At 41.5% G+C, this 288,358-nt stretch overlaps 8 protein-coding genes and 1 long non-coding RNA gene across 16 annotated transcripts; 3 read left to right on the top strand and 6 right to left on the bottom strand.

Moving 5' to 3' along the window:
* Positions 1-244: 244 nt before the first annotated feature.
* Positions 245-6,594, top strand: PRELID3B (PRELI domain containing 3B). Of its 2 annotated transcripts, none has more exons than XM_054845513.1 (6): positions 245-427; positions 1,299-1,467; positions 1,840-1,929; positions 2,687-2,757; positions 3,608-3,710; positions 4,407-6,594. In XM_054845513.1, the coding sequence occupies exons 1-6, from the start codon at positions 396-398 to the stop codon at positions 4,524-4,526; spliced, it is 585 nt and encodes a 194-aa protein (XP_054701488.1). In that variant the 5' UTR covers positions 245-395; the 3' UTR covers positions 4,527-6,594. The 2 variants fall into 2 exon arrangements, with proteins under 2 accessions (XP_054701488.1, XP_054701489.1); XM_054845514.1 differs by lacking the exon at positions 245-427 and adding an exon at positions 454-811 and having other exon boundaries at positions 4,407-4,668.
* Positions 6,595-16,107: 9,513 nt separating this feature from the next.
* ATP5F1E (ATP synthase F1 subunit epsilon) lies at positions 16,108-17,340 on the top strand. Its single transcript, XM_054845448.1, has 3 exons — positions 16,108-16,262; positions 16,430-16,556; positions 17,192-17,340. Exons 1-2 carry the CDS (start codon positions 16,231-16,233, stop codon positions 16,551-16,553), a joined length of 156 nt encoding a protein of 51 aa, XP_054701423.1. The 5' UTR covers positions 16,108-16,230; the 3' UTR covers positions 16,554-16,556; positions 17,192-17,340.
* A 997-nt stretch (positions 17,341-18,337) lies between these two features.
* TUBB1 (tubulin beta 1 class VI) lies at positions 18,338-23,035 on the bottom strand. The gene is made up of 4 exons (XM_054845075.1): positions 22,588-23,035; positions 20,835-20,943; positions 20,529-20,639; positions 18,338-20,400 (listed from the first exon to the last, which is right to left on the bottom strand). The coding sequence occupies exons 1-4, from the start codon at positions 22,642-22,644 to the stop codon at positions 19,328-19,330; spliced, it is 1,350 nt and encodes a 449-aa protein (XP_054701050.1). The 5' UTR covers positions 22,645-23,035; the 3' UTR covers positions 18,338-19,327.
* A 3,644-nt stretch (positions 23,036-26,679) lies between these two features.
* On the top strand, positions 26,680-32,250 carry CTSZ (cathepsin Z). Its single transcript, XM_054845076.1, has 6 exons — positions 26,680-26,903; positions 27,384-27,547; positions 29,410-29,589; positions 30,211-30,361; positions 30,629-30,791; positions 31,300-32,250. Exons 1-6 carry the CDS (start codon positions 26,764-26,766, stop codon positions 31,411-31,413), a joined length of 912 nt encoding a protein of 303 aa, XP_054701051.1. The 5' UTR covers positions 26,680-26,763; the 3' UTR covers positions 31,414-32,250.
* Positions 32,251-34,221: 1,971 nt separating this feature from the next.
* On the bottom strand, positions 34,222-44,275 carry NELFCD (negative elongation factor complex member C/D). 2 transcript variants are annotated; one of them, XM_054845073.1, is made up of 15 exons: positions 44,018-44,275; positions 43,422-43,537; positions 43,148-43,257; positions 42,012-42,121; positions 41,592-41,699; positions 40,545-40,697; positions 39,645-39,775; positions 39,061-39,226; positions 38,265-38,399; positions 37,595-37,734; positions 36,752-36,866; positions 36,321-36,416; positions 35,957-36,097; positions 35,462-35,591; positions 34,222-35,050 (listed from the first exon to the last, which is right to left on the bottom strand). In XM_054845073.1, the coding sequence occupies exons 1-15, from the start codon at positions 44,081-44,083 to the stop codon at positions 35,016-35,018; spliced, it is 1,752 nt and encodes a 583-aa protein (XP_054701048.1). In that variant the 5' UTR covers positions 44,084-44,275; the 3' UTR covers positions 34,222-35,015. The 2 variants fall into 2 exon arrangements, with proteins under 2 accessions (XP_054701048.1, XP_054701049.1); XM_054845074.1 differs by lacking the exon at positions 34,222-35,050 and having other exon boundaries at positions 35,098-35,591; positions 44,018-44,179.
* A 10,666-nt stretch (positions 44,276-54,941) lies between these two features.
* Positions 54,942-213,192, bottom strand: GNAS (GNAS complex locus). 3 transcript variants are annotated; one of them, XM_054845056.1, is made up of 12 exons: positions 212,813-213,192; positions 148,616-148,688; positions 112,433-112,487; positions 112,231-112,350; positions 94,016-94,113; positions 65,306-65,360; positions 62,564-62,637; positions 61,734-61,792; positions 59,747-59,867; positions 58,508-58,638; positions 57,915-57,982; positions 54,942-56,110 (listed from the first exon to the last, which is right to left on the bottom strand). In XM_054845056.1, the coding sequence occupies exons 1-12, from the start codon at positions 213,063-213,065 to the stop codon at positions 55,964-55,966; spliced, it is 1,254 nt and encodes a 417-aa protein (XP_054701031.1). In that variant the 5' UTR covers positions 213,066-213,192; the 3' UTR covers positions 54,942-55,963. The 3 variants fall into 3 exon arrangements, with proteins under 3 accessions (XP_054701031.1, XP_054701032.1, XP_054701033.1); XM_054845057.1 differs by lacking the exon at positions 212,813-213,192 and adding an exon at positions 152,692-153,863; XM_054845058.1 differs by lacking the exon at positions 212,813-213,192 and adding an exon at positions 152,300-152,418.
* Positions 182,964-184,311, bottom strand: LOC129214044 (uncharacterized). The gene is made up of 2 exons (XR_008579609.1): positions 183,689-184,311; positions 182,964-183,377 (listed from the first exon to the last, which is right to left on the bottom strand). It is a non-coding gene; the product is annotated as an uncharacterized LOC129214044 (long non-coding RNA).
* A 36,000-nt stretch (positions 213,193-249,192) lies between the features above and the next one.
* Positions 249,193-265,039, bottom strand: NPEPL1 (aminopeptidase like 1). The gene is made up of 12 exons (XM_054845620.1): positions 264,796-265,039; positions 263,393-263,578; positions 262,043-262,213; positions 259,332-259,421; positions 258,556-258,637; positions 258,218-258,360; positions 257,586-257,663; positions 253,841-253,941; positions 253,062-253,185; positions 251,702-251,878; positions 250,920-251,030; positions 249,193-250,089 (listed from the first exon to the last, which is right to left on the bottom strand). The coding sequence occupies exons 1-12, from the start codon at positions 264,943-264,945 to the stop codon at positions 249,931-249,933; spliced, it is 1,572 nt and encodes a 523-aa protein (XP_054701595.1). The 5' UTR covers positions 264,946-265,039; the 3' UTR covers positions 249,193-249,930.
* A 3,030-nt stretch (positions 265,040-268,069) lies between these two features.
* On the bottom strand, positions 268,070-280,913 carry STX16 (syntaxin 16). 4 transcript variants are annotated; one of them, XR_008579635.1, is made up of 9 exons: positions 280,558-280,913; positions 275,566-275,673; positions 275,082-275,222; positions 274,377-274,539; positions 273,392-273,483; positions 272,873-273,016; positions 272,253-272,333; positions 270,562-270,760; positions 268,070-270,029 (listed from the first exon to the last, which is right to left on the bottom strand). XR_008579635.1 is itself a non-coding variant. In XM_054845567.1 (9 exons), the coding sequence occupies exons 1-9, from the start codon at positions 280,690-280,692 to the stop codon at positions 269,925-269,927; spliced, it is 981 nt and encodes a 326-aa protein (XP_054701542.1). In that variant the 5' UTR covers positions 280,693-280,913; the 3' UTR covers positions 268,070-269,924. The 4 variants fall into 4 exon arrangements, 3 of the variants coding, with proteins under 3 accessions (XP_054701542.1, XP_054701544.1, XP_054701543.1); XM_054845567.1 differs by lacking the exon at positions 270,562-270,760 and adding an exon at positions 278,041-278,052; XM_054845569.1 differs by lacking the exon at positions 270,562-270,760 and having other exon boundaries at positions 280,612-280,913.
* Positions 280,914-288,358: the final 7,445 nt, after the last annotated feature.

Raw genomic sequence — 288,358 nt, forward strand, 5'->3', positions numbered from 1 at the left:
CGGCGACACAACGCTAACACTGTCAGCAGCAGCCGCCTCCCGCAGCGCCCCGGCAGCGGAAGCGGCGCCGCCGTGCGCAGGCGCAGTGAGCGCGGCCCGGCCCCCAGGCAGGCGCGTGACACCCGCCGCCGCTCGGACACAGCGGCCGACAGTCTCTGCGTGACTTTCACACGGTACGTGACCCCTGACGTCAACGCGGTGCCGCGCGGGGATTGGAAGCCAGCGTTCCGCGCCCTACTGCACTGCTGCGGCTCGCCCCGCGCTGCGCAGGCGCAGCGGCTGCCGGCGGCGGTACCTCGCCCCGCGGCTGCCGGAGCGGCGGGGTGCGAGGACAGCGCGGCGGCGCCCCCGGCCCGCCCCGCCCCGCCCCGCCCCGCCCCGTTCCTGCCGCCGCCATGAAGATCTGGACCTCGGAGCACGTTTTCGAGTAAGTGTAGCGGGGGGGGCGGCCTGAGGGGAGAAGCAGGGCTGGCCTTGGGGAGGGCGGCCGCTCCTCCGGCGGGCCGAGGGGGCTTCTGCCGTCTGGGCCGTGTGCCCCCCTGGGCTGGCTCGGCGCCGCAGCCCAGCTCCGGCCGCCGCGGCTCGTTCGCCTCCGTTGACCTTCCTCCTGCGCGTCCTTGCCGCGCCGGGGTCACTCGCCGTGGGGAGCGGCTCGCCTGGTGGCGAAGCGCGGCGGGCGCAGCACCGAGCCGGCTGCCGGGCGTGTGTGCGGGTGACCGCCGGCGCCTGGGCGTTCTGAGGGGACGCAGCCGGTGGAAGCCACTTACAGACCAAACCAGGAGTCGTACGTACCGGCGTAGCGCGGATCCAGGTGCGGTGCCGGCCGTGTCGAGGGTTATCTTTGTGCTGTCCTCGCCTTCGAGGTGTAGGACTGACCAAAGCGTTGAGAGTCGCTTCATGTTGTGGGGGCTCAAGTGCTCCAAAACACCTATGTTGAAAAATAATCCAAAGGAAATATTTGTTAGAGGAAAGAAACAGCTTAATAAATTACTCTAGTATTACTAAAACAAAAACAAAAAAGCATTGTGTCACAGGGAAACTTTCTTATCAAATTACAAGCTGGAAGGTAATTGAAGTCAGGAGTCCTGATTAATCAGGTGTATTGTACGCTTAACTTGCATGTAGCACTGTCCAATCCACGAAACAGATGTTTTCCTCTAGGGAAGGATATTTGTAGGGTTGAGAACTGGAAACTGAACTGCTTTAAAAATATAAATCAACGTATATGTTCAGTTTTAATAGAAATCCTGTTAAAAACCAAGCGTGTACAGCTTTGTGTCTGGATTCTGTTTTGGCAGTCACCCCTGGGAAACAGTAACAATGGCTGCCATGCAGAAGTACCCAAATCCCATGAACCCCAGCGTGGTGGGAGTCGATGTCCTGGACAGACACGTGGACCCCAGCGGGAAGCTGCACAGCCACAGACTCCTCAGTACGGAATGGGGAATTCCCTCCATTGTGAAATCCGTACGTACTGCGTTGCAGAGCTTGGAAAGGATGCCGGAGGGAGGGGAAGTTTGTGAACCAGGTGGTGTAATAGACATGTATAATTTCATAACTTTTAATGGCTTAAAACTATAAGCATTTCTGTATCAGGAAAGCTCAACAGCAGTACACATAGTGACTTCCTGATAGCCAAAAATTGCCTAGATCTTAAATTCTTTCCATCTTAAAAGTGTGATCTACCTCAACTGAATAGTTTTATTTTAAACTAAACCCTAATTCTGTTGTCCTAGTGTCTGTTCAGTACTACAAGTGTTACTTATGCATTTAAAGGCACTAAAAACATTGCAGTTCATTAGCATAATTAATTCCATCTATGTTTTGCTTGTCTTCTAGCTCATTGGCACATGCAGAACAAAGACATATGTTCAGGAGCACTCTGTTGTTGATCCAGTGAAAAAAACAATGGAGCTGAAATCCAGTAATGTAAGTACTCTAGATGCGTTTGTGTAACTGAAATAGATTACAGATTATAACAACTTGTAAATTTGAAAAGGAAAATCATCTTGAAAATTACTTTAAAATTGCATTAGAACAATACAAGTTAAAGGTTTAAGTAACATGTTTATAGCTGACTAGTTCTGGTTTTCAGAAAGGAGCTACTAGGTTTTTGGAACTTGTCAGGACCAAAGTGTCTGAACATACTGATGAGCAGGATCACAGTAGTTTTGGGGGCGGGGGGCATTAAGAAAAAAATTTTAAAAGCCATTTGGTGTACACTGTCACTGTTTCCGAATCATGTAACGTTTTTCTCTTTGTACTACTCCATCTGTCTGATCCCACTGTTGAAATGTTTTTATAAATGTGGCAGTGTACATTGGTAAATGATCAAAAAAACTTAAGGAAACAGAAGTGTGGCTGCCCCCTCCCTGGCAGTGTTCAAGGCCAGGTTGGATGGGGCTTTGGGCAACCTGGGCTAGTGGAGGGGGTCCCTGCCCATGGCAGGGGTTGGAACTAGATGGGCTTTAAGGTCCCTTCCAACCCAAACCAGTCTGGGATTCTATGAATTAGATCAGCAAATGCTGAACTTGGAGATTTCTCTATCTTGTTGTACAACTCTAATGCTTACAGGAAACGCGTACTGTTTAAATTCGATATAAGCATTAGTTTGGAATCTGCAGTTTTATTTACTACATTCCTTTAATATTTTTATCAAGGGGTAATCTTGTTTTATATTCTACAGATTTCATTTACAAACCTAGTGTCAGTAGATGAGAGGCTTGTCTATAAACCACACCCTCACGAATCGGACAAGTAAGTACCTCTTTGTTCTGAGATTGCCCTGAATCCAAACTGCTGACTTTGGCCTTTAAAATTCCTGTGGGTTCCCTTGAACAGAATGTGAGGTTTACATCACCTCTGTTATGGTATTAATTAAATGGGCTATCATTTTTTCTAGTGACATTGCTTCTGCAGAGCACTACTGGGAAACTTAGTGTCCTGCAATGATGGAGTCCAGTTCAGCTCAGCTTTTCAGGGAGTTGTCCTGTGTCCTCTCTGTAACTGAGCTTGTACCAGTTACCATGTACTCCTTTCTGATGACTTCATCAGTCTGAGCACAGAGCCTGCACTAGAGGCATATTTACCTGCCTTTAGTCTATAATTTTGGAAGTTTGGGTTTTGGTGTTGGGAGGAGTTTTTTTACGCAACTTTAGAGCTTCATGGGTCTATACTGCTGGAACTAATGATAATTATGAAGGATCTTTCTAGGGATTCTAACATAAGAAGTTTTTTTCTCTCATGACAGTCAGAAATGTTAAATCCCTGTTGTTGAAGGGGATGTCTTAATACTGTTTTCTCAGTTAACCTTCACTCCAGATCTGCTGTTTCCACTCTTAACTTGCTGCTGCTAAAGATGGAAATAGTTGAGTGCCACAAAGGGACTCTTGGACTTAGTGGGGACACTTGGGTTTTATTTTCATGAGTAGAAGCATAAAGCAGTTAAGAACTGTGGAAGTGGGCTGTGTTTATGGAACAAGAAGTTCTGTGTTATACAGTGGAGCTAATGAGGGAATGTACTTGTTGGGGAGGAACGAGTTTCTTTCAGCAATGCAGTCTTTTTTAAATTACTTGGAATAATTCCGTTTCCTGCTCTCTATTTCAGAACCATTTTGACACAAGAAGCAATAATATCTGTAAAAGGTGTCAGTCTCAGCAGTTACCTAGAAGGGCTAATGGCAAACACAATTTCTTCCAATGCTAATAAAGTAAGTATGACCCTTGTGTAAAATGTGTGACCATTGGCTAAATGACAAAGGGAATAAAAATCTCTATTTTACTTTTTGGCTTTGTCAACAGTCTTAGGAAGGGTTCGCATAGTTCTACTGCCTTTACTGTAGAAACTGAATGCTCTGCTTGCTGGACTTCCTTTTTTTTTTTTTTTTTTCTTCTTGTGAATGGAGATAATAAAGTATTATTGGCAAAGCTCTCTGAATCTTCACTGGAGAAACATCTCCACTCACTTAACGGTCTGGCACTGTCACTCTTTTGCTGCCCTCTTGATGCCATCTGTTAGCTTTTGCTATTGAAAAAGGATATACATCCAGACAGATCTGAAGTAGTTATGTGAGAGTAATGATGTTCTGTTTTATTGGAGAATGTATCCTCTGTGAATCCAAAGTTGTCTTGAGTTCAGCCTCAAGAACGATAAAACAATCTGGATAAGCCTTTTGTGGTTTGTAACGTGAGCACTGCTGACATAAGTTTTTTCATGAAATTTAAAGCAGTGCATGTTCCTGCAGTACTCTGGTTATTGAAGTAAAAAATATCAGAGGCACATATTTCTGTACCTTTTCTTTCTTTTTCAACTGTTGTGTCTTTAGTCGTTTTCAGTAAGACAGGGGGTTAACCTATTTACTTATTTGCTACAATTTATACACTGATAAACTTTTCTTTAACTGTAGGGCCGTGAAGCATTGGAATGGGTAATTAAGAGACTGAATGCTGAAATTGAAGAGTTCACAGCTTCAGCAAGAGGAACCATGAGGAATTCAATGGCAGCAGCAGCCTTTGTAGAGAAATGATAGTAAATATACCTGTGTTACTAATGAGATTTAACAATCTGAAGCTTCTCTCCAAACCTAAATACATGTATCCTTTGTTATTTAAAGGCATACCTGTATTAGACATGCTTCAAATTTCATTTGGAGAAAAGCTGAATTCTTACTAATGAGGCTGATGCCTAGTTAATATATTGGTTCAGCTGGACCGAATTTCGGTTACAGATGAAGAAATAATTTTCAAGTATAGTTCCTGTATTTACATGAACACTAACTTATAATGTTTTCAGATATGAAATAGCCTCATTTAGCGATGAGGCTGCATATGGTGGAGGAGACTGGCATGTTAGATTAACTTCTGTGGAATTTTTATTTTTGTGTGACTTACGGACTACCTCTTTTGGGACCAAGCCCAAAATTAAGCAGAATGGTTTGTTCCAGCATTGTTCTGTTTGTTAATTTTTGATAGTTGTGTGATACAACTTGGTTTAATAGAAAGTTTATTACTTGACGCTTGAAATACAAAAGAATGTAGAAAATATTTTTTGATAAGCTTTTTAACTTGTTTGACTGGTTGACCTAACATGGTACTCACTGTTTTTCAGTCAATGTCGGTAAAACACACAGTGTCTCTTGTCTACTAAGACCTAAATTCTGTTCCTAAATGTGACATTAATGAGCTGGGCGTGCAGTAACTTAAAATAAAATTTTATCTTAAACTTCTAGAACAAATATCTCCATTTCTAAAAGCACATTAAATAAAGGGGTACAATAAGCATAGAGCCTTAAAATCTTGCAAGCTGCTAGGGCATCTAAGAATAGTAGGTGTTCACTTCAAAATTTCAAAGAACCACTTAAAGGACTAAAAAACCTTTGTGAATTTGGCTAAAGAGATACTAAACCTAAAAGGAAGTGATAGTAAAGAATGTTAATGAAACACTCATTAATTTGATCATGCTCCAGAAATAACCCATTACATCAACTGAACATTTTGTTGTCCTTTCATTTAAACATGGTGTTCTAAGTTCCAGAAGGTCCTTTACCTTTTGAACTAATTTGCTCACAATACAAGGCTCTTTAACTGAAAACCTTGAGAATAAAACATTTTCTACAGTTTGTGTTTTGTTTCTTGGTACTTGCTGTAGATTCTTGGTACTGTCACCAGTTATTAGCTGTGGGAACTTAAAGGTCAGACCTTGACATCCTTCCTTACATAGCATACCAGTCTGCTGGTAGTGCTGTTGACTGCAGCAGAGGCTCTCTGTCCCTGAGGCTCCTTCACTGTGAAGGAAAAATGTAAAGACACAGCTCTGAATTAGCTGATGCTTGTATTTTAGTGCCAGAGGATCCTCCTGGAATTTTGATTCTAAGCTTACAAGTAATTTCAGGACTCTCTCTTTGCCTTTAAGAACTGTAATGTCACTTGTTCCAGCACATTTTATGTTGCATGCCGTTTATGTTATATCAGAATTGCCTATTGAATAGTGTCTGCTATATAGAGAACCAGTGCTTATTTTAGGTGGTGAACACATGGGAACACAATCTTCTGTAAGATTTGTGTAGGGGAGAAAAACCAGGTGTGTGTGTATATATATATATATATATAACTTCTAAAAATTTAACTATTCTAAATATTTTTCTAAAAAGAAATGGTTTGAGACTAGCTTAATAAATTGAAATCATTGGTTTGCCATTCTTTACAGGAAGTTATTACAACTGAAACAGCATTTCGGTTTTAAAAGGCTACATGAAACTTCTGCAAAACTGTACCATCATTTCTGATAAAAGTGCAATGCTTGAAACTCATTTTAAATGTTTGTTTAGCCATTAGCATCACTTGGCATTTTAAAGTCAATTTTTTTTCTTTTCCTAATTTTTCTGCACTAAGGACTGTATAGTATGAACTCACAGTTTGCCCTTGCACTGAAAAAAAATATTTTTTGCAAGCATTCAGCAACTTCTTGAAAGATCATGATTTTCTTTGTTCTATTTTATTTATATGCCTGCATTCCCATTCTGTCAGGGAGTATGGCTTTCTGTCTGTGGCACCTTTTAAATAAAATTTTATCTGAGTTCTGGCTAGTTCCTGAAACTTTCTGTTTGGGTTTTTTGACTGCTAGGTGAGTAACCTAAAATGAGGAGGAAGAAGGTGAAGAAATACTCTGGAGTTAGTAGCTTCTTTTATTGAAATGCATATCCTCAAATGCACATTTACAGCTGCTATGGTCATTTTTGCTTCTTAATAACTGCTTTTCTGCAAATCTGATACATTAACTAGCGACCAAATTTCACAGTTTGCTAGATCCTGTGGAAAGATTTTCAGTCTGCTTGGACCAAGATTTCTATTCTGTTACAATGTACCTGTTAAGGAATGTGTCTCTGCATGTGGAATCTAATGTTGGCTATTGTAAGAACAGAAGAAAACAAAACATTTGGGTCCATGCAGTCATGTAACAGCTTGCCTGTTTACCCACAATTCTGACAATAGGAGACTGCACCTCAAGAAGCTTTGCTCGATGAGGAGCAGGGGACTGTGTGTGCAGCAATTACAAAGTACATGCTGTCCCATCACTGGAGAAGGAAGTAGATACCTGCCCTGTGCTTGGTGCACGTGCATACTGAGGTGGTTTCTTGACTAGCCACTTCAGCAAGTGATGTGTTCCCTGTGCGCTGCAGGGCTGTGTCGTGGCTGGCACTGCTCTGATGAATGTAGGGTGCTACAGATGAATGCACTAACACTGCAGTGAGCACAACCTGAGGTAGTGCAGAGAAGCTGTGTGTTGTGGTGGTTAGAAGGAATGGAGGAGGTGGGTAAGAGAAAGGAGCTACAGCTGGAGGCACAAAACTAAAGGACCAGGAAGAAAGAAAAAAGGGGGAGGGCACAGAACAGGCAGAGGTGGAAGAATGTGATGTGAACAAATCAGTGGTGTGGTCGCTGGTGGATCCTTACCTGCTTCAGCTTGCATAAATGGATTCATGTTTTACCTCATCTGCAGATTCAGGCTTTTAAATCAGTAAAACTTCTCAGCCATATAACTTTGCTGAGAAATAGAACAGAGGTGACTAAGCTTTAGATCTAAAGCTCAATGGCCTGGAGAATATTTTAAGATGGCACTGTTAAATCCTTTGTTCTCACTGCTCACCTTCTGAAATTTTCAATAATAAATCATTAGATTTCCTTGCTGTTCATTGCCTTAATTATTTTGGATGACTTTCTCATATTCCTGTGACCCTGAAGTACTCCAACACAGCTACTAAGGATGTCTGCCAGGAGGATGGGCATGCTACAAGTCTCCAAAACATCCTTCTAAAACAAGTTGCATCCAGAAATGCTATTACAGTTAATTTAAAACCAGAAGTTTAAATTGCAGTAGCTGGAAGTTTGAAGTCTTGGCAAGCTTAATGCCCTCTTCTGTTGAGACTGAACACTTGCATCATCTCCTGCTTCTAATGGAAACACAGTGCTCTTGAATTCTTAAATATTTGTACGGACATAGCCATATGCCTATGGAAATGAAGTACTTTTAAAAAGGCTTAACTTACCTGAGAAGTATTTCTTCTTGCTGACAATGGGTGTCAGCACCTGTTCAGTCAGATAGCAGTTAACTATAAATGTCAACCAGTTGTTTGTTTTGGAAAACCAGAAAAAACTTTAACCACCATTTCCTACAACACTGCTGATCTGTCTATTGCAGTCTATATTTGCAGTTAAACTGTAGTCTAGCATAATTCCAATAAATGTCATATACGGTAAAACTAAGCACCCAGTGTCTAGTAACTGCAACCTTTCAAAGCCCCCTGGCATTGACAGGTAGTTGGTTCAAAGGAAAGATCAGCATCCTGTTGAGGTTCATGTTTATAGAACTGAAGAGTGCCGATAAAGAGCGTGTGTGAAAGCACTGAGTCATTTCAGAATCCTTCTGTTTCTCAAGGTGAAGGTTGCTCTTTCACTTGCACAGGACTTGTTCATTTCTTTCTCAAATAATTTGATAGCTTTGCTTTATGCATTGCCATAAAATTGAATTATTCTAAAGGTGAGGTTGCATGTTAAAACTAAGCTGAACTAATTGCTTACCTTCAGAGAAAGGAAACAGTCCTGTGTCTGCCTGCCTGCCTTCTTGCTCCTGGCTGCACTGTCCTACTTCTTCCCTCGCACCCTTTGTTGAGCCAAGTCAACTTGATCCAAAAAACCATGAATATGAGAAGTGATAGAATCTTTACACAGCCAGTAGCAGGTGAGACACACTGAAGGAGGAGAAATGGAGGATCTTCTTATCTATAGGAAGCTATTAGGTGGGCTGAAATTATATTGCCTCTGCAATGTGTATTACAATGATTTCATACTGAATCTACTAGAAAGAATATTTGATGCTGTAAACAATGCATGTTATTCTAACAGAAAAAAATACAGTTTTGTAAAACAGTAACATTGTTAAGTTAGTCTTTCTTCTTAGACACACATATCACAAGCAGTTCAACACAAGATAGCTTTTTTACATGTTCTTTTTCTCCAGAAAGGTTTGACAGTCCTTCAATCAAAAAGTTTAAAAACACTGACCTAAAAAACCACCAGCAGCTAGATAATACATATATAAAATCTAGCTCAATATATCAGCTAGAATATAATACAATGAATAACATATGTAGTAAGTATTTTCTTACTCATGTACCCAATCCATTTTACACCAAATTAAATGAAACAATATCCCCTGCTGTGAACTTCAGTATTCCTAGAGCCCGTTCAACTTTGTGGATACTCTGGTAAGAAATCTGTTTTATAATATGACAAGTAGCGTCATTTGGGTGAGTATTTGTTAACAGGGTTTTTGGGACTATGTAGCTATTGTTTACCTGCAAGATAACTGCTTTGTTTTATCTAGATTTAAACTCATTTACATATGGCAGCTGCAACAAAATCCAGTTGTAAAAAATTGGGAGTAAGGAAGTGTATATCAGAATCCATACTTGGAATTTATTTGTATTTTATAGTCATGTCATATTCTGAATGATCTAGCTGAAGTACTAGAAGCACTTAACCTTCTCAGCCTGATACTCTATAGTTTTATTTCCTCTGTTTGTAATTGCCAGTTTTGAGGGACATTCAGCAAGTGATGCAATTGCCCTGCTTTTCCTGTGAAAGGATAGGACAAATGGAAGCAGGGTGCTACTGCATAGATGATATTATTTCCCTATCTGCAAAGTGAGATGCAATAATGGTCCTATTTACCTACAATCCAAAGTCTCCCTTGTCTTTCAAATAAGCATAACCACCTATGAGTGTCTGAAAACAGGCTCCAGCCATTGATGTCACCTAGGTGTTTTTAAATCTTTATTCAATATGACCATCAACTGTGGACAGAATGCTTTACGTTATCATGCTATGTTATCGTAACAACATTTTAAAAGTAACATAGCTAACAAAAGTTACTAAACACATTAAAATAGGAACTAATGTATAAGATTCTTCAAACCTGAGTGTACCTGAATTCTGCTCTGCAGATCCTGGGTCCCTCCAGAGACTATTTGTGCCAGATATGGTAGAATGGACAGTTGAGAACTTGGATGATACTGCAAAATTATTTTTTATTTTGAATCCAGGTGTCCAAAAGTTAAAAATTAATGTCTTCATCTGCTTCATCAACTAACCTTCAAAATGTTGTCCTGTAATAGGAAACAGCACAGAACTGCAACTTTAAGATTAGAGTTGATTTCAGAGTATGTTTCCTGCTGGTGCTATGTGCTGAGTGCCGTACTTAGACAAGAGGAGATTTAACAGGAGATGACCCGTATTGTCATCAGCATGGCATGATTTCCAGTAGCTGTAGAACAGATTAGGGTCAGCAGCAGAGAGAACAGCAGGGCTTTACCAGCACAGCCCAGTATGGCTTACACAGGCAGAGAAAGGACATAAATCCACAGCTATCAAAGGTAGGAAGCATTAATTACTGACCTGTACATTTTATATAATAGTGGCCATAATTGCCTGTTTCTTGACAGTGTTATTTCATAGGAAAATGTGCAATAACTTTGCCATTTTAAATTAAGGCAGAAGGAACACAGAGAAGGGATGATGGAATTTACAGTCTGTTGGAAATCATGTTGATACTGGCTTTTTATTGTATTGTAATTTGCCTTTTGTATAATTATTTATTCTCCCCTGTACAATGCACTTTTAAGAATCTTTTAAGAAAGATAAGTCAGCCACAAAATGATGGTGTCATTAGATAGCAAGGGTGGGATTTTTTTTAAGGGGTTAATTATTTTTGTTCTTTTATTAAAAGTATAGAGCAAGCAAACTTGTAATTTCATCACAAATTATGCATTTAAGAAAAATTAATTTGTCTTGCCTTTTGATCTGTAAACATTGTACTCTTGATAGAATTACGACCATGTTGCATGAGCTCTAAAATTACAGAGGCATTATGAATAAATATTATTCAAGAACTATTTCAGATCTCATCATTGGTACAGAAGCAGCTTTTTTTTAGTCTGGTAATTTTTGTGTTGTTTTAATATTTGCATAGTAAGTCATCCTTCCTGGCAACTTCAGCCCATGTTCAGCAGACACCTGCTTCAGTTAAGAGGTGACCTCAGTGGGAGTTCCACCCATGGTGATTATGTTAAATCCATTATACACGCATCTGGACATTAGTTGTGTAATAACATGGGAAAAGCTCAGGTGTATTCACCTGAGAAGCTGCAGCCTCCTGTATGTGTGTATCTATCACTTTCTTAGCCCATAAAATACTTTTGTGATGATTCTCTGAATAATGCTGTGTGCATTCCTGTGCCTATGTCTGGAAAGACAACAGCAGGTTTCAACTACTCTCTGCTTTGCAGTCTTGAGACAAGAGAAGGCAGCTGTAGATGAGCCTCTTGATCTACTCATACTATAATTAGATGCACCTTTATGAACTGAAATATAAGCTGTTCTGTTCCCTTTTTAGTTAGATGTCTGCCTTCTATCAGAACTTCTCTTAGTATAATTTTATTAAACAATTCAAACTAACCACAAATTTAAATTTACTGTTATTACAGTACAGATTTTATGTCTAGAGGTAAAAAATACAAGTTATAAAATAAGACCTCTCTTTATCTGAAAAACAAGTAGAACTGATGTTGCTGACGTGTATTTCTTAGTGACAGAATCAGTTTAGCATACTGCTAGCTTCCAAAAATAAATCCTGCACACACTGCAGAGAAAAATACTGTTTTCTTTGCCATTTTTGTTAGCATCATCAAGAAGATCCACATTTTTTAGTTAGATGTTATGAATCAAAAGAAAATAATCCCTCATACCTTTACAGTCAGAGGCCCAGTTTGACTTGTAATTGCCATTTACAACTGTGTTGTTTTTTTAAAAATTTCTCTCCATAACCAGTAAGTAGCCTAGTACCTGAATATCCTATGGTATCTGGAAAAGAAGACAAAAACCATTTTACTTTCCATTCTATTACATAACCATTATTTTATTCCAGACCTTCAGAACAGGGAGGTGGCATCTGACAGGAGGGTTCTTTGTCAGGCTATCATAGATGCTAAAATCTGGTTGAACAAGGAGAGACATGCCAGGACAGAGGAATGTCTGCTACTGTACATATTATTCTGTACTTGTACTTCTGTATTGGTCCGTTGTGACAGAGCAATATTGTAAGTCTGTGAGCTCTTATTACTAGAGTTTTCTGCACCATAAGAGAAACCGCTAAGAGACACAAAGATTAAAACTGTACGCTTATTTATTTTCAAAAGTAATATTATTTGGGTTCACTATGTCTTTTTGTTTTGTTTTGGTGTGTTATTAGAGATCTTTAGTTTAAAATACTTCTGATTTAACACCAGTCATGTTGTGGATTTACTTGGCTTTTCAGTGTCATCTCTTCAATCTACCTGGACCTACTTGGTCTCACTTTTCTGGCCTCCCTGGACCCCTCCAGTGTCAAGACTTCAGCCTCCTTGGAACTCTTTAAAATCCCCTTGTCCGATTCTTTGGATTTATCCAGTCTGAGCTCTTCATCCTCTGTGGACTTCTCCAGTCTCACTTCTTCATCTTCTCTGGACCTTTCAAGTCTCACATCTTCAGCCTCCTCGGACTTCTCCAGTACCTCCTCTTCAATCTCTCTAGAGCTCTCCAGTCTCACCTCTTCAGATTCCTGGGAGCGCTCCAGTTTCACCTCTTCGATTTCACTGGACCTATCAAGTCTCACTTCATCAGGGTCTCTGGATCTCTCTGGCGACAGTTCTTCAATCTCCTTAGATCTCTCAAGTCTCACCTCTATAACCTCCCCAGATTTCTCCAGTCCTACTTCTTCTCCCTCTCTAGACCTCTCCAGTCTCACTTCTTCACCCTCCCTAGATGTTTCCAGTCACACCTCCTCAGCTTCCTTGGACTTTTCCTGTACAATCCCTCCATCCTCACTAAGTGTCTCAGAGCACACCTCCTCAACCTCTTCAGAATCACTAGATCTCACCGATTTTAACTATTTCATGTTTCAGGGCTCCTCTGAATTATCCTCATCGACCTCTGAGGGTGTTTCTAATTTCATCTCTACACCCTTTCTGGATGTCTCCAATCTCACCTTTCAGGATGCGTCTTCCCTCACTTCCTCCGTTTCTTTGGACATTTCTAATCTCACATCTTTAGTTCCCCCAGACCTATCCACTCTCACATTTCTGGATGTTGCTAATTGCACTGCTTCAGCTTCTCTTGATCTCTGCATCTAACTCTCTTAACATACCCCTTTTTCTCTCTGCAACCTCTCTATACTTTTCTAAACTTTCCTCCTTTATGTGCTCTTTTCTAAGTGCTGTTTCTGAAAATTCTTATCTGAGGAAAGTTTAGGGCTTTACAAGCATATCCTAACATCTAAATAGAACTGAGCATGAAAACAGGTCGTACAAATCTGTAATGGTGCCTTGTTTATAGTTGCATAAACATCAATATATAGTCTGGCATTTTTGAGGAGCACAATTTCTGTCAGTAATCTAATTTTCATTCTGTCTCAGCATAGCACCTCTCCCAAAGGTTTACCTTTTTTTAATTCATGCTGAATTTTTTTATCTTTCAAGATCAACAAATATTAAAAATGTGCAAATAATTGCATCCAAGTTGTACATCTCCATTATGGATTTAAATCTGAGTACATTGTACAGAATTGCAGGCAGAGGCATTTCACATGAAGGTACAGAGAGAGATGATGTGACAGGAAAAGAAAATTGGAAAAAAAAAAAAAAGAGCAAGTGAGAGGAGTTAGGGAGAGGAATCAGAGGTGTGGGGCAGGAATAGAGGGACACGTAGCTGGAAGAAAGATGGCCATCTCTGCTAGCATAATTTTTTTCTGCCAAGCTATATTTGTGGCCCAGGCTGCCCGTGAGGCTTTAAATAATCTTATTGATAATTATTTTACCTATCAAATCATCAGATGTTACCACTAAAACAGCATTTGTATATAGCATCCCTTTATCAGTATATGTAAGTAGTGCAGTTACTTGTGTTGCATCAAATATGTTGCATAGGTAGCAGAGAGGGGCTTTCTTGTATCTTTTTCTTATCATTGTTATAGTTGGGTTTTTAGAAAACAAGTATGTTTTGTTTCAATATCATATCATTGGCACCCTTCTGTGTTAAAAGTGCTGTCATAACAAATATTTTTAAATTTATTTAATTGTTAAAAGTTGGAAAGCTTTGCTCCAATATGCCATGTCTGTCTAAAAAATTAGGATAAAAATGCCTCACACAAAAAAATAAATAAGGAAATAAATGCATGAAATAAGAATCATGCTCTGCCTCATTTATACTAGTTATGTATTTAAAATTAAGTAGGAAAGATTGTAATACATGGACTTTAGAAATGAACCCCAAATTCAATAGGAGCAAAGTTGTTTAGACACAAATCATTGGTCAAGATGGAAGGAACTAGTGTAACTTTAGCATCGTAAAGTGTTCACTTCCAAAATGTCACCGCAACTGGCACTAACTAGTCTTCTTCAGTAATCTCAGTACAGAGATTAAGTAAGCAAATTTAGGACAGAAAATTATTTCTATCTTCCCACTCTTTCTTCCTGGTTAGTGTTCCTACTAATAGGCAAATGTTCCTACATTAATGGGCAAACTTCTCTTACTGTCATAGGCTATCCTGGAGATAGACTGACACATCTGGTTGTATCTGCTCTTTTTGTTCTGGTGGATCTATATGGAGATTATGATGTGTGGATTGTTAATTGCAATGGCTCAGCACTAAGTGAGATCTCCAATAAAGCTGAAAATTACTCTGTGCTTTAAAAATGTACCATAAGTGAAAATATCATTGCATAGTGAGTGTGGAATCACTGCGTGATTTCCAGGAATTTGCACTTCAGTAGATACTAAAATCAGCAGGAAGACACAATGCCTCTGTGCAAAGAGGACCAAAGTCACCAGCGTTTCCTCAAGACCTGTACAGCTTCTGAAGGATTCTTACATATTTTTTGATATGCTTTGGCTCGGCATGGAACTAACAGAGAAAAGAGGTATACATACCTAAGTGCAAGGATTTAATAAAAAATCCAATACATAATCTTCTTAAATCCTGAGTCCTAATTATTTACATGAACATTAGATTAGGACCAAATTGATTCCTCATCAAAAGTGATTTGAGACTTCTCATAACTTTTTGCTTGTTATATACATGGAACATTGTCTATTTTTCCATCAAGTGTCAACAGATGACAATAGCGTCTAGTTTGCTATGTTGTCTTTTATGAATTTGTTTAGAGCAAATGATTGAATTTCAGGTGTATGTATAAACAGTCTTACATCCCAAAGATTCCCATGCCAAGGAGGCATGTGGCACAACTTGGCCACACACAGCTTAAAACTCCCAACTGAAGGCAGTCTGTGTTTATAAAAATCACTGGCTCCCCATGCTTGTAAACTATTTTCTTCTTTACAGTCTTATCTAGAAAAAGCTAAAAACTGAAAGGGGTAATGACATCTGATGTAACTGGAAAAATGCATGCTTTTAACCACTTGCTTGGATTCTTAAGATTACAGCAGTACTATTTAGGAGTGAGTTATTACGTAACTAACAATTGCTATGTAACTAGCCATTAGCCTCATAGAAGGGTCAGGCTTTCATTCCTGTTCTTTAGTTAACTAATGTGTAGTGTGTTTCTGGCAAATTACCGGCTCTGAATCACGGAAGACCACACACACACGGTTTTTCGGACCTCGAGGCAGGTCCCAGCTGGAGGCGGAGCTGAGGCCTTCCTAAACCGGGAAGGCCCCAAACCTTCCCCAAACAGTTCCTACCGGGGAGGACTGGGAGAAACAGGCCGGTGCAGTGTGGTACTGTCCACAGGCCTGTGCCCGCGGGACGACAGCACCCCGACCCACCAGGGGCCTCTGCCTCCCGCCGCGGGAGCTCATCGGGGGCCCGCAGCGGAGAGAAATTGGCGACGCCGCGGCCGGAGCACGACTCTCGCGGCTTTCCTCGGGAGGTCGTGTGCCTTATTCAGCCCTCTGATTGGTCGCTGCCAGAGGAGAGCGCTTGTGACTGGAGGGGCAAATGGATAGTTGCCATTGGTCAGCCTTCCTGAGGTAATTCGGATTTCGATTGGCGGAGGGATCATTCCTGCTTGTTGATTGGCTAGAAAGCAGCGTTGTGGTCTTTCCCCTTCCGGTGGGCGCTGACCTTGCCCGGGAGCGGAGCGGTTCGTTCCCCCGTGTCTCTCGGCGCCGCAGCCCGCAGCCATGGTGGCCTACTGGCGGCAGGCCGGCCTCAGGTACCTGCCTGGCGGCGATAAGGCGCCTCTCGTGACTTCCTTGCGGTAGCTGTAACGGCCGGAGGCGAGGGCCTGGCGGGGGGGCTCACAGTGGCGCCTCTGGAGCGGGCGGAGACGCGTTTGATCCTCACCTTCGTTTTTTCCCCCCTTTTCTCTCCCGTCTTTAGTTACATCCGGTATTCCCAGATCTGTGCTCAGGTTGTTAGAGCGGCAATGAAGCCTCAGTACAAAGCAGAGGCAGAGAGGGCGGCAATGGCCAATGTGAAAACTGTGAAACCCAAGAAGGAATAAACTGTAAGTAAATTGAATGGGCTGGGGTGCCTTGTTGTAGCTGTTCATATGAGGAGTGTTGGTTTCCCAGTGTGAGTCGGGTTAATGACCGTCTGTAACTGCTTGGCTTCGTGCTACATGTGGAAAATCAGCTCTGATCTTCATGGGTGGAACTGGAACAGATTGCCGACTGGTTTAGCGCTACTGTGCATGGATGTCTCGGCACCGTGACTGCGTGTGGGATAGGAAACTGTGTAATGTCATTAGTTCAGGAAAAGGAGATGTTTTCTCCATCAGGCCCTGCTTTGAACGATTTGGGAGTTGGTCAAAGTTGTTATGGACTTCTGCAGAACAGCTGAGTTTCTGTAGCGATGTTCACAGGTTTCCTGTCTCTTACTTCACTAAGCCAAGCGATGACCTCCCTGAACTACTGTTTCCCCTAATCAGCAGACTTATTTGTGTAAGGATTATCTACTACCTGTGAAAGATAAATGCTTTTTGTACCTTTATTTGTGACATTGCATGCATCATGAGCAGCTGAATTCTATTTGAAGCACAACAGCTTCTATCCCTGATCTGAAATTATTACTGCCTTTTACTTGAAGCGTACCTTGTACATATTCTTGAATTGAATAACTTGTATTTTAAATCTCTCATAGGAACTGATCTGTGGTGAATACTCTTAACAGCAAACTGCAAAGCTGTAGGCAAGCTCAAGACTCTGCAATGTAATGTCATCACTTTAACTGTAAAACTTGCCGCTCTGTGTAAATCGGGATGCTAATAAATGTAATTTCTGTTAAACAAATGCATGTGTGGAAAATGTTGTTCCTCTTGAAACAAAGTACTCCACAGAGACATTTATCTTTCACTTGTGTTAAAATAGAAGACTCTTTCTATCACAGTCTACTGTTCAGTAGCAACCTATGTTTATTTTTAACACAAATCTCTTTTGTTGGATTTCATGCTGATGTTTCAGGTACATCAATGAGTGAGAGATTTAATTGTTTAAAACTTTTCTGCTTACTTCATTTCAATGACTAATGATTACTCTGTAAAAAGTTTTCTTCACTAAAACCTGTGTCAACAGAGAATATAGGCATATAATTTTGATAATTAAAAATACCTCTGTCAGTTCTCTCTGCTGGAAGTGGAACACTGTTGGCTTTCAAATTCTCTGCTGTCATGGTGTTCATCTTCCATTTGTGCTTAAGCTGAAACTAACTCGGTGAAAATTGATTTGGTGAGGCTTAGCATTAAAACTAAACTGGAGCAGGATATTTTGCCATGGATCCAATCTCCAAAGCTGTCTGGAGTACTGAGCAGTGAACCAGGAGCTGGAGACCTGGTGTCCTGCTCAAGGTGGGGAAGGAGGTGCAGGATTCCCTGGGCTGTGCTCTGGTCACTCAGCTGTTGGTTGTCCTTGTTATTGCTCTTTTGCTCTACTGGGAGGGAGAGGGACACAGGCTCACCGGGAAGCAGCAGGAGTGGAGAGTGACACTCTGCTAGCTCACACTTTCAGGTCTATCAGTTTGGGCAGGGAAGTGTTTGTGTGTTCCTGCTGCTGTGTGCCTTCGCAGCATGTCTAATGTCATCCCCCTGCACAGGAAAGCACGTGTACAGAACTGGCTTCAGGTTTGTGTTCGTCCAGGCGCTTCTGCGGTTGACTCTTACTCTCTTCACAGAATAATAAATTCTTCTAAGAGCAAAATAAAACAAGCTCAATTTTGTCATGTAATTTAAAGTTAGTCCTTATACGAATAAGCTATTATTTTTGTCTATCAAATGTTTCAAGTATTACAGTATTTTTTAGAATGGTATATAATCTTTATTTTCAAGAATATTATAAATACAGTCTTAAGTAGATAGCTGTGAAGGCAAGAAACTTTGATTCCTGAAGGGAAGGTATGTCTTTGATTTAATGATTGCTATTGAAGTTCTATCTAACCATCTGCAACCCATTCCATCTGTTTTGCTGTACTGATAGGAAGAAAATTTACAGTAGTTGGTACATGGGGGGAAAATATATACCACACAACAACTTTTATACAGTGTTCACAGCTTTGTATGCTAATATAACTCAGTCTATAATTTGAAATGGAAACAAACCACACAATGATAACGAATACAAGCTCTGCAACAATATAAGCCGGCAATGTGATAGAACTACTAAAGTAGTTTTAGGGAAAAAAAAAAAAAAGTAAAAATGTACATATTCAGTCTTACCCCATGTTGTTTCCCCTCCCCATGCAACTAAAGGAACTGAACTTGTCCACAGATCTAGGTCAGTCTGTGGAGTGGGTAATAAAATAGAAGCTGCCTTCATAGGCCTTGCAGATGTGCATGTGTTCCTAAATCAGTAACACATTCACAAACAGAACACAGATTGTGTTTACCTAGGAATAAATAAATTTGATGAGTTGATAGCATATTTTGCTGTTGCTTATTATCCTGATAAATACAGACAGACACAGAGGCTGTATATTACATTCAGTATCTGGTGATAATATTCTAAAAGTGAGTACATTCACAAGAACGGCTGTTATGAGACAACTTGTTTTCAGAGTGGCTCTTTCGGGAGAGATTCAGTGACAGCAGTTGTTTAGGAGAGTAAAGCACAGCTGCCGTTAATTTCAAAAGCATTGTATTGTAGTATTGGATATATCTTGGCTAGATGCAGAGAAAAAAATTCTTAAGAAAGGTATTATTTTCAGTATGCAGATGATAGCTACTGGTTTTTCTTTAGTGAGCATCAACAGGCTCATGCGGAGAATGTTTTGATATTACCACTGTTTTCACGGCGCTTCTTTTTCTGGGCTAGCTCCTGCTTCTACCTCTTCATATTCCTCAACATCTGCAGTGGCATCCTGGTATTGCTGGTACTCAGACACAAGGTCATTGGTGTTACCTTCTGCTTCAGAAAATTCCATCTCATCCATACCTTCACCAGTATACCAATGGAGAAATGCTTTTCTTCTGAACATAGCGGAGAACTGTTCAGAAACCCTGATGAAGAGCTCCTGAATGGCTGTGTTATTGCCAATAAAGGTGGCTGCCATCTTCAATCCTCGCGGTGGTATGTCACACACAGCCACTTTGACGTTATTAGGGATCCACTCCACAAAGTAGGAACTATTCTTGGTCTGGATGGCCAGCAACTGCTCATCCACTTCTCTGGTAGACATTCGGCCTCTGAAGATGCATGCCACGGTCAGGTAACGTCCACGACGAGGGTCGCAGGCTGCCATCATGTTGCGTGCATCAAACATTTGCTGAGTAAGCTCTGGCACTGAGAGGGCCCTGTACTGTTGGCTACCTCGAGCTGTCAGTGGAGCAAAGCCTGGCATAAAGAAATGCAGGCGAGGAAAGGGCACCATGTTAACAGCCAGCTTCCTCAGATCTGCGTTCAGCTGACCAGGAAAACGGAGTGAGGTTGTGACACCGCTCATCGTTAGGGACACTAAGTGGTTGAGGTCACCGTAGGTGGGATTGGTGAGCTTTAAAGTTCTAAAACATATATCGTATAGAGCTTCATTGTCAATGCAAAAGGTTTCATCTGTATTCTCGATTAGCTGATGGATGGAGAGGATGGCATTATATGGCTCTACGACTGTGTCGGATACTTTGGGCGAAGGCACAACACTGAAAGTGTTCATAATCCTGTCGGGATATTCTTCTCTGATTTTGTTGATAAGGAGCGTGCCCATACCTGAGCCTGTACCACCACCAAGTGAATGGATGAGCTGGAATCCCTGAAGGCAGTCACAGCTCTCACACTCGTTCCTGACCACATCCATGACGTTTTCAATCAGTTCAGCGCCTTCTGTGTAATGGCCCTTAGCCCAGTTGTTTCCAGCACCTGAATTACCTATGAACAGAATTACAGAAAGAACAGCCACAAAGTTAATGAGAGAATTTTTAAAGGCTGCAAAGAGTTAAAAGGCCAGTTTGGGACAGTTGACTCTAGTTAGTTTGCTGGCAGCATGTTGTACGTACCGTGAATAAAATTGTCAGGTCGAAAGAGTGGGCCTATTTTGCTAGACCGTACACTGTCCATCGTACCAGGTTCCAGGTCCACCAAGATAGACCGGGGTACGTATTTATGGGCTAGAACAAAAGAAAATGAATGTGAACAATGACTGTTAGGAGTCAAAGAGACAGGCTTATAATTTGTTCTGAAAAAAATCCAACCCATGTACAGTGATTTGGGGAATTTTTATTTTTTTTAAAATTACTTATTTTAATCTTCATGTTGGCTCTGCAAGTTCCTCTGCCAACACCCTAACAGGGCCAAGCACTTACAGTAAGCCTCATTGAAGTACACGTTAATTCGCTCAAGCTGCAGCGATGCGTCCCCACGGTAGTTTCCAGCGATGTCAATTCCATGTTCATCACTTATGACTTCCCAGAACTGAAAAAGGAAAGCAGTTCCATACACTCACAAAGATTTATTTTTTTCAGCACGTGTTCAGCACCAGCGCTGCTGTGCTCATGCCTGACTGCACACAAAGTGGGACCTGTGCCTGACGTGGAGGGTGTTTTGCCATTTACGTATCACATCAAAGCGGGGAACCCTCCTCTCCCTCCTCCCCAAATAAGTTCAAGTGACAAGTTTAGCAGACCATTTACACTCCTTAGCTACCTTCCATGCACTAATAGGTGGAGGCCCTCAATTTGTTCCCTTTATAGTAAAGGAAAATTGATACTAGTTTAAATAAGACAGGTACTAGTTGGTATGAGCTTAACAAAAAAGCGGGGGTGTGTGGATTGGGGATAGTTGTTTTGAGGCCTGTCATGCACAAGCAGGACTGTGGCATGGCAAAGCTGGCTCAGACAAATTTGTATGCTTTCCACAAACAGATGTTGGTCCTATCTTGACATTCATATGGATGTCTTGTACAGGGGCTCTTATCTAGGCAGCTGCCACAGCAGTTTTAATATAGACACACCCACCCACTGTAATGACCTGGCTATTTTAATTTTAAAGGTCTTCTGGTTTAGCATCCAATCTCACTTGGAGTGTACAAATACACCATTGCCAATGTGTGCATGGTGTTTTAGTGTGTGTGCTTTTCTACAGGTCTTATTGGACACAAGCGGTTTCCGGGTCAAAGCCAACAGAAAAAAATATAAACCTTTCAACTATCATACTGGCTGCGTTCAAACTACTTGGGTCTAAACATGACATTCCCTGGCCATCCACAGCTTTGTGTGCCAATAAAAGGAATCAAGGTGAGATTTGTGGGAGCAAGAAACAGAGGAAGAACACAACAGAACAACCCTTCAGTTATCGTGTGTCTTCAAAGACCTCCCAGCCCCAAATTAACCCAGATACTTTTTTTTGGCAACTTCCTACTAATCAATAAAAAAAAAAAAAAGAGATGGACATCACAGAGCAAAAAACAATGTTTCATGGGGTTTCTTTTTTTTCCCTCTTAGCACACAGTCAGCAATGAGCAACTTCTAAGTAACAGCATGGCAGGGTTTGAATTGCACAAAACCACTCCAAATGACATGACTGCCTCTCGCAGGAGGCCAGTTACGCAGGAATCCTTAACTGCACTTTGTGCCACTCAGAAAAACCTGGTTGGTCACTGATAGCACAGGGCATTCTGTTGACTAATACAATCCCATATTAATGATTATAATGTGGCAGTTACTGCTGTACAGCTGAACTAAAGCACTGGCATCATAGCTTCGCACCCCTGGAATTACTGGCTCCTTCACTCATCCCAGTATTTTGCAAACTAGATTAGTGCCCCAGGAATGTGAGTCCCCGCAGGAATGCTCTGGAGCACTTACGATCACTGTGCCACAGTTCTTGCAGATGTTTCGTTCCTCAACAGTCTTAATATTAACCTTTGCATGAGGAGCAAGCCCATCTTATGACTTTCACATCAAAATAATCATATTGACTGCTGACATGCCACGCATCCTACCACTGAGTTAACAAAGTAATTGTTCCCCCTCAAAAGTCCCCATCCATTAATGATGTTTGACCTGCTACCACTGACAGCACTTACTACTAATGACCCATACTGAGAAGAGACCTTACCTTCGCTCCAATTTGGTTCCCACACTGGCCAATCTGAAGATGCACAATTTCACGCATTTTTGTGTAGCTTAGACCTGTTGGTGGCTACAACCCAACACAGGTTTTCTAGTTGCAGTCCCCAGAACAAGCCCTCTTTCTACTGCTCTATCAGCTACACCCAGCGCAGTCCGTCCCAAGGGGCCTTTTTATACTAGTGGGACTGTCACTCAGCCAGCAAGGGGAGTAGCCAGCAACTCTGGCTGCTCATCAAAGCATTTCAGGAGGAGGCAAAGTGACTGTTCACAAGAGCACAGGTACATTAGTGAGTGGCTTGGAAAAGAAAATTGTCACATGCACCCCCTTACGATTAATTCCAGCTCTCTGTGCAGCAAACAGCGCAATTCATGAATATCTGTGTGCATGGTATTTGTCTTTCATTATTTTATACATAATAATATACAAATATATATGTGCATATAGAGATTACAGCCAAAAATGAGCGATCTTAATTTATTAAGTACCTGTGCTTCTGCTGCATAATTTAAATTTTAACATCATATGAGTGATACATGACAACATCCATCACAAAAACAATAACAACTTTTGAGCAGTAGCCTCCTATAATCACAACATTCAGAGCATTGCCAGCCAAACTTGCAGTTCACTAATAAGCATCATTCTCACTGTCTGACTGCATGAAGGAGGGGGACAGGATCAGTAACAAAAAAATACTTTGTAAAACGTAAATATAACACTGCACTCTCAGTGATATATATTCCTTAAACATCTCATAAGAATCCATCAATTTCAACCAATCTAAAATCTGAAGCAACTTGTGACTAACTTGCACAGATGCTCTCTCTCCTTTTCTCTCTTTCTCTCTCTTCCTTTCTGCCATTAACAAATACAGTATTTCGTCTATTTCTTATTTTCTTATAGCTGAGATGTGGCATTTCAGAACTTGCCAGGAAAATGCTAGAGGTGAAAACCCAGTTCCACTCAAGTTAACTATAATGTTCACTATGTGAAATGTTTTGCTGCATTAAAGGAAGCAATGCCAGGCTGAGCAAAACATGACATAGTCCTGTTGCCTGCTGATAAACAGGACTAGTATCACTGAGCAACAGAAACCCAGAACGGGTTGTCTTCTGGAAGCTTATAGTAGTTTTATTACATGTCAGACGACTGTCAGTGCTTTGCAACTGTTCCTTTTAAGGGTAGGAAAAGGAACTATAGTTGGGAAAGCACCTTAAATTATTTTGTATAAAAGATGACACTGGAAGGATTTGACTCATTGAAAGTAACTACTTGATGGGTTGCTAGAGATAAGGAACCTCTGAGTTTCCATATTGTTCCAAAAGAAAAATCAGCTTATTCCAGACTTCCCCACCGCAGATGACTTCCACTTCTTCCGCCAGCCAGTGGAGGAACAGGCAACTGCTCCTAAGACAAAGTTTAGCACGAGAAGTGCATCGCAAAAAAGTAACTAGCAAACATTCCACCATCTTCTGCCAAGCTACAAGTCATCCTCAGTAGGGAGCAATAGAAGTAAGACTTTAAATTCAGGTAGATTAATTTTGTTTCCTTCAAACACAATAGTTTTATCGTTTTTCCAAAACCTAAACAGTTTAGTTTACTTAGCAAGACAATGTAACAGTTATGTTCCATTGCCACGTTGTAGACATGTTCTACAATGGCAGTGGATATCAGCTACAATTTCCTAAGACAGAATTCTGGAAAGGTTATTTGGACATTTACTTTGAAAGCAAATTTCATTTTAGTCATGCACATTTTGTACTTGTTTTCTCCAGTTATGCTTAGCTAAAAGTAATAGCGCAATTCTGAGTTGTATATTCAATTGCTGCGTTCTGAATGAGAGCTGCATTGACACAATGTGTCAGAGAGCTACTGATAGTGAATAAATACTACTTAAAATATTCACTGTATTAATCTACAATAGCCACAACTTATTGTGAGAAGAGGCTGAAGATTCTAATTCACCATCCAAAAAATCTGGCAAAATAATTTCAGCAACAAATATACTCACAAGCATCTTACAAGTAAAGACAAAAAAAAAGGGAAGTGAAAGAAATATGCAATCATGTAACACTGGTTTTTCTCTTGTTAAAAATAGCTGGGATCATGTGCGTCCTTTGAAGTACTTCCTCACAGAGTCTTAAAAATCATGGCGCATGACCCAGCGTACCTGAGGTGCTTTGTGAAGCGGAGATGGGTTTGTGCCTCTTTTCCCTCTCCTCCCCAAACTGCATTTCTGTGAACGCCCAAGTCTGTCTTTATACCAAACTTGGTAAATGAAAAGCCTGTTTCTCTGTAGGTTTTGTTTGCAGGCCTGGTGTTGCTGAGCTCTGAAAACCTCAAGCCCGTTAACTGCCTAAGTGGGCTGCCCAGGCACAGCCATCCAACATGTGCTATTGCAGATTAGCGGTGAGAGCGTCACCAGAGAACGAGGAGAAGGTGGCGGAAGGGTTAGCTTCGAGGGACTTTCGGCTCTGCGGAGATTAGGAGCAGCCTGGTGCTGGGCACAGCTGTTACCAGCCTGTCCCGCAGCATCTATTATCAGCTGCCCACTGCTCCCGTTGCCTTCCGAGCGGGCCCAAGGTACCAAAGCCCTGGCGCTAGGCACAAGCTAAGACCTTCTGGGGTTTTTTTGTTACTGGGTTTTTTTTGTTTCTGTTTTTTTCTTGGTTGGTTGGGTTTTGTTTTGTTTTAAATGCCACCACAGTACCCACTAGCAATGAATACACATGTGCAAGGAGGCATTCTGGGATACTTTTTTTTTTTAATATGGTTTGCTTGGGAAGAACTAGCTTTTCACAGTGGCAGAGAAGATTGTGGAGAAGAAAGCCTATTCAGTGTGAGATAAGCCTGGCTACAGACTACCAGATAATTTCAGAGGGATCTGTGAATTGCCACCAGGTGAGCTGACACTAGTCTCAACTAATCTGGGCTACATCAGGAATGCTACCAAAAAAATGTTGCATTCAACAGGCAGTAAAGACTACCTACTTCACATTTTCATTTCACTTAACTAAGAAAAACTTCATTTATTTGAAGAACTGTCAAACAGGTGAACAGCACAGATCAGGCTCAGGTCTTACTCTGCTGCTGGTTTTGTCGCGTCGGTTCACAGTGCCTCAGTTTCTCTATGCGTAATGTGGAACTGATAAATCTCGTGCCTTTTATAAAAAATGCTGAGACTAAGGAAGAAAAGCTACGAGGGAAGAACTGGCTGTGGTTTACTAAACATGAAAGCTCTAGCCAACATACGGAAAAAAGACACTAGTAGTCCACCCATGCAGATACTTAAACCTTCTGCAGGAAAATTATTTTTACTATTGACTAAATCTTGTAGCAGATAATAATCATCAGATATCCTGAACCCTAAAGAATAGCCTAAAAAATGGACACGGGCCTGTATTCCTTTGTAAACCATAGCATAAAAGGGCTTGAGAAACTCAAAACTTGCCACTAGCAAAAAACCTCAACCAAACAAAAACCCCAGCCTGCCTGCTCTGTGCAATCACACAGTCTTACACAATGCTGAGGTGTCAGGCCAAAGGTACAGAAACCTGTAACACAGTCACACGGGGTCCGCATCTGTTCAGGTACAAGACCTCTTGTCATAAACCCTGTTGTCAGCAACTGCAAATATTGAATCATCACAATATTTTAACAGCAGTTCCTTTTATTTTGGGGGGGGGGGGGGGTGTGTGTATGTGACCAAAATTGCTTCATTTTTGAGCACGTGAGATGGAGACTGCACCTGGGGCCACCCGCGGGACACCTGTGTTCCCTACGGCGCACCCGTGGAGTGGGTGCTGCAGCTTTCGCAGCCCAGGAGTAGAGAGCGAGAACGCAGCGATTTAAGGTCTGTCTGTCCCTGACCCCTAAGAAACTCACTAGATACCACTGGGGAGGACTCAGCCACGAGCAGGCTGCGCTTGCCACCAGTCCGCTTCCAGCGGACAGACGCGGTTCAACACGAAATAAGGAAGACAAGGGAAGTTCCGCATCCCCCGCCCGCCGCAGGTAAGCACGCAGCGACCCGCCGTGCCGTGCCGTGCCCCGCCGTGCCGCCCCAGCCGCTCCGCCCGCCGGCACCGCCCACAGCCTGCGGCCGCCCTTAAATGCGGGCGGCGGGGCCGCGCTGTGGAGGAAGGTGTTGCCGGCTCCAGTATGGCTGAGCTGTGCGGGCGCGTCGCGTCCCTCCTGCTGCTGCTCTGGGGCTGCCTCTGCCCGCCTGCCCGCGCCGGCCTCTACTTCAGGGAAGGGCAGCACTGCTACAAGCCGGCCCCGCGCAAGGCTCCCGGCCTGAGGTAAGGTTCGCCCCCGCCGTCTCGTCCCTCACGCGGGGCTGCCGCCCGGCCGCCTGCCCCGGCCCCCTTCAAGCGGCGTCGCGGAGAGGAGCCCGGGGGCGCCTCTGGGGAAGGAGCTGGGCAGGCACAGCCGCAGCGCCCGCTTGTATGGGGGCTTTGCAAAGCCGGCACCGCCCGGTTCCCCCGGGGCAGGGAAGGCCTGGCCCCCCGCTGCCCGGTCGGGGCTCGGGGGTGGGGGGGGGCCCGGCGCAGGCAGCTCTCCCAGTTCCACAGGGCGCAGCGGTGGTCACGGGACCGGTCACGCTGCCCGCCGTCACGTGACCGCTCTACTCGCTGGACACTCGCAGCCTCGTTACGAAACTCCGTGGAAGCTGGTGGGGTTTTTTTTTTTTTGGGGGGGGGGGGGGGAAATCCCCTTATTTGCCTGAAAATACTGGCATGGGCAGCGTGGCACGTAGTTCTTTCTTCTGCCTCATGCAGGACCTACCCCCGCCCGCACGAGTACCTGGACGTGTCCGCCCTACCCGAGAGCTGGGACTGGAGGAACGTGAACGGCATCAATTATGCCAGCACGACGCGGAACCAGCACATCCCCCAGTACTGCGGGTCCTGCTGGGCCCACGGCAGCACCAGCGCTTTAGCAGGTACACGGTGCTCAGGGCTGCGTGCTGCCTGCTCGCCCGCCAAGCTGTTTGCCCCCCCGCCCCGTGATTTATAGCTTTTGTTAAGCAAAGGGAGTGTATCTTCAGCTTACAAAATAGCTGATGGAAAGAAGTGCCAAATTACTGCAGTCACTAATGCAGATAAAACCGAGGTTGAAACGTCTGTGAATGCACCAGTAACAATGAGAATTCCGGAGCTGAAGGCAAGGAGGTTTGCTTTCAAGAGAGAAAGCAATCAGTGAGGCTGTCCCCACCCTCTCAAAATTGTGCAAGGTGGAACCGCTGGCATGGTTAGAAAGCTGTTTGCAGAAGGAATGCAGTCACAGCTCTCCTGCCACGCTGCTGTTTAGGGCCAGGAGTAAGAACTGGGTTTTCTGTCCCTTTTCTGGGAGGTGTGGTGATGCTAGCAGCAGATGCAAAAGCAGTTATTCTGTCTCCTTCCCTTTTTTGGTACCTCGGACTGCTGCACTACAGCTACAGCAGCAAGGGGCTGCTCGAGTGATGCCTGGATATGAGGAAACGAAAGCAGTTGCTTCTTGTGGAAAGGCCCACAGTTTATTAGCTTGAAGAGCCCTGTCATTCAAATGACCTGACTACCACTGCATACAGACAAATCTAGTTTCAGGAGAGAGCCTTTTTCTTGGGAAAAGGGAAGTAGAAGTTTGCTTCAGTTGGAGAAATGTTTTCTGTAGAGAGAATACATGATGATTTGCATGTAAGAGTAACATGCTGCACAAGTCCTGTTTGTGTATGGAGGTTGTAAGAGGATTAACCATGAAGGAGAAATAGCAGAAGCTGTGCAGAAATGGGAAGACAGTGCAGGTGTGAGCAGACAGCAGGAATCACAAAGGATCCATTCTTAAGCAGTACAAGAATACAGACACATATGAAGCCTGCCCTGATGTAGTGAAGTACTAGGATACATAAAATAGAGCAACTTCTTAATTATCTAACTATGGTTAAAACTTGTGTATGTAGGTGTGCCAGTACCTGCATCTTAGTACAAAAGATTGATTTTAAAAATCAGGATGGTTTTTCTTAACTGCTGTGAATGGTTAAAGCATTCATTCCTTCTCTTGTTGCTGGAAGATGAGGCTGGGATAATGCCTCCCAGTACTGTCAAGTATAGTGGAATGTTGCTAGTACTAATAGGATTAAAAGTACTACAGTGGCATCAGTTAAGACTGTTAATGCACTGTGAGAAGCAGTTTATAAATACTCATTGGGAAGTTTTTCTGCCAAGCAAGCTAGTTGTTTCTGACAAAATAAGGCAGGAGGGTGGTGATGCCTGTCTGAGATGGCAGGATACCAGTGAGATGTTGACATAACAGCGAGGAGACACTTCTGAAAGCTTTTCCTTGCTTTAAGTTTGTGAAGACTGTCTCTCGGGGTTGCATGGGCTTATGACTCTCTGCATGGGTTTATGCATAAATCTTTACTCCTGTAAAAGAGGCTACTGAGAGCTGGCTATATGAGGTGTATTTGAAAACTCTTTGCTGTCAAAGCCAGGAAACAGATCTGGAAGCTTTTAGAAGCTGTGACTTGAATTAAAAGAGGTATAGAGCACTTCAAGACTTTGAACAGATCTTACTCATCTGCATATTTTTGCTGAGTTTTTAATGGAAAAACCTTCTAATGGAAACCCACAACAATAACTCAGGCTGTCGGTTTGCGGTAGGCCGTGCTATGTGCCTTGCTGCTGTCAGTAGGGGCTTTTCCAACCACAAGTGCTATTGTCTGCAAACAGTTACAGGTTTAATGAAGGAGAAACAGTTTTAACACTAGTTGTAACGTGTAACCACCTACATATTCTACTAACAAAACCTCATTTCTTATCCTTACAGATCGTATCAACATAAAGAGAAAAGGTGCGTGGCCTTCTGCCTACCTCTCTGTTCAGAATGTGATTGATTGTGCTGATGCAGGATCCTGTGAAGGTGGAGACCACTCAGGTGTTTGGACGTATGCCCATGACCATGGCATTCCAGATGAGACCTGCAACAACTACCAAGCTAAGGATCAAAGTATGATGCCTATTTACTTAATGCCAGGTTTAGTAGATCTTAATATATATATAAAAAAAAATAGTTTCTTGGGTTTTCAGTGTAGTACCTGCTGTTTGACTGACAGAACAGGTTTCCTTTACAGGCCTGTGTGTTCTGTCTTTTTACTTTAGCCAGACAGCATAGCATTAAATCATGCCCAGACAAGCTTGCACAGCTAGTATGTTTTAACTTAATCTCATAAGTCTGTGACATACAATCTCTAATGTATTTGAAACATTTACAAGTGTTACCTCAAGCTAAACAAAGGAGAAATGTAACCTTTGTCTGGTCATGTATGACTGGAATAGTTCCTCTATCTGTAGAGAAGCACATCTGAAACATTGCCTCAGCAAAGCACTTATGCCCATGAAGTAAAGAATAGTAACTAGTGATTGTAAGGACTTTAAATGTGGTTTCCAGAAAGAAATTTAGCTCACCAGAGAGAGTATGTATTAGTAATTACTCCTAAGTTATTGATATCTGCCTCAAGTAAGTTAAAAGAAAAAAAGCTTAGTGTCATACCATTCATTCACTTGAAGAAAAACATTCACTTGAAGAAAAACATTCTCTTGCAGTGACAATCTCACTTTTGTTTTGTAGAATGTAAGAAGTTTAACCAGTGTGGAACTTGTGTCACTTTTGGAGAATGCCATGTGATAAAGAACTACACTCTCTGGAAAGTTGCTGACTATGGGTCTGTCAGTGGAAGAGAAAAAATGATGGCAGAAATCTATACTAATGGACCAATTAGGTAAAAAAAACCCAAACAAACATCTTGAATGGTAAAAAAGAAAATGTTTATCTAATCTACTAGTAATATTGGGATTGAAATACTTGAAACTTAGTCTAATGACTTGATATGTACTTCTCCACTCTAGCATACATTAGCAGCTCTGCACTAATATGCAGACTTCATCTCGTTTGTAGATAAATTGAGCTCTGAAGTCAAAATGCAAGAAACCAAATTTTTTTTAGCCAGGCCCTTGTATAAAAACATGCTTTCTCTGTTTTATAACAGCTGTGGCATAATGGCTACTGAAAAGTTGGATGCTTACACTGGTGGACTTTATACAGAGTACAACCCCTCGCCTGAGGTGAATCACATTGTATCTGTGGCTGGCTGGGGTGTAGAAAATGGAACAGAATACTGGATTGTTCGTAACTCATGGGGTGAACCCTGGGTAAGGAAACATGGGGAACAAACATGTTTGCAGAATGATTTTAGAGGAGGGGTGGGGTTTTTCACTTGCAAACAGAAAGCAGCAAAGCTAGCCTGTGGATAGGAAAAGTAAAACTTTCTTTGAACTAGATAGACTAGCAATTAAAAAATGAAACCTAACTAATCTGAAGATATGGATATTCAGCCAAAGTTACTTGAGTCATGTCAAATCAATCCCAAATGCTACCCTTCCATGGACATGCAGCTCCTGTTATGGGTGACTGTAAATTATTGTTAGTTGTAGGCAAAAATCAAGTCACATATCTGGAATAGATACGGGGGATGTAAAGTCACCAAAGCAGATTGCTCCTTTAAACAAGGGTGCCCTGTGAACCCAATGTTATACTTCATCTTGAGTGAATTCCTAGATTCATTTAAATCATTCATATTTCAAAGACAGAACAGACTCAATAACATATGTTCTCTATAGTTATGTTTTCTAATTTACAATGCAAATTAATTCTTTACAGGGTGAAAGAGGGTGGCTGAGAATTGTGACAAGTGCGTATAAAGGTGGAAGAGGAGCAGAGTACAATCTTGCTATTGAAGAGGACTGTGCATATGGAGATGTTGTACTTCCTTGATTCTATATTGTACATTTTGCTGTTTAGGAACTACTTTGTTTGGAAGCTTACCAGCACAACCTTTTTCTGTTTGAAGAACAGCAGTCTAAATTCTTTCACAGTTCAACACCATCAGGTAGTTCTGCAAAATTAGCCCAGATAGCAACACACAGTGTCTTCAAAGTAAAATAAATACAGAGCTACCTTTAGATAATTTACAACTTAAAGTAATTTACGCATGAAAAAGTTGTCTGCCTTTATGCACAGTATTTAGTCAAGATGATTTAATCACAGAAACTGTACATGTACATCTCTGTATATTTTTTTAAATACAAATTATGTAGACATGCTGGGAAGAAAAAGTATACTCAATATTTGGGTCTAGAGCTTGTATTAAAGTCTGACAGTATTGAGCAAATATCATCTCACAATGATGCAGATGAAAAAACAAAGTGAGTCTGGATGTGATACATTCAAAAACTAAATCCCCTGTTGTTTCCTTGGCCTCCTGGTAAAACAGTGTTGTTGGAAGTCTCATATAATGCAGTTGCTATTTTCCAACCAAAATGATATAACAGAAATTACTTTGATCAAAAGACAAAGTCTATAAATGCTTTAGTTATTTAATTAGTCTTGTCTTTGCTCAAAGTCCTTGCTTTAATATGTAATTGGCTGTGCCATTTCTTCTCCTAAGGAGGTAAAGTATAAATTGCCACAACCTAGAACTCTTCCCTAATTTGAAAGGTAGCAAATTCTCTTCCTTAGTAACTGGCTGTTTTAAGTGACAAAGCAGTCATATCAAATGTTACTAACTAGCAATGTTAATTGCATTTAATAAATAGATTTTTTTTTCTCTTACATGATTGTATATGTATTATAAGACCTTATTATTAAAACATGGGTTTGGTTGTCTTCTATTGTTGTACCAAACAAGCAGTCCCATGAGGCAGACTAGCTACCCAAAGCTTACCCTGCATGGTACTGCTTTTACAGGACTTTTTCTTGTGAAAGGGTTGGTTGACACCACAGTCATCTATACAGCAACTACCATGGTTTAAACAACAATTCAAGTTAAATTGTGCTACCTCTGCCCACACTGGAGATGAAGATAACAAGCTACAAGGAAGCATCCAACTTTAACAAGCAAAGAAGAGAAGACACTTTCAGATGTTGTAGAACGCTACTTTTAAGCATCAATCTCCAAAGCCTACCATAAATCAAATCAACCTATGAATTATGCCTTACTCTAACTTACAAGTTTAAGCTTTTTAGTTGTGCAGAGGAGGGGAAAAATGTCCAGAAACTGTCTCTATTGTCTGCTACCTCTCAGGTGGTAGTTTCTGCAACTTACTTTGGTTTTAGCTGTGACAGAAAGAAGTCTGCTCTTAATCAGAAAATAAGTTTGGCAGAACAGTAAATATCCATAAAAGATTAAGACTGCTAGTGTCAAGGATGAAGGTGAGGTGGTTGTGCTATTCTGATCATTTCAGTTTCAATCAGCGCAGCTTTTATTATTGTGACAATGAGAACATGTTTTAGACCTGAGGTTAGGCCATGTTCGAGCATGCTCAGAGACTTCAAAGACTAACTTTTCTGGTTGATGTAGAAAACCAATAGTAGGTCCACATACAAGGATCATACTCTAATCATTAGGTGTTCCTCTCTTTCATCTATTTACCTCTTAAGCATGAAAGACAATAACATGTTTAAATCTAGGCAAGAGACAGAATTCCATCTGACTCCATGGCTTTGCTTTATCATAGCAAAACAACTAACTCCATAGTGTCCCTAACAACTAATTCTGCCAAGCTGCAGTTCCACTGAGATACGAACATGGCAGTATAACAGTACTGATCACAGCATCACAAAGTTTTAACTAGTTAAAAAAGTCATCTACATGGATAAGCGCAAAAGAACTCAAGTATTCAGACAAAGCAATACCAAGCTTGAACACAGAGGAAAGCAAAAGTATACTGTGTTTGAACAGCTGGCAAGTTTGCAATGGACACAGGAACAAACTGCTCTTGATTACCGCTAAAAGATGATACAGGGCTACAGCCTAACATGAAGCGCTATTGGGTATATTGTTTCTGTAGCTAATTCTACTAAGAAAGGAAGTCAGGGGCTACAAAAACCAAAAATACTTTAACTTTCTACTTGAAATAGTATGAAAAATTGTTCTCATGCAAGCTTAAATAGTGAAAGTTAGCTGGAATGATAGTACATCTTCCATTCAAAGACAGGCAAAGAAGTTCAGAACAGCTTCTAGAGAAGCGAGTTTTGCCCTTTTCAGGCTCTACTTTAAGTTGATCAGAGCACTGTAAATGTTGTTATGGTAAGCTCAGTCACTGTGGAGTATGTATGTGAGGGACCAGCTGAGGAAAAGGAATATGCACACCTTTTTTTATAAGGAGTCAAGAATCAATACAATTGGCCGCTGTCTCAAGAATTATCATGGTAGCTTAGAGCTCCCACTCATGAATCACTGACAACAGAGAAGAACAGTGATTTCCTTTTTAAATGTACATCCAGTTGGACTTACTATGTCACTGTCTTTTAGAAAGCAGGTTCTTTAGAAAACAGATATGCTTGGAAAAGCACAATGGGCTTGTCTATCCCCTTCACTTTTAAACAAACAATATTTGCCTGTACAAAGAGAAATCCAGCCTGATGAACAAAGAGTGGTCTTAACAAAACTTTGAAAGAAATCTCTGGTAAAGAAAAAACCCCTTTATTTAAAGGTAAATTATAATCTTCAGTGTATCCCCCACTGTTTGGAATCAACCAGGACAGAGGAGAGAAAAGTATAAAAACCAAGCCACAACAAGCGGTAATGAAATTTCTGCACACGATCATATTTTTGGACAGCAGTAGAATGCTGACATGGTAATGAAACTTACCAGGAACATTTGATGCATCTATTTAACAAAAAATAGATTCTGAAAGATAACACACTCACGTAGGATTCATCTGTTAATACAAAACTAACCTTGATTGTTATAACTCCACTTGTGTTACACAAAACAGGTTTTTTTTCATAGCAGTAAATATGTAGGATATTTAGACTTCTAATGTAACACAAAGGTGAGAAAGAGGCATTGTGGCTTCTCTGCAGCACAGAGCTAATCATCACACAAATTCCTTTTTACAACTTGCAACATCAAAACCTAGAGCATTCAAGATCTAGTCTTCAGAGAACTATCTGCAAAGTGTTTTTAGTAGGAACTACCTTCCCCATTTTTCAGGTTTTGTATATTACACAAAGAATCAGTGACAAATTCTACAAGTAACCAAAATAACATTCTTTGAAATAAATCTGTTTCTCTCCTGCTGTTTCCTCCAGAATACTCAGATTTATACTGACTTGTGTAATAACAGAAAAATCCTTCAGTATTACTCATTTCCAAAGTACATTAACAGTCCCCTGATATGAGGCTCGAGGTCACCATGCAAATCAATCAAACGCCCTTCAGCCCTTTCTTCCTTGTTTTGGGTTTGTTGGTTTCAGTTTTTTGGTTTTGTTCACGTTTTTTGCTGCTGTGTTGCCAGTTATAGAACCTTACTGGTGGAGAGTATGGCAAAGTAGTGATCACGTACTCTGCATTCTTGGTATTTTCCACTGCTTAGTTCATCATAATAAAATTAGATTTGCAATGAGCTTAAAAGGAAAAAAAAAAAAAAAAAGAAAAAAGAAAGAGTTCAGTACATTACTCTGATTTATCTGTTTGCATGTGGGTTTCTGCATTATGTAAATAATTAGGATTTTAGGGTCTGGACAGATGTTTTTGTTTTAGGATAGGAGCGTATTATGACAGGTGACTCCCCTTCCTATCTTTTCCTTACTACAATGCTAGTTCTCAAAAAGCAGTATTTGTCTCCAAGTTCCTCACTACTACCCAGAGATTCTTGATTAAAGGAAAATTGCTAAACACAGGCCCCTAAAAGGGAAGTTACCTGTGAAAATATCTGGCACACGTTTCTATTTTTAGCAATCCTCCTCGTAAACATTATTTGCAAGTTGTGACAAATACAAAGGGAAGCAGGTATGCAAGGAATAAATGTGACTCACCTATAAACTCAGTGACAGGATCATGCTCGCCTTCTGTTTTAATAGTACCTGCAATACTTTCATTCTCCAAGATTGGAAGAAAAAGCTGTACAAAGTCTGAGGTATATGGAGGAGCAATCACATCCAGCACCTGAAACAGCACGCAAAAATGGATTATTCTTCCAGTTAGAGAGGTAGTAAGGACAATATTTAATCCACAGTACTAGTCTTGAAAGCATGCAAGTAGTTGCACTTAAGACCTCTTGTTCTCCATACAGTAATTAATTATGCATTCTTGTGGTACTCTATCCAGGACCTTAAGACTTTCAGAAGTCAGGAGTCAGTAGGACTGAGTCACATTCTAGTGAGTGCTGATACTACCTACATTGCTCAGAATCTAATCTCCTATCTTGAAATATTTATGAATCTGAGGCAAGTTGATTTAATATCCAAACACATACAACTGATACTAAAGCTTATTTCTATATGTTAACAAACACAATCTTTGCTGCTGACCTCTGTAACAAAGTATCTGATGAGAGAGATATCTGTATCTAGCTTCTCCAGGCATTTGCGGATATAGCTGACAACAGGTAGGACATATCCTCGACTGAGTAAGTGCACCATTCTATCCAAGAGAGTCTTCTTCAGTTCCAGCTGATGGTGTGGGGAGGGAAGAACCAACAGATTAGAGCTTCCTCTCAAAAATGTGCAATTTTTATTGGTCATTCTTATTGATTCAGTATCTGCCATGTTACATTTTAACCATGACTATATTCCTAAATTAAACTCTTAAAACTGCTGGGGCAGCAAAAGCTATTATCTTGAGTAAGTGTAACTAATACGAAGGAACACAAATACTGAATCCTTTGAGAATCACCTGCTCCATTACATCAAGCTGCGAATGTTCTGTTTCAAAGAGCTTGACAAGAAGTTGTAGAACCTGGGGATGAAGCAGCTGATGGCATGTACTGATCTGCAAACAACACAGGAAAGTTAGATTCTCAGAACTTCAATTTTAAAACAAATGCACCAGTCTTTATTAGACAAGTTTACATTGATGTTCAGTGCCAGATGTAAATTCTTTTCAAAAAGTATTCCACCATTTCCTTCTCTGATGCCCAAGTTTTCCTAGCATAAATAACACTGAGCTTACAAAACCAAATAATTAACTCTAAATAGAAACAGATTAATCTCTGTATATTTACTGACTTACTGCAAATGATAGGCATCCAGTGAACTGGATGTACTTCCAGTTACAGGCATCAAAACTGTTCTTACTCTCCAGCAAGGTTTCATATACACTTTTACCTCATCCAGTAATGCCAGATGAACCGGAGTGTGATCAGTCTGCAGCTGGAAGTATCGTGGTTCTGACACCGTCCAATCCACCCACTTTAATACACCCATTGCCACCACTGGGAATCTACAGAGAAAGAGATCACGTTAGTACAGGAGCGTAAAACAAATAAACAAACCAACCCCGAAACAAAACATCAAAAAACCTCAAAACCCAAAAATCCTCCCAGTAAATAAATTAAAAAATAAATCATCTTTCAGTATATTCTAGTGGTTGCTAGAGTTTCAGTTTAACTTATAGTAGAATTCATGAAGCTTAAAAAGTTTTGCTTGAAAAGCTGCCAGCACATCAAGAGTAGTTTTCATCAAGAAAGGGGGTAGGGGGCAGATAGGCTGGAGGAAAACTCTTTCTACAAACACACTTCCTGCTCAGCACAAAATACAAAAAAATAGGCTACAAAATTCATGCACACTCCAAGTTTGTGCCAGTTTATTCAATATCTGCTATTTCATACTTTTAGGAGTAGAAAAAAGGACACATCTATTGCTAGGAAAGCTTTGTTAGGAAGACAAAGTAATCTGTCATCTTTTTCCAGTGGCAGAGAAAAGCCTGTTCTGTGGCACAAGACAGACAAGTTGTCAGTGAAAGCCAGAATTTATGTCCTCGTGAGAGAGATTCCAAAGAGTCAGATGTACAATTTTAAAAGCTGCTTTCAGACCACAACTTCATGTATTCTACAATGCGGATGTTCTCACAGAGCAGCCCACAAAGGTATTTCCCTTTAACAGTTCTGCATCTCCTAAAAACCACTTTCCTTCCAACGACTGCAGCTTGGGACCAGTCTCTCTGCTCACCTGATGCACTGATAGAGAGTGCTCAGTTCTGCAACCAACTCTGATGCTCCTTTATTCTCATTGCAACACAGATTGTGAACAGTTTCAATGGCTTTTGAAGTTGACTTGAGTTCATCCTTGTTTATGCTGACTCTCTTGTTCTGAAAAATTGCAAAGTTTGAACGTAAGAGTTGTGAATATACCACATCTTTGGTTATTTAAGGAAAGGAACTGTAACCTGCGATAAGCCTAAGATTACACCATGTTTCTCAAAATTTAGACTCAAATGCAGGTTTCAGAAGAACTAATTATCAATGAGCTGAAGTACAAGGATGTTTGCTTTATTTAATTCCCTAAGAATTACTTTATCCACTTCATAGAATTAAATTCCTCTTCCTCTGAAAAAGCACGTACGGTTCCAGTAGCATAGAACTGCTGCTGAAAGCCTTTGGTGGGGAGGTGGGGGAAGAGAGCAAAAATACTCTGTGCACTCAGACTTTTACAGTCCTATTGTATCATCAGAATCTACATTTTTTTAGTCATTTCAGTTGAAGCCAGAAACATTTTGTATCAAAATAAGTAAATCAAGCTGAATACATTATTTTAAACTGAGCAACTTCATGACCATGTATTTTCTTCATCACAGCAGGCCACTGTAAATAATGTTGTTATTCACAGAACAGAACATTACCTTTTTCCACATCTCTACTACGCTAGCTGCATATGCCAGTATGTGAATATATTTATGTTTGTGGTCCTGGTTAATCTTAGCACCTGGCTTGAACAGTGACTGCATGAAGAGGTCCAGAAAGGCAGGTACTCGAATCTGTGAAGAAAATGGTTTATTAGAGCCTGAGAATTACGAGAAGTCACTAAAAACATAGTTTTTGCATCTGATATACCTTGCATAGAATGAGATATAACATATTGTCCCTTGGAAGTAGGTTAGATATTTTTCTGAAGAGACCCAAACTTTTGACACACAAACAAACAAACAAAAAAAACAAACCCCAAACCCAGAGTTATGGACTATATTGCTACAGTATCTAAATGCCACCCTTTGTTACCAGAACCCATGTTAGGAGGCGGCAGTGGTAAGTGTGAAAAAGTGAACTGTAACATTTAGGCCTGCTTGTAACAAACTGCAGAACTGGGTGGGGTTTTAAATTTTTTTTTTTTTTTTTGTTAAGAGAAGGTAATTAATTTCTTGCCATCTTTGCCTCCTATTGAGAGGTTCTCTAATCAATTTAGTTATATGTAAAGACAACTTGGAATGATTAAACAAAATCAATCAAGAAGCTAATGCAAAATAAAATACAAGTAGTAGTTTCACATTTAGACATTACTTGAAATTATAGAGGGGTGAGTCTGAGTGCTAACTTCTATTTTGTTGTTGATACAACACTTAGCACAAGATGACTTCATACTTCTGAGTGCTACTGTAATAGAACTAAGTTTCAGAGGTTATAAAAAACATAACTACTAACCAGTTCTACTGGAGGTGGGTCCATGCTTGTAAACATTTTGAACAGGACAGTGATATCTGCTGGATTCAGAGCTCCTTTGGACAACATCGCACCAAGAGCCTGACACGCTCGAGGATAGGAGGCTGCAGTACCCAATGCTAAAGTGATCTGACTCGCATCATGGCCTCTAGACGAAAAACAAACATACATAACTTATTTTCTTAATTTGGACAGTTGAGTTTTAGCCTCACTAAGTCAACAGGGCACATCCTATGGAATGTAACGGCTTAGGGCAGAACCCCTTATCCTGGGTTTTTATAAAAACAAGCCTGTATTTCCCTTGTTAGTTTCTAAAATGTTTGTAGAATAATATATATTTTTTAATAGACAGAAACTTCAATTCTTTTCTCTTCTTATTTCAGGTCTTCCAGTACAGGACACAGAACTTTTCTGTTGCTCTACACATTAAAGCTTGCTATATGAACTGCTCTGTTGCAGCTCAGAGTTCTCCTTTTGCTGGTAAAAGGTAATCAAGAATGAGCAAAAGACAGCAGTTTACAAATCCCAGTGACTTACATTTCACTAATAACATAACTGCCACTTACTTCTCATGAGCATATCGCTGAACCTCCTGAGCGATTCGTCTGACAGCTGACCCTCCTTGCTCTTCTTGAGCTAATATGGACATCATAGATTGAGCAAAAAGGTATGTGTGTTCTCCATGGCACACCATTTTCTGTGAACGCACACATCAAGAATCTTACCGGTCAACAAGAAATACACAAGTATGCTGCTTCTGTGACTACATTGCCATAATAGCAAAGATTTCACTGAAATCTACTAATCAAAAAAGAAAAAAAAAAATCCCACAAAACCAAACCACAAACAACTAAACAAGAAAATGAAAAACCCAACAGCTGAGAAGAAAGTACAGAAAACCATAGTATCACTATGCATTGATACCATGCAAGAAGAAACGTCTACATTGAGAACTTATGTTTCTTAAATGCCAAAACTGAGAGGAAATTCTATCCTACTCAGGCTCAGTACTTTCTGTGCAATATTTAAAAAGACAAGTACAAAGCCATTCAAAAGTCATTATGCTATTTCACAACAAAGAACATACGCTTTGTTGATTCAGATGGCAACTTTTCACACTGACATGGATGATAAAAGAATTATTTTAATTTGCCAGGGGACTGACTAGACTGATCTTTAGATCTTGCATTAAATGTGAAAGACAACAGTTCTACCTTCACCTTTTTACAATCCATTTCATAAATATAAGAAGTGTCACGTAAGCAGCCCAAGGAATTCTTGGTCAGAAAATGATCAAAAAGCATAACTTTCTATTTTTGAACTCAGATATACCTTTTCTTCAAAAGATTTTGTAAGACTTGATGTCAAGATTCTCTACAATCCCGCGCTGATTTGTATAATGTAACCAGAAAGGAAAACACTATTTTCTTTCTATAAAATATAAAACAACAGCAACAAAAACCTACAGCAAACTCAGGGAGGTTTTTTTCAAGGTTTTCTTCTCCTCCATCTAAAATTGTTGCCAGAGATGTACGCAGGACTCTAGAAAATACTTCCAGTTGCTGACATGCTGTTGAAACACTAGTTATTTCCCCTTGATATCCAGCATCAGATATAAGCTATTAAAAAAACAAAAAAAAAAGAATCACAGAAAACTTACTTTAATTACATTTACATTTCAGATATCCTAACAAGTCTATAAGAACACACAGAATGTAAGATTTACCTCTGCATACACTTACTGGAACCTTTTAGACTACAGAAAAGGAAACCAATAAATCATAGAATCATAGCATGGTTTGGGTTGGAAACAAAGATAATCTAGTTCCAACCCCCCTGCTGCGGGCAGGGACACCCTCCACTAGACCACGCTGCCCAAAGCCTCATCCAACCTGGCCTTGAACACTTCCAGGGATCCAGGGGCATCCACAACCTCTTTGGGCAACCTGTTCCAGTACCTCACCACTCTAACAGTAAAGAATTTCTTTCTAACATCTAATCTAAATCGACCCTCCTTCAGCTTAAACCCATTACCCCTTGTCCTGTCACTACACTCCCTGATAAACAGTCCCTCCCCATCTTTCCTGTAGGTCCCCTTCAGGTACTGGTAAGCCGATAAAGATGTAGCAAAAGTAAGTAAACTATAATGATATAAAAGTATTTCAGAGCACAGCAAGATATAACATTCTTTCTCTGTCACAGAAACATACAAAACTGACTGAAATGTTCCATTGCACCAGAAATCCAGAATTTCCAAATACAGATCAAGGGAAAAAAAAAACCCATGACAAAACCCTCAAAAAGTAGTACTTCAAACTGGGAAACTACATTTACTACTTACAACCTGTAACACAAATTCCTCCCACCAATGTGTACTTGTACTGTTGTAACATTCGACTAGGCAGTATTAGCAGGAATACATAAAAGATACAGGCAAGACCACAGTCAATATTTGATGCCAAAACAATTAGTCCTTTATGGATATTCTCATTTATTAGACTTGAGTATAGTACCTTCACAGTAAAATTAAGCATTAAACAGTCGGGATGGGCTTCTGCCAACTTGTAAAAGAGATCCCTCCACGTAGTATGTGCTATCATTTGCTCAAGCCAGGCTGGAGTCTGAAAAGATTAGAGCAATAGAGAGAAATGTAAAGATCAAGATCATTAAAAGTAAGCCTTTTACCTCTCAGGAGTCCTGTGAGTTGTTATACAGGACTTTATTACAAAGAAGGATGCATTCAAAGTTTCCAAGTTCTCTAAGCCTCTGAGGACAACAGGGAGATACAGCTGGTTTTCTGAAACCAGCTGTGTCTTAACCAAAGAGTTTTGAAGCTACAGTTTCCCTTCCCCCACCATCTACTACTCCATCAAATGAAGGCATCTATGTAGGATCCACTCATGTAGAGATAGCAACACGGATTCCATGCACACCTCTCCTTCCTCTGTAAAGATGGAATCTGCTTTCCGAGGGTCAAAATGCTTGATAAGTAAGCTCTTTAAATGGTTTTCTACAGTCTCCTGAACTTGCACTGGCTCAACACCTGTATAGAAGGAACAAAAAACTTGGCAGATGCAATCCAATCAAACATAGCCACAACATCTTAAATTTTTCAACAAGAACAGAACTACCGATAAATTTATCAACACGCAGAAGATGAGAGGAGAGCCATCCTTTCTACTATCAAGCCACACTGATACAGACAGATTTACAGATTCTCAATCTTTTTTCCTAAATGCAGACTGTTTAGGATCACAGGCAGGTCAGACTAGTCCTTTTCTCTTCATCAGTCATGGAAACAGCAATGCCAGTCATCGCACAAGACTGTTACTGGCATGATACCAAAACACACATATCTTAAACACAAAAGGGATTACCAGGGTTGGTGCACAAACGCACCTTACTACAGACTAGAGTCCATCCTTTTAATACATTGGCTATCAATAAGTTTGATAGTATACTACACAACAATACACAAAATAGTAATACTGTTCTATTCTACATTTCTGAGATCAGAGTATAATAATTCTGATAAGTTGTACACAAAAGTTCGTGTCAGGTAAGGGACAAAAGATACCACAAGATAATGCTAAACATGTCTTGCAAGAAGCTGCTGAAGAATTTACAAGCAGACCGGTAATACAAAATTCTTGTCTCAGAGAATACAGGCATCCATACGAGAACCTTCCATCTAACCCACTGAAAGGGAAGAGTAACTAGTAATAAGGCAATGGGGGTTTTGATATTAATTATATAATACTATTACAAAATATCAAATATTGCTAACACCATCTACGTCAGTACCCTTGCCCTTGTGAAGGAAAACAAAAAGAAACTATAGTTTATGCAGTTGCTTCAACTATATTACCCTTTATAATACAGTTTGTGGGCATTTCAAAATGCTTCCCTTATTCTCTGAGCAGAATAAACATAATATTATAAAGAATTTAGTCACAAGATGACAACTTTATAATGATCCACTGAGTACGATGAAATCTGCCACCAATTCAGATTATTTCTGACAAAAGAGAGACTACAGACCCAAACTATACTGTATCACTTATCATACCTGTTTGAATGAGCCACTCTGCCAGCAAATTTACAGTCTGTGCCACTGCAGTGTAGTTTTCAGAGAGGAGCTGGATAACATTCTCTGGAGAACCTCCTGCTTGGAAATATCTGATGAAAGGATTGGAAAAGAGCTAGTTGAAAGCCATATTAAAAACCAAAACCAACTGAACTCTACACAAAGGGAAAACAAGAGCATCATATATACATTTTCACACACACTTGCATACAAAGTGACAACACTGTGCCTGTAACACACATCAGGTTACACTCACCTCTTTAATGTGTTAAATATAGATGGCTCCATTATATAGTCTGGGGTTGAAAATTTCTTCAGGCATTCTTGCTGGACTTCAGCATCATCTTCTCCCTCCCCATCCTCATCGTCTTGCTATTCACAAGCACAGCCAAGTCAGCCACCTTTCTTGCCCCGTTTCTCCCCCATACGCCCATATTTAGACTATAGTTGCCCACAGAAACTCACACACCGCAGTTTACCACAGCAAACGACCTGCTCCCCAGACAAACACAAATCCTTAACAGCGAAGGCACAAACCCGAGCTCTGTCTCGCAGATGTTTTCTTCCCTTTTACTCGCTCAAGCCCCAGGCCCCACCACAGGGCAGACTTCCCCGCCCGCCTTCACGCTCGGCGCTTTTCGCCTCAGCTCGGAGCTCCAGACGTGGCTCCCGCAGGGCGAGAGGGCCCCGGGAGCTCCTCCGAGACCCACCCGGGGAGCAGGCGGCGTCCCTCAGGAGAAGCTGGCCGGAGCGGCGAGGAGGGAGAGCGCTCCCCCTCACAGGCCCGACGCCGAGCTGCCGGCTCCCGCCGCACGACCGGGCAGCCCCGCTAAGACACCCGCAAGCGCTCACCGTCCCTCCGTCCGCCTCATTTCCCCACTCCGCCGCGCTGCCTTCGAAGTAATCGACGTCCTCCATGGCCCCTCCCGTACCGCCCCGGGCCGAAAAAGCCGCGGCGACAGCCGGAACCAGGCCGCGACCGCCCCTGGGCGGAGCGGCGCGGAATGGCGGGCGCCGAGAGGGTGGAGCCTCTGCCACCGCCGGGCTGAGAAGGGAGATCGCCGCCGCGGAGGCCCTCGGAGCTGCCGGTCTGTGACAGCCGTCACCTTTCTGCCGCTCCGGGACGGTGGGGAATTTCCTACCGCAGAGCCGTCCCCCGCCCCGGGACGTGCTGAGAGAAGCCGGTGGCGGCGCGGCCTGTGCCGGCGGAGCGGGGTGCTGGGGCCGCCGTTACCTCACGCCTCAGCGCTGGTTCTTGCTAGAGCTGGCGTTCACGGCGGTGAAGCCGTTGCTTGGTGAATTATGGCTGAAACTGTACGTGAACGCCAGCAGATAAAAATTAAATACGGAAATGTAAAGGTGGCCCCGTGGCGGTTCACTCTGTCCCAGTTCAAGCAGTTCATTGCCGCTTAGTCACTGCCAGAGAGCCAAGGCAGAAGACAGCATACAGGGAAAAAAATACAAGTCAGAAGGGGAAAAGAAGCCAATGGAAATTTAAAAGCAAATTTCCCTACCCTGCAAAACCTCCCAAAGCCTCCCAGCACAGCAGCAATTAGACAGGGTTTGCAAGGGAAGAGACAAACCAGGGATGTGCTGTTGCTCTTCTGGCTGCCGTTGAGTAACAGCAGTTTCCTTGCGCTTTCTGAAGCATGAAGAGGATTTGGAAAACTGCAATGAGTTGATAGCAATGATCAAATGTTATGGTAGAATTAAAAACCTAAAAAGTAGGGGGGGGGGGGGGAATGTTAAGAATAGAATCATAGACTCATAGAATAGAACCATAGGATGGTTTGGGTTGGAAGGGCCCTTAAAGACCATCTAGTTCCACCCCCCTGCCATGGGTAGGGACACCCTCCACTAGCCCAGGTTGCCCAAAGCCCCATCCAGCCTGGCCTTGGATGCTTCCAGGGATCCAGGGGCATCCACAGCTTCTCTGTGCCAGGGCCTCACCACCCTCCTCACAGGGAAGAATTTCTTCCTAATACCTAATCTAAATCTACCCTCTTTTAGTTTAAACCTGTTACTCCTTGTCCTATCACTACACTCCCTGATGAACAGTCTCTCTCCATCTTTCCTGTAGTCCCTGTAGGTACTGGAAGGCTGCAATCAGGTCTCCCCAGAGCCTTTTCTTCTCCAGGCTGAACAACCCCAAATAGGGAAGATGACTTCAGTGGAATGGAAGTAGTAAGATTTTTAGGACCAGATTTTAGCGGTAAAGTTTTAGGGCCAGCATTGGTGTAACTCCGTGTACCCAAAACTTGGCAGAGAATAACATTAAATAACATTTCTGCCTTTTCTCATTGCAAACAAATTTTTGGGAGGTTACTTTTAGCCTAAGACAAAATCCTGAAGTCTTTAATCTAAAAAAATCTTAATAAACCAACCGTAGTCCCTGTAAGTAACGCTACTGGCATTACAGTTAGCAGATTCCTTCCTGGGCAGCAAGGGGTCTGTGCTGCATGAGGCACGTTCCCCGTTTCTGAGGCTCCTGGGCCGTCTAACCACACAGGGCAGCCTTGGCACGGGGTTTGGTCCCAGCACGGAGCTGGGTCCCCAGAGCAGCGGCTGTGCCCACCCCAGGACCTTAGTGTGGCCCTTCTTGGGGTGGGGTGGGGGGCAAGGGAGAGCGGCTGTGCTGGGGCACTGACCAGAGGGCCCCCAGCGCAGGGAGAGACTAAGAAATTACAGACAAACGAAGAGGGAGTAAGTCTAGAACGAAAACTGATGATACAACTTGACCTTAGGCAAGGAGATGGGCGTTACTGAAACAGAGGCCATGTGAGAGAAACAGAGTCCCTTTGTCTCTCTTCAGATCGACTCCTGTTCTTCAGTTGTATAAGAGTTTAACTGTGAGAAAGGGGAGGGTGAGGGTGTGTTCCGGGACTTGGAGGGCAGCCAAGAGTGTTGCTGATTAATTATTTAAAAGGTCCTTTATTCTCATTCAGTTCCTAACTGAAAAATAGTAAAAAGAAAACACAGAGTCTTCAATGCAGCCCATGAAATTGCTTGGTAGGAAAGGCCAAAAAAGCCTGCTCAGAAATAATTTGTTGTAGGATCTTCAAGACATGCAGTCCTCATTCAAGTGTGGTCACCGTACTAGCTAAAGGGCTTACTGCACTTAAAATTTCAGTATAGAAAATATACAGCACCACCTGAACTGCAGCACAGTGCGAGTTGTGCTGTCATATGCTGCCCTACAGTGGTGAAGCAACCCTTTCTGAAACATTTCTTGTGAGCCCAGCATAATGTTCTTTTTGCTCTGTCAAAAGGAAGGAAAAGAGACTTTTTCAGATGTGTATTGAAGCAGGGGCACAACGGACACATTCTCTACCTGTGCTACACAAGTGCTCGATTGCCTGGAGCCAGGAAGACAGTAAGGTAACATTTCAATGCTTATGGAAGCACTGGCCATTTTTATGAGGAAAGAACTGGGAGTGAAGTGACAGGCTGAGGCTGGAGGCCAATGGAAATATCCTTGAGAAAAAGTTTTTGGCTTATCTCCATTTAGTTAGCGGGCAATTTCCATCTTGTAGACGTGAGAAAATAACAGCGTACTCACGGCAGACAGTGTGATTAACCAGTCAGAACTCCTAAGAAAATACCAGACCTCAATTTAATCTATCCCAAACCAAGAAAGAAAAAGTATTTTCTGAGAGCAAGAAACATCTATGTACCTCATGTGCTTCATCAGCTCTTTTTTTTGGCTTGTAATGATGTACAGTGTTACAAGATGTAGGACAAGTTCTCTGAAGGTGATTTCAGAGTAACTATTATATTACCCTAACAGAAGGTTCAGAAAATTTAAAACTGGAGAAAAAGCAAGTCCATAACTAATATTCTAATGAAACTGGATGGGAAAACCACAAAGCTGAGATTTTGTGAGGCTTAGGAGGAGATCCTAGCTCAAATAAATATGCTTTGTACAACAGATGCCTTTATATAGGTAGGAGAGGCTTCCTTCCCATGACTGAAATTTGCTGTGCATCTCTTAGGTAGGATATTTGGAGCTGCAGTCTGGAGAATTTCATTGTGCCTGGAGCTTATGGCCTGAAATAGCACATCTTAGCTTCGGAAAAGCATTTTCAGAGCAGGTAAAAGTTTTGTCTAGTGACAACAGTTGGACTGGTAGGACTTCAATGGCAATTATGCTACAAAACTTACTGCTTAGTTGAGTAGAAAAAGTGAACAGTCCACAGCACCAACTGCCAGCAAGAGATGTAGTGCTGTTAAACATTAATGATAGACAGTAATTTCAGTGTCTGAATCTAAAAACTAGAAGGTCTTTTGTCTTTATATATTTATATCTCTTTATTTTGATTGCAGTTAACAGAAAATGATTTTTTTTTAAATATATAAAGAATGAACAATACTGAAAGCATTTACTTTCAACTTTCTTTGAGGAGAAAACTAGGGACCTGTAACAGAGCCAGACATTTGCTGCCCTTTGCAGAAGAATTGCAATAGCCAAGCATTTCCCACTTCACGTCAATAAATAAGAGGCAAAGTCAGATCAAACCCAACAGAGTTTGAAGGTATCATTTAAACTGTGATGAAAAACTAAATGTACCAGAGATTGATTTTGCAAAGTAAACTTTTACAACTTTGAATGGAAACAATGTTGGTTGTCTTCTTGGGTTTAACTGTGTTCGTCCATGTGGACGTCTGTTTTTCAAAGTTTCAGTAAAATGCTCATAAGTAAAAGCACTTTGATTTACCCGAATATCCCTGAAAGATTTTATTATCCAGCAAATGAATGCAACAAATTTTTTTTGCTAAATGCATATTTGACTATGTTTTGTGTGTAAAATGTTCTTAAGTCACAATTCCCATCCAATGAGATTTTGATGGGGCAGTAAGTGTATTAAAGATAAAATTTTGAGCCCAATAAATATACTATGAAGGCCAGCCTCAGAGTCTCAGCTGCATGCTTTGAGGAAGCAGTAAAGGCATTCTGGAAAGTAGATGTGTGTGAAGAAGAGCCAGATCTAGAGAAACGTGGAAAACTACCTTTTTTTTAACTTTTTTTTTTTTTTTTTAAAAAAACCAGAAGTGAAAGTTGGATTCATAAAGGTTGGGAATGGCTCTTCTAAGGAAGTAAAGAACAAAGTATCAAATGCTCAAATTTCAATTCCACCCAACTATAAACATTTGTTGCTTGATTTTTGAATTTTAAATTACAACTATCTTTTAAGTTTTCCTACCTAAAGAAGGGCTGAACAGAATACAGCTGATGAAATCATCCAACTTCATTTGGTTCCTTCCTAGAATAAAAGAAAAATCCCAAACAGAAGAGCCGACTTCCAACAAAACTGTTTGCCTTTTATTCATATGTTTTTTAAAAATATCCACCCTGGCATTCTCTGTATGCTAATTACCTCTGCTCCTTGCCCTCTACAAATTCTTTTAGCGTAAATTTGTATTTTGTAATCATTAGCCCTTTACAAATCAGCCAATACATTCAACTAGAGATAAGGTAATAGCTTTCAAATTGAGTAGGAAATTACAGCAGCATCAAGTTAGGATAATGAGTTCTGGCTAAGGAGTTCTTCCTGCTCAAGCAGAACCTCAGGATTAAACATTTTTGTTTGTACCTCGAGATTCACAATTACTGGTAGCAGTGTTATCCCAGACATTGAACACCATGACGCTTTGCTAGGTAACAGAAGTATTCTGAGACAAAACAAGGTGGGTTTTAGGTTGCTGACATACTATCATTCTAGTCATCTTCAAACATCAACTTAAAAAGTTGGAACTATATATACTGTGGATGGCTTAACAGCATAGCTTCACAATGCCCCAAGTACTTTTTAAGATGAGCCTATAGTGGAAACATTTTCTTGCTTCAAAGCAAGTTCCAGTTGATTTGCACACTGATCATTAAACTTACACTTCACTGAAGTATCTCCTGGTTCTCTGATGGATGTAGTAAGTTCATTTTTTCCAGTTCTTTACTTGGAGATATCCTGGCCTTTTAGATAATACATTCTCTGACCTTGAAAATTTGTATAAGGATCCCAAACCGGGTCACTTACCTGGGGAATGAAGAATTTTCCCCATAAATGTATTTTTCAGTGTCCAAGGTGATGGATTTAGGAGCCTTGTTTATCTAGCTTTCTCTTTTTTCTTTGAACTTTCAGTGAGGTTGTCCCACAACCTTCTTTCATAGCTGCTCTAGTCTCTCTCATCAACCATATACGCTATAGGAGTAGGTGGGGTGGGGGAGTGAGAACAGGAGAAAGTACCGGCATCCAAAGGTAGCAGGTTTTGGGCCATGATGTTGGACAGAACAATTGGTTGTAAGCTCCCCCCACAGTTTTAAACCACAAATAGGTTAACAAGAGCCGTTGTGGCAGCATTGAGCTGCCTCTGTCTTACATAGATGGCCCAGCCGAGTGTTGTCCTGTGGGAGACAGAACTCAAGGTTAGCACCACACCAAGACTTTCATGAAATCTGTTACTTCATTTTGGATGTTGTGCCTTCAAGCAAGAAGGAAGATTAAAAATACTGAGAAACATACGACTCGTCACACACACTTCAGGAAAGATGCTGTCTCCTACGGCTCTAGCCTGATAGAAGTTTGAAATACCTTTCATTAATACTTTGAAGTCTTACACAGACATGTATTTGGTTCTATCACTCAACCCCTTCATTTGTCTTTCTATGGAAGCTCTTCTGATCCTGCCAACAGAAAACTAATAATGTCGTGAAAAAGAACTGGAATGGGCCCCTTTTCCACGTAGCCTTACAGTCACAAGCCTGGCACGGCAATTCATAACCCTTCCACAGCAGCTCCTTTCTCTGAAAGATCTCTGCTGGCACTCTTTAACATTTTAGTTGCAAGAATGATACAATTCCAAAAACATATCAAATACCAGAAATCTACAAACAGAAACACTGTACTTCACTATTAATAATTCACGTAAAATTCACAGCCTAAAAACATTAGTTTGCAGAACAGAACAACAGAACTGAGAGAATTTCCAACATTACTACCTGTCGTAAGCTTGCTCTTTCTCCAAACTTGAGTAGTAGTATATTTAAAAAAAAAAAAAAAGTATTAGCCAATTCATTTAATAAAACAACCAGGTAAATTAAAGTGAAGAGATACATTCACATTTTAATTTTGAATGTGCTTACATTTGTCTACTGGTACCCGAGGCTTAGACAGCAGGTTGTTACATAAACCCCCCCCCACCTCAGCATCTTCTCCCTCAAAAATGCATCATTCTCTCTTTGGGACACTGTTTAAAGGCTTTATGTTGTCCTGTCATTAAAATAAACATTTTTGAGGCAGACTTCCTAAGTGGAAAAAAAAAATAGGAAAACCTGTAAATTCTGGTTTGGTGGGTTTTTTTCTTAAAAATAAAATTATCTATTACATATTTGATCAGTTACCCCTTGTGGCAGAGGTATCTGAGCACCTACTGTTGTTAACCTAAAGAAGAACTCCCTGTTTTTTCCACAGAACCAGGCTAAGTTTATAGGACCCAGAAGTTAGGGAAAAAAACCACTTTAATATTTTTATGTTTAATGCAGTGAGGGATTAGTTTGCCTCCCCACCTCCTCCCAAGTTGCTTTTCCAAGTAGACTTGTCCTTCAAACTGCACCCATTTTGCTCAGCTCAGTACATTGAAAGTAGACAGGGTAAAAAGCAGTTTTAAATTTTAATAAGATGAGATTCAGGGTTGAAAACAATTAATTTTGAAGCCAGTACTCATGGCTGAAATCTTAGCAATCTCTGCAATACAGTAAAATACTCTAAAGCAGTTTACCTACCTAGTAACCAGAACACATCCACTCACAGTATTTAAGCTAACTGGTTACGTCCAGGATTAAAATAGGTTCACTCTTGGAATTTCCATCTTGTCAGTCACCAGAGGAGATTTTTTTTCAGTGTAACGGCTTTCATCATCAGAGGTTCAGAAATCCCCTTTGTAGCTTATTTATTCACAAAGACACTTCAAAATTTGTCACAGAACAGACTTTTTCCCAACAGATGACTTCTCAGAGATATCAAGCTGAGGAAGAAGGGTACGGTTTTGGTTTTGGACTGAAACAGATGATTGCTTGTAAATATTTTTGCTGTTACACAAACTGAAGGTGTATTTTAGGGATGAGGATGTATCCCTGTGTGAGATTTCCACTGACAGTAATCTATGGCCCTGATCCTGCTTCTTACAGTCAGTAGGAATTGTACCATCTACTTCCACGGAAGAGGTCTTGTGAGCGCCTGCATCGTTAGAAATACACACAGCATGTTAGATACAGTTGGGGAAAGAAGAGAACTTACTCTCTTCCAGAATAAGTTACACAATTTTATAACTTAAAACAGCTTTATCAGTCTTAGACATGTGTATAGCACCAATCACCGACAGTATTATCACTAAGGCACTGGACTGGTACTCGGCCGTCATGGGGTCTGTCTCCCAACCTGTGGTCCATTTCCTGTGCAATCGTGTTTAAATCCTTTGTTTTTCCTGGTACATAATTTTTGACATTGGAAAATAGGATATAATACAAAACGTCCTACATCGTTTACAGGAATACTGCGCCACAACTAATTACAAGGTGCTCGGATTCTAAAGTGATGAACATTAATACTTCTGTGCATAGATTTACTGGTAAAAGATTATTATCCTGCAGGTATCAATTATGTGCAACACACTGGAACAGAATTAGCTTCAGTTCCTCTGGAGTTAATGACATACTCTAAGTTAAATCCTGTCCTCGATGCCATGATTCAAAATAGTTTTTAGATAAATGACGATAAGCCCTCAGGGCTCCTGTCTATGACAACTGATCCAGCATGCCTTCATATGCTTTTGCATCAAAGTCTGCTCCCAACAACTTACAGAGCTCCAGTTTCAGCCTCTAATAGAGCAGTTTTTGATGCTTTCAGAAGCAGCTGAATCTTTTTTTAGTCTGTAGTGGATTTACCTCTCTACGTTATTTAAAAAAACCCCAAAAAATCCTTCAGGAGCTATCACTATTCTGCTGCATTGCACTGGCTGCTGAGTATGTGTACTGATGTACAAATTACTAAAAGTTCTTGGGTTGAAATAAGTTACTGCAAATGCACAGTAGCTGATTTTGAAACCACAACATCTCTACAATTTATTATTATTTTTACAAAATACCCAAAGTGATCAGACCATATTGTAGGTTACTGGCTTGCCAAAGTTATGTTTTAAAATCAAAACCATTTCTGAGTTACAGAAGTGCCAAAGCAATCTTGAACCAGGTTTGTTTGTTGTTTTTTTTTTTTTTTAAACCAACCCCCATCCAACAAAACAGTTGTATAACTTAAAACAGAAACAAGATTTTGTGTTGGAAACGGTTTAAAAACCAACCCACCAAATCACGCTTCAGCAGAAGCCTTGTACGGCAAAGGTTTAGCTTAGGGCAATTTAGTGCCAAGATAGAGACCCTCTATGGGTTTATAATGGAAATACTGACACAACCTCAACTATAGTGATGCAAATGTGCCCTAAAACACTGTATTTGCTTTTATTAATAAAAGTGGTAGTGTTTACATTTGCAGGTATCTTACACTTCAGCATCACGATGAATACTGAATAGAATGAGTTAAATTTTGGCTGTAAGGTCAGAAGTTTCCAAACAGATGAATGAGACAGAAGTGAAAAGTCCTCAATCATGAAAACAAGAAGTTCAAATAAATAAATAGAACAAAACTAGGAAATATGGGTAAGCATTAGGTTGGAATGGTTCAATTAACTGCAAATTATGGCCACTAAATTAGAGACAGAAGAAAACACAGTTACTTATTAAATAGCAAGCATTAAAGCTTTATGTTTTTGTATTTTTTAAAAAAAGAAAGCTGTTAAAAATAAGACTTGCATTTACCAGGCCACCAAACTGCATAGACTAATAAAGAGACTAACAAAGGCAATACTGAGACATTAAGACACACACACACACTCCGTACTTGTGCAACTCAACCATATTCAAAACAATTGCCTTTTTCCTCACCTCAAAAAAAAAAAAAAAGCATCCCCTAAACATCTCTGTTCATATAAAGCTTTAGGTTTCTTAAACTGTTGCTGTCTTATAGAGCTCATTGTTATTACACATCCTTCTCATTATTAGAGGAATAAGCTTATTTGATTTTTATTTTTTTTAATGGAGGTGCTTTGTTTCTCTCAGAGGAGAGATTACATTCCTCACACCACTACAGGTTTTCCCCATTTATAAATTTGGTGTTTACACCAACTCCTCCGAGGCTTAAAAAGATAAGGGTTGGCACTAAATTAAAGATTTTGGCTCCCGTAACTAAAATTAAGGCGCTCAATGAATTTCCTTTCCACTATGCGTGTCCCGTTTTTACCTAGTGGAAACACCAGCCCTTAACCTACAGGCACTGGATACATTCTTAAATTGTAAGGGGCTATTTTCAGTCACGTTCTCCTACAGTTCTACCCAGTTCAGGGGGCAACTTTCTAAACCTGCAGACAGGAAACATCATTTTTAAAAGACGAGTAGCAACCGCAGCTAAAGTTTTTAGCCGATTTAGTGTCTTCTGGAAGATCACTAGTAATTTTGAATGAAGAGAGATGGGACAGTAACTCTGTCAAGTCCCTGCTCTTTATGTGAAAACGGACTAGGTGATTAATTTTCATTTAAAGGTTTAGCCACAAAAGCAATGCAAACCTCACACTTCTGAACAGTTGCAGTTCTTAGTATTAAAAAGGCATCTGATACCTGAAGCAAATCTAGCTGCACAGACAGCACTGACCACACCCCAATTTTAATTTAAACCAGACCTCTTCCCAAAAAAGAAAGTTAACACAGTCTCTTGGGCGGAGGGAAGCTAGTGTGAAAGGCAGAGAGGCGAGTATTTTGGTGTTTGGTTTTTGTTTTGTTTCTTTTGTTTTCCTTTTAAAGTCACTGCAGTACGATCCAGATCAGTTTAGGGGTGTAAATGAAGGGGGGAACAGGGGTGTTTGAGTAATATAGGCTAACACTGTTCTAGATGTGTTATTACAGCTGTAATTTCTGACTCTGTACAAATTGTACACGTAGGTTTAGACACATGAAAAAGTAACACACTCACAGAGACATAAAACACCTAGGTATAAAATATAAAGCAGTGTAGTAGTTACTAAAATTACATGCTCTCTTATTGCTACAGTGATTTTTGCTCTTTTTCTTTTTACTGTACCACATGTTGTTCTAAGCATATAATTTGCATAAATTATTCAAGTTTAAGAAAAATCCACACATCTTCACTTTAAGCTACTTATATAGTTAATATAAAACAAAAAGGTTCTAAAGTATCTCTTTATTAAAAGAGAAATAAAAAGGTCATTTGAAACTGGAATTCAGTGGCCAAATCCAAGGGCAGTGCACACCTTGTCACTCTGGTAGCAGTACGCCCACGCAGCGGAAGCGGAGGTTGGTGGGGTATTTGGCCCAGTCTAGAGATGGTCACCAGACCTGCATGATGCCCTACGTGTCTGTTATTGTTCTGGTTTTGCCTTTAGCAAAAAGGACTATGAATGACCAAAGACTAACATTTATAATTTGTAGCAAAATTTGGTTTATGTAGAAACAAGCCATGTTTTGCATTTGGATAGAGATTTAAATGAATTAAAGCTAAAAATTAAAAAGCATGATGCTGCAACATCTGGTCACTTGTTGAAGACCTCACTTTTAAAGTGGTTAAGTTTGCACAATTTGTACTTTTTTCTTTTTTTTTTCTTTTTTCTTTTTTTTTTTTACTAAACAGTATTTTTCCTTCTTTTATAAACCAGAAAAACTAAACTACAGATAAATTTTCCCTACCTTGAGCTAATGCTGCAGATAGGGTTGACAAAGCTGTACAGCGCAATCAAACATACTTACATCTTAGCTCATTGTACAGGTACAGCCATAATCAAGGCACAAAGATCTTCTACAAGTTATTTTTTTTCAATAAAGTTGTACAAAATAATACATTTTACAGTCTGTACAAGAATAATAATCCAGCAGTAAAATAAAAAATGAGGGGAGGGAAGAAGAAAAAGAAGGGAAAGACTGTGAGGACTACAGTCCAGATAATGATTTTTATAGCAGACGGGATCATCAGTGGACAAACTGAAAACAGTGTGTGGTTAACTCTTTCTGCAATCACAGGCCATACGCAGTTCAATTCATAAACGTCCATGGTTGTCTTTAGACCACCAAGACTGGTTTTAAAAATACCCTTCTGAAAGGTAGCAGTTGGTTTTTGCACTGTCTAGGTCTGTTGTAGAATTGTCAGTATTTCCGTTCAAAGCCACATTACAGTCAGAGAACCAAACTCAAGTGTCTGTCTTCAAACTTGGTCTGTGACTTGGCACCTTCTTTAGTCTGATGCAGTGAATGATACAAAGTGGAGATCACGGGTTATATGATTATGCCCACAACAGTGCTAAATTACCTAAAGTTTTCTCTCCCCAATTTTTGTTTTACATTTTAATTTTTTTTATCCCCAATTCTTTCAGGTGCTCCACATTCAGGGCTTTTAATTAATTAGTTTTTATTTCCTTGGGTTTTTTTTTTCTTTTTTTGTTAATAACAGTGTTAGGGAATCCTCATGGAAATGGCCTTTTAAGTGTTAGGGGCCATCTCAAACTGTCCGAGGGGTACAGAAGCAAGCTTAGAAGTGCTGCTATTGTCCAGCAAGGAGAAAAAGTTGAGGGGTGCAAATCAATGGGAGATTCAAACAGTTCTCTTCCACCCTATGTGGGCAAGGGTGTTTTTTTTTTCTTTTTTAATAAGGAATAAGGAGTCCAAAACACAGAAAAAAGTGCTCTCCATCACAACAACTCGTATTGGCGAAGGTGCATGCGCTGAATAATGTCCCGACAGTCATTGAAAACCCTCCGGATGTTCTCTGTATCCACTGCACATGTGAAGTGAGGATAGCAATAGTGCCTTCCATCTCCACTTGCTGTGCTGATTCTCTGTTAAAAGTAAGAGAGAGATACTGTATTAAAAGAAAACTGACTGGGGAAAAACCCCCATGTTCTCAAAACTCAGGTGAATGAAGCTTAAGATACACATGTGTGAGCTGTGTTTTCAAAGGGTGTGACTAAGTGGCAAAACACCACAATTTTTCACTCTCACACCTAAAACATGAAATTTAAAATGATCAGAATTATATGGTGAGAAGGTCACTGCATACTGGGGAATTTCAGAGTTGAACAAGAACTCAAGAAAATGCTATTTATATGCAGCTTTGGTGGCTTTAGCCACACAACTCCCAGTCAATTTGTCCATGAAGAAAGTGGGATTTTGCCTCCTTGTACAAGGCTTTTGTCCCTGCTTTATGCTTATAGAAAGCCTCCCTCAAAATTTTATTTTCCTCAATTTTAAAATGGCTCCACAATTTGACTGCCATGCTCACCATTACAAGTAATTGTAATAATATTTTAAAAAAAAAAATCTATGTCTATTATAGCTTCAGCTGACCAGTAATGGGAAAGGTAATATGAAAAGAACATTAATATTTTACAGAGGATGCATCTTCTGATTAGTGTTTGTCTTTAGAAATAATGCATGGAATAAAAATCTGGCGCCATTAATAACAGCAGGACTTCACTCATCATTCTGTTTGAGGTTCCTTAATTCTCACCAATTCTTTTGCTATTTTGCTATGTCTCAGCAAGTCTGCCGACGACACCAGGCTGTGTGGTGTGGTCGACACGCTGGAGGGAAGGGATGCCATCCAGAGGGACCTTGACAGGCTGGAGAGGTGGGCTCGTGCGAACTGCATGGAGTTCAACAAGGCCAAGTGCAAGGTCCTGCACGTGGGTCAGCGGAATCCCAAGCACAACTAAGGCTGGGTGGAGAATGGATTGAGAGCAGCCCTGAGGAGAAGGACTTGGGGGTGTTGATTGATGAAAAGCTCAACATGACCTGGCAACGTGTGCTCACAGCCCAGAAAGCCAACCGTGTCCCGAGCTGCATCCAAAGCAGCGTGACCAGCAGGTCCAGGGAGGGGATTCTCCCCCTCTACTCCTCTCTGGTAAGACCCCCCCCACCCCTGCAGTACTGCATCCAGCCCTGGGGTCCCCAGGACAAAAGAGACATTGAGCTGTTGGGGAGAGTCCAGAGGAAGCCACAAACATGCTCAGAGGGCTGGAGCACCTCTGCTATGGAGACAGGCTGAGAGAGTTGGGGTTGTTCAGCCTGGAGAAAAGAAGGTTCCAGGGAGACCTTAGAGCCCCTTCCAGTCCCTACAGGGGCTCCAGGAAAGCTGGAGAGGGACTGGTGACAAGGGCAGGGAGTGACAGGACAAGGGGAATGGCCTGAAGCTGCAGGAGGGGAGATCGAGAAAAGATCTGAGGAAGAAATCCTTCCCTGTGAGGAGGGTGCTGAGGCCCTGGCACAGGGTGCCCAGAGAAGCTGTGGCTGCCCCTGGCTCCCTGGCAGTGTTCAAGGCCAGGCTGGATGGGGCTTTGGGCAACCTGGGCTAGTGGAGGGGGTCCCTGCCCATGGCAGGGGGTGGGACTGGATGGGCTGTGAGGTCTCTTCCAACCCAAACCAGTCTGGGATTCTATGATTCTATTATGTCATGTGTCAACAAACAAATATCTGAAGAGCAGCTAACAGCAAAGCTCTTAAATGTAACAGTGTTTTATGCAGTGTGGATGTTAAATATAAACAACACAAAAAGTTATGACATTTTGCAATAGTAGAAGGTATGTAACAGCTTACATTTGAGAAGAATCATGTAAGAAATACTGAAAGAAAGGAAATACTTACAAGAAACTCGTCTCTAATAAAATACTTGGCCCTTGTAACTCTGGGATCCTCACCAGGCTCTGGTGTTGCTGATTAATAATAAAATAAGTATCTCATTAAAACAGATGTTTTTTGGTTATAGCACCTAAAAATCATAACTTTTTCTGTTTTCTGCTTACATATGATAGAAACTACTTTTCAAAACTGACTATAAGGTAAGAAAAAACATAACATATTATTTAAAACAGCAAGTTTTCAGGAGAACAAAGGAATATTACAGTGGCCATAGTGTGAGGCATTTGGCAGGTTACAGAAATGGCCACAGGTATGACGAGGGGGAGCTCAGAGGACACATTTGTGATAAGCTGTGCTGCGGTCTACACCAGCAAAGTAACAGGATTTTGGCATGATGAAATTATTAACATATTAGATGTATAAAAGACAAGATTCTCTCATTATTAATGCCTGAAGTTTGACATTACAGTTTGGCTGAAAGACAATGAAGATTACATCTACACAAGAGTTTTCAAGTCTTATCTGGAATTACAAGAAAAAAATTACAAAAGCGATTAACAAGGAAATGGTAAATTGCTAACAAAACTTAAAAATCTTACCATCATCTGGTGTAGTGTAGCGAGCAAATTCTGGAAAGTAGTCTTCAATTTTAGATTTCCCTGCCAAAACTTTCTCTGCTAGCAAATCTTGTTTATTCAGGAAAAGAATTACTGAAATGGTCCGTAGCCACCTGTAGAAAATTGAAACCAAACACTCTGAGAAGGCAAAGCTAGGATCATACAGCAAAAAGAAACAGAATCCAGTTCTGGAGACAACAGTCGCATGACACGCTATAATCATTTTGAAAGGTTCCTTTTATACCTGAATCCAATGCAGTAATTCTGGGTGTACGCACCCTGAGTTCGGTTTGTGGGCTTCTACCGTGGGCAGTGAAAGTCGCCCACTTTCTACTGTTAATCCAAGTACATCAAATAGGTGAGTGTATCCACTTCTTAGTGTGCTACTCTATCACTGCTTTAATTACTTCAGCCTCAATATGGCAACTACCAATTCGTAACACTCCAGAGTTTTCTTTGATTAGATGAGTGTATTGGACATGAATCTAACAGGTAGGCAGTGGTGGTTAAAGACCAGCTTGGGCTGTGCTGTGAGAAGCAAATAACACAGGCCACGCTGCTGTTGTGGGGTGACCCTGGCGGGCAGTGAAGCACCGCACAGCCGCTCACTCACTTTCCCCCTCAGCAGGATGGGGGAAGAGGAAGGGAAGAATAAAAGCAAGGAAATTTGGAGGTCCAGATAAAAAAATATAAATAATAATTGTTTAATAAGTGACGGATAAGTGGAAGAGAGAACAAAACAAAACAAGTGATGCAAAGGCAATCACTCACCACCTCCCATGGGTAGGCTGGTGCCCAGCGAAAGATGGCTAACCCCCCTACCCTAACCTCCTCTGTTTGCCCTTTCATTGCTACGCATGGCGTTGTCATGGTATGGAACATCTCTGTGTTCGGTTTGGGTCATCTGCCCAGTTATGTCCCCTCCCAGCCTACTGCGCACCCCCAGTCTATTCACTGGGGGGGCAGAGTGAGAAACAGAGAAGGCCTCGATGCTCTGCAAACTGTTCAGCAACAGCAACGTCATCAGTGTGTTACTGGGATTGTTTTGGGCAAAAATCTGAACTGGCGCCATATGAGCTGCTATGCAGAAAATTAACGCTATCCTACCCAGGCCCAGTACATGAGTCTTGACTATAGTATAAGACAGGATTACTAATTTATGTGCATAAAATAGGATTACTAATTTATGTGATACGAACAATTAAACTTCAATTCACAGACCTGTTGTTCCAGATACTCTTGAAGAGGTTTAGTGCTTCTTGAAGCCGATTGGTCTGATTGTCCTCTCGTATAACCATGTTGTAGCTACTGCTCGCCACCACAAATATGATAGCAGTCACATCTAAATCAAGAAATACCCATCAGTTAAGAAATTACTGATTTTAGAATAACCAGGAATCCCAAAGTTCAATAAAAAGCTGCCAGACTCTCAAGCTTCACGAAGAGAACAGGCTGGAATGTTATTGCTGACAGCTTTCTAGGTACCAGAAATAAAAAAAGAAAGCGAAGAAACCATTAAAGATAGGAAAGGCAGACCACAGAGCAGAAGCTGACAGAGTGACAGAAAATGTAGAAAAGAAAGGAAGAGAAGTGTGAGAGAGAAACTGAAGAAAGCTAAGATCAGAATTTAAAGAAGGTTTAAAAGGTGCAACTCTTGAGTTATCAAGATAGGACAGGGAGGCCCTTGGGGAAGACCTCAGGACAAATGCCACTTTTCATCTGCGTGAATAGTAATAATAAAAATAGTAGATGGCTGTGAATTCACGGTTAATTGCTCCAGTCCTCCTATAGCGTGCTATACTGCTGAGAGGCCCCTATCTCTTTCCTGGGAGATATTCACAGCATCACAGAATCCAGACCGCTGTGTTTCTGAGTGGCTGTGCCGCTCCAGACCCTGTACACTGACTTCCAAGCTCATCTGCCTCAGACATCAACAGCAGAGGAGTCACATCACGAGGTAACAGGAAGAGGAAGGAGCAGAGGTAAAACCCAAACAAGTATCTTATTAACAGCACAGAAGAAAATATTGCACAGTAGTTCCACACATAGGTAAAGTGTTCAGGTGATACTCTATGACAGTAACCATAGCAAAATATGATGAATTCTAAGTTGCATTCTACTTTATCTATTCTGTAGGAGCTCATCATAACTTTTCTACAAAAAGCTAGACTTTTGCATATCTTCCTAAATATTTTGTCCAAACAACAAAAAAAAAAAAAGACAAAAATATTTTCACCCACTCTAGCTTTAAGAAAACTTGTGTGGACTAAAATAAATAGCTGTAGTGAAGGTACCAGGATACAGTTTAAACTAGGTTGTTTTGTGTGTATGGGAGTGAAGAATATCATCTGCTAAAGTAAACTGCCTGGGACATGAGTGTTAAGACTCTAGATCTTACTAAATGCCTGCAGACATTTCAGGTCTTACCGTATCTAGGCTGGTGCTATGTCAGCATTGGAAGGAAACTGCCTTATATACAGGTTACTTAAATGAGGGTATTCGTTTATATGTTTTCAGTAAGGGCTGTTTTTCAAGAAATTGTATTAATGTGCACGGCTCCCTAGAAAAGCACAGGTTTATAAATTTCATCATTAACTTGTTCGACAAGGGCATTTTGGGGCCACACTATACATACACACTGTTGTAGTGTAGTACATACCGTATGCAACACCACGCCTAACGCAGCAGATGTTCCCTACTCTCATACTGCATTAATGGGTCGGTGCTCATGGGGAAAGAAGCACCCATGACATAGTGATGTGGATGCAATTATGTGCAAAACTATGATATTCTGATTTTAGCATATATTAATTATCCCGTAATTGTGTATTTTGTATAGGCACAAACATATTTAAACCTTCACTTGGAGGACAGAATATAGCCTGGAATTTAACACTCAAATAGCTGGCAAGTAATGCACAACCACAACACCTAATTAAACAAAAAGAGGGAAGCCGAAGAAAATGGACAAGCTATGAAAAGTTGCTAAACTTGAATTCCTTTCCACCTACGTTCTCCCTGAAGATATTCTATGCAGTTACGCAAGTTTACATGTCAAGAAAAATTCCATCCCATATGCACGTTCAGATAATTCCTTATCAAACTACATGGAAAAGATGGCGGCTTTCACACAGTGAGAAAATTAAGACTGGACATTAAAATTTTGCAGAGAACTATTTTATAAAACAAACATAAATTCTAATCATACCATTAAAACACTGGATCCATTTTCGGCGTTCATCTCGTTGCCCTCCAACATCAAACATACTAAGAAAAAGCAGAAATTGAGTCAGAATACATTTTATGTTTGGGGGTTTTTTTTCCCCGAATGCAAACAGGAAATGTAAGAAACTTTAGGACTTCTGTATCATAGAAGCTAAAAGGAATGGAGGATTATGAGAACCTGAACAGGTAACAGTCCACCGACATATGCAAGCAATCTTTCATCACAAAATATAATTATGTTTACTTTCACTGACACCTACACTTGAAGGGTAAGAAATTCTGGCATAGGTACACTGCAGATTCATTTTCACCCTCACAAGGCAAGACATTAAAAAAGGTCCTGCAACAAGTCATTTGCTGAAACAAGTATCACAGATCTAAAGTCAACAAGGCCAGACTAATCTCAACAGTTTTTGTTTGGGTCAAGCAATCTTTCCAACCTGGGACAGTAAAGAGAACATGCATTTTCTGTTACTTAGACATGTACAAAGTTTTTGCTCAAATGTTTCACTATATAAGCTAGCAATGAATCAAATCATCAGGAAAGGCATCAGTAAAAACAGATCTAAAACATTTTGTTCTTTGCGATTTAAAATAAAAGCAGAAAATTGCACACCAATTTGCGTTTCTTTTTAAAGCCAGACTACTAAATTCAAAATAATAAAATACTTGCTTTCTATTAAGCATCAACTTGAGAAATGCAGTAGTCTCAATGACTATATGGTAGTGTGTCCTCCAATTTACCTTGGTGTTCGTCTGCATTGCATTAAAAAAAAAACAAACCAGAACCAAAAAACCTCTGAGGATACTTACTGAAAATTTACTTTGTCCACCTGAAACTTGGTTTCAAAAATTCCTGATGTCAAAACTCTGCATCTGAGAAGATCCTAGAACATAAAGGAAAAATCACCGATTCAACACAGATACTTCATAATTCTTCGTATATCCAACAACAGAAATAAACCTCTTTTACCCAGTGCTGACAGTGTATGCTGTTCTGCAAAAACAGAATGGAGCATTATGAAGCCTAATTTGACGTTTTAATCTTGAAAACTTGTGCACACGTAGGGGTGCGCTCAACTTTTAAAGCACACACATTTTCATAATCAGGTTGTAAGTGCCAAGTGTGGAACAGAAGGAAACATTTCTTTACTGTTAGAGTGGTGAGGCACTGGAAGAGGTTGCCCAGAGAGGCTGTGGCTGCCCCATCCCTGGCAGTGTTCAAGGCCAGGCTGGATGGGGCTTTGGGCAACCTGGGCTAGTGGAGGGTGTCCCTGCCCGCAGCAGGGGGGTTGGAACTACATGATCTTTAAGGTCCCTTCCAACCCAAACCATGCTATGATTCTATGATTTACAGGCCACTTAAAGCAAACACAAGTGTTCAGAGCATTGCAGAACCATCCCTGGAGATTAGATGATGCATTCACAGATTTCTGTGGGAAAGTGGCACGCAACGGGATCTTTAAACTACCACCAAACAATTCCCAACCCCAGAAGACAGATCTGTCTCTCCCCAAAGTGTTCAGTGCTTGGCTATTAAAAGAAGTGTCTAGATCTCAGAATTTTCCATTTTTTCCTTCAAAGAACTGGGAGTTCAACCACTTAAACCTTATAAGAATTGGGCTTTTCAAAGATAAAATTTGAAATTTCCTGTAGAGACAAAAATGATCACCAGAAGTTGTGAGCTACAAACAACTGAAATTGTTACGAGTGCTACAAAATCCTATTAAAACCAAACTGCTTTTATTGGCTTTTATTTACTGTGTATTGCAAAGCAGTGACAGTCATGTACAGTGCCTAGAGGGTAACTGATCTAGAAGAACCTAATTTGCACAGGCTTCGGACTGAGTACACAGTCCAAAGATAACTACAAAATACCACTTTGAAGTAAACTAAAAGTTTTATAACTTAGGACTTCAAGGTTTTTTAGGACTTCAAGTTTTTGTGTTCTTCGTAGACAATGGGTAAATAGTAAAATCTGTAGCAGACAAGATCATGTAAGCAGAACTGACTGTAAAAAAAAAAAAAATATATGCACAATAAAAGCTCTGTTCTTACTACACAGGTACCAAACTGGTTAGTCAAAGTCAAAACCACGCAAAATCCAAAGGTTATACAACTCTGTTAAATCATTAAACAAAATGGCTATATTTTAACATCAGTTTTCTGATAGTAAATTATTGTTGTTTGGCTATTTTAATACTCATATTGAACTATGTATATATTTAAACATTGTTCTAACTTGTGTTTGAAAGAGTTTGAAAAGTTGAATGCCCCAATAAACAGAAGCAAATTTGGAAAGCTGGATTCTCAGGAGCTCTGCAGCTCTAGAAATCAATACAAGTAGGATGGTAAAAGAAAAAAAACCAAACCAACAAACACTTACTCACCTCAAGGGGAGGAAAAAAAAAAGAAAAAGAAAGGAAGTGATTTGATTATTACACTCTCTCAGGAGAAACATGTAAGATCCCAGGGGACAATCCAGATGGGCCTGTTTTAACATATACTTGTGGGGGGTTCCGATGTAGTCAGTGGTCCCAAACAAGCACCGTAACTATATGTGCTTGCTTACAGCAGCAAAAGTATGTAATCATTTTACTTAAGTAACTACTAATTACTTACCTTACTTAAGTAATTACTATAAGTAAATCGTAAGTACTTTATTTAGCACTATATACTAAGCATAAGTAAATACAAGTTAAACTCCTGACACCTTTAGCCTCCAACATAAACCTGACACTTCTTTTCAAGTTTCCAATTTCCAAATTTCAAATATATTAACCTATATTTTTAATATTTTGCTTCTTGAAAACAGAATTATTTCAGTGATAAGAAAGCCTCATTTATAAAAGAACTCAGATTGTTGAAAGGATGAATGAATGATTGATTGATTTATTCTTGAACAACTTTAAAGGATACGAACTGCTCTCTCCTCACCAATACTGTCTGCAAAAATTTTGGGACATTAATGTGGTTTTTTTGGTTATTTATCCTATAGAAGTATGCTAGATGCTTAATTGCATTATTTATGGGCAGAAAGTTAGCAATATACAAATGATTCTGGATTAGGGATTTGATCCTAAAAAGATCCTCAGGTTATTTGTAACAAAATGAAAAGTACGATTCTTATTCTGATAAAAAAATTAAAATCTTCTAACAAGGTTATTGTTACAAAATCTGGTCTACAGTGGGAGCCAGTGGGGCTAAGAAGATACCAACCAACTTTGCATCAAAGCAAGCACATGATGGTTATTCAGCAAGGAGGGCAAACATTATAAAGTACTCATTCTAATGGATATTTGAGTTTTAGTGTCACAGAAGCATGATGTAAGTCTTAAATCTAGACAGATTTTCATTTCACAGTACATTTACATGTATAAACATAATCTCAATCCAAATGATAAAGTAATTTTAACTGCAATACTAAATAGGTACGGTACCTGGTAATACCTATATTAGTGCCAGAAATGGCAGTTGGAAAATTCATGACAGAGTTAGCCTCAGAGACAGAGGGGGCAGATAAATCACGTAATTTCTTCATGAAGCTTTCCTTACCTGGTCAGACGGTGTATACTCATTTTGTTTGACTATGTCAATCTTGTCTAGAAAACTGGGGAGGAAAGAAAAAGATTAACTTTTCATTCTCAAATTAGACAAACTATCTAACGCTTTATTAACGGACAGGAGAGTTGGCACATTTTAATGCAGTCAAGATTCACAAAATGCTAAATACAACTAAATTGCTCAACATGGGTGTGCTACAAGGTAAAACCTGCACTTCCTAGCATCTCCCTGCAGAGGGCCAAATCCACAGTTTTATTAATCGGGACTGGTAATCTCATTCCAACCCCCTCCCACTCTGCTCTCTCCGTTAACAAACATACAAGTAGTTTAATTTAGTTAATTTATTCATATAAATTGTACAACATAATCTGCTACTTCTAACAGTAAAACAATGAATCAAATAATTGCCTACATGTAACTTTCCCTAAAGATGAGTATTTTTTAAAATTTATCGTCACTGTAATTCTTTTAATAAATGAAAACCCTAAACCAATTTTATTAAAAGTTCAGTAAAGTGTGGGGAAATACTGATTTTTCTGTCAATTGTTGGCACCAGTTTTTCAGTTTACTTTCTGGAGGAGTGGCAGTAGTAGGCCAAATAGGTATAAAAAGATTTATTTTATTCAAATTCACCAGGTGTCACCTACACAGGATATTCTGGAGTCTTTAAAATGTTTTTACCAATTAACTGTAACCTCCTAACTATCTTTCACTTCAACTCAAAGAGCAAAAATCTCAAGCACCCAATTTGTTAACTCTGTTTTATTGTGTTACTATGAGACTCAAAGCCGTAGCAAAGCAGCAGCTTCAGGATGCAGACCTGCCATTTCAGTCTTATTAGGAGATCTAGCAACGCTTCTACAGTTAACTTTACCCGTAACATTAATGATTAATCACAGTCTTAAAACCAATACACTTGAAGTTTCCTTTTAAATTCCTTTGCAGGAATTTTTTTCTTTACCAAGCAGAAATCACAAAGAAAAGGTGAGTGTTCCCTTCTGATCGCTACACATAGGTAGGGAGGCTGAAAGTGCATTAACTCCAGTCGCGGGCAACAATTTAAAGGGGGGAAAGTCAGATGTGTCCCAGATTCACAAATCAGAATCCAAAGTCCCATTAAAATCAGCCAGGGTCTTAGCCCCTGCCTCCCAACTGACCCCTAAAACACCGAATGAAGAGCAGGGAAAGGAGGAAAAATAATTGTATGTTATAACACTGGCTTCAGCCTAACACCCTTCTCACCAGGGACTAGATGACCATCTTGTTTCACAGACAATAAAAAGCAGGTTTTGTTCAGTCTGAATTACAGAATTTTAAACACATTAAAATATATCTTAGTAAATACGCTACTAAAAACACGAGACAAAGTATAAAGATCTATTTCAATCATAAAAGGTGACGTGGAGACAGATATACAAGGATAAACTTGACAACAAAATGTGTACTGCAATTTGCAAGCTGGATTTTTTCCTCATCTCTTCCAGGCTGTTAAGTAATTTAATATATTTTTCCTTAATCCAAAGGAAAAGAAGTAAAGCTTTTTGTTCAGTACACAGAGGATGTTAAATACGTACAACAATCATGAATTCCACCGAGTACGAGTGTTTCCACATTATATTCTGTCCTAAGACCACAGCTTCAGAATCATGTGGCAATTTTACAAGTTGGACGATGTTTGAAAAATGTTCAGAACATAATATGTGCATAAAGATATCAAGGTGATTACTGCAATGACCCAGCCTTTCTGTACTGAATTTATCTAAGCATAACATTTTGTACAAGGTTCCACAAGAGGTGGAATTTTTAGTTTTGGGGTTTTTTTTGTTTGTTTTGTTTTTAAACACTCTGCTAATCAGCTTAATGGATTTTGGAAACTGACAATTAGAAAATAACAACAAGATATTGCTAAAACCTGGAACTGAAAGTACAAACCTCTTACTGTTGTTTATGCAGACTATTTTTAGGCCTATGATTTCCTTGAAAAACATCAGCCACATAGGAGCAGCAGTACTGTACTTGAGATGAATTCCAACAGCAACGTTCACGCCAGGTAAAACAAGTTGGAATGGAATAAACATTTCTTCTTCTCCCCAAAACGAGTTCCAACATCCAGGAACATCTGATACTTGTAACAATGCTCATTCAAGAAGGAAATCTTGCACTGTGTGATAGTTACCAGAAAAACTACCCTGCTTCCAGTGGCATTTTAGGGAAAACGGTGCAATGCAATACGTGAAATGAAGATTTCCTCCTGTGCATGTGCCTTGTCATAAAAGTCTGCTCTAGCAACTTCAGAAAGGGCCAAAGACTTTAAAAACCAGTTTGATTTTTTGCTCAGACATAAAGAAATGGGATCATTCTTTCAGTTGTTCAACTGAAAAATAAATGTGTCTGTAAGGAGAAAAGAGTAGCAGAAATTCGATCCGGTCTGATACATCTAAAATAAGGAGCAACAGCGGGAGCATGAGAGTTCAGAAAAGATCAATACACTATGTTCAGAGACCTCCAAGTCAATGCTAGTCAAGACCAAATAATTTATCCAGTAAATTAAACTAATAACCAAGTCAGATGAGAACAAAGCCTAATTCAAAATAAAAACAAATTCACCATCATTAATTTCTATTTTTAATTCTTGTTATGCTCTACCCAAAACAGAAGCGAGGCCATTTCAGCATTACTCTATGTGCTGAAATCACTGCTGTTATAGATTGTTCTGAGTCTACTGGAGATATGCCCATCTCCTATGTCACCACTGAATTTCACAGGGAGAAAGAAAAGTGACCTTGGTGAAATAATTCAAATAAAACTGTCAAACCACGAAACCAAATTTTATACTGTGAGCAAGTCTTGCACCAAGTTACAAAGTCAGGTTTTTTTCTTCAGTAAAATTTTCCCAGAGATTATATGGGAAAGCTATTTTCCAGAAAGCAAATAATTCATTCAGCATCGCTGCCAGTTCTCACTTAGGGCCAGATTCTGGACATGACTAAATAAGAGGATCAGTTATTGCTCTGCAAAATACTGTCACTTAGTATAAGGCACTTTTGCCTGTGTTATAAAACACAGATATTGCTATGACACATGTTAAAACAACAAACAAAAAAACCCCCCAAAACAAAAAAAGAAGACTTTAGGTCATTTGTAGTCAGCAAGACTGGAGAAGAAGCATCTCAAGGACAGCAGCAAATGCGTCCCTGGGATATTAAAATGAAAGATATTGAAAAAAATTTTGAGCAATCTGAAATAAAAAATGTGTCGTCTTTGTGAAGAAACAAGTGTCATTAATTTTAAGGGGTGCACTTAAGAGGCAGACTTCACACAGAGACAGACACAGCAGCTTTCCTTAGCTCCTGTGGGACAAAGGAATTAAGTCATACATACACGTATCCCCAATTCTTACCAAATTTTTAATAAGCCTAGTATGTCAAAACCATGTCACAATTTTCAGATCAAGATATATACCGATTTATTCTGGAGTTCTCTCTCATACAGAGAGAAATGTTATATCCCTATGTGGGGGGAGTTTCCTGAATGAACAATGCTGCTGCCAGACTAAGAACTGCAGCCTGCACTCATTTTTCCCTACTGAAAAGGCATAGAACATTTTAAATCCTCTGTCTCAAGAAACAACGTGACTTCAGGGTTTGGGGAAAAACAGGGAGGGGGAAATCAGACTGCCTTTCCCTGAGCATTTCCTGACAGTCTTTTCAATAAACAGTAACTTGAAATTTTACTCTTTGTGATCTGACGAAATGGTTGACAGACAAGATTTTTTTTTTTACTTTGTGAAGAAGAGCTTTTGTTTTCAGTCTAGAACAACACTGGAAAGCTCTCTTCAAACTGACAACATGCCTATATTTGAAGAGCTTTATTTCCATCAGATTTTTTTTTTGTCAAGTCATAACCTGAATTTGTATACAAAATGTCTCTCTCAAAAGACATATTAAGATCTCATCTTTAGTGTCAGTACGACACTGCAAATCAAGAATTCCAAATTTCAATCCCAACTAAATACAACATTAGTTTGTAACTTAGAACCCTCAACAGTAGTACTGGAACTCCGTATTTGTGAAGTTTCTTGCCTCTGAAAGCCTCAAGGTATTTTACAGACAGTAAATCATACTCACAACTCCTGCTTGCCTTCATTCATGCTGCATTTCCTGCTTCTACCATAGCATCCTGAAACGCACACCTTACGTTAACCCTATTTTAAAGGTAGGGAAAAATCAAGGCACACAGGGAGTAAGTTAATTGCCCAGAGTCTCCTGAGTCAGTGGAAATAGAATTTTCATTTCCTCTGAGTCATGCGTTTTTATCAAGATATTACTAAGAATTAACCAGAATATTACTAGGAATTACCAAGATTTTACTAAGAATTAAAGTTCTTTTTACCCCAATCACCTCTAAAACAGTCTTTACAATTCAGGTTTCTACGTCCGCAAAGACATTAATATTTGGTTACTGATCTTCCTAAAGACCAAACTGTGCAGATTTTTATTTATTTATTTATACCCTCTCAGGACTACAAAACTAACCCAAAGCTCCCTAAAGTAGTTTTAAGCTGAAATTTAACTCAACATTAATAGTGTTTACAAACAAGAATGTATTTTTTTCTTTCTCAGAACAGAGCATGCTTTGCTTCTACTTTAAGTCCTTGCCATAATCCTTTAGGTTATTCAGCAACAGCTTCCTAAAAGCTAAACCGTTAACTATTTGGTAAATTCTTTCTTTAGCTATTTTGTCTATGCTGAAGGCAGACTCACAGGATTAGTACAAAGATACAATTCTCTCTTTAAAAAGGTATTCGAGCAGAGAAATATATGATGTACGTACATAGGCACACTAGTAGACTTTTTGTTTTGCTTTTAAAGATATACTGGTATTTTCTAGGATTTGCAAAGGTGAAGTTTTTGCTGTTAAGGTGGCCACAGGAGACATGCCACAAACATGCTACTGGATAATTTAAAAATACTCAGAAAGGCACAGCTCTTTTTTCCCCCTAAACAAACCTAGATAAGGGGAGAGAAAAAAAATTCCATCGAACCCTTTGCAATTACTTTAACTACTTAACAAAGAAAATTAAGACAAGAAAAAGCCTTTAGAAACAGGCACATAGAGATAGTACAAATATAGTAAAGATAGTAACAAATATTACCGGTATAATTATGAGAACACTATATTGCGTGTAAACACATCTCAAACATCTCACATATGATACTCCTGTAATGAAATTCTGCATGTCTGTTCTCAGATATAAGGACCTCATTCAAAACCAGATTTATGTTGGAAATGAACTTCAAAATGTAGTATAAGGCTTGAACAGAAGTAAACCAAGATACAGCTCTTTAGAAAACTTCCCCAAGAAGCTACAAATATTTTTTTATTTCCAATTTCAAGTCAACCGACAAAGAAATCATAATAACCGAAGTAGAAGTCACACAAAAAGATTTAAAACCATTCCAAAGCTCAGAATTTAATTATAGATAGTATTAATGCGTGCAAATCCCAGAAAAGTGATTTTGCGAGCGGCCCCAGCTGTAATTACAGAAGAACCTCGCAGCATTCCAGCCACTTGGAGGCGGAGGGGCACCATGGGTCTAATTTTGAAGCAAATAATGAGAAAGCTGAAAAGTATGACTCCATATATTTGGAATCATCTTGTGGTAATCAAGGTTACAGTTCCTTATATGGTGTGGAGAACATGAAGCACACACAAAAAATAGAATATTAAAACTATGGGGTATAAAGAACTGCAACTATTGCAACCCCCCTGAGCATGCCCCAGCAGCCAGCCAGCAAAGCCCCCTTGGTTTTGTGTTGCCATGAAATACAAACCTTGCCCTAAACCCAAGGCTGGTTATGCACCCCGCTTCCTAAACGGCATCATTAAAAAAGCGTAATCTGCCGGGAGGCCATGAGGCATGAATGAATTTTGGACAAATCCAGCAGAAGGCAAACCATCCCGTCCAAAACTGCTAGCGATCGACAAGAGAAATGGGGAAAAGGTAGGAGAAAAAGAGAAAAAAAAAAATCTATTTAAAGAGGTTGTAGTTGTCTCTTTTTTTCTTTTTTTTTCTCTGCCTGTCTAAAGTTAGTCTGGCTTAGAGGATGCACTAACTTTCCCAATCAGTTTTACATTACAGCACAAGTCCAGAAATAGCTCCCAGCCGCCTTGGCCTCTAGCACGGTTGCCATGACAATGGAACCACAGTGCTATAAATAGCTCATCAGCACCAAATCTTGTGAGACACATCTGGAATGGGGCCAGCCCAGCCCCGGCCTGACAAATAAAAATAGGCACAGGCGGTTTCAAAGGCTGGAAAGGTACAATGCGGCTCGGCTTGTGCAGAGCGGCGGGCAGAGAAATGGTTTTGATTGCTTGTTAGCAAGAGATTTATTTGATAGGAGATTGGGAAAAGTATAAAAGTTACTTTATTGCATACTAAACAGTCAGTCTTTCTCTAAGGGCTATTTTTCTTTCTTTTCCCCCAGTCTGCAGCAAAACCATACCGCTTTTGAAACTGTAACAATGCAGTCTTTTGCCCAGGAGACCATTAAAATAAGGAAAAACAGAAGAAAAGAAAAGAGATCTTCAAAACTTCCCCCTCTAACTATTTCTGTACTTTTTTGGCTCCAGTGCATTTAAGCGCTCCTGCGAGTCTGACGGGCATCCTGGATGGGATCCTGCACGGGCTGGAGCGCTTTGCTCCAGTTAAAACCATTCCCAGGCTGCCAGTGCCTCCACCAGCCCGGTACGGGACCGGGTTCCCCGAGACCCCCTGCCAGGCTGCTGCCACGGCTGCTCCCCTCGCACCCGCAACATCCTCGCTCCGGACCCTCAGCGGGGCAGAACTACGGCCGTGGTCTACGCTGAGGTTACAAACCGGCTGCGTCTGCAGCTCAGGCCAGACCTGAGCCGTGCCTTCAGAGGTGGAAGGCAGACTCGGTAGTCATGGCGTAACCCAGCCCACTTCCCAACGGCTCCGCTTGACAAAAGTGCCTTTTGAGCAAGCATTTTCTTTCACTTAGTGCGTGAGAAAATGTCGTATTTTTAGCACAGACTCTTGATCAACCCATTCAATTACATCCAAATTATCTGTGTGGGAACAGAATGTTATGTCAAAAATGTTATTCAGTATATTTGTCAATATTACCCAACAGAAGACATTTGTATAATCAGGAGATTCAATATTTTCCACAGCATATGAAAGCAACAGTTCAGGAATCAGACTGAAGTTGTAAAGACTTTGCTATTTCACAGACACTGGAAATAGTAGTCAGCATGATATAACACAGCAAACACTGCTCCCAAAATATAAAATCTTACTTGCTCTATCAAAAACCAATAGAGACTACAGATGGTAATCAAAAAAACTGCAACTATAATAAGCATTTAAGTCACAGTAAAATATGTGCTGTATGCCATAAAGGCACCGTGCACGCGCTCCACACAAACTGCACCATCAGCCCACAGGATTCCTTTAGGTCCCTACATGGATATTTTCATTTCTAAAAATTGTAGAGTAACTTCCATCCAGGCTGAAAGCCGTATGTAAACTTCCCTCCCCTTCCCCCTTCCTTTCACCACATCCAGTTTGCTCATTTGCCATCTGAACAATGTATGTTTCAGAAAAAAGCAGTTTTTACAGAAGTATTTTGGAAAATGTACTTTCTAACATGCAATGCAATTCAGGATTTATTGTTTTTTATCAAGATACTCCAAGTTAGTTTAAGAGCCTATAATAAACTGCAAGTTTTGATTTAAATTACATAAAAAAAGAACTACGTACATATTTTTTCTTCCTGAAGAAAGCAATTCATAAATTATTATGAGATAGCCCTTTCTGGCTCATATAATAAACAAACCTTCTGCTTTTGCCTGGGAGAAAGATGAGCTGCAGAGGGCCGCAGCGCAGAAAACCCTACCAGGGAACCCAAACCTGGCCAGTGCTCCAGTCCGTCCTTGGAAGAGCCCCAGGACGCCTGCAGATCCCCTCTGCCATTAACTCTTCACCTTGCCCTGCTTATGGATCCCTCCTTCTCCAGCGATGGCTTTGGAGGGATGCACATCGTTTGTGCTCCTTTACGCTTCCCACTGACCGGGGCACACTTCATCCCCAACATTACAGCCATCTGCCCAAGACCGATCTTCAAATGAAACCCGTCCCGCACAGATGACCGACACAAACCCAAACACTGGAGGCTGCTCCAGCTGCCTTCACTCCTACTTTGCAAGCTTGTAGGAAAGTATTTTTCACACTCACAACTACCAAACCAGACAGATTCAAACCAACTCACTACCGCGTGCCTCCAAGGCTCGCTCTGCAATACAAGCCTGTATATGTCAAATAACTTCAGAACAGCCCCTCACCTCACCCCACCCCAGAAAATGGCTTCGCCACGCCAGGAAGAAACGTAAGCTGATCCAAGGCCAAGGTTGGGCACAGAAATGAAAGGTAATGGTACGGATGAGATCACTACATCGGGATCTGATTCCAGGGCAAGCCTGGGACGGGAACATGGTGTGAGTGGGGAGGAACATGGTGCAATCCCTATGAACTTGTTTTCTTTTTCTTTTAAGTAGGCTGCAAAAGAAGGTAAAAAACATGGGAAAAGGTGAAGCAATTAAAGATTCACATAACAAAACTGCTCACTTCACTTTGCTTTCTGTCCCTCTTCTCCAGCTTTTCTTCCTGAATTTTGGTGGGCCAAACACATCAGAGACTCGGACCTAACTAATGATCCTGTCCTTTGCAAAACCCTATTGTATATTGCTTTACATACGGGGTGTTCTCTTTTCTCTACACTTCATAATAATTTTGTTTGCCTGCCTTCATTTGTACTTATCCCTATTAATGAATCAGTGTTTAAACTAAAACAAGAAGCGAATTAATCAGAAATCAAAGTATCAGACTCTCAAAGACTGCCATTGTGAAGAACCAAACTTCGAGGCACTCCAAGTTTGGTATCTTTTCCAGTTATTTCAGCAAGAGCTCTGCACACTAAAGACTACTCTTTTTAATTTTACACAAGGAATGAAAAACTGAAATCTAATACCTAACTGTATGAAAATAACAAATTGTTTCCGTGGTCTTTACTATCTATAAAGCCATCACGCTGAACTAGTGAGAACTCAAGTATGGCTGATTGTGAACCTCTCACCCACCCTGCTCCCCCTTAAATATCCATATTCTTAACGTATTTTTCTCCGTGCCTGTTTTCTGGAAGGTGGAAAAAGGTCTCTATCTACGAACAAGGTCAGGGATTTTTCTGTTGTAAGCTGTTTTTAATTGCAAGCTAAAGTCACAGACCTTATATACAGCAGAAGAAACCAACACAACTGCATCACTGACTGCATCACTTGTCTGCTCTGTGGCAGCTGAACTTGGAGGGAAGCTTTAAATGTAATAATTTTCCAAAATCTATTTAAATCAATCAGGTCCAATAGGGGTCATCTTAGACATGTTTAAGAATATTTGCTGCTAACTTAAACTAAGGAGACTGTTTAAGCAAAGTCGTTTAGGCAAAAATCAATACGAATAATTTTTAATGAAATTAAAGAGTGCCTCTACAGAATAGAAATGTGTTTGAAACCCCCCCAACACCTTTGGCTTCAAATCAGCAAATAAATGCTTGCTTCAATTTCAGATGTCATTTTCAATATGGCAACAACCTATGCATTTTATATATCCGCTACGGTAGGCTGCTCTAAGCAATTAAAACAGGTGAACCTAATGGGATATCCTTCCATTGTGTTTCAACAAAGTATTTATATGAACCTTGTCCTCATGGTCTTTAGCTCCCTCCAGTGCCATCAAATCAGTAGAAATGCTTTCAGTTGATAAAGACTATCAGGTCAGTATAATTTTAAAATTGCGTTATTCTGACACAATCAGTGACATCACTAATAAATAAAATAAAAGTTACGTTAAGAATTGAAAATGTTAATGAAAGTGCATTCCCTCAATGACTGGGACCAAAAAACACAGCCAGAAAGTAAAAAAAAAAAAAAAAAAAAAAGACAAAACCAAAGAGCTAGATCCAAAGTAGGAATAAAACTATACTGTCTGACAGCCACAAAATGATTTATAAGTATTATTTATTGGTATTTGCACCATGCCTTTCAGATGATAAAAAAAATTAATAAACTAATACTTCATACTTGCTTCCATAATTTGAAGAAACAGAGCTAGCTGCAAAAACAGACAAATAAGAGGTTCAGACAGTTCCCACATCTTTCAGCTTGTGTGCGGCTTGTACAACCTAAACCCCGAACACGGAGAACACAGCACCAGGCGCTTCCCCAATGGCTAGCTGATAAACGGGCAACATCATTATTAACAGAAATTTTAGAGAGGAAGGTAGGTGGAGCTGACATGGTCTCACGTGACAGAAAAGGAATTTTGATCCCAGGACTGAGCTTCCGCAGGAACTAGGGAAGCAGCGACAGCTCAGGGAAGGAATCGGGGCCCAGATGAGCCCAAAACAACAGGAGGACAAACCGCCGCTAGGTTTGGAGCAGGGTGGTAGGGAGAACTTCGCTGCCTTATTTAAATACACTTGTACGAAGGGCTTCACAGAAATAGTTCACGTGTATTTAACATGCAAGAATATCAATCCAACACTGGAATTTTGCCTACTGAGGGACCATCCTGACTGAGAGATTTTTGTTCAGTATTTTTAGGAAGTTAGGTTCCTTTGCAAGAATGCAGTATTCTGACTGTCATGCTGCCCATAGGAGGCTCAGATCTTTCATTTCTTTTCCGCCAGCATCACTCCTGATGCTTGCTGCAGGCGCTTGGGCTGGAACGGCAGTGTCTTCACAGGACTACCTGTCAATACCTGTTCGGGAGCCAGCAGTTTAAACAGCTCACAGCAGCTCATATTTCTGTTTTTGCTTTTCTCCTTCCTTTCTGCTTCCCTCCCTTTTTTTTTGAATGTTCTTTTTTCCTACTTGGGAAAAGCAACTCCAGGCCTCTGTAAAAGGAAAAACACAACCTGGTATGCAGTATTGAAAACATCTATAAACCTCTCATTCTAAAGTGAGTCAGAATATAACATGCTTCTTTTTACTTTAAAACATTTGCTTGATTATAAAATTTAATATCAGACATACTTTAAAAAATTCATTTTCAAACAAGTGATATGGAGCTGCAACAGCAATTTCACATCATTAATGAAGACAAGTACATTGACATTAATCTTTGGCTACTGTGAAAAGCATCACCTGCAAATACCTGTTTCTGTATTCTTTTGCCATACAATAAAATGAAGAAGTCAAATTGAAGTGCTTGTCTCTCCCTGGTACACATTACATTCAGGCAGATAAAAGGAGCAAGAAATCAAGCTTGAAGCCAAATTCAAAGGCAAACAATAAAGGTGAACACACTAGTTCTGTGGAAAAGCCATTCACAGGGAGTGACCATGTTTCTGTAAAAGCGCAGCCCTGCCTTATCCTCACAGAAATTTAATATATCAAACAAAAGAACTGTCAGTTATCCAGTTTCACAATTTTGCTCTTTGCTTAGATTTTCGCTATTCTTAAAACGAAAAATCTAATACAGACCCTCCACCTTCGCTTACTCACATGTTGTTTGCGATAACATCAATACATGGTTATTGACTACGCAGTATCTCCCCAAACTGTATTTGCATATTTAGTGCTATTAAGCTTACAATTAAAATGTGTGCCTCACAGAAGACTCTGGCTTTACAAAGGCTCACAAACAGCACTAATTTAGCATGTGACATGATATGTCATTTTAGAGTCTTTTAAATAAAATATTTAGGCCCTTTCCTCTCTCTTCCCCACTGACCTGCTAACTTAACTTATCCTGAAGCAGAATTTTAATCATTATAAAAATATGAATTCCTTTAAATCTCATCTCTCAAAACAGGAGACTGGCTATTAAAGACCTTAAAAATAGTATTTAAAGCTCTAATCATTCAATTGTTTGTAAAACAGATGGTAGAATATACTTTAAATTTGCAAAATGTATTTTTAACATGGACTTTTGTAAGCTGTGTGTTTTTAAGACTAAAGTAACAGAGAATTTAGAATGAAGTGTGCACAGGAAAAGTAAAATCCCTGACAAGGCACAACCTCAGCCTGTTTCCTCTCTCAGCCAAGAGTCACGTCTGTGGGTTTCGGCACCGTGAGGTTTTCTATCCCAGTTCCCTGACTCACAGATGAGCAGCCAGGTGCTGCGAAACATGGAACCGAGATAGGACTGGAGTAAGTGTGCCGAGATGCGTGCAGGGCACGGGTGTGCATCTGTGAGAAAGAATTGTTGGGTGAGTGCACAGGAAAAAGGAGACGAAGGGAAATTTTGGAGAGACTTGAAAAATCCCTTATTCTCTAACTAGCTTAAGACAATGTTACAATGAGGAAGTGCTAATACGGCTGCTGCGAGTAGAATTAGTTCTTTTAAACTAGCTTTATTGACTCTACTGATTAGTTATAGAAAAGCACTGCAATTACCTAAACAGTTTCTAAATGCATTATTTATAGAACATAATTATTTCAGCATTGTAACTTTAAAAACCATCAACAGCAGAACGGATAGCTCTATCTTGAAATGGAACCTCATACCGAGGAGAAGATTAAGATTCAGGCGGTACTAAAGGTGACACATATGCATTGCCCTGCAGTCTCAGCATCCTCACTGGCCTCCTTGTCGGCAGGCTTTACAGAGAGGCCAGGGACTGAGAAAGCTTGGGCAGGGAGTCGTCTCCCACAGCCCCGTCCTCCTCTCCTGACACGGGTCTCTGTGCTCCCAGGCAGTGCCAGAGCCTTGACCACAAACCATCCTTCTACTGAGGTTGAAGAGAACCTCTGCGCTGAGGTACACTGTACAAAACTCTGCTAAATTTAAATTACTGCCACATTCCCTGGCAACCTTAGCTTTAGCCCCCCTTTCCTCAGGGGATGGGGGGAAGGAGAAAGGAGAAAAAAAGATTCTAGCCATTATGGTTGTGAAGCAAGCACAGAACGATGTGGTGAGCTCCACCTATGCAGGTAGCGTGAAACAAACACAGAGAGGTGGAAAAGAATTTCATCTCAGCAGGCATTCATTGTGAAACTCCAGTGATGCTGGTTTATGCTTTTTTATTTTATTACACTGAAAAGAAAGTATCACAAAGCTATGAATAACAACTCATTTTGGCACTACAAGTGCCACCACACACACTCAATCACAATTGGGCAGCAGGGAATCAGAGGGAAAGAAAAGCCAAACTGAAGAGCCCAAGTTCCAGAAAATTTCCAAATTCCACTGGATACTAAATCCCGTAAGATTCCAGCAGAGGACATGCATATCTTGACCATCTCTTTGTCTGCAGAGGGCAGTGTCTCATGTTTGCATTTTAAATGGCTGAAACCCTAAACCTAAATTATTTATTAACAGATTAAAAATTTCCTCTTCTACATGAAAGGAACATTTAAACAGTCTCAGGAGAAGAACTGAACTAAAACAGACACTAAAAATCAAGGGTGGACTTGCTGCAGTGGGAAAGATGAGAAGGGGTCTAAGGAGGCATTTCTGTTCCCCCAATGTAGGGCGTATTCCCACACCAACATACCTGAAGAAGCTCTGCTCACAAGCCAAGTGTATTAGTTTGCACGAAGACAAACCCAGCAACCCTCTCAAAGTGCAAAGAAGCACTAAAGGATGTACAGCACCCTTCAGTGTTGCAGTCTTGGTTCAAATATGTGCCTAAAATTTCATGGGTACGTGACATTCACAGCCCACAGATCTGGCAATAAATGTGCAATTGAAAGCTGTGCTAGGCAGCAGAGGCACGCAGCAGCTCTAGAGGAACGATCGTGACCCAGCTGTAGCCTGGACTGGCTCACCTAATGCTCTGATACCTGTAACCAGAAACTATGTGATTTAGGAGTGCTGAAGACAATTCCAGGATTTCCATTTGTTCTGCATTACTATAATTAGAGCTTCCGGATCATGGTTTACACTCCGAACAGCAGCAAGGACTGCAAGGTGGAAGAAACTCAGATCAGATAGGTCAGACAGGGAGAAAGTCTGGAGCGAAAGCTCAATGGTTCTGGTGAAAAGGAGGGGTGTTACATTACTTACACCATATCAGGTGCTTTTACATACACTGTCTATAAACATTACAACCAGATGTGAAACACAGCTTTTATCACGCTACAGTATTTTAACTCCACCTCCTCTACTCAGCAGCAAATTATTAGATTTGCCACAAGAAAGGGTGCCCAAGCACAGCAACTGATACATTACACAGAAGTTAATAATATGCGACTACTAAATATAGCCATTCTGTTTTCTTCTGTTTTCCAGCCTAAGACATTTTTGTGGCATCTTGAACACATGAGCTGCCCCGTATTGATTGTGATGCTCAAAACTAGTGACAGGTGCAGAGCTCTCAATATGGCACTTTTCCCTCGCCCCATCCCACCCACGTTTAGATCCTACAGCTTGTAAAACTACAGTTATCTTCTTTGTATAAATGCACATGCACAGGAAGTCCAAGGAACAGACTGCCAACAAGCAGATGAGAAAATTAAAAAAGATCTGAGACGCTAATAAACCATGCCAGAATTATACACTGCATCTAAATACAAGTTTTTAAGGGAACATCATTGGAGAACTTCTGCAAATAAGCATATCCTTCATTTTAATTAAAAAAGAAAAAATCCCTCCTTTGAATGAACCCACTTCCATTTCAGAGACCTATGTTTTATTAACACATGCTATGATTTGCTGTTTCTTTGCTTAAAGACAATACAATGGGGAAGAAAAAAAAAATAAAGGTCGATATAATTTACGTTCGGGTCACTGACTTTCTTGATTGTGGCTCCAAACACCAAGCCTTTATAAAGGAAAAACCCAGCCACCCAAGCCCCACACTGCTCTGCAGCAGAACTTCCTCCTGTTACCTACCTTCATCTTTATCAGTGTGAGCTGCAGATATTTAGTGGAGTTACTCAAAAGGTATCCCAAGGATGAAAAAAAAAAAAAAAAATCTTCAACTAACATCACAATTGAAACCCCAACTTTTCTAATGTGTTACTGACTTCTAAGTAAGCATGCAGGGAAACTGCCATACGTTTACATAGACATATATGTGTCTAACTGTAGAGTAAAAATCTGTTTCAGTTTTCTGCATGGTCAGCATTAAACCATTATGATGCTTTGTGGTATGGATGTTAGGAATAAACGTGAAACATTTCAGAATTTAAAATATACAGTGTTTAAACGTGGCTACTACAACCCAATTCGCCCTGTAATCCATACAAGTATAAAAGTAGCACATGCTTGTACAGATTCTGGTAATTACAGAGTTTTGTTTCAAAAAAACACAATGTTTCATACAATATAAACATGGTAATTGTCACTTTATCTCACAATCTACACTGTGATTTCAATTATGCACAACAAAGGGACTGCTCATGAGAACTGAACCGAGAGGGTAAATTGCACCCCTCGATAATAGTAACAAACCTGTGTTCACTAGTGTTTGTTTTTAAAAGGTATTTGTTGAATTATTACAAACAGCTCTTACAGACTGGTGAAAAAAGAAAACCATCCTGGGTGCGGCACTGATCTTTCATTTGTAAGGCTTGTCTTGAGGGAAATCAGTTTCATATTCTTTACAGCCGTGTGACTTTATCAGAAAAACCACAGCACACAATTTTGGCATAATTAGCAGGACCTTCTTAAATACAGCCCGGAAGAAAGCTCTGAGGGAAACAAACACATTTCACATCATTAGGGAAAGTCAGAGCTGAAATGGAGGTACCAGCCTCTGCACAGAACAGCAGAAATTCTACCTATTTTTAGTTCACAGTTCCAATAAGAAAACAGCTGGGAGTCTAATGAAAATATCTTGGTGACAAATTTAATGGACTGAACACTAAAGTTACTATTTTTAAATAAAGTTCCTAATTATCTTTCAAAACAAGAAGCAATTAAGCAGCAGTGGAGCTACGGCTTCCCAACCGTCTGCTAAGGCTTGGCTCCAATCAGACTGAAACTGGGAAATGGCTCAACACCTTTCTGATCCTAAAAACTGGTTGAGGGCCAGGCTCGGGGTTTGGTTGGGTTTGTGGGTTTTTTTGTTTAATGAAAGCAGTTCTGCTTTGACCTGTCCAGTCCTGCCTTGCCCTGTTTTCCCTGCCCGTTCCCCAGCCACCGTCCTTACGAGCAAGGAATGCCTCCATGCAGCTGCACAATTCGCAACCCGCCCGTGCGAGGAGAAGGTGGAGAGGAAAACAGAAACGGAGCTTGTAATGTCTGAAGAGGGCTGGTGAAAACGATAAATACTAACAAACTGCTTGTATCTTAGAGGAGTTGAGGTCCACGGAGGAGGGGTGGACAGTGATGCACTCCAGAGGCAATGGTGAAGGGTCAAGGATCTCACCTAACAGAGCTCTGAAAGAGCACAGAGGAATTCACAACAGGCATATAGATATTTGCAAATTTACTGAATGAGCCACATAAATCACAACAAAGTGAGCTACTGACACATTCTTATCCAAATAGCTCTTTAAAACCATACATTTTAATTACTTGTTCCCTTGATAACACACTGACAATAATGAGTATTTCATTCTTGTAACCTCACCTAAGACTATTCCACACTTCATACATACTCTACACCTTATTTTTGAAACAAATTTTAACAATAGGGGTTAAGAATTAAGAGTTGCATTGAAAATACTCAGATAACATACTAATATCTCCATTTTAATGTGACATAGAAGGATCCTAAAGTCTGGAATGCCCATCTGGGAAACATATCATCTATGCTGGTAAGACAGGAGGTCATGTCTAAACCGATCCTCTCACCCCTTCTACAAAACCACTTCATCATGTCAAGATTCTCGATGACACTGCAATACTTCTTGGCATTAGTACCATGAAAGATTGAACAATAACTTCCTTCACTCATCTGATTTCATTTAAAACCTTACACTATCCAAAAGCACCCAAGGGTTTTCGCAGATGTGAGCTTTTATATTCTTCTTGAAGAGACACATCAAAACATCAATTCGCAAATGGGGAAACTAAGTTCCACCCATGTCTGATCTTTGATAACACGTCTGGATCCTAAAGCAGTTCAGCTCCACGGAACAGAGGTGAACAGTGAGTCCTCCAGCAGACATGGTGAGGAGAAGCCATTCAGGCTGGACCAAGGGAAGAACTGAGACCGTACACCTTAACTGCAAAACCTGTTCTTCGTGCATACCAACAGAGAGGCAGTGCTCATGAAGAGACCAAAATAAAATAACAAATCAGTAGATTCGAGCAAGAGTGGTTCACTCTTGAGACTCAATTTGATGAAAGAATATCCAGAGAACAGCCACGCTCTTTATGATGCTATGTAACAAGGTTGCCTTGCCAGATACGAAACTTAAAGATGCCTAACTTTTCCAAACTGCCCTGATTTTATAATGTCATAAATGAGTAATGAAAATCCAACCGAGATGCCTTAATAGCAAAAGTTGTGGACAGTGTGTTCCTCAGCAACTTTGCCAGTATTGCCAACATTGGCAATATATGAACAAAAAGAGCAAATTAAACAATTTGTGGGGATTTTGTGTGTATATTGCCATTTTCTTTATCTACAAAAATTATTTAGACTGCAGAAGATTTTATTTTTTTTTTAATTGTTAAACCCACTAATCTCTTGGCAAAGATCACAGAGCACTACCCGTCCACCTGAATCAGCACCACGCTCCTTTGGCAGACCCTCCTCCAGCTCCAGCAGCCTTGACAAAAATAGCCCTTGCTAGCTTTTCCTGGGCTGCAGATCGCATAAGCCCTTTGGGGGAAGGGGAGCCTTGCAGAGTACTCAAGGTACTTCACAGAAAATTTACTGGGCAGCCAACATACCTCAAGTGTAAATTCCCATCCAGACACTGAAAAGCCTCACTTGCATAACGAACACACCACAATTTAGCTTTATTGGTGGATCTCTTTTCTTGGAGACTTAATTAGCATACCACAATACAAATATAGTTAATACAGAATTATATTTAACTATAATCACCGATTTTAACACATTTCAGCTACAAAATCAATGTATAATATACTCCAGAGTAATCAGTTAAAAATGGTATTTCAAATCACAAAACCTATCAGTGACATCCTGCATACAAAATTATTCCTAATCACATGTAAATTTAGCTAGCAATTTCTTTCAGTTATTCAGGACTTACGTACTATAAAAAAATAATCAAAGAATACTTAAGCTCAGCTTCAGTTTGATAAAGTAGTTCACCTAGTATAAGCCTAATCTATTTTTTAATTTTCAGTCTGTGTCTCCTGAAGTAAGGATTTTATGACCATGTTCACTGCATGCAAGCACATGGTCTCAATAAACTTTTGAGTCTGTTGGTAAATTTATACCAAATGTACTACAGACATCTCTGTCAGGGGTCTCTCAAAAATAATAAATTCAGCAACACCTGTGAATGCAGGCAAGCACCCAGATAAAAGAAATCTAAATTTCAGTCCCCAGTGAAGGAAAGGCTTTGGTGCATTATCAAACACTGGAGTTCACAGAAGAGGAAAAGGGAGAGAACGTGCAAGTCAACAGCATCGAGTGCTCCCTCTCCCTGGGACCGGCAGTGATGTATTTGCTGTGTTTCAGCCCAGGGAATAATTGGGAATCGAACCTGGAGCTTTCACACTGTACCAGCAAATGTACTGGCCTCGTTTCATCCATGTATCAGAAATTTTCTGCTGCCCCCGATCTTTCAGAACACTGTTGCTTTTAATTCCTTTTATAAAGCAAATCTTTAATGAGGTTTTACAATATCTTTTTAGGTCTTAGTTTGATAAGAGTGTTCTCCTAATTGTCGTCTTCTAATCTTGAAACGTTCCTTTTCTGCAGCAATGCAGCACGAGCGATAAGAGCTCTCATAAAAAACCCCAACAACCCCTGCTCCAAAAGTTGTCGTGCTTGCTGACTGTGAACATCAGAAACAGCAGATCTCAAGGTCAGGCACAACGTTCCAGCAGCTACTCACCCACCAAGGCGAGTAAACAGCAAAATCCTAAAAATCCCAGGTACACCTGGCTCCACGTTCGCCGCTATCGGAGCGCCTGGAGAAGCACACCAGTTCAGCAAGCTGTTTCCTGCTGGAGCAGCATTTACTGTGGCTTCCCCAGCAGCAGCCAGACCTGAGGGGTCCCCCCCTCACAAGCACCCTGCAGCCAGCCCAGCATCACACCCCCATCAGCCATCCCACCAAATCCACCCACAGAACGCCAGTCTAGCTGTTACATAGGTAATGCAAAAATGATGCAATCAACGCCCTCCTCCTTCTCGTTTCCTCAAGCATTTATTTATAGCTTGCCCTGGATATTGCGCCTGCAGATCTTCCTCCTGCGGGAGGGATTCCTAGTGAAGGTGGCTCCAGCCCATATGGAAGGCTCTTCTTCCACTTGTTTCTGTATCATCTTGAATTGTATGTTCAAATCACAGCTCAAAAAAAACCTCATGCAGGGCTTTTTCTGTCTGCACAAAGGGAGGTTGCAAAAGCATGGCAGGAAAGGGCGAGTGAAAATTAATTCTCAGGAACTAATACAGGTTTTAACAGTTTCTTTGATTCTCAAGACTTGACAGCTATGGGTTTTATACCACTACAGTAATCCAAGACCACTATACCATTAAGTTTGATACTAACACTTCAAGATGTTGTTTGCTCTGTTTTTTAATAAAGTTATGGGAATTTTACAGTAAAACTGAGCACATTTATTTAAATTAATGAGTAAAACTTCAATAAATACAGAAGTCTAGTACACCCTAAGTGCATGACAACCTTACAGAGTTTACATAAACACAGCTCCTCTTATTTTTTCATCCAAAGTCATTCATTATAACACTCAGACTGACTGCTACCTGTCTTCACAAAAAAACAGAGGATTTAAGCATTACTGTGTACACAATAATCTACTATTTTACTGGTTCAAATTCACTCGAAGTATGTGCATTATTTTTTTGAGAACAGAGATTACAGGAGAAGTTTCACCTGCAGGAAATAGAATTATTCTTAGGGTGAATCTGTTGCACCTTCCCTACTATAAAAAAATTATATTTTGTGCCTAATGAAAATTAAAAAAAAAAATTACAGAAAAAAGGGCAATACTTTCTGCAAGATCCATGTACAGCAAAAGCAAGCTAAAAAAATCTTAAGCTTCCAGCAGTCACGTAGTCCACCAATTGTCTGACTTTCTCAACGTGTCAAACCTCATCAAATGTTGGGCCCGTCTTGCAGTAAATGCACCAATTCTGTGTTTATCAGCTTTGCACTAGTAGCCCGATATGGTGTTTACTACAATAGTGAGATCCCTCACTCCAGGAATGCGTGGCATCGCTCAAAGGATGAAAGGCTGCTCAGCAGAACACCAAGGAATCCATGCAATCAGCGATATTTGTGAAACCTGTTGTTAATGAATTAACTCACAGTAGGAGAAACTCCATCTACTTTCAGAGAGTTCCTATAAGGACAAATCCAGGCTATTGAATTTTTCATAATCATGAAAGAAAACCAAGATTGTGTAGTACTGCTATGTTAGTAGCTGCATTTAATGATCTGGTGTAACAATGCAACATACTAATTTTGTGAATAAATTGTTTTGTGTCAAGTCTATAACAACACTGATTAATCGCTCAAAATGGATTGCGCATTGAGTCAGGGCTTTGAATGCATACATGAAATCTTGTTTGCTAATATATTAGTTATTTGAAAAATACTGGTAATTTTAATTATATGGAAATAGACTTATGAAGTGTCAAAGCTTAACACATAAGCAACCAAAATAATCAAAGATCAACCCTACACATCTCCTTGAAGCAATTGATCTAACCCCATCCTCAAAACATGTTGTTGAATTAATGACCACCAAAACCCTCAGTGGACAAAAGATCTTTTAAAATAGGTTTCTAGCATATTCTCTCACACAATTAATGCCACACCAAAAACTCTGAAGATGGGAAAAGGAAAGAGTGGGAAGAAATGGGGACCCTGTTGCCATTAAAATGCAGAAATTAGTAAAAGTTTAATTAACAGAAGGTTTTAGCTTATGTTCCATCTCCTGCTGTATTGCATTTCAACTCTTCCCCTTCACCCACAGAAAAATTCCACTGCATTTGAATTTCTAAGTTTGCAGAGGACAGCACCACAAGAAACAAAGCAGAAACATGGAGAGGTATCAGAAATACATTGACTAAGAAGTCCAGATACTACTGTACCTAACAGACTTGAAAGCAATTACAAAAATATGCGTCTGACGTTTGCTTTAAAAAAGCTCAAGCTTATTTTATCCTCTTTTTTTTGAAACAGAAATCTCAGGGCTTATGCACTTTTTGTCATTTATCTGTACCATTCGTTTATTAAAATGTTTAAAATCATTTGGTGATGCAGCATAATATTCTTTAGCAAACAACACAGTTTGCCATTTTTACTACTAGTAACAAGAAATCTGTTATTCTCTTCAGTGAATTATTTTTAACTCCGTGTTAATTAACTCTATGGGTATAGGCAAAGAAATCAAGAAACTGGGCTACAGAACAACTTCGTTCATCTGCAGAATTCTGAACTGTAGCCAAGTACTTTTATCTTATGAAGCTGCATCATTCTTAGGTTTATACAGTAGTAGTTACTCACACAACCACATTCTTTGATAACATCGACTTTGGTTTCAAAGCAGACTATTAAAGTAAAATATTAGCTAAGAGATACCTCCTGAGCAAACTACCAACTGGACTGAAGACAGTTTTCTTCACCAGCTAACTAAAGTGTCAATCTGCTTGTTAGTTAGTCCTGCCGTCACACCACTGTCTTGATGTGCTTTTGCCATTGAAAATGAAACTTAGCTCTCAGAGGAAAAGAGCAATCTACCGAACAAATCACGTGGATGTCTACTTACAATCACAGAGGAAGTTTACTATTTTATGGACAAATTATTTAAATAAAATGTTAACATTCATGCCAAAGTTTCAAAAATACTCTTGAGCAAGCGTGTGCCTAACCTGAGCAAGTTTTGTGCATGTGAATTTGTTACTGAAAGAAAGAAATAGCTGTTGTATGAGCAAACGCTCCATTTGACGTGAAAGCAAATGTAACACATTGAGAAATGAACATCTATTTCCACTACATCAGGCATCCATGAACACTAGAGTTTATCCTTAACTCTCGCAGGCATTAGCAAGTGATGCACTTAAACTAAAAGGCAAAGTGTGATTATTCGGATGCACGACTGGGTCAAGAAACATGGGAAGAAGTTCCAACCCAGCTTTTTTTGCGCTCTGCATATCAGGCCAGCCCTGCCTCCAGCTGAAGGCAAATCCCTAATATTTACAACTAGACATGAAAAGGAAGTTGCATCTGCAGCCAAAGGCCAGAAAGGAACTGACACATTAACAGATGTGTGGAACAAAGGAGAAATAAAAGTGGCAAATAAATGAAGGCAATGGGCGCAGGGAGGTTACAAGTGGCAGAACGAGTGAAAGTGGAGGCAGAAATCAGATTTCTGGAGCAAACAGTTAAACCCTTTCACAATAATTCAGAATGATGTGGCGGGCATCACACAGCCCTCACAAGCCTGTGGTATGACTTCTTGATTTATTCACATTCTGGACTTGTAAATGTCTTTCTGCCATTACGGCTTATCACCTTTAGTATATTCACTTTATTGGTGCTCCTAATTTGTAAGATTTAAGCAAGCTATTCCAGGACACCTTTTGTTTTATCTTGCTTCATACTGGGATGTAATTTATTTTGAAGACAGTCAAGTTTATCTAGGGTTGAGTATAGCTTGAAATTATGAATTTATGATTAGCTGTGACAACAGTGGAAACATGTGTTGGATTCATAATCCATTTATTGGCTAAATTTAGGTAATCTGGTTTTCACAGCACTTGCCAGCAGGCACATCCCTGCTATTGACAGTCAGCAAGAAAGGGCAGACGCATGGAGTAGTTAGGTATAATTCAGCTACTTATATATTTGGACTCATTTTGTTGGCAGTGACTTCACTAAAGTCATGCAAAGGCAGGAGTTACTGTGCTTCCCATCATCTACAGCAATCCAGCTCTGCACCTAATATCCCACTGGACTGCAGAGAAAATATAACCTGGGCTGTGTTTTTATTCTTTTAATTGAAATTTAACCTTGTTTAAAATATGATCCTCTATTCCCTCAGGTTGAAGAAGAGTATGGAGAAGACCCTAATTCAGTTATCTTTAAGTGCTCTGGAATAAAGTAAGGTGGGTTTCATAATCAAGACTAAGGATTAGAAGTTACACGATCTGGATCTATTCCTTGGTTTGCTGAAGAATTCACGCAACAGTAGGCAAGTCATCAGTTTTAGATCAGCAAAAGGGGACATGAATATTATTCTTCCTCACAGGAATGTTTAATAATATAATTGTTAATGTCTGTAAGAAGCTCATGTATGCCAGGAATATAGGCCAGGGAAATTCCTGTCCTGTTGAATGTGAGTACGCAGACACAGCTTGCAGAGCTGGAGGAGACAAGAGCAACTACTCTGCCAAAGTCATATCGAGTGGAAAGAAAGTAAAAAGAAAAAAAAAAAGGTCATAAATAATATGAATAAGAAACTAGACTAACAGTAGTATCACTGATAAATCAGCCACTATTTAAAAAGGTGAGACTTTCAGCAAATGTACTTTACTGAATGTTCCATGAAGGGAGCTTTGTCATGAAGTGAAATCAACGTGGAAGAAAATCATTATGTGCTCAGATTGGGGCTCTTAATTGCTCTCCACAAGTCAGCAAATCCAGAAATAAAACACACCATAAATCTCAATCAAAAATATAAAGAATTTACAACCAATAACAAATTAGAAATTAAAAAAACAGTGTGTCCACATCTGCTGATCCTTTAGCAGCCCTGCACAGCAGTCAGCTAATAGCTGCACTCCCCCCCTTTCTTTGATAAGTATTTTAAAAACAAACATCTTAAAAAATACTTCTCATAAAACTCCTCTGGAGCAGCCTGGCACAGTTTCAAGCTATCGGAGTGGCTCTGCTGGTGCTGAAGTTTGAGAAACGCAGCTCTGCACCTAGACCAGCCACCTCTCCGTGCTTTCTCCTTCCCCGAAATGGCAGGCGGCAGGAGAAAGGCCGGCGGCAGGAAATAGCGTGAGAATGGGCTCCCTCGTGCTACTTCCAGCCCTTCCTGATATCGGAGGGTGTGAAACGGGTTGCAAAGACTGTCTCTCACATTATTTCCTTTTCCACCCCAGCCAAAACCAGGAAGCGCCAGCTAGGAGATACGCAGAGAAAGCATAGCGTAAAATGAAGCACAAAATCAAACTGGTGGCCAAGGAGCCTAACTAAGCCAAGGCTAACTAAACGAAAAATTCAAGTATCTGTGAGCACAGCCTAATATTAGCAAGTCTAGAAAAAGCACCAGGAGGCTGCTTTACCCAGGCTTTGCTTTTGGTTTGCCACATAGCTAATCCAATGGCTATGACATCAAAGCAATTTTCTTCAGGGCATCCACAGACTTTGGCTCAGACCTTTCAGGACAGTGCTTAGCATCCTTCATGCCCTCATGCCCCAAACAGCACACTTGTATGGGAGAGAGCCTACTTACTCAGACTACTCTGCTGTGTATTTGTGAGGCTTCAAGAACAGAGGTCCTCAAATGAAAACTGAGGTACAAGTATTAACAACAACAGCACTTCAAAGAGATCATGTTTGTTTATATTTGACAGAAGGCATATATTTGATAAACAGGTCTTGGCACATTACAGTGGAAATGGCTCCTATATTCTTAATATTAAGGTATATATTCTGAATAAAATGCAATCCTGTGCCTTCAGGGAAGAAATATGAAGGATGGTAAATCATTTATTTATCACCGTTCGGGGTTTTCTATATTCTAGACACTCCTGCATTCTTCTGTTTATTATTAGGCAAGAGCAGTATCACATGGCAGCTTCCGTACAAACATTCGTTCTCTTCTGTATACATCCCCATGAGATGCAAGAGCAATGAAATTTGGTCTCCTCTTAGATAATGCCACCTCCTCACAGCTAAAATACATTCCTTTTGGATAGAAACTGGCGACAACCTTGCAGACCATGTTGTTCTAAAAGCAGAATTGAAATTACCTACTTAGTAAGTCCAGTTAAGAAAAGGGAAACAGCCTCCTTTCCTTTCCCTGCCTCTCAAGACTGCAAAATATGCCTGGGCAGGAAGTACAGTAAAGCTCATGATGAGCAGAGGCAGCTACTCTTTCAAAATGAACAGGGTTCCTCCGAAGTGACATTTTCGTTTAGCCAGTGAGTGTGAGGATAAAGGGCAGGACAGCAGAAGGGCTCTCCAGCAGATGAAGTCACTGGCCGGGCCTTCCAGCTTCACACCTCCAAAGATCACAACTGCAGTTAAATGGAAAGCCAGGACGGTACCTGTGGCTTTCGTTGAAGTCATCTTTTCTGAGCCAATGCAATGAGGAACTTGGTGGAGCAATGATAAAAGCATGTATCAACGTTAACTTCTTACGGGGAGACACTGAAAAATTGTAGCCCGTCAGCAGAAAGTATTGTCCTTTAAGTTACTGCTCAGGAGCAGGTGAAAAAACCCATTGCCAGACTCTCTAAGGCAGACGCAACACATTGGATTGAGAATTGCATTCGTTCCCACTTTCCTGGGAAAGGACAAGAAGCAAAAGAGTGTCCTTCCCCTTTGTTCACCTAGGAGAGCTAGTTCCCTTCTTTCCTCAGCACAAACTCTGCAAGAATTTAAACCTCCATCTCCCCACCATCTTTCCTTCCAAGATGCTCCAGCATCCTGCAGCTATGCCATACTGGCCCTAACACTGAAAGGACCTTCTGTTGGCCTACAGCTAAGCTGCTTACACGGAGAACCAGTTTTTATCCATGAAAAGCAGAATTGTAAAAGCAGCAATGTTGAACGGAAGGGAAGTAGGTAAGTCCTCATGGCTGTCCCAGTAGCTCACCGCCACCATCACCCCATTAACAAAAGGTGGAAATGAGAGGAGGGAAAGGACTCCTGCCAGTCCCCAGAAGCTCCGCACACATTTCATGCGGGTTTGGAAGAAGCAGAAATGAATTTCATTTTGATACTAACATTTCTTAAAGCCAAACAAAGCCCTGTAAGAGATACACTCCTCACTGTTCCCTGCTAAAAGACAGACAAAATTGATTTTTAAACATTCAGCAGAATCTCCTTGCAAAGCTTCCTATATATAACCATGTCACTTCCACGAGTGAAAAAACTGTTTTTTAAAAATGCAGAATGTTAAATGAGCCCATACCAAGACAAACTTTACACTAAGCAATTCACATTTCAAAAAATGACAGTTTAAAAAAAAAATTAAAAATTTTATAGACAACTGTAAAAAGATAATTTTTTGTGAACAAGAAATATTGTTTAGAATTTTCAAGTAATTCACCAAGCAAAGAATCCATTAATATTTAAGAATTTATTCAACTTTCAAGAGCAAGAAGGGATTTTTGGAAGCTCGATTGATCTTGAAAGAGAAAAGCCACTTTTCTGCCTTCCATTTTAAGTATGCCTTTCTTGTCTTAAACAGGGACTTCAAAAGAGGAAAGTGTTTCAAACCCAAGACTCTTCTCTGAAAGAACTGACAACTCCAACACAGTTTGCTCAACTTTCTCTTTTAACTAATGACTGTAGCTTGCACATTCAAATTAAAATAATCTCCACTTGATAAGTCTCAGCTACATTTTAGATTTTGCCTTTGCTACTTTTTTTTTACAGTGTGCTCACCAGGTTAATTTCAAGGCATCAATCACATCAGATTTTACAGAAGTAATTTTTGTCAGGTCCCTTGAAAATTTAATATGATAAAAACAAGTTCAGAATTTCAAAGTGACACTAACCTCCAAGCAAACTTTTTGCCATTAAAAAACTCTTACTTTGCATATTCTGTTATTAAAAACAATGCCACTGCACAATCAAAAATGCCAGAAAGGAAAAGAAAACCAAAACTAACAATTAGAAAGCTCCTTCTGCAAGAAAATAATGTCATATACTTTATCATCAAATTGCATAAATATTAGAATTATGAAATATTTTTAGAAGAAGACAGCAATGGTACCTTAGAAAAAAACATAATCTGTAATTTATCAGCAATGTACAAGGTTTATTTTTGTCTCAACAGGCCATGATGTAGAACTAAGTGTTCCACTAGATGGAGCAGGATGGTAAAACCATCATGAAGGCCATTCATTCGCCTTGCTGACCTGTGAAAAAGTCAATGTCCAGCAATCAGGGATGATAAGAATTTTAGCTTTCTTCTGTGCATTCAGGGCAGAACAAAATTTGTTCCTCTTCCAACAAAGGGCAGCACAAAACCTCCTTAACACTGAACAATACTTACTTCTTCCCACCATAGAAGCTGACTATTAACGAACACTAACCAGAAACAAACAGATAACCAAACGCTACCAGAAACAAAACTAGGTTTTCCCCATTTCTATCAGCTTTACACTAGAAAGACAAAATTTACTGAACAGTTGACAGAAAATGAAAATCTCGTACTATTTTTTTATTTTGTAGCAACTGAACTTGCAAAAAGATCCATGCCAAATGATCAAACATTAGTCACCTAATGCAAAAGACATCGCTACACATCAAACAAATTCACACTAGAAACAATGGCAGAACTTCAAAGAGACTCCTAAAGTCCTGGAGCAGTGCAAGTCATAGTAAAATTATCTCCCTGGTCTCTTTTCAAACGGAGCTAATTGTTGATTTACCTTTAAGTCTACCTAAACAACACCCCCCCCCCCCAAACGAACCTTACAAATTTTATTTCATCAAATGTTTTTTAAGAGATGCAGTAGTAGAAAAACTGCAGTTGTCCATCAACATGTGAATTGAAAAACTTGCATTTCCTTGACCACTAAACCTTATTTCAGCTTCTCCGGAAGCAGAGAGTATAAACTAACAAAGTAGAGTTTTAAGCATTAATATTCCAAATTTAAGTCCTACAGTTCTTGAGTATACACAACAAAAATACCAAGAATGGTCACAATTATCACAAACATCTTGCCATAAGAAATTCTGAACCATACTATATTGCTATATGTGCTAAATAACTGCAAAGATGCAGCAGTCTCTCATGACAATATTAATTATCACAGTGGTATAAATAGCAGAGGAGAATGAATCACTTTCAGATATGTGCGTGAAGGCACACAAGCAGAAGTCTTGGTGACTGATCACAGGCTGCTGCCCATGATTGTTGCTGTATGCTCTTTGTTTTCAGATAAATAAACTGCACTAAACCCAAAAGCTACAGACGTGGGCATATTTCACACTCATGTACTTTCCAACTTACTAAAACTTGCTCCAGTATCCAAAGCTGTCATTTGAAGGGAACTGGTCTAAGTGGAAGAAGCAGGAAATTTGGTCTTGAGACAAAACAATTGTCCTTTGCATTAAGGTGTCAGCCTGCGTTAAGACCATTTGAAAGCATATGCAAGGTTGATACTGTCTGACTGAATGCCAGTTTTTCCTTACCTCTCTGAATGGCTGATTACCACGAATTCGCTATGTAGCATACACTCCTTTTCCAAGGTAAGGAAAAGTAAGCATCAGGACCATCCAAATCACTGTCATTAACATTCAACAAAAAATTTGTATATCGCAGTCAATATACAGTAGAATAGAACAGAAACAATACTCACTACTGTGCACAATCAATCAGCTGATATTCATTAGATCTCTCATAGCAGGCTTTCACACCTTCGTCTTGCCAAAGTGTTTTTGTATGTTCATAAAACTCCTGAAAAAGTAAAAATAATATTAGCAAAATGGATTATATATTAAGAGAATCAGCAAACAGTAACATAACGTTACCACTGTAATGAACAGTAAATGGTAGCATATTTAACAAAAGACTTTAAACATTTTTTAGAACCTGACTACAAGTTCAGCTGGCTTTCTTAGTTGTTTTGACTTTAACATTTTGTAACACAAAGAGCTGCTTCTCGATCACTTTGATTGAGTCCAACTATACACTGAAAGAAGGGTTAACTTTCCATTAATGACAAATCTGTTGGCATTTTCAACAGTCAATACTATTTGGTATTTAAGTCATGATTCCACTGCATGTTGTATTTATTTGGCTGTCAAGATATTTTTTTTCCTTTCTTCAGTGAAACACCACTACTCAGTTAATTCTTCCATAAAGGTTGCAAATGATTGGGCTTTACTTGACTTTCCAAGTTAGTGAGGATCTTCGGGGACTATAGAGACATCTGTATCTTACTTAACTGTGTCTTACTTGAAGTATGTCCAGAATTTATTATTTTACAGTGTAAAAGGATATTGAACCACATAAGAAATACAGTGATACAAAGCTAGGTCAGTTTTGCTTGTGTCAACCTTGGAAATTATAAGCCAAGATACGAAAGCAGACAGCCAAAAATGCAATGCTTCAGTTTTGCTGAACCAGCAACGCAATACAAAACACAACCAGAAGCCCATTCCTTTCTGCACACAGAAGATGCACTTTGGCTCCAACAGAGGTGTGTGCAACATATAATTGTATTTCTGGCTATCAATCTAGGAACTTGGAATTTAATTAGAAAGAACAGCAGCAGCCTAGTGACTTAACTACACGCACCACTGTGGGCATTACTGTTACCAACAACTGTGGACCTTTCTTGGCTATCTCTCAGAGCCTTTAAAGTGGTTTGGACTAAACACTTTTATTCCTATTTTAAGTGGCTCAGGTAACTTATTCCAATCAGCTTTTTGCATCGAGGACAGAACATGACCTTTAAAATAGCTGCTGTATATATTCTTTTTCTCCTCCCACCCCCTCTCTTTACAGGAGAAATATTTTGAAGAAAAAGAATGTATTATTTTAAATAACCATTTCAGTGCTTCAAGGTTCCTCGATTAACTTAGCTTTGGATATCTTGGGATATCAGTCTCTCGCATTCTTTTACTATCAGTGCAGTACAAAGAAAGGGGCCACATCCAAATGTGACTTCCAAGGCTTCACTTGAAAATATCTTTTTTTAAAAAAATAAATTAAAAAATAAAGAAAAAATCACTTTTCTACCAGACTGTTAACTAACACCTGAACTATGCCAGAACAGTAGATGCTTTAAATGGCATCTTAAAGATGCATAGTGGCATCTTAAATTTAGTGATGCAGATTTTCAAACCATCCTCTTTTTGGCAGGTATAAGATGCAAATGTGATTGTGTGATCATACAATTGTGAATACCAATGATGGAAACAGCCTATCAAACGTAAATTTGATTTCGCTTTTATTGCTATTGAATATTCACTAGCTGCACATACACACAAACGATAGTAAATGCATACCACACATCTAAAAAACTCTGTGGTATTTTTTCCTTCTAATTGCTTTTAAAGAGATTATAAAGTTTATGCATAGTATTAGATGTATCTTTTCACTTTGTTCCCTGCTTTTATGAACTCTTCATGAACAAAAAGACCAGTTAAATTTCTTTAATAAGTGGATAAGAAGATTTTACTTGATTTTTAGTATTTGTACAACCATTAGTTGTACCATAACCATACAATTAGTAATTGTACAACCATTTACTGTTAGAGGAAGTAAAAGATGGATCAAAATCTCAATTCCAGTCCTCGGTTTTCCTTCTCCTACTGCCGGAATTATGTTCATTGCATGCTTTCATTTTGAAGGATTCCAATTTTTTGGCAGTTGGGGGACTGTCAATTACCTTCAATCTTTAACTATATCACAGCACAGTGAGGAAAATATCTTTCCAAAGCAAAAAGGAGTAGGAAGAGAATGTAAAGGAGAGAGAATTATCTGGAATCTCACTGCATTTGAATCAAACTCATTTTGGCATGGCTTTATACATTTATTTTTTAAAGTAGCAGTAGTCTAATACAGAACATCTTATGACTCACTCAACTTATTACTACAAAGCTGGTAAATTGAAAAATTGAATTGCCAATTGTACGAGTTTTTTTGCTGAAACAGCAGCCGATTCAAATGGACACACACCATTTAAATTTCCCATCTAATCAAGATAACTCTCTGAAGTCTGGTGTAAGTTAATTGAACTATTTGGCAGAGATAGAGTTCTGAAACAGACATCTCCTGTAAACTGGGGTCAGCATCTGCCAAGCCCGTTATCTCCAAATTTACCCCAAAATACTCACTTCATTCTGCATTACAGTAAGTAAACAAGTAACTAGGCAGAGATAAGTTTACAGAAAATGCAATAAAACATAAAGATTCTTCATCACCTACGAATGTACATTTAAAGTGAAAAGAGGCAGTGCCTTGATGAAAAAAAAAAAGTCACAGCACAGTAAAACTCTGCCACAAAAATGAGACCCAAAAGTCCTTCCTCACTACTGTTTCTCCCTACAACTATGGCATTCTGGTAGGGAACGGATATAAAGCAATTATTTCAAACAATTTATGAACTCCATCATACCTTGTGGAGAAACATTTGGAGTAGTTTCTGCAATCAGACTCTTAAAATGGGATGAAAAGTAAATCCAGTTCCTGGCCGTAGCATAAACACATTGGTAATAAAAAGCCTAGGATTTAGTTTAACAGAGCAGTTACATAGTGTTCAGAAGAGTCCTCCCTGTGTTTTAAGGGCAGTTCTTAAGTTCTAAGAAAATATGTGGATTACAATAATGGGATAACGATCAATGTTTGTGTCTTGTTAGGCCAAATTAGCAATAAAATACTTAATACTGCCTTTAAGTCTGTCCTGCTAATCTGAACTCTAACCAGCAATACTTATGCAATCTTTTCAATATGGTTATTAACTGTCCATGTGGGATGGAAAAAGAATTTAAGTCCACATTCTTTGAACTTTTTATTGGCATTTCAAAATCAGGATCTACAACAAGTAATGAGTAATAGATTATAATACTAAGACACAGTGGGGCTTTTTGTGGGGGGTTCTTTGTGTTTCTTTCGGTCTTTGTTGTTTGTTTTCATTTTGTTTTTAAAACTGAACTACATGACTTGTGACAGCCAATAGTGAAGGCCTTTTATTAATAAACAACCCTTTATCTTTAGGTCTTATTAAATATATCTTCACACATTTTGGGACTAGTGCTAACCCAGCTTAAACCACTGTAAACTAGGGAAGTTCACCAAAGAAAAGTTGGAACCAGTCTTACGGAGTTCCATTCTTGCTTTATTAGAAGCCTGTTTACACTAGTGACTGATTTTGGAATTAAGACATAGTAGCTAGTTGCAAAAAAACAGATTCTCCCTCCTCCCCAATACACCTACACTAACCACAATTCTGAAATAATATTTAAGAAAAAGAATAACATAAGAAATCCTCAACATCCCATTTGAGTCATGGAATGTAGCCCGGGGCTACACTCAGGGAAGGCAAGTAAAACCACAAGATTTGTTATGTATTTAGGTAAAACAGGGGCTTCAGAGGTCACTAGAAAAATCAAGTTAGCAACAGGGGGTTCTTTTTTTCGAGTTAAATAGGTCTAATTTGTATGAGATCTCTAAAAATAATGAGTTAGGAAACAAATTAACCAAAAGTAGCAGGCAAATTTCCTGAAAAGAAATAGCCAGAAAACTAGTCCTTACATGTCTGGTTCTTGTTTCCATAACACTGATTCATTTGCTGGCACATTCTAGTATAACAGACTCTACAGCAGCATCAACACAGGTTTCTCTTGCACTATAAAATGGAACTCCTAACAAAACAGCTAAAATAAACAAATAATACTAAATAACAATTTGGTTTGGGATGACATTCCACAATAAACAGGATTTAAAGGTTAGGTTCCAAACGATCCATAGTATTTACAAAGTATGGTCACATTATCCATGCTTGCCCTATGCATACTTAAAAACTGAAAAAAATATTCAAGTTATGTCATTTTCCATTAAAAAAACCCGCTGCAGTTACACAATACACACCCAAGATCCTGTTTAAACTATAGCTGAAGCTGTGTAAAGCAACAAAAGTCAACATAAGTGATGACAGCATGGCATCGCCAAGGAAGGCAAGAAGTGAATTCTTCCTAAGAATTATGTCAAGATTGTAGCATTTATTTACCAACAAACCAGACTTTACACTTTTCAAAGTGCTAACATAACCCTAAAGAGGGAGAAATCCTTGTATAGAACACTGAGGGACAACGATGCCAACATAACACAAATCTGAACAGAACAAACAGGGCTTGACTTTGAATGTGTTTGGGCTGGGCAGGGGCATAGTTTGAATTCCGGGCACAATCCCTAACAGGCTACGCTTCTGTGAAACTATTAAAAAAACCACCTCAGAGAAAATCCACTGCCTGGGTAAACGTCCTCTGGTCTTACTTAGATAACTGAAGTATCAAGGACATGACTTGCTGATGGTGAGGAAGCCTCATCTCTCATCATACCACACCACCACAATACTTAGAAAGTCGTATTTATGTGAAAATATATGTATTTCAGTATTAATGTTTTATTTATTAGACAACACTTTCACCACCTGCTGAAAGTTTCCCAATACAAATGTTGCCTATTGACTCATTGTAAGTTGCTTGGATTCACTTACAGGAATCTATGCAGACCCTCAGAGAAAAAACACATCAGCAGAAATCATCATGTAAAAGGGATGCTTGGAAAACAGTACTTTGTTCCAGAAAGATCCTGATTACACAATTCTGGATTAGAAAAGGGGCAATGCAGTAATCAAGTTAAAAACCTACTTGTATTAGAAAATTTCAGCAAGTTGAATACATGGCAGCAGGTAAATAGGGGTTTTATTAAAAGTCAAACCAGAGAAAGTGTTAAAGAACTTGGAGGTTGAGCATTTTGATTGTTAAAACAAATAATCCTCAAGAGACAAACTCCAGGCCTGGGAAAAAATAAAGGAACCAAGATCAGCTTTTGAGAGGCATTCTAAAAGGATAAAATATTAGTAGAAAATGAAAGAGAAAAACTGGACATACTGTCTACAAGGTTTTGTTCCCTCCAGATATATAAATACTCAAGAGGCTTTTAAAAAATGTTTATGAAGCAATGTTTTATAGGCATTTGGATTTGGCAGGGAAAAACATTGGCACAGTTCTTGCCACTATGACACCATGTTCACAGGAACCTTAGCACGGACATGCAACATCACCTTTTCTTTGTGAAATATAATATAGGGTGGATCTGTCATTAGAACAGCTTATTTACTAATTCCAGCAAAAGTCAATGCCATTGAAAAAACCACCTTACCTACTAAAAGGTGTGTACAACCATTACACAATGTTGTGGTTAAAACTGGGATTCAATTCCTGGGCAAAGTTCACTGTCCCATGGGGTTGCACATTTCATAATAAGAGTTTTAAATAGGTCATCCACTTACAAACCTAATGATTAAAGGTCAAACCAAACCAACTTCTAACTGTAAAATTGTATCTTGGAGGACATTTGCTTCCCAACATGTTCAGCTTTTAAAAATAACATTGACCATTGGTTTCAAACCCCTTTACAAACCTACTCAGCAAGGTGGGGGCACATGAACTTTACTTTCATGACAGTCAGGCAGTTCTGCCGCATTCCACTAACGAACCGCATTAGAACAAGACAAGGTCACAGGATGGCAGGGCAGCACGGTGCACTCCAAGACAAACTGCACAAGTTGATCTTCTCCTTCCAGGATAAGTAAATACACGACAAATGGATTTATTTCTCATTGCTCACATCTGAAATCAAGCGATTACTACTGACTGTAAGGCCACTTGGAGAAGGAAACTGATGGTATCTTGTCATTCTCCCTGGGCTTGGACAGGGATACGAGAATGTGTTAAATTTGTCAAATCAGACAGTTTAATAAGCCACTTACTTGAATAGGGAAACATCTGCATTCCTAATGGTGTGAACAAGTGTTAATTATTGCTTGCTATTTTAGGGAAAATACGCCGATGATATCACAAAGGAAACGCATACCTACAAATAATTGAAGATATTCTCCAGTTACTGGCATGTGTCCAGAGCTGAATACAAAACTCTTTGGGAGAGGCCAGAGTACTCAGCACTTCCCATAACCGAGTCAGAAATATTTTCAGCAAGGATTCAGTCTCATTATCTATAGTTTTTCATGCTTGGAAAAGAAGTATGATGCTGAAATATTTCAGGTTTCTGCTTATGGTATCTTCACATTTGTAGTAGGGTAAATGAAACTGGATGTGGCTGCAAGGAATGGACAACAGGAAGGGAATTTTATTTAAGAAACTCCTGTGAAGTTTGAACTTCCATTTTTCCCCTTTGTTAAGAGTTTCAAAACACCACAGTATTTGAGAAATGCGCCAACACACAATTCCATACCCATCATCTACAAAGTGCCTTTGGTTAAAAGGCCTCGCTGGCATAATATCATGCTCCTTCTCTTTTATTTCTACTTTCACAAGAAGTTTAATCGCCACAGAAGTGTAATCTGTTGATACTAGACCACTGCTCAGATTTGATCCTTTCACACAACTCCTATTTAAAGCATATCATGCTCATTAGAGAGGAAGAACTCCCTTTTGGTGAGAGCACTAAGATGGAAGTTGGCAGATGCTGACCCTACTCCCCATTTCGTCAAGATTCCTCTGCAATTTTAAACAGAGTAATCAATGTTCCTCTGCTTTTTCAGAGTATACTCATACACGGAAAGAAGGCAATTAATTAATGGATTAAACTTACTGAAAGCATGAAAGATTCACAAACAAGTCTTCTCTACCATTCCAGCTCTCTCCTGGGGCAGCAGAGAGTGGTAATAGGGGCACTTCAACCATCAGCTATTCTTGTAGACCTCTGGCTAAGAAGGAAGGTTTAATAAAACTCAGAAATTTCCTTTGAGCCTTCACTTAGGGTTTGGAAAATGTCTTTCATACTTCATAATTTAGTTGCTTTTTGTGCAAGTAATATATAACAAACTTAAAACAAACAGTCAAATCAAATGATCTTACTACCTTATGCAGTGCTATGAACAAATCCCATTTCAAATAACGGGCTGAACTACAGCAACTTTGCCAGCCCCTTTCAGGTTGGAAACCAAAAGCCTGTTTTTGCCAGAAACGTCCTCCAACAGAAAAGGGTAAAAGATAAAATAGCTCCTCCTCGTTCTAAATGCAGACAAATCCCACGGACAGATCACTAATCATCATCTTTTTGAAGAAGCAGAATCTGTATTCATAAAAGTATTCATAGAGTCACAATACAGTCTACATGAATAAATCAAGCTCACATGTACTTACAATAGATTAATTAAAGTTCTGTTTATTTGCTGGGATTTTTTTAACAGTAAAAAGCTACCCAGTTTCCTGGGAGCTTAAGAAATGTTCAATTTTACTGGAACACTGAAGAAATGTCATGTACTCTCCAAAGGCAAGCTGAAAACCGTGACAACCTGCTGGGTCTCTGAACAGCAGGACTCTACCAGAGGAGACGCTTGCATTTAGAAAACGCGACGCCCTTAACAGCCCCAGCCAGCTACGGGCACAGCAGGTCTGCGGCAGGATCAAAGCTTGGAATCACGCACGCAGCAAACACACAAGCAAATACCTGTTCATCCACACACCTTCATTCCCACATGAGCTCTTGCCAACTTCCATTCGAGTCTGACAAGGGAAAAGGCCTGTGCTTGTGGATCTTTCTCAAGATTTGGGATCTGACATGTTTTTTAAATTCCGTCATAATTTCATAAACCAACAGCACGCTCCTTGTTGCTCTGTTCCATGTAAAAATCTCGCTGTTGGGAAGTCACGGATGGCTGCATGTAAAAGGTAACTTTGCACATACTTCAATATATTGTATTTGGTGCTGGAATAATGAAAAACAACTTTAAATTTAGCACTGAGGGACATGTGTAGAAGGAGCAAAGAGTATTCCACAGGATTAAAATGTAAAATAGATCACCAAATTTTTCATTTTTTTTCTGTTTAGCTACTTTGATGCTCATCCAAGTTCATCCTTTACTCATCTGACATGATGTAAATGAAATTAAAATACCAATCATGATTTTTTTTTAGGAGCATGTTTACCATCACATTTCCAAGTCTTTGTACATTATAGAATTTTTATGCCCAAAGGCACTGTTTGTTGTACGCCCAAAAACCATGTCCACAGGGCAACCGGCACATTAGCATGTTGCTTAGTGTTCATACAGCCTCTCAGAGAAACTCTTCTCAAGCCACTGCAATATCAGGCAGGCTCACAGGTAAAATTTTATTTCATCTATGCGTACACCAATATTTTGTGATAGTCTCTTACTGTGATTAAAACCAGAAAATGCTTAAGAATTTCTAAATTAAATTTATGCCTATTTCCTGTTTAATTCAGCTGACAGCTCTTCTATTTCAACATAAATTGAATTATCTGTTCTTGTTCTTTAAGACTGCTCTGAGGAAAACAAAGAAGATGTATCAAGAGAAATTAAGTCATGATTTCTTCAAATGAATTTCTAAACATGAACTTATGAACCTATAAATATGGTATAGTGGGAATTTACTGGATAAAAATACAAGTGCAGAATAAAGCATTAGCGATAACTTCAAATGCTCATCAAATAAATTAATAATAAAGCAAAATCTAGGGTACAAGTCTTTTTTGTACTATAGAAACAACTGCACTACAGAAAGGATGCGCAGATAATGTCATTGTCTAAAGTCCTGGACTATAGATTCTCCAATTAAAGGAAATACTTCATGGGATTTCAACAGAACTATGTGAACACCTCAGTGAAAGCACTGCAGAATTCAAAGGGCATATTTTAATTTTCTAGACAAAATTATCTTCACGCACAGAGTAAGTTTTATTTTATTGCATGTAACAAACTGAAGCATAAGTAATATCATCCCCATTTTCAGTGCAGTCAGAAATTGCTGTTACTGGCAATAAAATCTGGATTAGCAGAAGGTTGGACAAGAGTTGTTCCTGCAGATTCTGTCACATTTAAGAATCGAATCAGGTGTAGCAAGAAGTACTGCAGCAAACAAATCAAGAGACTAATCACTCTATAGAAAAGCAATGCTAATTAGTAAAGCTGCTTAGCTCTTACATTTCATCTCATTTCTCTTCACAGAAGTCTTTTTTTTTCCTTTTTCTTTTTTTAAATATACATGTACCCATTATGTAGTCTATATTTAAAGTTCAGGTACTGTAATATTACTGTTCTTCTGAAAGACTGACCTAAATATGTATGTAATTTTACTGAATACAGGCTTAACAATTGATGAAATTCCTCCTACAGAGATGCCAATAGCTGATAGCTTTCTACTTTCTTCAAAAAACGGATTCTCAAGCTTTTTCCAACAAATTAAAATTCGAGAAGAAAAGAAACTCTAAACTAAGGTGAAAACTAGGGGACTTAACCTGCATTTGAGGAAAAGAGGGAGAAGCAGACAAATCACCAAAAACACACAACCTTCATTACTAGACAGCAAAATAAACCAAACTTTAATATAAAGTAAAAATATGAACTGCTGACTTAAATTATCAAAATCAAACCTACTGTGCATAATATTTAAATTGGTATTTCTCAAAGCTTCATGCTCATTAGTTGGCATCCATTAAATACATTCATTTCCAGATACATATAGTCTGGGTATGTTAGTTTTGCTAAACAGATGGATATTGTATAAATGGATGTAAGCAATTTTATAACTTAGTATGTTTTAAAATTATTTTTACTTTATTTCTTCACCACTTTCTTATTCACATTTTCTTTCTGCCCAGGACCTTTGTTTTAGATGGAAATTAACATCCCATCTAAATGAAGAAAACCAGCATACTAACTTTATTTAATAAGTAATTCTAGCTGGATGCATGAAGCATAGCAAAATTAAAGGCTTATCAAAATACATTTTTTAAAAAGAAGCTTTTTTTAATGCAGCTGGTGAATTAAGTGATTGTTTCCAGTCATCACAGCATTCTGGAGGCAATGAGTTTGTACTTTCCAGGGATATTTTTTCTTTTTTCCAGTTTTAATATGAAACTAACCTGTTTTTAATGTCTAATGTCAAATTACGGAATGGTATAGCAAACTAAATGGACTCCAGTGATTAATTTTTCTACAAGATGCTACAAATGTGGGGTTTTTTACTTCAAAAAAAGCCCAGGTTGCTAGTCAGTGCTTTGATTTCTGGAAAACTTCAGCAGTCAAAACATATAGAGCATAAGTATTTTTTACTTAATTTAAATAGCTTTACACTTAGGTGTAAAAAGAAAGAACTTCCATATTAAAGTTTATTTACTATATATGCACACGCTGTCTAATTATATATTTTACCAAAGAAGTACTTTTTAAAAAAAAAATCAAGTTCTCCTCTGTAAATAAAAAAAGCTTTGCACAAGTTATGCATGCTCCTACAGAAATCCCAAAGACTTTATTGTTTCATGGACCAAAAGAAACAGGACCAGTAAAATTGAAAGCGGTTTGCACTGAATTCACCTACCAGCTGCTAAGGGACAGAGACACCCCGCGTGACAGCGTGCGCATCCCGGAGTGCGGGAGCCTCTCCACCATGCGCCGGACGCAGCTGCTCCCAGCACAGCTACAGCAGCCACGTGGGACCACCGGGAATTCCTGCACATCCAAGAGCTTGCCATTCCAGGTAACAACTACTGTGACAGCTGCTGTCAAGAAAGATGGCCACCGGGAATTTGCTTGGGAACCTAAAACCTAAGTTTTGTAATAGGATTTGCTTTTACTTCTCAAAATAATGTCCAGTCACCAAATAAATCAGATGCTACTTTATGCTCATACTCAATATATTTTCCTTTCAGTTATTCATGAAAAAAGCTTTGTGTTAACATAATATTTCTTAGTATGATGCAATATGCTAGTTCACAGCCTAACTAAAACTTAAGGTACTGCAGACTGAAGCCGAAATTAAAAAAAAAAAATCACTTCCAATAAATAGGCTAGCCATGTCAGAATTTGTTAGATATTGCTATTCATTCATAAGAAGAAAACATTCCTATCAGGCATCTACCCATGTGGACAAAAATCAGAGGTTTCAGGAGACTGATTTGCAAATAATTACTAGTTATACATGTTTTAATTATGAAAACCAGAAATGAAGTCAAATGGCTGCCTACCTCAGAGTTCCTATACTACAAGAAGGCTTCAAAAGAACTCTTTAATTAATCTGTATTCAAGAATTTATTTCTGCTATTAAAGGATAGAAAAACTAGCTTTATTTAAGTCCTGTTAAACTCTAATCAGGTAAACTCAATTGGATTATTTGGAAGTCCATTTAGAAGGAGCTGCTCTGTATAGATAAGATAATGGTGATTTAAAAAGGAGTAAGTAAAGATTATTTCAGAGGATCTAGTATCACGTCACTCTGCTGATACTGTCTGTAGTACTCCCCAGTCCTTTCTGTTAACATCATCAACATTCCTGAGTTAAAAATACTTCACGTATCCATATTTTCTACCAGTTTTGCACCTCAAGATGCTTAAATGCATCTCCAAGATACATATATTATCACTATTTTAGAGATTACAAGATACGTGTAGCATTAAAAAAAGACAGTGAGGACAATGAAGTGACTTGCTCAAAAGAATAAAGCAAGTCTGGACTTGAATTTCCTCACTGTGATAGGACCTAACTTCCATACAGTATTATCCAGACACCCCAGAAACCCGGCTCCATCCCCCAGCTTCCCACGGGTATACCTTTGCCTACTTCCCCACCCTAAAATCTGTGACATTTAAGATAGCCTTATGGGAAATGTCCCCCATTAGAGCGAATATGTTTGTCATTACATTATAAAGCTAGAGACGCTGTCAAACCAGCACAGCTCTCCTCTTCTTTCGTGATGTATTTAGACAGGAATAATAATACATCTATCATTATACACATCAGGGTGATTATCTACAGGGACAGATAATTTTGTTCTGTTGCCTACATAATTAAGGAACACTTTTGGCAGCAAAGAGATCCCAGTTCACATCTTTTCTTACTGAGACTATACTCTCTTGTTATTTTCTTGCAGATTTTGGTGTCAAAACCATTTTAAGGACTCCTACCCCCACCTCTGACCCTGCTGTGCATTAACGCATCACACAGTTTGTGCCACCTCATTCGTACCACACTGCCTACAGGCCATGTCATAAACTAGCCCTCAAAACTGATCCCTGTTAAAAATAACCTCCCCAAAATAGAAGAGAGAAGGAGTAAGGGTTACCAGGGTTATTTTTAACCTGGATCGGTTCAATGGTCTGATTTACGCTGGGGACCCAATGGAGGTTTTTTTGGTGCAAGGGAGGGTGGCACATCATGGTGTGGAGGAGAGGGAAGGGATGGCTGTGGGCAGAGAGGATGCTAAGCTGGCTTTGAGACTGAAGCCAGCATGTGGTAAAGCTCGTCCTCAAAGACACGACTCAGAAACCATAATAAAACCATTCAGCAGCACTGGTAGTGGGAGATTCAAAATAACTACAATGGAGCAGTGTAATAAAAAATAAACCGGGACCAAAAAACCTGCAGACCATTTCACCAACATCCTAAAAATGATCGCATCTCTTCTAAACATGTGTTTTCCTAGATCTACACAGCCATAGGCTGGAGTGATTCCCCAGCTATTTTGCATTTCAGTAGCTAATATTCTGATCCTACTACTCTTTAAACACCATCTTTCTGAAGCTGTTATGGTATTTTCAAGACACATCTTCCCCAGCTGAGTTCAGATCAATTAAAAATAGGCAGTTGTAAATACTGTTCAGCTATTTTGAATATTTCATTAAAACCAGAGAATTATAAAGGGACTGTAGCCCAAAATAAATCAGTTTTATTTGGCAGCTTGGCTCAAACTGGTTGATCATGTAAAGAGAAATGTTCATAGAACGAGAACATTTCCTCTCCTCTTCTAAAAGTAAGAGCAAAAAGAAAGGGATGAGAAAAAGGCTGCAATTATACTTTGTCCTGGGGATGGAGAAAATATCCTAACCACTGTCTGGTATGCAGAACAGGAATAAAAATATCACCTCTATAACCCAGCTAACCCAACATCACCCTATATTTGAAACAGATATACAGCCAGTCAGAATTATCGAAAACACTTACAGGGTTGCTTTTTGACATTGAAAACATACACATACAATTGCATTTTACCTGAAGTGAGCTAAATACATCAAAGGACAATAGTGATAGAAAAGCCGTTTGGAAGCCTCAACTACAAGCATCATTTAGTTTTATCTTCCATTTTAACTGATGGAATAGTTCTAAAAGCAGCCTGAAATTTTGATTTGTGAGGTCTTTGTTCTTATATATCACATTGTCCCTGTAAAGCATGTATTAATCTGGCTAAACAGAAAATTAAAGAGTAAAATTTACTCCTACAAAGTTTAGCTAGTGTGAGGTAACTAAAAGAGCAGTTCTAGCACAAACTCTGGCAGGATCTCGAATTAACTGTTCAAGCAAAGCAAATTTTCTACTTGTTTCACTAGAGAGCCTCAATGATGAGCAGAGTTAATTTTATAATTTCTAATGCAGTTACAAATTCCTTCTTTTTAAAAAATATTATGATATAATCTTAAAACACAAGTGCAGCACCAGTAACTACATGTGTACCTTCAGATCTGTACCAGATACTACTTCACTTCTAAGGCTTTAACTAATGTGCATTCACAATCAGCTCAATTATTAAAATTAAATGCTTCAGCTTTCTCATCTGAGTTCAGTTTTATTAACTTGGAGGTCTTCTTACTTCAGCTTTCTTTTTCTTTGCTTAAAGTCATCATGCTGGCCAGTGACAATTTAATCACATGATAAAAAATTGATTTGAATAAAGGCAATGACTATGGTCCTGCTTAAGTGACAATCTTTCATAAAAAATTGGTACTGTAGAGTTTTAGAATAAACAGAGTTCTGCTTTCAATACTTCTCCACAGAAAGCACGATCTCTCTGTTATTCTCTGTGTTCATTCAACCTAGAAGGGCTAGATGTTTTTTGCAAGCCTTAGTTATTTAATATCCCGTTATTTTGGCAAGAATATTTTCCCAATGATGCAAACAGAATACTACACACAATATTTATCAGTACTATTCATATTAACAATAGATTACATGGACCTGATTAGAGTTCTTTTATTTCCATTCTGCTCTGCTCTAAGAAAAAAAAGGCTGTGCAATAAGCCTAATAATAATACGGATTGATTTTATCCCCAAAAGCAGCAAAGCATTTTGCAAAACTAAATCAGAACAGCACTCCATTACCCATGGAGATATTATGTCCTCAAGCTATTTTAGAAGTCCACAATGAGCTAAGGCAGAAAATACTTCACATAAAAACATGAACTTAGTACTCAGTTGTTTTGCCTAGAATATTACTAATTAGCATTCTCCACAGGGTTTCAACATGGTTACGTTCCTAGCCTTTACCAATTCACTTTGCTCACATTGGACCATGAGCTGTAAGAGTGAAACTTCCAGGTTCTTACCAATGGTATAGAGAGTATGGTGAAAAAACACAGAAGGACTACAAAAGGAACTACAGATTTGATCTACTAAATATTGCAATACTTTAAATCATCAGCATGGTTATGTGGACAGAATTCCTTTCAGTAAGTGTGCTGAATTAATAAGCCTCCAACATGCTAATTTTTCAGTTTTGAAGGGAATGTTTAATCTAGCATTGCACTGTACCAACATTATTTTTAACTGAAGTTGTTTTTTTAATTCAATACAATATGCTCTACACAAATGACATACATTTTCTGTAAGTCAAAAACTGCAAAGCAAACAGATGGAGACATAGACTAAGAAAACAATTAGAATATCAGAAGACAAAAGCTGCTCTTTAAATCCTAGACATGTAGAGCCAGACCCCTATACTACCATCACCTCCTACATTCCTCCTTTACTTTCCTCTGCCTTTCACATTACACAGAACCATGCTGTTAAGAAACCTGAATTCTAGTCCTACCTGTACAACAGGTAATGATAGACACAGATTTTGGTGCGCACTTTAAACTTCATTTAAATTACTCCTTCATGTACAGAAGAAGGATGAGGCCTCTTATGTTCTAAAGAAGATCTCTTGCAGTTGGAAAAGAAATTATACAATCCTAGTGCTAAACTTGTTATGTCTGTGCGCTGCCTTCTGGAGAGCTCGCTAAATTAACACTTAGGAAAAGATGAATGGGCACTTAAACAGAAGCAAAACGGCCTTGTGTTTTAAAAGAGTATGGTGCTAAGTACTCACAGCCCTCAAAGAATATCTCCCTGGTACGTGAGTGTTCTTCCTCCCTACCTTTGTGCGCTTCCTATGGCAGAGAAGAGCACCATCAAATACTATACCCAGGAAAGTATGTCTTCATAATAGCTGAAATATGATTCCCCATGAAGGAAATGGAAGAGAGAGAAAGCAAGTTCTACAACTCAAAACAGAGAGCATTACATACTGCTAACATTGCTAAAAATTCCCCTCCCTTCTTCTACAGTAATATGGTAAATTGAAAAAGGTTTAGCTGCCAGTTTATGAAATTCTCCCACCAGAGTACTGGAGGAGACAGTAGATAATCAAGATATCCTTATATATAAAACATAACTAGTATAATGCTATCCTTTCCACTTGCAGAAAATTATTTTTTTCTTCAAAGTACTTTTAATTGATCTATAACAAAGTCAAAATTATTTTTATAGAGGTACCCAAGGATCGTGTATTTTTGATACTATGTACTGAGAGGTGGGATCTAGGGACATTCTAGATCCTAAAACTGATTTAAAATACGTAATTAAAACGCAGGTTCTGTTTTTCAGGTACCAAAGGACTATAATCTACATTGAGATAAACTCTGAAATCAAATACATATTAGCTTATATAATCAATGAGGGCAGAGGGAGCCAACAATACTCCTTTAAAATTCGTGGCTAAAGTATATCCAGTTTAAAACCTCAACCCTACAAACATTTACATATGAAATAGTTAATCATAGCCACTAGTCAACGTTACGCACACGCCTAAACCTCTGTAGACTCAGGGCTTAAAAATTTAACACAATACCTTTGCTCAGAGAAGAAAAACTAGTTTTATTGAAGCACTGTTATTCCTGAAGTTGTGTGTCACTCAACACATCAAAGACTCTTCACTGAATTTGAAATTATTTATGGACCTGGTAAGTATATTTCTATTGCTTTAGACATCGAGGGCTTGCAACCATGTACCCTACCAGAGGTAATACATACTGAATATTGATTTTTACATAAAAAACAGTTAATGTAACACATACACACTTGGCTATTCATGTCCCACTACACAATTACCCCTTGCTTTCAGGGGAAAGAAAGAAAAAAATAAAAATCACTGCATTCCAAGTGAATGGAAGAAAAAAAAACCCTCTGAAATAGAAGAGACAAGGAAAATCAAGTATTTCAGTACGAGACAGGTCACAGGAACTTGTTACAGCATTGTTGCAGATCACAACCTGAACTATCACAAAACAATAGGCAGTAGGAGAGCTGCAGGCACCCAGCCAGTTCAAGAGCACGCAGGGTGGAGTAAGGAGCCTCTGTCTTTTCTCTTGACAATTCTCCTAAAACTATCTTCAAAGCATGATTTTTTTTGCACCCCTCCAGCAGGAGAGATCCTCCAGCAAGGGACCAAATATTCCTATGAATAACACTGACAAGTGTCAAAATTAAAGAGATGTCAAGTTAAAAATCTCAAAATCTCTAATTTATTTAAGATTCTTTAAGATAAAATGACTAATATAACATTTTATGTGCTACACAAGAATCATACATTCCCCTCTCCATGCACCTGTCTGTGCCTGCTGAACATTGAGAATTACTGGATTTGAAGATCACAGTTCCAGTATTTCGAACTAACTGCCAACAGCATATATGACTTTTGCCTTGTACACAAAGTATGCGGTTTTGGTGGTTTGGTTTTTTCTTTTAATACAGGCTGACCAGAGCAGAGAAATTCCCAGAAGCGGCAACAGTTGCAAAGGGTAACTGTCACTGTTTTCACAAACTAGCTTGTTCAATAATGTTTATAAATCAGAGTTACGAAAACCTTGCTGTGGTGCAAACTATCCCACATCTTACTACTATTTGCACTTGCGCTTTCCCTTCAAGCACCTGGGACTGACTACTGTAGAAACAAAATTCTGACATGAATGGATTATGATTTTGATTCATCATCATAATTCCTACCCTCAGCCCTCTGGAACACTGCACAGAATACAAGCTTCAAAACACTCCTGTATTACTGCAAGTGTAAGGTACTTCACAGTAATTAATAAAAATATCTTCTCTGTGTTTAAGAATTCAGTGTTTGCAAACTGTGTTTTCATGGGCTTCTGCTAATAGCCTGGTTGAGATACAGTAGAAGTTAATCACAGTGAGTGGGCACAAAGTTATACCATCAACCAAATAATTACACTTGCTGCATTTACTCTGGGACTGCTGGCGTTTTGAATGATTAACTAGGACTGGAAGGGCTGGGGCAAGGACGTAGCGTGTGGAGCCTTTGCAGAAAGTCTGGCTGACACAGCTGTCTGAGAACATGTCTGAATCAGCAAGAAAACTCTTCCATTCTTCCAAAAGAGACAAATACAGTATCACTAAATACCAGCTAATCATCAACAAGAGCGCTGTGCCTATCTTCACTCCTTTTGGGCAGGGCAATTCCCAACAATATCCAAACAGTACTGCCAGCACTGTCCATCTTGACTGTAGCTGATTATTTAAGTGGAGCACAAGAAAGGAGACAAGGGTCTCTCTGTTCACAAAGGATCAGCTTGAATATTCTAGCTGCATTACTATATACTTTATTTGATTAGCACTGACCGAAGACACCTACTGTAGTAACTCCCAAAAGAGCAGCTCACTGTTTTTGTAAATATTTACTACAGTGCAGTGAAATATAATCATTTGCAAAAAAGCATGATTGCAGCCAATTCCAATTATTTACTTACCGGTGGGAAATCAAAGTCTATCTGGTTAGCTAAATTTAAGATGTAGTCGATTCGAAACTGGTTCTCTGGATTGGCTAGTTCAACTGGAGGTGCCAAATTGCCCATTGCTGTCACTATTGTCTACAAAGAAAAAAAAAAAATATTGCAGAGACTGTCTAAATAGCTAGCTTTGAATAGTTAAAGACAATAGCTTGTAGTTTACCTCTATAGCTTCTTTAATATTGTTTTTAATATCCTGAATTTTCATTTTCTTCTCCCTGTAATAAAAAAAGACATGATTAAATTTATAAGCCATAAAAGCAGAATATCTTTTTGAAACAGAACGTGAACTTGAAAGGTATTCTATCGAAACTGTATTGTTAATATTGAATAAAGCGCTCTCAGTCACCGAACGCTTTTGTAGATAGACTTGATTAAGTATGTCATAATTTTTCTACTTAAACAGTAAACATCTATTTGTATCCAAAAGTCAATATCTAATTATGCTTAAATAAAAACTGCAGTCAGACTGGGACTAAGACATTCTGCAAAATCAAACAGATTTTGATTTGTTTGAATGCAAAGTACTAGACATATGTGGAAATTATTTAGAAAAGCATAAACTGGAAACCAACAGAGAAAAAAATGGGTAAGTTACTGAAAGTAGAAACAAATGAAAGGAGATTAAAGAACCTGGAAGTACAAAAAACCTAAAGCACAAAAATGATGTCATAGGAGAAAAAGATCAGAGAACTTAACCTGACAGAGACATACAAACTAACAGTTTGGACGTAAAATCTAAAATAAATAATAAAGGGCTAAACCAAATATGTAAAATTACCTCCTCAGTACAAGCAGAAGAGTAGGCTAGAAAACTATTTGGAACGTTGTATATAAGCACGTTCATTTGGGATTAACTGCAGCCAAATCAAGAGGCGTGACAGGCTCAAGCAAGGTAGAGCGTAACCCATTGCCTTTACTGCATTTGTATTGTATTTTATGTCAAATCTAACAATAGTTACTTTCAATGCTAAATAGCGCAAACAAACGAAATGCACAATCAAACATTTGGTATAATCAGGAATTAGCATCCTAAAGGTATTACTAGTATCAAGCCTGTAAATTGTAACTTAATTGTAATGCACCATGCCAAAATTTTTATGTTATTAATGTCTTGCTATACACAACATAAAATTTTTACTTTGAGGTAAGCCAAGCTAGCCATGTAATTACTAAAAACCCCACCTAAATTGTCTAAGTGACCTTTTAATCTTCATCAAACTGTTTTAAAAGAACGCTTGCATTATCTGAATATTTATACTATATATATATTTATACTATTTTTACTATTTTTCATTTTGAAAACTAACATTTTCCAGCCCAGCATCCCAGAGACTTGAATCCACCAACAGTACGGTTTCTTTTTTTACCCTTTAAAAATTAGTGCTCACACTTTCAGTTTACAGACCACAGCTTGAAAAACCTCATTTTACTGAGTTAATTAAGTACTCATATTGCAAATGCTTTTCATCACTTTTTCCTTTCTATAATTATTCACAACCAACAACGAAAATGAAACTGAAACCATATTCACCAATCAAGAAAGCAGAAGAACAGCAGAAAAAAAAAAGTACTGCTTAAACAACAAGGCAGACGCAGACCTCCAAGAGTGGTGGGACTTTTGGTTATCAAATGAAACATTAACGCAACTTTTGCAAAAGACAGGGTCAAGGAAAACACCACCATGTCAGCCACACGTTAGGCTGCCTTTTAGATGTAGACGTACAGGATCTTACTATACATTCTACAGTTGTGAAAACATGATTGCAATGTAAGTGCTGCTCTTACAGATGGAAAGTAAACAGCAGCATCAAATCATCTCATTTGCGATGACTTTGCTGTGCAGAGAACCCGTCTGAATCAGCAGCAGAACTCTACCAAACAGCAACACAATTTCCCTTAAACATCAGCTCCTCATATATTCTCAAAACTTTGGGTCAGGGTGAGGAAGGTCAGCGAAGCTTGATGCAGAAAGAAAATGAAATGATCAGTAATAATCCGATGTAAACTCTTGGTTTTCCTAGACTTCTTGATCTACCTACAGACTACCTTATTCCTGAAGACTACCAGTTTTTTGTTTTAGGGATTTGGCACCACTGATGGGAACAAGGCAGTGAGCCAGGAAAGGCCAAAAGCACTAAACTAAGGAAAATAAATAAGACAGGAAAAGAGAGGAAAAACTGAGGCCTTTTCACCCTCTTCCTTCCCATCTTCAATGCCTTCTACTGCCCCAGGTCTCAGGAAACTCTCCATTCCAGAAACCAAGACTTACAGTCGGCGTACAAATACTGTATTTTTCAGTTAGTGCACATATGGTTGCAAAAACATCAGCCACTTTCTGTTTTTTTAAAAATGATGTTCCTTTATTAAAAAAATGTAAATAACGGTATGAAAGCAGGAACTGTTTATCACTGACAGTGTAAGCAATTTGTCTGGCTTGATTTTGCCTCCAATTTTTAGCTGGGTCTTGAACTTAATAAACATGTATCCAGATTCTGTCCCGTTGAGATCAAAAGGGCAACTGATATGCTGAAAGTGAAGCAAGATACCAGTATTTTTAAAGGATTAAGTACAGAAATAATATTCGGTCATTTTGCTTTGTTTTGGAACATCATTAGAAAGATGGAAGTTTAAAAAGGCTTCTGGTTTGGTTATTTATTTATTTATTTATTTTTTTAAGCGAACTGTAGTTACATCCTCTCCCCTGGAGCACTTGCAGATAACTGTCTCAAAGCATTACCTAAGTGCATATTTACCTGACTCTTCCGTATCTTAAAATAAAACACATTATTTTTATTATAGATTTCAGTTAAACTTCTACATTTACACCTCTTCACCGATCCTCACATTACTAGTGGCACTGCAAAGTGATAATGAATATGCAGTGATGTAAAACTGCAGCAATTAACAAACTGCTTGCTAACCATCATCATCTTTACAACAAGAATACTCATAGTTCCTATTTCTGGTTTTGTTGCCATGGCCCTATAGCATGCCTGGTAAACAAGGAATCTTATTACACAGTAATGAAGGTATCATGTCATTTTTTGTTTTGTAATGTTTACTAAGCATAAATTTTCCATGACAATGAGATACTTGATTCTTCTGGAACTCAACATGTTCATCAATTGCCCATCCAACAGCTTACATACAACTGCAACTTCTCTTCAAAAAAAGAAAGGTGAAACTCATTTTATTCGGGAACTAAGTGAGTGCAGTAAATACAAGCTAAGCCTCACTTCTGCTGTCCCTTCGCTCTGCCAGAAATGGTTTTGAGAAATCCCAGCCAGGTTGCACCTCAAATTTCTGAAAGTAACTGAACTTTATTTTCCACGAAGACTGAATATTCAACTTTGAAATAGATTCTTGCTTTTGTCTTTCTTATTCCCAGGTGCTGGCATGATGGCCAAACTAAAAAAGAAAAAAAGTTGGCCTCTCCAAACACTTTCCCCTGGAACAGACTGGAGTAGACGGGGAATGGCAACCACACTATCCTGGCCAACGACCGACTGATGTCTCTGCAGGCCTGTTCTGTATCTTTAGATGCCATGGGTTAATAAGGTCATATTTTTAATCTTGTTTAAAACTTTTGCTTAGACTGTGTAGGGTAGGCCAAACAAAGCATTAAAGTCTATTAATTGAGGATTATAAGAAAAATCTCAAATCCTGCTGTTTTCAATATTTAAATGGGCCAAAGCAAAGCTGCACATGGCTTTCAGGAAAACTAATAAAGTCTATTTTAGGTACTATAAATAAGATGACATTTTAATTCAAATAACATGAAATCAGAATGACACAAAGGTCAGGAAAATCAAATATTCCTTGAAAACAAACCTAATCAGTATTCAGTAAAGAACTTCTCCACCTGTGGCTGAGCTTCTCTATTAAAATGGCAAAATTTTAGTCAGACTTTATCAAATCTTATGCAATGAACACATTACCAAACAAATTATCAGAAAGCAAACTAATTTAATTTGAATGTTAATTTCTGGTTTACCTTCCAGGTAATATGAATAACCATCACTTGGAAAAAAATATTTAAAGTTTAAAAAGAACATTCCAGAGGACCATGCATTCAGCTTATCCTGTATAAACATCTCACAGGTAAAGTTAAAAAAAAAAAAAAAATAAAATCAGTGCTGAAATGAATGGTCAATACAAAATATGGTAAAGAATTAAATAAAAAAGAAAAGAAACCCCTTTATGCCATTAATCTAAATTCCTGAAAGCAAAAAAGCTTGAATTTCTTGGTCACTTGTGACAGGTTAAGAAGCCGTTGGCCTTATTGCAAAGTTCTGTTCAACAGGCAGAGTTCGGACAAGATTGAAGAGACAAACACAAAGAACTACCTAGTTTAAAATCAGAATGTAGCATATTACTACTTTTTTTCCAGAAAAAGATAGATTTTATGAACAGAAATGAAGTGATATGTTTCTTCAAACCCTACAAACCCACAATAAGATAGCTAGAAAAGAGTCTGAAACATGCAGAGTGCAAAACAGTAATAAAATTTTATTTTTTTCCTTTAGAAGGAAAGATAGCCATGGTAATATAGCACTATCATTTCAACACATACCAATTACCTGAGTTAGTGGGGAAACCCTCCCTGCATCTCCCCTAAATCCCCTGGTTATACAGGAAACTCCACACTTTAAATGTAGGAGTACTTTAGGAACCAGACATGAGATGTGTCATGAAGAACACTGTGAAGAGGTGAATTTAATGCTGTGGGATGCATCATCTGAATGAAAGTAAAAAGACTTTGATCAGATAATATGCAACAGAAAAAGGCTTTTAATGAGGGTAAATTATGATTGCCAATTAATCCCACTATGAACATGGCCTAAAAAAGGAACATACTCTGGAACATGAATACTTACAACGTGAATACAAAATATTGGAACACTCTTTGCATATTGCAGATATAAATGCTAGCTTTCATTTTTGAAAAATGTTGTTTTCTTTCTCAACTTGTCTTTTAACACATGATTTCCTATGTGCAGCCTTAGCATAATAAATAATGCCACATAATGGTTTGCAATTTAATAGTACATACGCATTATTTCACCACAAGTGAGCCTGTCTGGAATCCTGAAGGGATGTAACAGCATGGGCAGAGTACACCATGCGACACAAGGACACTTACTTAAAACGACTGGCTTTGTATTATATAATAATCCCCCAAAACCATGTTAGAATGTTCTTTGTTAATTATGTACCCAAATATTCTACTTCTCAGGATGCTGTTGCAAATAATAAAAAAGCAGAAAATTTCTCTTTAAACTTGTATTGCAAAATGTACGTACCTGGAGAGTATATATAGACCATTTTAATAGGGCATATTAAAATGCAATCACATAATGTTAATACAGAGCATTAGCCTTTGTCTTCTTTACAAGGTTGTAAACAGCCTGGCTTCCATCACCTTTAGTGATCAGTATAATGCATAAATTACCTTTATTTCTGAAGCACTGTCAAACTTTGCTCACTCTTGAACTTGCGGACATAACAACTCTACCTAGTGAAAAGCTTCCCTTGCCCGTGCAAGGCGCTGCCAGCTAAGTGAACCAATTTGCAAGTAGAGAATAAAAATCTTACAAAACAATTAATTTGCCTCTGGCTTTTTATAGGAGAAAAGGACATCGTTGTGTTTCAACATGGGTGCATCTCAGTTTGCTTTCAGGTATTACCAATGAACGGGAACGCACGGGGAGCAGCCACAGGCTGTCCCCTCTCCGCTCACCTTTGAAAGCCCATTGCAATTACACATTGAAAGCAAATGAAAAGTTAATACATCAATTTCATTTTAAAACACAGTTCAGGTCTTTGACAGGCAGTCATGCACTTCACAGGCACGTGAACTTTAAACATTGCTATCCATCTAAATATGGTGCCTTTGATGCAGTGAAACATGTTCATAGATTTCATAAACATTTCCTAAAATCTGCATAAAAATTTGTTCACTGCACCTTATGGAAGTTAACAAAAATGCAAACAGCACTACCTGCCAATCTGCCTCATAAAAACAGAGCAGTGTAGTCGAGACCTTCAAACACACAAGGTCACAAGCAAGGAAATTCAATTAACATTTTGCTACCAATCCACATTACAAAAATTCTGCAGTACTTTACGATTCAACAGTAAGATAAATTTGGTTTAGCAGCCTGAGTTATTTCTAACAGAACAACATGGCAATTATCTCAAAATATAACAGCTAGAATGGCAAACAGGGCAGAGGCCAAGTGAGAGGCACTTGAAAATGGGGGAAAATAGGTGCCTAAAGTAATAAGACCAAAGCTAAAATAATTCATCTTTGACCTATGACAAAGTACCAATTTTACAGACAAAACTGCTAAAACGAAATAGCAAAAACCACTGAATATCTTTCGCAAATCGAACTCTTCATTTATATCACACCACAGAGATACCTCAGTAATTCTGCCAACTTCAAAGAGATTTTCTATTGTGTACTGAATTTCAAGAACAAGAAGGATGAGCACATGTGGTACTGTGGGGTAGGAGCTACCATGCATCAGCTGCACAGCAATAACTTTGTACAGCTTTCAACAGGAAATATGATTTAGTTGGGCCCTCATTTGCAACAGAATTGAAAGAAAATTTCTAACCACATGAACACTCTGTTCTTGATAACTCTTGTCACCTTGTAAGAGGAAATAAAGTTACATATTGTCTGCTAGCTATGCCTTTGGTAACCTAAAGCGCTCTGTACAGTCAATGCCATGCTGGTAACACTGATCACGTATGTATCGAGCATCTCACTGAACGCAACAGACCCTTGCTGCTGCTGGATGCAGAAACATAGTTTCCCCTCCCTAATACTATGCTCTTCCTCTTACATCACACTTCCCCCCAACATCTACTTCACTTTGAAGATTCTTGGCTTTATTTCTCCAAGATTCTAGGTGACAACAAATTGTACCATCCAGCTACCAAAGCTGATTTACTGTTAGAAGAAATACTAGCAATAGAACAATAATAGCTATGAGGACAGACTATTCACTTTCTCTGTAAATGACACCTTGTTGAAAAAGAAAAACCCAACAGGTTGAATAATTTGGTCATGATATACTTTGATTTAAAGACACGGTTAAAAATTAATTATGTTGCGCAGATTTAATTGTGATCTAAATGATTTGGGAGAACTTAGTTCAATTATCCCCTGAAGTATAATCACTTTCACACACACACGTGATGCAATATATAGAATAGACAATACATGTGCAGCTTCCACTTGTTCCCTTTTAAATATTGGAAAAAGCACTGTAAACTGCTTTACCATTGCTTGTTTTAATACATTACAATATTTACCTGCATGAGTTACATGCACATCTTAATATGCAGCCATAAATAAATGAAGATATGGTAAGAAATATATGTGCAAAGAGATGCCTTCTATTTACAGAATGACAGAATCATTCTCTAAGTTAAAAGGTAAAAATACGAATTACTGAAGCACCGATAGAAAATACATCACAGTTGTCACAATAAAAGTTACTGTCAAGAAATAAACCGTAAAAAAGTGAAAGCAGAGATGACGTTCTTTTTGATCATTACTTACACTAGAGCGTTAGGGGCTAGGAGTGTGACTTGTTTCTTATCTTAGGGAACAGAACCATGATGAAATGACTATAAAACGCCAAAAAAGGCATCCCTAAATATACTAATGAATCCAACGTTTAGGTTTATTTTACCTGTGCTCACTGTGATATTGTAAAGCGTACGGGTAACTTTATCCTGCCTCCACAGCTATCTGATGCGAAGCCTGGCTGTGGGCAGGTCTGGCTCCTGACGAAGCTCAGGGAGCCTGGACGCACAGACCGGAGGGGCTCTGTCCCGGGCCATGGCACCCGGGGCCAACCATCACCCGAGGTGGATGTGGCACAGAGATGCTATTCTGGCTCTAAGCCACCTTGAGGCTCCCCTCTGGCTTTGCAAATTCCTACATAAAACCAGTTTAACTGGTTTACAGTCCCTTTATACCTGTAAGTGGCACAAAGAGACCATCACAGACCCAATATTAAGAAGCATAATTCTGCCTATGCTGCTCCATTTACCTCAGTTAATTAACAAGCAATGGTTTAGGTAAGGAGAGAAAATAAAAGTGTTCGCAAAGTGCTCTGTGATGTACGAGGCTGACAACTGTTAATTCATACCGTGCAATTAAACACCTTTGCAAATTGTGAACTTGGTCTCTAGTTCTTCAGGCATGCTTACAGAGGATTAACCATCCAGTTTCGTTTTCTTGCTCTAAGTACAGGTAATGAGGCATATTACAATAAAAGGTTCCCTCAAAAGTTTAGAATTCTCTCTGGATACTCGATACAACAATTAACAATGCAAGTCTTCAGAGTACATGTTGTGATTCTTTTCTGGTACGGAAGGATGCCTCTCAGAACCAGGAGGATTTGAATCAAACTTGCTGAATCATCTCGCCTTGTACAATTCACTATTTTGAGATAACCATTTCAAACTGCTGTCAGGAAGCACAAAGGCATTTTTAATTTATTTATGTATTTTAGCACTGTGAATGTGGTCATTACTAACACAGAAAAAAAAGGAAACATGCACTTTGGCCATCACTTTTTTGAAATATTTATGTCCCAACTGTGCAATAGCACTGAAATACAGCACACAACACCTCTCAGGACACACTTTCTGCTGTTTCAAGTTGTCTGCTTGTACAGACAGTGCTTGCTTTCAAAGCACTTCTGTCTAAACTTTGAAACATTGATTTGATGAGTGCCCTATGAGTTTCATTTACTCTGACACTGTTTTGTAAATATCTGTATTCTAGTAATTTCTTCAACCAGGATTGGATATGAAGCTTTCCAAAGAGGGCAATCGTGTCCCAGAGCTCTTCAGGGGTCCGTGTACGAGAATGAGAGGAATAGCTCCTATAATGGCTAATGACCTCACTGCTACTTAAAACTAAAAAAGTACACAGCTGGCTACATGCCAATATTAAATGGAAAGAAGCCCTAAAATAAAAGTGGCTGGAACGCTGGATGCCAAGTGAGTATACACACAGACCAGCCCAAGCAGGATGCAATGCGGTAGGGAAGACAGTAATGACACACGTGAAGATTTTGCTTTTGCTTCACTCAAAAAATAATTATCTAACATATTTCACCATTTTTTCCTGTTACTTTTTAAAAATTCAATTAAATTCTCAATGACCCAAACCTTAACATTTTCTAAATGCTGCAGGATTTAGTATTGATAACCCATAAGTGCAGAATGACAGTCTGAAGAGGAAAGCAGTTAAGGTAGTGAATGTATACTTTCAGCCCCCAAAAACCAAGGGGGACAATTTGGAAAGGAACACAGCAATTGTTTATTGAACTCTACAGCTGTCACTGAAAGCTGACCTTAGATTTCAGTGAGATATTAATGTTAAATGTTTTGTTCACCACACATTTCTTACAGCAGTGTCAGACTGCTTTCACTGAATCAGCTACTAATCTGGAATTTGTACCATTGACAAAGTCTGAATCAAGGAAGATTTCTACTGTTACCACCAAGGACGAAGAGCTGCCAGGTACCTGCAATTTTAGCTTTAAGCCTTAAAGAACTGCCTAAATCCTTACAAACTCAGCATTATCAGCAGAAACTACAACAACCCATACTGATCTTCACTGTTGGGAAGTTCAAGTTCACAGTCATTCTTAACAGTGTGCTGTCATATCTAAACGGTGATTTCCATTATACACTTTATTAAAATCTGGATTTCAACAGAAAGCCAGTTTTGTGACAAACATTATAGATGTCATGTTTCCATGTAAACAATTAGCACAACATTCGCACTGAAATCCCCAGGAAAAAAAAAATCTTGTGAAATTTGTCAAGTACTGTTAGATTTCAAGAGTTGTAGTTGTGTATTTATACTCCCAGACAGTGTATGAATTTATTATGACTGTGTATGTAAACTGCATTTTTAGAACAGAGAGTAACTAAATATTGGAAAGAGCAAATCTGAAAATCTGTCCCTTAAAGATCCAGGCTAGTGCAGAGAAAGGCAGGTGTAACACAGCCCATAACAAAGCAAGGTGCTGACAACTTTGGCTCTAATCCATCAAAGCACTTAAGCGCATGTTTAATTTTAAGCACATGAGTAATTCTATCAACTTTAATAGGGCTACTCATGGTTTAAGTACTGTGATGGATGGGGGCCAGAATGCGCAGAACCTTTAAGAATGCTGCATGGCCTATGTTATACGAAGAAAAAATGGCATTCTTCCACTGAACAATTAAGTTATAAAGGCTTTGGAAGCAAAATTTACCGTAAGTTCAACACTGTTCTGCTTATGTAAACACAGAGATGCAAGTTATTCCATGGTCTTTGAAGGTAAAATACGACACAAGTTCTTATGTGCAAGATATCCACATATCTTTAGTTTGCTCTTCTCTTTCTGTGACAGTTCTGTGTTACGGCCATATGTCACCTATGCCCATCACACTTTGCTTCGAAACAGGAGGATCATAGGTAAGCAGTCTTATGCAGAAAAGACCAAAAACTCAGCTACTAGTTACACTTCTTACATAAGATGCTACTAGATGTAGTTTGACAATGTTAGTACTACAGCCTTTCAATCGTAAGCTTGCCTGTACAGACACCACTGCAATACAGTTTCGACTCTATCTGGCTTAATAGTTCAGTAACTCTTCTGTAACATCAATCATTTTGGATATTCAAAGCTGTACACATGCCTCTTTTGTACATGTATAATGTGTGGCAAATTCAGATGTTTTCAAGTAAAAATATGATTTAAAATATTTATACAGTCAATGTTAAGGATGTTAAAAAACCCACAACACCTGCTCTGCAAATGCCTAGCTAGGACAGCCTCTGTAGATCAGAAGTGACTGACTTGATCTCTAAACCACTCACTAGAAAATTCTGGATCTTATTTTATCTGAATATGGCTCCAAAAATTGCTACCAAGTTTTAGAAAACAGTTTTCTAAAAAAGGAAGAGAATGGAACAATTTGAAAAATCCTTTACAGACGTTTTCCAGGAGGTCCAATCAGTCTCACTAAATAGTAACACACAAGAGTCATCTAGTTTTATCCCTGCACTCGTAAGTCGGAAAAGCTCTAGAAAAAAATTCAGTTATATAGCCATATTGTCGGAAACATACAGTGAATTTTAACAGCTTCTAATACAACATCAAGTAATATCTGCTCTGAAACAAACAATGGAGAAGAAGTCAAGTCAATTAAATGATCCCTGTACCCAGGGACCAACTCTCCCCCCCCCCCCCCCCCCATACCAAACGTAACATTAACAGTTGCTGTCTGCTTACTACTAAGTCCCCAGGCAATACAAACATGGAAGGGAAACGTATGGCTAACTGGGAAACAAATCTCTTCTGCCAAATGTTTCAAGAATTCCAAATGTTTTCCTCACTTTAGAGCGGAATAAAATTGCAGCCAATTATTATTTATCTTTCCTTCCCCATCATATCACATAAGCATACCATATGGTATAAAAACAAAGCAGCTAGGTAACCTGTTCTACTTTTCTTGCAGTGTAAGTTAGGGGGACTCAAAACTTCTTTTCAAGAGCAGGGAAAATGAAGGCCATGCAAGAACATTACTTGTAGGCCTGCCTTGATTCTAATGCTGTCTCAGACCTTTAAACTAAAATTTATTCCCTCCCCAATTGCTACCACTCAGAATTTGGTACAGTTTTTGCTCTGATTGTTCCTAATAGAACCTAAAATTAACACAGCTATTTCACTCCTCCATTTGTCAACAAGTATTATTGAGAACAAATGTGTGTTTAGGTTTGGGTTTTGCTATTACTTTGAGGGTTTTTTCCTTTCTTCTTGTTCTTTTTTTCTTATTTTTTTTAACTTGCTGGTGAACATGCAGTAAAGAGAACCCAAAAATACATAACTCTTGTGTGCGTTACGTTTTCTGAGATATCTTCAGCAAGGGAATTATATACTACTACTTATTAGATCGTATTTATAGAAAATGAAGTACACTACTAGGGGACTTTAAATTTCCCTTAGACTCAAAGTGTTCTCTTTTTGAAGTGTATTTATGTCACTGCAGAATCTCTGATTTTTACCAGAATTCTTAGCTTATTAAAACAGTGTGTCTAGCGTGGTATATTAACATATTTTGTAGTGCTACTACTGTTAACAGTTTTAATAATAATTCTGACAATTTCTAACTTAAAAAGCTTTTCAAGTTACCACAATACACGTTTTTTATGATTTATTTTTTTTTAATAACAAATGAGTTTGTCTTCCAGTACTTCTACTTCACTTGTGAACATCTATCGGAGCAGTACTGTGTGAGAGCACGAGCTTATTATCCTCACAGGGGAATGGAGGCAAAGTGACTATGTCTCCAAAAGGCAATTCAGAATAACTACGAGAGAAGTAAGCTTTTCTCCAAACTACATTCAGGACGTCAAAGCTCATATTAGGCTCCTATATAACAGAAGCCAAAAAGTAAACCAAAACAAAAACCCACCACACACCACACCTCCAGAGAAACTACATGGCATGACTCTGAGTGAATTCCTCAGCATCACACACAACTCTCAACTAAGGTTGTCTTTATTTCAGGTTAGTATGTCCAATGCTTTTACCACATTTTCCCATCTTTAAAATAAGAAATGTAGTTCATCTTGTGAACTTCACTGTGCCCTCACAGCTTCCAGTAACATGTGGATTAATCAGGGCTCTGTTATTCTAGATTTAACCACAGACACAGTTTGATTCTGTTCCAAACTGGAATTCAAAGCAGTTTCTTCTTTATTCAGGATAGTTTTAAAATATTTTTTCCAAAGTCCCAATCATTGTTAAACGATCTTCCCTTACATCTAGCACAAATGTCAGTGAGCAGGTAATCCTCAACAGAGCAAGCATACCAACATTCACTAGAAACAAAACACCTAGCTCAGTTACCCCTAAACACTGACGTTTATTCTTACAGCTCACATGAAGCTTCACAGATTAACACCCAACCTCATGTTTATAAAGGACAGGCTTGTTAATGCCACAGTCACACAACTTCTTGTTCATTTCTACATAGTAAGGAGCAACTATATCATAACATGAGGCAACAAGAATTGAATCAAGCAAAATTCAGTATGAGTTATTTCCATTAAAAGAGCATTTGTATCACAAAATCAAAACTCCCGCATACAGAGTTCCAAGTAACCTGACTGCATTGCTATTTATATAGCATCTCCCATATCACTAATGTTACTACTACATTTTTACTGAGATGAGACTGTGCCAAAGCTCGAGGTTGCACGAGACACGGACTGCATTGCTTACCATAGCTGGGAAGTGCTCAAACCAGCTACGACGATGCAATATGGCTGTGGGGACAAGACTCGCAACAGGGGGTCCAGGAGACAGCAGGGAAAGTCTTGCACAGTCTTACCACCATTGTAAAAGAAATTTCAGCAGCAAAAAGTTTGTTGGTCTAAACCAACACTTACTTTTTCTTAAGAAAGGTTCTCCCCACTTCACTGGGTGACATTCAGCCCTCTGCAGACAGTAACTGCAACACTAAAGCTGTTCTAAGACCTCCTGTAACCTCATTTCAGCGATGCTCTCCTCTACGAGGAGAGAAAACTTTACCCTCTAGATTAGCATGTTCCAATCCTAAAGCTCTGAGGTACAATAAAGTTGGCTCAGTTAGAGCAAAGGGTAATTCATATCAAGTTAAGGCTGCCCTCAACGTAAAAGGAAAAGGTATAGTTTGTATCTGTTAAGTGAACAAATTATTCATGTCTCCTACCCAACTCACGGGAAACTTAGTCTTAAACAAAGCAGTCAAGGAAACATGGACTCTCCTTGTACAAAAGTACATACTTATAGAAGTTTTAAAATCTGATTTCTGATATTTTAAAATCGCCTATTGTTACAAACACCACCTATGCCTCCTGAAACTGTAAAGCTACAGGAGGAAAAGTTTCCATTTCACCTTACTTGTGCAACTGCAAGCAGTTTTGGACAATTATTTTCACCTTCTCCTGAAAGTTTTCTCTGATTTAGTCCCTCACAAAGTACCAGAAGTGAAAAATCACTTAAAGACAGAAATTATGATCTTAAGAAAGGCAGTCTTCTAAGTACAGCCAAATTAAACTTTAAACTCATCAAAACTAAATCAAAATTGTAGTAGTTAGGACACTTGCCTCATATGCTCAGTAAAGCTCCAATGTATTTACACACAGACAACTTGATACAGTTGTGTAAGTGAAGTCACTCTCTTAACAGCTCAAGAACTAACACAGAAATTGTTTAATTATCATCGTTTCCATGCAAAAGAGATCAACCACGCTGAATTTCAAAGCCAGCACTGGAGAGTGTAAGCATAAGGCAAAAGTGCAAAGAATCAAATTTGTGCATAAAGAAATACTCCAAAAGCAACTTGGCACCAAAACTGAACTGGTCTCAAAGGCTACACCACGCCGGTAACAAGCCTGAACTCTGATCTTTTAGCACTATTTGCCTCTGACCATTTCCCACGTCCATGCTTGAAGAAGAAAAAAAAAATTTACAATACTTATTTGCGTATGTAATTGCAATCCAAACTGAAGAGGACAGCAAACCCAAGAAGAGCTGCCACTTTGCTCATGTCAATTCAGCAGAAGAGGTCTAGAAAAAACACAGCAGAGCATACTACTCCATGTTAAGACTGAAACCACCTCTGTTTGCAGCCACCTGTATAAACAGCATACTTAAACAGGTTAAAGCAACACTTCAACTGGTTTTAATTGTTACTGCGCACTCCTCCCCTCCCACCTAGGAGGAGACGGGAGAGGAGCCGCCAGGTGCTGCCAGCTGAGAGTCTCTGGACAAGAACCGCTTTGCTGACAGGAAGACTCAAGCTCATGAGAAAAACCCCAACACATAGTCAATTTAGAAAGCCAAACATAAACATGTAAACAAATTGGTCCTCTATCTGGATTTTGTAAGATTATATTTTCTACCCAGAGTGCTAGGCAATGTTGAAAACTGCATAAAAATTAAATACGTAAATAGTTCCTACAGTAACACAAGGCTGTTTCTGAAAGCAGATTAGCAAGCGGTATGGCCCACAGTTCAACATGTCCCAGGCAACAGCTGCTTTTAAAGTATCACACTGATTTCTATAATTAAATTTAATATGATATGACATCTTTTCACTTCTCTTCCAGTTATTAAAAGTTTTGCACTACCAGAAGTGAAGATGATACAAGAAAAATATTTGGAAATAAACATCAAATATTACCAGGCAACAACAAAAATATCCTCACTTCCTTCCAAGCACAGATATAGTCATCATCACATTAAACCCATTAGCAAAATTCTTCAGCTAGTGTCGGGGAGCACTGTTTCAGGCAACAGGTTCCATCTACCTGTTCTCCTTGCCAGCTTGACTTTAGAAGACACTGTCAACTAAAGGACATCAAAAATACATACTTTATTTCTAGCCATCTAGGGCTCTATTTACAGAAAAGTCAGTCAACTTACCGAAAGAAGCGCAAGCTTCTGTACTGCTACTTCTGAAACAATTTTGACCTGGATTAAGTCAATCTACGTAAAACTGTACTACAAGTAAACTGGCCAAATGTTTTAGTAAACAAATTCCATACAATTAATAGGAAAAAAAAATAATCTTCCTTCAGTAGAGAGGAGCTGTGGAAATGAATCTGAAAACACAATACGCATTTCCCTTACTTAAATACTGTATTTCCCATTATGCCCATTCACTTAAACTATGTAGTAAGAGAACAATACTTTCACAACTCAATTTTACAGTTCCTTAACTGTGGCACAGCCAGCTATTTTTAGTTACAAAAGCTTCAGTGAATACTGCACGCAACTATGGTTTTTAGGCACATAGTTAGGACTAACTCCTGAACTGCTCCTAAGTTAGCCCTGAACTGATGGGTAGACGTTGAAAAAACTCCCTCCTCAGCTTCTTGCCGCATGTGCTGTACAAAATCTGCTTCTCTGCCAGGCAGTTGAATCTTACAAGATAGCACTTTCTAAGCAATTTTTTTTTTTTAAGTTGGCAGAGTAGTTTTTCCACACGAGTTTCCTCTTATGCAAATTACTTCCCAACAAACACCAAGAGGCTGAGTCTTTGCTCCTTGTGGAGCTAGTTCTATCCAAACTGAGCACAAAGTAGATACAGAGCATCTATAACCCGATTCATTCCTACTTAGTTCCTATCTGGGCAAACCTAAGCCTGAACGTACAAGGTATAAGAGAGGACTTGAACAACTGCTCAAGTTAAATAAATAGGCTGTTAAAAAACAAACATCACCAAAATTAAAGTTTTTCCCATTAAAAATACCAATTTTAAACCCCCAAACATTTCAGGTAAAACACAAAAAAAGTGTTTGTTTTTTTTTTAAAAATCTGCTTAGGAAATTATGTTTCTGGAAGTGAAAAACATTCCCCAGAGGCCACAATCCACCATGATCCTGGTTAGATGAACCCTCCCAGTACTCAAGGTAGGGTTCCCTAGAAATCCAGGAAGGTACCAGTTAGAACCAGGAAAGTTCACTGATGTTTTCGACAAACATTCCGGATCCAAATTAGCGCCTTCTCCAATGCAACACAAATTAACTGGAAAAATTCGAAACAGCTCTCACTAAGAAGTCTGGAAGTCACCATGGATGCAGCAAAGAAACTTTCACTTTACTGTACTCAACATCTAGATGTATTTGGGCTCAACCAGTAAGAAGAATGACCTTTTACTGAGCTTAAAATTGGAAATTAATGACACCTGAATAAGCACATTTATTATCATTTCCCCTGATAAAAGGGAAGTTATACTGCTGTAATTTAAGTCAGACTATGACAATGGCACAACTATCATGTCCTGGCCCTGACCTGACATTTCTACATGGTAACAAAAAAGATACAGTTCATACCGACGATACATAATAAATTAGAATGTTAGGCCAGAAGGGTTATGTGAGAAATAATTTGCTGATACTTAGCACATCAGAATATATAGCACTCTGCTATAATTGTCCAATACTTTCATAATATATGGTCCTTTAAATATTAATAATATTGTTTAAATGAGAAACATACACAGCTGAAGAAAATAATCTCAAGAGAGTGTGTATATTGCTCTAAGTTGTAACACTGCCAATTACTTAAACAGTATTGCTTGGACACAACTATTGATCCAACCAGCTGCTACCTTGGCTGCAACAAAACACATCAAAAGCCCTGAGAAGCTGGAGATACCTTGGCTCTATCTGAATCTGATTGACCTCCGTGGCGTCCCAGCTAATGCAGAGGTATTACCCAGGCAGCACAACTAATTTGCAAGATTTGCATTCTATTCGTGGATAATAAAATGAAAAAAGGAAAACAAGAAACTTCAAAGGGAAAAGAGATTATTCAAGTATTGGTATTTTTAAAAGACACAGAAAAACATACAGAATGTATGTTCACAACTTGTTATGAATCTTGCTTCTTGGAGTTCCTGAAGTGCCAGTGGCAGAACCTGGCAAGAGACCTGAAGAGGAATCACTGCAAATCTTTCTCTTACACTTTTTCCCTAATCCTCCACAAGTGTCCTTTCTGACACATGATACTGGACTACACAAACCATTGGTCTAACCTAGCATGGCACAGATTCTTAGAAATTCTCTTCCCAGAAATTTCAGCAGACCAAGATTTTTTTTCTGCTATGTTACAGAAAATGTGTGCTTAGTACCACAGATTTGATTAAAAAAATTAAAAATAATTTGGTGAAACATCAGTATCTGTACAATTCTAAAATATATTATTTATCAGATATAAAAGCCAGACTACATGAAACATCTCTTCATTTAAATAAGAGAAGCTGCTTCTCAGCAACGGGGTAAAACACAAGGCGGGGTGGAAAGGGAGAGGAAGAGAGAGAACAAGAGAGATGAAATAAAGCATGTCTCCTCTTTCCCTCCTATCATCATAATATAAAAATCAGAACAACTTCCCTCAATAAAGAGCCAAAACGTGTCTTTGGCTTGTACTTTTATACACCTGACCATTCAGAGCAGTCCAATAGCAATTTACTGACTGTCGCCAACCTTGTCAAGAGAACTGCTGTAACTTGGCTGCTGCAGCAGCGCAGCACAGCTCACCAGTACAGCGCTCTCGCTCAGTCATCTTCAGCCACAGTTCTCAGTTGGGTTTATCAACTTTCTGAAACAGCAGTTCTCAAAATTTTTTGTTCCTCCCCATTTCTGTTACAAGAATGGGCTGGATTGTACCTGGGGGAAGGTACACTGTTACAAAGCTGCTGAAATGCAGCAGGGAGACACAGCTTAGGAGAGCCAGGGCTGCTCTGGGAAAGCCGTGTGTTGGAGGGAAGGCTGGATGAGCAGGAGCCATCCCAGCAGCAGCCACTCAGGCTGTCGTGGGTCCCGCAGAGAGGCACGAGGACGGGCGCTGTGCTCCTTGCCCTGGCAGATCGTGCTCCTTCCAGATACGTTCCCAGCTACCGGGAAGATAACAGGAAGAATGTACCCCACTTCAGTAACCACTAACATACAGCAAGAAAGATGAGACTTTCCTCCGAAATGTTTAACATAGAGAATTACAAAATCTCTGCCTCCACAAAAAGTTTAACAGAAAGAGAAACCGAGTTTATTCCCGTGAGCTACAAGAGTATATTTTCAACACATGCAAACAATATGCAGAAATGCCCTACAAATTTGCTACCTGGAAATCAGATAACAACACAGATCCACCTACAGCATAATGATATTCACTGGCATCTCCTCATGTACTTTCATGCAGGAATTAAGCAAGACTTTTCAGGAGTTTAGACCTCCTATAGAACACAACCCAACTGACTGCATATGCTGCACATTCCAAATATATTTATGAAATGTTTAAGTCATGTATTTTAGTAGGTTATTAATAGTTGGTGTTGGCAGAGAAAAGCTACATTTCTCTAAAAACATAAATCATGTAAACCTAGTCATAAACATTTTTATGAGTAGGTTTTTTATAAAGCACTGTACTGACATTAACTAGTCAATCCTCAACCTTTCCTAAGGGGTAGATTAAGTACTAAAGTACATCCAAGGTGTGGCATCGTATCAGTTTACCCTTAGTGGCAGTTACACTTACACAATTAGAGCAAATTCTCCATCAGTTTCATCATTTGAAATCAGAAGCCTATGACAATGCTGAATTTTACCAAGTGACTCTGAGGGAAAAATCCCAGTGGACAACTACCAGTCTGAGTTGTGTAACTACATATCAAGTGACTACAGGGGAAAAAAAATTAAAATAGCCATTTTCACACTACATGATAATTATGCAGTCTGCAAGGTACAAAGGTAGTGAAAGTGTTCTGTCTTGAGCAACATGCCTCAGAGAATACTTCAAGTATTTGTTTGACCCAACTATACGCATTTATCATTTCTGCATTAGCAATCACTAAAAAAGGAGAGGGGAGAGAATAAGAAACTCGGTAATAACTTCACCTTGAGCAATCAACATTCATATCCAGTATTAATATTCAGGAAATGCCCCAAGTCTCAATCATTAATGATTAAGTATCACCACACCCTGGAATATTTTATTACATATCTGTATTGACATCATGAGATCCAAACTTCAAACGTAATTGCTTGCCATTTTAAAGATCTTCTTGGAATTAAGGGACGCTGGCTACAACAGCACATATAAACTCCACCTCTGTGCCAAGGCAACAGACAACTGAACTAAAAAAGCTGTAGTCTCAACTTCCAACTCCTCAACAGTTTGAAGACTGAGTAGGACATTTTGAATTATAAACAAACACATTCCGGAAAATTTCATTTAGAAGATTTAAACCTTAGACTAAGAGGGACTCCTTGTATTTAACAAGAAGTAATGCTTTATCACTTCACCTCACTTAGTATCAGCCATCCACTACACAACTTTCCAAAATATTTACAGCCACACTCCTGAGCTTACACAACCCAGCTTTTAGTGAACATTAAGCACATGCAAATTGCTTCAGGAATCAAAAACACCCCTCGACACCCAGCATCGCAGGGAAGTCCCATGCTACAATTCCATGACAACAGCTTCAGCAGACACCCACGCACATAACGAGTCCTTTACGCCATGAGCTCACGGAGGTCCAAAAGGCAGGCTGCACGGCTGCTCCTGTAAGCGAGAGGGGGGCCTGGACCCACACCTCTGACTGTACTCACACCCAACTAACCTCTACCACACAGATTTGGCTGTTGAGTCTTTAAAGAGGCAGTTTCTGAACAGAGATGTAACCCGTTCTTCCAGCAGTGACGGGAGTACATGATGGCAGACCATGCACTGCACCTGCCAAGCCCCTCACCTGCACCAACTGCAAGGGGTCCTGCAAGTTGCCTTCTACCAAATCATAATTCATTGGATTTCCTCAACAGAATTAACAGAGAATTCAGAAGTCCAGCGACATTCAGATATAATTTCATTGTGATCGCTTTTAAAAGCTTCATTTGAAGGTATTATAAAAAAATCTAATGCAAGAAGTGGAGATTTCAACATCTAAAACGTTTACCACCTTTTGCAGTATTACTATTGTTAAAGATACTGAAGAAAAATCAAAAATAAATACACTACATATTTCAATTTTGCAAAAAGGACATTTATTTCTGTGATACAGATGTTCTCCACAAATAATTGAGTGTCTTTTTTGTTGAAACAAAAGCTAGGCAAAAAGAAAAGCAACAAGCAAACTGTAAATATTATCAAATTAGATGACACATTTGCTTGAAAACCTAAAATTTAAGGCACTACAGTCAGATTGAGTACTATTTCATAAACAACTACTATACAAAGAGTTAACGTACAATATGTAACAGTTAATTGTCACAGATAACAATAGAGTTCAATAAATTGGTAGAAGGATTGTAGTGCAGTTTTATTACTGTCTCCAACACTTTTACTGATGTGCTTATTACTTTTTTTATAGCACATTGCTCTTGAGCAACCAGTTTATAATATTTACCCTTTTAAAACTAGGTATACAGAGAATACATATATATAAAAAAGGGCAACTAAGTTTACATGGCAACACTGGTGCAGCAGCTAACACATCACTTTATATATAGTAATTACGCACATCTTGCATGGACAAACCTACTTACAAGCCTAGAGGCAACAGACAACTGCCAAAATCCACACACTTTATGCATTACAAAAAAGCATGGTCGTCTTCTCTTAGAAGATGAGGATAAAAATACCACCACTACAAACAGTTTTTGTATACACATCACACAGAGACACACACAGAGACTACTTTTCTATCTCTAAATTACCTCTATTAGCTGCAGTATGTCAAAAGAAATCTTAGTCCAACACAAATAAACCTTAGATGTTGAACGTGGTAAAACTACTACATAATGCTGGGATGTTTTTTCATTACATTTTAGCCATTTCCAAGTGTAGCTCTTTTGTATGCCTTCATTAATTCAATTTATCCTTAAACCTACATTTATCTAGTATTTAGTCCTCACATTAAAAGCAACAAGTAAACTACCACCAGCTGACTCAAACTCACTGCAACTGCAGTTGGTGAATAACGTACCACCCCTCTCACACATACAGCAAAAACCAACTCTTCTCAGCCGTGTCCTCCTTTGGGTCTGTGATGCAGACAATGAACATACAGACTGTAATTCAAAATGTACGTGTTCTCTTAGTAATAGCTTAAGGTATCATACTACCTTTAAAACATCTTACACTCCTGCGGAAGCAGGATAGCAGGAAGTCGCCTTGCAACGATAAGCTGTGAATTTGCAAACTGAGTGTTCATTTTTCGTGTTTATCTGCATCACGCAGAAAATGCTTCCTAGATTATACTGCTGCTTCTTGTTCATTTTATCCTGACCAATGGCAAAATGGAAGCCTCGACAAAAACACCTATGTGGACATCCAGTGCGTAAACACAGACTTAGCACAAAACACCCTGCATATCAAAGCCTCACTATGTCTGAAGCATGTCCAACACATGTGTGTCTTCCACGGACACTGAATGTGCAATTCCTAACACATCTAGTTTCTGTACAAATTGAACCAGGGACTTGACACATCCCCATTTCTGACACATTTGCAGTCCATCACTTTTTTACTACTCTGACCCAGAAGTGGAATAAGCATATTTTTAAGACCACCACCTTCAGAAAAAAGTGCATTAAATTGTGACTGGGACCAACAGTCCTCCAGCCCAAAACTTCTGGGATAGCGTCATTCACTGATAGCCGAACGGCACATAACTCAGTAATTCCAGACAGACTGTGACTGAGGGCAAGAGTTTTCACAGTGTCAGAACCCGCTTTAAAAAAATGCATTAGATTACTTATTGCTTTCTAGGAGTTAGTTACAGAATTTAAAATTACCTTTTCATATAGGCAGTCATTGGCAATGGTGTCCTAAATTAAAATGAACTCAAATTAAGGCAATCTTTATTCAGATACTTTCTAACTTATTTGTGTCCTCAATAATGTTGCTTTAGTCAGTCTATGTGTAATAGATAGGGGGTTTATTTTGAACTGAAATGAAGCTATCATAGAAACTTAATGTAAAACCAGAATAATTTTCCCAAATCAGATTTCATTTTCATTATGATATCCTTTGCTAAGATAGTTTGTACAGTAGCTGCTCAGATCACGTTTCGCATAGGGGACAGAATATAAAAATAAGCTCTATTTATTGCTTTATAAGCATTACAGCATTATCAAGTAAAAAAGAACCTACACACAATCTATCACACTTCTAATTTGGAAGGCCTTCCAGGTGATCAATATTTTAATGAAACTCAACACACTGCAGGTGCATTAGCATGAAATGAATACATAGTGATGGCTATGTATCAGCAAACACACAAACAAAAATCTTCCAAAACCTTCCAGTTAATCTGCAGTCAAGTCAACACAGGAAGTCAATACAGGTCAGAGAAAGAAATACATATACTAAACTAACTCCTGCCCTCTTGGGACTAAATCCTGCCCTCTGCTCTACGAAGCACAAACATAATTGTGCTTCACTCACTGAAAGGAAAAAAAAATAGTATTTATTTAATAATCTTACAATTGCTTGATTAGCGCTTGGAAAATAAAAAGCACTACTTAAGTGCAAACATTATTAGTTTTTTCAGAACATCAGCTCCAAACTCGCCACTCCCCATTTCCTTCCCTCGTAACTTCTTTCATTCATGTGATCAGAAGGCATCTTATTTTCAGCAACAACTACTCACTTCATTATTTTTTTTTAAATGCTGCTGGATGTGCAGAACTACCGTTGAGGTTGCTTGGCAACTAGTGAGATGTATCAGAAAGAGAGATAAGGTCCAGAATGAATGGAATTGAAGAGAACTGTATTTGGTTTCATTATGATATACTAATGCACTCAAACTATACCAATTTGAGTTATCCACACTAAGGTGAAATTTTGCTATTTCTTTCAAAATACAGACATCCATAATCACAGAGTCCAACTAAATCCATTAAGCCACCTCCTCAGGCACATACGTGTCTGCCTGCACAGAAAAGACTTCAGAATCAGGGCTTTTACCTAGCTTAGCAGTTTGGTACAGCAAGGAACAACCAGGTAACACAGACATTCAGTAAGTATTTTGAATTTTAGGCCAGAGAGGATAGTTGAATACTTCAGTCTGCCTTTCAGGGTACCGTAAGCCACTGTGCTTCTCCATACAGTTTAGTATCAAGTTGAAATTTCCAACGGAACATTTTTTCCTGAAAGTCACAGCTTGAAATGAGATGAGATCGAGCACCCAAGACTCCTACAATGGCAGAGAACTGATTACAAAAAGTCTGCCCTAATAATTCAAGGAGGTCAAAAAAGCCCTATGCAGCAGAAGATGGGATCATGCCTAACAGTTCCTAGTGAAAGAGTTTCTTATCTCAAGCTCTTCCACTAACTTTATCTGGATCATGTGAGTAAGAATCAACCAGTCTGGCACAAAAGAGGATCTGCTAATATCACCTCAGACTCTGCCCAATCTTCGATGCTTCAGAAGGAAGTGAAAACGGTCACAAAACACAACTAGCAAACTATCTGAAGGGAAAAAACAAAACCAAAAGTCAACCCCCTTGCTTCCCCACCTCTGATGCCTACAGGCAAACACAGGACTCTGAGGTTCCAAGGCTTCAGATATCAACACAGGATTGCATATATCATAATGATGTTCAGGGTAATAAAAGCAAAAATAATAGCTCATAGCTGCAAAGAAAGCGGGTCATTTGCAGCACATGAAGTAGACTTCGTGCTTCCCAGGGCCAGAGTGGTCACCTCGAGTATGCATACCTGCATCAGGAAAGCTGCAACTCCAGAAGCTGCATTGAAATACGGTTTAAAAATAAACCTGCCCTTCCCTGCCAGAGCTCAAATGAGGCCTCCTCATCCCCAACAAATTATTTCAATTAAAGTATCTCTAGTGCTAATGAAGTGAATCTCATGCCTGCCTTCATTTTTAAGTATCTTTCTCGCATGGCAATGAAATCACATTTGGACACCCTACTTCTGAGACTGTCTCGCATTCAGCTGTATTAAAAAATTTCTGAAGTACAACTTCTGAACACACTATTCAGGTCCCTCTGAAAGAGTAACCTGACCTTCCCAGTGTTAACTACATGGCCAGTTTGCAGAGAGGAGTTTCAGACTAAATTGGACGAGCAACCTAAGGCATGATTTTATGTACGTAACCACTGGTTCCCTGGAGGCTTTCCAAGAAGTGGTCCCACTCATTGCTTCTATTAACCACTGCACTGAGAGATCTATCAGCAAGCCAGCTTTTACATTCCTGTAATATATGCACTGCTAATTTCACACAATGCGATTTTTAAAATCAAAATATAATGTGATATTACAACAAATATCAAAACGGTTGATTTTATCAACAATCTACAATCTTTCCAAAAAGGTGCAGATTCATTCAACAAGATCTCACTATATGTGAAGCTAGGCTTCATAATGTTCTTCCTATACACCTTTGTTGCAAGAAACCATAGTAAGTAATAAATTAAAATGCGCATATTTGATGCCAAGCATCTGGGCAATCTCTTACTTTCAGCAATGGAATTGTTCCCCTTTTCCTAAGAATTATAAAGAAATTAACACTAGCATTTCCCACAGTTTCTCACATAGTTCCTTCGGGTTCTTGTCCATTACTTATTGAAAATATCCATATTGTAACACATGATTCCGGTATTTGCCCTTCTCACAGATACTAAAGTTCCTTTTCTATTTGCAGCACTGTACATTTTTTTGGTAAGGAATAAAATAGCTATAGAATATTTTTGCTTTCTCTACATAACTATGTATCATTTAACCTTCTGCATTCAGTAATAAATCTATGCCCGAACAATACTATTAAAAATAAAATTAAGTGAAAAAAAATTACTGTTTTCAAATTATCCAAAATTATCAGAATAGAATCTATTCATTTTAATTAACAAAATAGAGGTCTCAGCTGATTGCAGTTAATCCCAGAGAGAAGTAAACTCTTAAAAGTTATTCTGGGACTGAATTGGGTTAACTCTCCATTTCTGTCTAAAGGCAATATACCTAGTAGGCTTTTTTTTTTTTTTTTTTTAAATAATGTGTGCATAGTAAATATTCTTTATGGACATCATCCAAGATTATTGCTTCTGTCTACTTTCCTTCTCCCTCCCCCTTTTGGACAACTCTTTTTAAGTTTCCAAAGTATGAATAAAATTGTGAGGAAAAAAGCCAGACAGTATATTGCCTACATTATTTCAAAGTGTTTTTTCTGACTCCCTATGACTGTGCAAAATAAGCAGAAATGCTTTACTAAACTCAGTCTTTTTTACTTTTTTCTAGCCTTTTATTTTCCAGTGGTGTCAAAAAGATACTGAGGCAACAGAACACTACCAAGTTAATTGATGACAAACATAAGAAAAGTAAACATATGATTGCATAAGATGCAATTACATGGAACGAAGACTGTCTAATTAAGTGAAGGCAAAACACAGTGCCAATACAGAGCATCCTGAGTTCCCAAATTAAGAGTTCAGTGACACAGTTCCCTCCCATTTTCAAGTCAAAAAACTAAAAGGCACAATAGTTACATTTGCAATTTTTAAGTATCTTATGTGTAAGTTATGGAACATATTTTTATCTACAATGTTCAGCATAAGCAGAATGTGTTCCTATGAGTAACTATTTTGAAACAACATTAATCATTTTTACATACCAAAAGTAAAAGGTTGCATCTAATTTACAGGCATCTATTTTAGTATGCTTCAAAAATTCAGTGACTTCCTTCACCGTAGAAATTTAACAACAAAAAAACCCAAAAAAACCCATAAAGCAAATCTTCCAGAAAGTTGTATAACATGTTTGCTGCAAAATACATTGAGACAAAGTATCAGAAAATTTAAAATTCTTACTGACACTGACCTCTGCAACTGTTTTGTCAAGTATTTGGAAGTATAGAAAGTGTAGGCCAGGCCAGGAGAACAACAGCTGCTCTTCCTGACCTGCACATGGACTTGGGGCTTGTAGAGTAGATTGGGTCGGAGTAATATTAGCTTTCCTGAGAATCCCAAGTGCTTAACTGAGCCCTTCTCCTTTCCATTTTCTCACTCGTTCAAAGAAAAAAAAAAATCCTCAGTTTTGCATTGTGCTTATAGGTTTTTTGCCATGAATAATGCAATGCAGTGCTTATATTCTCATGTCGGGGGGAAAAAAAAAAAAAGTTATTTAATAAAATCTTTTCAGCAAATGGCTATGTCCTTATGATTATTATCTTTTGCTTATTTAAAAAAAGTTATTATAATTGTAAGTTTTTATCTTTATCTTAAATGCTTTAAAACTGTTGAAAGCAACACAAAATACGTGAAGCTATGCCATTGAGTGTTATACCATTAAATTAAAATTCATGAAACCAATTAGTTTAATTTTTCCACAGTAATGCCACATTAAATCAGATTTAGCTAGTACATTTATTTTTAAGTTACTTAAATTGGCAGGGTTAAAACAGGTATTACACATAGTTTTCTAAGTGTCCCATTATACATTTTTATCTATTAAAAAAATATAAATCAAGCAAGATATAAGCAAGGCATCCTTTCTCATTACAAACTTAAGGAAGAAACCTACTTCACCGATACCCATTTCCTTGCAACATTTTCTAATTAATATGAACAATTATATAGGTAATTGCATTGGCAAAACAGAATAAAAATGTCTTAACTTGAAGGAAATAAAAGCACATCTATGCATGCAGACCTACAGACAAGAGGAGACTATTCAAATCACAATGATTAAGAAGGCCATAATAAATCCCCCCAGCTAGCTGTGAAGTTGCTGTTCAAGGCTAAATGTAATGTCTACTGGGACTATGCTAAACCTCAGAAGGAAACACCGCACACCTTCCCTGCTCCATTAGCTCACCCACCACTCTTGGGAGGCTACAAGGGTGCAGCTGGGAGATATGATTATTTTCTGGTGCTGTAACTAAAAGGACAAGTGAACACAATGACTTACTAAATAGCCCTTTGGAGAATACAGTCAGCAACAGGGAGCTAAACAGAGAAGGTCACAAGCTTACTCGTACTTTTGTAATAGCAAACACCTTAAAACAGAACATCTCATCAAGACGTTCCACTACTACATTCCTCAAATTGGGTAATTTTGCCCCTTAGCTGTCAAAAACATATCTCAATGTATTGCTGCTTCTAAGTAAGCAAGCTCAGCTGTAAACAAGTAATTCTAATTAACTGCACGTTTAAATTAGCATACAGTTGTAGAAATACCTATTAAAAGCTGGTGCAGCTACACTTGCACTGTATCCTCAATACTCTTGCATTTAGTAGGAACTCAGGATTCAGTGTCAAAGTAAAATGGAGGGCATATTATTTTTGACATCAGGATTCAAGTTACATTTTTTTTAAAAAACAACAACCCTCATCGGTGGAAATTCCTTCATTTCAACTTGAGAGCTTTGAATGACCAAGATTAAGCTGAACAATTTCTGTATCTCAGCTCTTCATCAGAGATGGGACTTGGGTAACCCTAATATACAAACGCATGATATACCTAAAAATAAAGATAGAGATAAATTTGCCTGCTGGATTATACTTCAAAGCATTAGCTATGCCTGCCTTGATCTAGGAGACACTCGGGAAGGATGCTTACAAAACTGGAACAAGAGGAGTGTTTTTCATTTAAAAAAAAAATATAAAAAAATCTCTTGGAATCCCACAAACCTGCTCCCCAGCCCAAGAGAAGATAAATGACAGAACCCATCTTCGCTCTTACTGAACCTATCCCACAGAGACCATAACAACGCAGGAAGCCCAGCAACCTAAGAAACAGGAACAAAAAATAACACTCATATCTAGATTGCTAGAAGGAGCTGATAAAAGCACAGCATTTATTAATAATACATTATATCTTATGGGACAAACACACTAGGTTTTAACATAATGAAACTGAAAAAATTTCCCCAGCCAGAGTGACTGGCAACAGGTAAAATGTTGCTATCTAATGAAGCAAGGGGAATCTTCAGGGATTGCAATAATATGAAAGTATAGTTTTAATACCAAAAAGGTAACCTTCCATGATCTTAAGATGATAAAAAGTATTCTGTTCACATATAAAATAATTCAAGTATCCATCTGGATAAATTAGTAAAATCATTTTTTACTGGGAAAATAAGAGTACTGCCCAGTCTGCCTATCCAAAATACACGAACAAGACGAAATCCAGTGAGATACTACAGAAGAAAATTCTTCACATAGCACTGATTCCGCAACACTGGCTAGAGAAAAGGTAATCACTCGACAGGTCTAATTCTCAGGAAGAGTTGGGAAAAACCTGATACACTGAATTTTTTTTCAGAAAGGATATTGAAGTGTGGAATATAGATATAAATATTTAAAATTCTCCACATAGTTATATTTTTGAAGTTATCTAAAGTTTTTCTGGGGTATTTAATATAGTTTGTGATTTATTAAATTACAAGTTAAATAGAATATGATATATTGGCTTATACTAGTAGATGTTTGCTTAAGATAAGAAAATGGATAAAAGCAGGCCACTTCCACTTTAACTCATGAATGTGCAGAGTAAAAATATTTCAAAAAATATTCAGAGTGAATTGAGGAAGAGTAGGACGTTTTTTAGCTGTTTTCTCTCAGTCTCACTCTCTCTCAGATAAGGTTGGCCAACTTCAACCAAACTTGAAGGAGGGTTGTTGTTACACAGATTAATTTTCCAGAAATGAAAATCAGAGGTTGAGTAGAAGAGAAACCAAAATTACTGTTCCAACGAGGAAAAGCGGGGAGAGTTCATGTAGATCCACACCAGCCACGGCACATACTGACTTTGTCCAGGTAGCAGGAAAAGCAGAAAAAAGGAAGAAAAAGGACAGGATGATCCAGGAGTATTTATGGGCCAGTGTTGCAGGGAACATCAGGGCTGTGGACTAGAACGAGGACTGCATCAGTTGGAGGAGACAGGAGATACTTGGAAAGTTACGGATCCTGTGGGGAAGAACCGCAGATGGTGTAGGGGTCTGGGAGGGATTACTGCAGAAAATATTTGGGAGAGACAGAATAAGTTACAGAAATCAGACTTCACTAGCTCAGCTACCAACAGAGCAGTTTATTTTCTGAGAAGGTGAAAGGAAACTTGCAAATTTTGTAGAACAGGGTTTGTTTTTACCAAAACTAATGGGTAAAATCCCACATCCACCATCAAAAGTCAAAATCCTCCCAAACCTATTCACAGTTTTCCACATAGTTAAGTCTTAAGCTCTCTTCTGTCTCTCTTTCGCTCTCAGATTACATCACTCACGCTTATTCCACTATTCATAGTTATTGCCCTCCAAGCTCTCTACAACTCTAACTATAAAGCTTTCTACTAGGTTGATAGCTGCCTATGCATACTTTAAAAGCTTTTGTGAAATTTAAACCTCAAAACAAATAAAACTACTGCCATATTTTTGGCCAGTCCCTTTACATGCCAAATCATGTCTGCAACATATGCAAATCTAGCTTAAGGGACAAGTTTACTACTGGGTCAGGGGTTTGTTGTTGTTGTTTTTTAAAATCAGAAAACTGAAATATTTAACTGAAAGCACAAATGTCAAGTTGCAAGGCCAGGAACAGTAATTCAGAGGACAGAGAGCTCTTGATGCGCAACATAAAACTGGTAGTTTAAATACTGCTTTGCTAGGAGAATTCAGCATTTCCCACCAACCAGTAAATGCAGATAAGATGCATGCTCTGCTATGACAAACACCTTGTTTCCCACGCAATTATAAAAATAAATAAATTTTTATGTTCAATTCTCACTTCACTTATTTTACTTAAGTAAGAGTTTCTTGAAAAAGCAAACACACAAACCAGGCAGTTGAAAATAAAGCATAATGTAAAAATGAAAGTCTGTGCTTTCTTTCAATACTGTGTTGTCATCTCTCCACTCATGGTTAGCCTGAGCCTACCACGAGCATCTAAACCCAGATAGAACTAACCAGCTTTTTAAACTTTTAGATTCCTTCACGCATCGCTTTTCTGTAATACTGTCAGAAACCTAAATAACATCATTTTGCACCCTGGAAAAAAAAATTTCACTTCACTTGCACATGGAAATATTTTAATGGCTTGATTTCAGAATGTCTCTGAGCAAGGTAACAGAGTTATTCCATTGACTATTAGAATATTCAGGACCACAGAATGTTAATACTCTTTGCTAAATAAGGGCCACTGTAGGTATTATAAACTATCAGAATTTTCTGAAAAATCATCTTACATTATTTAAAAAAAAAAAATCATACTTGAGTAGTAGATTTAAGTGCAAAACATTTGCACATGTTCCTAATGGATAATGTCTCATATCTTAGGGCAAAATACCACAAGAAACTTGAAAAACCCAAAAACTGGAAAGTGTTTTTCCTTTTTTCTTTATAATACAATGAAATATTAATGCTGCTTCATTGAGTTCAGGTTTACTATTTCACAGAATGGAATTTTCCCCTTTGTAGAAATAAAAGTATTTCCAAAGAAAAGATAGTTTCAAGCACACAAACACAACGTTAAACATTCTAACAATTAAGGAATTTCTTGTTTGCTTAGGTTGTTTAATGTCACCAGATATTACCTCCCATTTCTTTCAAGTTGATGGAAGTTATATTTAACTTGCATAAACATTTTGCATAAACTTTTATAAGCTATATGCAGGCTTCAGTTCTTAATCATAGTATTTATTCGCTGTTGGTATATTCTTGTCTTTTGACAAAACTCAATTACACAATTGTGTCAGTTCTTGGGACAAGACCCAAAATAGACTGAAATGCATATCCTGCTCCCCTCTCCACCCACACTTTCACTCTATGTTCTACGGCACAAATTTTGATCAAAACCCATAACTAGTTGTTCAGCTGGAATGGAACTTTTCATAGTCTTGAACAGATACGTGCACACAAATTTTCCAGCACAGTAACAACTTGTCTGTGTCCTGGAAGAAGAGCTAAGAAAAAAAAAACCAAATGCTCTCTGCCTCAAATCTGCAGAAGCCTCCCCATATACATTGTGATACACAGAAAAAAAGAAAGGGGGGGAGGGGAGGGAAATCACACACACTGAGTGCCCCCCGCCCCCGATTTTCAATGTTACTCAAACACCAGAAAAAATTATTTTTGCTGCCAGTAGAGTAAAATACAATAAAGTCAGTTTGTTTCTTGGCAAGGAACTGATGTGACCATTCTAAAAACACAGCATTGGTACACAAATCTAAAGGAACTGTAAAATCAGAGCAATAATGTTTGTGTATACAAACTAATATTAGCCATTAGGAGGGAAATCATTATTTTTAAAGACTTAGTTATAAATATTATACTTTTTCCTCACTCATAACATTATCTTCTCTTCCATAAAATCACACACATAAAAAGACCAAAGTTAGAAAACAAAGCACGGTATCAGAAAGCAGAACAGTAAAATTACCGAGACAAGTCATTTCAGTCAGAAAAGAGACTGACACTGACCAGTGTGACTAGTTAACATCATTTACTGGTTTATGTGAAATCACGGTGGTACTGCAGTTCAACTTTTAGTGGACGAGATATATAAAGAAAGGATTAGAAAGCATCAATGACTACTTTTCCTTCCTCACAAACTACTAAATCTAGGTCATAATAGAAATAAAGTCATCATTATACAACATTTGGGAATCTGAGGCTGAGAAGCGTTATCTGAAATTCCCTATAAGCTCGAGACTTCCTGAATCATAAATACTATCCAAACTTACTAATCACAAAAGCACATTCCCCTTATTTGTCAATCTTTGTAGTGGATTTCGTAAGTCACATTTCAACAATTTATTTCTATCTAAATATTTCTGCTTGTCCTAGTTTTTCCCATGACACTTCAAATCGTCTATCACCCCTGCCAATTTCCCACTTTCTAAAATCGTGCATGACAATGACCCTCTCCTTAGAGTCTGTCAGCCACAGAGGGGAAAAATGACTTAAAAAAAAAAAAAAAGTCAGTGAAAGGCCATCATCTTAGAAGCAAAGAACCCCAGCCCCAAGATAACACAGAAAAGACTCATTTTTTTCCTCTCTTCAACCTCAACTATACATTTACATTCACTCTTCCAACTATATTCTTTACTCCTCCTGCCCTCCTTTTTCCATTTTTAATCCTTTCTGGTTCATCAAGATTGGCATCTGAACTTCTGCCCAGTCAAAAAGAGAAGGTTTTAGCTCCACTTTATCAGTGGATGCTCATAAAATGCAGTATCCAACAGCAGAGACCTACTCCTCTGGAACAGCCTCATGAAAAGACAGTTGAAGTGCTGAGGAGGGAGGGAAGGAAAGGAAGAGAAGTCACAGGCTTCCTGCTATTACAAACCAAATTTAAACCCTTTCTACATCACAAGGGGCTCTTTCGTTGGCAGTAGTGCAAAGAGTAGAAAATTTGGTTGATATGTATTAAAATACAGCTCTTCCATGTTAAAGATGAGGCACACCGGAAGAATACTGTGGGCAAGCCACACTCCCATTACAGATGAAATCGCTGTCAGAAGACATCAGTTGAGAGCACAACCAACTGAAGCCATCCTGCAAGAGCTGGAAGCGGGCTAAGCCCTTCCCAAAACTCCATCCAGAAAAACCTGTGCTGTAGACTATGCCTTGCTTCTCCAATATTCTGCTCTGCTTACCAATGCCAGAGCGCTGTTACTTCCCACACGCCACCTTCACAACAGGAACAACAACAACAACAAAATTCTGTCTTTAACTCAACTACAGATTATAAAAAGAACACTGAAAAATTTTTAAACAGTCTTTACTGTAGTTAACTTGGCTAGAACTTTAACCACCTTCAAATTCACCTTAGCATTGTTAACTATTCAGCATATTAATTACCTGGAACACTTGATTCCATACAGTTCCTCAAATAATTAATTAGGTAAAGCGATCAAGGATGGGAGTCCCAGAGGAAATTCTTCTAGTTTTGTAGAACTACATAGATTTCACCTTGTTATATTCTACAACTCTACGTGAGGGCGATTCACCTCAATGCACATGACAACTGTCCCTTCATCTCTTTAGGGGCAGAATCCTGAAAACAAAACAAATAAAAAAAAATCGCCACACTCTCTGAAGGAAGCTAATACATTTAGCACTGGATATCCTGTTTAGTCACCAGGAATTAAGAGTATTTGAGTAACACTAAATAAAACCTTTTGATTCCCGTGTTCGTAGCACATTAGACACCTTTCGTAACAGGTATCCTCCTTCTGCTTCAAACATCAATTATCACAGGGCAACCAAATCAAAGGCAAACAAGTTTTAGACAGGACTTTAAATTGGATTTCTTTCCAGCCACACGAATAAGTTGCATCAACAGCAGTAATTCAAAACTACAGTTATGTACATGGACACTAACATTAAAAAATGTCTCTTCATCTCTGGCATACTACAGTTTTCACCACCTCTCTGCTGCTATTCATCACATCAACTGTGGTGCTGTATGCAAACAACTTTATGTTCTAGAAAACTGATAAGAACAATAAGAGAAGTAATGCTTTACTTTTCCTAGTCTTCCAAAAGAAGTCCATGCTATCTCTCTCATTAGCTGAATCCCATATTTTTCCACAAGGTAAGCAGGGCAGAAAGGGAATGAATCAGGCAAAAAGGATAGCAGGGAAAGCAGGACAACATACGTAGCAGTTAGTTACGCTGAAGAAAATACAAGTTACTTAAGGACTAAGGTGTAACTTGCAAGAACTTCAGAACACTGAAAACCAGCCTTCTCCCCCATGTAAAGTGTATGTTATTATCCACTGCTTGTTTCTGGCAACAAAAACCTATAACTAGATGCATTGTAACTTATTTCTTGTACATTTATATATACCACTTTAAAATTTGATTTTTATGCACCTGAACTTTCCAATACATACCACCCACAAGGAACAAGCACAAAGGACTGACTGCAAGACAATATGCCGTGGGGTGCACAACCAACGGCTCCAGAGCTGCATGCAGCTCCCCAGCAATTCAAGCGTGGCTCCCACACCGGGGTATGCTATGTGATTGGCAGCAGGGCTGTGCTGGCATAGGGCTGCTAGGTAATCCAAATCCCTCGCAATGAGAAGGCAGAAGCCAGCAGAGGCTCCTGAGGCCAAATTTGCCATGTTGCCCTGGAATCCAGCTGCACGCTCAGCTCAGCCCCAACCTACACCACAAAAGTGAGATATTCGAGGAACACACCACTGTTGTAAATCCCAAAGTGTGCCCCAGTCCCTCCTCAGCTCTGTAGGCATTGCATAATGGGTCTCTGGGCTCTCAGTTTTGCACAAATTTGGTTATGCAGCTTGCAGGGTTGAGAAGGTTATCTACCCATGTAATACACCATTCATTACACACCAGCATCATCTCTTTAGAAGCATCTGTTTGCTTAGAAAACTTAGAAGAACTGTGTTGGTTAAATGGATCGATACTTTTAAAGGTGCCAAGGATCCCTGACTTCCGCTTTCATTGATGAACATTTTACTTAGGTGCTAAGGTTTAGAGCTGCTACATCAAAGTCAAATCATGCAAATCTTTTAAGTCACCCAAGTCCTTTAAGAGGTCTTTAGTAACAAGAGCAGCCAAAATAATGGAGACAACTCAGCAGTAATAGGATGCAGGACTGGGCACTTATGAAAAAGAGCTGTCTTGGATAAAGAAAATATTCCCTATAAAGAGGAGCTAAAAGCATGTAGCACAGAATGTAATTTATTATGAATCAGTCTGAACTTTCTTCCAAAAGACTGTGTACCTTATCCTGAACTAGCATTCAGGGATTAGGAAGAAGTATTGTCCAGGCTCCTTGGCTAAACTTTTAGCTCAGACATTCTTACTAAAGAATTAACTACTGAAAGACTAGTGAAAGCTTAATCTTCCCAAAAAAGGCAGGATTCACAAAATAGATGATACTGACTAGAAGCTAGAGGATGCTAATACACAAATATTATGTTTGAAAACAAGACAGACAAAACCACTAATATAATCTAAAAAAATTAATCACAAAGAATAAGCTCTGAAATTCTAACACCTTAATTCAATTAGAATTAATTTAGCAGGTTTTGGTACACACACACACAAAGATGCTTGCAAGCGTAAACTAACATGCAGAAGAATCTCTTCCTCCTCCCTAGCAAGGCTAGATCAAAAGTTAGCAAACACTAATTTTTCTCAAGAGAAAAATAATAGATTTCCTTTTTCCCTACCTTAATGCCATTCCCCTCCTCACAACTATCAAATAATTGAACAGATTTTAAGTTTAAACAAGAAGAGCTTTTAGAAACATAATTTAACGCAAACATCTGGACAAGCAAACACAACAGAAGAGAGAAGAAAATCTGACCTATTACCCCCAAAATTCACAGTACAGTCTCATTTTGCGAGGAGACAGAAACAAAAGCCTTACTTGCTCTAAATAAAGAAAACTGCATTCATTTTGTACACTAACAGGAGGCATGTTTACAGCAGTATGAATCAATGTGCTATAGCAGAGGTAAATCAGCGTCAGCCATGTTGTGAAAGAAACTGCAGTTAAAAAAACTGCACAAAACTTAAGCCTTAATCAAATGAGCTATACTGAACCTTGATAGAAATCATTTTATACCGTTAGCTCTTACTTATTATTGGTGCATGACTTCTTCAAGTTAATGTCTATTAATCTCATCTAAAAATACACATCCAAATTCTAGAGACTATGAAACACTAGCAAGAAGAAAATATACCAAGATATAAACAATCAGCAGTGACTACTGTGTGGTGCACAGACATAAGGTAGGTTGTAAAGTAAAAAAACAAATGCACTTACTCAGCATTAAATCCGTTCACATGCAAGATCCTCATCTGTTTGACTATTGTGCTTTTACCAGATTCACCAGCACCTAGAAAATGAAAGTAAATCAATTTCAGAAAGAAGCATGAGTGATGAAGGGACACACTAGAATTTTTTCCTCAGGGTAAAATCAAGAAAGTTGGTTTTGTCGGTGCAAGAGTGAAAAGTGAAAGAAAAAGAAATAATTGCCACTGGAAACTTCAGTTGTAGCTAAAAATAAATGCCCAGCTCAAGTCATGTGTCATATCTGAATCTTGGATCATTTCACTGTCCATTTTTCCAGTGTCAACGTTAAAAGCAGATTGCAGGGTTTGGAAGGAAAAAGGACAACTTCAACATTTCATAGAGAACAAGACAGGGAACGTCAAGATCTGCTTATCTTGTCACTACTAACTGATGGAAAGACTAACTAAAGTCCGTATGAAACTGAAGCATTGTTGTTAGATCCTAAAAATATTTTAAGTTTGGCTGCGGTTATCATCACCCAGTCAAGAGACTGTAACTTAAATCACAAGAAATAAAGTATGTGGATACTCACATCTGAAAAAGGAAGGCATCCCCTTTAAGCCTCCACCCACAAAGCTACAGAAGCCTCCTTCTCAAATTAGTGTCTTGTAAGCAACCTCCCACCCTCTCTACATGTTCCAAATCAATCACATACGCAATGACATGCAAAGAGCACCTTTTGTGGCTGCATGCTCCAAACAGCACCCCCCCCCCAGCAATCCTCCGATTCACTTATATACCTGCAGTACAAGAAAACCAGTCCTCTTTACTCCAGTTTCCATAAGTAGATGTATGCTATTTCTGCTGTGCTGCACAGATGCCAGTGCACAGGGCAACCCATCTGCCTGTAGTACCTGTTTTTCCATACACGCTAAAAATTCTCCAACAGCAGCATTTAATTGAGCTGCTCCACGCTGCCAGATCGGTAGCTTTCTATATAAAGCAAACATATTTTTGCAAGAGTAGTATGATAACCTGGCAAAATTTAGAAAGATTCCCCTTTGCATCTCCTGGCTACTTGTTTATTCCTCTCATTAGCTTATGTCTCAACAACAGAAAACGTATGTCTGTGGCAGAATGGGCAGAGGTACAGTTTTTATTTCCAGGATGCCAGGCTTCTGCTAGCACACACTGACAGCACAAGCCTCCATTTTGAGCCTCATGTTCAAAACTGTATTTTAGCACTTGTATTTCAAAGTTCATTTTCTGACAGATGCATTCCACTCTGCTTTCTCCCTTCCTTTCCTTCTCCCTCATGAACTCCTAATAGTGCTGCTCTTCCCTCCATAAAGCCTCCTTGCATGTTTTGCCACCTTAATACCAGAGCTTTACTCCTTTTTCCTCTCCTTGCTCACTGATGTTTTGTAAGCATTTAGAGAGCAGTTTTTACCTACAACTCTTTATGCAAGCACCGTTTCTCCCCAAACTACTATTTTATAACGTACATGCTCTGTCTCTTCAGGCATACTGCACCATGCAATAAAGACAGGCAGCAAAACTAATCAAGAATTAGTATCTCAGGTTAAGATAGAGACTGGGTCCTCTTCACAACTAAGGATTATTCAGGAATAGCGGTATATGTCATCATCATATTTCCATTTGGAGTAATTAATAACAAAATTTCAGCTGTAACTCTGAATCACATATTAGAAGCATTGGGAGCCAAAATCTTTACTTTGCTTAGGCCAAGAGCAGGGGAGATAGGTGTTGCTTTTGCTGTAAACACACAGTTTGGTATTGACATACCTGGGTTCTCTGGACCAGACACACCACCGGTGAACCAAAATGAAGTATTACATCTAGATTTCTGAATAAATCTATCTCTGAATAAATCTATTTCTATATTTGGCTATTCATTAAGGCCCTGTTCTTACTAACAATTATGCATACATTTAACTTCACCACCAAGGAGAGTTCCATTAATTTCAGCGAGACTGCTCGTGGCAGAAGGGGCAAGCACGTGTACAGCAGTGGGGCCTACAAAGAGCAGCATAAACCTGTTGGAATATTTCGCAGCTCTTCTTTGTTGTTATTTGAATATGATATGAAAATATTAAGAATACTTTCAAAGTACGTGGTTTTTTTATTTCCATGTCTTATAAAGTAAACGTAACATAATAATAGGGATGTGAACTTTTTTAGTTTTTACCTGTGAGTTTGTGTTATACACTGTCCACAATTCATGACAGCTACTGTTAGAAACAGCAACAGCTGAGCTATCACTTTAAAACACACGCACACAGATGACCTTCCAGCCATCGCTAAACACCCGCAAATTTTTATTTACAAGTATCTAAACTATTTTTCAGCCACCAAAACTAAAGAAAACAGAAAGAAAATCCAGGCGAGACCATCATGTTTCTGTTTTCTGAAATTCTGCGTCTTATGAAAGTAACTCATCTGATGACAAATGGTTTCTACGTATCTATATAATGTTCAGCCTGAAATCTGGAAGTCCAAGACATTCCCCGAGAGCTGAAGTCCCAGTTCTCCTGTTAAAAGACTTCTGCTGGAGCCCTGGCAGACGACTCAGTGCTGCAGGTGCTGCTGCCGTCCTAGTCACTCCATTTATGTTAAGCCTCTTTCTTCAAATTAGTATTTGAAAAATTTTACCGGTAAGAGTACACTTCCAAATTCACAACCTTCAAAAATTCTTTCCCCCCCCCCCATTATGGTTGTTTCATACCAGAACTGAGTCAGCTCACTGAGGCCTAGCCTCTGCTCCACGCTAAAAACCCTGCATAATGTGCACAAGCGGTCCCTGAGCGTGGCCAAAACAACGCGATCTCGTAACTGCATCCTATTTTAAAACACTACTTTAAAATACTTTGAAATAGTGAACCTGACAAACATTTTCTTGCTCTCTCCGATAACGATTTTTGGACTCTTCCCCTTCCTTGAAGCCATAACCTGCATTTCTAACGTATCTCCTGAAAAACAGGACACATGCAGGTAACCCAAATTAACCGCAGAAATAATACCTGAAATCAAGCTACAAACGCTCCCCTCCCTCCAAACGCGCAATACCTCAATTAATGGTGCGACAGAAGTAAGCCTAACGAGGCTGCCGGGGGACGGAGGACGTGCCCAAGACCCGCCGGGCCGCCTGCTCCCAGCCCGGCCCTGGCGCTGCTCCCCCCGCCACAGGCACGGAGCTCCCTCATCCCCACCGCCGCCGCCGCGCTTCCCTCCGGGACCGACATCCTCCCTCTGTTTCCCCCAAACGATTCCCCGACTTCCTCCCTTCCTCTTCCTCCTCTCCCCGGCCTGGCCGCACGTTCCTCAGCACCTCTGCCTCAGCCCCCGGCGAGAGGAGCGCCCCGGGCCGGCCGAGCCCCGGCCGCCTCCCCCGCCCGGCCCCCGGCTCCTGCCAGGCCGCGGTGACCAGCCTTCCCCGCGGCAGCTGCTCGCCGCTCCGCACACCCGGGACAGGCCCGCGGCCCCTGTCAGCGCCCTGCCCTGTTTATCTCCCAGGTTCCCCCTCGGGCCCGACGATCCCGCGCCCCTCGCCGGCGGCCGGCCCGGCATCCCCGGCCACCTCCTCACGCTCGGCCCCGAGGCCCGCTCCCCGCCCCGGCCTGCCTCCCCGCTCTGCACCGGCGACGGGGCGCTGCCCCCGCGGGCGGAGAGCGGCCCCGAGCCGCAGCCCCGTACCTGCGGGGCCTGCCCCCGGCCCCCCTCCCGCGGCGCCCCGGGTGGTGCGCCCGAGACCTCCCCGCCGTCACCAGGCCGAGGAGTCCGGCAGGCTCCTCCGGACCGCACCGGTCTCCTCAGCACGCCCGGGCCCACCTCCCCGGGCGCTAGCGGATCTCCGCGGCCCCGACGGGAGTGGGCTCGCCGGCCGCCCCCCGGCCCCGCGGAACGGGTGGGCCCTGCGGTTCCGCTCCCCCCCGGGCCCCACCTCTCCCTCGGGCCTCCCCGTGCCCGGGCAGGGGGCCGGTGCGCAGCCCCGCCGCCCTCCGCCTTGCCCTCCCTCCGGCGGGGAGGGGACGGCTGCCGGACCCCGGCCCGCTGCCCCGGCGCCGCGCTGCCCGCGGCCCCCTTACCCAGCAGGAGGAGCCGGTGCGTGGCCCTATAGACCTGCTTGTCCTTCTGCAGCTGCTTCTCGATCTTCTTGTTGGCCTCCCGCTGCGCCTTCTCCTCGTTGCGCTGATCCTCCGTCTTGCTGTTCCCTAAACAGCCCATCTTGGGGAGGGGGAGGCAAGGGACGCGGGGCGAGGGGACGGGAGGCGGCCGGGGCTGCCGGGGGGAGGGAGGCACTCTCCCGGGCTCCCTCCTTCTTCTTCTTCTTCTTCTTCTTCTTCTTCCTCCTCCTCCTCCCCCCTTACTCGCTGCTGTGGCGGCCGCTGCCCAGAGCCAGAGACATGGAGAGAGCCGAGCCCGGAGCCAGCCAAGGGGGGGCCGATGGCGATGACTTTGCTGCTGCTCCGCCGGGCCTCCTCCCCGGCAGCTGCAGCTGCTTCTCCTCCCCCGCCCCCCCGCTCAGCCCCGCGCCGATCCCCTCAGCGCACCTTTCCCGGGGGGGTGGCAGCAGGGCCCGATGCGGAGCGATCCGCGGGGATCTCCGCGCCCCCGGCCGGGCCGCCGGCTCCTCTAGAGGGAACAGAAATGTCCCCCCCCGCGCCGCACGCACAGGAACAAATCCAGCTTCAGTGCCACCCCCCCCAAAAAAAAAATAATCCTCTTTAGATCCAAAGGCACGGGCTCCAGGCGCGGAAACCTCCCCAAATCCTCGGCGGGGAGGATCGGGAAACGTCTCTTCCTCGCCTCTCCCCCCGCGCCGACGGGCTGAAGCGCCGAGGGGGTCACGCCAGCCCCGGCTCTCGGCGGAGGTCGGGTCCCCTTCCCTCGCCGGGCGCCGCAGCTCCTCGCCCTCCGGCCGCCGCGGGTCCTTCCTCCCTCACCGGGGCGGGGGGGTCCAATCCAAGCCCCCCCCCTTTTTTTTTCTTTTTTTTTTTCTTTCTTTTTTTTTTTCTCTCCTTGCTGCCTTGCTGCTGCTTTTTCACATTAGGTTTCCAGGCGGCTGAATCCTCTCTGCTTCTCCGGGGAGCGGGGGGAGGAAAAAAAAAAAAAAAGCCAAAAAAAAAAAAAAGCCCGTTTGCTCTCTCCCCCGGTGCAAAACCTGTCCCTCACGGGAGGATTTTTCCCCGTCTTATTTTTCCTGCTCTCTCTCCCGCATGTCTCTTCCCCCCCCCCCTTTTTTTTTTTTTTTTCCTTCCCCCTATTGAGCTGCACCGAGGCGGCAGAGCGGCGGGGTGGGGCAAGCAGGCCCACACTGAACCCTGGGAGCGGGGCCGCTCACATGACACCCGCGTCAGCCCGCGCCGCCGCCGGCGCCCTCTTCGAACCGGCCCCGCCGCTCCCGCCGCCGCCGCCGCCGCCGCTGCTGCTGCTGCTCGCCCCGCGGTGGCGCAGGGGCCCCGCACCGCACCGGCGGGTTGCTGCCGCGCAGGGAGCCCGGGGATCGCTGGGGAATCTCCTGCACGGTGCTGGAATTAACGGCACCCCCAATCCCCTCGGACGGTCAGGCGCGGGGGTAACGCAATCGCCCTGATGGCGAGTGGTCTTTCAGAAGGGCTTTTCGGGATGAAAGCAGCCGAGAAAAAGATTTGCAGGAGTTGGGAGTTAAATTCATAGAATTCTGAATAAGTTTTAAGGGAGTCGTGCCCCACGGCACTTTATACTACACTTGAAAATAATTATTGCAGAAGTAGCTGTACCAAATACATATGTATGTATTTATATATTTTCTCAGTTGATGAACTTTGGCCTACAGAACGATCCTTGCAGGCGCTGATGTGCATGAATTAATTTTTACCAATGCGGGTATTTCTGGGGAAATGCGTTTCCCGAGCGCTGGGCAGCTCCCTCGCACACAACGCGGTTCCCTCCGCAAGGCTGCGGCCAGGGACCCGGGTGGGACGGAGGGAAACAAGCTACCGAGTCATGCGGGGTGCACCAGGGGAGTACAACTTGATGCATGCGATTACTTCTACGTACGGTTTCCATTTTGTTTTCTACAATATTTTTTGAAACCTCATTACATAAATGACATGGTAGTTTTCATGCACGAGCATATCCTCTGGAAAACAAAGACTGGTGCTTTGCTCTTTGTAAAACCTGGTTCCCTAAAATACACAAGTAGTTTTTCTTCCTGAGATTAGTGAAATGTATAGTAATACATAAATTATTTATCCTCATTTGCAAAATTCCATTATCTATAGTGCTATTCCCATGAACACACCTTCTTATGTCATCCAGTTACTATGTTTAGAACCACCTACAGTAAAATAATTATGTGAATAGAGCAAACAACTAGAAGGTCACAGTTTGTGTCATCAGATACATCTCTTTAGTTGCTCTTGCTGAAAGAGGGCTGGACTGCAGGAGGAACAGGGAACACCACCACCACATCTCAGTCTTTGAGGATTTATTGGCACTTTGTCTATTTTTCAATGTCACTACTTTGGGGTACACAGAGCCTAAGAGCTCTGGAGTCAGCGGAGAGACTCCTACTAACTTCTCCAGGTCTTGTTTTAGGCCAAGGCAGTTTTAAAAGGTCTGAGAGAGACTTGGCTCAGCAATGCCCAGATTCATCTGATGCAAAGATTATAGTAATTCCTTGTATCTTTTATAGGTCTTTTATATATTTGTATTGTTTCCACGTAATATACATTATTCAAATAGATTTAACTCTGGCATTTACAAGGTATACAGGAATCAATAAAGCAGAATTCAGACTGGAAATTATAAAACCTCATAGCATTTTTATGGTCGCAGGTACGAAGGGAATGCAGACATGCCAGTATCTGCCACCTCACACAGCAGGGAAAATCTGCCCTAGCCTCCAGGCTTTGCTTCCCTCCAGGTCCCCAGCTGGCGGGGAAGGGAGCCTGTCTCTGGCTCCAAACAGTTCACAAAGGAATACACAAACAAGGTAAAAATTATTGCTGGAGATCACAAAAGGCTAAAATTTTGGTGAAGGGTGAGCGGCATTAGCGTAGGGACAAGGGAGCAGTAAATATGCCAAAGCATCCGCTGACAAGGGAGTCATTGCTGTGTAAATGCCGTTGTCCAGCAGTGCGCACCCATCCCTGTCCCAAACACAAACTGAGACGGGCTCAAGGAGGTTAAACTCTTAACAGCCATCAGCCGCTGCGCTGAGCACAGGAATTGCTGCCCTCCTGGTAGCTGTCTAAACCCTGGTATATACAGCCTGTGCCATCTAAATCCTGGTATATACACCCTGTGCCGTCTAAACCCTGGTATATACACCCTGTGCCATCTAAATCCTGGTATATACACCCTGTGCCGTCTAAACCCTGGTATACACCCTGTGCCATCTAAACCCTGGTATATAGACCCTGTGCCGTCTAAACCCTGGTATATACACCCTGTGCCATCTAAACCCTGGTATATACACCCTGTGCCGTCTAAATCCTGGTATATACACCCTGTGCTGTCTAAACCCTGGTATATACACCCTGTGCCATCTAAATCCTGGTATATACACCCTGTGCTGTCTAAACCCTGGTATATACACCCTGTGCCATCTAAACCCTGGTATATAGACCCTGTGCCGTCTAAATCCTGGTATATACACCCTGTGCTGTCTAAACCCTGGTATATAGACCCTGTGCCATCTAAACCCTGGTATATACACCCTGTGCTGTCTAAACCCTGGTATATACACCCTGTGCCATCTAAACCCTGGTATATAGACCCTGTGCCGTCTAAACCCTGGTATATACACCCTGTGCCATCTAAATCCTGGTATATACACCCTGTGCTGTCTAAATCCTGGTATATACACCCTGTGCCGCCGTCTCTTCAGGCTGAACAAAGCACGAGGTAGTTGGAAAACGCTCCGCTAATTCACAGAACTCCCAGTTACTCATGACAGAATTGAGAATTAGCTCCTTGTATTACAAGTGTTATTAAAGTGTGGAAGTGCTAAAAGCTATAGAAAACAAGAAGAAAACTCCCCAGTTGTTAAACCTATCAGCAATTACAGACTTTTTTTGTCTTTCTGAAATACAACACAAGACATGAGGCACCAACCCTACTTCACAAACCCACCACATTTGCCATGATTTTTTTTTCTAGTGCTGTCCTGATTAGGAGAGCATCATTTGAAGAGCAAGCATACCAACACATCAGCTGTTCTCATTCTTTTTTATTTGTTTAAACAACGTAAAGCTACTGATGTGTCTTTAGAGTAAACGTTGTTTCTTATTGGAACCAGTTGCATTAGCTTCCATCTTGTAAAAATCTGTGAACTTCGGTTTCACAAGACTACTGCCATCAGAAGGGAAAGCACAGGCAAAATCTGACCCCTACCTCACCATAAAATTAAAGCTCACTTCTGAAGAACCTGCAGTCTTAGGAACAAATAAATGCAAAGATAAAATAACTATATGTATGGCCATAGTGCCTCTGTGATAAAAATCTATTTGAGGATTGGTTGAAAATATTCAGAAGAGACTGCTAAAAGCACCCTGCTGCATGGTAGGCATAAATATTTTCCAAAAATGCAAGGTAACCTGAGCATGGAAGTTCACATGTAAGAGACATTAGAGGACTTAAATCTATTGATTCAATCCTGCAACACTTAAATTAATGGGAGGTAAGAGTTTACATACAGAAGATGGTGAGCATTGCACACTTACAGATAAAATTCAAATTAAATTATATTCCTTCCATGTCTGAATATAACAGCCAACAGCCTCAGATTCTGTTGCAATTGTTTTTCAGTCTAAAGTAAATGAAAGACTCTGAGACACCAACAGGCATCTTAACTTAAGGATTTCACAAAAGAAGGGGGGGGGGTAAGCAGTATGAAACAATATTCTGCTCTTTCACTTCTCGAACCAGAAAAGATCTCACAAGGAGAGGCAGCAGGATAATTCAAAGTGAGTAACGTTTTAGTGGAATATTTGTGGGGGGTGTGTATTGTAAAGTTTCATGTATCTATAACCCATTTCATTCCACTTGATAACTTAATGGGGTTTTTTCATTGGCCTAACTTCTATTACATTCTAACGAAAATCACTAGATCTCTTAATTTTCTTAATTTTTTTTGGAAAGAGGAATTTCATTGCAATTCTTTCCTCCGTTCTCCCTCCACAGCTTTTGCCCCAAAAACTCCTGTTTGGTGCCTGAGACTGGGGGAAGATTTGTAACAATGGCCTGATCCTGTAAATAAACATGTACTCTACTCAGCTGAGTAGTCCTATTGAAGTGCATAATTTATAAGGACTTTACTCTTCCCAGCTAGGACAACTATATTAGCTTGATTTACAAATGGTTAGAAAGATTTAGATATAAAGCAGAAGTAGGCTATCAATAACAGCACTTACTAGTGAGAGAGAACTTGTTGCAAAGTACATGTCCCTTACGGTCCCCCCCGCCCCCATACACATAAACTTCTGTCCTTTTAAGATTTACATATAATACCTATCAGTATAATCACTCAGAAGGACCTCAAGAAAAATACGATCTTTTTCCTATTTTAACAGATTTACTTTATATTTGACAGACCATTGCATATATTTGAATGCATTTTCCTTGTGGTAATCTCCCTTATTGTGCATGAGGATAGTCGCACTTGTATAGGTAAGAGACAAGGAAATACTGTTGAAAAATTCACAAACATTGGTTGGAAAATGTAGATGCAAGAGTTGTTCTTGGAGTTACTATTTTCTTAACAGAGTAGATGTTGAGCCTGTTGAAAAAATGCTTCTGAGACACATGCTTCATGTTGTTCCATTCTTTTCTCTTTCTAACTGAACAGATAACACTTTCTGCTTACAATTCTGATGTTGCATCAGTTTTCCTCTCAATCGATCAGAGTTAGGCTCTGACTTGGCTTGAGTTACTCTCTGTTTTTACAGGCGACTGTGAGCTCCAGATCAGGATGTCCACCTTACACCACAGACGCCTTCCAAACCCTCCAGGTGACAAACACCCTTATTTCCTATTGCAAACAATCCACCTTTGTTAGGAAGCTGAAGGTACTGAGCACTTTGGATGCCCTAGCCTACAGAAAAAAGAAAAGGTTTGTTAGTTTTCAGATGGGACAGTTGTACAGTTCCTTACGGGCTCACGCTGTCCGCAGTGAACATGACCTCATAAACTTTTGGCCGTGAACTGTGGGGGTGGAGTTGTGACCAAACCAATGTGCTCATTTGGAAGGGAAGATACAGACGACATCATGCTTGAGCATCCCTTAGCAACCGGATCGAAATGGCACTGCAGCTTTTGAGGAGGTTGTCAGCCTTCCTTGCCGCTGGAATTGCCTGTATTTCGGCTCCTACCACGGCTGAGGAGACACAGCAGAGAAGACAAAATTTGTAGCTCAAAAAGTAAAAGGAACGGTGGTGATCTAATCGTACAATTTCCTTTGTTACTGTTTATAGGAAATAGCCTATTTTCAGCAAGTCTTTTTCATGGGAGGATACAGAGCTCAATTAACCTGGGGAACACATGAAACAAACGGTTCTTACAGCAGCACCTTTATCTCTGATTTACTTTAGACTCTTTCCACTTGAAAATCTAGGCTGTAAACTTTGTAACATTCCTCTCTATGGTATCAGGATGAACCAAAAGAGATCCAGGTTTGCGCGTGTGGAAAAAAATCCAATAAAACAAACCAGAAAAATACTCTCTGATTAAAGCTGTCAAGGAGTGGATCAGTGTACAACAAACGATGCATCACTTCCCTACAAACCTGAAAATGCAGTTACAGCCATGCATCTCAGTTCTCTCCTCTCCCTAGTCCTCACATCGGTGAGACTGTCCCGCTCCTAAGAGTTGGGACAGAGCTGCTAATTGAGTCCAGGGGAAGTCTCAAGGGGAAGACAGTTCAATCTTTTTTCACTGAAAATCTGCAACCCTGTAATTCCCCCTCAGATGAACGTATGCTATTGTAGGATAATGTCTATACCTTGCTTTGTTTGGGTTTTTTTGTTTAAAAAATCTATGCATTCGTCTCCATGCTGTGACTCATTTGAAATTGGTTATCTTTGCCCATCTTTGTAAGAAATGGCGATTTTAGAGGTGCTTTTTTTTTTTCTTGCTAAGGTTTTCAAGGGATTTAAAGTACTGGGGAAGAATAAACAGTGAGTGAATTTCTATTGGAAAGGTGCAGAAGTAGTTCCCCATGTGCATAGCACCTTATAGGATTAAAATCTTATGCAGAAATACAAAGTAGCTGTGAATTTTTGTTAAGGAGCCTACATTACCCAACGCTTGGTTTTGCTGTCCTACAAATTCACAGTGCTGTGCCTGAGCAGCTCCGAGTTCCCTCTTTTAAAAGCAGGGATTACCTCTGGCGCAGATTAACTCTTTCAGCTAAAGGACATTTTTTTAACAGCACACACAGTATATTTTTGTGTATTGACACTTCTCTGGTTTGAAGTCAGTTAAAATTTTTAGCTGTAGAAATACAGAACTGTGGGTCTGCATTCTGGGCCACGGAAGTGACTGGGAGTTGAGTATCAGACCTATCAATCTCAATGTATTTAATCCCCTGTAAACTTAGTCTTTTAGTTAGTTATATATGAGGATTAATTAAGGTTCTGATTTAGACTTAGATCAGTGGTTCTTCCATCTGCTTTGAGCACTAAAAAGGCTCCCGTGGCCTCTTGCAGTGACTCAGGTCTGCTGCTCACGCTTTCCTTAGACGGAGGCATCTGCCACGAGCTATCGTCCTGCAAAATCCTTTGGACTCTTGGAAGAACAAAACTTGGTGATAAAAAGGGAGACGGTTTCAAAGTCTCCAAGTTACCCTTTGACCTGCTGAACAAGGAACCCTTGAGTAATCTCAAGCGCGTTTAAAGGAGAAACAAATAAATTAAAGCCAAACAATAATCTAAAAAGCAAAACCAAAGCAAACAGATTGTTGTTTCCTTTGCAGCAGCCAGAATAAAAATTACTTTGAAAAACATTTAAAGGTAAACAAGGTGGGAAATGAAGCCGTTATCAATCAAACCCAGGGAGGGCAAAGCAGAGTCATCAAGTAAAAGGACAAGTTTGTCAGTCATAGGTCATATTCACTGTCCGAATGCAGTGAAATGAGCATTGTCAGGAAGAAATTAATGCACCGCTAATGTATTCAATAAAGAACAAACACAAAACACTTAAGTACAGATACTCCAAAACAAACAGAATGAAAAGGAGATACTTCCCTCTCTGGCAAAGAAGAAGAATTTTTCCATACAGAAATTCTAAACTTGAGAGGGATTTTTGTTTTGTTTTTAAATAAAAACAAGCCCAAAATCTACTAATAGAATTAACCAAGACCTTCCTTTAAACCAAAGGAAAAAAACCCCTTGCCTCCCTCCTTTCACTTCGAGGCTTTTCCTCAGAAACATTAGAAGAGACTTTAAGGAACTCATGGGATTATGGAAATAAAACACTGACTAAGAGCTTTTCACCTAGTAGCTTTTCTTATTTTCTTGCAGGGTTTTTTCCCTGATATTCCTTCTCACTACTCATGCTTTCTGCTCTGCACTTTATTAAAAAACCCCTCTTATGTAACAGCAGTAGCAGCACATCCTAGCTCTCCGCATAACACATATGGAATGCCGATTAAAAAAAAAAAAAAAAATTGGAGCAAATCTTTTCTCAGATTTAGTTTCAATATTTGTCTGCATTCACTCCAGACCTATCCCCAACTGCAAACTTTTTTTTATGAGGAATTATTCTGCTTTAACCCTTGTTACGTTTGGGTCACAAAACCCACAGAGGCAGCGGTAGCAGAGACTGTTTTCCAAATACCAGGTTATAGTTAGCTCCTGCAAAGAAGCACAAAACTCCCGAGCCTTTCTCCTGCCGGGGGGGTCCGCAGGGTGGAAGAGGTTCCCGGCTTCACCTCCCCGGCACACACGGCAGCCAAGCAGCCCGGCACCGAACACGGTTCCCACCGGAGCTCAGGCTCAGCCTGACCCAGCCTGCTCTCCAGCAGCAGCACGGTGAGCTGTCCCTCCGTGCTAATGGTATAGATTACTGACACTGCATTCTCATTTTATGGTGCATAACAGGAAGGGGAATAAGAGGATTGTTAAAATAGTTCTTGCTAAGTTGTCACACAGGTTTTAATGTGCTGTAAACATTCCTCTCCTTCTTTTACTTTTTTTTAAATGGAACGATGTTCAGGCTTTCACGCTCAAACTAACTTTACCTTTTAGTGCTAGCAAACCACAATACTCTCTACACCAAGAGCCATTATTAGAGACAATCTGCAAGGAAAACAGAACTGTGATTTTGCTCCTCTGTCTCTGCACTGCTAAAGGCCTGGAAGTGTTCCCTTTCAGAAAGGGTATTTTCTCCCATCTTTTTCTTTAGATGGGAAAACGTTGAGCCTAGATCCTAAAATTACATACAGACACAATTATAGAATAGGGGTCTTTTGTACCCTATTTTTCCTGGAAGAATCCAGCTGTCTGGCAAACTAACAGCATCATTACTTCTTAAGTGCCTTGATGTTAAATTAGCGTGCCCCACACACCCTAGGGCAGTTGCAGAATTTAGAGCCTTTGCCAGTGTTCCAAAGAAGACTTTCTGGTGGGGTTTGGTTTTGTGCCTTAGATTTTAGAAATGTATATAAAACAATCAATTATCTTCAAGTCTTTAGGTGTGCAAGGAAAGGTTTCCATTGTTGCTGTATCTCAGACAAAACCAGGATAGACATCCATTGCCAGGGCTGCGGGAACCAGGCAGGAGTCGGGGTCTGGACCCAGCGCCAGCCCAGGCTGGGTCAGAACCTGTGGTCCAACACTGGGATTTTACCTCGGCCACATTAAAACCAGCAGAGGTAAAGGATTGTCCCCTCCGATGGACCCAGCCCATGGGGGTGCTCAGGCCTGTTTGAACGCTCACAAAATGTCACAAGGGAGAAGAGACGAGCGAGGGGATCGAACAGGGGAACAGGATCCAGGAGACCTGATCTACTGCAGATGGTTCGATCCAGCACGGCCACCGATCCGTGCGTGACCTTGGACGAGCCACTTCCCCTTTCTGTGCCTCTTTTTTCCAACTATCTTTTATCTGCCTCTCTCATATAGGTTGTAAGCTGTTTACTTCTGACATGTCTGCACAGTATCGAGAACCAAGGGGCCCTGATCTCACTGGTGACCTTTAAGCCCTTCTGCTACACCTTTCATCATAAAATAATTATTCAAAAAGGAAGCAGGGTTTTTTTTTTTAATAGTCTGTCTTCCTTTTCTTAACACCTCTTTAACTCAGACATTCTCAGCAATATTAGATGAAAAAATGGGCTCTGCTCAAAATCTTAACACTGTTTTTCTTAGATGAAAACGCTGAGAAAGCTGCTACTATTCTGTCGAGTCCCTCTCCCACAGGCCCTCCAGCAAAGCCAGGGAAAGCTAGAACCAGCATGCTTGCTACATTGAAAGTACCAGACAAAGATACTTTTTATTTTGAAAATAGAAAAAAATAAATGCCTGCACACTTCTCAATCTTTCTTTGTACACCACAAAGCACCAAACAGGGCAGAAACCGGGTGCTGTGCTCTTTTGCAGGTCACCTCCAGGTTTGCTTTATGCTCTCTGGTGTTAGAATAACGAATTTGTTTTTCCACTGCTCTGTGCATGCTCTCTTGTCTAAGAGTGACCTATTCGCTTCTGAAGCAATCAGCTTTTTACAGCTTCGTCTACGCTATGTAAACAGAGAGCAAGCGGCGTGGCCGAGCCCCCGGTCCTCAGAGGCGAGGAGCACACTCCACCCCTGGGAGCTGAACCAGCCCTGGAGGCTGCTGCTCCCCGCAAGCCCTGCATGAACGAAGACTGCAACGCCGCAGGGGGACAGCCCCCCTCCCCTCCGCTCAGTGGGATCGTAGCTATGTCAGCGGAAGGGATTTGATGGAACCACCTTGCCCTCGGCATGGCCAAGGATCCAGGGATGCTGCAAGGGGCAAGGGATCCAGCGGCTTTTACCCCGCTGCCACCACCACCGCCGCCTCCTTCAAGCTGCAGCTCCTCTGCCAGCCCGTGAACAAGCAGAGCGACCGCTAACGTGCCCTGCCCTCAGCCAGCAGCCCTGGGGTGACGGCACGGGGACGCCTGTCCCCCCACCTGCCCTGTGCCGTGGGGCATTTGGAAGATGCCGAGTCCCCCCTGGCACCGGCAGCCCCAGGCCGGAGGCTGGGCCCTCCTGCACGGCTGCATTTCACACCCGAGGTATAAAATACACAGCCGGACATTTATTCTGAAAAATTCTTTCTATGAATTGGTGTTACTGAGGGATATATATACTAACTCCATACGTGTGAGAGTTAAGGAAGATTTGTCCGAGGAACTACTTCCAGAGGAAGTGCTGGGCAGCCACATTATTTGTTTTGTTTAAAATGATTTCAGGCTCGATAATGTCTCTTTATCAAAACTACACATGTGCTGAGCATGCACAGTGCTGTGTGTTGTGAGGCAGACAGGAAGGGGTGGATTTAATTTATTTCTTTATTATGAATATCGTGGTGCTGTAAGGAGAATCCTGGCCGACAGTGTGAAATAAAGCCAAACTTTGAGAGGATATTTTGGGGCCTGAAGTTCCTGTGCTGCCTTTTTGACTTCAGTCTTAAATTCTATATTCCTAATCCTCTGTTCTGTCTGGACCATCTCATGAATGGACGTGTATTATTACAGAGCTGAGCAAGTACGTCATAACGGTTGCCATTAATATTCATTTGAAAGAAAAATGGAGTTTAAGCTTCCTGGTTTTGCTTTCCTTGAGTGAGGAAACTAGTGAGGGAGTTTATAAATTCAAAGTTCTGGCAGGCAAAAGGGACTAAGGCAATTGTGACACACCAAAAGTAGTTCCCCATGCAACCCCATTTTATTTTGTGACCATCACCTTGGCTATAAGGTTTGTTTACATTTATTTGGTATCATACTCTCCATGGTGGGTCAAAGCATTCGTGTTGCTGGAGAGACTCCATACCGAGCTGAACGACGATGGCCACAAGGCAGAAACAGAGCCACCGTGATCTACCAGCACAGACTGTCTCCCAACTTTCAGCCTAGAAATAAGAAGAATTAAGTCTTCTCCACCCTAAAAGCTGGCTTGGGTAGAAGAAAGGGGGCTAGACAGAATGGACTTCAGACTCACTATGAAAAGGAGTGCATCAGCCCACACTGGCCAAGCTAATCAGAGGGAAGGCATGAAGAGTTGATGGGCATAGGGATAGTGACCCGATCTAAGACACACGAGCTACTAGATCAAACTGTGCAATAAAGACTTGCAAGAATGCTATCTTTTGGTGATCTGTATATGCCTAGTATTGTTTAAGAGTAAAGTTTAAAAGGCTAAGAAATTCCTTGCCTAAGGATTATATTATGAAATTAAGAATGTCAAGTGCTGTCATTGGCTAAGAAAATGGACTGCAGGATCTCACTGCCCCAAAGAGTGTCCTACAGGAGGTCTCTTTATAGAAGCATCAACGTGAAACCTGTGAGCAGGAGCAAACGACTCTGGTGAGAGGTGCTAGAAGCATACAGATTCACTGGCTGGATCCAAACACTCCAAACTGGTCTGCATGCAGAGAAGAAGATGGGGCAGTACATGACAGTAATAATCTACCATGACTTGAGACCTCCTGCCCTAGTTACAATTATGTAATTGTTACCGTCTCTTAATATCTGAGTAAGAAACCTTTTTAGTACATCAAGTTCTCATGTCTAGACAGATATACATCGTGAATGAATCACTACTGACTAGCTTTGAAGACCCGAGCTGAAGAGCACTCCATGGTACAAGCCACTATCTGGACACATCAACCCTTATGGAACAATTTTCTGGAGACAGTTCTTTTGGTACATTACCCTAGGGTATACTGGCTGTAAGCAGCTCTGGTTTTCCAGTAGTATCCTTAAAGGACTATGAAACAAAGCAATATAGGCTTAGCAAAGAGAGACCTAAGTCTTAAAAAACTCCTGCTCCCCCCAAAAACCAATAAAAAAGGTAACAAAAAGACATAAGCAAGGAACAAATACATGCAAAAACCCAAACAGGCTTGAATTCACCTCTTTGGCCTCATTATGCCATTTCTAGTGAAAATGAGTCTGCCTCTGCTCTCTCTAGAAAGTTTTGCTTCTTTGTGAGAGAGCGTCTCTTCCCTAAATAATTCACACCCCTCTTCTGCCCCTTTGCTTTGGTTTCAAAGGTTCGTTCTGTTCCTTTCCCCAACTGCTAATCAGCTTATCTGCAAAATGGTCACCGTCTTAGGAAATTCTGTTCCTCAGTTGTTAGGAATGATTCCCAGCTTTCTCATTTGTCCTCTTGGAGGTGCTCCTCTCCTTGGCAAGGACATAGGGCATCTCCACCACGGGCCTATGTTTTAATTCAGCACAGACATTACAGCACAGGGCGAAGGATTCGGTGAAGGTTAAGGTGTTCTCAAAAACTGTATTCTCAAAACCACAGTTTGACTCACATATGCCCCCAAACAATCATACATTAGCAATTATAATGATCTTTAATTAAAAAAAGAAATATGTTGCTGTTCTTACAGATAAGGATCTATAGAAATACTTGTATAGGTGCCATGAAAGCCTATTTTTTCAAACTACATTTCAGTGAGGGAGTATTTAACTACCCTACCTGCATTTCTTGAATCCTACTCTAAAATGAACCTCTTTGAAGTTTTCTTATTAAAAAAGCTTTAAAAATTAAGCAGTTTGAATTATTTTTCTATGAACCTTATAATCTTCTTAAGTAGTAAAAAGTTAACTTCAGCTCAAGTCATTCCACTTGGAAAAAGGCGATGAAACAAGCAGTAGATTCATGCATCTCACCCTACATTTTCTCTAACTGCAACATCTAACCCCTGATTGTTATAATTTTTCATGGTAAAGCTTTCTGAGTGTTTATAGCCAACAGATTTTGGCTTTTATACTGGAAAGTCTGTTATATAAATGTCACTCTCATTTATATCCTCAGTTATAACAAAGTCATTAATGCAGCCGATTCCTAAGAAACCTTATATTTTAGCAACTTGTCCTAGCTCTGGTACTGCATAACGTGAACATGTCTAACGCAGAGTGTAAGAAAATTATACCTTGGAGATGCTACATTTTTTAAACCAGGGTAGAAGTTAAATTCACCCACTATTCTCAATATGAACATCAATTGTCAGAGTGTTACATTTTATTTCCGGAGTCACGATCGCCTAACTACATTTTGTAGCTGCACACAAATTATTTCGTAGAGCATAATTATCAAATGTTTGGTACGGATGGACTGAAGAAATGACACTGGGTTGCGGCTTGGATCCTAAGGTCCCATAAGACGAGAATTTGGGTTTAGATGCCTCAGCACTGAAATTGCTCTTCAGAAATTCCATCACTGTTGAAACCAGAACCCAAAACAACTCCCCTCCTGGTTTTTAATCCTGCTCAAACCCAAATATTGGAAGCAGGTTAAGATCTATGAACTAACAGATCTGGCCTCTTGCCACGTGCTGTATTAAGATGCCATATTTAGCTCCTCATTCCCAAATACTCAGGCATTTAACCTGTTCCCTCCAGCCCTTTCATCCACTTCCAGTGTGTTACTAACCATATATAACTGTACTTTCACCCTTCTATTTCTTTCTTCCATTTCTTTTAGCTGTCTTACATACAATTAGTGCTGCTGTCCCATGGCACTGGGAAAAGTGACTGTTAACTTGTGCTCCCTCTACTGTCTGATGGCTTTGCAGCAACGTAGCAGTATATCGTGAGGAAACTACAATTTCCTCTTGGCAGAAAGGTCTATTACTTACTACAGTGTGAAAAGTTACTCTGTTACACTTACGAAAATGCATATGTAGAATATTAAGGTCCTAAACATACAGATCTTCAACTAGCATATCACTTATCCAGAACTCCAGGAATTATGGACATTTTGTCTTGCTCTCCTGGGACTGCCCCGTATGAAATGAGGGAACCTCATGCAGCAGCTACGGCAGCTAGGATAAAATACTTTAGAACAGCCAAGCAGCCATGACTCCCGTCAAAATCTATGTAAGCCACAAATACTTAGGTTACTCCCTCCGTTAAAGGGTCAGGCCTCTTCAGTTTTGATTAGTAGACCAGACAAGTCCTCGGTAAGAGAACAGGAGGCTGAGTCCCAAGTTCTGACCCAGGGATTTGTGCCATGCTTAGTTAGTTAGACCCACGGCTTTTGCCTGACATCGCCCCTCAATCCTTATTTGTCGTGGAAAAAGCATCTTCGTGTTTTACACTGGCAGTAAGCAGCCCTCGAGTGGGGAGAGGAGGAGGAACAGGAAAAGACCTGGTGACCCTTCTGTGATTCCTTTTCATGAACATGGATGTTTCCTCCTGCTTTTTGCAAGACAGGTGAAAGTGATGAAGACAACTTTAAATTACAATTAGAAGCTCCTATTGAGGATTATGAAGCGAGGAACAGAGAATGTGTCTTAGAGTCAGCACTGTCTACAGATCAAACAGTGAAGCACCACAGCTACATACTGCTGGAGAGCTAGGCTGCTGGAGTACTTCATCTATGTTTTGATGTGGCTCAGCAAGTAGTATCCTCTCAGTACAATGAGGAGCATCAACTGAACAAACGATACCATACATTTGTGGATTTTTTTTGATCTGACCAAAGGACCACTGTGGACATGCAGAACAAACTGTATGTACAGATACCATAGGTCTGCTTGTCCAGCCTCCTGGATGAGAAGGCTATCTATGCCAAATGGCTGCATTATGTTGAACACATCTTGAAGGTATCTATCTGATTCATCGTGCATATGGTACATGAAGACTGCCTTCATATTTACATGCAATGCCATAACAAGAAAATAAACAAAAGAAGAAAATAAAACAAAACCCAAAAACGCCAAGCAGTGAAACCTCTTCTCAATATTCTTGAAGGATCTCTTGTACGGCTTGCATGTAAAGCAAAGAGGTAAGGGACTCATGCCAGAGTCCCTGAAGAGGTGCAGGGAAGACCACCAGTAGGGAGCAAAGACTGCAGATGGATGGGACAGCTGAACACCACTATCCAGATTTGACTTCTGGCCATTCCTCACAGAAAGTAGGTCAGCCAATTTCTAAAGATTAGTCGCAATTTTCCTGTTACATGGTCCTTGACACTGCTACTGAACCTGCTGTCTCTGGGAAGAAGCCTGTTGCAGAAGTCCTTGTGCAAGAAGGTTAGTTTCCAGCTGACGACAGGGTAAGTCTCCTCACTTCTGTTGAGGAGGATATTTTCAGGGCTAAGAGTATGGAGAAGGGCTGTGGACAGCCAATTACCTAAACAATTATCTTGAATCCTTAAGGGCATGGAGTACTTTGTCCCTCTACTTGGTGGAGTGCTCAGTGCCCACAGTCCAGGTGCTACATCCATCCTTCCCATGGGTGATTCAGCAGCAAAGAATATTTGCTCTTATTTAACAATGCAGTGGTCTACAGACTTGACTTATGACTCAACAGAGAATATACTGGATACAGATCTTTTAAAGAAATGATCAACAGATTATGCCTCGCACTTAAAAAAATAGGGAAATATTTTATTTATTTTAATGAGACGAGCACGCGAGAATAAAATGAAGTGGACGATAACTTCATGTTGTCTTTAGAAATTCAATTTTGGTTGATTACTTTCAGAAATAATTAATATTTAGGATATTATGGATTAAGTGAAAGGTTTACACTGGATTCTGTCTGAAACGTCTAAAAAATAAGCCTTTAAGTCTTTGTTTATGTTGGCAAGTAACCTGGCTGAGTATAAAAGCCAAAGGTATGATTGACTACCTCACATATTTTACAACTGTTACACTAAATAGGTATTTCAGAATTTACATCCTTACAGAAGAATCCTTAAATAGACTTTCTTACAGGACTTAAAACAAACACACTTTAGGACATATTTCCTGTTTTGTTACTGTATTTAACTATACTTTAAGAATTAAATCTACTTTTCCTTAAATAAAGATCCGAAAATTTAACTTTAAGAGTATGGAGATCACGGAAATCTATCTTGTCATTTTTAATGCACTGAAACTGTTTAATGAATACCCACAAATCTTTATAAAAATCAAAGCAGTGAACACTTATTAACGTATTGGTAGTACGAGTATATTTGCCTTTAGACACAAAAGGCATGCCTGCATATTGCCCAGAATGGAAAACTTCTGCAAGTAAAATTAAAATAATAATTAAATCTCAGTTTGTTGATTGGTTGTGCCTGTTACTTTTTTCTGCCTCCTTTTAGATACTGAAAAAGATGACACTAATGTTCATTTTCCTCTACCTCTTCTAGAACTGCGCAGGGCAAATTCACAGTGCAAATTCATGCAAAAGCATGCAAACTGATTTTTTTGTAGCATTTAATATTCATCACCAACTTTCTGTGTTGATCAGCAGCTTTCATGCTACCTGTAGTTAGAACTGCATGTCAAATCTGGCACTGCAAAGACCTTGAAGTTAAAACAAGTGAGATAGCTCTTAAATAAATTTTTATGGGTTACCGTACTCAGGTTTCCTGAGTTTCTAGGTGAGCAAACCGACTGTCCCACCACTGCTCGCGATTCCCTTTTATTTTCAGCGTTGTTGCCAGTGGATTGCACGCACCAGTTACACACCCTCTTAATCCTTCACAGGGGCTTTGCAACAGCTTTATAACTCTCTTATTGTTTCTTAGTAAGAACACCGACGTTCCTCCTCCTCCCCCCTAACTGCTCAGCTGCACTTTTCATTTATGGATGGAAAATAGAGCCTGTTTCTACGGTGAAGGGAAAAGAGGATACAGTCTTTAAGCCCTTGGCAGTGAAAGGAATCTCCCCCAGCACTTATTTTAAGAGGTGAGGCTCTGTCACTGCAAAACGGGTTAGAGCTAGAGAAGTCAGTGGCATCCTGCAGGAGCCCATTTCTGCAACAAACTGAAGATTCGTGTTTTAATCAGAAGTCAGTCATGGCTTCTACTTTAATTCGATACACTTGAAGGTACTTACAATTCCGGGAACTAAATTCAGCTTGTTAAACAAACCCCTTTTCTGCACATTTTTTCTGTCATGTGTGATACGACTTTTTCATACGCAAGTACTGGGAAGGAACCAGATGAAGTTGAGACTCAGGATGGCTGGGTTGGTGAAATCCATTGGGGAATAGTTTTCAAAAGCACCTGCAGACCAGATTTCAAAAGGCACCTTTGTATCTAAAGATGCAGGTAGACCTCCGAAAGGGCTTCCAGCTGGATCTATTTACCATACCTACCACAGTATTTGAAAAAGAATCCCATAAGAAACTTCGCTGCATTTTTAGGCAACTAAATGCCTCTACATACTCCACGTTATATGACTTACAATCTACATTTTATTTTTAAAGATGGTGCAGGCGACTCAGAAACGTACGGCTACGGTGGCGCCAGCTGTTCCAGGAATACGTGTTCCCAGTCCCCGTGCTGCGGCGGCCACCAGCTGAGCGGGGCTGCGACGTCCCCGGCACGCTTTTTGGAGCTGTACTTTGGGCTTTGGAGCTCTTTGCCTGGGTTCAAAGAGGGGAGGCTGAGTGTTTACGACTGCTCCTCCTTCTGTTTGCGTATTTCAAACAAGCACCCACAAACGAATACTTGGGAAGATACTTAATTGGGAAGCTTACATACTATGCGTGCTTAATATTAATGCAAATGCTAATGCTGTATACTTAATATAACTAAACAGAAAAGCACCTGCCAGCAGGCACAGAGATCTCGTCGTTATTTCAAAGTACTATTTCTGAACGTTCACTGCTTGCAGTTGGTATTCTGTGAGTTGTTCAGCTTTTCACTTCCTTTTTTTGTAACTAGAACTAACACTTTAATTTGAACCCTCGGAACAGCCAGCTATGCCTTCCTTTTCTCCAACGATCAGTACAAACCTTCTGTGCTAACGTACTGCAGAATACATCTGCATGGATATTTTTGCATTTCCCAGGGCATGATTCTAATAATATATATATATATAAAATATCTGAGCTTGAAATAAGGATTGACCCACAACTGCAAGCACACAGAGTCCATCCGGAGGGGATTCAGTGTTCCCTCAACCATCCAGGGAGCGCACACCAACGCTCACACCCAGGCCAGACGTGTGTATGTAATTCTACAGAAATCTGCTTTATTCACAAGCATTCTTCTGCTGTAGTTATTATCTCCCGTGAAAACGTTCTTTCTGTGGCCCTCATCATTTTCAGAATAAAGAATCCAAAATTTGTTGCAAGACCTGTGAGCATTCACTGTAAATCAACAAACTGTACGTATAAATTTAGCCTATACAGTATCCAGCCAAAATCCCACAAACTGCTCTGAACTTTTTTTTTTCTTTCTTTTTGCCAGCTATCTTGCAAAGCTGCCATCTTCTGCTTTCTTGCAAATTCATGGTTTTCAGGGGGTTCTTGTTTCTGCTGCCTTCTCAGATTACAATTTCTTTTGTGTTAATTAAGCTGAAAAATTGAAAGAATGTCGCTGACTCTACAAAGAACACAAAACAGGCTTGCTTGAAAAGCTAAAAATAGATTGTTCTGTTTGGAAGACAGACGACTCAGTCTTCAAACTATTTGTACAATGCGAATTAATTGCAGATGGCCAATTCATTTATTTAGACCTCTGTGACAGAAATGAAAGTGCTACTGCGCCTGACTATGTGCATAAAGCTCCTTTCGAGTGGTTGGGTTCAGGCACAGATGGAGGTAGCATATTGTTATTTTCTGGAAGTCAATTTGTCAAAAGTTTTTTGATCTGATTCTCCCTCTCCAGTCTCCCGCTTTCTCTCCCAACAGCTCGGATTTAAGACGTGAGACTGATGTGCACAAACTAAAAGTTACAACAGCCTGCTCACATTTACTTCTTGCATTCACAGTGTAGGTTGTAAATCAGTTACATTCCTGCGATTAAAATGTAATTTTATTATGATGTAAATGTTGTAACAGAACCCACCCAGATTATTTAATGTATTTGAAATTAATGCTGTATATCTTTTTTATGCCTCGGTATTTGTTTTAAGTAGTATTTTAATTTTTCCTTTTTAGTCTTTCTCCTTAAAAGCAAAAGAAAGTTTAATTAAAAAAAAAAAAAGTTGTTGATTTAATGGGAGAGAATTCAGGAAAATCTAAATGGAAGCTGATACTCCGTCCTGGCTTTTATTGTTAGATAAACGGGAGGTTTCCAAAAATACCATCTATTAGACTAGGGTCTATAAACTGTAGCTGTGAAATAAAAATATCGTTGAACTAGATAAATTGTTTGGGATACAGAATGATCTGTACTAGAACTTTACAGCAAATCCTGAACAGCGTGAGGCCTCCTTTGTGCTAGAAAACTAGAAACGTTGTCATTTGGGAGTCTAAATAATGCCAAGAAAAAGAAACTAAATATCAGAGTCCCTTTTCTCCAACTCCAGTGTCTCTCCTTTGCAGTTTTACTACTTTACAGTCTCTAAATCCTTGTTTGCAGTCTTGCTGACTTGAAAAATGTGCAAAAGTTGATCCACGCAGGGTCTGAGCTAACAGGGCTGTACGAAAACCTCCCAAGAAGTTTCAGGTGGTATGATATCTGGCATGCTGATACTATCACAGGTATCACATTTTTCTGTTACTTTTTTTAAGTAACATAATGTTGCTGCCTGCATTTCAAAGTATTTATATTACGGCTTAAAGTCTTTAAATCAAGACTGGTGTTTTTTAAAGGCATTAAGTCTTGTAAGCAAAACATACAGCTTGATGCAGAAATGAATTAAATTTTCTGCCTAGACAAACGATCATAATCTATTAAAATTAAAATACCAGTCCTCTCCACCGTTCAGGCTCCTTCTGAAATACTTCTCATGAATTAACTTCAGCTTATCGGTTATCACAGATTTAAAAGGGGGTAGACATCATCCTCTACCCTATATTTTAAGCTATATTCCTTTGCTGTGACTTCATCCAAACTCCCACCAACGTCAAGGGAAACAATTTGTTTCCAAGCAATTCAAAACCGGCTATGCACTTAGGCTACAGCATCTTCCTTCGGTTTTTATGCACTACAAAAGAAGATTAAATAGAGCTACAAGCTTCTGAACAAGAAACAAATCCTTTCCCAAGGAAACAAACTTTGTAGGATGTCTCTTAAAGATGATCTCCATCCTGTATGCTTCAAAATGTTTTCCTATTTTTCCTGGAAACACAGGCGATACCGAGGTGGAGCAGAGGACAACGAAGCTGCTAAATAACAAAGGTCACCTGCCCTCAACTACATCTATAAAAAAAAGTCGAGATATCCCATCGGTTCAATCCAGGCAGAGATTTACCAAGGCTAAGGTGATGGGGAGGGGGACACTCTGCAACGCTGCTATACACCACCCGCTCCTGCTCATGTAATGAAGTTACACATGTCCCCATTTAATTTTGGTGGAAAACTGAAATTCTTTGGCCACACATGAAGAGGAGAGTGTTCCTCAAGACACCTAGTACGGAAAATGCTACGGGGGAAACACCATCAGGCAGCAGTCAGCACACACCAACCAACCGCGTCCTAATGACGAGATGCTTGAAAAAGAAGAGCAACAAAGCTGATTTTTTTATTTTCCACTGTGGAATTTTCTTTTTTTATTTATACTCTGTGGTGGGGCAGACTCCATAAGGATCGTGTCCTTACACAGGCACATCTACCTCCTCTCAAAAGAGAAACATCTTTGTTTACTTGAACTATTTTTGTTAGACCTAGTTTTTGCTGGTTCTAAAGAGTTTTGCTTTGCTTGTAAAGTAAACACCAACATCTTTAACAGAGGCACCACCTTTGAGTACCCACAGAGTGTCTTGGTAGACCTCATAAAGGTGATATATATATATATCTATATCTATCTATATGTTCGCTGCTTGCTGAAGTGAATCATGTAAGCCAAGGTCTTTCTAATAAAATGCTTTCAAAGCATTATCTATTAAAGATAGAGGACAGCAGGAGTGGAATTTTTTTTTGCAACAGAACCAAGGCAAGGTCTGGGGTGTGATATAAACCAGTACGTCTGTCAGACGTTGGGGCTGCAGAAGAGGAGCGTTGGACCCAAATAATGCGGTCAAGGGCTGGGTCCTCTCTTGGTGCTTTCTAGCCCTGGTAGGGTTTGTAAAATAACAGACACAGTACCCCATGCAGAGCTGGAAGAGCATTTTTTACAGACGCTGATAGAGCCCGACATAACACAAATAACCAAAGCACCGGCCCGTAGGGTGATTTCACTTTGGGTGCATGTGCTCCACTGAAGACCAGGCTAAGAGCGCTGAAAATTCAAGACAATGCACAAAATGAGGGAAAATAGATGTGGAACACGCACCACCTACATGCAAACTGCCTGCCCTGCGACAGAATGCCCAAGAGCTGAACCACTCTGTCCCTACTGTGGTCGGATAAGAGCAAAAAAGTGAGGAAAGTAAATTAGTTGTTGGAATAATATTCTATAGGCTAAGGTATTATGTGAACACGTTTCTCTGACTGCAAAGGCTGTTACACATTTGTAACGAGAAGAAGAGTGGTTAAGTGTCTGTAATTTATTAATTTCTTGCCAGGACACTACAAGAAGGTACAGCTTGCCTGTAAACCGACAGCTCAAAAAAAGGCACACCAACTCACTTTTCAGCAGCAACATCTTTGTTACAAAGCCAGAAAGTGATTTTTTTTTTTTTGTTGAAGTGGCCTTTAATGGGTAAAGATGAAAACTCAGTGTCTGTGTTGTCATTCTGATGCTCCGGGGGGGGGGGGGGGGGGGGGGGGAGGAAGAGAATAGAAAGCAAGACAGCAAGCACTGAAACGGTGCTTTAGCATTTTTTTCCAACTATGTAAGATTTCAGGCTAGCAGGAATTTTAGTACATCTTCTCTCTAGCACTTTGACTACATGTTCTTAAATAATTTTTATACCCAGAGCAGTGCTAGAACTTAGCATCTTCCCAGCCAACAGCACAAATAGAAGTGTCAGCCCAGCACTCCTCCTCTGATCAGATTTGTCCCCTCTCCGGTGCCTCACATTTGCTTATTGAAGCATCTCTGCGACTCCTGAAGGAGAATGAAGTCAGAGGGTTTACACTAGTTCTTGCATATCTACAGCTCCTGTCCCAGCACAAACTTGTCTCTCTGGATGCAATTAGAGGTCAAGGAATAGCCTGTCTTTTAAACCAAGATGACAGAAATCAGGTTCCACTATTAAAAAAAAAAAAAACCAAAACCAAACCGAAAATGAGAAAAACCTTCTTTGTACAGACTGCAAGATTTCTCAAGTATTGAAAATCAAGATATCCCACTGCTATTCAGGATGACTGAGAAGCTGCAGCACTCATGTTTTCAAAGGTCACTGTCTTGTTTTTATTTCCCCATCAGGTTGCATGAAAGGAGCACTTTCTTTCATTTTGTTGAAAACCCAAACCATCAAATAAATATCAACATGGTGAAACTAAAATAAATCCATCATCCTGTAAATTTTTAAATAAATCAATATAGTGTTATGTTTTGAAATGGTATAAGACAAATTTCTCCCCCTCTATAATTCAAAACCAGCCTTCACCAATTACTTCAAAATTTTCCCCAGACGAGACACATCTCCTTTGGCTCAACATTTCACATGAGAATTTTCAAGCCAAAAAAGAGTTTCTTCCACAGACAAAATTGGAAATGAGAGATTAAAATCACCCTAATGATAGGTACTGGGTTATGCCTTTCAACTATGGATCCATGCCCATATCTCTATAATTGTGACAATATTTTTCCAAGCAGAGTATCATGTTGTATGTAACACTGAAACTTCCTGGTCTCTACTCCTTCTCTGCTGCATGGTTACCATCTTATTTTTATAAGCATTCCATTCTGGGGCTGGCCCTTCAGCTTTGGCAGAGCCAGGCAGCTTCTGCTTTAAAGCGGCTATTTTGCAACTAGCTGCTGCTTGCTGCATCTTTCTTTTCCAGCCAGCAAGTACCTGTAATGTTTTCCTCTCCAGCTCCTGAGAAAATGGCACGTTCTCACCGGTGCTGTCCCTAAAACGGGGCACGTGGTGGGAATAACCAGCAGTGACCTGGACCACGCAAGGAATTGCCAGGGTGGGTTTAATTTCTGGTTTCTTTTTGGAAGGGCTGCAAAATGGCTGGTTTTAAACAAGTTCATTAAAAAAAAAAATAAAAAAAATTCTAGATTCACATCCTGCTCATGCTGGCACTTCTGTTGCTGGACTAGTTGGGCTTGCATCAAAGGAAAGTTTTCATTGCCACCCCAAATCAATGGATAAACATCAGGGGAGCCACGAACAGCACTACCAGGCACTTGTGAGCACTTGTGGCTCAAAAATAGCGGTCAGCAGGGCAACGGCAGCAAACTTTGCTTAATATTTTAAGCAAAATAACTACACTTCACTTGGGCTGTTCTGCAGTGAGAATCTAGCCCTTCATAAATAATAATTAATGCTCTATTTTTTCCTTAAAAGCAAACAAACAAAAAACCCGAATGAGTGGATTTAGAGCACCCAAAATGCTAAGCAGTGCCTGGAGGGGAGGGCTGCCCGTCCGGGGCTGCCAGGGCAGGAGCCTTTTTTGTACAACTGTTTGCCCACAGGACAAAGCGGCTACCTTGTTCTAGAGGTAGACATGGTTGTTTCCTTCCCATTTTCCTCAGCCTTTTAATTGCTGTAGGTAAGTCACACACAGAGGTGAACACCAACCAAGAGAAAAATTCAACCCTGGTCACAGTCCCAGAGGCACCTCAGCCTCCTCATAGCACCCAAGAGCCCTCAGAACATTTTTGGCTGATCCTTACTCCAGATCAGATATCTGCACCAAGGCAGTACATCATGGATTTTTAGCAGAAGTTACTCGCTGTTCTGGCAGGCAGTAACGAGATTACGAGAATTACAGAAATGACAGGCTGGTTGCCTACTCACTGCATGAGCAGCCTGCAACGGCTTGGATAAGAGTAAAGCATTCAGATTAGTATAGGGATGAGCTCAGTGCAAATCCAAGTAATATGTATTAATAAATAATGCCTCTGAACCAGCACACGTACTGCTGCAACGCTCATCCTTATCCTCTACTGGCTATCTCACCAAACTACCAATGCCAAATGTCCTGTGTATAAGATCCTCTGGTCATTTGCTTTTCTAGAGCATCTCAGCACCATGCCTTCCCCCGTGCCGTATCCCTGGTTCACACTGCCATTAGAAAATTCTAAATAGTTGGGAAAACGCTGGGAACCTGCCTGCGTAAGGGCTGCAAGTATACCTTGCAGCGGCGACCGCAACGACAGCTTTCCAGATACCGGCATACAAATGAACATAACAAACGTTCAGCTTTGCTTATAAAATTCCCATATTCAGCGCTGCCACAACACATAGCTTTAAAAATTAGAGCAGGGTTTTCCCATATATGGGAAAGCTGACCTGCCGCTGCTGTGCCAGCATCGGCCCGCTCCCCGGGCAGCGCGCGGAAGGGGAGCCGGAGCCTTACAAACCCTGCCTGCCGCTTCGTCCGCGCTCGGTACAAAGTGCGGGTGCTCCCTGGAGTGGTCCGGGGTGACGCTGCTTTGCAAGAAGCCTGTAGCCACGTTATTTCTGTACTGGGTTCGCTTGCCAGCTTGACTGTACCCATAACTAGAAAGCTAGTATGTTTTTCCAGCCCTTCTATCTAAAGTTGCATTAGTACAGCCGTTACTTCGGTGCCTAAAGCAGGGCTGACAGGAGGTCTAAGCATCTGCGTCCTGCTCTGGGCTTGGGCTTAACTCCCTTCGGAGGCTCCCTGGGGCCCGTGGGGCTCAGGACCTCTGCTCGGCACCCCCACATCAGGTCGAGGGACCCTGTTGGGCCAAATTTTACTGCTCGGGCGAGACGCGTGAAACCCTGAGAGTGGTTGTTTGTAAGATCAGCGCTAACGGACGTCTCCCTCAGGCTGCGTGGAAGCGTTTGAGCAAGCACGTTGCTGCGGAGCCCCCGACGGAGGGCGAAGGACCATGCACAGGGGCTCCCTCTGAACCGCTGGCACCAGCTGTCAGTGCTTTTTGGGAAGATTCCGTTGTTTTGAATGTATAGAAAGTGCAGAGAAACCAGTGCCAGCGACTGCGGCAGAGCAGCCAGGGCCACTGCCGGCAGCTGGCGAGTTTTCACTGGGAACAGTTTCTTCCGAGGGTTTGGTAACGCACGTTGCATTTAGTACTTTTGACTCAAACAGCCTATCTGCTCACAAAATCGTAACTCCGGGTAACTGTATGAGCAGCAGTGTGTATTTATAAACTCCTTAGAGAAAAGCAGGGTAAGCAGGGCTGGGACTCTCCAGCTGCAGCCCTGGGTACGCCAGACAGCTGCTCTGTCAAAACTGCTGGGAGAAACCTCGTTTCTTCGCAGGGGATGCCCTTTGAATCTCGGCAGGAGTCTGTTTTGGCAGCTATACGCTGCCTAAGGGAGAGATCTTTGAGAGGTGATGTTTTAAGATACCAGTGGTATGCACTAGATACCTGGCTGCGTACTGCTGACTGCGAGGGATTTGCAGAGGAGGGGAAAAAAAAAAAAAAAAATCTGGATAAGCACTATTAATCAATACATAATCATGACTACATATTTTTTTTTCACAGTTGTTCAAATCAAGCCAATCAACCACATGTGACTTTCAAGCTTCCCGACACACTTTTTATATTCTGCAGGTTTCAGACCTGCACCGGGGGAGCGGGGCTGGGGGCTGCCCCCCCACCCCGCCATGGGAAGGACACCCACCCGCAGCTCCCCCCCACCCATCGGCTGGGGCCAGAGCCGCAGAGCTGGTGAGCCAGGGCACAGCCTGCAACAACTGCAATTAGTATCTCAGTACGCTAACAAAACCGGCACAATCTGAGAGAAGAAATTAAAATTCTAAGTTGTTAATCTCTCTCAGTTTTGTTATTAACATGGAAACAAACTATTTAGGTAACTGAAAGCCTTGCATCACTTTAGGAAATGTTAATTACATCAGTGGTTTTACTGTAATAAGTTTCTTTTTCCTTTCCAGTTTTCTAAAGCCTTAGGAATATTTCAAAGGGAATCCTTCCCAAATATGCAAACAGCAAGTCAATACTCTGAGGTTTTTTGCCAAGCTTCCTTTTCCCTACATCTCTCACTCAAGAAAATTATTAAAAATACATTCAAATAAATAGAAAGACACTAAAGCACTGGAGTTTGGCAGGTCTAGTATTGCCAAATAGTTACAGATGATCAAAATCATTGCTAAACTAGCCATACATTTACTCATCCAGTGTGGCCTCCTGATGTTAACGTGCTCCCTTGTAATAAGAAGTAATTTAAATGTCTGCTCCTGCTATTGCACGCAGGAAAGAGCCGTGCAGAAGCTGGGAAAGCGCGAGCAGATCTCTCCAGCGAGCTCCTGGCAGAGGCCGTTCCAGAGAGCTGTGAGTCTTCTGCTCTGAGACGCTGTCTGGTGGGGTTTACTATTTGAATTGTGTCAAGAGTAAGTTGGGTTCCTGTTCTCTCACCAAAGACCCTCAGCATTTTCCTTGTTTTAATTAACTAGCTTTCCCTGGGGGGAAAAAAATCCCTGGGGGTTTTCCCTCGGAAGAAAGGATCAATAATAAATGTCATAATTAGTATCTCACTAATTGCATTCCTTCTTTTATTTAGAAATGCCATGCTACAGCTTCTCAGAATATTGGTTTTCCTTGTGCTCATTTTTTTGGTATCTAGAAAAATGTTTAAAATCTATTTTCACAGGTTTAGGAATTTTATTTTTAGAGTTAAAAAACAAATTATTTAGTATTACTTTCCCCCATCATTTAAGATTTCTAAATTCCTAATTGTGGTTGCTGCTATCAAATTCCCTGCTTTTCCTTTAAATATAGATGCTGCAATTGCATGTTTAATGTTCTGGTTACAGTTCACATTTAGGACAAAGCTGACTCCTTAGCACTGAGCCAGTATAAATGTACAGAATAATCTTCAAATATATGTAAAGCAGTTTCAGGAGTTTCCATGCCTTTTAGCACTGAGTTTATAGTCATGCTGACAAAATTAAGTATACTAATCTGATAACCATGTAATACTATTTACATGAAAAAATGGACCAACTCTAAATTAATTTTAAAAACTACATCAGAATTATTAAAAACATGAACTATATCCATCTTATTCATCTGTGTATAAATTTGTAACTATAATATGAGGAAGAAACATATTATCCAATAATTTAAATTAACAAATTTTATTTATGCCATCTTGAACTCAATGCATTAAATGTAAGGAAAGGCGGGGGGGCAGGTTCCAAGGAAAAATGCAAGTATCAAAAAGGTTGATTGAAAACTCCCCCTGCCCCCTTTATGTCCTTACTGTGACAACATGAAATAGGAAACGTTTACCAGGAAAAATTATAATTAACTTCTTTTCAGAGATTTTTGGCTTTGCAATTACTGTCAAATTTTTTCTGTCAAAATGTAATTCTTCTGTTAAGTTGCTAGAAAACAGTACTGAAGTCCCTACCACGCATCCAAATTTCTACTTCTGTAAAAACCATTTTGAACAAACAAGGAATGCAAGACCTCAGCTGTGACTGTCCAGAGATATTCTATCTTTACATTGTCAAAAAATAACTAATATTTTACATGGTCTCAAAACTCCCTAATATATTCTCTATATAAAACAAATACAGTTTATCTGACATTTTAATAATGTAAGTTATCCCTTCCAAATGAAATGGTAAGGTATTACTGCACTCTAGATTCTGATACTTGTACATTTTTTATTATTTTAGAGGGTAGCAAAAATACCTATGAATGTTTAAGTACTCGCCGTGCACGTTTGCACTCTATGTAAGCAATCTCCTCACAATCATACCATTGGCAGGAGGGGGGTTAAATTTTATTACAAGTAACAATCACAGGATTGATTTCTTTAAAGCTCAGGCAAATGAAAAAATACAATTGTGGAATTTTGTTATCTAAACCAACGTAATCCTAGGAGTTAATCTTAGCTAGCTGTTATCAATTACCAACATGAAGAGACATGCCACCTGCGTTCTCAAAGTTGGGAAAACATAACAAAATGTTAAAGATGTTATGAACAGGAGCAAAATAACTCGAAAGGCAATGCTAACAATTTAACAACTATCAAGTTACCAGAGCCATATGCAGAAATACAGGAATTTCATATGCTATAGGTAGACACATTTATACTACAGTACTGAGAAATTTTTTTCACCTTTTTTACTTTCACTCCTGTACCACCAATACAATTTGGAATTAGACAAATATAATTCAACAATCCATTAACACAATCAAAACCAATAAACGACTGGCCAGTGCATCACTATTTCTGAGAATTAAAATCCTTTTTACCTGTGCTAGACAGTAAAATAACACACTTTTAAAATAACTCTTAAAGTCCTTCACGAGATTTATCATCTCAGTTTAATTTCTTTGCAGACTCCCAAAGGATTCATTTCAACTACATTTGAGCTGTTTTGTCCTAGTTCTGCCTTAATAAATTATGGAAGGCAACAAATATTAAGTATGTAAAAAGGTAGCAATTTAAAAATTACAGTTCTTGGAAAAAACACTCTTTAAGTGTTAAATTCCCTAAAGAATAGCAACAGGCAAGATGTGTTTCAGACATCTGACTATTAGTCAACTATTGTTAAAGTGATCCAATTATTAAATAGGCAAGAATTATTTATTTTACTTATATAAACTATCCCTCTTTGCTGGGTGTGGAATAAATTAACACATCCACATGTTTCTTTGCTTACTATGCCAAGAAGAATGACTAATATTTTTCTATAATAATATTTTGATAAGAAAATGAATGTTCAGTTTAGATTCATAACAGGAGTTTCTTTATCATTTTTATGTGCTGAATCAAATATGAAATTATCAAATTAGAAGGCTATGAACAACCTAATTTAAAAACAAAACAGCTTTGCTCAAATACAAAAAGTATTTTTTTAGCTACTCTATCAAATTAAAGCATATTTGTGCTTTCAAAAATATACTGGTTAAAGGATTTAGACAGGCTTCATATGAAATATATTTAAACATCAAAACTAATTTAAAATGATCTAGAGAAACAAGCTGTGGAATGTCCAAGACTTTAAAAAAAAAAAAAAAGGTCATTAAATGCTCAGGGCTTAGCTTGCTAAATACAATTAGGGACATGCGCCTCCCTTCTCGCTCTGCCAGACAAAACGCCCTCCCCTTCACCTCCAGCCATGGCAGAAGCACTTGCACCCACCTTGGAGGCTACCGCCAGACCTGAAAAAAGGGGGAGGCATCAACCTGCACTTTAGGACCAATGATTTCCAGATGCATCAGTCATGTCTCAATACAGAAACTCGCGTAATCTCATTTATCGTGTTTGGTTTTCGTGTTTATTAGCCGAGGAGCGCACAAACACAGGAGTTCCACGGGCAGGTCAGGTTATTCCGCACAGCTCTGCACAGTTGGTGGGGCTGTGGCGGGTCCAGCCTGCTGACCCTGCCAGGACATTTCCTCCATCCAAAGCCAGCAAAGATAACTAACCGGAGAGGAGACGTTACAAAATGCACCCCTGAAACACCCAGTGCCTTTGACCTGGGTGATAAAGAGCCAGGTGGGAAGTTTCAGCTGCTTAGTTTAAAAAAAAAAAAAAAAAAGGATTAAAATTGTAATTGCCTCTAAACTAAAGGACCTTCTGTTTGTCCCTGTCCTGTGGTGGGGCAGCGTCAGGAACCAGGTCTGCCTGTCCGTCACAACGATTGTTTCTGCCTCAGTTATCTAGTCCTGTCAAAACAAACCAAGTTTATAGCCAGAGCTGCTAAAAGATCTCTAAGGAGATTTCTGCAAGCCCTGCTAAGCATCTCCCCTGCACCCCTGCCCATCCCACCCCAGCGGCTTCTCCTCCTCCCTGACCCCCTCCCAGCACCACCATCACACCCGGAGCCCTCAGCATCTTCAGCCCCACTAAGAGAAGGGACCAGCCAACCCTTTGCTCCACAGAACAAGCTGCTCAAGGTCTCTCTGCCCTTTCCTATCACCCAGTTCTCTGCTCCCTCCCTTTGCCATCCCGCGGTCCCCTGGAGAAAAGCCTGCACCTTCTCATCTGCAGGGAGCCCCGGTGCTCCCCGACACCCCCGGGCTGGCCGCTGCCCCTGAGCCGCAGCTCTGCACATCTGCGGGACGTTTGGCATCCGTCTGCCCGGTGGGTTTGCTTGCTGCCAGGGCTGAGGGGCCGGAGCAGGACGACAAGACTGAAGGCTGCACTCCTAGAAGCGACAAAAGGGTCTTAAAAACCAAAGCGAGAACACCACCATCCAAAAAAAAATAATAAAAAAAAATTAAAAAAAGACAAAATACCCAAAAAACAAACCACACCAAAAAGGTGAAAAGGAAGGGGGAAAAAAAAGTGAGAAACAACCCCAAGGACCGTCTAACCGGTCTGTCCCAGGACTATGCGAGAGGCTCAGCAAAAGAGGACTTTGTCCCCCCCCTCTCTGGCACAAAGTTTCAGCAAACAAACAAACAAAATCCATAAAAACGTCAAAAAGTAACCAAAGCTCATCCTCTGCAGTGTGCAGGGTGCTGCTTTAATTTTCAATCTGCAGAGGGGTTTGCTTTGGGATTTCTTGCTGGAGAAGGAACAGGGAGCAGGGCAGAAGCGATCACAAGGGAAAAGTTCCCAAGAGGGTTGCAGAAGTTACTGCACATTTATTTCACCAGATGCTATTTTTAACCCCGCTGTTACTATTTTTACCCGTGTCAGTGTTTTCCATTTGCTGAACTCTGTCCCCACGCAGGCAGCGCTCCGCTCCCCCCATCACCCCACCCCGGGTCCCATCCGCCGCGGCCCCCGCTCCCCCCGGCTTCCTGCCGCCCCCCGCCGCGGCCCCCGCTCCCCCCGTCCTCCCCGCACGCACGGCCCGCTGGCTCCCCCCCTCCTCCCTCCAGCGCTTGCATTGCATTTCAGGCTGCGCTTTTGGAGCTCTTTAAACACCGTCAGAAAAGCCCGTACTCCCCTCCTCCTGCCCCGCCTTTGTATGGAGATACAGATTATCTCCCTGTCTATCTCTCTCTCTATCTCTCTCTCTATCTCTCTCTCCATCTAAAGTTGCATGCAGTGCAAAGTCCAAAGGCGATCACCCAGCAAATCTCCTGCTTTAACTTCATTCCACTCCAAACACATTCCTGCCAACGGGGAGGGGAGGGGGGGGGGAAAAAAAAGAAAAAAGAAAAAGCAAACAAACGCCACTGTTGCTAAGTTTTGCACTTTATACCCTTTTATATTTACAATCCTCTCTTGGCTAAAAATAGCAACACATGATCCATTTATAACTGGCCGGACATGCCCCGAAGCCGCTGGCGGGGCCCTGGCTGATGAAAGGAGCTCTTTGCGTTCCTTCTACCTGAGCTCATCCCCGCTTAAAGGGCTCAGACAGCTCTGCTCCCACAAAGCATGCATTGAAATGACTGCTGCTGCCAGGGGAGATCAGGATAAGGGATGGGAAAAAAAAAAGACAAAAAAAAAAAAAAAAGACAGTAACCCATGCAGGCTGCCCCATGCCCTTCTTGGCGTGCTTGAAAAATGTACAATTAGGGAGGCAGCGCGGAAAGCTGAGGTGGTCCAGGACTGGCAGGCAGCCCCAGCGCAGGGCAGGACCTCGCCTGGCATACAGCAACGGGAGGCTCCAGAGGCAGCTCCAGCTTGGCTCCAAGCCTGATCAACATGCTAATTCACTCTGGAGGAGCGGTGGGAGTGACTGCAGACCCGGACCCAGGGGCACGTCTGAAGGTTGCTCTGGAAATGACTTCAGAGTTGCACTCAGAGGTGGATGCTGGAAACGACTCTAAGACATGGCTTTAGAGGTGGCTCTAGAAATGATGCTGGAAACGGCTCCTGGTTTGACTCCAGACAACGCTAGACGTGGTTCCTGGGTTTGGGGGTGGAGAGGGGCTGGAGCTGGCTCGAGGACAATGCTGGAGTCTGCGCTAGAAGCTGGTCTAGAAGTGGCACCACAATTGGCAAAGACGTAAACGCACGGCATTATCTGCAATAATTACTCACACTGGATATTTTAACAGTGTGGGATTTATTCCTTCCCTCTTACTAATGCCTTCTGAATCCGATGTCAAAAATTTCCATTAGCACCTGTGCAGGACTCACAAATTGCGTGTGCAGCAGAAAGAGCCGCGGGACTAAAACGAAGTCCCAAGGGCACGGCGCAGCGCCCGGTTCAGTGGGAGCCACACCTTGCCGCTCAGGGAAACCAGGTGCCACGCTAATGCCACCTCCCATCTAATACCCACACGCTCCGGTGTTTTAAAATTTCCTGCCTTGGAAGCACAGGTTTCCTCATTTTCTTCTCTCGTTACCAAAACAAAGAATCCCAGTTCAGAGGGAGGATGACAACTTATACATCACCAAGCAGTGACAACAAAAAACACCGCCAGCAGCAAACAACAGTATTTTAGTGCTGTTTATCACAAATGTGCAAATCCCAGACACTTAAAGGGTCAAACTCTCCCCAAGTTATGAGACTTTAAAGGAAAATATACCTTCCAGTTACGAGTCTTTTGGGTACACTTGAAACGTTTCTCAGTACTCTTAGGAGCTAGAAAATGTGGTTTGTTTGGACTGACAGCAAATTTCAGTGCCAGTGCTTCATGGATTGTAGCTGAGGAAAAAAGTAATAACCATGGTGGGAGAGAAAAAATGATTGTAACAGTTGGCAACATCATTACCTACATTTATTCCTCCTAATAGCCCCGTTTCAGTTGCTTTTCTGATATTATTCTTGATTTTGGCTTCTCAGTGGGAAATCACATCACCTCGTGTCTTGTCTGCACAAGAGTTTTCAGGCTGTATTTTCCCTCCATAGCTCTACCACGTATACGCTCACATCGCTTTGTTTATACAGGAACAAAAAGTGTCTATGTGTACTGGTGCCTTTCCAAAATTTCACGTATCACCAAAACAGACGTGCAGCAAGCTGGTCAGGCTTTTCTTGGAGCTGTGCTCATTGTATGCATTATAAAATTTTTACTATAATATACATATTTCTATCAATTTCCACTAGCTTTTAGCTGCCTGGTACAGGCAGGGGTTCACACTAACCACCTCCCATGATCTGACATCAGCAATCAAGTGCCATTTTCAAGCTCCTTTCAGAAAGGCTAGAAACAAAATCATGGAAACCTGTGATCCTGAACGTCATTAATAGGAGAATGCAGCAGTGGTTCTGCAAATCCCCTTCTGGGAGGAGATGCTTCAAAGCAGGGAAATGGAAACTTTGCTGCCACATTGCTATCAGCGTTGTAACTGTCTCTGTGTTTGCAAAAAACCCAGATTATCCTTTCCTTCGGTCTTCACTGAGTTGCTGCAGAATGACAGTCAAGCACGCATTGAGAAGACACAGGAAGATGTAAGCATCCCTGGACAAACCTGCCGTGAGAAACCTGTCCTGTGGTGGTTGCTGTGCAAAATATTTTTCTGAGCAAGAAAGAGAGGTTAGCCCAAGGGCTGGCAGTACTTTCTACCAGGCAGAGAGTGGAAATCTCTGCAAAAGGCCTGAATTTGCCATGCAAGCGCTGTGCCCCCAGGTTTCAAAAGCAGAAGCAAGACAAAAAAGTACAACTTCACTCAAGCTATGAATAAATGCTTGTGCAGTAACGTTACAGAAATTGATATTACTATTAAGGCAAAGTATAGCTTGAGGATTTTTTTCCCCCAACTGAGTTGTAAATAATAACCCATTGCAATGTAAAAGCTGTAGCCAGAGGAGCCATACCCCAGAGCTGGGCCGGCATGGCCCCAGCTTCCCTGGGCTGGCTGACTGCCCCCCGGTCTCAGGCACAGGATGCTTTTTGGGACAGCCTTGTCCTCTGCACCCAGACACACAGGTTTTTAACCCAAAGGACCCAGCTGGGTTGGGCAGCTACAAAATGCACCAAGTTTTTCCAGTACTGACATCTTTCTAAGTGCACAGCTAAAGGGTTATTTTGCTGAGGAGCACCCTGAGTCCGTAGGTCCTTGTCCCACCTGGTGTAAGGCTCCCGGATCAGAGGTTCCCTGGTACTCCTGCCCTACACGCTTTGCAAAGCCAGCAGCCTGCCTCTTCCTCTCCAGCCAGGAGCTCCTCTCCCTCCCAGCCCGCTCCTCAGGCTGAGCCCTGACTAAGTCTCCATTTTCGGCTGCTTCGCAGCCACACAAGCTTGCAAACCCCCTCAGTCCTTTTCTCTGCTCCTTCCCTTCCCTGGCTCCTTCCCATTTTCACTCTCTTTCTTTCTTAACCCGAAACCCACCCTCAGTCCTTGCAGCTTTGGCCCCCTCTTCTGTTAGCAAAAACAAACTCCCTGGTCATGTTCCCCTTGGAGGTTCGCCAAGTATTCATTAAGTGGAAATGCCACCTCTTTTTTTTTCCTCCCCCTATTTTTTTTTTATTCTCCTCCCCTCTTCTTTTTGGAGGGCGATGGTAGAGCAGGGGCAAAGAGAACGAAGAGACAACGCATCCCTGCGTGATGTTCGTTGGTGGCCTCTGCAGCAAAGCTGCCTGGGCTCCAACACAGGTCTCGTGGCCGTTTCTGGTGTCAGAGTGCCTGGCTTGGGTTTCGCTGTGTTAAAGAGTAACGTTGTAGAGATCTCATCACTCAGTGTCTTGCAAATATCCCACTCCAGCCTGGCAGAAGCAAAGGGGAGGAGGAAAGGGAACATGTGTCTCTCTTGTGAAAATACACTCCAGTTCTTAGTAACATGCATCCACCATGGAAGATGTTCTTCGAGACTGTTTCCACCCTGAAGCACTTCCACATTTCTACCAAAGCTCCTGACCGGGGAGCACCCCTTTACATTTGCTGCTGCTGCTTCCAGATGTCACAGTCCAGCGTCCCCTCCTAAGATGTGACCGGGCATTTCACCTTCAGAAGACGACTAGAAATCTAGCATCTCTGGCTGTGGTCACGTAGGACTACAGGGCAGGATTAGGGATTCAAGGTATATGAAACCGTGACCGCAGTGGTGCATTAAACTGCATGCCACAATTCAAGTGGCAGGGGGACATCCCGAGAGAACAATCCCAGAGCTGCGCAGGGTGTGGAGACAAGCGGGCAGGCCAGTCCCCATGGACCAAACTGGGTGTGATGGCTGCAAAAACCCAGCTTTGGATGAGACCATATTCATTCTGGGATAATTCCTTCTGGAATGGAGTCATCTTGCTCCTTAAATGGATTAGAATGTAATAAAACAGAAATAAAGTTGTATATGTAGATAAGTCCTCTACACTGAAAAAAATAAATTATGCTGGGGAAAAAGAGACAATTAAGAGACAACAACTTTCCTGTGAATACAAAGCTCACCATCTTCTGTGCCTGCCTACAGACACGTAACATGCAGTATTTCACACGCTGCCCTTGTGTTCTGGTCCAGAAAAGCTTCTAAGGAGTGTGGTGGGTGTCTCACCTGGGGAGGGGGGAATCTCCCTGCCATAACCGGGCACCTCTGCCCCCAGCCTGTACCGGGGAGCACCAAGGCGGCTGTAGTAGGGACCGAATCAAGTAACTCAACTCCTCACAGCACTGCTGCGGAGTGGTAGAACTTCCCGCAGAAGAAAAGTGGTCATTTTTGCTTTGTGCAAATCAAACCCAGCCCGAGGTCACCCAACAAAGGAGTCGTGTGAAACTCCATGTGTGCAGCAGAGAGCAGCAGCTGGGCCAAAGGCTTTAAAACTTCCTTCTTTAAATGACCAAAAAAAGCCCAAGTGATTCTGGGCTACTGGATCTCCGGATGGCCATTGACCTTTGTTATTTGTTTATTTTAAAGATGTGTCACTATTTTATTTTTCTCGTAAGTCAAACAATTGAATGATTTCTAAATTCTCTTCCCTCTGACCTCTTATTTTCTTCCTCTTTTATTCTAGAAATACTCATTTAAGACTCAACTATTAAGAGTGGGTATGGCCCACGTATGTTGCAATTTGTCATTCCACAGATGGCTATCACTATTGCAATTGCTATTCCCTCTGGATCCCGAGAAACCCACACAAAAGGACACTTTAAATACACATTTGTATAGTATATGGAAGGAATCAAGGAATATAAACAGAGACTTTGAAGTATCTTTACAAAAATAATCTTAAAGAATTAGGAAGAAAGGGCTTTTTTTTTTTTTTTTTTTTTTTACAAGGGGAGCGTTATAAGTGCTGCCTTCTGCTCTCAGCAATGCCTCAAAAGTTCATTTTGTGGATCCAGGTAATTATTAGGTGCTACAATTGCATTAGCCCCATGGAATCATTCTCTTGGGCTAAATTCGCTTCTCCGAATACACCGGTATCTCTCAGAGATTCTGCTTTTGAACAAAGATGATTTGACCTGCTTCGATCCTACGTGCTGGGAAACAAGAGGTAGACAGCATAACAGAAGGGAATTCTAGAGAATGGAGGAAATCACACAGCCAGCTTTGCCAGACAGCTAAAATAGATGCTGCAATTTTGGAAGCGACTGTGGCTTTATTGCTCAGAAGCTGAAGAGCAGGCTTGCAGCCTGGGCTCCCTCCAGCAGCTGCCTCAAGGAGAGCTGGAATTCTGCTGGGAAAACCGCAGTCCAGCGAGTCCAGGGGCTACGGGCTCCTTGCACAACCATAACGATGCCGGTATGCTCAGGATGGTGTAACACCTCTAGCAGACCACAGTTGCTTTATATTGCCATAGTTATGTCCATACATTTTATAGCATTACAAATAGCGTACTGGTCCACAGCCTACCAGACATGTTTATCCCAGTGCCAAATGATTACCACGTCTAAATCCAGACAAATTCTTCGTTAAGGTAATGAGTCACACCAGAGATGATTCTGTTCCATTATCTCCACAGCCTAAACTGAGAAAGGGCCATGGGAGCTGAGTTTATAAAGCTTATAAAGCTACGCACTGGGCTCTGCTGGCACTGAGCATCCCAAACTACAAACTGACATCCTGCAGGACCTGGCCCATCACTGACCTGAAAGCTCCTCTGCCCAGGGCTGCTTCTACCATCGCTTCCAACCAAACTGGTGCTGAGAACACCTTCCTTACCACAGAGCAATTAAAAAAGAAACTCTAAAACCAGCACACTTCCCTTCATGCTATTAATTTAAATAGTTTCACAGATTTGTGTGAGCACTCAAAATTACACCTAAATAATTCATATGCTCTTACTGGGCTGAACATGCTAAAGAATTGAGCCCCACCAAATAAACCCCCAGTGTCCTATGGGAGACACACCATCAGACCTTTAAAGTGTCACAGCACTTGAGGGCGCTGCTGCAATAAATTTAACTCACCCTAAAAACCTCTACTTAGTTTTATTATGAATTAAATACCAGTGACCCATGTTGACACTTACTTACACTATTGCTGTTACACAGTCGCCCTACTATTTTGGCAAACAATGAGCAGAAGTTAGGACTAACATTTCACATTCAAGGTTAGCACCTAAGTTATCTTTTCAAATATTCACACAAAGTGATAACGTGGAAGGACGACAAGAAAACAGTTTAGCTCAGAATTGGTTTGGGGTTTTGTTCCTGTATAATTTATTTGCTCTGGGTGAAATGAGAAGGTGTGAGAAATCATCTCTGTTCATGGAACTAAAAAAATAAAAATTCAGGTTGAAGATGCAAACACCACTTTCTCTTAAGGGAGATACATGAGTTGCTGTAGTCCTTTATGGGCAGACTGATCACACTGTTTTGCTCCGTTTTCCCTGGCCTTTAATAGCATCCTCCCTGCAAAGGCTTCTTGGCCCTCCCGAAGAAACCCACACGCCTCCTGCACCTTCTACCTGCTACATCCCCCGCCGCATCCTTCCCACCTCCCTCCTTGCAGGAGCCAGGTCCTGCAGGATGCTGATGTGCAGTTTGGGATGCTCAGTGCCAGACCCCAGATCCACCTGTATCAGTGATCGTTTTCTTCAGATTCTACCCCAAGTGCACATCTACCTCCAGTGCTGGGTCGTGGACACCTATGTTCTCCATGGGTTATGGTAACGTTTCAGCTTTTTCTGAATTAATGTAACATTTTTTTCCTGCTCAGATGTGAAACAGGCTGGTAGAAAAAACAGTCTTTTGACTGAAGTTACAACTTGCCAGCCTGAGAAAACTCTCTGTTCAGAAGCTCTGCTAATGCAATATTGCATTTGATAACATCCTCTTTTTAATCACAGGTATGTTGTTCTCTTTCTCAGTTTTGAGCAGTATGCTCAGTATTTTTCATTGTAGTAGTTTATTAATTACATGGTTGTCTCAAAAAAACTATTGAGGGGGAGAAAACTTACAATTTTACATTTGAACTTCTGATTACTACTGACTGCTTAACAGAGAAAGAGTAAAGGGAAACAATGAAGACTGAAAAGAACTTTCACAACTTTTTTTTAATATTCCTGCAGCACTCTATTTCCCCATCATTTTATTCAACAGTTGTCTGTGTCCTTAAGAATTTAATATTTAAAAACATCCTTGCTGGTGTTTCAGAAAGTGCCTGACCTTAATTTTGAGAAAGCAGAACTATCGTAAAGCAGGTGAGCTTGACAACACATCCTAAAGTATATGGACTGTTCTGCCAAACCTACAGCATCAGTCCTGTAAAAATACATTAATGTAAGGACTACTGCTCGTATGTCAGAAATCACCTGCAAGTGTAAAAAGGCAAGGACAAAGTTAAAGGGAAAGCAGTCAAAGAAAGATGCCCTAAAATCCACATTTGTCAAGAGAAGATAAGGAAACAAAGAACAGAGCACAAAGCAGCTCCGTACTTTATCTGCAAATGACTGAATCCTTTCTTCTATAGTGTTCCTTGACTAGTTAAGAGTTAGGCTTTAAAAATAAGTAATAACAAAGAGTGCATGTCCAATTTTAACAGTTCTTCTACTTGTGACATGATACTGATCTCCATGTTTATAGCTGGAAACCAGAGCAGCACATTTTACCCTTGAGTTTTGGCTTGCTGAAGCCCTCGAGGAGGCTCAACACGACCAGAGACGGCAGCAGGCAGACCGAGAGCCGAGCTGCTCCCTGGGATCGGTTACCTACCAGGAGATCTCCATTTGGAAGGCTGGAAATCTTTCAATCTCCTATCTTTTCTGGCCGAACCAGCATAGCTGGAATCTTCTGTTAACAGCCAGCATAGTAATTTGCTGAGCTTCAGACTTAACGTTTTACCAAGACTTACGAAAACCTCATACATCTGCTAAGTTCAAGCCTTCTAGGAACAATTCCAATAAGATGCTTCGTCTTTCCTGCTCCATAAAAAAAAAAAAACCAAACTCATCTATAATTGACCTTGACAGATACTGAGAACATTTGGCACCTATTAAAACCCCTTTAAAATGAGACCCTCTGAGCTATAAAAAGAAATGCAAATGCGAACTTTATATCACATTTAGTTCACTGGAAACACTACCATGGTAGGTTCAGTCAGTTATTTTCCATTGAAAAGTTATCTTAAAATATGCCCAGAACTAACTTTTTAAACGTTTATTGAGCAAGTAGGAGCCTTCTGTTTCATCCTACACATCTGCTTTTGCAGACAAACTATTAAAAGAAATACCTGACAAAGTGATCTGCATAGCATTGTCCTTGTTCATCTGACTGGTCCACAGATATGCAGAGAGGACAGTTGGGGAAATACAAAAATCCACCTAATTAACTTTTGTACTGAGAATTATTCCTACTTATAACTTACGAGATCATTAGGACCTCTATCAGACCATATCTAGGCAGCAGAGACACGGCCAGGAACTATCAACAGCGAGCAGCTCTCTCTCGGTCGACACAAGGGCTTGCTGTCATCAGAGCCACAGCCACAGAAGTGTCACCAAACAAATCCTTAATCAAAGGACAGGAGGTGAAAATAGATTGGAGGTTTTAGAAGTCCAAGAACACCACTCCCAAGTGAGAAACAGAAAGGTCCAGCTTGCAAACAGGGCCAGCCAGCATTTGGAATCTCTTACTAATTAAAACCAAAGTGTTTGGCGGCTACTTGAGTCAACCCAACTTGACACAAGCAGAGCCAGGAGAAGTCCTCTTCCCCCAGCACTGTCCTCACCACTGCGGTCTGCTCCTGCCTGTGAGGGTCCCTCCCAGAACTCACTGTGCTGAGACACTTGGTTTTCCATCAGCATCTGGGTCAGATGTGACATGATCTCCTTCTTGACAGAATTTTGGGAAGCGCTGGAAAACTGCCGCTTTCCAAGTGACAGAAGCAGGATTTTCTTTATGCACAGTGGGATGTAGGTGGAGGATAAAGTTAAGAAGTAAACAGAAATCTCATCTAATAATGCAACATGGACAAATTCCTAATGACCACGACACGCACTTTTCTTGCGACATTTTCACAGGAAAGCTCAACCGAACCAAACCGCCCACGCAGCCCTAAGAAATGAATGCACTCCCGGCTTTGTTCCCATGGGGAGTTGGCAGGGATCCCTCCCACTCCACAGGCACAGCTTTACCACTTGGGCTACACAAAAATCCCGCTTTCTCTCCTGAAACACAATAGCTCCGACAGCATCTCACAGGCTTCCAGCGTGAAAGGATGAGCCATTTCTGTACGCCAGCACAAAACGTGCTCGACTCCGAGTGCACAAACACAAAGAGCTATTCTTGCTCAGAATCAGGTCTTGCCCAGTGCCTTTTGCTGTGATGGCTCTCGAGCTGGAGCACGCTACCCTGTACCAGGCCATCCACCGAAACGTAGCGCGTGAATCACGAACCGCGCTATAGCTGCCCATCCTCGAAAGCACGGACGTCGCGAAGCTGTGGGCTTGAAGTTGGTTCAAAGCCATTCACTTGATGAAATTGTAAAAGAAATTGGAACAGTCTTTCTGGTTTTGGCATTAAACAAATGCTGCCTAGCAGAGGGAATGCCCGAGTGCACTCACGGCTCAGGACAGATGTGCCGGGACGGACACAGGGCTACGAGAAGAATATGGGACCGAACTGCAAACTCTCCATCTCAACAGCAGCAGACAGACCCTGCAATCTTAAAAGACTTAGAAACAGCACAGGCTTAAGTTTAATAGTTAGCTATTGACCATACCAATGATATTAGGTGAATAACCATTCAAAAATCTTAGAATTTCTCTGGAATAAATCAAATCCAAGTATTTAGAAACTGATACTCTGAAAACTAAATAAGAGCTTTCTAGCAGTCAAAATAAAGTTCCACCATCGCGTGGATTACCAAATAGCAATTCAATGTAACAAGAATGACTCATTTGTATAAAATGGTTGTAAATAATAGAGCTTATTTATTATTATTAATAAAGATTATTTGAAGCCCGAGGATTAAAAAAAAAAAAACCAACAACAAAGCACAAAGTAGCTCCATCTGGGCACTGTACTGACTACCAGTGGCACAAGACCAATTCTCACTTTTCTTGCGATCGCCAGCATTTGTGGGTTTTCAGTTTGCCACGCTGATATTACTATTCTTGCCACTCACTCAAGCAAAACCATCTGTACTGCGAACTGCATCCTTACCCTGTGCGAGGTTCCTGTACCCTCCAGGTTCTTTAAGGGGCACCTTTCCTTGGCGTTAAGCATGGTGAGAAAAACCCCAACCAAAAACCCCACAGGCCATATGCCTGTCAGGTTACTGAGTGCTTTCCGTTCTGAACAAACCTCGAGCAGTGTCCTCCAACATTTTCCAGGGTCACATGGATGAACTCTTAATTCCCCAGTGAAAGACAGTTACCAAGTTAGATCTGTTGCAACTGTTAAAAAATTTAGGGTTCGGGATTATATGGAACTACACAACTCGTCTTTGTCAAAGGTATTTAGGTATTGGATTTTTTTTTTTTTTAATAAAACAAAACAGAGTTTCTTGTTCTCCATTGTCCTCTTTGGCCCTGTCTCATATTTCATCTCCCTATCACAGGGGGTCCAAGGCTGGTCCCTTGATCGCTTCCCCAGCCATTCTCAGAAACTCTGAGTTTTTGAGGCTTCTTGATTTATTTTTTGGCTTTAGATTTGTAAGAAAGTGCTTGCGACCCTAAGGACTGTAGTATATCCTATAGCATATTTTCATGACTTACTGCATTTTCCACAACTGTCTGTGACAAAGGAGAACTCAAGCAAATGCTCCCAAGAGTCCACTCATATCTTGCTAACGCAGCCACCACAAAGGAGTTTGCTCGCTAGTCCGCAGCAGGGCTGGTTTGTATAAAAAAGTGCTCTTCACCCCTCCAAGGAAGTTTCAAGTGAATGAATGACTCTGTTGGACATGGAAGCAAGTTGTCCAAATTAAGACTGCATTCTCAAATGATTATTTCAAAATAAAAGAAAATTAAGCAGTCTGAGGTGAAGCCTGATGTGTAGGATCTCCGGTGGCAGAGAACTGGGCTTTCAGTTCTTGATGCAAAGAAATATTTCAGTTGTTTCAAGACATATTTGCCATAGTTTAACCCTTACATTAATACATAAGTCTGCACGAAAATTCTGTTCTGTGAGAAAAATGTACCATAGAATATTCATATTTTCAATCTGATTCTAAAGATACAGCTTCCAAATGCAAGCACAGTACGTTAGCAAACTTGTTTTGACTGTGCAAATAAATTTTTAAAAAATTGTTTCTGGAAACCCAGCAAAAGTTGGGCTTGAAATCTCTCAATGGAATTACATTTTCACTCAAGCAATACCACATAGTGCGGAAGCCACGAAAATATCTATTAAGACCAGTTGCTAATTTAGAGAAAAAATGACCCCATCTGGAACAGCATCTGCAGTGCTGCTCATTGCACCACAAGAAAAATATTATTGTACTGCAGTGCGTGAAGCTTTTTAACAAAGATGACGCCAGGTCAAAAGAATCTAACTTACGAAGAAAGGTTGAGGGTAAGGTCTTGCTTTTACAGTAAAAGATTAAGTCCAAAAGGAAGTTTAACATGAAGGAAGGGGTGGAAAAAAGATGAACGTCACCAACAATTAACAAACTTCCCCCCCCCCGAACAATAAAGACTTCCAACTCTAGGAGGTTCTTTTCCAATAACGCAAATTGAGGTAAGTAAATGAAGGGACTCATGGAAGCATTAGTTTGCACATAAATAAATATAAGCGTAGCGAGAACATTATCAGAGCAGATTGCTTAAGTAAGACTTAGGTACGTGCACAAAGAGAACCTAGGGGAAACTATATCCCTAAGTTAGAAACTTCAGTGCCTTAAACAACGGAGAAGATGAGTCAGGTATGTGTGAACAACAGCTCAAAGCCAGGGTGAGTAAGGGCGTACCAAAACCACCTGATGGCAAACACGTAGCAAAGGGAGGTTTGCTTTAGGCATTTGCCCGTGCAGCAGTGTTGAGTCCCAGTCAGCTCTGGGCACGTGTGGTAGAAGACAGTTACCAGAAAAATTCATGGAAGCGAGAGAGGTACCAATGAACTCAGCAGTCTCCATGATTAGGAAACAGCTGGGTGAGATGCAGAAGACCTGAAGTGGAGTTTAAGGCATCAGAAAGGAACTTAGGCACTTACCCCTTTAGCTGAGTTAGTTCTGAGATAAGACAACAACAGAAAGGACAACAGAAAACCCAGCAGTGACAAGAAGGTCATTAGGTGCCACTTTTGCACTGGTGACAGCAGGAGGGAAGGGAACGGGCTCTGAATGAAGCTGCTGTAGAATGAACTGAAAGTCCAGAGAGAAGCAGCTGTAGAAAAAGAGGTTCTGATTGCGCATCTGTTAAAATAAGAGTGAGATGAGTTTTTAGAAAGCATCCTGTCAGTGGTAAGGGTTCACAATTGTATGGTAACGTATTCTTCTGAAAGCAGATCTGACGTACTGTAGCTGTGGAAAGCATGCTAGGAAAGCAGCAAGCAAACCAACAGGGACAACAAGATGGAGTAGACAAGATGGAGACAAACTAGTCATGGACAACACCTACTGAGATCAGCAGGGGTTCAGGGGACATCACCCTTCTTGCAGGACTACAAGCTGTAGACCACACATAACTCAACCCCTGCGTTTCTAATGACATGCTGAACACACGTGGAGGAACAAGCTGGTGACCACCCCAGCTAACAGCGCCAGGGAGGAGAACCTGGGGGAAGCGGGAGGTGTCAGGGGTGGTGAGAGCAGACACAGCTTCCCTCCTCTCTTCTCTCCAGCACAATACCCTGTTCACTTCATCCAGCCAGCCCGTAACCTGTGAATGGGGACACGGAGTTCAGCATACGTGGCTTACAGGTGGATGCTCAAGGTTTTAATAAGGACCAACTAAATAGCCTTTAACAAAGACTTGGTAAAAACTGAACAAAACTCTTCCTGTTGGAATGGCGTTGGATTTTCTCATGTCATACGTGTAAAAATCTGAATTATAGTTTGGTATTAAAAGTACGCGTAAAGTCCTCTATTCATGTATGGCTTGCTCAAATGCCCTGCACTCCTCCACAGCCAAAGCAAGGTGTGACAACACGCTGTCACATCCGCGTGTGCATCGGCCAGGCATCAGCTAAGCAACAAACACACATCACTAAGGACACAGCTCTGCCTCCAAAAGCCAGGCCCTTCACACCTCCACCCGTGAGCACATTTCTCCTCAACCGCAGCATCGTTAGCCATAGAAAGCTATCAATAAGTCATCCTCTAAAGAAACTACAAACGAATATTGCCCATCCGCAAGCAATAAGTGGGGTTGTGCCAGGGTGCAAGGGAGATGCCCTGGATTGCCCGAAGAGGTGACCGCAGCTCCCCACGCCGCCTCTCCGGCTAACGCTGTCTGGGTCACCGCATTGACTGTTGAGTAATCCAGATTTCAGCTGAATTAAACGGCACGCAGTTATACAGGCCTACAAACATACGTTTTCAAGAGGTGTCCAGATCATTAGCAGCTAATTCTATATCTCTGTTACATTCTCTACCATATGCTGGGAGATAATCTCAGCAAGCAACGGGGATTTTCATCTCAAATCCTAACAAATCTGCTCCGCAAGGCTTCATGATTTTTCTTATGTCGCTTACTAGATAATACCTCTCAGCTGCTCCTCTCTGCTCTTTCCATGCCTTGTGTCTGTTGTTTCACAGCACCCACAGGCTCCTGCAACCTGCCTAGTAACAACCGACAATTTCTTCACACCATCCTACAAAAAATTCCCTCCCTTGCCAAGGGTAAATGCAAAATTTACCTCCTGGATAAACGCGCACTCAGGCTGGAGCGCATTCTGCAGCAAAGCAGGATTCTTGCCCCTTTGCCACAAGACCGGGAATCCCAGTGGGACTGGCAGAGTCATAACAGTTAAAACAAAGTGTTTTGTTGCTTTTAAAAAAAAGAAAACCCCAAACAAAAAACAACGCACTAGAGATGGCTTTCAGGCACATAAGCAGCCGCCTCCTGTCCCCTCCCCAGCTAGCGCTGCCACCTGCAAGAGGTCTAAGGCAGGACAGTCATGGACACCCAAAGTTTTAGTCCAGCATTGGTGGGAGCAGCCTTCGGCCCTCATTCGAGCTCCTGGGTAGGGCCACGTGTCTGCACGGGTAGCAAACAGCACGTAAAGAACAAAGGGAGGAGTTCCGGATTTATAAGCAACTTCATTAACCGAAAATCAAAGATTTCTTTGCCACTTTTCTTGGCAAAAATCAAGGTGCCTACCTGAAAGTGTGATGGCACTTCCGTGGCCATAACAAACGTGTATACGCACAAACAGGATTTCATCTTTAGCAACAACAACAACAAAACTGGAGGTGACTGCCGTACTGACAGAAGACAAGAGACAGACCGCTCTGGAGCCTGAACTGACTCCCTCCTCCGGGACGTAAGCGGAGGCATCGTGAACCTGTCACACTGCCTCAGCCTGGTGCCATCCCTTCTCTGCACGAGGGCGTGCAAAGTCTCACTCAAGCTTTGGCCTCTTTGTTCCCTAGCAAGGTGTTACCTGTGCTGGGCTTTCTGACAAACCTACCAGTTGCTTTGGCCCCAGGGGCATCTCCTGAACGCTGGCTGGGAAGAGGAGCAGCTGTCGGCAAGAGCTGCTGGTGTTTCTACCCCACACGTCCCATCCCTCCAGATGAACAACGGCAGTGGTCTTGAAACGATCTTGAATGAACTGTGGCAGACCAAGCTCAGGGTGGGGAGAGCGGTGAGGATTTAGTGGTCCTGCCTCCCGCCAGCCCTCAAAGCGGCAAGCGTTGCGATGAGAAGTTCCTGCAATCCCATAGCTTCCACCGAAGCCACGAGCGGTGCTGCTGCTGGCGAGGAGGGACATGCGGACGGGATATTTTTATCTCCTCTTCATTCCCATCCCTGTCAATCCAAAACAAACTTCAGCTGGAGGTGGGAAAGATGGTTCATGATGAGAAAAGGATTCCCTGGCTTGATTTGCATGTCACTGCTGGATACATGGATACGTGCCACTGCGGTGGCACAGCTGCATCAGCCCTGGCTTCCCAGCTTCCAGTAACCTTTCCAGACTAAAATAGCAGACCTACTGCTTGATTTTTAGCAGCTGAAGAGCAGCAGTAAACCGCGTAAGTATTATGTAAAATGATCTTTTTCTAAGTATATGTTTATTGTGCACAGAAGAAGTGGATTTAATTACAAACAACTGGAAGTTTTTAACAGTCTGGATTGCCCCCTACTCCCTTTCTAAAAACTAAGGTTTGGCAGCAGCTTTTGGGTTTCATAGCAAGTCTTCTAAGTATTTCCTTGGAAAGACTTTACACTTGGTCCCAGGCAAGAAGTCAAAATCAACATTTAAAAAGCATGCCCTGCATAATTTCCAGGATTCAGCAGCATTAAGGTATACTTATGGAGGCCAGGAGGAGAACTGCTTTTTGTGCTTTTTGACTTCGTGCATAAAGCTGGTCTTCAGACAAGGAAGTTTATATTCCAAATAATATTTTTAACTACATGCGGTCAACTACATAACTTATCAGGCCTTTCCTCATCCCCCTCCCAAAATACGCCTGAATGGTAAATATCTTTGCAGTATTTAGTTTTTGCTTAGACTTCTACTAGGAGCAATAGATTCTCAAACCTAATACAGAATTATTCAATGGCAGAAAAAGTTTCAAACAACATTTTCTTAAATTTCTTTATACAGTAAAACTGCAATTTGGGCTTGATAGCGATACTTAGGCTAAATTGGCTGGTTCTGCACTGAAATGAATTAAGCACGACTTCATGGCGTGTCCCCGTTACTTTGTCCGGGGGACGGAGTGCTGTCCCCTCGCCGACGGGACGGCAGCACGCAGGTGACTCACTGTTCCCGCGGCTGACGCTGCCCTCGCTCGTGTGAATAATCCCATTGAAATCGCCGGGATGCGATGGAGCCTGCAAGGCTGCAACTCCGGGTTTGATCCAAAGGCCAAGAAAGAAATTTCACCCATTTCAGGTATTTGCAAATCAAACAGCGGATCGCTTCTGACTTTCCAAAAGCAGTGCACATGGCACTTTTGGATATGCATGTTTAAGGACTATCCACTAAAATTTTATCTCAATTTTTAGGGAAAAACAGACAAGGAGTATTTTCCTTGTGAATATTTGAAGTGTTTTTAAAAACAAATACATATTCTTCTGAAATATCTGCAAATCAAGTCCTTCATCACTCACCACCTAAAACCACAAAATGCTACAGACGAGAGATTAAACTTCTCGGAAGCTGAGAGAAATGAGAGCACAGGTAATGTTAGGGAATCAGGCTTAGAGGAGAAAATATCTTTCAGCTGTTATAATCTAAAAGGTATTTGTTATAGGTTTTTAATCACCAGAGAAAAATCAGGTCTATCAAATTGTGAGTTTCCTGTGTGGAGATAGGGCAGGGAAAGCACCAAGAGAATATTTTATGCAGTATTTTTCTTCCAAGCGACAGTTTTCACTGGTATTTGTAAAAAACAAAATCTGAATGCAGATTTTCAGCTCACAATAGCATGCCCTTCTCCTCAGTGTCTCCGTTTCCTCCCCTTGCAAAGTCCCAGTCCCACAAATCCCCCGGCGCTTCAGAAACCCTCCCGGCTAACCAGCGATCCTGAGATTTCAGTATAGAAAACAACCAGAAAAAATGCAAACCCAAACAAATAAAGCCCACATACTAAAAATTTTGTTCGGTAAGCGGGTGGGGAGGAGAAGAGGAAGAAGTTGTGGTGTAACACGTGACGAGGGTGTCACTGAGAAAGAGAAGGACAAACCCTACAAAGTGGTTTGCTTTTTTTTTTTTTTTCCTGATTTCCGCAGCAGCATCTCCCCGGCAGAGCTCGAGCTCCTTGCCCTGCACACCCTGGGGGACCGGAGCCGCTCTCCGGGCACTGCCACGGGGCAGTCACGCTCTGTCATAGCTCGGGGACAGACAAGCAAGACAGCTGCTGGTTTCCACTACGGGCTCGCTGTGCTCCAGGCTATGTGGACTCAAACCTGTTTGTTATCTCTGCCAAGAAGCCAGCAGAGCTCACGAACTCTGCGAAAGCAAGCGACGGGATTGCACAGTCGTCGGTGTCCCAGTCAAACTGCCATAAGCAAGATCAGAGAGTCAGAAAGGACTAACATAAAGCGGTCACCTTGCTTCGATGCCTGAAACTTGTCTCCTACAGTGCAAGGCAAGATTTGAAGCTCTAAGTAACACTAAACATATCTTCCTTGGAGATGGCAACTGTGCCGTCTGAATGGTTCCCAGACACGTAGCACGGGCATCGCTTAGGGCACTCACCCTACACTGGAATTAAACCTATAGCTACTCCTCACTTACTCAACCAGCAGGTGTGAGGTTAGCTGTTGCACTGCCTCATGGCTCCTTTCATCATGCAAAGATGGAGGTGAAGATGGAGCCCCTTCAGTCTCAACACGGATGAAGTAGACAGCCTGATCCCTGGGGTACTCTGCTATTTTTATCTTAACAAAAAGAGAAAGGACACTTAGAGTAACAGCAAAAATGTAGTTCTGAGGTTGTTTTGATTTGCAATGATGAGAAAACAGAGCTGGGCTCTCCACAAACATGTGCCAACTAGTCCGTGATGTAAAGCTTTACAGCTTTCTTATAAACAAAAGTAGAGCTGGACCCTAGAGAATCCCTTCCACCAGCCTTTGGTTCCTGCACACGCTGGCACACAACACGCATTCATCAGTAGCAAGACCATGATCAGAATGGTTTCAGTACATCAGTGAAATCTAAAATCTCTGCTACAGGAACAAATTATCGTTCGGGCTCACGTTTCTGGCTGCCCCGACTGGCGCCGAGCGGCCCAGGGGAGCAGCACACGCGCACGGCGCCTTACAAGCTCCTCTGCAATGCAACCTGCTCTTCAGTGGTCAGACACAGCGCTCGGTGGAGATACCACTGAATTTCAAAATCCAGTGAATGCTCCCAAAATGCAAGCCTTAGATTTGTAAAAGCAACTTATTTGGGGTTAGCGTTCCTATAATTTAACGCAGAGGAAGCCTGTGGTAGCACAGATGGGAGAAGCGCTGGGACGCAGGGGTGGGATCGCAGCGCTGCGCAGGACAGCCCAGGGCAGGAGCATCCAGCGAAAGCTCAGAAAACTCTCCCATCACATCTGAAATCGTGCTTTAAAACGAAAGCCTCTTCCATGAAAATCCGTATAAACCCACTTTTCCAGTCACACTGGCAGAATTCCACCTCACACATAAATCACCTTCGGTCAAGGGGAAGGTGCAGGGGACATTTCCACAAGCAGGTCCCCAGGCTCTTTTCCGCTGGCGCTGTGATAAATGCCATCTCCCGCGCAGGGCACACGCGCGGGATGGGTGAGGGGTTGGGCCCTCCGTTCGTTTGTTTTTCCACCGAACCCGATATACTTCCTTGAGGTCAAAGTCATGAGGTGGCGGCGGCATTGCTACGCACAAACAAACCTGTGTGAAGCTCCACCGGGGTAGAAGTGTGGATTTGGTTTCTGAAAATCGTGCTGAATACACTGACAGCCTAGCGCCCAGCTCAGCCTTCTGGGACGGACACATACCCGGGGCTGGGAGGCACCAGGTTTGGTTGGTTGGTGTGCTGTCTGTGATCTCAATATGCAAATCCTTCCTTGCCAGAGGATTTAATCGTGCTTAGGATGGGGAAAAGGCAAAGGGATAGTCCTTCAGTTGGAGGAACCCCCCCCCCCCCCACCTAAGTCTTCCTCCAATGTGAATCAGAATTTATCTGGGTTTTCCTAGGAATTTCAGGACTTCCCCCCCTGCCCCCTTCCAACACACTGCAGCGGAGGCTAAAGTGGCTAACCAGAGCAAGGCTGTAGGTTGTAAAACTGCATCTCATTCCTTGTTAGGAACCGACCCATCCTCCTCAGCATCCACCTCCTTCAGTGGGCAAAATAAATAGTTGCGACTTTCTGACATCTGTTTAACACCCTCTGCCTCCCCACCCACCCCATGTTCCTCAATACAGAGAATATTTTTTTTTTCCATTTAAGTGACATGGAAATCTTACAAAACACTGCTCAGAGACAGATACTGTGGATTTTCGTTGCAGAGGGAACACATTAGAGGAAGTAAAGAAAACTTCAGCTGAGCTATTTATAAAGCATACCATGACTTGTTCCTCAAATGCTTCATTGACCAGGGGAACAATGAGAATAAGTTATGGAGTTCAAATTCCCTTCTTGAGACACAACCTTCAGGTCTAAATAACTGAAGTATAATTGATTTATGTAACTGGGCTTTCTTATGACAAATGTCCTCGCTCCAGGAAATTGCCAAGCTTTTTTTTTTCTTGCCTTTTCTAAATTATAGCAATTAGAAGGAAATTCAATGAAATCATGCATATTTGTGAATAAGCACACTCCCAAATTTAAGGGAGCCAGGGAGAACTGCATGTAGTTAGAACTAACTGTGCTCTTCAAGGTGTTTCCTCAATGAACGTGAGCACACCTCATGGAGATGCATGGGTATCCATAGCACACAAAATGGTCATAAAGAAACTACCCACATTTCGGTTGGGATGATTATTAATCCCTTTTTTCTGACACTACAGGTTTTAATCAAGCTAGGATTGCTGGCTAACACACTTTGCAGCATCTTGCTACATGCCTGTGCACAAGTGGAGCTCCAGAGGCTGAGGTATTGTCTGCATGAGGCTGTTCAAGGGCAGACAGCATTGGAGAGGCACCAAAATTTTGACCAAAGGTGGCCCACATTTCCATGTAAGCTCACCTAGGCACAGAACAACAGGGATGAGCGCATGCAAATACCACGAAGGCCACCCTTTAGATTGAAATGCTATAGCCAGGATGGATGTGCCACTATCTCTCTCTTCTACTGTAAGGTCCAACCCTGCTGAACAGTACGTTGAAGTGATTAATTATTTATGAGAAACACTCAAAGGGCAAAAAAACTATTCAGTGATTTCTGGAAAAGTCTCTTAATGTTACAGGAGATGCCAAAGGAGAACATGAACCAGCCACCAGCTAGTACAAACACTTTTAGCAGTAGTACTTGAAAGTGTTAAGAATTCAAACATCAGCCACGTAGTTTCAGCAGTGCTACTGGCAGACTAACAGGCTAACACACACGTGTGCCCTTCTAGTTTTACATTGAAACTTTTGCAGGAATAAAGACATGCATGACCATGAATGTGTAGTGTATATCTGGAGTCAAGGTGGGATGGATGGCATTCTACATGTCTTTTGAGTCTCTCTCATCCCTCCTTCCCAAGGAAGCTATATGAAGACCAAGGGTTAATAGGGAATTATTATTCTAATAGAAAAAAAAAAAATGTGTAGACATCAGGTATGAAAACCAGAGTGGTTATAGCAGGAGGCCACTTCCCTAACCCTGACTGCAGGGTTTTCACCCAACCCAGGGAAGGAAAACAAAATTTCTCTATAGTCCAGATATTCTACCTTCAGGGACCTGCCAGAGCTGCCCCAGACACCTCTTTAAGGCAGCATACGATAACATAAGCACAGCTCCAACACGTACATTGGAGATAAATGCTAAGAAACATGAGAGAATTTGAACCACATTTTTGTAGGCAGCTCCAAAAACTTCACAAATGCCTGACGATTCAGATGGAAGGAGTTTGCTTGTACTTTATCACAGCAGTGAAGTTTGAACTATAAATAGCAGTAAGGCACTTGGTCTCCTCTCTCTTCTTTTTCTATTCCTTTTTCTTTTCTTTATTTCCAAAGTAATTTTTCTTTTAAGCAGCACCAGGTCAGGTTCAATCCTCCTCTCTCTGGTTTCTTCACTGCTGGTCCCTTCCATCAGCTATTCCCAACCATGACACTGCCAGATCTAGAGAAACCCTTGCGCAGGAGACAGTTCAACTTAAGATGTCCCAGCGCAGAAAGGAGCCAACAGTTGCACAGAAGCAATCAAGACATTTTGCCTGCTCTGGGAACAGATGGTGCTGACTGAGCAACAGGATGACAAGCTTCTGCCAGCCCTGTTGCACCTAAACCAGCAGCATTTAGAGGCTACCATGCCAGCCACTAGTTAAAAATATAACAGCACAGGTGAGACCTAAGTGCCACCATTTAATTGATACGGTGCTCAGCAGATGACCTCTTTGTAACCGGAGGCTATAAATAGATTTCCACAAGTTTGCATTCTCCTTTCAAGTCTGGCCACCCATTCACACCTGAAAACCCTCTTCCCATTCCCAAACAAAAAATTCACAGGATGCAGCTGCCCCAATAACAAACTTCTGACTCCAGTCAACTTGTGTGTTTGGTGAGTCTTAACTTCTTTCAGGCAAGAAACGCGGTGGTTTCACTCACTACCTGAGATGCCAGTAGGTGCCACAGCCATTCTTTCCACCGGAGGAAAGGAAAAGCTGCTACCTTCCCTCAGAATAACAGAAATGGAAAAAACAGCTAAAAAGCAGTAGTCAAAAAGAGAGCATCGTTAGAGTGGAGTTTTAGCTTTAAAAAAAGTCTGATAACTCTGAAATTAGGTCCATGGTTACACATAAATGCATCCTCTCTAGAGTGATAGATGATGATCTTTATCCCACCAAGCATTTAATGAGTAAAAATACAAATTACTAACACAGAGATTGCACTATGCGGGGGAACGGGCGAGCTGATGTACATCTATGCTGCTGTGTGACTGCACAGCTGTAGTTGGTACTAGGGATCAGGGAACCCCCCAGATTACTCACCCCTTCCCACAAAAATCCGTGGTTACACATGCACAGAGCATCCCTTCAGCATTAGCTGTAACTGTGAAAGAAATTATTTTGCAGTTTGGGTCTCTGTACAGAGCGCACCATCCTCACACCGATACAGCGTGCCATCCATCAGCAGCCCTTCATCACAACTCTGTCACAGCAGCGCTGCCGTAGGCTTCCTGACACCTTCCATCGCCAGACCCTCTTTGAAGCGGCTCAAACTTTGCCAAACTTCAAATACGCTGGCTGAAGCTCTCCACGCCATGTGTCTGCCTGAGGCTAATGATTTTATTGTTTATGTGGAGGTGATACAAGGAAAAAGTGAAAAGCCAAGGTCAGGAGCTCAAAAAAAATCCCAGCACAACAAACAAAAAATCCAATACAAAACAAAACAAAGAAAAAAAAAGTGGGGATGAGTAGCTTACCTATCTCCTTTCTATGAAATTTTAACACAGGAGCAGGAATGAAACTATCTTACTAAGCGATCTAAAGTATAGAGGTGCCAGTGCCGAAGACACCACATTGCTCTGACGTTCAGCGAACATTCACCAAATCACATCACAGGACCTGGAGCCAGCATCGCTTGCCTACTGGGTAAAGCCTTGCGTACGTTTGCAAAGATTTCCAGGTATTTGTGTTCATGCTCCAGAGCCAGAAGATCTCTGTTTACCAACTGAACAGGCAGCGCTCTATGCCATAGAGCACATTTTGTATACGGCAGTGGGAACGCAGTAGGACTCGTCTCGCAGAGGCCCCTCATCGTAAAGGAAGACCCGTAATTAGCACACCACCTCCTGGTGTCCAAAGTAGGATCGTCATGTCTGCACTGGAAACTACTGGGCAGACTGAAACCACAGAGATTCCCATGTCCAAGTGTTCTTGTAGTATCTGGTAATTACTGGGAACCCGATTGGAAAATACCGTCACTCTTTCACCACTAACGACAGTCCATTTGGAGAAGAACCGTGTGGTGCTGCCCTGCCAGCCGCTATCGCAGCCTGCGCGGGGTGGGGGGCAGGTTGTGCAGCAGAGCAGCCCATCACAAGACACTCGCATCGCGAGCATCCCCTAGGATCGAACCCAGGATTATTTGGGTTTCCTATCTCTGCTTTTCTTAAAGGGGAAATTAAATACCAACTTGGTATAAGATATTCAGTGTCAAAAATCTTGTTCTCAAGAATTAGGAAGTGCCAGGATAAAGATTCCCTCTACGTTTTTAGTCTACTCTGTTCTGTACATCTTTCACACAATCTTCTAATAAGGATCGTACACTTTTCTGCGGGCTGTATGCCCCCTCTTCTAGCTCACAATACATGGGGCACAAAAACCAAATCGGTTGTAAGCGAATGAAACTATTGTCAACAGGGACAAGCTCCTGTGAGACGGAATTTCGTCAAGTGCTTGAGCACACGCCTGTCTTTATAACGGGGTGTCTTCCCCTCCCCACCCGCCTGATCCCTGAGAGAAGCAGCGTCAGGATAACCACCTTGCTGTAAGCAAGCAAGATAGGGAATCACAACAAGAGAAAGGATATCTTGTGGGATTAAATGCTGCCCTGGAGAACCAGACCAGCTTCATGCTGCTGCAGAGCTGCCGTGGCCGACCGAGCAGCACGCAGCTTCCATAGCGGGCGCTTCTGGCTCCCTGGGTTGCACTTCAGAGCATCTAAAGCTCACGCCGCAAAAGTGCTGGGTGTTCACAACCATGATGTCCATGCTCTAAACACATGAAGAGTTACTAAAAAAAAAAAAAAAGTTGAGTACTACAGAGAAAAATTAGCATTAGGCAAAGACCAGGCATCAAAAAAGTGGTAGCTTCGGACAATTTTAGCTTTAGTCTTTGGTGGCATTTCCCTCTCCGGCATCCACGAAGGGAGGAGAGCGATGCCACCTCGTTTCACAGCAGTGCCATGCACTGACATTTATGAAACATTCAGTCCCTGCAGTGATCAGTACTACAGAGAAGCCCACGAGGAGTTCAACAGTCCTTTATTCAGTACAGGGTATGGATGGTGTGTCGTAAATAGGGCACAGGGTGACACATTGTATGAGGAGGATAAGAATATTGAATAGCTGCTCATTCACTGCACAACATCCATCTTGTGCCCTGAATGAAGTACCAGCCCTGTGGAAAAAAAATACAATGTAAACCATACAAGACAGTCTTTAATTATATGGTATGGAGGGGCTTACCATACAGCATACACACAGAGAGGGTGACTGTGGTTAGTCTTCACGCTGATATTTCCTAGCTTTTTAAAGTATGTTTTTCTTCCTGTATAATATATTCCCCCTATTAAAACTTCAAATTTGCATGCCCTATATTCATATTTGTACCAATATAAATATTTCTGTTTGAAACATTTCTACTTAAGCACCGATGTAGGTAAGATTCAGAATGGCCATTATTATATTGTAGTTTAATATAAATACTTAAGATGACAAGTGCATATATCTGTCTATATTGGTATACTGATATCCACGTTTCCTTTTCAACATGGGAATAAGCTACAAGTACTTTTTTTACACAGGTAAGAGTTCCGCCTGAGAGAGTAAAAAAAACCTAAGTACACAAAGGTTGGCAAAGCACCCAGAGGGGACCAGCCCAAGTTCACGCTCCTCCAGCAAACCAGATCACAGACGAGGAGGAAGGTCATGGCAAGGCAGCACGTACACCAGGAGAGCTGAGCAGCAGTTTCAGACAGAGTGGGGTTTTGTTGGAAAATACTAACTGACCAAAAGCATTAAAACCCCTCAGGCAGAACTACAACTCTTGTTTCCATTTATTTCTGTAAGGTAAAAAACAATTTAAGTTGAATTATACTTTAAAGTCTTAAAAAAAAAAATATAGAAGATGACCCACGTTACAGTCACCAGCGAGGACGCACACACAGAATGGAATTGGTTTACGGCGAAGTTAAAAAACCTTTCCCCCATAAGCACACACTTTAAATTTCAGAGACAGGATTGCTCTCAAACAAAAAACAACCCCTGTGCACTGAAAATCACCCTCCAATACCCAGTAGTAACCCTGAACTCACACCATGTTGCCAACATAACAACAATTGTAATCTTGAAGTTGTGACTTGTACAGTACGCTGAACAAAATCCAATGAGATTACACCTGATTGTGCATTTTCCTTCCACAAAAACAAAGCAAAAAACCTACTCTACTGCAAGTACAAAGTCAGATTATTGCTTCAAAAATAGAGCAGATGTAAGGTCTTTGCTCTACTAAAATTAAGAGAAGTTTCAGGAATCAGGAATTTACCTTATATATCTGTGGTGATGAAAAATAACTAAAAAAAATTATGAAAAAGACCTAAAATCAAGTAACAGGACATACAGATGTCCACTGAGTAACTACACCCATGCACTCCACATCCCTGAGCACTCCACTAAAGTGAGGAACTTCTTCCAAAAGAGGAACTGCAACATAGGAACTTAAGTATCAGTTGCGCTAAAGAGCACTAATCTGAGTAACGCTCTAAGAGACTAGAGCTTACAGCTGTAAGGTATGTTATATACACACTACAACACCAAAACACCCGCAGGCACAGACTCCTGTGAGAGCGCACTCCCCGTGCTCTGTACAGTCGAGCACGCGATAAGAGGAAACACTCTAGATTTGCAGCGCAGCTTTGCAGCCCCTGAAAGTATATGAGCTAATGTAGCCATATGTTAAAAATAATTTAGTCTTGGGGACAGGCCAGACCTGAAGCATCAGTGCAGTTTTCATTTAAATTCTGTTACTCTCCAAGAAAGAGCAGCCGCTTGTGGTGTCCTTTGCGGTCCACATCGGCGATATGCTCCTGCAGGAGCACGTCAGCCTAAAAAGTTGGTAGCACAAGTAAGAAACCATGAGTACCTAGCTTTTGCCATTGAGCCTTCACCCCAAGCAAGGAGACATCCCTGGCTCTACACTTCTTCAGTCTTCCCCCCCCCATCCTAACTCCATTCCTGGGAAGAAGACTCAGTCGCAGCTTTAAATCCCAGCTAAATGCTCCTGCCCTCCTCATTCAATATTACTGTCCTGCACTATTTGCACGTGCAATCCATAAGCATCTAGGCGAGGTCTCAGCACAGAGACACTCAGCTGTGGCAGCACCTGTACATAAAGTGTAACCAAATATACCCCAAACTTCTTATTCCAGTTCAGAACTAGAATATTCTCAAAGTAACAGTGAGAGCGGGATGCAGAGGAGAAGCAGCAAGGGAAGGAAGCTAACTGGAAAACTGTCAGTCTCTGTGCAAGGAGCAGGGAAATGGGTCTCTCAGGCATCCCAAGATTTACAAGAGGGCCAAAAAGCAACTTCCTGCTATTCAAGTACAAGCTGAAATATAATAAACCACTGCCAGCATAACACTGACTCATATCCATCAGATTTATAAATCAGTACTTTGACAAAGAATGCTCTCTCTGTTGCCTTCAGCATAGATAATTTTAAACCACTAAGATATGTTGTTTAACCCACTCAACGTTTAATGTCATTTCTGCAAAAACCAGTTCTGTGGCACAACACGTTACAGGCAATATTAAATACCAGGCAACTGAAATATTGCCTACTGCAGATACAGAAGCCTACCAGATAGCCTTTATGACTTAAAGGCTTGCAGATTAAGATCAAAATTAGCCCTACTGTTTGGCTGGGTTTTTTCCTATTCAGTCAACAAAGAAAACTAATGCTCACAGCTCCTTCTTCAAGTATTTGTTCGCTACAGAACAAACTTGAAATATGTTTTTTAAAAAAAACAAACAACTCAACCCAAACTGTAAAATAGCTGCAGCATAGCCTGTGCTTGAAAGGAAAGCCACGTTGGTTAGACGTGTGATTTCTTAACAGTACAGTCACAGCATACAAGCGTTAGTCTTTACACAAGCGTTGCTCAACCCCCTTCTCCTAAGAAGAAAGTACACCTTTATGAACAGACTTACATCAGTACAGCCACAACCACATCAAAAGAAGCTGTACTTCTAGAATAAAAAGTTTTACCACTAAGACTCAGAAAACTATGTCCAATATTGTTTTCTAAAGCTCCTTAAAATCAGCTCCTCTATTACAGGCTACAAACACATACCAAAAAGATCAGGGCCAAATCTTGCCATTTATCACATGCGGTACCACACACGCCTCAGGGGGTAGGACGCTCTCAGGTTATTTGCAGATATTTGAAAGCATTCTCTATTATTCCACGATGTTCAATAATGTGTGCTCCACCTGCACTGAGCTGGGAGAAGGGGGAGTGGAAACATTTCCAAACCCCTTTGACTTACCTGAAGGGCAATACATGACTTTTATGGCCATTTGTGTTGGGGGGCACATACCATACGAGCTCAGACATCACGCAACACAAGTAGATCAAGAGAAGGTGCCTTTCCCTAGGGCTTCCCGCAGGAAGGGAGCGCGGTGCCGGAGCGGTCACCGTGCCAGGAGCATCTCCTGCCCGGGAGCCCTGCGCAGCCCGGGGCAGCGGTAACCGGCAGGTGCCAGTGCATGGGAGTGCAAGGCAGCGATGAATTAAACAAGCCTCAGCCTTGGAGGCCGAAACTTCCCCAGCCCGTATTTTGGGAGGCGGAGAAGGCGACAGCAAAAAAAAATAACACACATATAGAAAAACTCAAGCTTTGTTCTTACAGAAAAACTGCACCAGCTCAATGAACTCTGCTGCGGTGCCGGCGAGCGGGTTTATGGCAACAACTAACTGGGGGGAAAGCGGACACAGCGCCTTCGTGGGGACCGAGCACTTCTCAGGGGGGTGAGGAGGGCTGCCGCTGCACCGGGCTGGCTACAAGCTCCTACCATCGCGACAGCGGCGGGCACGGCCGGGCACGGTCCCCCCCCCCCTCCCCCGCCTTGCCCCGAGCCCCCGCGGCAGCGGCACCCCAGCGCTGCCTCCCGCCGCGGCTAGAGGGGGGTCCCGCCGGTAGCCCCCCCCCGGGGCCGGTGACCCCCCCCCCCCCCGGCGGCGGCAGAGCCCGGGCGCGGTGAGGCGCGGCCGCCCACGTGAGCGCGCGCCCCGACCCGGCCCACCCGCGGCCACCGCCCACTCCGCGAGCGCGGGGCCGCCAGGCACCGGTGCTGACAGCGGCTTCCGGGCCGCCCCGCACCTGCCGCGCCGTGCCGCCCCGCTCCCGCCCTCGCTCACCCAGCAGCAGCAGCCGGTGCGTCTGCTTGTACTCCCGCTTCTCCGCCTTCAGCGTCTTGTCGATGCTCTTGCTCCGCTTCTTGTCCGCCCGCTCCTTGGCCAGCAGGTCCTGCCGCAGCCGGTGCCGCACCTGCGGGTCTCCGTGCTCCCCCGCCGCCGCGGAGGGGGGGATGTCCGCCTCGACGCGGCCGCCGTAGGGTGCGGAGGGGTGCGCGGCGGCCAGGCGGGAGCGCAGGCTGTAGCACAGCCCCATGGTGCCGGAGCTGCCCGCCCTACCGCGCCGCGGGCATGCTCTCCGCCGGGCCGGGCAGGGCGAGGCGGCGGCGCCCGGCGGCCTCTTAAAGTGTCCCCGCTCCGCCGGGGCTGCGGAGCGCGGTGTCCCGTCCCGCCCCTCCCCTCGGCCGGTCCCCCGCGCCGCGGCCGGCGGGAGGCGGCCACACGTGATGCGGACATGTTTACCGTATTCTCTGGAAAGCGGCCCCCGCCGCAGCCTCCCGGCGCTGGCGGGGCGGGGGGGGGGAGGAGGGCGGCAGCCTTCACCCCCCGCCGCGCCCGTCCTGCTCCCGCCGGGTGAAGGTGTCGGCGTCCCGCTGCGCCCGGGGCCGGCTGCGGCTCAGCGGGCTGCCCTCCTGGCTCCTGCCCCCGGGGAAGCCACAGGGCAGTCCGTCCCTGCGGACAGGGCACGGGCTGGGGGAGCCGGGACAGCCGTCGGTCAGCTCGTTCCGTTTCCAGCACCCCAACTCCCCCGGAGCTATCGCTGGTTTGATATTTTACCCCGGCCTCGGTGAGGCTCTCGCCCCAGCCATGGCTCCAGGCTGGGAGCTGAGGTGACCTCCCAGCCTCTGGGATGTCGTGGGGATGCTGTGGCGGGCGGGAAGAACCCTGGTCCACGGGAGAGCTCATGTCCAGTTTGAACACTGCGGCTGAGCTCCTCCACCACAACATCTCAGCCCACTGGAAATAAGGACGTGACACTGAGACCTGCGCCATTTTCACGCCCTGGTTTTTCTTCACTTCCTGCCACACACACTCATATTTGTCAGTGGCTTCTTGTTATTTTCTATCGACACCGTCATCCAGTGGAGAAGTTCATGATGGAGCTTGCTCTCTCGCCCTCCTCCTCTCTTCTGGAGGCACCACATCTGCTTCCTTACAACAAACTTCAAATTCACCTCCTCCATTGCTAGCAATTTACCTGGCTTGGGGTGATGATGCTGGTTGTGGTTATATCCCCCTCTGGCAGCACGTTCCACGCACAGTACTGCCAACTTTGTCATACTGTATTTTATACTCATCTCCGGCCAGCTCTGAACATTCACTTATGACTAATACTCTCTGGGGCCTGGCCACACATCCTGCACTCTGGAGTTAGATCTTTCCAACCAGCTATCTGTGCCATAGCCTATCTTCTGCAAATAGCCTGTCTGGTTCTCACTGAAATCTCGGTTTCTCCTTTTACTGCTTTCTTGCAAGTTAGATGTCTTTTTATATAAATGTCTCTTTCAAAATCTTCTGCGAGTCTGTGTCAGCAGGATAGATTTGTTAGGAGGGCCGCAGTGACCACCTCTTCCCTCTTTAATAACACCATCTAAAAGGCTGAGCCGGTCAAATCCTATAGGAAACCTTCGAGTGTTTCCGTTGCCGACTCAGCAGGACAGCTTTTGTGGGGTCAGAGCTGCCCCTGGACGTCACTGTTAACCAGGTGAGGTGACCAGCTCTCTTTTTTGTACCTTTTGTTACTCCTAGTCTTGGGACCCGACCTTAAATCAACCCGTTCGAGATGGCGCTGAAGCAGAGGAGCAGCAGTGCTCCTGGCAGGCAGCGGCAGCGTTTCGGTGAGGCTCACCCCGAGCCCTGTCCGGTAAGAGGGAGCTCGGGCTTCTCTGCAAACTGGCTCCCTGGCATCCTGTTCCCAGAGTGGTTCCAGGAACAATCAGCGACAGCAAGTGGGAATGCCAGAACAAAGTTCAGGAAATGTGTTTAAATGATCTGTGAGTTTGGGCTCAGGCAGAGACATGAGCAAATGCTTCACAGTGGGATCATGCCCGGAAAGACTTGCACCTATTCCATAAGGAGACGCACTGTGTGTGTGTCCCCCTCATAAGAAGGATGTTAGTTATTTCAACGAGTTTATTTCTATTTGACTCGGTTTCTGGTAACCGATGGCCCGATTCCTACCCCTTTCCTCCTGCAAGTTATGCTGTGGAAAGTCAGGGGGTCTCTTCCTGGAGAAAGACCTCGCCTGAGCACAGGGAGAGAACACGTCCTTCTTCCCATTTATCACATTGCCTATGCACCACTCAAGGCACCTAATCACTACCCTGCTGCCTGGCTGTTACAAGCAATTAGTAAGTGTACAAATTAAATCATTATACAGCAGACAAGTTCACTTTACACATCACAATGAGCCCAAGCTTCAGTAACAGTTGCTGCGTGTTGCAGGAATTAATCTGTCTCACATCGGGCTTGAGATGCCCGTGACTTGCTCTGTCTGCACTGCTGCAATGCCTTTTCCTCTTGGACTGAGAGTTCGTCCTTCTGATGAACACACCCCTGAGAATATACCAAGCGAATGTAAAGGTCAGCCTAGAGGATTATTAAGAGTGGTTTTCTTTTTCTTCCTATGCTTTTTTGGAGAGGGACTGAAACAAGAGGAAGGTTATACTTACAGACAGGACAGTTCTGTTAAGCACACGCTGTGTTGTGGGGCTCTGTCGATGAGCAAGGAAAGCAAACTCTTAAAGGCTGGCAACTAAAACAAACAAACAAACAAAAAACCTAAACAAACCCCAAAGGTAAAGTGTGAAACCAGAAAGCAGCATTCAGCCTGTGAATCCGTAGGCAGGCAAGCAGAGTTTTCCTGCTTGTGCCTTTCATAGCAAGACAAGTTTAAGATCAGTCCGTCTTGGTTTGGTTACTTGGAAAACCTTCCCAGTGCAAGTGACAATTCCTGCGAAGCGCACCAAGCCTATCTTTGCTGTAACGTCCATCCTCTCCCAGGTATGAGCTGAAGTAGAAATCTGATCATAAACTAGGATTTAAAAGTGGAAGACAGGCTTGCCCTCATCCTATTATTCTAAACCCTTAGAATAACTCATAAAATTTATGAATTACTTATTTCAGAAAATCAGAAATTTCACATCCTGGTATACTCCTGACTACAGCCCTGCCCATAGTTACAGTATAGATGTAGTTACTCAAATTCCATCCGTTAACAATGTCAGAGGCACGGTCCATCGGCTTCCCAGCTTACACCAGTTTTACTTGGTGGCGAAAAGTGACAGCAAGGATAAGGTCACATATTTCATCTGGGTAAAGACTGCATGACACGGTCTGACAGCTTTTTGAAATGACACGCAGTTTCAAAGATAAATTATCTCGAAGATCAAACTATCTTTGCCATATATGAATATTGTTCATTCACATAGTACTTGGAGCGTGTATGCTGTGGGACAGATTCAGGCTTAAAAAGTACAAATTAAGTGGGTTTCACAAAATGCAGTTAGAGAATATATTTCTGAAGGGCACTGGTCATGCCCACAGACACAGACCACGTATCGACCCCACTCCGCCTGTGCACCGCAAACTGCACAGCTCATGGCAATGTGTTCAGCTTCATTCAAACTCCTCAAGCAACAAACATCGCAAGAAGCAACTGTCCACGCGTACTGAAGTGAGAGCGTGTAAAGCTCGGCTGCCCGCTGCGACTAGGCACGGCTGTACCAGCCCAGGAGCAGTTCTTCACATCAGGGACGTAAGGGGCTTTCTGAGGCGCTGAGTCTGCAGCAGTGTCACAGCTGTAGAGTTTGTGACTCCTCCATACATCTCCTCTACCGCTCCTGCTCCTCTGGCAGCCAAGCAGAGTGGGGGTGACTTAAGATCCTGCCTCTTCCTCGCTCCCGGCAGGGAAGGGAGGGAATAGAGAGTCGTCCTTCCCCGAGCACCGGGCTGCAGATCTGTCTATATTTTTATTCTCTTGCTGCTACCATCTGCAACAGGGAGAATGAAAAAGTGGAGAGGTTAAAAAGCAGAGCGGGCCATCTGGGAATGCAAAAACTACCGAGGAAGAGAGGCAGTAACTGTGAGACTGCAGTGTTAAAAGAAGAGACATGGACACATAAGCAAAAAAAAACTTGGATCAACACCAGGAAATATGTCAGCAAGGAAATGTAAATGAGTAAAATTTACATATATTTGTGCCTTGGGAGGGAAATTAATTGTTTGAACTCAAACTCCCACCCCTGTAACCGTAAGCGATCTATACACGCAATGTTCACTTCTCGTTGCAAAACACTCGTGTGTCAGACCCGCTCCCGAGCTGCTGGCGCTGCCCTCCCACCGGCAGTCGTCCCTCCAGGGCGCCCAGCCGCGCTCAGCTTTTCCAATGTAGGTGGCTGCAGCCTGGCACCTCTGTCTAAGGCATCTCAAGGGAAGGAGTTAGCTCTTCAAACGGGCCCCATAACCGCTGTTTGCAGTACAGCTGGAGCAACTGAACACCCCTGGCAAATAAAGCGTGCCACCCAACTGCAAAACAAGGCTTTTAGGGCATAAGGAGAGGAATCTACATTTGTGAAGTTTGCTCAGCGTCTATATGATTGAACACCCCTTACAGGCTGCGAGTGTTTTCCATTAATTTTAGCTGAAGCAGGTTCTGTCTGGGCTCTGCTTTGCTCCTTTGCTTCAGGTCGATACTTATTTTGCTGTCGTTCCTCTGTTTCCTAAATCTAGAGTCTAAAGTCTAAATTTAAGAGGGTGACTAAGCGCCTGATTTCAATCATGGATTCATTGAATCACGGAATCATAGAATAATTCGGGTTGGGAGGAACCTTTAAAGGCCATCTAGTCCAACCCCCCGCCCGCAGTGAGCAGGGACATCTTCAACTAGATCAGGGTGCTCAGAGCCCCATCCAACCTGACCTGGAATTCTTCCAGGGATGGGGCACCCACCACCTCGCTGGGCAACCTGTGCCAGTGTTTCACCACCCTCATTGTAAAAATGTCTTCGTTAAATCTAGTCTGAGTCCTAAATCCCTGTTTAAGTATCGAGCTAACTGTTAACTTTTTGTCTTCGTTCAGAAGGTGTGAGATCCAACAGTTCCTGAAACTTATAACCACAAAGCCACCGTCAGTGGCCTTTTCACATTTCTTAACTTAAAAGCCAGTTCATCTGTAAAATAAACATCATGATACACGGATGTGGCACAATGGGTAGAATTAGCTGCATTTGAATTATATTTCAGATATAAAACGACAAAAGGTATTCGTGCTTCTAGTCATGGGAAAGTGTTCTGAAAACATGGTCAGCAAGCGCAGTATTACTGTTACTGCGCAGCTTCCCACGCTGGGCTCGTGAGGACGTAGGCTGAGCAAAGCCACCTTCATCTAGGAAGATATTCAAGTCCATTCCATGTATAAAGAGGACAAAGTCTTTACGTGGGGAGAAGGAAGCGTATAGATATGGCTGTGGGAGGGGACAACATCCTGGTCTAAACGTCAGTTCCGATTGCTCGGTTCCCATAAGCCACAGGGTGAAGCCCTGGACTCCAGGAGCAAAGCTGTGCACTTTGCTGTGTGTAGTTGTATAGATAAGCATCCAACTTACTAATATCCTGATGGATTTTATGCAGATGTTAGTTATCCTGAAGCTATTCCCATGAGATCCTTTATCACCTCATCCAGCATTTGTCTTCTCTCTGGTCCTGCCAATGCAGTGAGGGATAAAAGACTGGCCGTGGCAAGAAGAAGGGCGTTCAGAGGTGGCAGCGGGACTTGGATATCTGCATCCACGAGTACTGCGTTATGGGTTCAAACTGGCATTGTGGGTATAAATTAAAGTGTGACTATTTGCTCCTGGGTCCATTCCTCCTGCCAGACTTCTGCGGGCACTCATGTAGGTGTCTTTTAGCAGTAACGGCAGCCTGTGCTCTGGGGACACCGGCTGCTCCCTGACAGGTAGGCTTCACTGGGCACAGAACCAGCCAGTGTCACCATCCAAACTCCAAAGTACAAACTTTTCACTCTGTTGAATACAATAAAACTTGCTACCTTTCCCCTTGACTATCTTTATGGATGTTTAGTTCGTTTTCAGCCCCAGTTTTCCTTCAGGAATATCAAAATATTTTCCCTTTTCTTCTTTTTACCCACTGAAGACCATGTGTGGGGTTCCCTACAGTGGCTTTCTGGGTCCTAGAGCTGTCACCTGAAAAAATATTTATGGCTTCAGGTGGAAAAAAAGCATGTAGTCAAATTCCTTCCATTCAGAAATCACTTAACCAGATGACCTACCCAATTCCACTGATTTTACCAGGCTTTATACACGTATCTAGCATTAACCTGCCGCATAAGAGGTGCCCCAAGTTGGGCTAGAAAGCCATTGGGATTGCGCTCGTGAAAACAGCAAAGCAATATTTTGATAAAGCAGCTTATTTCCATTTCTTCACTGCTTTTCCTACAGCCTGCAGATACTTCCTGCTTCCCCTCCGTCCCTCTCCAGCAGATAAAGCGACACGTTTGTTGTTGAGATCATTGTGGCACCTTTAGCAAGCCGGGGTTGTCATGGGACTCCCTGCACAAACAGAGCAGGTTTTCAAGGATAATACACAGCATAAATGAGCAGTCTTGTTCTGTCAACAAAGGTCTGTGTGTTTATAAGGACCCTCAAATGTGTTTTTAAAAATACTCGGGCGGGTATTTTTAGCTGCAAGAGCCTCTCCAGCCTCCCCTAACACACCGATACTGTTCTTGGCGCCGTTCTCCCCCTCTCCCAGGCACGCTGCAGTCATCTGATGGTGAAACTCCCACCGAGGGATGTTTCTGCAGAAGCAGAGCCCTGAGCAGCACCGCGGCCTCTTGTTATTCAGGCTGCACTGACATCTGTTGGCTCTTATCAACCAAGGTAGGAAAAAACAAACCCGGCTGGTTTCATACACTGAGATAGCGCCCGCAGGCAGAAACAAATAACTGGGCGAGCAATCCTGCAATAACACTGGCTGGCGTCCAGGAGTGATAAGTAATTTATAGACGGTACTGTCCAGTGGGCAGGGTCAAATAAGTTTAAAAGCTCAGGGCCTCCCAGATGGTTGGCGATGTACCGTGCTCCTTGCGAAACGTGCAATTCTCAGCGATCGTCCTTCCAATGCTGTAGCTCTCCCCACATCCTGAACCGGCACGAGTTGCCTTTCTGAAGGAGAAGGCTCAACACAGCTTGAAGAAGCTATGATGTGCTTCACTTCAAGCATGTTCTGCCGTCCACGTGACTAATGAAACCAGTAGGACATGAACACTCATTTCTGAATCAGTGTCTGAAAAGATCACACAACCTTTTGGAAAAAACAAGTAAGACCTGAGCAAAGCATTTCACTTGAGCTAGCAAAGTCTTACTCAGATGTACAATTTTGATAGTACAACTGCATGTTCAGTGTAATAAGCAAAGAACAACTGGATGTCCTGGAGTGTAGCCAGCATCCTGCTTTGGTTAAAAGCTCCGTCCTGCAAATACTGTACTCATATGTCAGTGCTCTTATTCACAGAATTAACACAAGACTTAACTGAAGTGGCTAACAGTGCTACCCACTTCTCTGTCAGGCTTAGTGATGAAGCAGCTACGGACCTCTCTTCTTTTAAGTGACTAATGCCAAAAGTGTGGCAAGTCCAAAGTCTGACTGTGCAGCCCAAGGGGTTTTTCTGAGAAGCGCTCTGCAAACATGGTGCCCAGCCGATTCGGGCACTGATGTGACCGCAGCGCTTTGTGAGCGAGAGAAAGAGCAAACAAGTGTCATGGAGGTATTGTGAGCATGGGACAACGTTACATGGAAGAGGACTTTTAGGACGGTATGGACTGGAGGGGCAGACTTGAGAGAGATGGAGACTACCACCGATTTCCTTTTTGAGTGGAAACAGTTCTAGAAATCCTTCTCCCTGCTATTCCTCACAAATATTTGTTAAACGCTTGGGTCAACAGCATTTAATTTTGGCCTTACAAAGTATAATCTCATTTTTAAAAGTCAAATCTGCCCTTTGATTTTAAAGACAGTTTGTGCTCTTCAGGTTTTGAAATAATTTAAAACAGAATTAGCTTATTTTACAGCCTTATAAATCTCTCCTGGTTGGCTCCAGTGTAAGTAGGTTGTTAAATTCTCCCAGTAAAGATTTCATCATTTCTCTGAGCACTGCAGTTTAATATTTCCCATGGAAGCGCCGGGCCAGGCTGACTCTGCCTGCTAGACTTTGCTGTTCTCATGCAGCTTTAAAGGAGAAAATGGCAGAGAAACAAGGGATCTACTTTCTTGGTAAAAGAGAAGTACTGAAACAGGAAAGCATCGCTGGCCGCGCGGGGCAGGGGAGGTGGCGAAGGCTGGTATCTCCGCCGCTGGCAAGCCCCAGAGCAGCCTGGCAGCTCTGCCACTCAGCAGATCTGTGCCAAGGCACTCAAGAGCCAAGGTAAAGAGCTGGAGCTGCCAGGACCAGGGAGGCTGAGCAAACCCAGGGCTCTCAGGAAGGTACTGCAGCGGCATGCCGCCAAGAAATGGCAAGCACCAGCCCTGCCGAGGAGATTAAGCTCCCACTTGCACCTTGTCTTTATATATTCACGTTGCCCGAACACCAGCCTCTGGCCTCTCGTTAGGACTGCAGAAAACAGAGGCGTCGATTCACCGTAGCTGCCGTTGTAGTCATAATTCTGATTATCTGTGCACTGCTTCCAGGGCAAGATACCGTCGGTGATGGGGAGGGGAACAGTGGAAATAGTCCCCAGAGCGCAACAGCTGCGTCTGCTCTGCATCACACGCCGTCACTTGACCCTGGCTCTGGGAACGCTGTCAGAGCGTTTCCCCAGACACAGGCCTTCTGATAAGTCAATCAATCACAGCAGCGAAGTAAGGGATTTTGCTCTTCTGTTCTTCACTTGCAGTAGGACAGCTTACACCGTGAGTTAATGAAATCCGAAGCTCCAGCGAGGGCTGCAGCATGAGGAAAGCTCAGTGTTTTCTCCGGGGCGGTTACATGTGCTCACGGAGGGGTTTTTAACGTTTTCCCTCTGCTGCATCGCTGTGAAATGAGTGTAGCTGGCAGCAGAAATGGCCCGCGGTTGGAAAGCCCGGCCTTGCAAGAGCGCGAAGCTGTGGCTGACGCAGAGCTCGAAGCCTCTAGATGTCACCACTGCCACGGACTTGCAGGTGTCTGGTCCTGCAGTAACGCATCCCTGAAAGTGGCCACCAAGAACAAAGGCAGAGCTATTGCCTTTGAGATGGCCGGCTTTAAAGCTGTTTTTTAGTTGCTAATGAGGCCCCAGTGTATTAACACCAGCCTCATTAAAAGCTAAAAAAAGATCAAACCCACTTCATTTCTTTTTCACCATTTGTGGCTGTTACTTTGCTACTTGCTTTCTCACATCTGGTGTCTGATCAAGCCGGGTGTCTGCATGTTCTCCTGTCCCAGCTAATGCTGCGGTGCTCCGGTTGCAGGCACAAAAAGGGACCGATCAGGAATTCACAACTTCTGCAACAAAAAAATAACCAACGAAAAACAGCCCTTGGAAAAATACAATGTTCCTTCTCATCCTCCTCACAAGATGTATTTTGCTGTTATCTCACTAACATGTATATTGTTCAACTTCCCAACGGTTTCTGTAGAGTAACACTTGGTTACCTCTTTGCCTGGATGGAGCCGAACCACATCTGGTTGGAATGCCCAAGCAAAAGACTTGTGTTTGTTGGGACGGAGAGCTACCCTTCACTCGAGAGGCTCCTTCTGGGCCGAGCTGAAGATCTGCAGTATCCACCGGACCACGTGGCAAGGCCCCAAGTGAATGAGAGAACAACGGTGTCAAGGAAAAAAAGGTCCAAGCTTTTCATTTAGAAAGCCCTGCTGGAAGTGCAAAGCATTAATGGTTCCCCTTGCTGTTATGACTACTGAAAAGAATACAAGAGAATGGAACAATGAAGACAATGAAGGCTTTTCGTGTTCAGAAACTGTTTCGTCTGGCAAAAAAGCCACCAAAGGCTGTACTGCGTTACACCATCAGCAATGGGTACAGAGGCTACAAGAGGAAAAAGACAAAAATCTATCATTTTCTGGATGTGAAAGCAAGTACTCTTGCTTTCAGGGCCACCAGCCAGAATTTCAGTATTCTACACCAAGGGGATTTTTTTGCCAAACCTATATCTACGTTATGAATTCAGCCATCTTGTGTACAGCTAGTTAGAAAACATGAAAATAAGATTTTTAAAACACTCTTTAACTCTTTTTCTCCAGAGTTAGCCTTTGCCAGAAAAAAAAAAAATTCCCAAGGGTTTTTATAAGAGTAGATTTTCATCTATTTCTTAAGAAGCTAGTTCAAAATTTTACTGCCACATCTCAGTGACGCTAGAACATACCCAGGATGCAACCTCCAAGTTGACAGGACTTGTACCTTCCTTACAGTCCCCTACTTCCCACTTCTCTGTGACCATAAAAATCAACCAGTAAATCATTTTCCTTTAAACCACTTGAGAACCTTTAAACTGTTTCCATAGATTAAACAAAAAGTAATTTGTGCTATTACATTGGGAGAGCTCAGCACCTCTGGCAGGAGGCGAAGCACACGCAGCTTTCCTTCGCGTTACACCAAGGTGGAAGTGCCAGAGCTTTGTCCCTGTCCCACGCTTTCCGTGCAAAAGCGTGCTGTGCTTTTATGCAGCCACAGGTTTTATACCTGCCAAAAAAGGGACGACGAATAAAGATCTATGTGCCGTAAAATGGAGAGCTGCTCGGTAGCCTGCCGTGCAGAAAGCTGCACGTGGATCTTCTGAGCGCAGCGATGCTCTCTGTGCAGCTGGCATTGATGAGCTGGCCTTTTCGAATAGTCCCAGTGATGTATCTGACTCTTTCTTACTACTGCCGAGTTGTTTTTGAAAGACCTTTACCTTCCATAGCGTAAAAGTCCCTCACGAGTTAGCGTGCGTTGGCTTTTGGATAGAATGAAATTTATGGCGATGTTTAATAGCGCACATTATGACTCGTGGGCTAGAGACGGAGGCTGAAACCCCGTCCCTGCGATGGCACGGCCAGCTTTGTACCCAGGTCAACCACGGCTACGCCAGCCCCGCTGGAGGGGGAGGACGAGGCAGGCGGAGCGCAGGGGAAAGCCAGGCAGAACAGTACCTGAGCTTCTACTAGTTTCTAGAAACTGCTCTACAGGAAAGGGCAAACTTATGTATTTTGGATTATGGCATCGCCTTATCCCTTTAATCATTCCTTTGTTTATATGATACAAGAGACTTTGGTTTCTGTTCCATTTAAAAATGTGCTTTTCCTTGCAATGATGTCAGTCCGATCTGAAGTGGTATTTGTCACTGGACAGCAAAGGAAGTCTTGACGAGCTTTATTAATATTGCTGATAACATTTACTTGCACTCCCATTACGAAATAATTCTTTCTACAGCCAGCGCCGGAGTAGGTATCTGTGGTCTTTCCAACAAGATTTTAGGTGCAGAATGCAACGTTAACTGTCATTCAGCCTTCACACGTCACAGAGAGGTTTATAGGACTGAATTAAATGCCACCGAGAGTAGAAAGAACTTGGAGCTGACACACGTGAAGAGAGGAGTGTGTGCAGCCTGCAGAGTGCCGGTCCGTCACTGACTCACTCGCAGTGAGGACTTCAGAAAGGCTTGTTCCTCTGCAGGGCTGACTGGTGCTCCGCAGAGACAAACTCCCTTTGGACACAGCGTGTAATTAAGGCACCAGTCCCTGAACTAATTCCTGTTGCAGTGTGGGAGTAGCACGCAGCCGCCCAGGCTGGAGGAAGCCCTGGGAATCGGTGTGACGCAGGGTACAGTCTGGCCACCTGCGTTATTTCAACTGAACATATGCATCCATTTGCTGACTAGGACAAACATGTTACAGCATTCTGGCTAGTCTCTGGGACGGGAGCTCCGGTTCACCCTCTGATTAATTTCCTTTAAAGCCAACAATAATGTAAAAGGAGACTGTACACAAGTACCAGCCTCAAAACAGCACGTAATTGCTTTTTTGGCGAATTATTGTGAAGAGCTCTGAGTCTTCAGACCTGCAAAGTTCATTCACGGATAAATTTGGCGACAAAAATCACAGACCCACCGTATACCCTCTGTTGGATTATCTACTACAAAATCATTAGCCAAAGATTAAAAGGAAAATTCACAGATATATTTCAGCTTTCACAGTTTAAGTAGTGAATGGCCTCAGTAAATAATTGATGTGGCAGAAAGAGGATTTGCTGAGTGAGGCAACAGTACCACTATTACTGTATAAACTTAACTGTGTTCTGCCTTGCCAGTCAATCCTGCCCCGAGTGTTACTAAGGACATAAACTCAGGCGAAGTACTGTGCTGAGGTACCTCTACTATTCCCTGTCTCCAAGCCAGAGTGCTCAGAGCTGGACTGGCACCTTCACGCGAGGCTGGTCTGTGCCAGCTCAGCGCTCGCTCTTGGAACTCCAGCTGACACAAACAGCTTCTGCTCCGTCGAAGTGGACACAGCGATACGGGATGAATAGGTGGAAATTTGGAACATTTAATACTGTAGCTATTCGTCAAAAGCATTTGGGTTAATTTTGGGACACAATCATGTCCGTAGACAGCTGTTTTCTGTTTCACACCAAACACTTGTGCCCATGCATCAGTGCCTTTCGTTGGAATACGCCGTGGTGGGTAATCCCGGCAGCTGTACGTGGCCTCTGTGATGCGCCGGTTGCTGCTTAGAATTTTCTTTAGTCTCTTCACTTGGCCTGTTAGGCATTTAAGGATGTGCTGTGTACAGACTATCTGCATTCACCTTAAACTCAAGAATTAGACTTTTGAACATTAATGGAAAAAAAAAAGATTTTTTTTTTTCCCCAATTTGAAGAATGCTTCTATTCTGACTAGTTATTTCTGGAAAGAAACTAAGCAAAGAAACTCTAATTTAGAAAGAGTGATCCAACAGCCACATTTCAGAATACTTGTTCAGCAATAAAGAGTCCTGACTGAAGTGAAACATAAGGGATCAATAGTTCCCATTTCGGAGAAAATGAGGATTATTGGACAGAAAACAAATCCCAGCATTTGGTTTGATGATTAGAAATGTATACATTAGAAATACTCACAAAGCAATCGATTAACACAGTTTGTGCTTTCCATTTGAGAGAACTAAAGGGGAAGAAACCAGAAACAGCATGCTGTCAGGTTGCTCACCCTTTTTTAAGCGATGCAAACAATTGCTGCTGGCCCACATTCTCTGGAAGCCTTACAGTTTGGTACCCCAACCACAGAAGTGACATGACAAGCACGGAGAATAATTTAGCTTCTGGGTTGACTTTTCAGAATAGTTTTTCCATTTGCCTTGATAGCAAGTAAGACAATTTATTGATGGCTAGAATAATGCAGCGAGGTGATGGGAAGAGAGGGCAAAACTAATTCCTAAAGTAATTACACAAAGTTCAATGTAGATGAAGCAGGATTGACATGGAACCATGTTACTAGAGATGAGAAGAAAAAAAAAAAAATTTGGACATGTGATTTTTAGGAGCTTCATTTGCTTAAGAAAAACCCCAGCAGCGCTGGATTGTGTGGAAAGGTAAAGCGTGGTCTGGACAACAGAGCTGGGCAAGTCTGGAAGGAGACAGAACCAGGCGCAGGGCACCCTCAGAAACTCTCCAGTGCTCTCGGACATATTTGTTTGTCAGAACCCTGGAAGACATTTTTTTTCAGAAGAATTTTCTTGTAGATAACTTCAGAGAAAAAGAGAGAGGGAGGGAGAGAATGATGATGCTTGGAAAGGAGGAGTTGCTATAACAATGTCATGTTGCTGGCACAGGGACACTAGTTGCACCTCACCTTCATCAGCAGTTGGATTTCTTTTTTCACACAGGATTTCTTCTCTTTAAAACAGGCTTACTCATAAAATGGACATGGTTAAAATTTTAGTATAGCATATATAACTTCATTTATCCTGCTGAAACTTTAGCATTCATACAGTTCTTGTACAGGAGTGCAGCTTAGCATGGAAAGCTCTCCTGGAAAAGAAGGATAACTTTTTCTGTTGTTCTTTTACAATAAATTTCACAAACTTACTTAAAATTCTAATATCTTAGTTTTTAATTATCTGATATGAACTGGTTTTCCTGTGCTTATTATTATTGGAAACTTGTTTTGAAGACTAGTCTGTACAATATACCCTTAGTTATTCTTTACACTTAAAGTAAATACTAGCTTAGTAAACTTTGAAAATAATAGCACAACTTTGTACATGAAACAATTGGACAACATGAATATATGACCTAATTTATGAGTGTTGCTTTTTTTGGCACAACTTAGCAATCATTGAAAGTAGCACCCTGTAACCGCAATATTAGCTTGGCGATACCTGCTGCACTGAAGAGGCAGCTGAAATATGTGCTTCTCTGTTCATTAACAATCCAAACTCTTTACAGACCCACGCCTTGAAAGAAAAATCAGCAATAAAAATCTGTTGTGTTACAAAATGTGCCAGTTCTTGTTTTATTTTAAACTAGAATGTTGTCAGTTTTGTATCTGAAGAAACAAAATTAGTATTTCAGGGTTTTTCATGTACTATTGATTAATTTAAAATACAGGGTTTGTTCATTAAATGTTATTAGCTCAATTCTACTTTCATTGGTTAGGCAAGAACCACTTGGATTTCAAGAAAAGATGTTTTACATTTGGGGCAGAAGAAAAGTCAGGAAAAAGTGCTTCTCTTTAAAAACTAAACCAAACCTTCTCTCATTATCTTAAAGTCAAAGTTTACCCAAAGCTTCTTGTTAATGGAATTGTAAAAAAAAAAAAGAAAAAAAAAAGGGTTACTGTTGAAGAGCTGGGGTGACTTACTCTTGACCACACAGAGCTCGTGGCACTGCCAGGAGCTGGTACATCTCAGGCTGGAACCATCTCCACTGGGTCACTCTACTCTTTCCTTAACCTTGGTGTTATCTTTGAGCTGCAAGCACTCCAGGGAGAGGGCCTAGGACATTCTGATGATGACAGTTAAGAGGAAAAAAAAAATGAAATACAGAGTAATTTCCACAAAGAGATAAAATGTTAAAGTTGCAATCAAAACTAAGTAGTGGAGAAGTCAAGTTCCGTTCACGGCTGTCTCACAAAGGCACGGTACGGTTTATGGAAAGACGGAAAGGAGAGATGGCTTTGAAATGAAGGACCTCATTCCCAGTATCAACAGTATTGCTGAACAGATGTAGGATTTCTTTTAATTCCATCACCCATCTCAATTAAAGTCACAACTTATTTCACAGCTATGTCACCTTATACAACGGACCTTGTTGCCTATCTCATCTTCCTGCTAATTTTCCCATGATTTCCAAGACCTGCAGCGGACACAGTGAAAGGCAGAAGACCTCTGTCAAATGCTTGATGAGCAATACCGCGTAATTACACGCCAGTTACTGCTCCGCTCGGTTAAGTGTTGTGCGCTGGACCTATACAAACATATGATCTCCTGTGTTCTTACAGACCTTCTTGATACGGTGCCTAAGGAGCCCAGCTCTGGCTGTGCCATCGTTATTTCATCAGCTCGTGCATTTTGCTCACCCGCTGCCTCTGCCGCGGTGACAGTGGGGAGAGCTTCCTCTCCACAAGATAGGCCAGGATTTTCTGGTGTGGTTTTATCTGAACTCTGCTCGAGAAGAAAACATGCTCGTGGTTGCCCTGGGGTAGTCCATCTAGGTGACACAGCCTATTAAGTCCTCGGAGCAAGGTACTTGCTTCATCATATGTTTTGCTTTATATAATACACACTTTTCTGTTGGTGCAACTAAACCAGTGTCTGCTGTTTCGGGAGGCACCCACACCTTACTCAGAGCAACCAGTTTCAGCAGTTTCTCTTTCCTTACGATCCAAGTGGCATTTCAGGCTGCTTACCACTGCCTGCTGCCTAACAGTAAGGGCATTTTTCGTGGCAATTGGTTACTTGGTAGTAAAAGCCTCAGAAACTCATTTACTGGAGCAAAGTCCCATCACTGATAGCCTTGTTCCAACCACCCCCAAGGTAAAGGACTTTGGATACCGATCTCACTTTTTCATCTGATGGCATTTTTACCTGGACAGGGTCCAGATGTTGCAGTTCAGTGACGCCTCTATCGCTGCTGAAGCCGTTTCTGTAATGGTTTGATTCACGGGGCATTTAAACACAAACTGCAGTTCCACTGAAGTCCCAGAATTGCTGGTAGAGAGATGAATGCGGCATTTTGACTGCAGATAACATCAGCGTATTCTTCTGAAGTTTCTTGAAACCAAAATCACACTCTACTTCTGCATTTTCTTTTTATTGTGACATAAAAGGACCTGTACACTGTCCTGACCAAAGCCAACACAAATTAATTGGGGTGTGGGAGGGAAAGAAACATTTCACGTTACTGCTTGCATGCCACAGGGCAGGTTATATTGTAATTCAGGCTCCCTTTACAAAAGCATGAAGAAATGCTAAGCTCGTGTTTGGGGATTTGAAAATAGGGACGTATCAGTTTATAAACACGCCTTCTTGTTCTTATCTGCTGGACTGCACTTGGGAAAACTGGTTTTGTGATGTTGGAATTGTAAGGTGGGATACTGAAATGTCTCTACTTCTGAGATGCAGTACAAAGAAATGTAGTAAATACATCAAACCAGATTCACTGTTGGCTATCAAAAAAAAAAAAAAAGGTATTAAATTGCACTATTAGGTTATCTGATCTTTTCTCTCAAGATTTGTAATAATCCTTTTGAAAGGACTGAGAATCTTTGCTTGGAAGAGAGAATAAATGCTTTATTGGAGCAGCTTTATTGCACATTTGATTACCGCGATGCAATTTGCTTTGTTTTAAAGCACATTGGTGCTTTTTTCTGTATTACTGCAGTTACATTTCTGGGTGGTAGAAGTAAGAGAGATTTCAAGTTAATTATTCAAAAGAGTACATGGAAAATGATGAAGCTGTACATTTTAGGCACTGCTTTCTGCTCTGCAGGCTCAGCAGGGTCAATGCTGGTAATATTTTCTGCCTACTGATTTCGGAACGTTTCTTTATACATTTACAAGAATTTGAAAAAAAACCCAAACAAACAACAAAGCCCTAAGTTCCCAAAAATACTGTCTCATTCTGAAGACCAGGAACAAGAGGAGGAAGAGAAGAACAATGAAGAGGTACATGTAGTATTCCACTATCTGAATTAAAACTCCAACAAATAGCAAAAATGCCATTGGGCTAAAGTTTGTTCACAGCATATACAGGAACTAAAGAAACAGTTCTAAAGGAAAGTTTTGCTTTGTCTAGTTCATGGTGTAGACTAAGTAATTTCCCAGAAAAGATTCTCCCACACCTAGCTGTGAACGTTCAGTTCAGCGTTTAGAGACTCAGATGTACCTTGACCTTTCTGGAGACTCTTGTGTACTGTTCCGCGTATCACCGCTTCCAGACGGGACCACGTTTGCCCTAATGAGAAAGCACATCAAAAACATTCTGAGCCTTGTTTAGCAATAGCTCGGTTTTAACGTCGTCCTTCACGCTGATGTTTGCCTCCTGCTTTTGTATAGCACTGCTCATAGAAAGGAAATTTAGGGGTGTTGGTGAAACTGTACTTTTACTCTCAGCTAGTCACACTGGTACTGGGTGGTGTGTAGCTGTGTTATAGGAATATGATATCCTGGCGTGATATTTAATGCGGGGGTGCGGGCAAGAAGTACTAACGTGACCAGCTGAAAGCAGAAGTCTGGAGTAGGATGACGTGCTATGGCTGACCAAGAGTGACGAGAGTAAGGTGGACTAGCATTATCTCTTATCAACACAAATGCATTCAGAGAGATAGAGAGATACTGTTTTTCCTTTCCTGCTTTTTCCCTCCATCCATCCGAGTGATCCAATCTCCAATATTCAGAAAATGAACACCTTGATAGCCACGCCAGCACGCAGGAACCGTGAGTCATGAGAGAGCGGTTCCAGCTTCCTGTACCACTGCACTAGAAACCTCTGTGGAAGATGAGGTTGCACCTATAATGTTCTTGCGTTTCATTTTTAGGCAGCTCATTTCACAAGTGGAAGCTGGCAGGACACTCCCTTTGCACCGTCTGTACACAGCATTTCCTGCACGGTTCCTGCCAACATCGGCAGAGTACACGGCCCTTCTTTATCAGGCACAATACTCTAAGAGTGATAATTGCATGACTAAGCGTGACGCAGCCCAAAGCACGGTTACCACCTAATGTCATCTTAAAAAACGGAGGCGGTTTTGCTGGAAATTCACAGCCTTGGGGAACGCCGAATCAGGAAGGCAGCTTGCCTGCCATTCCCGGACCAGTACTGCTCAGCCACATGCATGCTGTGAGCGGGACTTATTTCCCCTAGTACTACCAACACAAGCAAACGCAAATGATTCTTTCTTAAAGTGGGGGTTATTTTGTGGGGAGGGGTGCAAGGGGGGAAGGGAAACACATCTGGTTTCATGTCAGGTGCTATATCCGTTCACTTTTTCACTATTGCTGGGCAATATGTGATTGAAAGAGGAAGTTGCAGTGTCAGATGAGCTCTAAAAATAAAACTCCACTTGGCTGTCATTTACAAGAACTTTATGACGATGAAGAGCGTACAGATAAAACATGCTCATCTGGTCAGCTAAGTCTATCTAACCTGACTGTGCAACAAACCCAACTTGGTACAATTTGTATAACGTTTGCAGGGAATTTTAACGTACCTTCCAGTGTCACATCTGCTTCCTACTGAGATGGAACAATAATGGCACTTGGAACAGAAAAGGAAAGGCACAGGGACTGCGTGCACAAACTCTGTAAGCGTGCCAGAGACCACGATCGCGTTTAAAAAGGCGCTGGGCCCTGGTTCCCTGAAGGACTATCTGTCCTACCTCATTCCCCGCAGACACGCCAGATCAGGCTTTCGGATGCCCGTTTGTTTGGTGCAGACACACAACGTTTTTACCTTGGAGCTGATTCATCCTTAATTTTGCTTTGCACAAGGGAATCAGAAGGGATAACACAGCGCATAGCTTTTCTGATATATCTGGTTTTGAGGTCTATTGAAATTTAAATGGCAGCATTTCTTCCATTGCGTGTTTCTGTTGCATTGCAAGTTCGGAGCATCGCACATTAGAGCTGTTTGACTTTTGTTGTGCTGATTTGGTCCTGCATCATTTGGATGGCTCGTGACCAGAGGCATTATGCCTTGCGTAGTTCCCCATTCCTTCCTGCTTATGGGAACATCCTGCTTGTCCTAAGTTTCTTTGCAGAGCTAAATATCTCCCCAGAGGAATCCTTCCTTACAATCCCACAATCAGTTCTTATCAACTTTGCCCTAAACCCATGCTGACTGCCAAGCATGCTTCTTGGCACGAAGGTAGGAATTCCACATTTTCTCATTCCCTAGCTAGGTGAGCCAGCCTGTGAGAGAAAAATAAAACTGTATTTTTATTGTTGTGCTGTATTGTACTCTCCCTCAACCTGCAACACCCAGGAATGATACAAGGGACAAACCAAAATTACTTGGCAAAGGCATTTATGAAATACACGCACGGTTTGGCGCGTATGTTTTCAATCTCTGAGGCCAGGCCAATTGCAAAGTCCAGTTCTCATTGTTAAAGCCTGGGAGCTTGTTCCAGGCCTACCAGTTTATTGTAGCACAAGAATTGGGCTTTGTAAGACAGCCCGGAGTGGTGAACGGCTGGTCCCAGCCTCTGCACGCGAGAGTGCTGCGGTGTAGGAAACACTTGTTGTTTGAGTTGTCAAAGACACCTCAAGGTGGGATGTGGGGTTCAGAGGGGAGCCAAGTTAAACTTTCTTCTTCCTATCCTAACTGAAATTAACTGTCAAGGAAAACAGCCATTCGTTGTTGCCGCAGAAAAGTACAGCAATTAGACTTCGCCCCCCATTTTCTGATACTGCTCAGACCTCACAACGTTCTGTTCAATACCGACTCAAAGCAACTCTTGTCTTCAAAGCCTTTGCAACCTGAACTCCCTAATTTACACGTATATAAGACATAGCCTCTGGGACAGACATCGCCTCTAAAGTATGCTACTTTTTGGACTTGTTTAGAGAGTTTGTAAGGATCCAGATCTCTATAAATTACCAAACAAGGACAAGTGTTGCTTGTGTATCTCTAAGAGTTCTGTGGAAAAAATAAGGTGCAAATGTGGTTTAATTGCAGATGCTCTGTGAATTCACAGTCTGGCTGTTGCTAAGGCAACATGCGATTGAGACATATGAAGGATAAACAAGGATCTCTCCAAGAAGCGATGTTGAATGAGAATGGTAAGGAAACAACCCAAGTTCATCCTAGTGTGGTTATCTGACCTTCTCCAGCAATACCGTGAAGCATTTAGTCTTGCTAAACTAAAGCTGGAACCTGTTATCAAAATACTCTAAGGATAGTTTTACTAACTATCAGTTGTGCAAACATGAGCGCTTGATTTGCTTAGACAGCTACTTGGCTTGTCCGAGCAGTTGCACATGTGCCTTTGCAAACAGCTCAGCTGTGCCTTTGCCTCAGCGTTGGAACGAGAACGAACTTCTCGGGTATCACAAGCTTCACAACAACATGCAGAGAAGAGACGGGTGATGCATCGATGCCCACAGCAGAGACCTTCCAGCCATTCCGGGAGCAACACAGAGTATCGCCAGGACCATACACAGCTCCCGAAGCAGAAATTTCCGCTGCCAAGAACATACCTTTGCTGCTCCCAGTTGTTCAGCTCACTCTGGTTGCTGTTGGGAGTAAGTGGGGCTTGGGCAGACAAGTGGGGGCCTGCCACACAGAGTAGAAGAGAACACGTTATTCCGGAGCAGCGATCGCTTTATGGGACTGCCAGTCTCCTCTGCATTTTCAGCCCCCGTTGCTAAGTGACAATGTTTAAGGCAAGATAAGTCACCTACCAAGAGAGGCATTTACAGCCATAGGCAGAGATAATTATAAAAAAGGTGTCAAGACGGTACGGTGATAGCATCATGCCCAACAGATTTGTTTTCCTCTTGTTACAGAAGGGGACAAACCACAATCTTTTGGAAATCCTTGGCGCTCTGCTTAAAGGAACGCTCGTTAAATACTGGAGCTATTTCTGTGCTGCCACGTTTTTAATTCTCAGCTTTGATGGCAGCGTGGTGGCGTACAAAATATTCTCTGCTGTGCTCTTTCAAGTTCTGTGTGGCTCAGTGTCAGGTAAGCAGAAAAATCAAACTAATAGTGTCCTTTAGCTCAGATTTTCAGATGGAATAAACTGTCACACATCTACTGAATTTTGCTGGGGAAAGAAAAAAAAAAAAAAGGTTTCTTCAATTTTGGTTTAATTTATACCATTGTGCCAGCCTGAATCAGCTGCCGCACAAATCTGCACCGTGCCGTTCTCCTATCGATCCTGCAGACTGGCGCAGAGGGCTCCGGAGCGCGATGACTGTTTTACCCTGCCTCAAGGTAGGAGCCTTGTTTTAATAACTGAAGGATTGCTGGAACGATGCCGCAGGAGGTCCAAACAGTACCAAGCTCTGCTGCATATCAAGCTGTGGTGTTTACAAAGAGAAGGAAGTACTCACAGTATTAGTGGGATTTGCACTGATTGGTTGTTTTAAAAACACAGTTGCACAAACTGTCATTCTTCTATTTTGTTTGGTTTTCTCTTTATTTAAAGTCATTATTTAAATGACTTCTGGTTCAGTCAGTAGGCTAAGTAATCCATTATTTGCATGGGATAAACAGGGTGTGAAAGATTCTTTAAAACAAAAATCCTGTTTAGATCTTTGTGTCAGCAAATGGAGGAGAGAGGAGATTTATGAAACAAATAATATTTTCTCAGCTATCTTAGTGCCTAGTTCTGAGTTCATTTTGCTTTAGGCCCTCTTCCCCTGGGATTCTTATTACACAACTCCAGAAACATTATTCCTGAAAATTACCACTGGCCCAAATCCATTAGTTACTGTCGTTACTGCGGTACTATGAGGAGGATCTTCCCACATCATGATACTGCACGTGTTCCAGGCTGGGAACGGGCTACAGCTCATCCACTTCCCCCTGTGCTCCTGTTCCTAAAAACAGCCCCAGAGAGCTGTAAACCCAGTTTTGTGTCCTAGGGGAGGAAAGCGCAGCGCAGCATTTTAGACGCTGTGAGTTTTGACGGCCCTCACCTTTCTCAGTACTTTTTGTTTAGTCTCACATTCAGGATTTCTTTATGTCTGAGACCATTTCACGCTGATTTTGAAGAACGACACGATTATTTTGGGGCTAACGCCAATGGAGATGACTGTATCGCCATCAGCTTGTCTGCTGGGGTCAATACCAGCTGCCACCACCCGCGACAGGGATCATATTTGAGAGCATTACGCGGGAGCACTTGGGTGATGGGTTACTCAGCCGCGTCAAATATTTAGTCAGCTACAGTTTTTACAAATTTAGATTGGAGGTGAAGAAATATAAGGACAGGAGGAGACTTCTCGGCAAGTGGCCACCAGCAACGGTTTGCTGAGGCATTAAAACACCCGTAGCAAACTCAGTTAAACAGAAACCAATTTCTGATGCCATAAGCCCATGCTACAGCAGCAACATACAGATGTCTTCACAGATGTCTTCCCTTCCCTTGCTGTCTCCCCATATGGTATCAGTGATATCAGACACTGCAGGTGCACACTGCTGGCTGCAGACGCCAAGAGCAGGATTACGGTATCAGGGGTTCCCATCAGTTCTCAGGGCTATCACCCACTTGTACAGAAAAACAGAATATTGCTTTTAACGCTTCACTCTGTAAATAACAACATTGCTTTCTGACTTCTATAAGTACAGGTCTCACTAATATGGCAAAATTTTGTCTGTATAGTTACACCACTGTATTTATACAAGTCAGCTCCAAGTATAGACACTCTTATTCCAGGAGTTGTCTTTTGTTCTGTTTTTTCCTTCTTAAGTGTTTCTTAAAACTGTTCTCAAGCTGCGCAAGCCAAGTCAGGATAATTTTCTAAATGAGAGTACATTATAACCTACAAAGCATGCCTTCTTGTTTACTTGGCTTGCTGGGGTCTTGCAGATGCGCCTCGCTGCTGCCATCAACGTTATACAGCGCCGTATGGATTTCTATGTGCTACTCCACGTATGTTGGGCAATCTATCTGCTGTGGCGCTGGAGGAGAAAAGCAGTGGCTGAAGTCTGGCCAAGATATTGCTGTTTCCTGGCCACTTTCGTGGCCTTCCAGTATTTGCTGTGTCTTGGCCCCTCTCCCGCTCTCTGCAAAGGTTTGTGCAGAGCACTTATTAGATTTGGAAGACGGAGAATGCAGAAAAGACCCAAGAAAGAGCTGGGCAAAGCGCAGCAGAGGAGGGTTGGAGGGTTACTGCCCTTCCAGCTCTGCAAGGGCAGAGCGTCTATACGGCAAAGTGAGGTGGGATCACGGTCAATAGTGCCCCTCGTTGTTCTCTGAGCTCCCGCGAGAGGCTTGTTCAAGAGCAGCGGTAGGATGGTGAGAGGGCTCCACCCGCAAGTGGATGCAAACAGCCCTCCGAGCCTCAGGTCACCCAGGCTGCTTCCTCAGGAATGGGTTTTATCTGCCCAACAGGCAGAAAAGCAGCGATCAACTGTGATCTGCACGATAATCACCAAAATCTTGTCATGCTCTGGAAGACAGTGTTTTGTCTCTCTTCCCCTCCAAGCAGCCTCCCCTCCCTTCCTCCCCTGCATCCGAAGCACCCTCGTTTATAGAGGGGTTAATTCCTCCTGGTAGAAAATCACCATCCAAATCAAAAGTTTCCAAAGCCAACTGTTTGGCTAAGGCCCACATACAAAAATGCATCAATGACACAGTATTGCACTCCTGACAACTTTACGGCCACAATTAAAAAGTCTCTTTGCTTGCCACGTTCCGCTGGAAGCAAACACGGGGTGCATTTTGGGAACCTGTAACCCAAGTGTAGTTTACAACAGTGGTCGCTATTTTATATTATCCCATCAGTAGCTTTTCTTTCTCTCTACAAAGCAAAACAAAAAGTGCAGAACCGAGTTCCTCCTCCACAGCTGACTCCCTGAGTCCCCTCCCCACCCACGAGCAGTCTGGACACCAGCATTCAACCACCCTTCTGCAGAGCCCAAAGAGTGGCCGAAGGTGACAGCCACTGCAATGACATATAAAAAACCAGGAAGAACAAAGGAGGAAGGGATATCCCAGAGCTCAGTTCACAATCAGTAGAGTTCAGCGAGTGCTAACTAATGACAAGAGACCAGAAAGCACCCTGGAATAGACCCCATGAGCTCCTTCTGTTATAGCCCCAAATCACCGGTTGCTAAGCACTGAACCTCATGCAGAGCATGCAGCTGTAAACATCCCTCGTCCTTTACAAAGGCTCCTGTGGGCTTTTCCCAGGGTTGAAGTCAACTCACATAGCATCTCCCATCACCTGTCGGCGGTGTTAGAGCACTGTGAAGGTAGGTGCATGGTTATGGACAGCCACATCAGCTCTGCACGTCTCACCAGACATGTCTTTTTCCTTTGGAGAAATGTCTGTGTTCCTGCATCGCAAGTACAGAAACGGGTTCGAGTAATTGTATGTGATGAATGCAACCCCCCTGCTAATAGCTGACCCACGGAGGGTCTCTCACCAGCACATCCCTTCCAGCCTGGTTGAATGGCTTTACCTGCCTGATTTTTGCAGAGACCTGAAGCTGTGTAGTGCAATCCTACAGCTAAAGCTAAACTGCAACATACTTTTTTGACTCTCCACTTCTGCTTTCTGCCTCCCTCCAGTGGCAAGTACTCAAGGACGAGAGTAATGCTTGCATGAGATCATGGCAGGAGGCAACGCAGAGATCAGTCACGGTTTAGACCTGGCTGCCCTCAGCTACTACGGTCCTGCTCCAAACATGATGGTAAGAGCCCGGGAGCTGTTACAGGTGGAAAGGCGACATCTTTAGATAGTGGTTGAGATTACGGAAGAGAAAGGCAAATGCTACCAGCTCAGCCAGGACTAACTCAGAGATTGCTGTTCTGCACAGCAGATGCTATCACTGACTTTCCTTCCATTACGCTCGTAACATGTTTTTCAGGCTAATTTTACATAGGTTTTGTGGGTTTTCATTTATCCTAGGTATCCCACCACATCATTTTCTAAAAGAATCAAGAACTGACTGCAGTTTGCTTGAGTCATTACCTTACGTTTGACTAAGCTCTATCTTCAGCATGTAGTCTTAGTCTGAAGAGATCAGGAGACACTCCCATTTCTGCTGACAGTTTGCTCTACCATCTAATCACTTTTCTCCCTTTAAATAATAAAATAACCCAGTGTTGTCAAGTTCTTCTCCCAGACAGCAATCCTAATATTAACAATCCAGTAGAGTGCCCATGACTTACATAGTTTGGAAATAGCCAAAACACCATCTAATTATGTGAAGCCACAATATTAGAAAATGGGCTACAACAAAACAATATATTATACAAAAAATTTGAGCATTTCTAGGTATAGTCCATGCTGCATGGAAAATTTCCAAACAGCACTTTTCTCTACATATCAACAAGTAGATTAAAAAAAAAAATATTAAATTTAAGTAATCCTTAAAAGCAGCATGCAAACCTTTGAAGTCCTTTTGCTTGATGGTAGTACTGTCTTGGGATCACAGTTCTGTAGTTCTGAACAGTGGAAGGGTTTGGCAAGCGCGTTGTCACAATTAGGAGCCTATTTATGCATTCAGAGAACAGCAGTGTTTAAAAAAAAGAAAACCCCACCTGTTCTATGAGGCCTGTTGGGGAATGTGTGCCTGAGAACAGACAGCATTCCCTCCTGTCTGTCCCTCTGCCCTGCCCCGAGCCACAAGCTGGTGCCCTGCCATGGTGGCTGCAGCCTCGGAGGAAGTGCCTGTGCTCACCACGGCGGTGATTTTCTGCTAGGAGACACCCGCCTGTTCCGTCTGAAAGGATTGTGGCTTCTTCACTGTTTTTCAGCCGAGGGCTAACGGCTCAGCGATCAGATCGAGGCCATCTGCACGTGAAGGCTTTAGTTGATACCATAACTGCACGGGCGCAAACAGCTACCATAAACACGCTGCGCTAGCGTCAACTGGGATTGACCCCTGTACTTTGTCACAGGCTCTCCAAAAAGCCCTGGCACTAAGACAGTATGTTCTGCAGAGCTTCCAGTGTGAAAGCCTTGCAATAAAGAGAGCTCATTAGAGTCCTCCACTGGAGATGCTTCTCTGCAGACAGGGAGAAGACAAAGCAGTAGAACTTCCCTTGAAGAGTGAGGGGGAAATGCATTAGATCTAGATCTGCATAATGACCCTGATCCACGGCCCAGCAGGGATGTAACTGGGTTGTCCTGGCCTGTGTTTATCTGCCTGGGCCCTACACCACCATTTCTCGGTGGAGCACCACTAGAGACAGCACGTGGGCTTTCCGTGTTGGAATAATGGGGCGCATTTTGATTTTACAGTTAGGACTGAGTGAAGCCTTCTCAATGCCTTTCTAGGTGAACAAAGATTGACCAAACATTTCACATTATCTGCTGCAGAATCTCACAGATGTTTCCTTGCAGAAACCTTAAGTGGAATACCAAATGTTTCAACATCACATACAAAGCTGGTCCAGAGCCAAACCTTTATGATGTTGGTTTGTGTTTGCCTATAATATTGCATGTGCCTGTCAAATCCGCTTCCTGTTTTGGATATTAGATCTTGGGATGGAGAGCTTCCAAATACTAGCCAGGTCCAAAGTAAGCTGTGTGCCACAAAAATAAAAACAATAATATCAGAAGAAGTGTAAATACTCAGATGAATGATTGTCTCTCTATTATTTCCTGGCTTACAAGCTTACATGTGTTCATAGGAGGGGGGCAATTTGGAAAGACATATGTGAAATTCCTGCTGGCCAAAGATGTGAAAGTCTCTGTTACTCTCACAGCCTTTATATCTTATATGCCAAAGCGATATCCAACAAAATGTGCATTGAAGACCCATCCTCATCCCTTATGATATTCATACGATGGGCTTCATATTAGGTTTGTGAGTTTGTCCACTGTTACGTCTGCTGAAGACAAAGGGAATGGTACTTTGCCATCGCCGGCAGTATTTCAGACAGCTATGAAGAGTGACTAAAAGTTATGAAATTGCTTGTGGACTGCGATTCAGAAAGAAGCATGTTGGTGGGATACCCAGCCTCATGAGAAAGAGTGTGACAGTCCAATAGGGAAGAAAACCACGTGTGTGAATGTGAGTGCCCATAACGAACAAACGACTGGTATTTAAACACCAGACCTACAGTCAATGGCTCCTTGGCTTTAGTCTTAACCTTACGTCTTTGGGAAAAATACTTCCAGATTTGCAATCTGGATTTATTCATTAGGGCTGGTTTGACAGGATATAAAAAATGTTGTAAAACACAATAGAATAAAAGTATTTGACTAGTTGGAAAAAAAATAAATACTTAGACAAGAAATGAGAAATGTTCATTTTTTTAAAAGTAATTTCTAGATCAAATCTGAGTTTTCTGATCATTTCTATAACACTGAACTTGCAGACTTTATGCTGCAGAGTTGTCACGAGCACAGCATTTCTAAGGTACTGAATTCAGATGCAGTGCACACCTGATTTAGAACAGATATTGCCTTCATTTTGTTTTCAACCAGTAAGATAAAACCAATCAAAAAAAGATGGAAGAAATGTGAGAGTTGGAAGCAAATTGCTAGCTCAGTGATTGCACCAGAGGAACAGCAGCATCTCCAAGATGCAGTTAAAACAGCAGCATCACGTTGTGTCTCCGTCCCTGTTCTCTCCTTGGCTTCTGCAGAAAAGTGATGGCAAAAAGAAATGGTGGCAACCCCGGCTGAACCACACCTCGGGGACGCTAAAAGCCAACGAGCCATTACTAGTAGGAAAGACGATGTGCAGTGGTGGAAACAACACACCCTGCCGAAGACGTGTCTCTGCGCACAGCCACGACCCGCAGGAGTGAAACCCCGCTGCTCTCCGACCGCTGCACCAGAGCTACCCTCATTTGAGGGGAATGTGTGTATTTTAGCAAGATGTGTACAATTTTCCACTCTGTTCCTCCCAAACACAACCGTTGCTCAACACACTTCAATGTACGTGGAAAATTATTTTCTTCCCAGATGTTCCTATTTAGAACTCAATAACTGCCTTAAACTACATTAAAATTACATTAAAAACACTAATGAAGAGAATAAAAACATTAACTGTATGTTCCATTATGCTATAGTTAACTTGTACTTAAAAAGTTAAACATGTGCGCCAAGACATCCAACAGCACACGCGTGATTTACAGGCACAGGTCCTTGGGATTTGGAGGAGAATTGTCTTTCTAAATCATCTGCACAACTGTGAACTCCACTGTTTTTCAAATTGTTTTAGTGATTTGATCTGGTGGTTAGCACCTCTTTGAGGCTGAGCGTGAGGAGGAAGAGGACCCAGGGCACACAGGAAAGCACGGGTGAAATATTTGCCACTTCTCTTATCTCCCTCTGAAATCATCGCCGTGCGTTAATTTTTTTCTGATAGGTTCAGAGATGTTCAGAAGGCGGCATCTGAGCCACGATGCTGAAGAAGTAAGTGGAGATGAAGCGGCAGAAAAGATGGAAGCTGAAGGCAGTATCAGAGGCAAGATGCCAGCGCCGAATCCTTCACCTGCTTCCTCTGCTCAGCTCCCCAGCCTGCAGAACTGCTCGCTACCTGCAGCAGATCGTATCCTCTCCCCATCAGTTCCGAGGAGTGAAGAAGCAGACAGGCCGTTAAATGAAGTTCCTGTTACGATCGCTGCCAGTGAACTGTTTCTGAACAGGCAAGAAAAACCTAAAAGCAAACCCACCTGTTCCAATAAGCACGTGATCGGTGCAAAATATCTTAAAAAAAAAAAATAATAATAGCACTTAATAGTTCCCGGTCCTCCAAGAAGGACTTGGATCACATATGGAGAAAAAAGATGGTGTAAATCAGTTGTCCTAAATCAGCATCGCCGCATTGACAGGGCGCGTGTGCCAGCTGTGAGACGGGACCACAGCCCGTGGCAGAGGCACCCGTGGTGCCCTAACAGGGACTGATGCTCCTTGCACCACCATACGCTGTCTCTATGGCCTTTGACAGAAAATGAAGCTTTTAACAAGGTAATCTGGCAACCCTTTAGTGCCCTGTTTGATGCGTAAGTGTAAACACGCCCTCGTAACTTGGGGGGGGTACTGAGCAGGTGCGGCGTAGATGCTTTAACTCGTATCCGTTTAGTACCTGTAAATCAGCCCGGGATAAATCTAGTGTCCTGGACCGGGATTGCCGGTGACTGAGTCAGCAAAAGCTTATACGAAAGACTTGGTTAACGCGCTGTTACTGCCTCACACCTGCACTTCTGGAGAGGTGCCATTATGCCAGGTCTGATTTATTTAATTGTCTGGGTTAAAAATGCTGTTTAGCCATCTCACACCCTTTTTCCTAGAAAACAGAAATTATTAATTTGAACTTCCCCCCGCCCCCCAGTTCAGCATATTTCGTGCCAATAAACCGGAGGCATCAGAGAGATTTTATCAGTCTGCTTTGCGCTTTGCTTTGTGATGTCCAAGTCAGAAAGACTTTGCTATCTCGTGATCAGTCTGAATCACAGGATTTCTGCTTCTATTCTCACTTTGGTTCTGCCCGTTTTTATTTTTTTTTTTCTGGGTCATTTTATCTGTTCCAAGGCCAACAAAATCCTTCTGGATGACAGCTATTATTTATACACAGGTATGTTTTTCTTACTACTGCTAAAGTTTTTCTTAGTATTGAAGTGAGCAACTTTGCAAACAAGACATTTTTAAAGTACAATGAATGTCCTTTCAGACCAGCGTTAGAGTGGGTTAGCAAGGATTTAAGACTTAAAACATTTTGTTCATGCACTGTAGACAATTCGTTGACTTGAAAAGAACTAAATTGAGTAAAAAGAGAAAATATTTATCGACCCTAAAGTTTCACTGGCTTTCAGAGCAAGACTTGTTCTCCAGACTTTCAAACCATTAAGAATGTCTGTTGGAACCATCCCCTATATTTAAAAGATCTGCAGATTCCTCCGAGAATAATTACAGTCCAAAATTCCAGCTAATTTGGTTTCTTACCACCCCCCACCCCCTCCTAGATAACAGTAGTTGTCAAATACTTTCACAGTTTGGATTTTTTCCCTGGACCACTAAATCGTATTGTGCCATCAATGCAGAAGAACCATTCGTTCTGCCAAATATCGCTGGGATCGAGAAGGCAGCTGGCTACGTGCGCTTTGATCTCATCCAGCTGCTTGCTGTGTTATTTCACAGGTCAATCCTGAAGGTAAATTTTTATACATATGGAGAGGAATTTTTTTTTTTTCCCTAACTCTGATGCCTGTTTGCAGTTAAATTAAGGGTCACTGAATGTACTTTGTCTTAATTTTTGTTATAAATCCAAAATTGACTTTTTTTGCTTTAGGGAACATGGCCTCAGCACCCCAACTTTGATTTGAAGGTGTCTCTCAGCTTTGTAAAAGGCTAACTCACACAGCTAAGGACCATTGTCCCTACTTCTCACGCTATACCACCCAGAGGCCTGAGCAGGAGACGCACGTTATTCCCTTTAGCTCGCTGCTTTGCTCTCCCACAAGGGACGTGGTGGGAATTTCCTCTGATCTGCAGCCACTCTTTGTTCGTCCACTTGCTTTTTCACTCAGCCTTAACAAAGGGGTCAAATCTGTTACTTCTAAGCAGTCGCATATTTATTCTTTAAAATTAAACGCTTTAAAATACTCCAGCAAATCCTATGCTCTGCCCATTTCCAGGAGGTTTGACAGAAACCACACAGCTCAGCTTTGGTACTTGATCAAACGCACCGACTGTGGTTTGTCAGACTGTCAGACCGAGCGTGGCTATAGCCCGGTCCCGTCCCAGGCAACGTTCTGACGGAGGTACAATTCCATCCACCCGTATTTCACGTGTAAGCGCAGCAGCAACATTCAGCTTTTACAGCAGAGTACGAAACTGCAACCCACGAAGGAGCTCACCGTACGGTCCTGCCATGGTTTAGCCCAGGACTTCTGCAATTTATGCAAAGTGCACCAGAAATTCTTTGCAGAAAACAAAAAAAACCACCCCACCTGAATATATAACAGCCATGTTTCTTACTGCTATGGTAAGCCTTCCCCTTTCCTTCACAGAGGACTGGTCCAATTCTAAATAATTCCTCCATGAGTATTTCAGACACATGGTCTCATTTCTGGCAGCCTCCCCTACGCTAAATTCTCTCTGGTGCCTGGAACAGCTGCTTATTCCTCCAGCTTGGGCCTTTGAGATGTAAATAGTGTAATCCGACTTCAAGAGGCAAGGAAATATTAGCAGAATTTAATGTAAATATTGTATAAATCATCCCAAAATAGCATGGCCACGGGATGAGCCAAAGACACTAACTGAAAGTTAAACAGACTAAGTAAATATAGACTAAATATATTCCCCTCCTGGAATTGCCACTGGAAGGGATCCAGACAGGAAGTAGGTTAAAATGCAGTCTTGTGGCAGTGATATTAAAAAGCCATTGGCCCGTTTGGTGACATTTATAATGAATTTTATGTACTCCATACATTTTTAATACATGCTGAGTTAAATATTATCAAATCTATAAAAAGATTATGGAAAAAATGTCTGGTTTCACATGGGTGGACACTGCCTGGAACTCTCTCTGTGGGTTTTGTGTAAGAGAAGTGTTTGAAAGAAAACATGAAAGGGAAAAATTAAAATCCCCGCACTGCAGTTTTTGAAAACTATTACTTGCTTGTCCAGAGCCTAGAAGTCACCACACTTCAAGGTAACAGAATTTCCAGGACACAAACCACAATGGGAACCAAGGAATGAGATGTACCGATTCCATCCCTTACACACGCAAATGGAGAAAAATCAATTTGATTGTCTAGCGTGACTTTGTGCAGCTTCTGGTTCCGTGTAGTGGAAGTATAGAAGGACCCTTTTCTTGTCTGGATGCTGTTTTAGCAGGTCTCTAGCCCTGCTGTAGCAAACACGATTAATAGTAGTTTTGTGCATAGAAGATAAAAAGATGCCCTGACTCACCTAGAACAGCCTTGGAATACAGGCGCTTGTCTTGATGTCTCAAAGACTATTTTTCAAAAAACTATTTTGTCCAAATTACAAACAGGATGGGATTTCGTGCCTCCCACTCTCAGACTGTGCCCAAAGAAAGCAGTAGGTGTCCATGGTCCCACCACCCCCAGACCAACACAATCTGTCTGGACTAACGCAACCCGCAGCTTCTCGAGCTGGATCTGTGTTGACGTGATTTATATGCTAACAGTTTCATTCTGGAAGGCTGGAAAGAGGCCGAGAAGGTGAGCGACTCCTGTTGTGCAATCCCTTTTCACAAAAACTTCTGAAACAGCTGTGGCAAATTAACCAAAATTTTCTTTCTTTGCAGAAAGATCCTCAGTCTATGGGGCAGGAGAGGAAAATGATTGCGAAATGCAGAATGTGGGCTCACGCTGACCTGTACCTCCTTTGCTCCTTATGCCACTTCTTCAGTCCATGGCAGGGGTGACCAGCCAGCCCCTGGACATCTCTGGACTCCTTACCAGCAGTGGTTATGAGGTAAGGGGTTCCTCTGACCGAAGCATGGCACACAAGTACCAGTTCAAAACTCAATAGCTAAGAGACTTCAACGCCTTTACTGTTAACTCCGTTAACCGAAGGCTGTTCAGTCCCACAGATAAGGCAGCAGGGAGGAAAATGACAGAAAAAGGTAAGGGAGAAGGAGAAGTGTGGATGCAGTGGGTCCCACTTCAGTTTCTTTCCACCTTCCAACATCACAGATGCTGTTGACTGCAGTAAATGCTGTCCCAGACGCAGGAGGAGGTCTTTGCAAACACGCACCAACCCAGGCTCCCTATAGTCAGCGGGAAACAGTTTGTCCTCGTTGGCAGCCAGACCACAGGATCCTCTCAGAATAGCTTTTCTCTCCTCCGAGTCATCATTCGCCATGAGTTCTCAGCAGAGGCCTTTGATCCCTTTTACTCACGCAGCATACAACCACCCAACAAATCACCATGCCCTTCACCCGGTAAGCGTCGTCCAAGAACCCCCCCCACATAACACACGACTGCAGGACCCCGGTATGATTTAAAAGCGTGCACACAGCACAGCTGGGGTGTTTGTGCATGGTACTGTGCTCACTCCTCTGCCGGAGCTCTGGCAGGTACGCCGGTATCGTACCATGCTGTATCGGTGCATCGGAGGGAGCACGTTCATCCCTGCTGCACCACGTAAACACCTCCCAGGGTCAGTACTGCCCGGCAAGAATTAATCCCGACACAGCGTTATGCTTAAGTCCATCTTTCCTCGAGGGACTGAGCCCTTGATAAAGCTCTGGTGACGTGCCTGTTGCCAATCCCGAATTCAGACAGCATTCGGCAGCCCCAAAACGTGGTAAAATATGCCGTTGGCTTGATTCGTGACAGGCAAAACGCAATGAAGTCAGAAAAGTTGAAAACATCACAGACAGGTTTTTCCCTGACTGAGCACATTGGCCTCAGACAATCCGTAAAACACCAACTTCTCTTTGCTTTAACAAGCAAACCAGCAGATCAGCCTTGTCCTCCCCTCCCAAGTCTACCGTGCGGCTCACAGCAAACAGCTGCCCAGAGGATGCTGTGGTCACCGAGACAAAGAGCAGCGCTGGTCTGCTGTGGACCGCCAGCCCCAGAGCCGGGTGGCCATGGCGGAGGAGCTGACTAACTCACCTTCTGCCTATGCCGGCTTCCACAAACCCATCCTCAGGTAAGAGCAGCACAGCTCCAAGGAGGAAATGAGAAGACAGACATCTCCTGGGGGAGTGTGTTAGCTTGTGCTTAATTGTCAGCCTCCTCTTAAAAGTGCTGGGCCCACAGCTGTAGGAATTTAAGCTCCAATTCCTACAAAACAACCTAGAGGCACTTTCCTGGCTTTATGCTGCTTCTGGAGTCTGGTGTCAGGTCCCCTGTGACCCTGGTCCATCTCCTGTGGCTGCTCAGAAGGCAGCCGAGGAGTGGGAGCACCTCCGGGAACCTGGAGAGCCCCCAAGTCTCAGTTCTCTGCTTAGACACTGAGGTGATCTTCAGCAACTCACCGAGCCCTGTGCTGCTTTGTTAGCTGGGAAGGGTTGGTCCAGGGTACCCCGCTGCGCAGAGGACTCAGGCCCTAGCAGAGGTTTACAAATCTCCGCAGGTGCACGCTGCGCAGCGTAGGAGTACTTCTGTTTAATGTTGCTTAACTGGTGCCAGAATACACTTCAAGTGTAGTCGCCTAAATCCACTGAGGTCAACCTCTGGTGTCTGGAGCCGCTTCCTGTGAATAACCGTGCTGCTTTGTCACACAGGAGAGACTGAAGTTCCATGCGTTAGTAATTGTGGAGCGCGGGGTCAGGACGGCCGTGGAGGCAGTGAGAACCTCAGACATCTTTTGCAATGTGCTCGCTCCAGGCCGTGCAGTGATTAGCAGAAGTGGGTGGCAGCTGCAGCCGCCAAATCCCAGCTGTGCTGCTCGCTGCAGCCTTGTTTCTCTTTGGTAACTATCCCACGTACCAATTCCCAACACCGAGTATCTGCTACTTCTAAGGCAGTTTTGGGATCTCCCCTTTTGTAGATTGCCTCCGGGTCACGTACCAAGATACTTCAGGGCAAATGCTGCAGCAGAAGTTAAAATTGCCCATCGCCTGAAATTAAGTTAGTAAATCCAGGAGGTGGAGGAACTAAAATTCTACGTGTTAGGAGGTTAAGAGACACGGTGAGCTTAACGGGAATGACCCCAGTGCAAGCTCTGTGAAACACAAAAGAGAATCATTTATTTGGTAAATACAACTCAGAAATCACTGTCTTGTGTAGGTCCTAAGCTTCTGCTCTAGAGAACAGACCTCTTATCTAAACAGAAGGAAATAATAATGTATTTTGGGAATAGCAAGATGTTTTATTATGGAATAAAAAAAAAAAAGAAGCCTTGATTTTTATTTTGTATCTCTGAAACAGCTCCTTCTGAGGAAGCATCAGACCTCTTTAATTTTAGGTGTTGGATTGATTTATTTTACTCTGCTTAAGCAAACTTAGGCTGGTTTTCAGTTTTTGATTTCCTAAATATTTATCCTGTTTGCTTTTCAGGTATTTCCTATTAGATTTCTTTAATACTAGATATTCCTTTTTAAAGATGGCTTCTATTAGGTGCCTTCCAAATTAAATTCAGCAAAATGATATGCTTTGAGACACAGCAAAACTGAAGAATATGATAATCTGTCATCAAAATCTAATTTCTCCTTTATCTGGGCTTCCCGCATTCAGTGAAGAATTCAGCCTAATGCCACAAAACTGCAGGCTACTTTTTATGTAGAAGTCTGCCTCATTTTGGTAAAACACTAAATTTCAAAATCAGAATTGATTAATTTGAAGAGTGTTTCTACAGGATGTAGATTGAAGACTTGATTTCAGAGCACTGAAATTAGAACATTTTGCCATTAGCTTCAGCGGTCAGAGTGAGTCAGTAAGAACAGTAACTCTTTGTCAACGCATTTCCCATCACGGTTTTTGGTACCAGATAGTGCTTTATACTGAGTGTCTAGAACGACCAAAGGCAGAACTCATTTATATATAGATCTCCTAAATCTATGATCAAGTGGACCAGGGAAACAAAACGAGGGAGAAGCAAATATAGGAAGTAATGAAGTTCTATTTGTTGTTTTTTTAAAAAAGCATTCTGCCCAAGAATCAACTTTAGCCACAAAACCAAAATGAAAAATGTTTTATTCTTCCTTCTGCATTAAGCTTTCCATGAGGTCTTTAATCAAAAAGACCCATGCCTAAACCAGATGTGTACCTCATTGTTGGAACACCATCTAAAACCTAGCACTAGTTCTCTCCAGAGTTCACCTCCGACACAGGGAAAGGTGTAATTCATCACAACTCAGCTTGACTTTATCTGCAAAGCAGCCAAAAGCGTGTGCTGGGTGGGATTTTTCACCATCAACACTCCGGTTGAGCCAAGAAGCGTTTCCAAAGGCCGACGCCTGAACCACTGGGCAGGGACCATCACTGATTAAAACTTGGTCACTCTGTTCCCATCTCTGCTGCTGACATTACATAAATTGGGGCAAGTCATTTTCCATGGGTGTCCAAGCCAAACTAGTGCTTGTAAGCTCCTTGTAACTGGCTTACACAGAAACCAATACTATGTGTCCCTGATTACTGGTGAATCAAACAAATTAAGTGAATCAGCTAAGTTCTTCAGAAGTGCCCCAAGCCATTCCGTGTAAGCTGTTACTCCATCAGGTCTGTTTTCAGATGTATGAGTGCTGGGAAAAGGGATTTGAACAGAGTAATGATGTTGCACACAAACTTTTGGAGCACTCAGTGTTCTCAGAAATGTAAATAACACCATGAAACACCACATGGGATATGTAAGCTGCTTTAATAATAATAAATTTATTAAGTGGCAAGAAGCCACTCTGCTTTGTAAACCAATTTTACTCAATCACAGTCCCCCTATTTTTTTTCCTCATTTAACATGAATACATTCTGTAATTTGTATGTGAAAGATTTATGTAGGTATGTTCTGGACCACTCTCGCTGATTTTACTGGTCAGAGAAAAAAATGAAACATGCGGAAACAGCACCTTATTAAAACTATAGGCCTTTTCTCATTACATCCCCTTTGCTGCTAAGCTAAATTGTCACTGAATAAGCCAAGTCTACAGGTTGTTTTTCCTTGTCCTGTTTTCTGAGATGTAGTGGGGCCTGCAGAAATGTCTGATAAAACCTCACATATAATACGTAATTCAGAAGGCTTTGTAAGCAGTAGCTGCAGTTGCTTCTTCAGTCTAGAGGGAGCTTCTCATGCATTAATGCACTTAGTTAGGTTTTGTGAGGAGCTCAGGAGGATGCGCCCTCTTCCTGGTACAGTTAGTTGAGCCTGGACTCTGCACCAGTGACACTGTTCAGCAACTGTGTGCACCAATAATTTAAAAAAACAAGAAATCAGGCTGTTTTTATCAGAAACAAGTAATAAATCTTATCATGATAGTAAAAAAAAAATGGCAATTTCCAATGTGTGACATTTTCATTGCTTGAGAATGAATCAGTGCAAAGTGAGGTAACCCATGCACCCCGTCACTTCGGGCTGGGGGCGCGTTAAACCAGGCGCCGCCTTTTGGAATCCCTCTCCATGTCTTCGGTGGGAGAGTCTCCATTGCACCCTAGAGGGGACACCATGTTTAGCAAAGGGTCTTCAGATGCCCCTCCAAACAGGGACAGCAACAAAGCCACGCCATAGCCAGTAGCTCGTTCACCCTAGGGGAAAAAAAAAAAAAGAACAATTCACACTTCAGACTGTATAATCTGAATCTAGTTTTAATTTACCTACTCGCTCAACAAGAGTAGTGATGGCTCATGGCCACAGCAAATACTCAGGGTGCCCAGCAGGCCTGCTCAGCTTGTGCTTCTGTATCCTTACGGCTATCAGAATCTGTCCCGCTTAGATTAAACCAACACATTGATTGATTCACATGAGAACAGAGCTCACACTGACTCAAGGGTGGATTTATGCTAGCACTGTTCAGGGCAGGGAACATTCCAACCAGCATGAGCACGGATTTGGAGTATGAGCTGAGAAAGTTGGGTTTAAAAAAAAAAAAAAAAAGAGGCAAGGGGAATAAATTGGCTTATTTTTTAGGAAAGAAATAACATACACGAGTTCCATCAAAGGGAGAAAGGGAGGAAGGGAAACCCCCAAGAAGAAACAAATCTCGTCTCTGCTGCAGGTCAGCAGGCAGGATGATCAACTCTGGTCAATCACCTTAAAACAATATGGGTGAAAATGGAAGGCTAGGATTCTTGCCACCAACAGAAAGCAGGCAAGTTGTCAAAGTTTACACCGATGTTGCTGATTAAAGTGACCGTTAGAATATTTTAAAACCATAATGAAAACTATGAACAGGTGAAGCTACAAAAACAATTCCCAACACAGATGAAGAGTCAATGCTTTTCAAAAGAACTCTTCGTCTAACTCTCTCGTTTTGAATTTGATGGCACAGAATTCAGAGCGTGTGCAGGCACAAGCAGTTTTCTTTACCCAGCTCGCTGGCCCATGAAAACACCAGAAGTCATACAAACATACTCACTGCATGAACAGGCGCAGCAATGTCTATATGGACCCAGACTCCAGGCCAGTCGAAGCCAATGTGAGAAGCAATGAAGAGCCCAGCACAGGAACTTGGAGTGTTGTCTCGGTCCTGTAGAAATAATAAAAACACAGTTGGTCTTGCAAGAAGAGAAAACGTCAATGTTTTATTCTTGCCTACAGAAAAGACAGTTGTGCAAGTCTAGTTCAGAGCTTCATGAATGGCCCTAAAACAGTCCTGCAAACCAACTGTAAATCCTTTGAGTGAATCCCTGGTAGCAGTCTAGCCCAGCTCAATTCCTCTTCTGCCCAAGCTCCTTTCCGCAGTGCTTCTGGAACTCAGCACACATGGTAGCTCTCAAACACAGCAAAAGCAGCTGCAGCGATGCCCGAGGCCTTTGTCCTCAATTTCCAGGTTTCTGCATTCCCAGTTACTGTCTCTGCTGCTTACATATGATCTAAGGAATACTTGTCTTTACAACTTAAATAATGTCCATCCAAGAATTTAGCATTCATCTTAGGGCCATGCTTAAAAGGCAAGCAGCCCAAAGATACCTTTGCAGCAGGCTACCATTTAAAATTGACAATAAATATCAGTGTACTAACATACAGCCTGCAAAATCCCCAGGTAAAAGACCTTGAAGACCAGAATTATATGGCTCATTTTGAAAGATTACAGCCCTTGTGAAGAGCTTTCAGCCAGCTATCAACAGGCCAGCACATTATCTAGAAAATGCACATTTTTATGTAATAAATGAAATTTAAAGAAAAAAAAAATCTTACTGCCACAGAGTTCTTCATATCAGCTACAGCAGAGGTAAATTCACTGAAGTGGAGCTCGGGGCAATACACAAGAGGATGGACCAAGTCTCCACAGTTCCTGCCAGCTTTAACACAAGCCTTCTCCCACTCTTCATTATTGGTAAGGACAGCAGCATGATACTTTCCTGTAGCAATTCCCTAGTGAGATATAAGACAAAATCAGGAAGGATTCGCCTTAACTGTGCTGCGTAGGATAATTCTGTACTACTTCCTCTCAGCATTAACACCTGCTTTCCATTTAACAAAACCACCAAGCAAAAAAGTCTCAAAACTACTCTACAAGAAGGTAGCGTTACAGCTGTAGACAAAGACATTGTAGCTATTGTTGAATCCTTTAAAATTTCTGAAAATTCATTCTGCAGTGAAATAGTCTGCATTTGTCTGGCCTATTCAAACCACTGTCCCACAAAAATATTTCTTTATAGTTATTGAGCAAGCAAACTATATCACTTCATAATTATTTATCCTTAGAAATAAAATTAAATCAGCAATGAATTATAAATAAAATATCTAACACACACATAAAGGATACCCCAGCAATGTGTGTCAATCACACAAACAGTCTGAATGTAACATCCTCATTCATCGGAAAGGTTGCTTCCTTCCAAATATACAAAACCCAGAAGCCACCATCACACCAGTTTTCCAGTAGGACAATGATGGGAAACTTTCAAAGGATTGATGTTTACACCAATGTATGCAACATTCATGCTTCTAAAATTTGCCACCATTTCTCCTCCTGATATGAAGACCAATTCATTTTCTAGAAAATTAAACCACAAGAATCACTGCTCATCAATATAACCTTCTATAAAACAGGAATAGACTTCAAAAAACAATAGCATTAAATTTGTACCCTTCTAAGTCATACACAGAATGATACGATGTAAGCCATTTTATCATCAAGAAAATTCCTGATCGCTATCATCAAATCAGTTCTGCTAATTATAAAGCTACTGCATCACAAACATTGAGAACTGGATGGCTTATATCAGCTGCTAATGTCATCAGAAGAATACTGTTTTTTCTCTAAGTATGCAAAAGCAAAAAAGTTGCATAAAGAACAAAAAACCCCCCGCTTGAGTATTGCAGCTATAAATGTAATACATTCACGACACATGTCGGTGCACAGAGGGTTACAGTTTACTGGGGTTGCTGCTGGCAACTTTGTCTTGCACAAGCTTAGGAAGCCACCATCAGGCATGACGGTTCGTTATATCTATTTGCCCCCGAAGACTAGCAGGCCCAAGGCAAAGAAGTGTACGATGCACAGACAGTAGAAGGATGCACCCCCTGCCTGCTAGCAGTTCTGTATCAGTACCTGAGCTCCAGTAAGAGTGGCCATGTCAAGAATTATATCAGCTCCGAGATCTTTGCATGCGTAAGCTACTCCATCAGCCAGTATCAGTCTACCTTCTGCATCAGTGTTATTGATTTCCACAGTTCTAGGAAGAAGAGAGGGCATTTAATAAAACAGCGCTTTAGGCTGGAAGTTAAGACTCATCTGTCTGGACTAGAATACTGGACAAGAAAGCAGACTCAAACCTCGCTCACTTTCTCATTTGACCCTGCAAGTCCGTATGGCTGCTGCTTCCCCAGCTGCAAGCACCCGGACAGGGCACACACGGAAGAGCGTTATACACTATTGCCCTCATGGTCAGGTCTACTTCTTTGGCCTGTATAAAGCCTAGCATGTCAAGCTGGGATTTTACAAATTACAGCCATACAAAGAGGTATCATGCTCCGCTTAAAACGAGAAGAGATTCTTATACAATGGTAGCCTGCCTCTGTGACGGAGACAATATAAACTACAGATGGACACAGAAAACCAGTTGTACTGGAAAAAACACCTAAACCCGAGTGCTTTAAGGAAACTTCAGCTCATGATACGTGATAGGTATTTTGATGTGTATTTCCATACCCAACAGCAAACTCTAAGCACACTTAAAACTCACTACTATGGCTGTCTGAAATACTATTATCAATATTTACGGAAGCTGACGAGGAACAGGTTCACAATCTGCAGGGTACTCAGATAAATAGAACCACAGATGATGTTTCCTCTCAATGTTTCTGTGAAAAGGATAGATACAATCTTACTTTCCAGAGTAAAGAACATGAATGTCATCAGGTCTCGTTGCACACGGTCCGACTGCATTCTCAGCCAAACAAAAAACAGCATGAAGATTGTCTTTAAAACCCTGTAACAACAATAGGAGAGAAATGGGTTTTGATTCACATCGAGCTAATTTATTGTGACTGAAATCAACAAGGGATTACGACTTCTTGACAGCAGTGCCACCAATTACATGGGAAATGTGAGGAATGTCCTGTGTCTTGAAGCTGAGGCCAAGAGCTATAGAAAGCGGGTGAGGAGGTAACGTCTAATGCTGGTTTTAGAGTTCTCACTGGAGAGCGAATAAAAGCCTGTATGCATGTGACAGACAAACGGGGAAGGGATGTACAAAGCCCTTGTCAATTAAGCAGTGATCAGTACAATCTCCCCTCAGTGGCAAGGTATCCAAATTAAAACATCTTTTATATGCAGTGTGCAGATACAACTGGAGGGGGTTACGTTTAGTCAAACCTGATTCCCTGGGAAGGGCGTGTTCAGCTCTTTACAGCCAGCTCCAGTAAGATCTTCACTAGCACAACTCCAAAGCCCACTGAGCTCACCAAAATCAAACACCAAGTCACTAAACTACAGCATCCCTGTATGAAAATCAGCAGAATACATCTCCAAAGATGTGACGCTTCACTCACCTCATTGTAATACAACTCGAACACTGACTTACAACAGAGATCACAAACAACAGGTCCGGACTGTGTAACTCCTTCACCTTTCGTAGCCACAAAGGAAAGATCCAAGCAAGGACGCTTTCAATGTGACAGTTACAAAGGCATTCTGAGAGGGCATTACACAGCCAGCCAGGATGCTTGGGATTATTCTCCAAACCCTGTATTTTCCACTGCTTTTATTTAGTCTCCAATAACAACAAAGATACAACTGGGGTCATTTGAGAAATTGAGCTCCTTCCCATCATTTCTGCCACACTGCGGAAGAGCCTAGAGTAACAGTGGAAGATGATGGTAATAATAAACGCTAGTATGCAGCCATTTGTGAACTGTATGCTTTCCCTAAAAAGCAACCCCAGGTGAACAGATTCCACCTCTGAGAATTTTGTTGGAAAGCAACTTGGATCGTGGCAATCCTGGAACGTGGTGGTACTCCGATGTCTCAGCGGATCTCCCAGCTGCCAACGACACAGCTCACTGCCCTTCGGCGTCCAACTTCACCACAGGCCAGATACATGCTACCAGGATCTATCCTCTCTCTTTCCACGTAAAACCAAAAATATCCATGGCTAAGACAAATTAGGATTAGGTTGGATTTTTCTGGGGGGTGGCTGTTTGTTGTGGTTGGGGGTTTTTTGTTTGGTTTGGGTTTTTTTATGTATCATTCCTGCTGGGAGGCACACAGCATTTTCAAACTCCCTTTTTTTTTCTTCTTTTCCCTTAGCCTCCTCTCTTCTGGTATATACCATTTCTGGTTTACTTTGGTTTAACATCAAGTGCTTATACAGTTATGGATGATATTTTAAGACCTATGATGATTTTGTTATTTATACAACGGCTGTATTGTGTGAAGGGGTCCTAGGAAGAGAAAGGGAGACAGCAGCATTTAAAAAATAAAAACACGGATCCTCCTCAACTGGGATAGCGAGCCTTAAAAACTTCAGATTCCTGGGGAAACGGAGGCCAGTTTTACTGTTAAATCTTTTGATAAAAGTCCACAGCTGAAGAAATCTGGACTTGCTGAATCAGCTCATGTTCTGAAGTCTAAAGGGCAAATGCATCAATCAAAACCTTTCAAAATAACAGGCAGCATCTAGAAGCCATAAAGTAACTGAGCAGTTTCTAGCCCAGCCAGTGGGCAAACAGCATTGTTGATGAGATAACCTTCCATCTATGATCCTTTGCTCTTCCATAACGGTCTGTGCAGCAAAACCCCCTCTATTCATAATCTGTCACTGGACTGCACCAAATTTTCCTCCTCCCAAGTGCGAGATGTGGTTAATCTACTGCCAAAAAGTGAAAACCTGCTTCCAGAATCAGTTGCCTTTTCCTGAGTCTCATTCTGTCTGTTCAAAACCAGGATTCACTATGTTAGCATGCAGGCTCAAGAAGGATTTAAAAAATTTAAATGAATGTTTTTCTCTTCTCCCTTGTGCTGGAAAGCTCAAAACGGATGAAATGCATCTTTCTAGGAAAAATCACTCGCTTAATTTTGCTATCCAAAGCCTTTTTAAACCATGTTGTAAAACTGTTGAACAGCATGTAGGCAGATATTTTCTGAGGATGGATAATAACCTCTGCCCCTCTTCCCGCTGAGCTTTCTATCCAACACACATTTCCAACTTCAGTCTCTGTGACAAAGCATAGCTAATTTAAACCTCTCCCAGCTTTATATTATTCTTAAAAGCATTTTTAAAAAAGTCCTGCGACAAATTCTTTCCACTGCCTATCTGAATACATTTTCTGCAGGGATTTCATTAACAGGTCTTCTTACATGAGGTTGTAAAATTAAGCAGTGAGATCATGCTTTTGTTTTTACATATAAAGGCACAGATTTCTTGTGAGGTATGACAGCTTCTTCAGGCTCAGTTTGTCCAAACATATCACTGCCAGTTTATTCATTGCTACAATAATTGCATATGAAATGAATGACAGATCACTTACATTCACACCTACTGTAATTGTGAATGCAACTTCTCTCAGTGCAGACAATGACACACAAAACTACTTTGGAAACAAGGAGTGAATCACTGAAAGAACCCACCACATCCATGGCTTCCCCAGACTCTCCCAAAGCACTGTGTAAGTTCTAGCTCTTGTCCCTTGCAAACGTGTGATCTAACTTTCTGAAGGACTTAATTATGGAAAGCCAGCCGTTTTGCCTAGGATGCAGCTCACAAATCTGTTTTCAATTTTAAGTCTCTGCAGATAACTGTGAAGTTTACAATCTTTCCACATCAAACGTGCTGCTAGGGCCAAGGCACAGAGCTAAACTCTTGAGAAATGGGAATTTGGCACTGATCATCCCCTGGACAAAGCTTCCGTCAGATCTATGCATTAATCTGCAGCAGTAAATGTTCTTTGAACTTTGGATACTCCTTGGAGGCAATAGCTGCTCTGTCAGCAAGACTCAGTCACTGGATTTGTGGAGAGGGCAGAGTTTTATTGGCAGCGGCCACTTCTTTTCCCCAGTTCATATTGTTAAAGTGCAATATGCATTTTTTTAATTCTTCATATTTCCATACCTGGCTTCTTCTCAGCTCCCCTACTACTTTCTGACCACAGAGCCAAACCGACAAGCAGCTCTTGATGAGACTGGAGCTGCCACTTCCCCAGTAGGTTAATATTAGAACTGGCACAGGATTTGGAATATGGACAGACTTCATATCGCAGAGTCACTCATCCCCTTCTTTGCTAAGGGGACGACAGCTGCCCCAAATCCCACAGCTTAAACAAAATCAGCTCTGGATAACTCAAGTATAAATCTGATTCAAGGAACTAGAAACCACTCAGTCCACAGAACAAACCCTGAAATTCAAGAAAGATTCTTAAAAAAATAACACTCAAGCTATTTCTCACAATTCTCAAGATCCCGGTAAAGATTTGAAATATTTTCCTCAAAGAGCAGAGTGGCTCAAGATCACTAATAGCAGTGGCAGGTCAGAACTTCAAGATTAGCCTGGCCCCCATATCTGGGAATATATCCAAAAGTTAGACTGCTCCTTGGCAATGCTAGGATACATGATATCAATTAACACATTTTACTTACTTGCTTTACAGTGGCTTTGAAGGCACCCAAAATAGCAGCTGCTCCACCACAGTCTCGTTTCATTCCAGGCATAGTAGTCTGTTTAAACAGAACCATAACTTTATTTTTTTTTAAAAGATAATTTCAGAGTAATGCCTACTAAAACTAGTGTTTCTGATGCTTCTGTAACTCAGGTCTTGACAGTGTTGAGCTGTAACAGAAACATGGAACACATGAATCTGCTTACTGGTGGATCTTGCCTTAGAACTGGAAAGTACTAAACCTCTGATGCTAGTTTGTTAGAAAAGAAAAAAAGAAAAAGGTTGTTTACAAGATTCGCACTGAAACCAACTCAAATGGGTTTTGGATCTATCTACAAAATCAGAAATTAAAAATCTTTGTTTCTAGTTTTTTTCCTAGCAGTCGGCAATACTTAAAGGGCAAAATATCAGGTAGCTATTTAACTGCTCTGTAAAGGTTCCTTGAATCCTATTCGGTCTTCTCCCCTGATAGGTTCTGTCCATACGGATGACAGTAGATCAAGTGTTTACTCAAATAAATATACTTTGGTTTCCTTCAGACATTAACTGAATTATTTCCATCAGAAAACAACGCTGTAAGCAAAGGCAGCAGAAGAACAAGTGTTTATGTACCTTTCCCTTAATGCTGAGTCCTCCAGTGTCATACACAATACCTTTGCCCACCCATGCAATGGTCTGCGTAGCACCATCTGGAGTATGACTGAGAACTGCTAGGGCTGGAGGATGCAGAGCTGCCTTGCCAACTCCGTAGATACCTGGAAAACAGAGAATTAAACCACTTGTGGGGAAGAAAGACTAGGGGGCAATTTGTGGGTATTTTCTGTAAAACATCTTGGAATACTACGGGCAATAAAATGTTTCAAAAATGTGCAAAGAAAACATTACAACGGAGATGGCAAAACATTCCAATTAACTGCTAGGAGAAAAGCTGAATTTTCAACAAGATATACCTCCAAAGCCTCTCTCTCTCAGCTCCTCATCTCGAATAATGGTAGGAGTAATCCCAAGATCCTTGCCAACTTTTTTGATTTCCTTAATCATTAAAAGAAAAAGGACATAGTCAGTCAGTCATCAGAAGGACACATTTGTGTCTTTCCACACATATGGGTATCCACATAAGGGTTTTGTGTGATTTCAGTATGCATACACATACAAACATTAACAATTTTGGGAGGGGTACTGGTTTTCCAATGGCCTAGTTCCACTGAGACATCCTTGACTTACTATGGCATGAAATACGAATTTGACCTTTAAGCTCCGCCAATAAAAGAAATCTTCAGAGGTAAAGGCCAGCTGTTCACTCTATTGGTTCATGATGCAATAGGACAGGAATATTTTCATTCTCGACAGCTTTCCAGGTCTTTAGCATAAAATTCATCTGGAAACACGTCAACTTCTGTCCCATAATTTCAGAACTCTTACACCATCGGGCTTAAGACAACACTAGCACTGGCAAAGAAGCCAGTGTCATGACCGAATCAAGAACTCGTGTCTTCTGACTCCCAGTGCCTTACCCCAAGCTTTACATTCCACCTCCTTCCAACTTAGCAGAGTTCTATGAAATATTAAAGGTCAAAGAAATAGCCTCAGCATCCTTGGACAGGTTCTTTGATGCGCTTCGCTCTGCTGACATACAGGTTTTGCTAAGAGACAGCAACACTAGCTCTTGATTACTGTAGTCTAGACCTAGAATTACTAACTCTTACTCATCAGGTGTATTACCTACCTCCAGGAAGTTATCTGTGTTCATCTCATTGCATGGGGTATCCACAATTCGAGCAGCCAGCCTGACTCCTTCTGTAGCACTTGCCAGACACTATGAAAAGAAGTGAGGACACCTAAGAAGTGGCCTTGGGCTGGTTTTCTGCATAGCTTTGCATGTAGTCCTACGCAGCCAATACCAGATGCGTGGCTCCTCTGGAGCACATTAATGCTTAACTGCAACCCATCACAGGCAGTTGTACAGTATTAAAGAATGTCAACCAAGCTAACCATTATTTTTTGTATATGTTAAGCTTAAGTTATTTTTCCTCATGCTCTAATTTCTAAGCAACTGTATTCCTTCCCACAGTGAACTGATATTGCAAAATTGATAGCCTTCTCCACTATCAAAGGGAGACCAAGAAGGCAATGTGAGGTGGAGGAAAGAAAGATAAGAAGAAGCCAATTCATGAAGTCACAATGAGCTTGTAGGTTGCTTGTGCTGGAAACCTGCAGAGATTACATAATATACAACATGGGAAACCGCAGAGTTTGTATGTGGCACGCAGAGTGGCTGAGTGCAATAAAGATTACTACTGTAAGACATTCCATATGGCAGACCCATGGGGAATGTAGAGTATTTCATATTTGCGTGAAACATGCATGCCTCTCTTTCCTCATTCCTGTGGCAGAATGGAGGGACCCTTGCCCGGACCGAGTAAAAACTTATTTAAGCAAGAGTGGACAGAATGAAAATGGTCCACGGTGAGCGTGCTGAGGCTGTTTCCTTAAAGAAGGATCCTCCTGGCAAAAAGGACAATGGGGGCACCAGACTCTCAGCTTCAATTTCTAACTCCTGTGAATCAACAACTCGAAACAAAAAGACTAGGTGGAAGGAAGCTCTGTTCAAGCTCTCCAGTAGCCACACTGCATTGAAGACCACACACAGCAGAAGGGTAAGTCAAGATGGGTTTCAAAGGAATCTGATGTGTTGGTTAGTTATTCATACCGAGGTATCTGAAGTTTGGCTTGGCCAGACTGGCCTAAGGACTCTATACATTCTGTATCCCAGCACACTCAAACCTCAGCTTGCTTTGGAATGGTGCCCCGTTCCTTACAATTATTTTTGATTGCTTTACTTCCCCTAAAGGGATAAGGACCTCCTCAGGAGCCAAGCTAGGTTTGAGGTGATTCACCGTTAAGGCCGTGCAGGTAAATGGAGGTGCTCTAACCCAAAGGTCAAGTCCAAGGGAAATAATATGACTTACAAAAATAAGCTGTGCCTGGGTTTGGCTTCCAGGGTGCTAAAGAGAACCTTGATAATGGCAGCCTTGTAAAACTGACCATCCCTGCTAGTCCTCACCGTAACATATCCTGGACAATGCAGTAGGTGCAAAATACAGCAACATGCCGAGGGAGAGATTTAGCTAAAAAGATCCCACCACATGCCTCTTCCATGCTCTACATTAGCTGTCTGGTGAGGTTGAATTTAAGGGGTGAAAACTTAGCTTGGAGGAAGCCAGTAATAGTTTTGGCATTGATATCAAGGGGAAGACCAGGAGGTAGAAACCATTTCAGCTTTGTTTTATAGTTATAAATAACCCAAGTGGTTTGGAATCTACCTATTTGAAGGAACTGGTTTTGACACCAGTCATGTTTTTTCTGATTTGGGGCATGGAAAAATTGAGCGATCAACAGTTGTACTCATAGCACGTCTGTCTCTGTCACTTTCCTGAAAACTGGTCTGACATCATTTGCCACGGCCAACTCAACTCGTAGAGTAAGGACAAAGTGTAGAGGAAAATATACTGAAATTGAAAAAAAATACCCTAAAGCTGCAATTCTGCAAATTTCAGATGCAGCAACACTGCCTCCTTTGTCAAATCCCTTGCCAAAAGTTTTAATGGATTTGTATAACCTCCCTAACCGATCGGCTAAGTGAGTGTCCATCTGTACTGAAGCACAGAACCTGGAGCACTGACCGGGAAGTTGCCTAACAGCTGAAACGCAAACCTTGGAATAGCTTTTAAGTTAGGATCTTGGAAGAGGAACGACCTACCATGCTAAAAGTTACCTGATACGGCGTTTCCTCTCTATAACAGTCATGTGCAAGGGAAACAGTCTTTGATTATCTGCTATTGAAAGACAACTTAGACATATTTAACTGTTATGTATAGCTCATCTCCAAGCTGTACTGCTTCTTAGGGTCTTGTTTATGGCTACAGCTCTGCTAGAAAAATTCTGCCAAAGAGGTACATCAGACAGAAATAGTAGAGGCCATATGCGATCCCAGAATAAGCAATTTTTAATAACTTCACTGTGATAGTCACCTGCACAACCACATCCAGATTTTGCCCTGGTAAAAGAAACTAAGAAGCCCACACACTGAAGGCAATGTAATGTTAAAGGCTAAAAATACACTATTTGCATCTATGACAAACAAGAGAAAAGAGAAATTTTCTCTGTGCTACGTGTTTGGTGTTTTCCACCCCTGAAATCTGAGTAACATCTTCAGCCTTTGCTGCAGTAATATGTTCAATATTTCTACTCACAGTTGCTGTGAACTGATCAATCTCAAGGAACTTTGACCTAGGATAATTTATTACTTTAGATACCACACCTATTCCAAACGTAGCCCGAGACAGATGTATTTGTGCATGCAACAAATTGAAGAAAAAATAAATAAATCAAGGAATAATGGAAACAACTGATGACGGAAAAGCCCCAAAATCTTACTTTAAGTGTTGCCACTTCTATTGGTCCATTGTTTTGTCCAACCAGGAAAAACTCTACTGTTACAGTTTTCTTCTCTGTGCGTCTTGATGCACTGGACCGATGTGTAAACAACGGGAAAGCCCTGGCCAACGCACAAGCAGAAGCGAAGACTTCAGACCGCTCACAGACCATCTGAAACACCAGCCAGAAGACAAACAAGTTAGATGACATTAAGGATGTGGAAGACTACACTAAAAAGGATGTCACCTGTGATATTATTGATGAAGAGGGGCAAAAAAAAAAAAAAAAAAAGAAAAAAAAGGAGAGGGCTGGAAAAAACTGATGTCTGAATCAAGACATACCCGTACGCCATGTTTTGCATGGACTGGGTGGCAGTATAAGCAGCACCACACTGAACTGGTTCACTCATTTCCCATATGGAAATGAATTGCACTGCTGGACTTGACTGTGTGGGAATTAGTACATCCTGATAAGGGAGCTAGACTACATTAATTATACTAGTGCAATTAACACAGGTTGGCCTATAGATCAAGACAAAAAAGCACAGGAATCATCAACGTGTGTTCAAAACAAATACAGAAATGATATGAGGATGTGGCTAATATTAACCTGAAGCTTTTTAACACGTTGACTATTCTTCTGAAGTTCATTACAGAAATTACCAACAAAAAGCAGTTTTAGCTAAACATTTTCAAAGTTAACTACAAGGGAAAAAATTTAAGTAGAGTTATTACTCTTGCAAATAAGTTTTCCCAGTAAAGAGGATAATTAGATTTTGTTGCTGACACTGACTATGTGAGCCTTCTCTAACAACCTAGAAATCTGATTTAATCTGGAGGAGCCATAGAAACAAGTAACAAATTCATCAAGCTCATACAGAAGATGACCAAGAGTCCAAGAGCTTGTCCTGCAAAGGACTCACACTGGAGCAGTAGTTTGCATTAAAACTTTTAAAATTCACTGAATAACACAAACAAGACACCTTAAATGGGTTATGTGATATAGACACAGCACCCTGCATGCAGGCTACATCAATCTTCTACAGCATGTGCTAATGTCATAAATCCTAGTTGAAAAAAGCCACTCCTGGTTCCCTTTGCATGGACATTCCTTGTTAAAGACATTCCATATATATCCAACCTTAATTCCCTCCAACTGCTTGAGCATGCATAAGCTATTATAGTTAGGTCTTGTTTATGCGTCAGTGCAAAACCACTTATAAATGTCAGCATAATTATATGGGTAAAACTTGCCCACCTCCAGTCTCCTTGGATACGGCTAAAATCCTGAAAAGTTGAGAAAATACTTGACTAGATATTTCACCAGAAGCATTTCCAAACAGCCACTTACAACAATACATCTGTTGACACCTCCGGGAAGGCAATTTCTAACCAGGCGGGTGATGAACTGAGCTGCAGATGGACTATTGTGTCGGCTGACCCTGGAAGGCAAAGCGGCCACAGTGGCGTAATTCAGGTAGAGAGGACAGCTGTCGGTGGGGTTTGGATTCAGAGTGCTTAAAGCGGATTGCCAGATCTGGGGAGAAAAGAAGAATTTAAAGAACTGTATCAGACTTTTCTTTCCATCGCATTCCCACTACATTTAGGCACCCTCTAATTACAGGATTTTAGGTGTTGATCTTAAAGGTCTTTTCCAACCTAAACAATTCTATGCTTGTATGTGCACACACTTTTAAATGCAATAACCTCTAGAGTGAAAAGAAACATGAAAATACAACGGACCTGTTTATTAACCAGAAAACACAAATGCACTTTCCATTACAAGCATCTCTTTTAAGCCATACAAATTACAATTTAAGCCCACATCATCTAGTGCAAAGGCTGCTGCAGAGCTTTAATAAGTTGAGACAGTTTTCCTATGGATAAACAGACAGATTGATTTACTAGTCCTCTGCTATTGTTTCACATAGCAATTTAATTAAAAGCAAACAAACAAACAAAAGGCAGCTAAATATTGTCATAAATGACTCGGGAGTCCAGCAAAAAAACCCCCAAGCAACAACCTGCCAAACATCTAGCGACCTAAAAGCCGCGATACAAAACATTTATCATTTTACCAGAAGCCATCACCACCACCCCAACAAACAGCCCGCGGTAGCCCAAAGCAGGGAGGTGGAAGCGCTGCCATCTCGTCACCCCGTGCAGGGAGCGAGGCTCAGCCTCCCGCCGGCCATCTGCCACCTGGGAACGCGTGTGTCGGTAATCACGTTAACTGCAGACATCCCCGTGTCGCGCAGGGGAGGGTAAGGCACCTTCCACCCGCCGAGGTGGGCACAAGGGGTGCGGGAGCGAAGCCGCGGTGCTTCACCCGCGGGCGGGGAAGGGCTGCGCGGGTCCCCCCGCAGCAGTAACAGGCTCCTGCCGGACCCCGCTGCCGCTCCCGAGCCCGGCCCGCTGAGCGGGGCGAGGACCGGCTCATTTCCCCTTTATTTTTCCGTTAAGGGCCACTGCGAGGCGGTTTCACGGGGTAAAACCCTGCGGCTCTGGGCGTCAAGGCCGGGTTCCCCTCCCGCGGGCCCGGCAGGCTCCTTCCCTGCCCGGCCCCCTCACCGCAGCAGGCCCGGCGCCGCGCAGGCAGCCTCAGGCCGAGCGAGCCCCCGCCTCCCCCGCACCACGAGGCCACTCGAGGCCGGGGCCGCGCTCCCCCCGCCTCAGGGGGGGCGTGTGTGGGGCGGGGGACGGACGGACAGGGACGGACTGGGACACCGCGCTCCCGCCGCGGCCCGGCCTCACCTCCTCGGTGACCCGCGGCTGCAGCTTGCCCCGCAGCTGGGCCCAGGGCAGGCGGTGGAGGTTGTGGAGCTGGCCCAGGACGAGCAGCGGGCGGCTCTGCGGGTCCGCCTCGCCGGCGCTAGCCTGGAACTCCAGCTGCACGTTCGCCATCTTCCTGCCCCCGGCTCTGCTCAGCCCGGCCCGGCCCGACCGCACGGCTCCGCCCGGCGCCGGCTGCACGGGGCGGGCACCACGGCGGCGCGGGCGGCCCCCGGCGGCTGCGCCGGGCACCGCAGGCGGGCAACGCGCCGGGCCGGGCGGGGCACGGGACCCGGATGCGGCGGAGGGAGCCGGCCCGGCCCGTGGGGGGGCCCGGGAGAGCGGGGCCCTTCCCGTCTCCTTCCGAAACGGCCCGACAGCCCCGGCACGGGACCGGCGCCCTCGGCTCTGCGGCCAGGCTCGTTCGCGTCGGGGTTCCCCACGCAAGACGCGTGTGTAACGGCGGTGTAACCCCCTCGCCCGCGCTGGGAGCTCTAGGCTAGAAAAAAGCCTTGTGCCAGGCCTTTGTGTTTGACCCGGGTTTCGGGAACACACGAGTAGATCAGGGGGGTTCAGTTTCATAGGTTGTAGAGGAAAAAAATATACGGTAACACCGCTGTGCAAAGCACCAGATCCCGTGTCCTACTGCATGCATCAGATCGTGTAGCGTGTTTCCAGAGAGGAAACATCCGGCTACCTCCCTGCACACCTGACATGCAGTTGTATCGAGCTCAAAGCCTGTATTTCCCCTTCATAATACCACCTTAGGATGGAAATGCTTAGTTTTGAAAGTGTGAAGTTGCATAGGGATAAAAATGGAAAAAAGCTTAACTCTTTTCCTCATGATGTTAAATATCGGCTAAAACGTACATCTAAAAACTATTCCAGAAACAGGAAAAAGCTAAAATCAGCTATAAGGTACAGCATGGGAATTCACTAAAAGAAAACAATGTTTTCCTAACACTCACTTTACTATTAAACTTAAATGTTTTTTTAAAAAATAATAGGATATTTATCCTCATCTTTTTGTATTTGCCAAGCACCTCCTATTAATGTTACGTCAGTAGGGAACTGATACTTGTTAATCTGCAGCTATGAAACACAGAAAAGTCTACACATCAGAAAGGGAGCACACTTCCACTGGAAAAGTGAATGCTGATGCATATAATGGAAATACACCTAAAAAGAAAAAAATACATTAGGCTGAATTCCAGAAGAGACTTCCTTTGAGTAAGGTCACTTGGTCTCTGAAGGGACATTATGGAAATCAGCCTGAATAAAAGATGTAGCAAAATCTGGTGCAGAGGTCTATCATGCATCCTCAGACTGGATGGGATAACCCAACAAACAAGCTCCAACTCCAACTTTTATGAGTCTCTGCTGAGCCACAGAACATAAAACTGTTAAGGAGCTCGCTATTATTCCAATACACATAGTCAGCACGGGAGATATGAAAGACAGTAACACACAGCAATTATTTCAGGATTGAGACATTCCAAAGATTCAACCAGGCAGCAAGCTCCTAGTCATTGAGCACAAATTCTATTCCTGCTGCTGCAAGAATATCAATAGAGTGCCATCCCCAAATCCCCATTATCTGAAAGGGGAACAAAGCAGAAGGAAAATACTCATCCCACTCTTGCTCCTTCCCTCATCAGAGTTAAGGACAGCAGAGAAGGGTCCCAGTCAAGGCAAGAGACTGACTGAGGAATTCTATCAATTCTATCTACAGTACAGAAACTTCCCACATATTTTCCCCTAAGAGTAGCTGCAAACATTTCTACTCATGTGAGCCACAATAGAAGCTGCACCACAGACCAATCCTCCACGGCCGCTCCAATTATTGATCCTCTACAAGTATTTATGGAATTAAGACACTCAAACATAATCTTACATAATCCATCAATCATTAATATGCAAAATCCTAATGGATTCCCTGTTTTCATTAATTTTATCTTAGAAGGCTGTTGAGTTGGTGTTTGTTTTTGGTTTTTTGAGATAGTAAATATAAATTTTTTTCCAACAAAATCAGTTTCACTGTCACCTATCCAAGAATTTACATTTTACCAAAATGTACCAAAAGCAAGGTTTCCCAAAAGCAAGGTTTCCAGGGATTTAAGCAAAGGAGAAAAGACTCCTTTACCTTGTGATAAGTGTTTCATAAAAGCAAACCCTAAATCAATACAATCTAGGCAGCCTCAGTAAACACTGCATCAATTAATTTTTTTAGCACTTTCCAAAAATCACTAAGCAAGAAACTAATTTTTCCATTTTACTTTTCAGTTTCTAAAGAAGGCTTGCAGTAGAAATAAATTTGCTATTCCAGTGCTTTTAATACTGTCATTTTCCACATAGCACTAGAATTAACATCTGTTAGCAAGGAGTAGCAGCTCATTTTTGCACGCTTGCATGCATTTTAATGGAGAAATTCTGTACAAGCCAACAGCTTCATAGGTCATTCCCACCAGGTGAGGAGCCACAGATTCTTGGGAAAGGTTCTAGCCCTGCTCTTCTGTTCCTCTGGTAAGGAAACAGAGGTTCAATACAAGCTGAGAAGAAGAATCCAGCAACCCTGAAGAGACCACAATCCACAGCTCTGCAGCAGCAGAGAGAGATGATTACAGGGCTGGACAGAAGCACAGGCAGCAGGTTCAGGCAGCTCTCGCTCCTCCAACACCTGAGCAGGCAGCAGCTAAGCTACTCTGCAGTTGCAGTGGTGGCTTTGAGCTTCTGCTGCCCAGTGGCACTGGGTACACCCCTTCTCTAACACACCAGGCAGAGATATCCTTACAAAGCATAGCATAAGAATTTGATTGAGCTGCTGGTAATTATTAAGACTGAATTGCAACAAGCTAGACAGCTGAAATGATTTAGAAACCTAGAAGTGTTGTTATTTTTTTTTCCTTGAATAATCTGCTTTAATAAATTCCAGACCAAGTAATACAGGACAATTGACATCCGAGTTCAACCTCTTATGCAATGCATACTAAAAGTGCATTTCCTTTTACAGAATGTGGATAGAAAATATGTAGCCAGTTACCTCAGTGGAGTTAAGATACCATGGGCATAACTCATGGGAAATAACTCTTGACAACACAAGTGATCTTGTGCTACAGAAAGTTACATTTTTTTTTTCAAAGCTGTTAAATATCACTGCTGCATTCATTTGATTATGAAGAATACATAGAGAGGCATTAACATCACACAAGGATGTTTCAGTTTATATCTTTTTAAAAAATGAGTAATTGACCAATTAGGTTGGAAGTGTTTTATTACTTCTTTGAATCCATTAGCCATGATAAAATGTCAAAAGCACCAGTCAAGACAGAAATAAATAACACGATCTCATGTTAGAGAGAAAGTTGCAAATACAGTATATTAAATTATAGCAATATGCTGCTTCACACCAACCGATGTAGACAGCACACGAGGGAGACAGTAGTTTTACTCACAATCATTGAAAAGATCTATTACCAGAACAGGGGAGCTGCACACCCAACTACAAGCATCATTCTTCCTTTTACCAATTTACTTTATGAATTTAATCAAGGGTTTGAACTGGCAGGTTTGGAAGTTCAATATCCCCTTTGTCTAGAGGTAACAAGAGTGGTACGAAGCTTTTCACAAGCAGCCACACAAGAAGCCAAGGCTGTCCCATCTCTGTAGTCTTTGCTTTCAGGTCCATTCCTGCACCAAGTCAGTTTAAAGCCACATCTTACATCCTCCTTAGTACACAGTAAAGATAAACTCAGGGAAGGCAACATATGCAACATTAATATCATAGTATTGTGAAACCGCACTTCAGGGGCTTTGCGCAGAGCATCTCTGCAAGTTTATGGGGAGCACGGTATCAGTCAGAAAATGAAGGAACTAAGTTACAGTCCCTTTGGGGAAAAAATCCATACAGAAAAGCCATATTAAAAATATTAAGGCAAGGCCTCTACAATTGCACACCACTTCAGGCCTGAATTCAATCAGGAGTATTGTATTACTTAGATGTTGCCCTAATTTCTCTTTCATGGCCTACAGCAAAGTTTTCCACTGAATAAAATAGTGGAAAAAAACCCAAATTCTCTACTGAAGGCCTAGTAACATGTCACTTGCATGACATCTCTCAGGGTCAGTAAAACAGCATAAACACATCTTCATCCACACAGGCATTTGAAAGAAATAATCTTCTGTCAGGGAAAATGGATGTAATGTATACCGCAGTGAAATCACTTAGACAAAAAATATAACATGTACAGACAGATGCACTGTAAAATAAACAGCTTATACAACAACTAGAGTATGAAACATCTGAGACCCACTATGGTAGGTCAGATGGAGTAGAAAGGAGAATCTCTATTTTTTAGGTTTAACTTCACCACTGCTTTTATGTAATGTCTGTACTTTAAAGAAAATGTACATGAAAAAATATATATGATCATTCTGGTGAGGAAAAACATTCCCATGATTACTCAAGCTCAGAAAATTTTTTAATTAACTAAATGTGTTAAATTATGCCAGTGATTAAATCTTGTTATTTACAAGATCAAGTAGTACTCTGATTCTTAGTAATGGTGCAGTATCTCAATTAAGATCACAGGGGTTGAATTACACTCTGGTTGCTAAAAGGTTTCTTTTTTTAGCTGTCTATCCAGTTCTTTGGAGTTTTTGAGTCTGGAAGAAAGGAGATAAAGTCAAACATTTCTGTTAGCTAGTCCTATGACTCGGTAACATGGTTTAAATTTGAAGCCTGTAACAATCGTGACATAAGAATACAGAAGACAACACATTTTTGTTCACAGTAAAACACTAATTACTGTACTCACTGGTAAACTTCAATTTTGTAATTATTTTTAAGTACTGTGTTTCCAAATACCTCTACATAGAGTGCCAAATTATTTGTGTGGGAGCATCAAATTTCCTGACATTTTTCCATATAATCCTTACAAACACCTCACAGATCACCAAACTTGTACTTTGAAGAATTCTACAGAAACATTGCACCAACTTTGCACCACTAGGGCTTATACATTCAAAGGCAGCTTTCTGGAGTGCAGGTCCAACCATTCACATTGGGGAAAAAAGTTCACATAAGCTCCAAAAATAAGAAAATGAAGTGAAACCTAGTGTGACTTTACACCAATAAGAACAACAATAAGGACAATTACTATAACAAACAAAATTAAAATAACAAGCATCTTCCGATTCTTCTTTTGATATTGCTCTGCCTATAGAAACAGAAAAGAAAGAATATTTAGGTTTCTGCAGAGCTACAAAGTACAGACTCTTGTTTAGTATAAGTACATGTATCTCAGATCGTTCTTTGGTAACTTGATGTTTCATACAATGTGTATTGCAAGCAACTCCCACAAGGTAACTCTGGTCTGCACCATAGACTTCAGCAAAGGTAAGCGTACGCTGAAGTCATGTTTATCCACATTGAGCAGCAGACTCTATAAAGAAGAATGCCTCCTCGTGTTGGTGAAGTAATCTCACTGTGATTTCTCAGCAGCCTTGCGAGGGCCCTGTGCCTCCACAGGACATCTGAGCCACACAGAAGAATGACACTTCATTTGAAAGAACACTTAGCTATGAAGACCGTGGAAACAAGATCAGGCAACTGGGTATATGAAAGTCTGAACAGGAAAAGTTGGTAAGATGTTTTAACTCGTTTTGCTGATGTAAGATTCCTATATTATATTTGAAGGACATTAGAATTCACAACAAAACTTCATTTTTTAATAGGCATTTTTGTTGTACCTGATTCAGCTGTGCATTTTCATTTAATTTCAATTAGAACTGAAAGCTTTCTTTTTGATTTGGTTCTCAGTTTTCTGCTTCATTCCTTCTTTCTTCTAACCACATTTTCTCATCCCTTTCCTCTTTTTCCCAGGGGAATTAAAAGGAGGCAACGTGGAGAAAACTCTCCAAAAGCCAAATGAAAGTCTGCTAATAGAAGCTAAACAAAACAAAACTTGCATTTAATTATTTTTAAATTAATAAACCTTCAAAATTTAAAGGGAAAAAGATATTAATTCTTCTCCTTTATAGTCCCTGGAAATTAATTATTATCAGATCTGCTAAAAAGGAGCTTTTGACTTGAAACTATGTAACATGCAACCACTGTGATTATTTACTTAAGCTTTAAGTATCAAAGCCTGACAAAGTATCACAACTGATTCCAATTTTCATGTGAAGCAGGAATTGGTAACTGGTGATTCACATCACCAGACTTCTGCAGTGAATTAGTGCAATTTCTGTGGAAGTGCTGCCTCAGTAGTTTGTAGTAATGATGCCAATTAAAACAGAAAAGAAAAATGACATTATAGATACTAAATCAGAATAAAGTTGCCAACAGTATTAGCAACAGCAGGGTACCTGTCTTTGATATTACTATTCAGGCCTGTTTGTATGTTTTCCATGACAGGTGAAAAATTTCCTATGCTGTACCAAAACCAGGCATATATTGCATCAAAAATCCATACTCTAGTCAGCAATTCAAACAGGGGTTTGCTTGACAATTCGTTAACTACCACTAGACTAGAAATAGCATTGATTCCAATTGATTCACTTATTTCCAGTTTAGTTTGTGCAAATTGCTTGCAATTACTTTAAGCCTTGTTCACCAATGGTCAATGCCTTTAGTGATCCCCAATTTACTTTTATGTATAGGTTTATTCTTGTTATAACCAATTTATTTTACTTTCCCTCAAATGGCACTTTTTTGCTGTCCATATTAGAAGTCTACCATAATATGAAGTTGAGCATGTAGTGAGAAGACGTTCATGTTTCCAAAATAGAATTGTTTTACTTAAGAGGCTTTTACATAAATCTCATTCTACTTTATTTCCAGGAATGGAAGGACTGAACTGAGCTGACAAGTCAGAACTTAGTTTAAAATCAAACTAAAACAAAATAGCCAACAAAACAACCACAAAACTGTGTTCTGCTGCCAATTCAAACTTTTCAGATGTTCATAGTAAAAGCTTCACATTAAAAGTAAGAAGTTGGACCTAACTTCTAACAAGTGTCAGATGGTAAGAGAAAACATTTAATATTATTCTTGCTGCTTGCACTATTGAGATAATGTTTTCAAACTAGGATATATCAACTGACTGAAATCTATAGTGAGGCACCCAATAACCAGTCCTATTTCACAAGTGCTGGGCTCTCAAAACAGAAAGGGAATTACAGATAGGTCCCACCAGGTCAGCAATATAAAGATAAAGCACTTGGATGCCCAGAAAGTTATTTGAGAAATTAACACCAGGCATCAAGCATGACATTAACTTCTGTTAGTTCCTACTACAGTACAGCTGGACATTTTACACTATACAGCAATCATTTCTAAAAGGGACAATGTCCCATTGAAAAATAACTGAATAACTTAATGGCTATTAAATTATAAAAGATTAGATATGCAAAGCAGCTTAAGTATTCCATCAGCTTACCTTATGTAGTTGTTTTAGACCCTCTTCAGTTTTCATACATGACTGTTCGACATTGTAGTCAATTCTATCTAGAACTGTTCCCTAAATAAAATGGAGAGAATGAGCACCAAATTGAACCTAAATGAACTGCATAAAGCAATTATTATTATGAGCAGCTGAGTAATTAACAATGCTCACGGCAAACAGCTAATGAACTATGTAAACTATGAACTTTTACAGAAGAACTAGTTGGGACTTCATTAAAGGATCTCCTTGCTCAATGCCTAACAGGCAGCCCTGTCACCATCTCACATCACATCCCTTAATAATCACCTTATTTCCAGTTCAGGTGCTTTTGGCTGACACATTTAACCTAAACTGAATCTCTGAGAGAAATAACCAAGAACTCTGGGATTCTATGGTGGTTTTTTAGTCTAATACCCATAACCAGTTGAATTTTTTATTTTTTTTCCTCATTAACTCATCTTCTGGCAAATTTCAAGCAGAGGACACCTTAGCCTGAAGAGGTAAGTTTGGAAAAGCAAGAAGCACATAACAGGATGTTACAAAAGGAAGAGTCTGGAAGCCTTAACACTACATGCAATCTCCTGTTTCTTACTAACACTGTCATGTCACTGTACCTGTTCTACTATCATTGCTCCCAGGTCCCTAAATATTTCATTGAGATCGGATATTGACTGTACGATCTGACGGATTTCTCGTTCTCGCTCTTCCACCATTAATGTGTTTTGCTCCACCAATGCTAGCTGGTCATCTGTAAAACCCTGTTGAAAGAAAAAGATTTAGATGTTGAACTAGCACTAACAGTGCGAGAACACTAGAAATAATTATAAATATTATAAAATTTCATAACACAACAGTCCTTTTGGAATTTCCAATGTAGACAAGTAAGAAAAAAATCTTACTGTATTTTAAAAATAGTTTCAGGGCTACTAAAATCACTTGGACAGCTGTTCATAGTTTTAGCAGAGAAAATGTAATAATACTAATTAGGTAAGTGCATCACAGAAATCTGCAGAAATAGAATTTCCATGTAAGCTGGTGCTCATGGCATGCCATTTTGATATTTTCATACTAAAATTAAAGGTACATTAAAAAGTTTATTTGTATTGAATTTGTACAATAACATCTTAACTTACTCTATCATAAAGTGTATCATCCTCCCCATCATCCATCAGTGGGACTGAGGTGTCAAAGAAGTGTTTGGATCTTTCTTCTCTATTCTTCATGCCTGTAAAAAAAGGCCATGTTTGAGCATAATATTTATGCACACTAAAATCAGAGTAAAATTAACATCTAAAGCACCAGATAGAAAAACACAAGGAAGAGAATCTGGCTACTAAATGACATAAATAGCAGTATCTAAATTTAAACTGTCACACAGGCTTACTATTTAACAAAGCATAACAAATTGAACCAGGCTTGCAAGACTCCGATTAAATCAGTGATTTTAAGTCTGCATGTTCCATGAAGTTAAAAAAATTAGGTAATTTAAGAGCCTTACAGTGTGATCACTCTAGGCTATTTTCTAACAAATTCTCTTAGGAACGTCCCTCATCTGAATTGTGATCCACCTGAGCCATTTATAACCATGACAGAAATAAATATATCAGTATTAAGATTGAAGATCAAGTTTTAGTGGGTTTCTACCAAGATTAAAATAATCTTACTTAGCTGAAAATAGAATTGCACACAATTTTAGAGTTTTAAACAGAGGATATTCCACTTCCGATCTGTTTACGGATGCAGAATTGTATCACAGACAGCTATCATGTCTGAAGACCAATGGCTGCTTCACCATTGTAACAGAAGTAGCTTTGCAGACCACAATTTGAGAAGCAATGACACATTAAGGTGTGGATGGATGAAATACATTGGCTTCACTGATGTATTTAACCACGAAATTTCTCCTTTAGCAACATGAAAAAGGCAGAGAAAACCAGTTTGAATCCGGGCCACGAAACAAACTCCCAAATTCTAACCTCCACTCTAATATCCTCCTGGTGTTCCTATGTACATTGCTCAACCTTTCTGTGCTTCAGCTTTCCCAACCAAGAAAATAAGCACACCTTAATTAGTGCTTTCCACAGAAAGTGCCCATGTATTACTGTATCTTATGCTTACGTTTGAGATAGTCAGACTGTGCATGCCTAAAGTTGGTGGATAGGTCCTGAAGGGACTGTGCTAAGGAAGACACTACATTCCTGAGAACACGTGCTTCTTGTTCTGTACAACTACGTGACCTGCTCTGCAAGACCTGGACTGCTCTCTGACATCTGTGAAATAACTGAGAAAACAATTCCATTAGTAAAAAATACAGCAACATACACTTTAAATATCACATTGCAAGAGTTCCAAATGGAAGTAATAGTTTGACTTCTAGAATTTTAAAATTTCCTATTGCCCAATACAATGTTTAAAAAAGTATGAAAACACAGAACACAGGTAAATAAACAACTTAAAGTGAACAGTGTAGCATAGTAACATGGCTCCATCTGACCAAATACATTTGCTTCATTGTAACTGCTTGGATTGGAAGCCTTAGAATTTGTATCTGTATTTCTCTGAGATATCTATAAATGTGATTTAAGTCTCCCAATCCTACTCCAAGTAGAAAAGCAAACAGGCAAGTAAAAGAACGGGGAGGTTAAGTAACTCGTTGAGAAATTCACTGAGACAGCAAGTGCAGTACCAAGCATAGAGCCCAGGACTTCTGCCTCTCTAACACCGATTACAAAAGAAATGCTTTACTTAAAGGAAACCATTGCCTCATCATGATGCATTACAGATATGTCAAACCGTAGGTTTAGAATTGGAAGCAGTCTGTACCTGTGTGATCTCTTGGGTTGTTATTTCTATTGCCCGTTCTTCTTCACTGCTGTCATCCAGTGTTGGCCTGTTTAGATGTTTATCATGAAGACTGGCTAATTCTTTCATCTTCTGTTTAACCCTGGTGATATCATACTGAATCTAAACCAGAAAACCCAACAATGAAGAAAGGGAAGTGAGTAATGTTTCAGAGGAAAAGATTCTGACAGATGCTAGACAAAAATCATTGAAAGAAATCTGGAAATTTCTGGCCCTACATAATCTCCCCTTATTTCACTTGCAATATATCCTTCAAGATAAGAAGTCACAGCTGGCCCAATATTTTCCTCTAAACAAGGGTGTCAATTTAGAAAACGCATTTATTTTAATCTTTCTTCTAATACTACTTCTATCATAAAACTTACAGCACTAAGAATGTACCTGACAACACTAATAAACACCTACATGAGAAATCAAACTCTGTTGGATTTGCCACACAACTTACTTCGTCTGCTCCATCAACCCATTTGGGAGGTAAGCGTTTTGTCACTCCAATTGCTGCTTCGGGATCCAAACTTATTCCCGATACCAGTGCCATACGATCATCAGCAAGCTATAGAAGATAAGACAGCAAATTAATTTTACTCAAATTAGATCCACATCCTTGAGCACTAGGAAACAACACATGTATGTCTTCCCATAAAAATAAACCTCAGAAATGTGTTTGCACATGATGCAGGTATGACCAAGCTTCACATGTCCCAGTTTGTCCCTGCATGCTAATGACCTACATGCTCCCACTTCCTAGAGGATCTGAAAGATAAAAGTCACTCTTAGAATAAATTCTTAGCAGATCTTCAAGGAGAAAATACGGCATTGCTGCAAGAATTCAAGTAATTTTTATGTTATTACATTTTATATTATATAATGATTCACAGCCAAGGGATCCCTAATCAATGGTGTAGCATGGTTACATGGGGCCAGGCAAGTCTGAATATCTCATTGGTGAAAATCTCCAAATAAAACTGTTTATTATATCTCCAAGAAAAAAATAGTATCCTGTAATTGTTCTCAAACAACGCTGTATTTAGCCAGACACTCATCTACTAGGCAGCTGAAGACCAAACACTCTTGCAAACTGACATGCAACTAAAATTGTTAAATTATTTAACAGAAATTAGAAAGTGCTAAACAAAAATAGCCAAGGCAGTGACCAATCCACACTTCCCTACATCACAATGATACATGCTTGCTGCTTCAGCTATGGTCTGAGGAAAAGAAACTTGCAGGAAAATGGGTGGAGTAATTCTCCAGAAAATTCCAGAGATTGCCAGGCAGTAGATAAGACAATGTGCCAGCCAGCTCATACGCAGCTTTCCACAGATCCACAGGAGGGCTGGAGAGAGGGAAGGAGTAAAAGAAACCCTTTATCACAATTAATAGCCATGATTTTAATAACTCGGGTGCAAAAATCAGGGGTTTATATTATTGGAGACTGGTTCACATGGATGTACAGCATCACAGTCATAGTTGCAGAAGTGTAATATACTTTTTGGAGACTATTTTTGGGAATAGGATCTAATTTGTAAGGTTGAAATATTAAAAGATTTTAGGAAAAACCCCATAACTCATTAGAGGTATTTTTGAGAGTCGCAAAATGCCTGTGAAATCTATCAGAATTTTATTTTTCAAATAATACTTTTGGATGCAGGTTGAATAACTTCAACCTCAAGAAAGCTCAAAATATGGCAAATATGAAGAATAAGAACATAATGTGCAGGGTGTTTGTTTTGATTTTGGTTGGTTTTTTAAAGCTCAGTTTGGCAGAAACCAAAAGCCATGGTATGATCTTGAATATACAGGTACAGATTTAACTGCTTTGGTATCATTACCAGTAAAATGTGCTATTCACCCTCAATAAAATTCTTTTGTTAAGGACAGTATTAGTGCTACTGACCTTTAAACAGATCAGAAGATTTTTCTTGGTAGGGTTTAGAAACTGATGTAAATAGACTCAGTGCTATAGGCCAGGTACAAAGAAACCTATTTCTATAGTGGCGCAGTGCTGGATGAGGTTGTCCAGAGAAATGTATGGTATCTTTGTTCTTGGAGACTTTAACCAAGACTTGGTTAAACAAAGTCACAGATGACCCTATATAGATCACCAATAGCCCTGTTTTGAGCAGGAGCTTGAACTAGAAGATCTCCAGGGGTTCCTTCCAACAAGCATGCCTACGATTCTCCAATTTAAGGCTATGATACACACCTAAGTGTGCAGGGCCACAGAGCAATGTTTAGCACTGGGGCCATAGATGCTTCCAGTCACCTTCCTCCTCTGAGGAAGGCAGGGGAATGCATGGAATTGGAAGATAAATATAGATCTTGTTGCTAGTTGAACCAGGCTTTGTAATTTCAGAGATAAAATAATCTGCCTTTACTGGAGATAGAAAGAGGTAGTACCAGTGATATGCCCCTAAAAACATACCTGATTACTTCACTGTTTGTTCTCAGGGAAAGATTTCATGCAAAACCTCGCTCCCTAGTTTCTCCCAGATTTCTATTTTTCCTTTATTAGGCCTGGAAAGCTTTGTGTTTCCCCACCCCTGCACCTTTTGAAAAACAATCCCCCTTCCTTCCTGGGCAATTCTTTCCTGAAAGCCTGGTTTTTATCCCTGACCTTATTTCCTGACCAATTAAGTTTATACAATTTATGCATAGCATAAAAAAATAGTTAATAGCTTCATTGTACAAAGTTACTGTATCCCATAGGTAGACAATAAGTCAGACTAGTTTATACATGTATCCATTAACAATGTAACACTATATCACAAAATGCTTGTCTTCTTTATGCAGCCTTGTCCTTCCACTGTACACAGAGACACCTCATCCTATATAATAAAATTTAATAAATTAGCAGAATAAAGAAAGCAACGGTGTAGGATTGATGCACCATGGCAGAATAAAATGTGAAAAACAATACCTCATCCAGCTCCTGAAGTGATTTGTGGATCCCATCAGCCCCATCCAGTTAGAGACAGCAAAAGATAAAAGGGAAAAAAGAGACATAGGACAGATATAGGGTATGGTCAGTTGAGAAAATACCGATTTATTTTTTTAAGCATGATGGTTTACCAAGAACAAAACAAACTGGCTTTTAAAACATGACTATTCAATAAATACATCATGATACTGTACTTTTTTTAAGTCAGCATTTTGCTTGATGCACAAACTTTTAAGAAAAATATTTCAGTTGCTTGGTAAACAGAAAATACATAAGAGATCAAGTTAAGAGCTTGGTTTGTTTTCCAAAGTAATTGCACTATGAAGTTTCTAGTTACTAAAATTTCAGGTAGAAAAACTGCAATAGAATATATTGAAGTGTGACAACAAGGGCAATTTGACTGCAGTATTCAACATCCACCAGTGAGTTCGAAGGTTTGATTATGATTAGAGGATGCACATACAAGCTTTTGCAAGACATTTACTGACAAGTGCCCCAGTTATCACAAGATAAAACAGACAGCAAAAGACAAAAAGCAAAAGCAAATGTATATGCTCACTTATGTACACATTTTACACATTTCGATTATGCTCTAGCTTCAGGTAACATTAATCCTACATGCATCTGAAAAAATACAACAGGCAGGTATCTACACCTTGTCTATTCATCAGCCTTTGTACCGTGGAGGGTACATGTGAGCAATAGGATATTTCACTGAAAGATTAATAAAGCAAGCATATCAGATCTAAAACAAAGACAAAATACTTGTGGTTTAACAAAGCAACAGGCTTCAATTAATGATCTCTTTTATCCTATACCAAGCTTTTGAAATAGGACTATACTACTAAGAATGCTACTTTGATTTTCTGAGTTTAAGGAGTGGTTGAGTGTCCACATGAGAACGCATCTTCCAGGGCAGGGTGCCATTTTTGAGAGCACGCTCTCATAGTAAAGGATTTCTTCAGGAGAAGCCCAGAGAGTGAACTAAGGTAAGCCAAAGTACTATGACCTAGAATTTGCAACACTGCCCAGCAGGCATGCAGCAGCTCTGCTCTGGGGATAGCACCCAAAAGAAACAATAATTAGCTGCAACTCTGACAGGGATGGGCACCTTGCAATAGCTCACACTACCATCTTTACACTTCTTGCTTGTAGTAAGTAACTACGCAACTCTCAACTGTCCACCAAAATCAGATTGATTTTGACTAACTTCATCCACTGCACAAGAGCGACAATTTCCAATCCCTGTTAGCTTTGATTGCCTTTAAATGATCATCTTAGAAAATAGCTTCAATTAATGTTAACAAACACCGTAAATAAACATTTTATGCAAGTGCTAAGTGTTATTGCACTCACTGTTGAGTACAAGTGTGGTTGCACTGCTCAGCAGCCTGTATGTGAGTTTAAACTATCACTAACTTTTCTATGTGACATTTTAAAAAAAAAAATCCAAGGATCTAAAAAAGCAATATTGATATTGGCAAAAAACCCCATGTTAACAAGAACTAAATGCAGTGCCAAATTAAACATGTAAAATACACATTACTATTGACATTTCCGGTTCTGCAAATGCAATTTAATACATAGCTTGTTAGACACAGGTGTAATAAAGCTAACAATGAACAAAGACCATTCAACAGCAACGCATCAGTTGAAATAAAATTTGCAGCACAAAGTACTGCTTTTCCTAACAACAAATGCATTAATGCAAAGCAATTTAGAGCAATGAGACTGCCAGCAGATCTTTACTGGTGCCTGTTACAAATAAAAGTTAAGTGTGAACAGAAAACATAAAACGTCAGTACAGCTGAGCTGCCACACAGTCCATCACAGTCTGGCTAGCTCAAAACTTAGAAAAAGCTGCATAAACTGCTGCTGAACAAATGGCTTTTTGAAGTTTCTGTAATGAGGACTTCTGCTAGAATCTAGTGACTCCCCTCTCTCACAGATTACTTCCAGTATTATTTGTATCTGGGGGGGGGGAAGAGGTAATGGACATCAGAACAAATCATGGAAAAATTCAAGCAACAGGAATAAACTACACTAGTGTATTTAACAGTGCCCACACTTAAGTGAATAGAAGAGTTCTGCTCTATGAAATAATTTGGATTTTTTTCTTTGGGGAAAAGAGGCATCAAAAAGCACAACAGACAAAAAACCTCATGTCAATGCTAACATGAAGTTATAGAACAATAACCGTATTTATTATTCATGAAGTGAGTAGAGACGCACAAAGACAGATCTCTTCTATTCATTTTATGTGAAGTAGTAGGGAAAAGGGATCAACAAGGTGGGGAGGGAGGGGCAGAGGGGGAGAGTACAGAGGACAGAGGGGTTTTGAGGAGAGGGCTCGGAGAAAGGGAACTGGGGAGAGCCGGGGCAGGAGAGGGGGCTCGGGGAAGGCTGGAGGGCCAGGCGGGAGGAGCGGGGCACACAGCGCGGCTGCGGGCAGCCCTAGGCCAGCGAGGTACAGAAGGATGAAGGGAGGAGACTCACCGCAGCAGCCATGCTACGTGAACTCAGAGGGCTGGAGGAGCCGAAACTACTCACTTGCTCGGCCAGCAGCTGCCGGCTCTGCACCGCGTTGTTCCGCAACAACAAGAACGCGTCCGTTAGACGCCGGGTGGCCATGGCCTACCGCCCCGGGGCCCCCCCGTCCCGGGGCCGCTCGGCGCCTCGCTGCCGGGCCCTCGGCCCTAGCTCAGCCCGGGGCCCGCGGGCAGAGACGGCGGCCGCCCCCGGCGACGCCCGCTGGCCGCTCACAGGGCCCAGGCGGAGGCCGCCAGCGCCGGGCCCCCCCGGCCGCCGGCCCCATCCATCCCCCCCGGATCCGACCGCAGCCCCAGCAACGGCCCGGCTCACTTCCGCGTTGTGCATCGCTCAGCGCCTTCCGCCCCGCCCGCCTCCCGCCGCCCCGCTCCGTCCGGGCCCGCCAGCCGCCGCACCAACGTTCCGGCCCTCCTGGGGCCGGGGGAGGTTGCAACCCCCCATATTTAACCCAAACGGCCATACGTGCCCGCCCCCCCGGGGCTGACAGAGCCCAGAGCCCAGGCCTCTGCCTCCCCTGGCCTCAGAAGGGGCGGGGAGGGGGCGTTAGTGCTATATATTGCGTGCCCATAATGGCAGCCAGGTGTGGGCCTATGGGAAATGGCAGCCTCCCTGGCACACACCTGTCCCGGCCTTTCCCTGGCAGGGAACTGCACAAAGCGGCTTTGTACAAAACAGCCCTAACGTTCCCGTGGCTTTTTGGTTAACTTGCTCCTTCTCACTGCTGTGAAGCATCCTCAAAACGTCATCAAAAGGCACAAGTTTGTTTCAAAGCAGAATACTGTAGTATGACCATTTTGGTTTGATGGTTTCTCTTTTCCCATTTATTTTTTTTTCTTCTGAACCCCCCACCTTTCCCCCAATTTGCTTTCAGGTCTGCACCTCGCGCCAGCACCCCAAGGGACGTCCAACATGTCCCCTGCAAAAACAGCAGCCGCCATGGCCGGGCAGCTTCTGCACGCTGGTTGTGAGGAGAGTCCCTAGCTTAAAATCTCAAGCCCCCACCCCCAAACAACTGGTATTTACACATATGGTAGGAACAGTGACTATAATCACAACCACGTTTTCTGGAAATGTTACCCCATTTTATCTAACCGCCTGGGCAAACTTGTACAGTGAGAAATTAAAAAAAAAAAAAGTGTTCCTTTGCTATTATAAGACATTTGGGGAGTTTTCTTGAGCAGACCTTCTGCCTCAGCGGGAGAGACCCGAAACTTGGAATTTAGCAAGGAAATAAGCTCCAGTCGTACAAGGACTAACGCATGCGGTTCATTTTTCGTGGTCTGGTGAAATCTGTTTTCATTTTGGCTGCCTGACAGAGGCTTTAAAAATATATGTACGTACTTCATTTTTTCATGCTAATTTTTAATCTACTGTAACAATTCTTTATTCTACGAGAACAGTTCCAGCTAATAGACTTCCAGCCTTCCCTTGGCACTGCTGCTGTGGCTGTAGGTCGAGAGGAATTTCTCCTGCCGTCAGCGGTCTCCCCACGATCTTCTAGCTCTGGACACGTGCGTGGAGAAAACCGGTTGGAATATCTGACATGGTGGGATGGCGAACATGAACCCAATGGGAAGCCTAATGTGCTGGAAGTTGGTATACGCCAGCAATTAATGTCTTTTACTTCCTGATTTTTGACAGCTTGAAAAGGTTTGAAAGTTGGGCAGGCTTGGAATTTAAGCATAGGGTATAAAAAGTATTTGGGACTTGTACACAGAGGGATAAAAGTCTGTAAGGAAGGGATCCAGACCTAACTTGGTGAATAACCACTTCAAAGTGGATATTAGGAATAAGCAAAGGGAGTAGAAGGAATGGAAAAAAGGATTAATCAAAGAAAACTACGTCTTAGAAGTTAGGAAGTGTAGGCATAAAGGGAAATGTGCCAGAAATAAAGCCGAGCTAGACCTTGCAAAGGAAATTAAAACAAATAGCAAAATGTTCTTCAGGCGTACATACCAGGAAACGAAGGAGAGAAGAGGTAGGGGTGATGAAAGGGGGAGAGGCAGGACACAAATGAATGCATAATATATAGTGGAAATGTACATAGAGGAAATGAATGCATGGAGATAGAAATTATCTCATTCACATGGCACAAAACATAAAGATCCTAATGCAACGATAATTTGGATTAGATGATGGTTATAGGTCCCTTTCAGCCGAAATACTCTAATTTCTGACCCAGACACCTAACAGCACCGGCCTAGCAAGATTATACCTGGCTGTGTAACAGCACGACTGCAGGAGCAACACAACGCCATTTGAGAGCAGGAAAAATTGTTCCAAGCATTTAAAAAGAGGAAAAATGATTGAAGTCTGATCCGAATAAAATACAGGACTTTTAGATAAATTCAGCAGGAAAGAATAATAACAGATGACGGCAGATAGAAATGGACTAAAATACAACATGCATTTACTGAAGGTGGATAGTGCTAGACTAACCTGATGACTTTGTAAGGTAACTAGCTTTTTAAATAGAGAAAAGCTAGTAGATCTATTCTATCTGGTAATGAATAAATGTAGGCTGGGAATTTGAAGTGTTTAACTATCAGAGGAATGAAGTCCCAGTATATCTTTCCTACAGGCATGGCAAGGGCAAATGAACGCACTTGGTCCGTTCGTAAAAAGGATCGTATTTTCCCCTCCTAGGACAGCAAATATCCCTAAATATATCTTTCTAAGTGTATACTGTTAATATTTTGGGCTGTTGCTTCTTGATGTTAAAGCCCTCTGCCATAGGTTTGGAGCCTGTGTCTTCCTTTGCCCTTTTATCTGTTTTTTTAATGCCTGTTCTTTTCTGCTGCTCTTAATGAGAAACGAGATCGCAACGCTGCCTGCGCTCGCACATTCCTGCACCCACCGCCTCCCACAGCCAGGGCCTGATTCAAAGTGGTGGGAACTTTCCCGTTACTCCCGTGGCATTTGGATCAGGCTTCTGGAGGAAGACAAAAATACTCCATATTTCAGAAGAACATTCTATTTTGAGGTGAATAGCTAAGCTGCTGCTGAGCTTTTTTTTTTTTTTTTTTTTTTTAATGGGAAGATAATCAGAGCCATATTTCAAAAGCCAGCTTTTAAACTGTGCTTGCAAACTCCTTTCTCGCGGTCCAGTCCCTGTAGCACCACTGTTTAGCTACCCAGGCTAAGTCAAGGGCAAACAGACCTTATGCTTCGGTGATCAGATGAAGGTCAATCCCCATGACATTTTATCTTGTGTAATTGAGTAGATACACGGAGGAGGTGAAATATTGCAGTCTTTTGAAGCCTGAACAATCGCCTTGTGCCAAAGGTAGGATTAATGGACCATTAAGTGCATTTTGCCCTGGAAAATCCCACCATCATTTTGCAGCTGGGACATTTGGCCGCCAGAAAAATTCTTCTGCAGGAAAGTTTCTAAAGAAAAAAATCAGCAAAGTGCCTGGGTTAGCTCTGTCATTGCTAGAGGTGCATTTTTGTATGGAAATTGAGGGGCTCTTGGAAAAATAGACCATATTCTTGCCTTTATCCTGTAGCAGAAGATTTTCAGGCTTCAGGGCTGGCAAGCTCAGTTTCCAGAGGGCGTTAATCACTGAACCAGCATTTGTCTGGCCGGTGACCTGGGAGTTTCCCGAGTTTTGGCAGCGGGTGTGATTCTGCCAGCTTCTCTGTAGGTGGTGCTGCAAGGCAGTGAGATGCGAGTAAGACTCGCCTGAGCTATTTTTAAAATTCAGTCCCTCAGTTTCTTAACCAACTCTTGGTATTCCAGCTTTCTTAAAAGAAAATTAGGCATAGTTGCCCATAATGTCTTTATTTTGATGAGCTATAATCTAAATGCACCCATTGGAAATATAAACAGAGGAGAACTGTTATTTTTTCTGGCTTCAAACTGTTGGCATTATGTACTCTTCCTGGAAAACTGCAGTTGAACAAACTGTTTTTTCATATTGATCTAACTTTACCAGAATTTTAACAGCAGATTGTAGAACGTAATGAATTAGAGAAGAACATCTGAAAAAGAATAGTATATTGGTCATGCAGAGACCCTAAGTAATGGATATTTAAATTATAAAGAGAGAGAAATTCACATCTCTAGATGGGCTCTGTCCTATTTTGCTCTACACTCAAATGTTGCCTTTAGTTCAGCTGATCTTCTGCACACTGAAAAATGGTAGAATGGATCCTGCAATTGTGTCCGTACTCCTCCCCTGCTACTGAAATGCAATGAGTCCAGGTGGAATCGAGTCTTACTTGAAGCTGGGTAGGCAGTGAAGACTGCCGTGTCTGCTTGGAGGGCTGGGAGGAATTTTTAAATCAAAATTCAGCTGCAAAAAATCGGTGTTTACAGGCAGACATACTTCACATACATAATTAGACAGGCAACCTTGTTCAAAGGCAGATGTCAGAGTTACAGTCTATGAGCTCGTACCCCGGTCTCATGACAGGCTAATAATGCCTATGGTACTTAAACAATGGAACAACTTTGTCATCTAATATTGTGCAAAATTCCTTTACTTGGCTGGGCACTATATTAAATCTTCTGTGTCACCATGGTGGTAGGTCACCTCTGCAGCAAAGATAAAAGATTGCTCATTGTAGGCATTTATATCTCTGCTTATCCTAATTGCCTCTCTGGTAGTCATGTGAACAATTCTGTATTTAAATTGATGTATGGAATGTAACAAATTGTTACTGGGCTCTTTCTTGTAAGATATATATCTGAAGATTTTTAGATCAAGATGGGATACTTGGCTATCACGGATGTATGTTTTAGCCGAGCAAAAGTTGTGGGGCTGGGTGTACAGCAGTGGTTAGATGTTCACCCACAGAAACAGCAGAATTCAAGACGTTTCTGTCCCCTAGCTGTTTGCCATTGACCATCGCGATGATGTTACCCTGCAATTCAGCTAGCACAGTATGCGCCGTGAGTGCCTCTCTCGTGATTTAGTGCAAGTTGATCAATTTAGTTACTAATATAGCAGCTTTCCTTGAGAGGTCAAGCCACCGCAGCTGACACACCGGAGCGCTGAGGGCAGTTAGCTCAAAGCCACTCAGCAAACCCGGCTCGGAGGGTCAAACAGTACCGTGTCTGGAGTAAGGGAGGAGGGAAATGTGGCGTTTGCATACTGTGGCAGAGTCCCACAGCACTTCAAGTACATGCATACATGAAGAGATTGTACTCAAAATAAGTAGACAAAGAAAGTATTATTATTCCTCTTTTGGAGATGAGGAACCAAGCCATGAAGAGATTCAGTGAGCAGTTCCCCTGCAGATATGCATAATGTAAGAGCTGGCAATAAAACACAGGATTCATCATTACTGCCATTTTACAGATGGAAAAACCAAGTCATGAAACAACAGTGGCTTGCTCAAGGTCACACAGGTTATTTATAGCAAACCCAGGACCTGAATCTGGAACTGCTGAGTCCTGGTCAGCATTTTTCCCCAGGGAATCAAGGATAAGGAGATTAATGTCAATAGTTTCCCCAAAAGCAGCAGAATTTCAGAAAGAGAAGGAAGACTGTTCCAGAAAAAGATGCCTGTGCTTGTGTTAGATAAGGAAGCTTAGACTCCAGTATCCCCAGCAACTCATACCTATGTTCTTGTTATCCTAATTAGTGGCAATGTTCCACTTCCAGAAGGTTTTATCTCGTTAAATTAGGTGGTGGTTTTTTTCAACTAATAAAATTAGAGAAGGCAATTCAGAAAGATGTATTACAGTAGATCACAGTCTGACATTCATTCCAGCAATAACAACTGTTATCAAAGAAAGATCTTTTTCATAAACGTAGGAAACAAGTCAGGCTAATAAAGACATGAATAAGTTTTTGCACATTACACTGTAAAAACAATCAATGAAATAGTGAAAAAAAATCTAGTCAGAAAGTCTGCATAATGAGTATTATCTTGCACAGAAGTAGTCTGACTCTGCTTTATAATGAATAGCATTTACCATAAATCATTCCGAAACAAGAGGGAAAGGAGGAATGACCCTGCTAATTTCAGTGCCATGTGGGAGCAGCAGAGGGCACGTAGGAGCAGGTTCCTACTTAACAAATCTTCACTTTTTTGGCCTGGATTTTCCTGTAGAATCAGGAACTGTAAATACTGATTTTCTTAAGGAACCGGTGCCAAGTGGCTGGCAAGTCGGTATCCTCTAAAGAAGGAACCGTAGATTTCCAGACTTGTTTTCTGTCACTTAGGACTGCTGCTTGCAGCTGACGTATTATGCCAAGATACTGCTGTACATGGCGTTTATTGCTATTCTCAGAGGTGCTTAGAAATGGGAAATGCTAGAATCTGAGATAAGTACAAAGATGATGTAAGAGCTCAAGGGAGGAAACTAGACCAAGCAAAAAAAAAGTTTATTAGACCAAGTGGAGCAAGGTGGGGAGAAGGGGTCAGAGCTGCAGCTGAGCATGGCCATGGGGAGATGATGAAATCCCCTTTCAGCCTTAAATAGCATCACAGTTAAAAACAAAACAACACAAAACAACCCCCCCAAACCCCCCAAAAAATCCCAAACACCAAAAAACCCCAGCAAAACATATATCTGAAATCAAAACAGAGGGGTCGCAAGGAACAGAACAGCAGCTCCAAGAAAGGAACTGCTCTTGTTTGTTTCTCTTCCTGTTGCTCAGATAAAAAAAAATTACAGTGTCTCTAGAAACACTTTTACCACCATCTGTGAACTTCCACTCCACAAAGCAAGGCCTCACGGGAAAGCACATCTTATTGTCCCCAGTTTATGCAGGAAGAAACTGAGGCAAGGGAGGGTGATGCTGATTTGACATTCAGTGTTCCTCCAAGCTATCCTCGTCTGATCCTTCTGAAGACGTGGATGTCCGACCTTGGATGACTCACGCAGCCCAGACTCCACTGGTTTACCTCTCCCTGATGTCCCAGTGGCTGGCTTTAGGCCAGGACCCTTCAGCTGCTGCCTGCGGGCTCCAGCTGGTCTGGTGAATATCCCCTTCAATCATCTGTGCCCTGAACTCCGCACTCACCCCCATGGCCAGGAGAGGACCAGCCAGTGCATTCTGAACGATGGCAGCAACGGTCAGTGTGGGCATCTCCCACCTCCGTGCTGCCCCATATAGGCTGTGCTAGGAGGATCTACGGTCTCCAGAGTGTATGGCCCCATCTCTGTGCTCTGCTGTCCTTGTTGCATCCCTGCTGAGAAAGACAGTCCAGTGCCCTTCGGCTGCGCTCTGCAGGGGTGGTCACATCTTCCCGTGCTTGGAGTACATCCACCATTGACCATGGGATGGTCATGGGACCCTTGGATCCCTGAGCTCACTTGCAGGAAAAAAAGAGACCCATGTCCCACTTGTACCTGAAGGAGGGATGGATCCAGCCTGTGTCAGTCCAGGCTGGCTGGTTATCCCAACACAGCCACCACATTTTCCTTGCATGGGAATGTCCACCCTGGCTTCTGTCCACTGTTTCCCCCTTAAAATCCATAGAAGAGGCCATCAGAAGCACTCAGCCAGTAGGAAACACTGAGCACAAGGACCACAGTGGATGTAGGGTGCCTGAATCTGGGTTGTTCTTGGTGTTTCAGTGTCCCAGCTGACAGCACCGCCTTTCCCCACCACTGCAAACGAGAGCACGTGAGAGACCAGGAGGTGTTCAGTAGCAGGGGCCAAGGTAACGATCCAAATGCTGACCTGCTTTCCCTGCAGCATAGCTGTGGAAGGTGGTGGGCTGGGAGAAGTTAATGGGACATAATTTGGCTCCACGTGTTTTCTTGAGGTATTCTGTAAGTAGGCTC

This window comes from Grus americana, chromosome 17 (assembly GCF_028858705.1).
Source record: "Grus americana isolate bGruAme1 chromosome 17, bGruAme1.mat, whole genome shotgun sequence".
Classification (NCBI taxonomy): domain Eukaryota; kingdom Metazoa; phylum Chordata; class Aves; order Gruiformes; family Gruidae; genus Grus; species Grus americana.

Excerpts from the sequence above, each read along its gene's own strand:
- NELFCD (XM_054845074.1), bottom strand. The coding sequence starts at position 44,083 with ATGGAGGACGTCGATTACTTCGAAGGCAGCGCGGCGGAGTGGGGAAAT. Across the intron at positions 43,538-44,017 it reads ATGAGGCGGACGGAGGGACG|CAAGACGATGAGGATGGGGA; the intron begins GTGAGCGCTTGC and ends GCTTGTGAATAG. Across the intron at positions 36,417-36,751 it reads ATCTGGCATTACTGGATGAG|ATCAGTACATGCCATCAGCT; the intron begins GTAAAAGTGTAT and ends TGTTGTTTGCAG.
- CTSZ (XM_054845076.1), top strand. The coding sequence starts at position 26,764 with ATGGCTGAGCTGTGCGGGCGCGTCGCGTCCCTCCTGCTGCTGCTCTGG. Across the intron at positions 27,548-29,409 it reads CAGCACCAGCGCTTTAGCAG|ATCGTATCAACATAAAGAGA; the intron begins GTACACGGTGCT and ends TTATCCTTACAG. Across the intron at positions 30,792-31,299 it reads ACTCATGGGGTGAACCCTGG|GGTGAAAGAGGGTGGCTGAG; the intron begins GTAAGGAAACAT and ends AATTCTTTACAG.
- PRELID3B (XM_054845513.1), top strand. The coding sequence starts at position 396 with ATGAAGATCTGGACCTCGGAGCACGTTTTCGA. Across the intron at positions 2,758-3,607 it reads CACCCTCACGAATCGGACAA|AACCATTTTGACACAAGAAG; the intron begins GTAAGTACCTCT and ends TCTCTATTTCAG. Across the intron at positions 3,711-4,406 it reads TTTCTTCCAATGCTAATAAA|GGCCGTGAAGCATTGGAATG; the intron begins GTAAGTATGACC and ends CTTTAACTGTAG.
- GNAS (XM_054845056.1), bottom strand. The coding sequence starts at position 213,065 with ATGGGGCTGTGCTACAGCCTGCGCTCCCGCCTGGCCGCCGCGCACCCC. Across the intron at positions 148,689-212,812 it reads GCACCGGCTGCTGCTGCTGG|GTGCTGGTGAATCTGGTAAA; the intron begins GTGAGCGAGGGC and ends TTCATTTTCTAG. Across the intron at positions 62,638-65,305 it reads AGTATACACCGTCTGACCAG|GATCTTCTCAGATGCAGAGT; the intron begins GTAAGGAAAGCT and ends TTTATGTTCTAG.
- ATP5F1E (XM_054845448.1), top strand. The coding sequence starts at position 16,231 with ATGGTGGCCTACTGGCGGCAGGCCGGCCTCAG. Across the intron at positions 16,263-16,429 it reads TGGCGGCAGGCCGGCCTCAG|TTACATCCGGTATTCCCAGA; the intron begins GTACCTGCCTGG and ends TCCCGTCTTTAG.
- TUBB1 (XM_054845075.1), bottom strand. The coding sequence starts at position 22,644 with ATGCGTGAAATTGTGCATCTTCAGATTGGCCAGTGTGGGAACCAAATT. Across the intron at positions 20,640-20,834 it reads GTACTTCAATGAGGCTTACT|CCCATAAATACGTACCCCGG; the intron begins GTAAGTGCTTGG and ends CTTTTGTTCTAG. Across the intron at positions 20,401-20,528 it reads ACCTGACAATTTTATTCACG|GTAATTCAGGTGCTGGAAAC; the intron begins GTACGTACAACA and ends TTCTGTTCATAG.
- STX16 (XM_054845567.1), bottom strand. The coding sequence starts at position 280,692 with ATGGCCACCCGGCGTCTAACGGACGCGTTCTTGTTGTTGCGGAACAAC. Across the intron at positions 273,484-274,376 it reads ACAGTCTGACTATCTCAAAC|GCATGAAGAATAGAGAAGAA; the intron begins GTAAGCATAAGA and ends CTTTTTTTACAG. Across the intron at positions 273,017-273,391 it reads ATGATACACTTTATGATAGA|GGTTTTACAGATGACCAGCT; the intron begins GTAAGTTAAGAT and ends TTCTTTCAACAG.
- NPEPL1 (XM_054845620.1), bottom strand. The coding sequence starts at position 264,945 with ATGGCGAACGTGCAGCTGGAGTTCCAGGCTAGCGCCGGCGAGGCGGAC. Across the intron at positions 258,638-259,331 it reads ACACAGATAACTTCCTGGAG|GAAATCAAAAAAGTTGGCAA; the intron begins GTAGGTAATACA and ends TTAATGATTAAG. Across the intron at positions 251,879-253,061 it reads CCACTCTTACTGGAGCTCAG|GGAATTGCTACAGGAAAGTA; the intron begins GTACTGATACAG and ends ATATCTCACTAG.